The sequence below is a fragment of the Saccopteryx leptura genome, chromosome 2 (assembly GCF_036850995.1).
Source record: "Saccopteryx leptura isolate mSacLep1 chromosome 2, mSacLep1_pri_phased_curated, whole genome shotgun sequence".
Taxonomy (NCBI): Eukaryota; Metazoa; Chordata; class Mammalia; order Chiroptera; family Emballonuridae; genus Saccopteryx; species Saccopteryx leptura.
In genome coordinates this window covers 121,934,232-122,222,589 of record NC_089504.1, presented here as the reverse complement: position 1 = coordinate 122,222,589, position 288,358 = coordinate 121,934,232, and the positions used below count along the sequence as shown (strand labels likewise).

General features: G+C 41.6%; 3 protein-coding genes across 7 annotated transcripts; all 3 read right to left on the bottom strand.

Moving 5' to 3' along the window:
• Positions 1-60,557: 60,557 nt before the first annotated feature.
• DUSP6 (dual specificity phosphatase 6) lies at positions 60,558-65,029 on the bottom strand. The gene is made up of 3 exons (XM_066368657.1): positions 64,137-65,029; positions 63,108-63,545; positions 60,558-62,055 (listed from the first exon to the last, which is right to left on the bottom strand). The coding sequence occupies exons 1-3, from the start codon at positions 64,534-64,536 to the stop codon at positions 61,748-61,750; spliced, it is 1,146 nt and encodes a 381-aa protein (XP_066224754.1). The 5' UTR covers positions 64,537-65,029; the 3' UTR covers positions 60,558-61,747.
• An 84,718-nt stretch (positions 65,030-149,747) lies between these two features.
• On the bottom strand, positions 149,748-270,730 carry POC1B (POC1 centriolar protein B). Of its 5 annotated transcripts, none has more exons than XM_066368659.1 (12): positions 270,407-270,727; positions 269,720-269,804; positions 240,559-240,730; positions 235,623-235,802; positions 209,570-209,677; positions 209,340-209,455; positions 207,815-207,948; positions 204,778-204,846; positions 203,540-203,692; positions 194,202-194,282; positions 153,833-154,051; positions 149,748-150,288 (listed from the first exon to the last, which is right to left on the bottom strand). In XM_066368659.1, exons 1-12 carry the CDS (start codon positions 270,419-270,421, stop codon positions 150,184-150,186), a joined length of 1,437 nt encoding a protein of 478 aa, XP_066224756.1. In that variant the 5' UTR covers positions 270,422-270,727; the 3' UTR covers positions 149,748-150,183. The 5 variants fall into 5 exon arrangements, with proteins under 5 accessions (XP_066224756.1, XP_066224761.1, XP_066224760.1 ...); XM_066368664.1 differs by lacking the exon at positions 270,407-270,727 and adding an exon at positions 270,007-270,385; XM_066368663.1 differs by lacking the exon at positions 235,623-235,802 and having other exon boundaries at positions 270,407-270,730.
• GALNT4 (polypeptide N-acetylgalactosaminyltransferase 4) lies at positions 264,294-269,385 on the bottom strand. Its single transcript, XM_066368658.1, has one exon. It carries the CDS (start codon positions 269,120-269,122, stop codon positions 267,374-267,376), a length of 1,749 nt encoding a protein of 582 aa, XP_066224755.1. The 5' UTR covers positions 269,123-269,385; the 3' UTR covers positions 264,294-267,373.
• Positions 270,731-288,358: the final 17,628 nt, after the last annotated feature.

Genomic DNA, 288,358 nt, shown 5'->3' with positions numbered 1-288,358 from the left:
CCTCCTATTATACAGGCTCACAGTATTATTTTATCCATGTGGGTTCCATGCCTATATTTATATATCCCAATGTCAAGGTGACCTTTTTAACAAAACTACAATGTTGATTTATGCTCAATTTAGTTTCTACTCTAATCCCAAGTCCCTTTCTGACAGAAAAGTTGTTCCATAACAAATACTATAAAATGTTAGCCATCAGAATAGAATGCAGTATTCTATATAAGAAAAATTAATTTGAAATTTATTTTTGTTAATGTAGAATGTACTTCATTATTACACACATGCAAGTTTCAGTCTGAGATTGGATTAAGATGACACAGACCACTTAGACTTATGTAAAAAGCCCATGAGGATACAATAGGCCTGCTGGTACTAACACATTCCTGAATGATAGATATTGTGAGGCTTAGACTGTAAAAGATCTACATGAAATTTTAATCTCTTCCTACTATTATCATGCATCTTAAAATTTAAGATATATACTAACTAATGTTAATATTGATCTAAGAAAAAGTATGTAAAAAGAAAGATGCTATAAAATATGTTCTATATTTCACGATATATACCACTATAACCAATGCCAAATGGAATTGGTTTCTCAACAGTATCACAAGCTGGCTATATCCATACCACTCTTATAAGTCACTAACACAGATAATCAAAACATGGTCACAATTGCTTTGATGGCAAGAAAAGTTTCTTTTCCCAATACCTTCTGGGTTCTATAGGTTATTCGTTATTCTAAACTGTAAAATGAGAGTCGTTTTATTCAGATCTTCCCAATTTCCATTGGCTGATATACTTTATTCTTGGAGCCGAAGATGTGACCCTTCTGTAAATTAATCGCTTTTGAGCTTCATTCTGCTCTCTTCACTTTGGTTTCCCTTTTGCTAATTTTCCATGCCTATTTCAAATCTCTCATTATATTGCTGGTATCTGGGTAAATAATTTCATATTCTTTTTTGCAAAAAGGCAGCTGTGCCAGCTGGAGTCCTCTGAGAAGCAGACACCATGCTGTGATTAGACATGCAAGAGACTTGGGGGAAATACTAGTGAAGGATAAAGAGGAGGGAGCAGAAGTAGCCAAAGCCAGATGCAGGTGTGACCCTTTGGAGAAAAAGGGAGAAAGAGGAGCAATGAACAGGAAGAACCTCACTCTTCAGGGCAGTTCTCTGGAAGTCTCAGCCAGATGAATGGGGTTGCTGAGCCAAAACCGGTCATTAGAAAGGTCCCAGATGGCGCTGCCATGACATCATAGACTGAGCCAGCCACCAAAAGTTTGACCACCGTGGTGGATTCTCAGAGAGAAGGGCTGAGGTTCTCCATCAGCTATGCTCTGCATAGAAGTTTCTTTCATCGGAGATGTCAGTGGCAAACTTCCACAGTCATCACAGCAGCATACAAATAAATAAATAAACAAGAAAGTACTCAACGATAAGTTTTCATCATTTCAAAGCTGTGACAGTAATTCTGCCCAAATAAATATTCATTACTGGCTCTGGCTGGCTAGGTCAGTGGTAGAGCATCAGCCCAGTATGTAGAAGTCCCGGTTCGATTCCCAGCCAAGACACACAGGAGAAGCGCCCATCTGCTTCTCCACTCCTCCCCCTCTCCTTTCTCTGTATCTCTCTCTTCCCTTCCCGCAGCCAAGGCTCCATTGGAGCAAAGTTGGCCTGGGCACTGAGGATGGCTCTATGGTCTCTGCCTCAGGCACTATGATGGCTCCGGATGCAGCAGAGCAACGCCCCAGATGGGCAGAGCATCGCTCCCTGGTGGGCATGCCAGGTGGATCCCAGTTGAGTTCATGTGGGAGTCTCTCTGCCTCCCTGCTTCTCACTTCAGAAAAATAAAATAAAATAAAAAATATGTATATATATTCATTAGAAGCTAACATTCTTATCCTTTCAAGTTATAATGGATTAGAATCATAAATGCATAGTGGCTAAAGCATGTCTGAAGCACCCCCTTAGTCTAGACAAAAATCCATAGGTTGTGAAACTGGGCCTTCCTGACACCTAGGATATTGAATTTGCCGCAACACGTAATTGTTCTCAGCTATTTCTACTGTGGTTATTCTTCATTGTGCCACACAATAAGATATAAAGGAAGGGAATCTCATGTTTTGCTTTCCCTTCTGTTTCCATGGACACAGGTTTAAAATTTTACATGTAAGTCCAAATCTGTCACTCTCATTAAGTCTGTTCTTGGAGCTACTTTGCTAACAGCTTCGACTAATGCTGTAAAATAATTAGGAACCAAAAGAGAAAACATACAAAACAAAAGGAAATGAATCCCTTCTTAAAGATGATGTAGTGAGGCGGGGAGGTGGGGCAGGGGCTGGCTCTGGAGAGGGATGAGTAGAATTCAATGAAGTACTAAACGGATTTGGTGCTCCAGGGCACTCAATGGACTCTCCACAGGCAGTGTGGATACAGTTTGCTTTGAAACTATGAATAGAATTAATATTCCTTTTAAACATAACACTTCCTAACAGTTAGCACTATATCCACCTCCTGTTGTCTCTTACACAAATATCAGCTGAACAGTTTCAAGAATCATACCATCAAAACGTTTACCCTCCCCCCAAAATTCATAATTATCTTCATGATTATCTAATTGAATGTGGTCTATCTTGCAGGCCCTGGGTCTCTGCAGCCATGTCATCTTGTCCTTATCACATAAGATTTATTGAGGCCATATTATGTGTGAAGGACCCCGGTGGAGAGCAATTCATATCAAGGACCTGGGGGAACTCTGTTTCCAGGTAATATTATATTCAAAAATATGAATTTTAAAAAGCAAAATTAAGAAGGAATTATTAAATTGTAGAGAATTCTTCACTTTCCGGTGGATTTATTTCACTGATAACAATGAAATTAAATGATTATTTTTGAGTAATACCCTAGTTCCGGAAGTGTCTGATGTGGAATGAGGACCATGTTCACAGTGTGGGCACCTGCATTCATAACTGCCATCTGATTAGATCAGGCCCACCTAGGATTAACCTCTTTTTTTTGAGTAACTCAAAGCCAACTAATGTGAAACCTTCACTCCATTTCATTTGCAATATTCTTTCACTCTTGCTGTATAACACAACCTCATCACAAGTGTGAAATCCATCCTACTCACAGTCCCACAGAGAGCATGTGGGAAGCACACAGAGTGTGTACATCGAGAGGGAGAAATCTGAGGCCATCTTAGAATTCTGTCTACCAAGAGGAAAACTAAATCCTCACTTGATAGTGGTAAATTTTTATTGTAATAATAAAATCATAACTGGACTTAATTATTAGTTTAAACACTATGACTGATGAGCATCATTACACATTTATAGCTAGATTTAGAAATGCCCATACCAGGGGTCCCCAAACTTTTTACACAGGGGACCAGTTCACTGTCCCTCAGACCATTGGAGGGACGGACTATAAAAAAAACTATGAACAAATCCCTATGCACACTGCACATATCTTATTTTAAAGTAAAAAAACAAAACAGGAACAAATACAATATTTAAAATAAAGAACAAGTAAATTTAAATCAACAAACTGACCGGTATTTCAATGGGAACTATGGGCCTGCTTTTGGCTAATGAGATGGTCAATGTCCGGTTCCATATTTGTCACTGCCAGGCGTAACAAGTGATATGACACACTTCCGGAGCCAACGCGTGCGTCCAGCATCACCAGAAGTAGTACTGTACGTGAGCAATGCCGCCACATACAGTACTCCAGGAGCACAGGATGCGATGCACCCTGTGCTCCTCTCACTGACCATCAATGAAAGAGGTGCCCCTTCCAGAAGTGCGGCGGGGCCGGATAAATGGCCTCAGGGGGCTGTATGCGGCCCGTGGGCTGTAGTTTGGGGACCCCTGGCCCATACATATAGACTTTGATTAAAGGTAGCCATGGTAACTGGAAATTTCATTACAGGCTTAGTACCAGCATTTTTTTCCTCTGAGTGTCATCCCAATCTGTAGAGGATATGCTCATGTGTGTGTGCAGTGTTGTGGGTGAGGATTAGAGGACACACTATGCCTGTTTGAGTAGAAAAGTTATTTAAAATTCATTGGAAATATACCACCAAGTGCCTGACAGAGGGCAAATGCTGTTCAGATGATATTTTTAATTCCAGAATCACATCAACATTTCTTCTTCAGAGCATATAATCTCACTCTCCATATGCATATGACTGTATATCATCTATATATCACATACATATGTTTTATATAATATATGTACATATTATATATACAGATCTCCTAGGCAAGTTTGAACACTATTTAATAATGGTCTTTATTTTAAGTTGGACATATAACACCCTTTAATTCATAGTCTCCATATCCATTCTAACAAATTATTCCCACTCTAACAAATTATCCTCTGATGTAAAATTTGCTGCTCTAGCAATTATATTCTCTATTAAAGTACCAACAAAGACTATACTTTCAGGGATCATTTCTATAGTTTGTAAAGTACCAACAACCTTTCAAATGCCATATTTGAAAGTTTATCAAGAATAATTTTCATGACCTATTGTGTGAAAGGCAGTGCTCTCAGATCTGGAAAAGAGACAGTTATCTATTTTCTGAAAAGGAGAGAGTAGAAGCAAGTAAGAAAATAAATAGACTGGAGGTTTGCTGATGTTGATACATTATGTGAAGAAAATGAAACAAACTGATGAATGGGATTAAACTAGTTTGGGGCAGCAGAGATGAGGAGAGGTTAATTTAGACTGTTATGAGATAAATTCTCATCGAGGAGTTTTAGCTGCACCCTGAAAGGCAAAATAAGGCCAGCCAAGAGAGAAGCTGAAGACAGAGCTTCCAAGAAAAGGGATCAACAGTGCAAAACATTATGGTAGAACCACAGCTTGGTGTGTTTAAGGAAAGCAAAGAAAGTCAGGAGTGCTGGAGTCCAACAAGGGAGGGGAGAGGAAGAACGGTGATCAGATCAGGGAGGTTATGTAGATTTTATAAGCCATGCAAAAATTGAGGTTTTGTTTCTAGTTACAATTGACAGCTACTGTAGGATTTATTTAAATTGCACTGTTTAAAGAAAAAAAATCATCTGGGCCCTGGCCGGGTAGCTCATGCATAGAGCATTGTCCCTAGGCGCCAAGGTCGCGGGTTCTATCCCTGGTTAGGGCATGTTCAGGGCACATACAAGAAGAAATAAATGAGTGCGCAACTAAGTGAAACAAGTTAATGTTTTTCTCTCTTTCTCCCTTCACTGCTTTCTCTCTCTCTCTCTCAAATTAATGAGAAAAAATTTTAAAAACCACTCCGGCAGCTGTATTGTGAATGGTATTTGAAAACATCTCATCTATATTCATTGATTATTTTTTTCAGTTTTTTGAGGAACCACCATACTTTCTTCCATAATGGTTGTACTACTTTACATTCCCACCAACAGTGAATGAGAGTTCCTTTTTCTCCACAGCCTCTCCAACATTTGCTATTACCTGTCTTGTTAATAATAGCTAATCTAACAGGTGTGAGGTGGTGGTATATTCATTGATTATAACTGAAAATAAAAATGTATTACTAGTCCTAGGAAAGCAATCAATTATTTTCATTATTTAGTATTTATTTCTGTGTTTAACACATTTCTCAATTAATAGGATGTCTTTCTATTAGGCATAAATCTTGCCCATGGTTTTTTTTTTTTTCTTTTTTACAGAGACAGAGAGAGGGGGGGGGATAGATAGGGACAGACACATAGGAACGGAGAGAGATGAGAAGTATCAATCATCAGTTTTTCATTGCGACACCTTAGTTGTTCATTGATTGCTTTCTCATGTGTGCCTTGACATGGGCCCTCAGCAGACCCAGCACCCCCCTGCTGGAGCCAGCGACCTTGGGTCCAAGCTGGTGAGCTTTTTGCTCAAACCAGATGAGCCCACACTCAAGCTGGCGACCTCAGGGTCTCGAACCTGGGTTCTCCGCATCCCAGTCCGACACTCTATCCACTGCGCCACTGCCTGGTCAGGCGCCCGTGGTTATTTTTGATAAAAACCATAAAAGGGAACTGTCAGAGAAATGTTATCAATATTTTTACTACAGTGACTGTTATTATTGAAAATCCAAAGGAAATGTGAAGCCCAAACTTGTTCCTTCATCTGTTTTTCTATATTATATGGTACAATTTGTTATTTCAGAGTTGCTAAGGAGTACAAAAATAATTATGTTATTGGCTTCTTTGAAGTAGAAACACCAACATTAGTATACTTATTGTGCATGGACATAAAGGAATAAAATTTTATGATATAGAAAAGTCAAATTTGACAGGATTCTTTTCTTTTCAATAACCTATTTTCAACACTCATCTCATACCTTGTTTTTTTTCAGCCATATTTGGCATGCCTGAGCATGTCCTGTCCATCTCTCCAACAGACTGTCATCATTTTGCTCACTTTAGGTAGCTAGGATTTAAAATATCTAAGCCATTCACTTCTCAGTGCTATAAACAAAAAGCAAAAATGCAGGTTCATTTTGAAATATTCTTTCCTTCAAGCACTATAGAGAGTGGAGCACAAGAAATCTAAAACTCAGAAGTCAGAAGCCTGGCAGAACCAATGCTAATCCTCTTTAGAGAAAACATTATCCTAGGCCTCAAATAACGTCTATAAACCATTGGGCACAGTGTCCTAAAAACACAAAAGAAAAAAGTAACATGAATTTATTAATAACAGCAGAAAAATAGACAGTAGAAACCAAACAACAGTTACTTCAAGGTATTAGACCTATCATACAATAAATGCAACATGTTTAATTTACGATGTTGAAGGAGATAAAAGCCAAGATTGAGGATGTTGGCAGAGAACTGGAAACTACTAACAAAGAACCATATAGAAGCTCCATACACTTCGTTGGAAAATAAAATTACATTTAATGCAACGGGCCCTGGCCAGTTGGCTCAGTGGTAGAGCATCGGCCCAGTGAGTGGATGTACTGAGTTTGATTCCCAGTCAGAGCACACAGGAGAAGTGACCATCTGCTTCTCTACCCCTCCCCCTCTTGCTTCTCTCTCTCTCTCTCTCTCTCTCTCTCTCTCTCTCTCTCTTCCCGTCCTGCAGTTTTGGCTCAAATGGAGCAAGTTGGCCCTGGGCACTGAGGATGGTACCGTGGCCTCCACCTCAGACACTAAGAGCTTAGTTGCTGAGTAATGGAGCAATACCCCAGATCAGGGGTCCCCAAACTTTTTACACAGGGGGCCAGTTCACTGTCCCTCAGACCATTGGAGGGACGGACTATAAAAAAAAACTGTGAACAAATCCCTATGCACACTGCACATATCTTATTTTAAAGTAAAAAAACAAAACGGGAACAAATACAATATTTAAAATAAAGAACAAGTAAATTTAAATCAACAAACTGACCGGTATTTCAATGGAAACTATGCTCCTCTCACTGACTACCAATGAAAGAGGTGCCCCTTCTGGAAGTGCAGCGAGGGCTGAATAAATGGCCTCAGGGGGCCGCATGCGGCCTGTAGTTTGGGGACCCCTGGCCCAGATGGGCAGAGCATCAACCCCTAGTGGGCTTGTCAGGTGGATCCCGGTTCAGTAGAATACAGGAGTCTGTCTTTCTGCCTCCCCTCCTCTCACTGAATTTTAAAAAAAGAAAGAAAGAAAAAGAAAAGAATGCAATGGATAAGTTTAACATCAGTTTAGATGAGCCAAAAAGAAATAATAAAATGACTGCTAAATCAAAAGAAAAATTCAGAATAAACTGAGATGTAAAGAATGGAAAAAGACATAGCTGATGCAGTGAGAAACTCTAACACATAACAGAATTCATATTTTTTTTAAAAAAGATAGAGACAGTTGGGACATAGCAATGTTTGAAGAATAAAGGCTAAAAACACCAAAGTAAGATTTCAAGAATTCTCACTTACCAGTGAGACATAAAAGCTTTCCCTTTGAGACAAGGCACAAGATAGTGGTATCTCCTAACACCACTTTTCTTCAACATTGAATTAAATAACCTATCCAATAATATCAGGCAATAAAAATTGATAGAAGCTTTAGGAATATAAAGGAAAAAAGCATAGCTGTCACTATTCTCAGACAATATAATTATGTAAACAGAAAATTTAAAAAAATTCTATAGTTAATCATTAAAATTACTATATAATGTGAGAATAGTTGCTGAACGCAAAGTCAAAATGCAAAAATTCATTTCATTTTCACACACCAACAACAGTTAAAATAAAAAGAAAATTAAAGGTTTAATTTTATTAACCCTGAAAATAGTGACTCACTCAAAACAAATTTTAATAAATATACATATCAGTGGTAATTTGCACTTTTAAAGTCATCAATAAACATTCTTAACAAGCAAATAGAAAATACTAATAAAACAGAAAACAAAAGCATTTAATAAAAGGGCAGGCATGTGTTTTTGTTGTTTTTTTTTAAAGACTTTAGTCATTTTATCTTATTTATTTATTTCTTAAAGATTTTTTATTTATTCATTTTAGAGAGGAGAGGGAGAGAGAGAGAGAGAGAGAGAGAGAGAGAAGGGAGAGGAACAGGAAGCATCAACTCCCATATGTGCCTTGACCAGGCAAGCCCAAGGTCTCGAACCGGCAACCTAACCATTCCAAGTCAACACTTTACCCACTGCACCACCACAGGTCAAGCATTTAGTCATTTTAGAGAGGAGAGAGAGAGAGAAGCAGGAAGCATCAACTCCCATATGTGCCTTGACAAGGAAAGCCCATGCTTTATCCACTGCGCCATCACAGGTCAGGCAGGGCAGGCAGGTTTTGTTCCACCATCTTCCTACCTGTCATCTACTGGGGGAGGGGGGCGCCAGAACAGCTGTACTGGCTGAAGACCTGTGCTCATTCAGACTACCCACAGGGGCTTGGAGAAATGGTCAAAGTGGGCCCTCTAGGCAGTGAATTTATAGTCGACTTACAGAGATAAGACTACTGCAGATGCAATTAGTTGCAAAATAGTGCAGGTCCCATTTACTCATTAGGGTATTTGCTCATGTAACAAAAAAAGATCTACTTCCCACCTACCATGAATCAAGCATATTTTTTTAGAGACAGTAAAAAATATATAGATGACCAAGACAGAATCCTTGCTAAATATTAGATCAGAAAAGTCCAAAGAAGAGGGACAGGCAACAAAGTTTGAAGGACACAGGGAATGCTTTATGAAGGACAAATAAGGCTAAGCTTTAAATGGTGGCAAGAATTTGGATATAGTCAGAATAAAAGAGGGGTGTAGGGAGCGAATATGGTGTAGTCGTGCATTCAAAGTCCATTTAAAAGCCTGAGGAATCTAGAGTTAAGCAGTACAGCAATGGGAGTGAACTGTGGCCTTTTTACACATGCAAAATGTCAAATACCCATAATTACCTTTACTCTCCATTTCTTGAGTTGACAAGTATTCATGGCACATCTATTTTAGGTAGATGAGCATAGTGGTTAGAAGCATAAATTCCAGAGCCAGACTGCCCAGGTCTGAACCTGCCTCCTCCACTTAGTAACTGGAAGTGACCTACACACTTCCCTCATACGGAAAATGGGATAATAATAGTATTGCTTCATAGATATTTTTAAAAAGCTAAATGAATTCATCTACATTATGATTAGACCAATGCTTGGCACAAAAAAAACACTAAAATTTCACAATAATAATAATTATTACTGTATTTTTTTGTGTTCAATATTACCTTTCACACTGGAGTAGATGTATTTTTTTTAAGTCTGTGCTCTGAAAGACCTTATATGATTTATTTGGGGTTCAGATGGTGGAGAAGTTTGACACTAATGTAAACAGTGAAGAATATCATTCTTGATATAATTTTTAAATGTTCAAATACATTGCAAAGGGAGAAAAAAAAGAAAGAAAAAGGAAACTACAATACAGAACAAGAAATATAATCCCAAATATCTTTCCTTGAATATGCAGATGGAATACCTAAAATTCTAGAAAATACCAGGTACTATCTCTGGGTATTGTAATTAGGAGTAATTTTAGAACATATTATTGGTTTGTAAACTTGAAAGAGAGGCAGTGGGTATAGTAGAGTTCACAGGCTTTGGGAAGGAGTTTTGTTCATTTTGCTTGTTCGTTCTTAACTTTCTCAGCTTCTGTTTCTTCATCTACAACATGGGGGTGTGCCTGGCACCTAGTAGGTGTTTTACTCACTGTGGTTTTTTCAGCAGTGTAAACTAATTCATAGCACTCATTGACAGTTACACAATGTCACCAGAACTCATGTCCAATTGGCTACTCAGTGTAACCAGTGTTGCAATGTGATCATGTTGGTCTCAGACATTTGTAAATATTCAATGTTCAAGGCAGCAGAAGAGTATGTTTGTTCATTCATCTGGCAAGAATTCATGCTGAATACCTGAACTTGCATTGTGAGGTACTGGGTAGCAGACTTTGTAGACATCTAACTTATCACATAGTATGAAATTAATACTTGTTTTCAATAACATTTATTTATTCATTAAATGACTATTCACAAATTGTGTTCACCATTCTAAGCAATAAAGTATGAAATTATTTTAGCCCCAATTTATTTATTTCTAGCTTCTTATAAAAACTGCATTTGGTTCTCCTTGTGGTTTTAAAAGAAGACCTAAAATTATATTTACCTTTGCCTATAAATAGCACAAGAATAAGCACAAGTCAAATAAATTCCCGCTGATCAAATCCTACCAGCTCTTATATGACATTTCAATCCTTTCATGCTGTTTTTGAGCTATTTGAGTTGAGGTATTTTGGGTTTGCTTATTTTAAAAGCCAGGATCAAATGCTGTCTCATATTTTCTCACAGTTTCGGGCAACATTAGAAGTTAAAAGAATTTTTAAAAAAGTAGCTTTAATTTAGTCCAAAAGATTCTTATTTAATAAATAGCCTTAATGCCAGATAACCAGTACTCAAATGAAATAAAAAGATAGTCTTTTTTCTTCACAGCGGTTTTTCAGACAATATCTATTTCTGAAACCTATACAGAAATAGAAAGGTTCAAGAAATGCTCCTCTTAGGAAAAGCTTGCCATCCATCTATAAAAGTATTGTTCACAAAGTGTGAGAACCTGAAGTGTAAAACAATCTAAATATGTAGTGATAGAAGACTAGTTAAATGAACTATTGTATTTTTACAAAATGTAATATAGTATATAGCCATTGAAACATTATAGGTGTACTTAATGATACAGAAAGTTCTATGAGATAAATTGTTACATAAAAATCAAATTAGAAAATAATATTTATAGGATAGTTCAACCTCACCATCTTTACCCAGCTATTTTTGTCTTTGAGAAAATTTTGACCCTGTGGATATTTATAATACTAACATTGTGAACAGATTAGGCCAGTATTGATAAAATTTTCATCAAAAAATTAGTTCCCAGAGTAATACCACTAAACCAAGTTATTTCCTTGATCAGAATAGTACCTTAAACATTTCAATCTTGTTTTTCAATTTTATTCTTTATGTAACTGAGATTATTTCATTGACATTAGTTATTTTTCATTTAAATTATAAAATTATAATTCATTAATCTAGAGGATTTTGTCATATCAACTTTTATTGATTCTATTCTATCCTTATACATTTTCTCCTGTGGTCTCTTTCTACCAAGTGCAATATTCCTGAGTGAGATTTTGCAGTTCTAAACATTGTCAAGGTGTCATTCTTCTATTGGGGTTCAGATGGTGGAGAAGATTGACACTAATGTAAATGGTGAAGAATATCATTCTTGATATAAGAATGATAATCATTCTTGATATTTAGTCAATAATAAATTTTACTGTGTGAAAGTTAAAACATTGTTTTGTTCTATGGAGATTATTTGTGTCAGTAACATTTAATGCAACTGTTATATTTATTTCTCAATTAATCTATATGAAAACTGTAAGCAATTTTTTTTTATTTTTTTTAAAGACTTTATTTATTCATTTTAGACAGGAGAGAGAGAGAGAGAGAGAGAGAGAGAGAGAAAGGAGGAGCAGGAAGCATCAACTCCCATATGTGCCTTGACCAGGCAAGCCCAGGGTTTTGAACCGGTGACCTCAGCATTCCAGGTTGACACTTTATCCACTGCGCTACCACAGGTCAGGCTGTAAGCAATTTAATAGAAAGAAAAAAAGGGGAAGAAGTCAAAGAAAGAGAGAGGATGGCTGAATGTAGAAAGAAAGAAAATAAGAAAAACAGAGACAAAAATACAAAGATAAAGCAACATATAAATAATCAAAACAGTGGGATCAAAATTGTGAAACAGAATATTACAAAAATATAATTTAATAATACTGTCTCTGTAAGCTTAATCAGACGAATACTTTCCCTTGACAAGAGGAATTTCTGAAAGACTCCTGAAGAATATTTCTGTACTTCCTTTCTTTTTTTAATTAAATTTTTAATTGTGTTAACATGGATTCAAGTGTCCCACTCAATATAACACCCTCATCCTTCAACAACGTGCCCCCATTACATCCCGTTTGCCCCCCTCCACCCTCCCCCTGACTCTGTCCCCCTCTCCCTCTTCCCTCGGGGATTTGCTGTCCTGTTATCTGCATCTATATGTTATGTATATTTACTAATCCTTTCATCTTCTCTGGTCCCATCCCCCTTCCCTCTGACAGCTGTACCTCTGTTCCCTGTGACCCTGTCTCTGCCTCTATTTCATTCCTCAGTTCACCATGTTTACTAGATTCCACATATAAGTGAGATTATATTATATTTGTCTTTCTCTACTTGGCTTATTTCACTTAGCATAATAATCTACAGGTCCATCCATGCCATTGAAAAGGTAAGATTTTCTTCTTTTTCACTACTGTATAGTATTCCATCTTGTATAGGTACCACAGCTTTTTTATCCATCTGTCCACAGATGGACACTTGGATTGTTTCCAGATTTTGGCTATTATAAACAATGCTGCAATAAACTTTGGGGTGCATATCTTCTTTTGAATTAGTGTTTTGTGATTCTTAGAATATATTCCTAAAAGTGGAATAGCTGGGTCAAAAGGCAGTTCCATTTTTAATTTTTTGAGGAAACACCATACTGTTTTCCACAGTGGCTGCATTAGTCTGCGTTCCCACCAGCAGTGCAGGAGGGTTCCCTTTTCTCCACATCCTCGCCAGCACTTGTTGTGTGTTGATTTGTTGATGAGTGCCATTCTAACAGGTGTAAGATGGTATCTCATTGTGGTTTTAATTTGCATTTCTTTAATGATTAGTGACATTGAACATTTTTTCATATGCTTATTGGCTATCTGTATGCCCTCTTTGGAGAAGTGTCTATTCATTTCTTTTGCCCATTTTTGGATTGGATTGTTTGTCTTCCTGGTATTAAGTTTTACAAGTTCTTTATAAATTTTGGTTATTAACCCCTTATCAGACGCATTGTCAAATATATTCTCCCATTGTGTAGTTTGTCTTTTTATTCTGTTCTTATTGTCTTTAGCTGTGCAGAAGCTTTTTAGTTTGATATAGTCCCATTTGTTTATTCTGTCTTTTATTTCACTTGCCTGTGGAGACAAATTGGCAAATATATTGCTGCGAGAAATGTCAGAAAGCTTACTGCCTATGTTTTCTTCTAAGATGCTTATGGTTTCACAGCTTACATTTAATGCTTCTTAAGATATGTTTGTAATGCAATGAACCTTCCTCTCAGGATTGCTTTCGCTGTGTCACATAAATTTTTGGGTATTATATGTTCATTTTCATTTGTTTCAAGAAAATTTTTTTATTTCTTCCTTGATCTCATTGTTAACTCCTTTATTATTTAATAGCATGCTATTTAGCCTCCAAGTGTTTTCAGTTTTTCTATTGTAGTTGATTTCTAGTTTTATGCCATTGTGATCAGAGAAAATACTTGATATGATTTAATCTTCCTAAATTTATTGAGACTTGTTTTGTGTCCTAACATATGGTCTTTCCTAGAAATGTACCATGAACACTTGAAAAAAATGTATATTATGCTGCTTTGGAGTGAAAGATTCTGAAGATATCAATTAAATCCTGTTGATCTATTGTGTTATTTAAGGTTGTTGTTTCTTTGTTAATTTTCTGTCTGGAAGATCTATCCAATGATGTTAGTGGGGTATTAAAATCTTCTATTACAATATTGCTGTTGATCTCACCCTTTATGTCCATCAATATCTACTTTAGATATTTAGGTGCTCTTATATTAGGCACATAAATATTTACAACGGTTACATCCTCCTGTTGGATTGCTCCCTTTATCATTATGTAATGACCTTCTTTGTCCCTTTGTTTTAAAAGCTATTTTGTCAGAAAAAGATTATTGCTACCCCAGCTATTTTTCATTTCCATTTGCCTGAAATACTTTTTTCCATCCCTTCACGTCCAGTCTATGTGTATTTTTTGTTCTGAAGTACGTCTCTTTTGTTTAAAGCGTATAATCCATTTACATTTTAGGTTATTATTGATATGTACTTATTTATTGTCATTTTATTCTTTAAACCTACAATCCTCTTTCTCTTTATTTCTTTTTTCCTTTACTCTTTTTTTTTTTTTTTTTGTATTTTTCTGAAGCTGGAAACCGGGAGTGGGGGGAGACAGTCAGACAGACTCCCGCATGCGCCCGACCGGGATCCACCCGGCACGCCCACCAGGGGCAACGCTCTGCCCACCAGAGGGTGACGCTCTGCCCACCAGGGGGCGATGCTCTGCCCCTCGGGGCGTCGCTCTGCCGCGACCAGAGCCACTCTAGTGCCTGGGGCAGAGGCCAAGGAGCCATCCCCAGCGCCCAGGCCATCTTTGCTCCAATGGAGCCTCCGCTGTGGGAGGGGAAGAGAGAGACAGAGAGGAAGGAGGGGGGGTGGAGAAGCAAATGAGTGCTTCTCCTATGTGCCCTGGCCGGGAATTGAACCCGGGTCCCCCACATGCCAGGCCGACGCTCTACCGCTGAGCCAACCGGCCAGGGCCTTTTTTCCTTTACTCTTTTTACAGCAGGCCCCTTAACATTTCCTGTAGTGCTGGTTTGGTTGTAATGAATTCCTTGAGTCTTTTTTTGTCTAGGAAACTTTTTATTTCTCCTTCAGGTTTAAATGATAGCTTTGCTGGATAAAGTACTTTTGGTTATAGGTTCTTGTTTTGCATCACTTTGAATATTTCTTGCCAATTCCTTCTGGCTTGAAGTGTTTCTGTTGAGAAGTCAGATGTAATCCTGATGGGGGCTCCTCTGTAGGTAATTAACTGCTTTTCTCTTACAGCTTTTAGTATTCTTTGTCTCAACTTTGGCATTTTAATTATGGTGTGTCTTGGTGTAGGCCTCCTTGGATTTATCTTTAATGAGGCTCTCCATGTTTCTTGAATTTGTGTGACTTTTTCCTTCATCAATTTAGGGAAATTTTCAGCCATCATTTCTTCAAACAAGTTCTCTATCCCTTGTAAGAGGAAAAGCAGAATGAGATAAATAAAAACAAGGGCAGTGTCCCTCAATTGATTCTTTTACTTCTCTGGACCACTTGGAGAACCAAGAGTTCTTGGTTTCTGCTGTTCTTTGTCCCCAGTGCCCATGCATTCACCTTTACTGCTCCAAACAGTAACTTAGACCAATAGGTTTCAAACCTCTTACTTACCCCCTTTTTTTAGACATAAACTCTTAAAATCTTATGTAAAAGCCTAATTTTTTCAATTAGGAAAAGCTGCTATTCTGGAGTTGTAATGGCCAATGGATGGAGCAGGTTGGGGGAATGGTGAATCCCACACACTCAGGTTGCCTGATCCTCTCCGCTCCAAACACACCACAGGGACCTTAAGAGGAGTCTCACAGAACCTGGTTTGAACTCCACTGGCTTAGACTTTTGTACTGTGTACAAGAATCTCTGAAGATAAATTTTACAAGTAGGCTTACAAGGATAAAGATACCACTACTTTAACAGAGCCTTGAAAGTTGAACCAGCTTAATTAATACCTTTCAGGGTTTGTTTTATTGTTTATTGTTTTTGTTTTTTAGCTAAAAACTTAAATTTTAAGCAAGTCTTAAAAATTCACCAAGATGTTTAATTTACATTATTAAAAATAATGATGATGAGATGACACAGCAAATAACAGTGTTGCACCTTCTTCTTTCCTGACAAGGTTCTAAGTGCTCACATACATTAACATATTTAATCTTCATAATTCTGAAAGGGCTATACTATCATTATCCCTTACTTAGAGATGAAACTGAGACACAGAGCGGTCAACTAACTTGTCTAAGTTCATATATTCTGCAAATGAAGTGGAAATAGATCAAAATCATAATGTGATGTAGTTTTCATTTGCAGGAGTTAAAATTTATGCTTGAATCCAATGATGGAAAAGTTTCTTCAGTGATTAACAAATCTTTTTAATAGGTCATCCCAAGTAATTTCCAAAGGATGATGGAAATTAATTTTTAGGCTTAAGTCATACAAGGTCATGAAAATTTGGCCTGAGTGACTCAAGCTCTTTGTAGGAGTCTTTGAATCATGGTAAATTCATTTTAGATGTGAGTAATTTATGGCAATAATACTTGCCTGCAAAGTATTCTTATGAAATCCACTAATAGAATAAAATCTACTCCAAAATATATTTTTCCAAACTTGTGCTAAGTGTCACAGGGGGAATTAAAGTAAAAGATACTGCCATCATCAGGAGCATAACATAAATCAAAAGGGAATAATATGAGAAAATATTGTTTCTAGATTACACAATATTAAGATTATTAATATGGGTGGAAATTATTAATGGAAGGTGAAATTTTACCTAGACTTTCAAGAACCTCTATAAATTCATTAAAATATGTAATATTTAATAAATAATAAAATATTTAACCTTGATTTAGAAAAACTATCATAATTTTATTAATTTATTCAAAAATTAAGTTATTTATTGACTATCTTACTTCAGTAATACAGAAATAAGTAGGACAGCAAGGTTTTGCTCTCTTGAGGTTTTTATATCCTATTGAAGAGTCAGATGATAAACAAATGAATAAATAAGAAAAGTACTGGATACTGACAAGGTGTATGCAGAGAGAGTATGATATGACAGCCAGAATCTAAAGGCTAGTTTAGTGTGAGTAGCCAGAAAGGGTATCTCTAAGGAAGTGATTCTTTCTATTTTTTTAATCAATTATTTTTTTTAATTTTTTTTAGAGAGAGAGAGAGAGAGACAGGAGGCAGTGGGGGGGGGGGGATGAAAAGCATCAACTCCTAGTTGCTTCACTGTAGTTGTTTATTGGTTGCTTGTCATATGTGCCCTGACTAGGGGGCTCAAACCGAGCCAGCTTGCTCAACTTAGCAACCTGGGGCTCAAGCCAGCAACATTAAAGTTTAAGGCAGCAACCTTTGGGCTCAAGCCAGCGACCTTAGGATCATGTTTATGACCCTGTGCTCAAGCCGGTGACAGTGCATTCAAGCTAAGGATCCTGCACTCTAGACAGGAACCTTGGGTTTTGAGCTGGGACCCTCAGCATCCCAGGTTGATGCTCTATCTACTACGCTACCACTGGTCAGGCAAGAAGTGATCCTTTTTAAACAGCAAAAAAAGGGTCAGGGTTCTGAAGATGAGTGAGAACACGCAGCAAGAATTGGACAGTGAAAAGGCACTAAAGTGTGGTCAAATTGGGCTTAATCATATAATGGAAAGACAGTTAATATGGCTGGAACATCACAGTCAATGGAGGAAAGAGCTAAGAAATGAGGCTGCAGTTGTTAGCCTCCTAGAACAATAATGAATTATATTTACTTTTCAGTAGAAAAAATTATAAATAATACTTCCCTGGGATAAATATTATGGTAGAGATAAATATGGACAGCCTGCTATCAGAGCATAGAGGCACTTAACCAAAACGAGGAAGAGTGGTATTGATTATAAACCCTAAAAGATAAGAGCAGTGAGCCAGACAAAGCAAGACTAAAAGGCAGGTTCTGGAATAACACATAGTTTATGGCAACTAGAGCCTACAGTAGAGGAGTATGGTAAGAGAAGAGCCTGGATACATAGGCAAGAACAAAATGACAGTCACCAAGAACTCCAATACCCTAAATTTAACAAACAAACAAACATAATGAATATGATGAATATTACACATAATACATATGTCGATGCATAAGAAAGTGGCCCTCACAAGCAAACAATCCAACTAAAAAATGGGGAGAGGACCTGAAAAGACAATTCTCCCAAAAGGACATACAGAGATATGAAAAGATGCTCATCTTCGCTGGCTGTTAGAGAAATGCAAATAAAAACTACAATGAGATACCACCTCACACTTGTTAGATTGGCTGTTATTAACAAGACAGGTGATTACAAGTGTTAAAGAGGCTGTGGAGAAAAAAGAACCTTCATTCACTGCTGGTGGGAATATAAACTGTACAGCCATTATGGAAGACAGCATGGTGGTTCCTCAAATTAAGAATAGAACTATCTTATGACCCAGCAATCCCTCTACTGGGTATCTACCCCCAAAACGCAAAAACACTGGTATATAAAGACACATGCGGCCCCATGTTCATTGCAGCATTGTTCACAGTGGCCAAGACATAGAAACAACCAAAGTGTCACTCCATAGAGGATTGGATAAAGAAGATGTGGTACATATATACAGTGGAATACTACTCAGCCATAAGAAATGATGACAGAGTGACATTTATGACAATATGGATGGACCTTGATAACATTATACTGAGTGAAATAAGTAAATCAGGAAAAGCTAAGAACTATATGATTTCACATATAGGTGGGATATAAAACTGAGACTCATGAAGATAGATAAGTGAAGTGGTTACCGGGGGAGGGGTTTTGGGAAGGGGGGGCAGGGAGTAAAGAGGGACAAATATTCAGTGAGGGAAAAAGATATGACTTTGGGTGATGGGCACACAACACAATCAACAGTTCAAAGGCTAAAGAGATGTTTACCTGAAACCTATGTACTCTTATTGGTCAATGTCACCCCATTAAATTTAATTTTCTAAATAAAACTAAAAAAAGAAAAAGCAAGCTTCCCTCAAGAGCCTAGTGTTTGAAACAATAAGGACTTCCAATGTATTTCTAGTCTCCCAGAAAAATATAAAAAGGAAGTTATTAATGCTCAGGCACTAGAGTTGGTCCTTATTTGAAATTATTTTACTTAATGTTGACAAATTGTCAATGAATCCCCTCAGAAGTGTTTTGTTCATCGAATATTCCAGTGCCCTTTCTTGCAGCATCCTTCCCTAAGGAAAAGACATACATCATTGCTCTGCTGACCTCAGAAATGACCCTGTGATTTGCTGTAACCAATAACATGCTAGACAGAAAGGATGTGCGTTACCGGCATAAAGAAGCTTCCAGATCCGGCAGGCAGCTCTCCGTGTTCTTATCCCTCTGTCCGGCTGCCGAAGTGTTCTAGACAAATGCTGCTCCATCAGAAGATGGGAAGCAGCCGCAGAGCAGTGTAGGAAGGACATGGTGTGGAAGATAACTCGGCCCATAAGTCACTGAGCGTGGGGGCGGGCGCTCGGGACTGCAGCACAAACCAGCCCATCCTGACTAACACCTTCCCAAGCACGGATTTCCAAGGATGCTGAGCACACACCACGTACATGTTACCCTTTTGTCAGGTAAATACCTGCGGCTTACCCCACTCAGCAAACTTCCACCACAGATTTCACACCAGAACCACGGACACGAGGCATATTGGAGTTTTATATTTTCACTCTCTCCCTGCTCGTGACCAAACAATTCAGTACTAATGACTAACTACTCTAACAAAAAAAAAAGAAAAGAAAGAAAAGAAAAGAAAAAAAAAGTGTGACATGGGACGTAGGCAGCATGTCTGTGCTCTGTTTCCACAGCCCACAGCTATAAATAATAACTGAGGAGAGCACACATTGCCTTACATGGAAGGCATGAAGAAAAGCACTTTCTCTGATAGTTTCGCGACACGTTCAGATTTCACATCTCAGGGTAAAAATAAGCCTAGCAAATGAATTAAATCTGGAAGCTGAGCTGAACTGAGCTGGCGTTATGAAACAGGCTGGAGGAGGAAACAGACACAAGGTGCTGTCTTCTCTCTGCCGGGAGCAGTATGGAAGAGTGGGAAAGGGATTTTCCTGAGAAATAAAAATAATCATCACGAATTTGAGGTTTAAAACATCTTCCTCATTAAATCGGTAACTAGAAGGAACTCTGAAAACTGTGCGGGCTTCAGCAAAGCATAAAATGTGTCTCCACGGGGAGGATTTTTTTTCTGTACACTTTCAACATTAAAAAAGAAAAAGAAAATCCAAAGGAAATAGATGTTAAAAGAATGTTAAAAATACATAAATCGTCAATTCAGGAACTAATACATTTTGACTGCTTAGGTTTTTTGTGTCAGTAAGCCCCCCACCCTCATTTCTACTTTGCAATGTTCAGTGCTATTTTTAATGGCTCTGGTACTTGAACAAAAAAAGCATTAGGAGATGCTATATCTTCCAAAAAACAAACAGAACAAGGTTATCAATCATCAACCTTCCTTTCTAAATCAAATATATGCTATTTATTTTATTTTATTTTTTCATTAACGTTTACACTTAATATTTTGTATTTCTTTCAGGTGTACAGCATCGTGGTTAGACAATCATATTTTCAAAATGATCCCCCCAATATTCCAAGTACCATACATAGGTATTACAATATTACAGACTCTTCCCTGTGCTGTACTTTGCATCCATATTACTATTTTGTAACTACTAATTTATACTTCTCAATCCTTTCACCTTTTCCAAGCTCCCCCAACCCCCTCCCCTCTGGCAACCATCAGTCTGTTTTCTGTATCCATGAGTCTGTTTCTGTTTTGTTTGTTTATTTATTTTATTCTCTAGATTCCACGTATAGTGAAATCATATGGTAATTGTCTTTCTCTGTCTGACTTATTTCACTCAGCATGATACCCTCTAGGTCCATCCATGCTAGAGTGAATTTTGTCCATTAGCCCTTCTTTGTTCCAAGTGGCCTACTATCAATGATGACTGTGTTGATAGAAAAGTAGTTAACCTTAATGACAGGAAAATATCAATAGATAGTATCAGCACATTAAAACTTGATGTCTAAACCTGTGGGCCTGAAATGTTCCCTAAACTGTACCACTGGTCCCATCAGCAAGTTAAGGTAATGTAACTTAATCACTTCCCTGGACAGTTGGAGAACTGCCTGATTATGCTAGCAGTCCTGTGGCCATGGCGATCTGGCCGGGTCTCAGTCCCCCACGCACAGGCCCTGAGCGCAGGTAAGGGCTTTCCAAAAGATCCAAATACACGGCTTGGGGACAAAGCTGAGGTAACTTATAGTCACGAGCATGAGAAAGCAGAGGGCTCTTCTGCTCCTTGTAGAAACAGGCCTGGAACAACATATTCCTGGATATCTGCATGACTTTTGCGGTCAGCCCCTCCAAGTAGCTATGTCATCAGCCCTCCCCTGCCGTCAACAACGGTTGTGCAGATCTTCAACTGCTGTAACAATACAAGGGCTTCCTGATTAATCTGTGAACAGTTCTGTTCTGCCGTTTTAAGACTGGCTAGCATGTTGGAACGAAGCCCAGTTTTAATATCATAAACTGAAGTATCAGTGGTAAGAAACTTTACATTTTGTATGTATTAAATTACTAGCAGAGATGTCCAGCAGGTCAGACCCCCAGGTCCAGAAGGGCCTGTCTCTTTACAGCTCTGAAACGGCTCAACAACAAGACCTGAATTGAGGCAAAATAAAGCAGACTAGGGTTTCCATCTCATTGGTTCTTCTTGTTTGTATTTGCACTTACACTTTTCTTCAAAGTTGTATCAAATAAGTCTCCACTAAAATAAGTGAAAATTTGCTTGCTGACAAAAATGGAGTTTAGAAAGAAAACAGAGCCATAACCATTGTTCCTTCCAGCATCTTTTTTATAGCCAGCTTTAGTGTGATATTATATTACATTTTCTTAAAGAAAACAATACAGCTATCTTTTATTCCACAAATCAATCAGGTGTAACATGTAGTTTATATATGTTAACAAAGTAAAGTTTTCCTTTGTAGAGATACTCAGTGAATTCCTGAGAAACCCATGAAGAGGGAGAAAGCATGACTTTGTTCTTAAGTCGCTGGACAAAGCTCCCAGCTCAAGTTTTTAAAATGCACTCTCACCCCGCAAAACTTTCCACACTTGTTAAATCTTATAACCTCCAGTAACCTTTAAGACTTACAGGTGACTGATCGCTTGCGCTTTCCCAAAAGAGCCCCCTGCTTCTACTTCCCTGTAATAACATTTTAATATTGAACTTAATTTTCTTGCTCACAAATTACAAGCCTATAACCATTACCTTAAGAGTGGCACCAGGAAACGAGAGCGCATTATTACTGCGCCATCGTCCCTTAGTATTTCCAATTTACTCCTCCCGGGCCAGGCCTTTGCAAGTGGCCTCATTTATTCCTAAATTCCAGGAACAGGGGAGCTAAGAAAAGCTTTGTTGTGTGGAGGAGAGCTCCAGACCTGGCATTTGTGGAGAAGGGGAAATTGAACGGGGACATCCATTAACAGGTCCGTCCAGGATCGTTAGAAACCCCCACCTTTTCCAATGACTGATGGGGCCTCTCGTCCTTTCTTGGGCCTAGGCCCCTCAGACTGCAGGCTGTTTGCATTCAGTCAACACTTCAATTTTATAGGCCTGTGGAGCCAAAGATTATAAGACTTTTGAACTCCAGGCTGCCTTCTGTCTGGCTACACCCTCTGTTTCTGGAGCCCGAATCTTTTTTAACAACTCTACAAAAACAAGCCATTAGGGCAAGGTCTGTTAATTCTCTCCTTTCGAACCTAGAGGTAATTACGTTATTTCTGAATCAACCATCTAGGAGCAGAATGACCACTCCAAGCAAAGCTTGGAGCTGTTTAGGAATGGACCAAACTGCATCAAAGGGAATGATCAGGCTGACTTGAGTCCCTTAAAAGTCTCATACGGTGGTTTCACAGGAAGTTATGTACAATGCTAAACTAGATTGTTTTTAAAAGGAAAAGAAGAAATATATAAATTAAAATGAATGGAAAAACCAAGTCAGGGAGATATTTTAAAAGGCTCAAAATATATGAGCGCCTCCACTGGCCTGTCTTCCTCTTGGTAACTGCACGTGCAGTGTTTCTATATATAACAGCAGGGACCTCCTCTTTTTTCTTCATTCACACTATCAATGAACTTCTATTAATAGCTTTGAGATTTTTGTCTAGGTGATTTCTATTAAATTAAAAACATGATGGTCTTTTTAGTTACCCACAATAAAATAATTATATAGGAAAATTCATGGCATTTCTTTCAAAATCTGACTTTTAAAATTGCACTTGGTCCTGGCTGGTTGACTCAGTGGATAGAGCATCCGCCTGGTATGCGGACGTCCAGATTCAATCCCCAGTCAGGGCACTCGTAAGAACCAACCATCTGCTTCTCTGCCCCTTCCTCTCCCCCTTCTCTCTCTCTTTCCCTCTCACAGACAGTGGTTCCATTGGTCTGAGCATTGGCCCCAGGCGCTGAGGATACCTCAGTTGATTCGATCATTAGCCCCAGACAGGGGTTGCCAGGTGGTTGGGGTGCATGCAGGAGACTGTCTATCTCCCATCCTCTCACTTTAAAAAAGTGCATTTTAATCTCTAAATTATGTATAATAATAGACTATAAACAAAGGGTTCTCAGAGAGAGAAATTCTTTTTATTCCTGTGAACAAATATTTTGCTACAAAATGTGTCAGTGGTCATTTCTTCACTAACCTGGCATCTTTTCAAACAAATCTGCAGTTTTTCTATAAAGTGTGGTGGAATGCACGTGTCACCCATACACTTCTTGGAACATTATCATCATCAATTGTAGTAGGACTACTACTATCACCCAGAGGACAGGGAGTTCACAATTTACAAATTATATTTCAAACCTCAGTTTTTTAAGTATTTGGAACACAAAATGCATTTTTCCATAGAAACATTGTCACTATTTCCTCCAAATGGGCCTACCTAACAGCTCTTCACTCACATGCTTCCATATGTGTCCCTCTGATTTGACTCATAAACAGCTCCTGCATCCTGAAGTGCCTTGCCTGTCCTCTCCCAGATATCTGAAGCCAACTCATGTCCTTGACTACCAGCTCAAAGGCTACTCTACAAAGGCTCTCAACAAATGGACCTGATTTTGGATCCCTAGAACTAAAGTGCTTGTCATGAGCCTTCTCCGGTAGACATGGTGGCTACTTCCTCTAACGTCTGTCTACCCCTTCCAACCTGTGATTATGAGATTAAGACCATGCCATTTCCTGGAGCATGGTCTGAACCAATGAGAGCAACCTTATCTCTTGACCTAGACATTGGTCCTAGTAATCCAGACCTAAATCAATAAGGTATTTGGCATATCCCTGGCCACGTGGACTAATTCAAGGAATATCCACTCAATACAACTCTAGGACTTTTGACCAATGGAACATTCTCCTCTTGGATTTGAAAGTAAATGGGCCCTGGCCAGTTGGCTCAGTGGTAGAGCACTGACCTGGTGTGTGTATGTCCTGGGTTCAATTCCCAGTCAGGGCACAGGAAGAGGCAACCATCTGTTTCTCCTTTCCTCCCCTTCCCCCTTCTCTCCCTCTTTCTCTCCCCCCCCTCTCTCTCTTTCTCTCCCACAGCCATAGCTCTACTGATTGGAGCATGTTGGACCCAGGGTGCTGAGGATGGCTCCATGGAGCCACCTCAGGCACTAAAAATAACTCTTGTGAACATGGGCCATACATGTGCAGAGCACCAGCTCCAGACAGGGTTGCAGGGTGAATCCTGGTTGGGGCACATGTGAGAGTCTGTCTCTCTATCTCCCCTCCTCTCACTTGGAAAAAGAAGGAGGAAGAGGAGGAGGGAGAGGAGAAGAAGAAGAAGAAGAAGAAGAAGAAGAAGAAGAAGAAGAAGAAGAAGAAGAAGAAGAAGAAGAAGAAGAAGAAAAAAAAGAAGGAAGAAAGAAGAAGAAAAGGAAGAGGAGAAGGAGGAGGAGTTAATGGCTCCCATTGCTGTGGGAGGATATTTTGTTCCCCTGAAGGAAGCCAACATGAAGATGACACCCAAGGAAGGGCAGAACTGAGGGAGTGAGGGAGCTAGAATCCTGAGAGAGCAAGCTCCCTAAGCCTCACCAACCTCTGCGCTCCCCAATTACATAAGCCAATCATTCCCTTTTATCATTCAAGCTACACTGTGCTGGGTTTTGTTACCTCTAATGAAGGCAACCTTCTTTATAATAATTGTATGTACCAGTTTCATGTTTCCTATAGTACCTATTAACTTTCCAAGACCAATACTGTATCTAACATATCTTTGTATCTGGTCAAGGTACCTAGCATAGAATTGAGGCAATAAACTCAGTATTTCTCAAGTAAATGCCAGTTAAAATATACATATTTTATGGAGGGAAATTGTATCTTTAAATATGCTTGACCTTGAGGAACTAATGTCACAAAGAACACATGTGAGAAAATACTATTATATATCTCCAATATGATGAGCTTGAAGAATAGAGAAGAAGAGGAAAATGAAGTTTTCTCAATTCCTGAAGTCAAAACCAGCCCAGGAAACTTGTGTTGGCACCCTCACAGCTCCAATAGGTGCCCCACGAACTCGTCACCTTTCTGCTGAGCTGCACTCACTAAATTCTGATCTTCCAATCAGTTTTATTTCCTTTGCCTCTACCTGCAGTAAAAATCCCCTTTCCCTGCAAGCATTTGGGATGTCCAGAGGAAAGCAATCTTACTAAATTGTGTGACTGTATGTGTGAAAAAGCCAATCCTTCAAATCTCCAATTCCTACAGACACTACACCTTTTAAATATTTCTGTTAGCACTGTGCCTGCCTCAGATTACTTCTAGGTGGCACAGCACGGATGCCAGTATCACAAATGGAAGTGTAGGGCCAACATTCTTTAACAGAGTGTTCATATTTAAGTGAGATCATTCTATGGAAGACCTTGTCCTTTGCTATAGAAATAACAGGCATTTCAGTTGTCAGGATCAACACCACTGTTAATTCTAATAATAGTAATTTTTAATAACTTCTGGTCTTTACTAGAGGTGGCAAAATGGGTGAAGATGGTCAAAAGGTACAATCTTCCAGTTATGAGATAAATAAGTCCTGGGGATGTAATGTACAGCATGGTGACTATAGCAACAATATTGTGTTATAATTTGAAAGTTGCTAAAAGAATAAATCTTAAAAGTTCTTATGATTAGAGAACAAAAATTATAACTATGTTAACTAAACTTATTCTAGTAATCATTTGGCAATACTGTATGTACATATATCAAATCAAACCAACACAATTGTGACAGAGACTTGCCTTGCGGTGGTGAACACACAATACAGTGTACAGTGGTGTGTTGTAGAATTGGGCACCTGAAGCCTGTATAATTTTGTTAACCCATGTCATCCCAATAAATTCAATAAGAAAAGAAAACTAACATAACTATCTATGTCAATTATATCTCAATTAAAAATAACAATAGTAATTTTATGCTATTCTTATCTGGTAAGCTTTGTTTTTCATAATTACCTCAATCATAATTAGTAATTTTTTCCTAAGATTTTTCTGTCCCAGTCTTCTAAGGTTGCTCTATTTCTATATCAGTTCGTTTCTGTTGCAAACCAAACCACTCCAAAACTGAATGGCTTAAGCTTTTTGCAACCCAGAAGCCTCCTGGCCCATCACTTCCAGCACTTTCCCTGCAATCTTTCTGACCCTGTGGGTCCCTGTCCCACAGCCCAGCTCTCCTGTGCTCAGGCAGCTGCCTCAATCCCAAGCCACGTGCAGTGTGCTCTGGCCACCCCGCTTGGTGCTATTCTTGATCTTACCCATGAGAGACTGCTCAGTCCCAAGAGACATGGGAGAAATAGTGAGAAACGAGGAAAACCTGAGCAAAATTGAGCACCTCCTGGTTTGATCTTCATCCACAATCAACAGTATAATATCAGAGAGTATTTCTTTGTAGAGTTTTATGCATCAACAACATGTTAAAAGTAAAATAGAACCCTTTTCTCAAGACATTGATGTGATTAGCCCCAATATTGTAAAACATCTACTATCCCAGGAATTCAAAGGTAATGAATAGATTTTCCTGTTTTCACTTGAAGAAAACTATATCCCAAGGGGAAGAAGTGAAAAGATTTACCAGGTTGCATCTTTATTTTTAATTCTTTCACTCATGAGCACCATTAATCTAGTTTACAAACTTGACCTTTATAAATGGAAAAATCTGTTGAGAGACAGAGAGACAGGAGGGGGAGGGTGGAGAAGCAGATGGCCGCTTCTCCTGTGTGCCCTGTCCAGGAATTGAACTGCGGTCAACCACACGCTGGGCTGACTGACGCTCTACCTCTGAGCCAACCGGCCAGGGCTGCGGGTGTTTTTTGACTTTTTAAAGGTATTTTTATCTTTCAATCCTCTTTGCTGTGAGAGGAGGTAAAACAGCCTGCTTAGAGCTGCTCTATAAACCCACAGTATGCATGTACCACTCTTCATTTCTTTTTCATCAATTAAATTTCTTAACCAATGAAGACTTGTTTTCTTATCATAAGACCGTCAGAAACTTTATGTTAGGCAACCATATCAATAACACCATTTTCTGGAACAAGATTTTTTAAATTATCTGAGATTGTTAGCTGGTCATTCAGACTGTAAGTGCAGAAATAGAATTTTTTTAAAGAACACTATAGTATATAAGACTTTCCATCTGGGTAGTAAATATGCTACCTTATACAAAAAAATAAAAGAGAATATTAAGTGGCTTATAGAACCGATGATTTATTATTTCTCCCAGGTCTTCAGTTCTGGTTCAATGTGATATGAACCGAAAAGTCTAAGATGGCCTCATTCACCTGTCTGAGGTCTCAGCCAGAACAGCTGAGATGCTTGACCTCTCTCCATTTGGCTTCTCCTTCTCTAGGAAGTTAGGCTTTTTCCAAAGATGTTCTCTTGGTTCTCAGCAGTAAGAGAGCAAGCCCTAATATGTAAGAACCTTTCAAATTTCTGCTGTGTAGTATTTGCATTTAATGTCCCATGGAGCAAAATAAATAAGTCACACGGTTAAATTCAGTTACAAAGGGTAGAGAAATAAACTCCCCCGTTTGACGAGAAGAGTGGCAAAGTCACATTATAAAGGGCCATTGGTGTAAGGATGAAGGAATTGTCACACCATCTTTGCAAGCCATTGACTTCGTTCTCACTCTGACGATAGTGACAGCTGAGGTGAACCGTCCCAGCTGAGCCCGGCACAAATCGCTGAGTCTAACAATTGTGGGAAAATAAAGGCTTGCCATTTAGGCCACTAAAGTGTGGGGACATCAGTTGTATTGCAAAAGCTAACTAAAACAACTTCTGAATATATACGGTAGCTAAAAGTTCCCAGATGGTTTCAGTTTCCTTTTTAAAGTCATCTTATTGTTTTATGCTGAACTAGTATTTTAAATTGATTCAGAGACATCATGTGACTTTCCCCCACAATTTCTATTAAGCAAGATGGATAACTCAGAGGTTTTCAACTATGAAAGTCCAGTGTAAAGTAGGTTCTTGAAAACTTGGGCATGTCCCCTCCTGCCCTTCTACACCAACTCACCAGTGAAGAGAAAGATTACAATGAAACAGTCACAAAAAACAAACACACCTTTGATTAAGAAACACTGTAGCAGAAAACCCCATGTGCCTTTATCCTTAATATAACAGAGTAAGACCAAGCTGTAAGCAATGCGCTTCCTTACAAAAGCTCTTGGAATTCGTAGAGCAGATTCCAAGACAAAGAAAACACAGGAAAATAAGAGAGGCTGACAGCTCTGCTCCATGTTTGAAATATGAGAGGGAACAACACTACCCCTTTCCCCACCTCCAGCCACTCGAACTGCATTTCCAAGCTAGTCTTCCATCGAAATGCCGCAGAATTCAGGACAGAATTCTTGCTGACACAGAATTCAGGACTCTTGGATTTCAGTTTTGTCACTGATCAGCTACTTGACCTCAAATAAATCATTTGACCCATCTGGGTCTGTGCTTTCATGACTGTCAATTGAAAGTGTCAGACTAGGTGACCTATGTAAATGTTGCTCTTCCAGAAATCAAATAACTGACCCAACCTCATCCCTCCTATTGGAAAGCCAGTCACTAGCATGATAGTCAAAAGTATGAACTTTGTTATCAAAGAGTTGTTTGCGGGACCAGCTCAGTCACTGACTAGCTATAGAATCTTGGACAGGTGTCTTAAATTTCCTCATTTGTTAAATGAGAAAAATAATTGTATTAGAATCTGCTAATTATGAGATAATGCATAGCAAATGCTCAGCATATGTCTGGCACATTAGGAAAGGCTCAGGAAATACATCTTCATGTTGTTGACAAGAACCTAAACCATGTCTGTTAATCCTGTCCATACTGTCATAAAATACATAGGTCAGGTCACATGATCCAACAGGAATCCTAAAGTTGCCCCATCACAGTCGCCTGAACCTCAGCTCTGTTTGCATGTCCTGGGGACAAAGCAGAAGTAGAACATCCAAAAGTTAACAGAACATTCTAGATCTATGGCTCTCACTGCCGTAACTGTCTTACTTCCCTTTTTAAAAGCTTCTAATTTTAAGTCTGAGAAAGAAAAGGAGCTTCAGGATCTGAGTTTAAAGGAGAAGGGGAAAGGCGAACATTGCTTCTCTGACTCACTCCCAGAGTGAAGACTGTCTTCCAAGTTACCTGCTTGAAATGGGCACTCAGGTCAGCCAGTAACTCTGGTCTCTCCATTTCCCCCTCGTGTACAAGGTATCCAAAGAACAAATGATGCCTAAAATGTCAAAATATTTTTATTCTTCAACTAAAAACAACCTTATCCATTCACAAAATAAAAAGTAATAGTTATACAGCAGGAGGAATCTGCTATTCAGTCTTTAAAGATCTCTATTGTAATTGCTAAGTATAGTAATGAAAAGATAACAAGGCAGAAAAGGGGGAATCTCAACACCTTTCACCTTTGTCTAAGCCAGTAAATCCAAGAAAGAATTCATATGAAGGCAGGGCCAGGGCCAGGGCAGGAGGAGGAGTGAATGCCACATACCAAATGAATATGTAATTAAAAATTATTTTTAAAAATAAATAAATGGGTAGATAAAATATGTCCTGTCCTCCTGCTTTGACAACTGTATCTTCTTAATAACAAGGAAGACCAGGTTCATGCTCAGTATTCTCAGACCCCTTAGAGTTCCACACTAACATCTGGTGACATGGAGAGAGTCCTCCCTTGACCCCTGCCCCCCCCCCCCCCCCCACCATTCTCCATCCAGCACCAGGAGCAGCTTCAAAGGCACAGTTGAGGATAACCCAGTTCCTACCAGCAAACAGTTCAAACCCTGTCTGTAAGCAGGTCCTGGGCAAGCCCACAGGCCTAGAAATGCACAGGAGTCTGTGGACAGGATAGACCCAGGTGTAAACACAGGCCCTGGAATCAGGTCTAGTGTTCGTGCAGCCTAGGCGCCCAGAACTGGTCTCGGAAGAGAACTGGGCTTCAGACGGCTGTGTCCCCTTGGCCTCTCAGACTCCTTCCTTCTCCAGAGTGTCTCAGGGAAATCAGAACAGGACCCCGGTGAGCTTAGAACCCAGGACAGGGACGCCTCTTTCTTTGGTGAGAAGGGTAGCCAGAGCCCCTCCTGAGAGTCCTCTCAGAACTGAGCCCCAGGGCGTGTGCCCTCGGGGAAGGGGGCGCCTCCCTGCACCCCTCCCAGGGACATGGCCTCTAGAGCAGCTCCTCACACTTCAGCTTCTTTGAGGTGGCACCTCCGCTCTCACAACCTTCTCCGTAAGTCACAACAAATGTCAGGCAACCAGCTTCTTTCTCAGGTCTCCTTCCTGACATTATTCTTTAGTCTGAAACTGCAGTCCAAGTTTCTCATTTCCTCCAAATTCAGAAAGCTGCTTTTTTTTCTTCTTCTTCTTGACATTTTATCCTGCCCTGGGATAATTTTATTCATTCACCTTACCTCTAAAAGGAAAATGGTAGGAGGGGAAATATATATATATGAAAATGATCATCTTATAAGTCATTGCTTTTCTTTCACTTCCCATAAGCGATTAATGCTCAGTTCCTTTTTTAAATTAATAATTACTCATATCCAACTTTGTGCCTTTATCCCTGGGCCCTGACTGTTGTCTTTTTTTTTATTAGAATTGCCTTTCTTTGAGGTAATCCCTACCAATAACCCTAAAACTAAAATCAATTCAACCAAAACCAGCCCAGACACGGTTCGGGCACCCTTCCCGGGCCGCGGCTTCCCGCAGCGCCCCCCCCCCCCCCCCCATGGAAGGCTAGCTGCCGCCTCCCCCAGCAGCTGCTCTGCCGCCAGTCCTCCCCCCTCCCCCCTCCGTTCCCCGCTCCCACCTGTTTTCTCTCTCCCATCACGTGGAGCTCTCTTTCCTTTGTCTTTCTCATACTGCTCTGTGCTTTCTCATATAACTCTCTCCATTCTAAGCAAGTACCATCTTCTCAACTAGGATTTGTTAAAAGCCCTCCGGTGGGCCCTGTGGATTGTCACCAGACCAAGGCATAGGGAAGACATTCAGGCAACCGGCCTGTTCTCTTTCAACCAGCGCTGTAAGCTCTCCTGCACTAAGAAAGAGTGGGTGACAAACAGGGCCGCTTCGTGGGTTTGCATCCCATGCTTCATTTGGTTTAATGTTCTGTCATCTTCCTAGAATTCTTTTTTTTTTTTTTTTGTCTTATAGTTTTTTGTTGTTGTTTTTACCTTTCTGTGCATTTAAATACTTAAACACTTTCAAATACAACCTTATACAATCTTGGATGATGCAGAAGATGATGGGTCTGTTGGAGAGGATGGGACTCGTGTTTATCTTTCAACCTTTTTCTATGGGAAGTCCAACCGTACAACTGGGCCTGCGGGTGAGCCAAAGAGAGCCCCACACTACGCCTGCCTACTGTTCATTGCCACTCCACTCACAGAAAACATTCGCAGCGCCCCCTAACGACAGAATTCCTGTGGGTCTGCCATGTTGGGGAATTCAGCAAGGCTGAAAGCAAACAGAAGTTAAGGACATCTATGGCTGTATAAGCAGATGTGCTGACCATACCTAAGGGCCACACCCTCCACTCTACCCAGAACTTGCTCCAAATGTAAAAAGAAGGGAGTGGTATTCCAAGCAACCCAAACAACCAAGAAATCCTATCCTATCTTTTGCTGCTCTTGGTACTACCCTGTATCAGCCAACCACTTATCCTGAAAATTTTGACATAGGAAAGAGAGTAAGATAGTAGTTCCTTTTTCTTCAGTCCTTCATTGCTCATCAGTAAGCAAAAGATAGAGTGTTGGTAAATGTTGCATATTAAGACATATAAACAGTTGAGTTAGTTCCATGTAGCATTTCTACTGTTCTGTTAGGAACAAAAAAACATATGCACATGTGAACAGACGAACATGAAATGTACAATTTTTGTGATTCCACAGAAAGGCAAAATGCATTTTTCCATTTAAACCTTGCATTGCACAATATAGAAATGAATGGTGAAATCAATGTTATACATTTAAATGTCAATGTCTCTTTACTTAGAATTGTGTTAAATGGCAAATTTAAGAATCTGCAAAAAGAAGGGAAAAGCTTATTATTTTAATACCTTTAACTGTATCTTTTTTCTTCTATTTAAATAAGAAGCCTCATTTTTCTTTTTGCTTGTTTGTTTGTTTTTTGGTTTGGGGGTTGTTGTTTTTTACACTGGGTCATGCAAGTTATGTAGCCACCTCTGGTGAACAATGAAAAGAGATTGAGTGGAACAGGAGCTAGGCTGGAAGAGGTCAGAGCTGGGCCACAACCCAGCAGGATGCAAACATTTGTCTAAATGTTTTCTTTAGCACCAGAATCCCATATTGAAACATGTCCAGTAGTAAGTCCTTTCTCATTCAGAGTTAAAACCAAATATTTCACTATTCTTTTATCACACCAAAACCTCCCTGCCTACCGCTCTGAGCCATCTCCCACCACTCACCAGTGTTCTCAGCTCCAGCAAAACTATCCTAGTTATGTTCTCCCACCTAACAAACATCCCTCCACCCCAGGGCCTTTGCACATACCATCACTTTCCCTAGAACACTTTGCCCCGAAAATATCTGGAGCCCATTTTCTCACCTCTATAGATATCTCATCAAATGTCACTGTACCAGAGGCACCTTCCCTGACCATCTCATATAACAATACTTCACTCACCCTGCTTTATTTTCTTCCCATCACAGCACTTCTCACCACTGAGACCTCTCATATGTGTTTTTATTTATTTATTTAAAATCTTGGTCTCCACTGGAATATAAACTTCATGAGGATAGACATTTTGTCAATTCTATTCACTGCTACATATTCAAACTTATACAATATAAAAATGTTAAATGGATGATGTGAATGCACTTCATAAAGTCTGAAGTCATTTAGATTGAGATAAGAAAAGCTTATTTAATACAGAGGCATAAAGCTGGATGAGCTTTTATATTACAAAATAATCTCTAACGTGATCCACAGAGTGTGCCTGATATCCAAAGTCAGGGAAACCACCCAAGGAGAGCGCCAAGGAGCCTGGGGCTGAAAGAGGAGAAACAGACTCTGCCTTTAATGAGCTGTGCAGTCAGTCATAAGAAATAACTGGAACCCACTAAAGCTTCGACTCTCTTAGCTATAAAATGAACATGATTTAACAATTCCTGCCCTCCTTATCTCACAGGTTTTTGCATGTAGTAAATGAGATAATAAATGTAAACAAGCTGAACTGTTAAAAAGAAAAAAAGGAAAAAGAAAAATGTTAGGGAATTGTATTCGCCCTGCCAATTAAGGAAACCGTGGGAGGAGAGGGGGTTGGGGGAGGGGAAAACAGAGCTATTTGGCCATCTAGCTGAGACTGGTATTTAGAGAACCGGGATGAAAAGACACAATGCAAAGCTGCAGATGCTGGGTCCTTGTTGATCTTTCACAGGGCGACCCCCATACATCTCTTATTTGACATGAATGTCACTGAGCCCAGTTAGAACTAGCCTTTCATATTACATTCAAATTCCTGGACTTCCGAGAACAGCCATATAAGGGAAGAACAGACAGCACAGATAAGAAGAAAGGAATGGAGAGGCAAAAGGTTACATTTTTACATTCCCCTCACAAAGGACAAGATGTTTCAACAAATCCTATAATTTTGGAAAAGACTAGAGAATATTTATTTATTCAAATTGTCGGGCTCTTCTCTTGCCCAGCATTTCTGCTTGGGTTGTTTCTTTTTGTTGTTGTTGTTGTTGTTATGTTTAATGTATATTTACTTCTAGGCCTTATTTTTGTTTTGTTAACTTGTTTTGTTTTTACTTGTTTCAATTTACCTGTATTGTTTAATTTCTTATTTTTTTGTTGTTGTTGCACCCGTTATGCAAGCTGATCTACAGCACAGCACCAAAATCACTTCCTGTCTCCCAGCCTAGTCTGCTCCGACGCAGTGCAGCACTCTTAGGGGCAGGGCGCTCGCCTTCAAGAGAACATATTTTTAAAACTCATTTTCATACTCACACTGCTCCTGCAGAGATGGCGAGGCATAGAAAATCAACTAGTGCATGATTTTTCATCAGGACGCTAGAGCATTTTTTTAAGCACCCTTAGATTCTTTAAATAAACCTTCTTGGCAATTTCAGGGCTCCAGATAACTTAAGAAAAACATGTTTAAAATAAAAGTGCTTTGACATGTACCGAAGAAGGGAGGTGGAAGCGGCTGTCGAACGTGGGCAGCCTAACAGCCCTGAGGAGGAGGGAAACCCTGCGCTCTATTTTTGAGCCAACCTGTGTAATTTTGGAGAAGAGTCACCACCCCTCCCAATAAAGCTTGTGGGGGCTGCTGGAGGGTACGTTTGCAGAGCTGGAAATGGCATTGTCACCCACACCGAGAAAACCGAGCAATGAGATTCTGCCTTTTTGCAGACCTCCCCCACTCCAAAAAAAAATATCGTGCATTTTCTGAGTAAAGGAAAGCAGCCTCTAAGAGAAAACACAGAAGCCTCCGAGTCTTCAAAATTGGTTGTGAATACACTTTTTGGTGTTGGTAGCAAGCAAGAGAAGTGTGTGATGTCTAGTTTGTACAACATGGAGAAAAATTAGTAGTGGCTCGTAAATAAATGAGGTTGTTTAAATAATCCCAATGAAAAACATGGAGCAAATACGATAGCGTTTGAACAGTAGGGTCTCCAATACTCCAATACCTGGTCCTCAGAGTGATGGTGAGGATGGAGATTCGTCTTACAGGGAGGAATGCAAAATGATTCAGCAGAGAGATGATGACTCCCACCTCCTGACTTTCTAGTTGATTGTGTAATCTTAGTTAACATCTCTGAGGCTTAGTTTTCCTCACCTGTAAAATGGGCCTGATGACACTGTACCTTGCAGAGCTGCTGTTAGGATTAAATAACAACATGGAATAAAGGACACTTAAGACCACAGTGAAGGGTGCATCCTAAGCATCCACCAGACCTTGAATCTGTGGAAAGTACACTTAGTATGAACAGCCAGAAGGGGTTTTCCCAGGAGTACCACTCATATTCCTCTCAGCAATCAAATAAATGGCCTAGCTGCCTCCTCCAGCTCTGGTTGACCAATGCCTGGTCCTGACTTAAGATCTATTTAAGATGTCAGTACCCTTCCCTCCCACTCCCCAACCCCTGTCCCAACACCCACTCCTCACACACATACGCACACTCCCCAGGCCACAGCCGAGAGCACACACTGTGCCACAGCCCTGGGTGATCCTGACAAGGGTTCCCCTAGGGCAGTTGTTTGACTGAATGGAACCTCTTATTAAAAATTAATTTCTGTCAAACCCGATTACATATGAACACAGACTCATTGTGACCGCTACTGTGATTTCTGGAAATAAACATAGGCCCTACTGTTGCCAAAAGCAAGGGGCAATTTAGGACAATTCTGAGTCTTGATCTATGAACAGGGAGACAGCCAGCAGATTCCCTCAGGCTCACAAAGGCAGCTGTGCCCTAGAGACTTCCATCTGCCCAACCCCCCCCCCCTTTCTGCTCCTCCCCCCCTCCCCGTTCCCTGGGGCAATGTGTAAAGAGGGAAGAGCCAGTTCCTTAATGCAGATGATCCCTGCACCTAATCCAGATTTTACCAGGAATGTACTTGCTCTTTGCAAATTTAGGTTTCCCCCTCTGTGAATATAGAATAATTCTGATTAACAGCTCTACTGTACCACTATCATACAGCCCTTGCGGGAGGATTAAATGAGTCAATATTCAATGGGTGAGTGTAAGGCCAGTAACCACGGCCACCATCACAGCCGTCTGGTCCATGCAGGTTCGCATTAGATTCGGACAGACGGTAATGAAACAACAGAGCCGAGAACTGGTGGGCCATTAGCTTTAATCCTAGCTTGCACACAGCGGACAAGTAATACACACAGTAGGAAAATACTTCCCTATCCATTCAGGGCTCCCAAAGCCACTGACTTATCCAAGTTTCCTAGAATCAAAGGTTTCTACCTCACCAGCCTTATTCACCTCTGTTCCCCATCTCCTTCTCTCTGCACAAACTGGCTTCTCCTTCAGCACTCCGCCATCTTGGCTGCCTTTCCTTGCAATACTAATTTTAGGAACCGAGCAAGCTCCTGGCCTACCCCATTTTATTGTGTAGAAATCAAAACTTTTAAACTAATATACAAATAAGGAAGTCTCTGATACAAAGTCACTTATCTAAGGCATAAATGGGATTCCCCATAAGAGTGCACCACCCCACGTCATGCAACAGCCAAGGGTGTGGGGAAAAGCTTAGTGTTGACCCTGCCTGCTTACAGCCATGTCCCCCACACCCAACGCAAACTATAAGTGAGCAAACATATACATCATATTTGCAAACTTATTTGACCTACAGTGGGTGTTGGGCAAATAAAATATACTATGCTCACTTTGTTAAAGATGGCGCTGCCCACGTGGACGCCCGTCACCCAGGTTATAATATTAGTTGCCCTTCTTGCTCGTGATGGGCATAATTATATTAATGTGTGTTGGGGGACAGGCTGTAAGCATGCAGGATCCTTATAGCATAAGGCTTAGTTTTAAGACTAAGCCTTTCCCACCCTTTTTGATATAGAATGCTGCACTCTCATGAGGACTCCCATTATGCCTCAGATAAGTGGTTCTGTATCAGAGACTTCCTTGTTTGTATATTGGATTAAAAGGTTTTGAATATACTCTACACTATAAAGTGGGGCAGACCGGGAGCTTGCTCTCTCTCTTGGTTCCTGAGATTAGCATTAGAGAGGAGAGAAGAGAAAGGCCACGTGGAGGATGCCAGGAGGAGCAGCCAAGATGGTGCTGAGGGAAAAGCCAGTTTGTGCAGAGTTTGTGCAAGGAAGAAGGAAGGAGATGGGGAACAGAGGTGAATAAGTCTGGTGAGCTAGAAACCTTTGATTCTAGGAAACTAAGATAAGTCAGTAGCTTTGTGAGCACTGAATGAGTGGGTTTTGGAAGCTCAGTGTGTGTTTTTACTTGCCCACCGGGTGCAAGCTAGGATTAAAGATGATGGCCCACCAGTTCTTGGCTCCATTGTTTCATTACCATCTGTCCGAATCTAATGTGAACCTGCATGGGCCAGGCAGCTGTGATGGTGGCCGTGGCTACTGGCTTTACAGTGGGCAAAAGGAGTTTTACGGTTGTTCACATGAAAAATAATACAATAACTAATGAAACTCACAACTATAAGCCTACTTTTGCCCAACCCTGTAGGTAAAGCACCTAGACCAGGTATGGCCAACATACAGCCTGCGGGCAGGATCCAACCTGTGTAATGAGTTTATGCAGCCCACAATTAAATTTCTAATATTCTCTGTGTAAAGCCAGTAGACACGGCCACCATCACAGCCGCTTGGCCCATGCAGGTTCGCATTGGATTCAGTCAGTCAGTAAAGAAACAATGGAGCCAAAAACTGGTGGGCCATTACCTTTAATCCTAGCTTGCACCCAGCAGGCAAGTAAAAACACACACTGGGCTCCAAAACCCACTCATTCAGTGCTCACAAAGCTACTGACTTATCTGAATTTCCAAAAATCAAAGGTGTGTACCTCACCAGCCTCATTCACCTCCATTCCCCATCTCCTTCTCTCTGCACAAACTGCACTAACTGGCTTCTCTTTCAGCATTCCGCCATCTTGACTGCTTCTCCTGGCCTCCTCCACATGGCCTTTCTCTGTTCTCCTACAGCATGGGCTTCTCCTAGAACGTAATCACTCTTCTACTGGAACAACATGATTTCTCTTCCTTTTAAAAACCTTTTGGGCCTGACCAGGCAGTGGCGCACAGTGGATAGAGCGTCGGACTGGGATGCAGAAGACCCAGGTTCAAGACCCCGAGGTCTCCAACTTAAGCGTGGGCTCATCTGGTTTGAGCAAAAGCTCACCAGCTTGAGCCCAAGGTCACTGGCTCAAGCAAGGAGTTACTCGGTCTGCTGAAGGCCCGCAGTCAAGGCACATGTGAGAAAGCAATCAATGAACAACTAAGGTGTTGCAACCCGCAATGAAAAACTAATGATTGATGCTTCTCATCTCTCCGTTCCTGTCTGTCCCTGTCTATTCCTCTCTCTGACTCTCTCTCTCTCTGTCTGTAAAGAAAAAAAGAAAAAAAATAAAACCTTTTGGCATGAAAGCCCTCCTCCAACACATATTAATATAATCATTCCCATTCCAAGCAAGAAGGGCAACTAATATCATCACCTGGGTGACGGGCTTCCACGTGGGCAACGCCATCTTTAACTAAGTGAGCGTAATATATTTTATCTGCCTAATACTCCGCTACTTTAAAATCTCAGCTACTCAGAAGCGGACGCGTCTTTAATTATTGGAAATAGAGATATTTTTAAAAATAGTGATACGCGTAAAATTTCTTTTAAAAAAAGAAATTCACGTGTGACTAATCTAGGGTTAACTTCCAATAATTGGTCGAATGGATTCACGATACTTCATTTTTTTTAAAAAAAATTCCATTAAGGTTTACAACTTTTGTACTCGTCTGTACTCGATATGAACTCTTTGACGTCTAGCTGTAATGTGAAACCTACATTCTTTTAGGCAGTGTTTGCCAGTGCGCACCCAAGGTCAAACAATTCGTTATTTTTGTGGTCAAGTGTGCTGACTCAAGTGGCATTGTAGCGTAGACAGTAGCTGCAGTTGATAATTGAAAATGTGTCCAGGCTATTTGTAAAATGAAATAATTGTTTTATTTGTGATATAACCCCTTCAAGCTCATTCTATTAATTAAATATTGTTTCGATTGATTGCAATACAGTTTGGATATTTATATGGTATATAATTATATTTTTATTAAAAAATTTTTCACTCACATTTATTTATAAACAAATTAAATATAAATTTTGTTTACTTACATCGTTTTTGTATTTAACATTTTTTAATTTTAATTATTTCATCCATCTTGTGAAAAAAGTTTTCTTTCTAATCTGGCCCAGGGGCAAAAACTGTTGGCCACGCCTGCCCTAGACTATAGAGAGCAGGCCCTGAACCTACCCATCCCATCTCCCACTGCCACCTGCCCTGTGCATTCCTATGCTGAAATACTGTCTTCTGCCACATGTCTTCTACACTTAGGGCACAAAATCAGGGATTCTTATTGTCTTGATAGCAATGGGTTGAAGAGAACAGAGATTTGATGTTAACATACTCTACACCACATTTATACATCCCACATATCTCTAATAAAATTTGATTTTTCTCCTCTGCATTAACTGTTTCTTCTACTTCCATCTCATGAGATCAAGGATAAGTGAGAGTTAGAGGTAGAAAATTCACTGTGTCCTCCTCTTCTCCCTACTTTATACATCTTCAGTATTTTTGTCATCAACAACTTCAACCCAGCAATGTATGATCTTCTAATGTGGAGAGAACCTAACTTCTAAAATGGGTGCTCCCCTGCCAACAGAGAAGGAATAAAAAGAGCAACAACACCCAGTGAAATGAGGGTGGCAAGTCTGAAAGAGGGCAAGCATGCAATAAGAGTCAGATAAAATGTGAGGTCACTGACCCAGTCATTCCACTTCCAGGAATTTATCCAAAGGAAATAATTAAGAAAGCATAAACTAATGATTTTTATTATAGTGTTGCTGATCATAGTGACAAATTGTAAACTAGCTAATGTTCTTCAATAGGAAGTTGATCATATAAATTATTTTCTATTCACACAATTGAATATATTTGCAATAATTTTTTAAACATAAAATAAAGTCGTTTAGTGAAATGGAAAGTTCTCTATAAATTTTTAAAGTTGATAAAAGCTGGTTGCAGAAATATATGTGAAAATAATTGTTTATGTAAAAATATAACACTCTCTTATGTATATTTATATAAACATTTTTAAAAACCCAAAGTATGCCTGACCAGGCAGTAGTGCAGTGGATAGAGCATTGGACTGGGATGCGGAAGACCCAGGTTCGAGACCCCGAGGTCGCCAGCTTGAGCGTGGGCTCATCTGGTTTGAGCAAAAATCCACCAGCTTGGACCCAGGGTTGCTGGCTCAAGCAAGGGGTTACTCGGTCTGCTGAAGGCCTATGGTCAAGGCACATATGAGAAAGCAATCAATGAACAACTAAGGTGTCGCAATGCGCAAAGAAAAACTAATGATTGATGCTTCTCATCTCTCCATTCCTGTCTGTCTGTCCCTGTCTATCCCTCACTCTGACTCTCTCTCTGTCTCTGTAAAAAAATAAAATAAAATAAATAAAAATAATTAAAAAAAAAAACAAAGTATGCTTTGTCAAGTTTTTGAGTCATCATCTTTAATGGGAAGGCCATAAGAGTACTTTTAAAAGATATTTTATAAATTTCAGCATGGTATGAATTTAGTACTTTGAGCCTATATACATTTACAATCACCCCCCAAAAAAGCCATTTTTAAATATTTTTAAGGGTGCTCCAGGATTTAACTTTGTCTTATCTTGAAAATTCAAAAAAAAAAATTGAGAGTATGACCTAATAATAGTTTCAAAATTCACAAAGCAAAAATTGACAGAATTAATGGAAGACATAAACAATTTAATAATCAAGTAACAGATCAGAACATTTCTCTCTAGCAATTAATTGACTAACTATACCAAATATCTGTAAAAATATAGAAGATTTAAAGACTATCAACTACCTTGAACCAGTTATTTATGAACACTTTACCCAAAAACTACAGAATACATATTCTCTTAAAAATGTATCACAACTTATTAAAGAAGTTGAAATTATACAAAGTATGTTCCCTGACCACAGTGGAGGTAAATTAGAAATCAATTTTAAAATATCTAGTAAAATCCTAAACGTGGAAATCAAGTAACACTTCCAAATTATCCATAGTTCCAAGAAGAATTTACATAGGAAATAGAAAATATTTTTGAGCTAAAATAATAATGATAATACAACTTGTCAAACTTTGCAGGATGCAACTAAAGCAGTACATAAAAGAAAATGTATAGCTTTGAATGTTTATATAGAAGAAAGATTTAAGATCAATTATCTAAATGTCCTACACTGGAAACTGGAAACAAGAAGAACAAAGTAAATCCAAAGTAGAAGGAAGAAAATAATTCAAATGCCAGTAGAAATCAAGGAAATGGTAAAGAAACAACAGAGAAAATTAACACAATAAAAAGGTTGGATAAAGATCTTTAAGACCACATTTTTCCAAAAGGTTTTATAATTCTAAGTGCTTTTAGGATATCAGATTCCCAAAGGTTTTCCTCCTATCTCTGTTTCAGTAATGCATGGTTCTATTTAGCAAACATTCTTTAATTTGCATGTTTCCCCTAGGCAAAACCTTATGTAACACTAATACTGCTTGTACCCCTAGAACAGGGGTTGGAAACCTTTTTGGCTGAGAGAGCCATAAACGCCACATATTTTAAAATGTAATTCCGTGAGAGCCATACAATGACCCATGTACATTACACATTATCCAATAAAAATTTGGTGTTGTCCCGGAGGACAGCTGTGATTGGCTCCAGCCACCTGCAACCATGAACATGAGCGGTAGGAAATGAATGGATTGTTATACATGAGAATGTTTTATATTTTTTAAATTTTTTATTAATTTTATTGGGGTGACATCAATAAATCAGGGTACATATGTTTAAAGAAAACATGTCCAGGTTATCTTGTTGATCAATTATGTTGCATACCCATCACCCAAAGTCAGATTGTCCTCCATTACCTTCTATCTAGTTTTCTTTGTGCCCCTCCCCCTCCCCTTCCTCTCTCTCTCCTTCTTCTCCACCCTCCTCCCCCCATAACCACCACACTCTTGTCCATGTCTCATTTTTATATCCCACCTACATATGGGATAATGCAGTTCTTGGTTTTTTCTGATTTACTTATTTCACTCCGTATAATGTTATCAAGATCCCATCATTTTATTGTAAATGATCCAATGTCATCATTTCTTATGGCTGAGTAGTATTCCATAGTGTATATGTGCCATATCTTCTTTATCCAATCATCTATTTAAGGGCTTTTTGGTTGTTTCCATGTCTTGGCCACTGTGAATAATGCTGCAATGAACATGAAGCTGCATGTGTTTACATATCAATGTTTCTGAGTTTTGGGGGTATATACCCAGTAGAGGGATTGCTAGGTCATAAGGTAGTTCTATTTTCAGTTTTTTGAGGAACCACCATACTTTCTTCCATAATGGTTGTACTACTTTACATTCCCCCCAACAGTGAATGAGGGTTACTTTTTCTCCACAGCCTCTCCAACATTTGCTATTACCTGTCTTGTTAATAATAGCTAATCTAACAGGTGTGAGGTGGTATCTCATTGCAGTTTTGATTTGCATTTCTCTAATAACTAATGAAGATGAGCATCTTTTCATATATCTGTTGGCCATTTGTATTTCTTCCTGGGAGAAGTGTCTGTTCATGTTTAACGTTATTATTTTTTTTATTAAAGATTTGTCTGCAAGCCAGATGCAGCCATCAAAAGAGCCATATCTGGCTCGTAAGCCATAAGTTCCCAACCCCTGCCCTAGAACATAAGCAAGTGTATATTTACCTATGTAACAAAATTCAGTGACCTAGACCCTTACAAACATTCACATTATAAATAATTATAATGTGTCTTAACATTATATGACACTGTGCTTTACATAGGCAAATTATTAATATGGATAATAATTCTATCTGTTCATGCCTTCTCTATTATTTATGGAGCATTTAGCATGTACCAAGCAATATTCTAGGTGATGGGCTAACAAGAGGACTTATAAGCTAGTTATTATTCCTCCTATTTTACAATTGAAACTGTGTTACAGAAAAGTTAAGTAGGTAGCCCAGGATCAGAGAATATAGGTTGAACAAAGATTTCTCTGCCCAACTCAAAGCCTAGTTTTTGTCTCAGTAGAGCCCGAGCTCTATGTCAATCAAGCATCCCTGATTCGACTTCCCCGTGTAGTGGGTCACTCCTGCTTAACAGCAAGGCTGGCAGTCTCTTCGAGACTACACTTGAGGCAGCTATGTAGAGGTCTACTTATTGGTACAGAGACCAATTGCCACTCGAGGAAAGACACAACGGACATACAAGTTTGTTGCAAGAATCACACAGTTTATTACTCACAAATCCTTATGGCTTGTCTGGGTACAGTTTAAGGGGCCCTGTCGGCATGCTCCTCTTGGCTTTCCTTGGTCAGAGCAGTAGACTGACTGCAGCTGGGGGGCCCCTCAGCTTTAGTACCTTTTTTCTGGCATATGCTTTCTGACAGGTGAGAATCTATGGGATTATTACATCAAACCACTTTTTGGGGGGAGTTCCTAGCAAGGAGCTCCTTTTTATGTTAATCTACAGAATTGTCACATCAAGCTACTTTTTGGGAGTTCCCAGTGGGGAGCTTCTTCTTTATGTTAATCTATAGAATTGTCACATCAAGCCACTTTTTATCTATAAATAACTTCACACACACACACTAACTGGGCCCTGTACAAAAGGCATAGTCTGCTATCATATCCATACACACCAGATTAGTTCCCACCCAGAGGGCATATTCTTATTCACTTGTCTTAACGGCTTTTAATATTATATCCTAACTTATTTCTATATATCTTCTATATTTTTCTATATTTCTATATATTTAATTACTATCACATTATATTATTGTAAGAGTTTTAAATAATTGTACTACATGAAAAGTCACTAAGACACAAAGATGAAGGGACACAGTTGAGCCTACAATTGTAAACCAACCATTTATAATAGAACATGAAATATTTAAATGGATATAAACACAAATGGCCATGGGACCATGTTAAAATCAACTCCTAAATTTGCTTGAGAAATTCAGAAAGCTTCCCAGAGGATGTGGCATTTGAGCTGAGACTTGAAAAAACAGGATAAGTTTGCCAAGAAGACCAGCAAATACATTATCATATTTAAGTTGCAAGATGACCCAAAGACGGTTACTGGTATGGCTCTTTCATAGACGAGTTGACTGAGGTCAAGACTGCAAAAAGGACTTCCTCAGAATCAGACAGTTACTATGCTACATGTCAGGTTCTGAACCAAGCATATCACAGCCATTGGTCTCACAACAATCCTGAGGTTTAGACCACCCAACCACCAACATGATTGCCACTGGGCCTTGCCTAGGTCTTGGCAACATCGTGTTCATTAGTAGTGAAGCGGGGATATACTCCCAAGCAATAGGTCCTGTAAAAGTTTTCTGGATTATGAGTACAAAGTCCTGGGTGCTAAAGACAAGAGTGACTTTAGGGAAAAAGGAAAAATTAATTTATTTAGTCTCATGTCAAGAACCTCATTCTTCCCACTAAAATAAATCCCAGGTGTACCTAAAATATAATTTTTAAAATCCTAGAAAAAAAAGCTGACCTTCACTTCTTAAACCTTGTTTCTTCTCATCTCCCTGCAGGTTGATTTACTTACCTGTCTTACCAAAGCCGAAGGATTGGCCTAACTCTAGTTTCCCTTTGAAGGCATGACTTGAGCTTCTTGTCTTTTTGTGACCTTCTGATGACCTGGGAGTCCCATCCACTTTTGTTAGGGCAGCTCCACGCCTCAGTCTACACAACAGTGGGATTTGGTTTTCCTGTTGCTTGAAAGGCTCTTCAGAACCTGACTCATTTAGCAAGCCCACCCACTTCCTTTCCTGTTCCTCTGGCCTATATGGGCAATGGCTTAGCTCTCCACCTCAGCAGGCAGGCTCTCTGGGGTTGATGATGATTGATGGACATATCATTCTCCTTAAGTTTTGTTTGGTTGTTTTGTTTTGTTTTGATTTTCCTTCTCATGTGGGGTAAAAAGAAAAATTGTGTTTTCTTTTCACTACCTTATGACTATGGGTGTCAGTCAATAATTCTTTGACTTCTCTTCCTATATTAGCCTTTGCTTTTTAGTATAATTATAGCTACTTTAGACCAATTGGACTATAAATTGGCCTATCCTTAGCAGGAAGAAATCATCCCGAAAAAAAAAATCAGAATAATACAAGAAACATACAACTAAATTAACATCACTAAGGATCTGAAAAGAAAAGGTTTTTTAAAAAGAGGGGAAAAGGAATTGAAGAATGTTTGACTCAACTGGCTCAAGGGGCTAGATTTCCAATCTGCCCACAGACTGGTAAAGAAAAGGCCTTTGGTAAGAAAAAATGATCACCAGCAGCAAAACCCTGCAGTTCTGAAATACAACCACATAAAATACAAAATGTATCAATATTTAGCATAAAGGAAGTACACTGCACAGAAAATGTGGTTGCAAAAAGAATTCTACAATTTTAATGAATTAAAAAGAATGCATTTAACAAGTTTTATAACTATCTTTCAAAAGCCTCTCACATCGCTCAGTGGTCTGTCTTCAAAGTAAACACATCTCCCACACAGTAGCACTCCATTACTATAGAATTAGGTTTCTGCTCTGAAATGATGAAATCTTTTGTCTGGGGCAGCTTACAAAATGCCCTTCCCAAATGATAGAGCAAAGGCATTCAGCCTCATTTCTTCCATTCCTCAAGGAACGTGCCATGCTGGGCTGCGTGTTAGTACCCATCAGCCAGGAAATATTTAGTAAACAGAATTTGTACTCCATTTATTCTGAGTTTACTTTAAGAAGCCACTTATCTCTCTTGGAAGGATTTCCCTTGCCAATCACCTTGTGGAAAAAGCCTGAGAGAGGCACTCCCTGAGGACGTGCAGAATCCTAAATCAGCAGATTGTGTGGTAGAAATAAACAACTAAACTATCTACATCTTAAGATCTTCCCTTTTCCTTCCAAAGACAATCGTTCTTTTTAGAGCGACTGAAACACGTACGCAGGTACACACATGGACAAGCATATTTGCACATACGCAGCGCAGTGACTACCCTGGTACGTTCTCAGAAATGTGACCATCATTTCATCTCCAGTGACAGCTTATGTTAAAACATCAAAAGTAAATAATAACCTTAGAAGTTAAAAGACTTTTTAAAATCATGTTGTTTAACAGTTCATTTAGCAAAAAATGGCGCCACAGCCTAGGTATAAATCCATTCCAAAGATTTTATATTTCCCAAGAATTTCGAGACAAGATTAGAGTATCTCTTTATTTCATCTCTCACAGCTGAAAGATCAAAGGCTTAAAGGCTAGATCAGCCTGGGTTCAAATTATAGTTCTACCATTTACCACCTTGGTGATCGTAAGTAAATTAATCTCCCTAAGCCTCCATTTTCCCATCTGCAAAATGGAAATGATAAGAGTTGAAAGGATCTAGGGGTACCACTCACTATGAACAGTGGTTCTGTTTTGTTTTTCTGAACTCCCCCATCTGCCTAAGAGCTGAGCCTCACAGAAGAAAACAACTGTCATAAATGTCCTCTCAGGGAATTTCATAACCAGGGATCTATGACCCCTATACCTGGAGTACTATAATCAGAAATCACCTAAATAGACATTGTCATAAAACTGCCTTATTTCCTAAGGTTCCCTGATCTTTCCTAAAAGTCATTGTTTTGCCATAAATGCCCTTCTCCTCCTCCCCTTCTCCTATTAATATGGTATATAAGCCCTAAATTCTAACCACCTCCCTGAGTCATATTTTTCTGTGCACTCCTGCAAACATGTGAATAAAACTTTGGTTTTTCTCTTGCTAATCTCTCTTCTGTCAGTTTAATCTGCAAATTTCCAGTCACTGAATCTGAAAAGTTAGTGGCAAAGTCTTTCTTCCCCCAAAAGAGCAAATATGTGTTAGGTACTTACAATTAAAAAGACACTGTTCTAAGAACACTACGTGTATTAATTAATTTGTTTCCCATCACATCCCTATATTATTTCCATTTTTAAAATAAGGAAACTGAGGTACAGGCAGGTTAGCCAACTTGCTTCAAGTCAGACAGCTAGTACATGGTGATGTCAGGATTTGAACCTAGCAATCTATTTCAAGTTCTTGCATTTAAGAGAGTAATTTTTCCCTCTAGCCTGGCACAAGAGAAGGGCTCAAATAATGTAGACTGCATTTTTACTGCTAGAAAAATGTGTCAATGTGCTGTTGATGAAACTAGAGTGTTTCCCATCTCTCATCAAGGGTTAAGGTAGAACAAGGAATCTAATCTGTGCTTGAGAGTCAGCGCGGACAGTGTTAGGGTTCCTGAAAACTGACAAGGCCAGAAGAGCCAGAGAAGAAAAATTTGTCAGAATTATCTAGCACCAGCCAGTGGACTTCAACAATCCAGGGACTAAAAAGGTATGGACTTTGCTTTATTTTGTTTGCCTGATCACAAAGCAGGAATATTGTTCAACTCTGATGTTAACTGGATGAGATATCCACAAACTCTCAGCGTTGCCATGCTCATCAGCAATCTTGAGCGAGGCATTCAGCTCTCTGGATTCCCTCATCCTCATCCTCTTCCTGCGAAGGGAGTGGCTGGTAGAATGAGCAATGTCCGCATCACCAGAGGGGGGTAAAACAGACGTTAAGAACCTGGGCTTTAGGCCCTGGCCGGTTGGCTCAGCGGTAGAGTGTCGGCCTAGCGTGCGGAGGACCCAGGTTCGATTCCCAGCCAGGGCACACAGGAGAAGCGCCCATTTGCTTCTCCACCCCTCCGGCGCGCCTTGCTCTCTGTCTCTCTCTTCCCCTCCCACAGCCAAGGCTCCATTGGAGCAAAGATGGCCCGGGCGCTGGGGATGGCTCTGTGGCCTCTGCCTCAGGCGCTAGAGTGGCTCTGGTCGCAACATGGCGACGCCCAGGATGGGCAGAGCATCGCCCCCTGGTGGGCAGAGCGTTGCCCCATGGTGGGCGTGCTGGGTGGATCCCGGTCGGGCGCATGCGGGAGTCTGTCTGATTGTCTCTCCCTGTTTCCAGCTTCAGAAAAATGCAAAAAAAAAAAAAAAAAAGAACCTGGGCTTTAGAGTCACACAGACCTGTGAACAAATACCAATTTTACCAGAATTTACCTGGAAAACCTTCAGCAAACCTAATTTAAACTCAATGGATTTCTGTTTTCTCACTGGAAAAATGGAGATTTTTTTTTTTTTTACAGGGACAGAGAGAGTCAGAGACAGGAACAGAGAGAGATGAGAAGCATCAATCATCAGTTTTTCATTGTGACACCTTTAATTGTTCATTGATTGTTTTCTCATATGCGCCTTGACCATGGGTCTTCAGTAGACCAAGTAACCCCTTGCTCAAGCCAGTGACCTTGGGTCCAAGCTGGTGAGTTTTGCTCAAACCAGATGAGCCCACACTCTCATCAAGCTGATGACCTTGGGGTCTCGAACCTGGGTCCTCGGCATCCCAGTCCAACGCTCTATCCACTGCGCCACCACCTGGTCAGGCGGAAAGATGGAAATTTAATATCCTTATGAAACCTAACTCCCAGGATAGTTGGGTCAGCTCCAAGGTAATAGCTCAATGTGTATGCTTTGGTAAATTTATAAATTGGTTTTGTGACTTATCAACTACTTACAGAAAGTCTTCCATCATTCTTTCCCTTCCCAAATAGAAAAAAGATCCCTCTGCTCCTCTGAGGTCCTGAGTACTTCTTCCAGATCTCTGTTATGGAAATAGGCCACATTACTTCCTATGTACCAGCCCAAGTGCTAAGCACTTACATGCATTTTCTCCTGTAATCCTGGTAACAACACCATGAGGTGAGTAATATTGTTATCTCCATTTCTTTCACAGATAAAAAGAGGAAAAAGTTAACGGGGCAAAGTAACTGGTCGAAGGTTACAAAGGTAGCTAGTGATGAAGATAATGTTCAAACCCGCCAGAGTCTAAATCCAAAGGCTATGTTCTCAATTTTATGCCATTTGTCTCTCTATACCTTACAATGATTTCTGTCCATTATCAGTTTCATTTCAAGAGGAAAAGATCAAGATTTGTATGTTAGTTATATTTCTATGACCCCAAACATTCTTTGAACACAACAGGTTGTCTATTATTGAGTGAACGAATGAATAAATAATTGTTACCATAATTCCACTTCTCAGAGCCTTATCAATTATAATTTATTTGCACTAAGTCCTTTATATCAAGTGTCTCATTCTATGCTCACATCAACTCCATCAACTAAGTGTTATTATCCTCATTGTGCAGATGAGGAAACCAGGCACAGAGAGATGAGTGACTTGCCTAAGGTTGGCTAATAAGTTACAGATCTAGATTGTGATCTGGGAAGACAGACCCTCTGACTGTGGGTGTAACCATCATGCCACAGCTGAGAACCAGATCTGGATTTGGACGGCCTCATCAAACCACAGACACATTCTATGGCTCACTCAGCCAGCATGTCTCTTTTTAAAACATTTTAACTCTTAATGACTTTTGCCAAGGAGTTAGAAGAGTTTTTAAAATGTAAAACTTGGTATAGAAATCAGTGACCATTCCAAAATTCCTTATAAGAAGGGTTTGAAAAAAGCAATTTCATTGGAATTGGGGGGAGGGGGGCACAGGGATCTTTTTTTTTTTTTTTTTGTAATTATCATAAAGCTATATTTTCATAAGACGCTCAGTAATTTTTAACCAAATTCTATTATTATTTGCAGATTATTAATGGATACTATAGGGGCATTTTAATAAGGTAATTGCTCTTTCATTTGAGTATTTATTAAAAATTGTGGGTTTCATGAATTTGTAGGTGAACCAGTCTTGCTTACCACTTTGCAAATGTGATTCAAACATCAATAAAGTGAAGTCTCAAATTTATCAATAACATCAAGATTTTCTGGCAGTTGACACACCAACCTGACAAGAATAACATTGAGAAGATGCCTCAGCATGGGCAGGGAACATGTACGCTCAGGGGAGATGGCAATACATAATGCCCACAGGAAAAGAGAACCCACCTCGTTCTTGGGAGACCATGGCCTCGGAGTGCAGACGTGATCCAGGAAAAGGATGATGGCATCATTGTAGACCATTCCCTGAAGAAGGCGGTCCAAAGTATTGTGGCAGTCACAAAAGCAAGCATCATCAGGAAGGATGTTAAAAAACAAAATAGAAAGTACAATCTCGTGAGTGCTCGCGCACACGCACACACACAAATACACACAGAGACACCAGAATTCATCCGCTTCAGAAATACTGGGTGGAGTTCCAGCCATTAAACCTCAAAAATGTCATAATAAAACTGGAACAGATCCAAAGAAGGTCACTTAAAATTATTAGGGTCAGTGAAGAAACGAGAAAATTTAGAACATTTCAGACAAAATATGAGGGTTGGTGGGCCAGAATGTGTAAAATCCCATAGGGTACGATAGAGTGAACACAGATTGTGAAACCAAATCCTAGTAAAGAAGCCCTGGTGGAGTTAAAGCATCTTTAGGACAATATATGGTTTTAAATGTTAGTTCATATGGCAGATAATAAACTAGACAAAAATCATAACTCTAAGAGGGTCTATAGTAGTGAGTTCTAATAGCAAGCTTATAATAACTCATGGTGCAGTTACAGCTAAACTATACGCTCAGCCTTTTGATGTACCGTGTTATGGAAGACTACGTGTAGCATGCTCCCTTCACACTGTCCAAGACCCTGAGAAAGGAGATGCTAGAGTAAATGAACGTCTGATTTAGGGCATATGACATATCTGGTCATTTCAAAATTGGCCAATCAAAAGAATCACCTGGGGACCTTTTCTTTAAAAAAAGACAGATTCTGTCCTGACCAAGTAACTCAATTTGTTAGAGTGCTGGCCTGAAATTCCAAGGTTGTGGGTTTGATCTGTGGTCAGAGTATATACCAGAATCAACCAATGAATGAATAAATAAGTGGAACAACAAATTGATCTTTCCCTCTATCTTTCTAAAATCAGAAGGGAAAAAAAAACAACCCAGGCCTCATGTCCAATGATTCTGATTCAGTACAGCTGGGACTTAGCTACACTAATGGACAATCTTTTCCATAGAAATATGCAGAGTATAATCTGATTGGCTGGACTTGAATCATGTCTTATCCCTGAACCAATCACTGAGATGGAAAAATGAGGCACTCTTCTTGGCCTGGCCTGGGTAAGGAACCCTCTCCCAGGGTGAGGGTGAGGGTTCCCCCAAGAAAGAAATTGGTTGACTAATGCCAGGTCTTCTTCCCAAGTAACAGAACTTTATTAGGGGATGCATGTGTCCAACTAAAAGTCTACATCCCCAGCCTCTCTAGCTACGGCTATATGCTTAATTCTAAAAGTTGAGCACACAGAGTACACATCTGATGTAGGATTTCCAAGAAGCTTTTTTAAAGGAACTGACTCTTCTGGGAAGTACACTCTTTTTCCTTCCCTTCTTTCTCCTTCCTACTGCCTGGAATGTAAATATGATGACTGGCGATGGAACCATCATTTTATGACCATGGGAATAAAATCTAGAATAAGCCTGAGTTTCACATGATCCCGCAAAGTTGTCGGGTTTGGCCAGGATTCTCATCCCCTCTCTTTTACAGAATAGAATGAGCCCTCAATAGTTTTAATGATTTTTAGTTTTTGTTCTCTATACTATGCTTCTAAACCTAATCCTTTCTGGTACAGTAGGATTCTATAACCAGATGTAACTGGGTAGGGGGGCTAACCAGACAGTTATTCCTATGTTCTGCAAATCCTCTTTAAATTTCATCCCCCGTATCTCTGAGCATCCCTATTTTTGCTCTCTGTTCTACAACTTGAAAAGTACAGCTGTCATGCCTCACAAAGAATTTGTCTTTTACTATTTCCAAAACTACGCATAATTTATCACTTAAACCTGTGACATCCTTTTCATGTATTTGTAAAAAGTCAATCTCTCTTCAACACTTGGTTCAAGATTTAGTATACCCAAAACCACTTCTAGACCAGCTCCACTTAAATCTAGAAAATCAAAAGTAGTTATCCTTTTAACTCAGTCCTTCAGACTCTGTTTCGACATTTGTTAAACAGATTCAATCAGTGGCTTTTAGACATTTTTAGCCACAAGCCCCTTGATTTAAAGGAAAAAAAAATAAGAAGCAAGACTGACTTGTGGTGGCACAGTGGATAAAGCATCAACCTGGAATGCGGAGTATGCTGGTTCAAAACCCTGGGCTTGTCTGGTCAGGGCACGTATAAGAAGCAATTACAAATTGATGCTTCTTCCTGCTCCACTAAAAACAAAACAAAACAACAACAAAAAAAACTGGAGCTTTTATGGCCTCCAAGTAAGGTTATGTAAGTTGGGTGCTGCCATTTTTGTCACTGTTTTTTTTTTGATTGACACCTTTTAAAATTCTGCTGTATACAACCAGCCCCCAAAATACACCTAGTAGGTACATTCTCTGAGGAGGACCAGAGGAATAAAGTATTAAAAAGTATTGTACTGACATCTTCAATGCATATAATCAATAAAGGACTAGTATTTAGATTATCAATACACTCCTTATATTAATACAAATAATAGAAGTAACCCATTTGAAAACTTGGCAAGAGACTTTGAAAAATAAAATATTCTATGGTCAGTCGGCATAAGACAAGAACTCAGCTTCATTAGGAAACAAAATTGTGAAAATTAAAATCATAATAAACCATTTCATATCCACCGGATAAGCAAAAACTAAGAAGTTTGACAATATTAAATGTTGCCAAAAATAGGGAAATATATGAAGCCTCAAATACAGTTGGTGAAAACAATTTGTTGGCCCTGGCTGGTTGGCTCAGTAATAGAGCATCGGGCTGGGATGTAGTAGTCTTGGGTTAGATTTCCGGTCAGGGTACACAGGAGAAGCAACCATATGCTTACCCACCCATCCCCCTTCTGTCTCTCTCTCTTTCTCTCTCTCTTTCCATCCCACAGCCATGGCTTGAATGGTTTGAGCAGGTTGGACCTGGGCACTGAGGATGGCTCCATGGCCTCAGCTCAGACACTAAAATAGCTCAGTTGCTGAGCAACGAAGCAGTGGCCCCAGATGGGCAGAGTATTGCCGGTAAGGGGCTTGCTGGGTAGATCCCAGTTGGGGTACGTGCAGGAGTCAGTCTCTCTGACTCCTGCTTCTCACTTAATAAAAAAGAAAACAATTTGTCATTATATGAAGGGAGGGATCTACACAGCCTGTACCTGTTCCGCTCCTTCATCTACCCCAGAGAAATGTGTGCACATGTGTATCAGCCTACATTCACAAAGTGTTCTTAGCAATATTACTTATAATAGTTAGAACTGAAAAAAATTGTCTATCAATGTAAAATGGTTTAGTACAATGGGAATACTATGGAATATAATAAAATTCTATTTTGCATAAAAATAATAAACTATCACTACACTCAATAACTTGGCTGAATCTATCTCCAATGATATTTTCTCTGCCAAAATAAAGACATTAATATTCTCTGGCAAAATAATTTTAGGCCCTGATCGGTTGGCTCAGCGGTAGAGCGTCGGCCTGGTGTGCGGGGGACCTGGGTTCGATTCCCGGCCAGGGCACATAGGAGAAGCGCCCATTTGCTTCTCCACCCCCACCCCCTCCTTCCTCTCTGTCTCTCTCTTCCCCTCCCGCAGCCAAGGCTCCATTGGAGTAAAGATGGCCCGGGCACTGGGGATGGCTCCTTGGCCTCTGCCCCAGGTGCTAGAGTGGCTCTGGTCGCAACAGAGCGACGCCCCGGAGGGGCAGAGCATTGCCCCCTGGTGGGCAGAGCATCACCCCTGGTGGGCGTGCCGGGTAGATCCCGGTCGGGTGCATGCGGGAGTCTGTCTGACTGTCTCTCCCCGTTTCCAGCTTCAGAAAAATACAAAAAAATAATAATAATAATAATTTTATATTTTATTTTATTGTTCTATCTTAATGATTGTTTTTTTTTATTGAGAGAAAGAGAGAGGGACAGATAGAGACAGAAAGACAGGAAGGGAGAGAGATGAGAAGTATCAATTTATCATTGTGGCATTTTAGTTGTTCATTGATTGCTTTCTCATATGTACCTTGACTGGTGGGGGGGGGGAGGCAGAGTGCTCCAGCTGAGCCAGTGACCCCTTGCTCAAGCCAGCTATCTTGAGCTCAAGCCAGCAACCTTAGGCTTCAAGTTAGCGACCTTGGGGCTCAAGCCAGCAACCATGGGATCATGTCTCTGATCCCATGCTCAAGCTGGCGACCCCGTGCTCAAGCTGGTGAGCCTGTGCTAAAGCCAGCAACCTCAGGGTTTCAAACCTGGATCCTCAGTGTCCCAGATCGACTCTCTAGCCACTGTGCCACCACCTGGTCAGGCCTTTATTATTGTTTTGATGGCATGCTCCAGGTGAGTATTAGAGACAGAAGAAAAAAAGAGTTAGATTAAAGGAATAATTACAGCAGTTGCTGACAACTTTGTTTTCAAGATAGGAGTGTGAAATTAATATGGGGGCTCGCTGTTATTTCTTGGGTCCTCCATTCAGATAGCTTTCATGTTAAGATGTGTCAGGCTGCATTTTCCAGAAATGGCTGCAACAATATTTTCCCTCCCATGTGCTATTTCAGAATCTTGCCCCTCCTTCATGTCCTCTCCTTGAACCACAGACCTCTGTGTATAGCCAAAGTGACTCTGAGCCTAGGACTGGAAAGTTAATAGTCTCCACCTGGCTCTCACACTTTGGGGTTTCACCCAGAGAACTCAGACACCATACTGAGAAGAAATTTAGGCCACCTGGAGGACCCTGAGACCTGATGAGCTCCCAGCTGCTGGCCAGCACCAACTTGCCAACCATGAGAGTCAGCCATCTTGGGAATGGAGCTACTCCACACAATACGGCACTGAGCAGATAGCAGCCTCTTCTGCTTAGATCTGCCTAAATGCAGACAGACTTATGAACAAAATAAATATTTGTTGTAGTTTGAAGCCGCTAAGTTTTGGGGTGGTTTGTCATGCAACAATAATAACCAAAACGTAAGATAAAGAGACATCCCTATAACAATTGTCCTGGGAGCTGTAAGTTTCCAAAGATCCCCTTTTGTACTTTCCCCTCTGTATGGTCAGTAGTCACAGCCTCCATCGCGGCCACCAGGCAGGTGCAGGATCACATTTGATTTGAATAGATCGTAATGAAACAACGGAGCCAAGAAATGGTGGGCCATTTTCTTTATTTCTAGCCTTGTACCGGGCAAGCAAGTAAATACACACAGTGGGAAAACACTTCTTTTTCCATTCAGGGCTCCCAAAGCCACTGACTCATTCGAGTATTCCTAGAATCAAAAGCCCTCACCAGTTCAGCAGAGCTTACAAAGCCCTTCACCTCTGTTCCCTTTCAGCTCCCCACCATCTTGCTCCCTGCCTCCTCTGCAGCCACGTGGCCTCTCTCAAAATGGCCTCCTAGCTCCTCCTTTGTAAACTTTTCTGGGTGACAATCCCTCCTCCAGCATACATTAGCATAACCAAGCCCCTTTCCAAGCAGAAAGGTAATTAACATTATCACCTGGGTGACAGCCATTCACGTGGGCAGTGCCATTTTTAACAATAAAAGTGAGTAAAACCACTTTTACAAACTTATTTGTCCAACACCCTCTTTTTTAATTTTTCTCCTGTTAGTATCTGCAGTAGGAATTAACTAGATTCAGTGAGGAAAAAATGCTTAATGTAGTTAACAGTCAGATTTTCTCCAAAAGCAGACAAGCTTAGAGGAAGAAACGTTTTCACACTTGCTTAGTGCTCTTTAGGATGTCATTACCAAATAATGTATGATATTTCTTCTCTTTTTCTTCTGAGGGTTCATTTTTGGAGGCATGGTAGTCCAAAAACATCTTATCACTGAAAGTCAATGGATATGTACATATTCTCCAAAGGTATTTTCCATGACAAAACAAGTAAGTCTGTCAGCCAAATTGCATGCATGTGGGCTGTTAATCCTTTCTTATATGAAAAAGAAAATCAAATATAAGGTCTAAAATGTTATTTTAACAGTTGCAGCATATAGAGACATAGAAGGACTTGACCAATAGTTCCTCAGAGGTCCCACTTTGATCTGGAGCACAAACAGAAAGATGAAGAGATTACACTTAGAAACATGGCATTGCCTTCAGTCTTTGAGGGCTTGTTAAGTCTTTGGTTGCCTTTTGTTTTAACCTTGTTTTATCAAACCAGCGCAATACAAATGACGGCCTGGATAAATATTTGTGAGTTGTCTGAACTTTGTTTCATGCCCTTAAATACTCTTAGGAAATCAATTTTTGGACTAAAGAAGTTTGACGGGGCCAGTTGTGATTAAGAACATGACAATAGGAAGGGTATTTGAAATTTTAGTCTGCAGAATCTTTTGGAAAATAATTATGACTATGTGAGCAACTACATATAAATGTATACCCAAAGTAATCTTTCTGAAGCATTGTAAGGTCTGAACACTGATATTCTTTTTAAGATGACTTTTCAAGAATATTTATTTTCAGCAAGCTATCACATAGTCCACCCTTACTGCTCTCTTTCTCTCTCCCCCCCCTTTTCCCCAGGAGGGATCAGATTGAGGAAGTGAATTTCTCTGGGGCCTTTTCACTAGTGTAATCCTGACAGGGGAGTGTGGGCAAGGATTCAGTCCGGCTGGACAGCTACTAGCCACTCTAGAGATCCTTAGGAAAATCAGTTTTGTAATTTTTTTTTTTTTTTTTTTTTTGTATTTTTCTGAAGATGGAAACGGGGAGAGACAGTCAGACAGACTCCCGCATGCGCCCAGCTGGGCACGCCCACCAGGGGGCGACGCTCTACCCACCAGGGGGCGATGCTCTGCCCCTCTGGGCGTCACTCTGTTGCGACCAGAGCCACTCTAGCGCCTGGGGCAGAGGCCAAGGAGCCATCCCCAGCGCCCGGGCCATCTTTGCTCCAATGGAGCCTCGCTGCGGGAGGGGAAGAGAGAGACAGAGAAGAAGGAGGGTGGGGGTGGAGAAGCAAATGGGCACTTCTCCTGTGTGCCCTGGCAGGGAATCGAACCCGGGACTTCTGCACACCAGGCCGACGCTCTACCACTGAGCCAACCGGCCAGGGCCCAGTTTTGTAATTTATGTGTTCATGAGCCCAAGAAAGGGCAACTTCTCTGAGGAGAGGGAGAATGGAAGCTTCCAGACAGCTATGACATCTCTCTGGCAATGTATCAGCTAGGGCCCTCTGGCTCTCTCATGATTTGGCTGTCGAATTGGGGTTTGATTTGGCAGATCACTTAACCTCTGCTTCCTCCACTTCCTTAGCTGTAAAATGGGGTCACCACTTCCTAGTCAACATCACGGGACTTTATAAAGACGAGTAAATACTGATGGCAAGTAGTTTGTAACAAGAAGAGCGAAAGCTTCCGAGCTCAGTTCAACCACTTCCCATTAGGTGACTTTGGGTGTTGTCAGCTTCTCTCTGCCTCAGTTTCCTCAGTGAAAAATAAGGATAATAACAGGATCTATCTCCCAGAGTTCTTTGAGGCTTAAATCATGTAATAGTGTACATAAAGGACAGCCTCTGATAGTCTTAATAAACGTTAATAGTTTCACCTACTCTGCACCTTATTTTATCTGTGTTGCCCATCGTGACCAGAAGGATGGAATTATTAGAGAATCCTAGAATAAAAGGTAAAGACTCTCTCACTTTACAGACAAGAAAAAAAGAAATTCAGTGAGGTTGGGTGACTTGCCCCAGGCTATCCGATTCATTAGTGAGAGAGCTAGAGTTAGAGTTCAAGTCTCCTAATTGTTGGGTTGGGCCAGTCTCCGTTTTCACTCCTTTGAAGCCTGTGCTGGTATTTCTATGTCAGGTAATTCTTCCCCAATGTGATTTTAAACCTAAAACCAGTTTATACCATCAACTACTGCATTCCCTGTCTCCCATAGCCCCCACAAAACCTGCAGATAACCTTTTCTCCGGAAAGGCCCCCCAACCGCCTGGCAGAAAGCCAGGAAAGGTAATGCTTTCTCTGAGACCTGAGGAAGCCACTAATGGGGACAGCAGGTGAGGAGGGAGGCTGGGGAACTGCAGCTGCCGGCAAAGGTTGCCCTAGTAACCGCGTGGGCTCCATTCAGGAAGTGAGCCCAACTCCAAGATGCAAAATGATCGCCTTTGCGCGGCTCTTACAAGCACAAAGGAGCCAAAGGAACAGAGGGATGGCTGAGAAGGGGGGCGCAAGGCGAGGTGGTCGCCTATGCTGTCAGCTACAACCTCCTACCTTCCATAAAAGAAAAAGAGAGAGAGAGAGAGAGAACAGCTCTTTGAATCCTCTGGCTTGTGTGAACCGTAAAACCCACCCATTATACTTGAGTCCTTTTGTGGCAATAGAGGGAAGCAGGTCCCCCTCTGTTCACCAGGCTTAGGAAACTAACATGCCAGGAGAGTGGGGAGAAATCCCAAACATTGCAACTTTATGGGGGCCCTAAACTCTTCTTGATCCCTCTTTTATTTAGACTGATGACAAAGACTATTTCCTACCAATTTATTGGAAACTTTTTTATTTTTTATCACAGCTTGAGCTGTTTAAATGCAGGGAGCTCCCTCTCCTCAAATCGCTGTCAGACACTTGCTGAATGGGCCTAGCTCAATTATGTTCCCTCCGCAGGTTCAGCTCACACTGTGACCCTGCATGGCTTCCTGCTATTCATATGTGTTACTTCCCCTTTGTGGTAATGGCTTGTGGCACTTGGCCAGAAAACATTATTAATTTCAGAAGTGGACTGACAAACAACAAACCCACAGTGAACCAGAGGAAGTGCTGGGGAGGCCAGCTGTCGGCTGGAGCGGAGCAGTAGGAACTCAATGTATGCAAGTTTGGGGAGGAAAGGAGATGATAATCCGCAGAGAGGAAACACACTAAAATTATCCACAGCCCATGTTAAAGAAAAAAGAAAAAGAAAAAAGAAAAAGAAACCAGAACAAAGAAAGGAGGGGTAAAGCACACTCAAGTAGCTGCAGCTGGACAGGAAATTGCTAACGCTGCTTGCAAATCCCCACTTTGAACAGCCAGTTTAGGGGATGCCAGGAGCGGAAACCGTTCGGAACTGGATTAACACGAGCCAAATTGTACTGCAACCCACTTCTCCTTTCTGAGCTCTAGCTGACTTGGGGGAAGCCAAATGGGAAACTGACTTGGTAGTTTTCTGCAGTTTGCCTTTACTACATGCTTAATTGCTAAAAGTCACACTCAACTGTTTGATATGACTGCCATAAATCAGGGCCACATGCATCCTATCATGTAGATTACCAAACGATCCAACTGGCATCTCATATACGCCATGTGGACAAAAAGCTCGTCTTTCTCCCAGATAAAGGGACTAAGCTTATTTGGAAAGAGTATTTAAATTAGTCATGTTCTAGCTCTTGAGATTTCACACACTTAGCCTTTTCTTTTATTTTGTGTACTGTTGTTACACTTGGGACAAGGAGAGTGAATATCTCAAGGAAAATGACAGGATAGGTCGCCTTTACACCTTGAAAGAAACTGAAATAACCTCTATAAGGTCAATAGTGGTTTCTGACCTCCAGTTAAGCACAAAGCACTTCAGAACAGGAGGGACAAAGCTTCATCTAAAATGCCAATGTGACACTTTAAAGCTGTATCAGGCTCCAGTTGAGAAACCTTGGATATACTGTCCCGTGTACATGAGAAAGGGGACACCACTCCTGATGCGTTTGTTATTCCAAACATTAGGATCATTTGCAAGTAGAACTACCAGGCAGTAACTGACTAAAAAAAAAATTCTCTCTACTTGCTCCTTGTCATGTGTATTCGTGAGTAGATGATCCGGACAGGGAAGGAAGGAGAGGTTAACACCGTGACTGTCCTCTTGTTATTCTGGTACACCCTCTTTGTCCATTAATAACCTTACCTTTCACCTCGGCAGCCAGGTGTACTCTATGGCTTTATCTTTTTCAAGAGCACTACGATTTCCTTAAATAAACTAAAATTATACTCATAAAAGTATTGTCCATACACGATCCAGTCCCTTCTATGATATCATCCTTATTTGAAGCAAAAGACAAATTTCATAAACTGCACCTGAATATTCTTGGAATAGCTTAAAAGATGAGAACTTTGCCCTGCTATTCTTACATGTGCTTTTACAAGTATCAGTCCCACCTGAAAAATACATAAAATGTGTCACTTCACACTCAGGTACAATAAGAATTTTAAACACACATACACACACATTCAATAGCCAAAATAGTTATTTATTAATAATTTAAGGTTTTACATTCTTATAATAAATTTTCTCAAAAGTTTACACCATGAACATAATGAAGCAACTTAACTTTCCTTTCTTCACAATCATATGCACTTCACCTATCAAACGGGTACCCATGCTCACACACACACTTCCAGTTTTATACAAATTTTTTTAAAGGAAAGAAACCAACCCAAAGTATTGCATTAGAGGTGACACTCCCTGAAGAATTTTGTACAGAGGTAATATACTGTTTAGCATAGTTGAAATTTTAAAAAGTGAGCCCATGATTTTGGTGCCTTTCCACGGTATCCCCTTTAAGACAACACAAGCCAAAATATTTATATATACAAAGGTAAGGCAGAGTCAAACTACATTAAGAGAGAGGGGGGATTCACAAGGAAGATATATGAAAGAAACTGAAGACTGCACCATAACAAGGTCTCAGTGATAATAATGTCCATGAAAAAAGTCATTCAAAATTGGTAATGTTGAGCATGCTGCAAATATATCCTTTGGATTAGAAAAGAGCAAAAGTTTCTTCTTCTTTTTTTTTTTAAGGATGTGCTTTACTGCTCTTTCTTCCTTTGGATGATTTCTTTTAAACCCATCAAAAAAACCAAACAAACCACAATTCAAACACTGCCAAGTGATTTAAAGATCAAATATTTACAATTATCAAATGGAGTATCAGATTCATTTTATCTATTATTGTGTTGTTGTTTTTTCTACTTTTTGCAAACTGATACTACAGAAACCTGTCTTTGGCTCGTCTATATGCAAAATTGAATCAGTCTTCACTGAAGACAATAGTTCCAGATGCAAAAGGAAAACAGTCATACAGGCCCTAAAGAGTACATGCTCCTATCCTACCATTTGGTCCTACCCGATTTATCTGGAAGTCCTCAAATTCCAGTCCCTGCGTGGGTAGGCTGTATTCATAGATGAGGAGCAAACCTACTGCCTGTATCTATACAGCATGTCCTGTTTTTCCAACGAGAATGGAGCAAATCTCTCCCTTTATAATAACCAGTTCCACATGTGGTAACCTTGTCTAATACAGACAGCTGGTGTCATTTGGACACCTGGGGCCACAAAGAAAGCAGCCCAGTTGATGCTGCCAGAGAAACTGCTAAAGGAGAGGACACGTTCCAGACAGGAGGAGTGTGGACCGTTTCACGTGGACTGCAGGGAGTCCACCTGGTAGACATTCTGGTTGGAGGGAGTGGTAAAGTATAGTTGTTGTGCTGGGACTCGGTTGTCACAGGGGCTGCTGAGTCCCAGCGTCCTCTCGAAATCCAGCAGCTGGCCCATGAAGTTGAAGTTGGGGGAGATGTTGGATTTCTTCATCTTGACAATGTCGTAAGCATCATTCATTGACAGATTGAGCTTCTGCATAAGGTAAGCCACTGTCACAGTGACTGAGCGGCTGATCCCAGCCAAGCAATGCACCAAGACGCCACAGTTTTTGCCTCGGGCTTCATCTGCAAACACAGAATGAAAGGCAAGATTTCAGTAGCCTGAAAAAAACCACTGTTTGTGAATGATCAGTCAAAGATAATTTTTTAAAAAATATTTCTTAAAAAATTGTGTGTGGTAGTTGAACCCTGCAGGCTGAACAGAAAATGTACCATTGCGATAAAACATGTACACTGGGCACAATTACATATTTTAGATATTTTCTGAAAAGGGAGCTTTTGTATTAAGTTTCTGCCAACAAAAAACTCCTTAATGTGTTCATTCTTTGCCTCAGCATGTGAATACCAGAAACCCTGCAATATGGTAGTGAATGCCTTTTATACAGACAAGCAGACTGCAAGGGTCTATTAAATTATTCTCCAACTGTTGTGCAGCTAACAATGGAGGTATTCAGGCATTTTAAAAAGAGAGAGGGAAGTCACAGGGGACAGCCTATTAGGAGGAACAGGATGTCAACATGGCCTGAAAATGAGTTCCTTTGTAATAGGAAATGCATTACAATGCTTGGAGATTCGCTTCTCCAGGCTTCCAGCCCACAGTCCTTCCTGCTAGGCTCAGGTTACCCTCACTGTCTCACTGTTAACCGGTTATCACAGTAACATTCAACTGAATTACGACATCTAGCATTCACAGGGTTTTCCAACAACCTGATGTCCTAAAATAACTCTCAGATCTTTTAAAACTACAAAGCAATGCTAGCATTCCTGCCTACCATAAGTACCACTTCTATCTAGCCTTCCTTCATTCCAAAGATTGTGGGAAAATTCTGTTTATCTGACTACGAACGCCTCCAACCCCCCCCCCCCCCCTCAGATGATTGAGTTCAAGGAGTCAAGAGACAGCATTTCAAATACACCTGTGGTCAGCAGCCTTACCATAGGTGCATTTCCTTTTCTTAGGAAAAAGATAAATCAGGATTAGAAAAGCTCTCAGAATATTAGAGACCTGTCATCTGACCAATTAGCAAGCAGCAAGAAAGATTAAAAGTTTAAACTCTTTGAAAGGCTAAAAATTTTTGCATTTAAAAGCGTGAACGAGTTTTGCCAATTAATCTCACCTATGAAAGAAATGGCCTCAGGGAAAAACTGGGACAGGTTCTGGCTCCAGTGATCCGAGATGGGGATCTGCTTGTATTTAAACTCTCCTGCGTTCTCGAACAGATTTGGCAGATTGGGGGTGACGTTCAAGATGTACTTGATGCCGAACTCCTCCAACACGTCCAGGTTGGTGGAGTCCTTGGCACAGCCCAAGTAAAGGAAGGGCAAGATCTCCACAGGGAAAGAAGGCTGGCTGTTAGACAGCGGGCTGCCATCCGAGTCCGTTGCACTATTGGGGTCCCGGTCAAGGTCAGACTCAATGTCCGAGGAGGAGTCGGAGCTGATGCGTAGGCCCCCGAGCCCCAGCACTGGCAACGACGGCGAGCTGCTGCTACACGAGCCGTCTAGATTGGTCTCGCAGTGCAGGGCGAACTCGGCTTGGAACTTACTGAAGCCACCTGCCAGAACGAGAAAAGCAATCGTGTAACCCGAGATCCCGTAGTAGTTTTCACAGCTTTGAAAGCCGCAGCCGGGCGCAGGAAACACGACAGCACCTTACGAACCCCCTACACACAGGGCCAGATGTAGAAAAGATACTTAAACGTGCACCCTTGGAAGTGGAAAGAACGGGCCCACCTCCCCTTGAATTCTTCCTTGTTTTGAATCCGGAAATGTACAAAATGGCAACTTTCATGCATATTTTGAGGGGCTAGGAGATGTCAGTCTGCACCCCAACGACCTCCTCCGCCCTGCAAATCTTAATTCAAAATTGAACGACAAAAATAAAGGGAAGGTGGAGACTATCCTCAGTAAAAAAGATTAGAATCGGCGGGTGCCTGCGGCCGGGAAGCGGGTGGATTTTACGCCAGCCCGGCTCGCCCATGCGGGACGCGCGAGGTTCGCAGCCGGGAGTCGGCCGATCGCCCCTGAAACCGCAGCGCCGCTCAGAAGCGCAGCAGGGGCGCACTCCCAGTCCGCGTGCCCCGCCTGCAGCCCGCAGTCCCTCACACTCCGCCCTGCCCCGAGAGCCGGGTTCCCTCGCCACATACCTTCCAGGTAGAACGCCCGGCAGCCCTCGTCCTTGAGCTTCTTTAGCAGCAGTCCAAGTACGGACTCACCACCAGTATTCTCGTTCCAGTCGCTGCTACTCTCATCGTAGAGCACCACTGTGTCGGTGCCGCAGCGCCGGGTGAAGCGGTCCCGGTCCTCGCTGCGCGTAAAAAGAGCGCGTACGGGCAGGTTGCCCTTCTGCAGGCGCCGCAACATGATGCCTGGAATGGCCACGTTTATGGCTGATTCGATGTGCGACGACTCGTACAGCTCCTGCGGCCGGCAGTCCATCAGCAGCAGCCGCTCGTTGCCCAGCTCCAGCTGCTCGTTGAGCCACGCCACAGTCTTGCTGATCGCCATTTCCGACGCGAAGGGCACGGGTCTGAGCGTATCTATCATGGGGGTCGAGCTGCGAGAGAGTGGGGTGCCTAGCAGTCGCCCCTCGGGGCAGGCATAGGCCGAGCGCGCCGCGCCGCGCCAAGCCGCCGCTCCCGGAGCGGGGTTGAATTCCACCTCACTCTTCCCAAACCGGGGTAGAGATTGTGGAAGGCGAGACAGAAGTGCAGCCGGCAGTTCCCTCTACACCCGGCTGCAGCCGCTCGCTCTCGGTGTCAATGAATCGCTCTCAATGAAGCTGCCCAGACAGTTTTGTTCCTCTCGAGTGAATGAAATTCAATTAATTCGGATTCCGTGCTACTGAGAGGAAAGGGGAGAAAGAAAAAGTCCAGCAATTCCTAATCCCTCTCTCCACGGCTGCAGCTCAAATCTACCCTAGCGTCTTTCTCCTCGGATTATTCAAGCCTCTATTTGCTCACTCTCCCTCGGACTAAGCCCTCGCACACCCCCTGCGCAAGGCAGCTCCTCAATGGATACAAACAGCGAGCGCCTCAATGGATACATTCTCCTGGCCAGCCAATGAGCGCGCTGCGGAAGGGGCTGTTGCCGTGGAGACGGGCCGGCTGGAACAGGTTGTGTTGATGAATTGTTAATGAGTTTGTCATTCACAAAAACGGAAAGGAATTTCCGCTCCGGATAAGCCCCAGTGCAAACAAGCTGCAACAGAAGGCTGGGCGGGAGGAAGGAGAAAGAAGAGGAAGCGGCGGCGGCGGAGGAGCAGGGCACATAAACCAGGGCACTTCAGTTGTCTCATGTTTCCTTCTGTTGAGAGTTCACACTTCGCGTCGGAACTTTTGCACACAAATGGTGCAATTAGCAGGCACAAAAGCCCTTGTCCGTAACGCCTGTGCTCGCAAGCCAGCTTTAGAAAAACTTATACTGACTTTTTTCCTTTTTATTCTCTTTAAAACTGTTTTGGACCGAGGTTCGCCTTAACCCTCTCCCCCGCCCCCCGCCCTGTTCTCCTTTAGGCGGAGCGGCATTTGTTTGCCAGTTTAAAAAGCCGAACTCTTTTTCTCTGATGTTCTTTTAGCCGAGGCTGTGTTGGGGCTGCTGGACTGCTTGGGCTTTAGTGACCAATGAGGTGTTAAATGTTAATCCAACATCTTTTGAAACCAGGATTTTATTGAAACATTTAAAACAAGCAAACAAACAAATGCTGTTGTTCAGATAATAGGAATAAAGCTTTTTTTCAAAAGTAGCGTTTTAATTATTAAAAAAGGAAACAGTGAAGACTGCAGAAACAAAACTTGTTGGGCAGTCCGATGGTTTTAGACCCCTCCAGCGGCGTGAGGCGTTAAGAGCCATTGTTCCGGGAATCCAAGATCCCCTCTCCCCTGCCGCCCTTCACCCACAGCGCGCTGTGGGGGTGGAGGTCGCGCTCGTTAATCATTTCTAAGCAGCAAGGTCGGCTTCTGAAAAAGGAGCAGGTCTGATGAGGCTACCTGGGTGAGGTGCGCTAGGATTGCGGAGCTTGCGGGCTCTCTCCACCATGGAAGAGGCATGAGGAAGGGATCCTGCAAGGCCTGCAGGTTGCAGGGCTCAGTTGGGCTCGACGTCCGGTTACTGTAGACAGGGAAGCACGTCTGGGGGAACCTACCCCCCCCCCCATGCCTAACCACCCTTTCCCTGCCACAGCGGCAATCCTTCCCCTGCCTCACGTGGCACTCGCGGAGCACCGGTCGCGCCTGCGCGTTGCACACCTTGGCAGCACCCCACCCCCACCCCCACCCCCTAGCTAAGTGGGCGCGGGACGTTAGGCTACTGCTGACAGATGCGGGGTTGAGGGCGGGGCTGTAGGCTCCGTAGCGGCTCAGGGAGGGTTAGGCATGCACTCCCCTCAGGCCGAGCCCCCCAGGATCCCAAGGAGGGCTGGGAGCCCCGGGGAACGTCTCTGCAGCTCTGCAGAGCCCGCAGGTGAAAGCGGCAGGTGTTGGCCCTGCCGGCGACAGCGAGCAGCGCTGGGCCAAGGCGCAGGGGCACCGGGGCGCCGGATAGAGGCCGGATGGAGGCGTGGCCCGGCCGGGGCCTCGGCGACCGGGAGGCGCGGTCGGGCGCGCCGAGCTCTTTGTTATATGAAAGTGCCGGGGCCGACCTCTCCGGAGCGGAAAACCACCTGTGTGCAGCCGGCGCGGCGCTTGGCCGGGGGAGGCTGAGGCCGGAAGGCGCGGGCCCTAATCCGGCCTCCCCTCCCTAACCCCCGGCGGAAAGAGGCCGCTCATTGTCCGGCCGTCGCCAGGGAGGCGGAAACGGGGGCAGCGGCTCGGCTGGGAGCGGCTGTTCCGAGCGCCCCTCCCGGCGCTGTGCGCGCATCGCAGATGGAACGGAGGGCACCTGAGGTCGCGGGGTCTCCCTGAGCCAGACTCCCCGCACCCACGGGCCTGCCTCTGACGCCCCGCTCCAATTTGCAGTTTTAGTCATCCGCCTCTTGCCTGGTTTGGCGAATGTAGGCTAAAAAAAGCCGGCTGCGAGGCCCAGGTTGCCAATTTTGGAGCTGCAGGCAGGCCGCCCCTGGAGGAGCGTGTTCAACGAAGGTGGGGGTTGTCGTGCTCCTTTCCCCGCTCCTTTTTTGGGCATGCCTTGGAACAAAATTCCCATATTTTACTGGATAGCATCCAGTTCCAGCTGGATGGTAAAGAGAGGAGGCCTGCGCTACAGTTGACGCCTCCGATCCGCCCCAACCTGTAACAGACTTTCCCAGCCTAGGATGTTTAGGTCACTGGGACCTGGAGGCGAGGCGAGGAGATGCAGGGCGTCCTGCTGCAGAACGGGGGGTGGGGGTGGACAGATTGTCAGCGGGACTTCACAGAAGAGGCAGGGAGGGACATGGGTTTCTATTTAGCTATTTTAAAAGGACCTTTACCTGACCCTGGGCATAAATTTGGGAGGATAATCGCGACACTTCGCAAACGTGAAGATGGAAACATTTACTTGGGCCCATGCTTCTGAATCGTATCGCAACGAAGTGTCAGGCCTTCTCAAGCACATTTTATAAAGTGTCATACTGACCGCTCGGTCCTAAGCCAGGCGACGTAAAGAACCTTCGGAGTGGGGCGGCTCGGGTTTAAATTGTGCCCCAAACGCTCCCTAAAAATTCGACCGTGTGGTTAAATTTTCTAACTTCTAAGCCACAGCTCTCCACGTTGGCATATTGAAGATAATAAAAATATCTGCGGTGATTGAGTGAGTAAAGTGAAATGCATTAATATAGTGTACTATTAGCTACTATTTTTATCGCTCTGAATTTCAAATCCGCACTGTGGCCTTTCCATCCCAAAGACTCCCTTTGTGGGCTGCCGAACAGCAAGCCTAGAATTGGCCAGTGTATAGAATACCCCTCTGAGGAACTGCTCTAAGAGGTTTAATCCATTGACAGGCAAAGCAGGTGCTGTTACAGACCAGGATCAAAATCCTTGAACTCCAGTAAACAGAAAGTACCTTTCTAACTTCTCCCTGATGGGTCCTCTTTTAAGCACCCTGTTTGTTCTCCAATTACTCCAAGCTGGTCTAACAGAAATAGCATTTGGGCATTTACTAGATGGTAGGCTTGGTACTGATATCTGTATTTACGTACATAGTTTTGGTCAGTTTTCAGAAAACCCGTATAAATTATCTCCATTCACAGAGATTTAAGGAATTTGCCTGAGGTCACACATTAGAAAATGTTGGGTACAGGATCTGAGGCCAGACCTTTAATGATTAATCACAAACACACACAGGGTGTTGTAGAGATTGTAGCACATTGTGCTTGTTCCCTGCTGTAATTTGAAGAATTAAAATCTGCATTTTTAATTTAGACCACCAGAGTCATGTATTCTGTTGCACCCTCTTCACAAATGCTAGGGCCCAAAGTGAGGCTTCCTTTCCTGCCCCTCTCACATCTGGTAGTTTTCTTTGTATGCACCTGTTCTCTAGTTAACCACTTGATAAATGTTGCTTATCTTTCTTCCTTAGAGCTCTTGCTTAGATCTTCCCAACTCCCATTCCTTACCTAGTTGTCAATGTGCACATGGGTCTGGGTTCAGATCGTAGCTCCGTCACTCTCTTGTCTGACAGAGGACAACTACTAGCCTTTCTGTGCCTCCACTCTTACATTCACTCTCTCATTTATTCTAGATTCCAGGAAAGCAACAGTGAATAAAATAGACAAGAATACCTGCCTTCCCAGAGCTTACATCCTAGTGAGAACAGACAATAAATAAAATAATTATACAGTATATTAGAGAGAGAAAGTGCTATGGAGAAAAGGGAATCAAGGAAAGGAATTAAGTCATATGCAAAATTGGGATTAGTTATAATCCTCAAAGGACTATGAGGATTAAAGACAACCTAGGTGACGTACGAAAGGTGTTGGGCACAATATGGAGACTCAAAAGATGATGTTTTTTAAAATGCGCTGGTTTACTCTTGTACTAAGCTGACTCATTCCTGGTGATCCTGCTTGAATCTCCTCATCATGGCCCTGTCCTGCAGGCTCCTAATAAAAACTCTCAGAAGAGTTTTAGCAACTGGAAGAATCACAGGCTTCTTTACATCCAGAGGGCTCATTTCCCTGCTTAGGGTTTCATTCATGTGTCTAAGTGCATGGAAACAGTATCAGAGATCCTAATTTCTCTCTCTTTCTCTGTGTGTTTGTGTGTGCGCGCATGCGCGTGTGCATGCATGCACCAAGAAACCAGACTTGAATTCTTTCTGATGGTCCCCCCAAGAAGCTGTTTTTAAAAGTAAGTCTTTTGATATGAATGTTTGCTTGACTATTGGAGGAGCAATCCAACTTTGCAGGAATTTTCCTGCATTGAGGGCATGGGAATTAAGAAACCCAAAAGGATTAGCATGACCTTTAATTTTCTTGGAGTAATCTCTATGAATACAATGACATTTATTAACACATCGTGTGAAAATAGTTAAACAGATTTTCAGCTGCTAGGGAGAGCATGTTTTGAAAAGTCTGACTTAAGATGTTGTCTTGTGGCATATTCAAGATTCACCTTTAGAGTTCCCAGGAAGGTCCTCAAAGTGACAGTGGCTTTCAGCACAACTAAATCTCAAACAGAATTTAACTGCACTTGAGAAATACCTTTGAAATAGTCTGACTTTGAAAAAAAAGGCATATGGGGTTCACAAAACTCAGGTTGAAGTCTTCTGACAGGTGCCTCAAAAGGTCAGAGTTAAGTCTGAACAGCAGGAGCCCAAGAGGCCCAAAGGACTGACAATAGGATAGACTGTGCAAAGGAGTTTCAAATACGTGCCCCAAATTAAAGCCAAGACTGCAGATCCTGGTTTGCACTCAAACCCCTGCTCATGTGGCATCTCTGTTCAGCTTGCCCCAGGATGATTGGCTGCAGGATTAGTGATTTTCCCAAACAATTCAGGGGTTGGGGGGGGGGGGGAGGCTAGGTTAGATGGCTGCTCACAGATAGCTTGTCATCAGCAGTGCCAGAATCATCACACATCCGCAGTTACATCTAGGGAGTAGTTGGAGCTTTCCCATAAGGAACATGGCACTTGAACATCTTGTCAAATGACACAACCGATGGAAAAATGTGAACTAGTGTGAAATTCAGACCTTGGCCCCGGTCAGACTAAGCTTTGTAAAATTATAGTCTTCATCAGCTTGCTTATGTTTCTGTTTTCCATCACCTAATGGAATGAACATTAATTTACATTCAGGATCCCGCAGAGACTTTATCTAGAATATTCTTTTGAAGACTTTAGCAAGAAAATTCATTTAAAGATAACAATGTTGATTTCTTTCAAAAGTTTGAATCCCTTTCCTTTTAGAGGGAAACATTGATTCTTCCCTCTTATTCTTTATTTTCACAAAGTAGGAAACATAAAAGTGCATGTAAATGTATATGGAAGAATTTGGGGGAGGTGCGGGGGAGGGGGTGATAACTATAACACCTTGCTTCCCTTTGTACTATTTCCAAAGTCCCAGGGCTGATCCTTAGTGGGAAATCAGTTTCACATGTCCTTCCAGGGAGGCAAAGGACTGTATGTATTCATCTTCCCACAGCCTTCCTGGTCATGTCGTGGAGCTTCCCATGTACCGCAGCCTGGGCATTAGCCATGGTGCATCTACACACAGAGTATTTGCCTTGTGCCTCCTGTGTGACCCATGGTTCCTCTGGTGGCTTTTCTCATCTTGTGCTCTTTTATTTACTCAGATGTGAGGATTGCAAATAGCAGTTGTATAAGAGAACTAATTATTTTTCTAAGTAGGTACTATTTCCTGCCAGCCCATTTTTGCTTCAGCAATCAATGGAAATGAGTCTGTGGGTCCACAATACAAGGAATGCTTTAGCTCAGTTTGTCAAACTTAACTCACAGATCTTCAAGAATGTATTGGTGGAACCCCAGGGGCCTCCAAACTCCAGTCAAGCAATACTACTTTAGGCCATTTGATAGATAGGCTAATTATCAAAGTTCCATTTGAATGTATCCTGAAAACAGCAACATAATGGCTACAATCTAATCTACACCAAGCTTTGCACATGTTAACTATAACTACCATAACTCTGCAAAGCAGGTATACCATTACTATGGTTTTATTGTGGAGAAGGCTGAGCTCAAATGTCAGGTAATTAGACTGGAATCCAAACTCACATTTCAGACCCTTTGAAGCCTCGCTATTATATTCTGCTCTTGACTCAAAAAAGTGCTCTAAAGTGTGACTTCATGCAGCCTGTTAAGAATTTGACCTGTTACAAAATGGCGGCTTCGACATAATTTGTTAACTTTTATATTGCTGGTCAAGACAGCTCTGGAGTTAAACTAACCTGGATTCTCATGCTGTCTAGTCGTGTGACTGCAGGAAGTCGCATAATCTCCCTATGCCTCAGTTTGCTCACTTGTAAAACGGGGATAACATAACACAGGAGTATTGTAATAAATGACTTACATTCATAAAGGGGTAGGAACAGTCCTGAAACAATAATAATGGACAGTTGCCTGTTTTTATTGTTAACAGATACACACACGCAGCTCTAAATAAACATTTACTGACCTTGCTGGAAAGGGGTTATGTAATGGAAAACACTACAGTGTCAGTTTTGTTCTCAGGAATAGAAAAACAATTCTGAAAATTTTTTGAAAAATAGTTGTAGTAGGTTGCTTTACCACCCCTTTTAGCTGCTGATGGAAGCAGCAGACATCACAATTTCCCAGTGTGCCAAGGGATCGGGATAAACTGGGGACATTGGGAATGCTGATTGCGTAGGAGGGATTTCCCAGCAGTCCCTTTCCCCTGCCCATCACTGCTGGCTCACGTCGAGTGCGTATTCTGCAGAAAGGGAAGTGGAAGTCTACTGGCCCTGGCAGTACTCCGTTCTCATTCAGTGGTCTGGCTATGCTGTTGCTGATGAGAGCACCCATTCAGAGCCTCCTGCATCTCAGAAGTCTTATCCTCTGGAAAGTTCCTTCCTTCATTCCTTTTGACTTCTTGAGTAGCAGGAGCTTTACAGATTAGGGAGAGGGAGGGAGGGAGGGAGGGAGGGAGGGCCGGAGCTGGGTTTGAGCGCCATGCTCCTGTGACTGGAAGGAATGTTCATTCCTCGGTGAAGTGTGCTGTGCTGAAGGCCGAGTTGTAGCCTTCAGTAAGCAGGCCACCTGCTAACACAGTTTCTGTAGTAATTTTGCACATATGTGAGTCCAAAGTCATTTTATTAAATGTCTGATAAGTATACATCTTTTGTAATTTTCCCATCAGGTTTTTCTGGATCTACCAGAAATTTTAGATTCTTGACCCAAACCCTAAAAGTCTAAACCCTTGCCTGGTCATGCTCCCCTTCCTGGCTTCCTGTCCCTCCCCCTCACCCTTACCTAACCAGTTTCCCAGGTAAAAGGTTTTTACAGTGTAAGATCTCTGCCCTTTTGTTAAATTGTCTGTATGGTAATTGTCTTTTAAGTAACTGAATAGCACTGTCCTAGTACTCTAATGCTTTAGGGATGGATAATTAGCTGTGACAGTCTTTAATATGGAAGGATACTTTAGTGACCTGCAAGGCTGTTTCTAATATAGCATAAAGGATGTAAAAACTATTTCTAGTGCTGAAATTGGTGGCGTTTCTGATCTGTGGTTGTTAGAGGAGGCGTGACAGGACCTTGCGTGACCAAGATATCAGAAGGCAGCCAGTCTGCCTGCGCCTGTAACCACGTAGCCTCTGAGAACCGGGGCCTCTGTCCCTTCACTTCACCTGGGACCCTGTCCCCAGTGCGATTACAGAACCCTCTGGTTCCGGTTTGGGAAGATTACTGCCTTTCCTTCAGCCTGGCCCTTTCATGAAAGGTGCTATTGATCAAAGTATTGAGGGAAGAGAGGTCAGTTTATGTGACTGTACTGAGTTACTAAAACATGTTTCCATCTAGTTTGCTTTGGTATGGGGCTTGTTTGTTTATTTATTTATTTATTTGTTTATTTATTTATTTATTATTTAACTGAGAGGAAGGGAGATAGAAAGACAGTCTCTCACATGCACCCCGACAGGGATCCACCTGGCAACGCCTGTCTGGGGCCCGATGCTCGAATCAACTGAGCTATCCTCAGTGCCCGGGGCCAACGCTCAGACCAACCCAACTATCCTTTGTGCCCATGGCCTATGCTCTCTAACCAACTGAGCCACTGGCTGCAAGAGAAGAGAGAGAGAAGGGGAAGACGGAGGGGAAGAGAAGCAGATGGTTGCTTCTCATGTGTGCTCTGACCAGGGATCAAACCCCTGACATCCATGTGCTGATCAGACAGTCTATCCACTGAGCCAGCCAGCCAGGGCCAGGGTTTAGTTTTTATAAGGAAAGTGAGATGGAATGCAGTGGAAAGCGTCACCTAAATCTGGGGCCTCTAACCGCAAGAGGCTTCTGATTTTCAGCAAAAGAATCTGACAGTTACCCAACAGCCAACTTGGCTCAGAAGCAGAGCTTTTGAGAAACATAGATGCCCAAGTCTCATTTCTAGAGACTCGGATTTAAATGATGTGGGGGAAGGGCCCCGGACACTGGCAAGAACAGCTCCGCAGGTGATTCTACCATGCAGTCTCAGCTGAGAACTATTTGGTCTAGAAGGGCTTACAACTATCACCTGCCATCAGTCTCACTAGGGATCTCAACATGACATGTTTAGAAACTCCTGGGAATAGAGCTGCTAGGCCACACCCTGGCCTCCTGCTCAGGGACCCTGATTACGAAGGTCCAGAGAAGGGCCCAGGCGGCTGTCTGTCGTCCTGCAGCCTGCTGTGACTTGTGCAGGTGGACTACACTCTGACAAGCTTCTGATGTTCCGGACAGCCGGGTTTCTCGCTGATCAGCTGTGGTCAGAAAGTATAGATGTTTCTCCTGAAGGAAACCTGGAAGGATGAATCAAATAGTACACTTTATCTACAATATCCTAGCTTCATAACAGAAACACACAGCATTGGATCGACGCCGCTGCTTGTCCCTGTGAGCTCCGCTCTGGACACTGGGATTTCTCTTCAGGAGGATGAAACTGTACCCAGGTCCTCCTGGGCATCTGTCTAAAAGTTTCTCTCGTTTGAGCACCAATGTGTGTCTAGAACTAAATTGACCGTTGTGACATACAGTAGTGAGGAAGATTCAGACCCTTCTGTCACACAAAGTAAGTCTCATTGGGGAGGCTAAACACGGGCCCAGGTAGCTAGAATGTAACAAAACCCACGTAGAACAGTAATTACAATAGAAAGGAACTGCAGTGGGAGCAAGACGAGGAAATGATGCATCGACCTGGGATGCTGGGAAGTGCCCCAGAGTTAGATCCTCAAGGGTAAGTAGATTTCTTCCTCTCCTCCATCCCAGAGATTGGACAAGAAAAGCAATTTAGGCTAGAGAGACAGGCAGCATGAGCAAAGATTTGGACACTTTAGCTCTGGCCAGTTAGCTCAGTTAGTTAAGGGCATTCTCGTGAAATGACCAGGTTGCAGTTTTGATTCCTGGTAAGGGTACCCATGGGAAACAACCAAGGAGTGCACGACTGAGTGGAACAACAAAGGAATACTTCCCTTCCTCCTCCCCTCTCTCTCCCTTCCTCTCACTGTCTATATATTAAAAAAATAAAATTAAATTAAACCCTGGCTGGATTGCTCAGTTGGTAAGAGCATTGTCCCGGAAAGCGAAGATTGCCGGTTTGATTCCCTGTTCAGGGCACATACAGGAGCAGCTCCATGTTCTTCTCTCTCTCTTTCCCTGACTCTCTCTAAAAACAAAAACAAAACAAAAGAAAAACGGTTTGGACACATGGCCACGCATGAGAGTGGGGGTACAGTTCAGCAGTGTGGAGGGTGCAGAGTGGCAAAGACCAGAGGAATCCTGGCTTAAAGGTGAAACGGGCTTTGGATGTCATGCTTGAGGAGTTTGAACATTTTCTTCAGGCAGTGAGAAGTCATCGAAGATATTTATACAGGTGTGTGACATGACTTCAGAATATGACTCTGGTAACAAAAGGATGAGTAGACTGGAAGGGAAAGAGAAGCTGGAGGCAGAGGATCCAATTAGGGAGCAATTGCAATTGTCTAGGAAAATGATACTGTACCACCAGAATTGTCCTGTTCCTGAGGTAATCACCCTCTTATTTCTGGGGCTAGGAAAGTCTCTTAGTCCTTCTGGCTCAGAATCCCTCCCTATTAATAGAAGATGACAAAATACTTATCTTACCTCTCAGAGGGGGGCACTGACAGCTCCTTGTAATTGGAGCCAGGAAAGGGGGAAATACTAGTCTAATGCCAGTGGTGCAATCCATCTCTGGGGAGAGAAACTGCCCTTTGCCTCTAACTTTTTATTATAAAAAAAATTCAGACCTACAGAAAAGTTGGAATAAAATTACTGGAAATACTCTTTGGAGGGAAGTTTCTGCCAAAGGACCCAGTACTCGCTACCCCAGAAGTAGCATTTCTAATGTAAAGATCTGTCCTTTAGGGTGGAAATGCCATGGCAACACATTTGATAACAAACAATGATTCATAAAGTGTGCTTTTGTAAAGAAAGGCTTGTCTCCCATTGTTTTCTATGACAAACAACAGTGTAAAGGGTGATGTTACTCCTATTACCCTTACTGATGAAACAGAGTGGGGGCATCATGTAATAGTAGAAGTTAAATACTTTCCTTTAAGTCAGCGGTTTTCAACCTGTGGGTCACGACCCCGGCGGGGGTCGAACGACCAAAACACAGGGGTCGCCTAAAGCCATCTATTATACAATACATTTTTAAATAAAATATGTATTTCTGATGGCTTTAAATATGTATTTTCCGATGGCTTTAGGCGACCCCTGTGTTTTGGTCGTTCGACCCCCGCGGGGGTCGCGACCCACAGGTTGAGAACCGCTGCTTTAAGTGAAAAGTTGGGCAAAATGCTTTCAGCTTGTGCTTGCATGTTGGGTCTCAGAGTCTGTCCTTGTAGCAAGGGACACCTGATTGTGTCTTTTTCCATCTGCTGCCTGGGCCTTTCTGAGAAATAGATCTCCATCCATTTCATTGCCCAGGACCACATCAGAATCCTCTTCTCTTTATGAAAAAATATCACTGGTGTCTATCACAAAATACACTATAGACTGAAAATGATTTAAATTTATGCTCCATGTGGATTCATCAGCTTGAGCGCAGGCGAACCAGCTTGAGCAAGCGCAGTGTCGCCGGCTTGAGTGTGGGATCATAGGCATGACCCCATGGTCACAGGCTTGAGCAAGGGGTCACTCACTCTGCTGGAGCCCCTTGGTCAAGGCACATATGAGAAGCAATCAATGAACAACTAAAGTCCCACAACTACAAATTGTTGCTTCTCATCCCTTTCCCTTCCTTTTTGTCTCTGTCTCTCTCGAGCACTTAAGAAAAAAGAAAACCTATTTTCAGTATATCTGCTGATTTAGTGCAAAATAATCTTAAAGACAAAAAGATAAATCAGGCCCTGGCCAGTTAGCTCAGTTGGTTAAGAGCATTGTCCCAAAACAACAAGGTTGCAAGTTCATCCCCTGTCAGGGAAGCAACCAAAAAATGCATGACTGAGTAGAACAACAAATGCTTCCCTTCCCCATCCCCTTTCTGTTCCTTCCTCTCTCTGTTTCTCAATCAATAAAAATTAAGCCCTGGGTGGATAGCTTGGTTGGTTGGAGCATTGTCCCGAAGTGTAGAGGTTGCTGGTTCGATTCCCCGGTCAGGACACATGCAGGAGCAGTTTGATGTTTTTGTCTCTCTGTACCTGCCTCTCTCTCAAACAAGAAAGAGAGAGAGAAAAAAGAAAAAAAAAAGAGAAGAGAAGAAGCGAAGAGAGAAAGACAAATCAGTCCTGGCCAGATTGCTCAGTTGGTAGAGCATTGTTCCAATATGCAAAGGCTGTGAGTTCAAGTCCTGTTCGGGACACATGCAAGAACAGATTGATGTTTCTGTTTGTTTCTTTGAAAAAAGAGATAAATCACATGGGACACTCCCCTCAAGAAACTAACAGGTAGTCAGTGATCTAAGAGATAATGTGACAAAAGTCGCATTCAGTGTGCTATTATAACAGTGTCAAAGTTCAAGATCCGAAAGGACGGTCACATTAGGTAACTGACACAGAGGCTGTCCATCCCAGAGTGGGACAATCTGGACACACAAGGAGAAACTCTACAGTGTTTCATTTCATACATGAAACATATAGAGTGATATGTAATAAGGAGACATGTCAGGAACACATAAAAAGAAATTATATGTTCCTTTCTGAGGTACATTTATGTAATGATTAGTTCTATCAAATGGAAATAGTCTCTGGGGCAGTAATTTAGTCTGATTCACTTGTTCTCTCTCCCTCTTTTTTTCTTTTTTTTTAGCGCGCGCGCACGAGAGGGGGGGGGGCAGGAGGAGAGAGAGATGAGAAGCATTAACTTCATGGTTGTGGCACCTTAGTTGTTCATTGATTGCTTTTTCATATGTGCCTTGACCTGGGGGCTATAACAGAGCAAGGGACCCCTTGCTCAAGCCAGCGACCTTGGGCTCAAGCCAATGACCCTGGGCTTCAAGCCAGTGACCTTTGGGCTCAAGCCAGTGACCATGGGATCATGTCTATGATCTCACACTCAAGCCAGCAACTCTGTGCTCAAGCTGGTGAGCCCATACTCAAGCCAGATGAACCTGCACTCAAGATGGCGACCTTGGGGTTTCAAAGCTGGGTCTTCTGTGTCCCAGGCCAATGCTCTATCCACTGTGCCACCACCTGTTCAGGCTCATTTGTTCTCCCTTAACATGCATTTCTTGGGAAACTCACTGGTGAAAACTGTCACAACGCAACTGGGAAATTACAGAAGAATAAGCCTTTTTAATCCTTAAACAAATTAGTTTTTATCTTAAGGGCAGTTTAAATGTCACAGCATCACAGCTGGCATTTGCAGGGACTCATCCATTCCTGGTTAGATCCTTCACTAGGGAGAGCTCAAGGAACACACCTGGGCTCATGGCTGTGCTGACAACAAAGTATCAGTTCTAAAGGGAAGCAATACAAATGTATCCATTTATTAATAAAGTAATGTGGCCATCTGATAGTTCTAATTTCTGATTCAGTATTTAAAAGTGACTTCTTTAAAAATGTGTAAGTCACAGACTGGAAGAAAGCATTTTGCAAAAAACATCTGATAAAGGACTTTTACCCAACATATACAAAGACCTCTTAAAACTCACCCATAAAAAATGAACAACCTGGCCCTAGCCGAATGGCTCAATGGATAAAACATCATCCAGATGTGCTGAGAGTGTGGGTTTGATTCTTGGTCATGGCACGGGAGAGAAGCAATCCAATGAGGGCCCAACTAAATGGAACACCTAAGTGGAATGAGTTGATGCTTCCCTCCATTCCTCCCCCCTCTCTCCTCCTCTCCCTCTCTCTCTCAAATGAAAACTTTTTAAAAAATGAAAATGTGATTTAAAAATGGGCCAGAGACCCTAACAGACATCTCACCAAAGAAGATACAGGGATGGCAAGCAAGCATATAAAAAGCAGTTCCACATTCTGTGTCATCAGAAGAGTGCAAAGTAAAACAATGAGATGTCACTGCACGCCCATTTAACTGGCCAAAATCTGAAACACTGAGAACAAATGCAAAATGGTACAGCCACATTGGGGAAAAAACAGTCTGACAAAACTTCTTATAAAACTAAACATACTCTTTATTATGCAATCCAGCAATCATGCTCCTTGGTATTTACCCAAAGAAGTTAAAACCTGCACATGAATGTTTTTGGCAGCTTTATTCATAACTATCAAAACTTGGAAGCAACCCTGATATCCTTCAGTACATGGATGGATAAATAAACTGTGGTACATCCAGACAATGGAATATTATTCAGCACCAAAAAGAAATAAGCAATCAAGCATGAAAAACATGTAAGAAGTTTAAATGCATATTGCGAAGTGAAAGCAGCCAATCAGAAAAGGCTACATACTGTAGGATTCCAACTATGTGACATCTAGAAAAAGCAGAACTCTGGAGACAGGACAAAAATCAGGGATTACCAGGGGTTGAAAGAAGGAAGAGATGGATTGGTAGAGTGCAGGGGATTTTTAGAGATGTTAAACTATTCTGTATAATATCAATCATAATAGTGCATACATGTTATTATACATATGTTAAAACCCATAGAATGTGTATCACCAAGAGTAAGCCTTGATGTAAATATGGACTTTGGGAGGTAATAATGTGTCAGTGTAGTTAATCAATAGTGTACCGCTCTGGTTCAGGAAGTTGGTAATGGGGAAGGCTGTGCATGTGTGAATACAGGGTGAATATGGACATTTCTGTAGTCCTTGTTTAATTTTTCTGTACATCTAAAACTGCTTTTAAAAATAGAGTCTATTAAAAACAAAAATGTGTATGCTGCTGCCCCATGACTTGGAAGTACAGATGAAAACCCTTTTTCAAATGTCTACATATATCATTCAGTTTTTTGCTTCTCTTAAAAAATAATGCATGCCTGACATGTGGTGGCACAGTAGATAAAGCATTGACCTGGAATGTTGAGGTCGCCTTTCAAGACCCCAGGCTTGCCAGGTCGAGACATACAGGAGAAACAACTACTATGAGTTGATGCTTCCCACTCCTCCCCCTTTCTCTCTTTTTCTCTCTCTTATCTCTCTAAAATCAATTAATAAAATATTTTTTATTTTTCTGAAGTGAAAAGCGGGGAGGCAGAGAGACAGACTCCTGCATGTGCCCAACTGGGATCCACCTGGCATGCCCACTAGGGGGCGATGCTCTGCCCATCTGAGGCATTGCTCCATTTGCAACTAGAGCCATTCTAGCACCTGAGGCAGAGGCCATGGAGCCATCTTCATTGTCCAGGCCAACTTTGCTCCAATGGAGCCTTGGCTGCCAGAGGGGAAGAGAGAGACAGAGAGAAAGAAGAAGGGGAAGGGTGGAGAAGCAGATGGTCCCTTTTCCTGTGTGCCCTGGCCGGGAATCAAACCCAGAACTTCCAGCTGCTGGGCTGACGCTCTGCCACTGAGCCAACCAGCCAGGGCCTCAATTAATAAAAGCTTAAAAATAAAAGCATTATTGAATTGTTTGTGTAGGTGATACTTGTGCATGAGATAACACTGAAGAAGAACAAAGTGATACAGAGTAACTCTCCTAGCCACTCAGAAGCAACCCCTATTAGTTTTTGTGTATCCTCCCACCAAAGAGAGAGTCAATGAATGTATAAGCATATACATATAAGATTATTGATGTTATTAGTACACAATTGTAGCAGACTAAACTGCTGAGTACAATTTGATTTTTTTACTGAACACATTTTGGAGATTGGCTCGTCAGAAAACATAGAGCTTCCTCATTCTTTTTAATGGCTACATAGTATTCCATTGCAGGGGCACAGCATCATTTATGTATCCAGTCTTCCTGTTGATAGACATTGAGGTTGTTTATAATCATTTTTTTGCTACTGCAAGAAATGACTATAGTGAATATGCCTTTTACATGTTCATTCACTTTGTATGTGAGTGTATTTGTAGCATAAATTCTTAAATATGGACTTGCTTAGTCAGAGTATATGAATGTATAGTCTTAACAGATATCACCCAAATGCCCACTTCAGAGACTGTGCTAGTGTGCATTCACACGACGGTGCGGACCAGCTTCCGGCAGCACTACCATCTCCGCGTGCACCATTTCAACTGTTATCCCAGACTCGGTACAGTAATGAAAGGAAATTATGATAAAATATGACTTAAAGATTTTTATAACATCATTTCACAGTACTGTCCATTTAGCCTACTCAACTTACAACCAAATTGTGTTACGATCAGTCTGTTGGAAGCAATCGTGGTCGTAAGTCGAGCACTAGCTGTAAGTATCTTTTATTTGTAAATAAAATGAAAGTCATATTTTATTTTTACACCTTACTTTTTCTTTAAATTTGTTTTTATTTATTGATGAATTGAGAGAGAGAGTAAGGGAGAGAGACCAACAGAGAGAGAGAGAGAAACATCGATTTGTTGTTCCACTCACTCATGCATTCATTGGCTGACTCCTGTATATGCCCTGACAAGGAATGGAACTCACAGTCCTGGTGCGTCAGGATGATGCTCCAACCAACAGAGTTACCCTGCCAGGGCTGTATCTTACTTTTCAACATTAGTATTAAGTTAACTGTAGCCGCTAAAGTTGAATACCACTAATCAATCATTAGTTTCCAATTTTAAAAAACGGAGAGGCACTTGATAATTTTAAAGCACATTTTGATACGTAACTCATTGATGTCTGACTTTCCTTTCTCAAGTCATCCTAAATCTCACATGGAAATGAAAATTGCTGTTACTCCTTAGGCGAGCTTAAGATCAAGAAGCCCTGGTTTTTGTTTGTTTTAATTCAAGAAGATTTGTTTGTCTTAAGCTTTGTCTAGGTCTTTATTATTTGTGCAAACTTTCTGATAAATTTTAACTTATTAAAATAACAGCCTTCATAATACTCTTCTGGCATTCTCAGTCCCTGCCTTCCACATGAGCAGCGAGCAGAATGGTGCCACTAAGTGTCTAAAAGCCTTAATCCTTACCCCCCCCCCCCGCCTCCACAAGAAGATTATGGAGCATAGAGAAGTGAAAAAACCCCTTTACTTCTCTTTCTCAGTCTGGGAAAGACTTGTGACTGCAGTATCTTGTTTACAATTCCAATATCACCTTGCTTTTAGCAGCTGATAGTGTGTATAGTTGCTGATGAAAAGATACATAGTTTACACAAAACAGAATATCCTGAATCAAAAGGATTTTGAACATTACTTCCCAAAGAGCTTTATCACAAGTATCAGGAATTCGCTGAATGTGAAATGGGAGGTAAGGGCACACAGAAGGTAAAGGATAGCATCAAAGAGAATAAGATGGAGATCAGAAAGGAGTTTTGTGAATACTAGGCCCCTTGTCTGAAAAGCTACCATCTGTTGGCCTGGTTCACCACACCCAACTGGGCAGAAGCAACCAACAGAGAAGAGAACTGCTAGTATCCAGGGCAGTTGTGGTGAGATAAAACTCAGGGGAGGCACGTGAGATTTAAGAAACATATTCTCAACCCAGAGACAATTCACTGAAGCAACTCTAGTCAGCCTTAATAGGCATTATTGATCTCCATTCATTTTTCTTTTTAAGAAGAAAACAGACTGTAAGCAGGAAGCCAGATGGAAGATACAACATGTGTTTTTGTTTTATTTCACTTTATTTATTTATTTATTTATTTATTTATTTATTTATTTATTTATTTTTGGAACATCGAGCTGCTTCTATTTGTGCTCTGGCTGGAGAATCTAACTGGAAACCTCTGTGCTCCAAGAAGACACTCCAGGCCCTGGCCCGTGGCTCAGTAGTAGTGTGTTGGCCCGGCATCTGGAAATCCCAGGTTCTATTCCCAGTCAGGACACACAGGAGAAGCACCCATCTGCTTCCTCTCCTTCCTCTCTGTCTCTCTCTTCCCCTTTCGCAGCCAAAGCCCCATTGAAGCAAAGTTGGCCCGGACACTGAGGATGGGTCCATGTCCTTCGCCTCAGGTGCTAGAATGTCTCCTGTTGCAATGGAGCAACGCCACGGATGGGCAGAGCATCACCCCCTGGTGGACATGCCAGGTGGATCCCGGTGGGGCGCATGTGGGAGTCTGTCTACCTCCCCGCTTCTCACTTGGGGGTGGGGGGGAAGACACTCCAACCAACCAAGCTATCTGACCAGGGATTATTTTTTTTTTATTGATTGATTTTTAGAGAGACAGAGAAAGGAACGTAGAGAGAGAGGGGATGGAGACAAAAAGCTTTCATCTGTTGTTCCACTCAATCATGTATTCACTGGGTACTTCCCGCGTGTGCCCTGACTGGGGGATTGAACCTTCAACCTTGTCATTTACAGATCACGCTGTTAACCAACTAGAGCTAACCAGCCAGGGCCTGTGCTTTTATTTTTAATCATTGTCTTAGCCAAATTCCCTACTTAATAAAACTTGAGGCAACAATTACTTGCTAAGTCTGGCTATGTTGGAAGGTCCAAATCCTAGGACTGCAGAAGTGAGGGATAGAGAGATAAGGCGGGAAAGGAATGCGGATGCCAGGGAGCATATTAAGGAACTAGCCATGACTTCACATGGAAATCCAAGGCAATTGCTCTCATCTTGCACGTCACCTTGAAGCAATCCATCACGTGGCGGTGGAGGGTGGGTGGCAGGGGTGGAAAAGGGAAGAAGGACTTACCTTCTTGGCCTCTGATCCTTTCATTCAAGTTTAACTCTCCAGTGCTTCTGGGTTGTTACTCAGCCACTTTAGGGAGCCATCAGGAAAGCCCATTCCGCTTCTGACCTAGCTGCCTGGAAGAGACGGAAGGAAAGCCGCCATCCCTAAGGTGCATGAGTCTCAGGTCATACCTGGGCCTTGGAGACTCGGAGGCCGTTGCTGCCACGGTAGAGATGTGGTGTCACTAGAGCCGGCCCCCTGGGACACTGTCCATTCAGTAAGAGGCCGGAAGCTTGGGTGGGACTAAGAAATCTTGGGAGGTGCAAAAACTAATACACTCATGTTTTTAAATTATGAGTAATAATTAAAAAAAAATTTTAATCCACTAGTTAGTGCTTTTGTGAAGGTTAATATGAATGACTTTCAGATAAATGAGTCATCAAATCATAATGGGTATGGGGGTGGAAATTCCATTATTAACAAGATTGATGACTGCCAAAATATTTTTTATGATTATTTAGGTTGATTTTTGGACTAAGTTTATCCATTCTTAATCTGATAACTTTTTGTTAAACTTGATTTTTAAAGGAGTGTTCATTAATAAAAAATGCTCTTAACCACAATGCTTTGTTTCCAAGTAGTATATAATTTATGTTAAGAAACATATCTCAACTTCTAAATTCGTATTTTACCAAAATTCCTATTTCATGGAGGGGGGGAAACAAAGTTCTTTCTGCATATTTGTGTGTTCCTAACAGGGTCCTGTGGTGTGTGTGGGTCGAGGGGAGAGAGGGCAAATGGTGGCGGTGGGAGTAGAAAAAAATCAATGAACATGTGTATTGATGAAATGAGTTTCATACAACTAAAAAAATAGCAACAATTACTCATTCTAGCATATACATCCAGATGAGTGAAGTAACAGGAGGGTCTAAATCAGGGGTAGTCAACCTTTTTATACCTACTGCCCACTTTTGTATCTCTGTTAGTAGTAAAATTTTCTAACCGCCCACCAGTTCCACATTAATGATGATTTATAAAGTAGGCAAGTAACTTTACTTTATAAAATTCATAAAGCAGAGTTACAGCAAGTTAAAGCATATAATAATAATTACTTACCAAGTACTTTATGTTGGATTTTCACTGTTTGGCAGAATAAATCTTTATAAGACAACTTACTATATAGTTAAATCTATCTTTTTATTTATACTTTGGTTGCTCCGCTACCACCCACCATGAAAGCTGGAACGCCCACTAGTGGGTGGTAGGGGCCAGGCTGACTACCACTGGTCTAAATGAAGCTGTCTGAAAAAAGGTATCATTTTTCAAAATGTGTTCTCTTGGATTTTTAGGATTCTAGAAACATACACATCAGTTATCTGAGTGAAACCGCCAGCCCTCTGTCACCTACACACACACAGCAAGAAGCTAACTATGGGAACTAACACCTGAGCACCTGTCCCTTAGGAGTTTAACAAATAATGTTCCTTCCACCTTCTGAATTCTTCTCGCTGGACTAGTAATCATATCATCAGAGACAGATGAACAGGAGAACATAGTCAAAGTTTGTCATACACGTGCACACACAGGGGTGCCATGAGCCATCTGAAGAAGTGTCGGGCGGTTTCCATGCCAGCCGGGAGCTGAGGAGAAAGGGAGAGGCTTGTGGTCTGGGACTTCAAAGACAGGCAGCCACTTCACAGGAAGATGAGAAAGCAAATGTTTGGTAAATTAATGTTTGTTGGGCCATCTTTAACAGTGGGACACAGAGCGCCATCTTGAACAAATGGGCCTCGCTAGGTTCCTCCCTGCCTCTCACACAGTAGCTCATGTTACCCTGTAGTTCCCTGCGATGGTGTCCCCCTTCCCGGAGCAGGGCCTTTATTCCCATTCCTTTAGGCAGGTAAAGGGGGAGGCTCTTTCTGAGTCGTTTGTTCCTTAATAACCGAAGGAAAATCAATTTGGGGCTGGAAAATCTTTGGCCCCTTTATCCCAGAGACCTTCATATTTTTATATCCTCCCCATGCTCCTGCCACCAAAAGCCCCACCATGAAAAGTTTCTGCTTTCCCGCTTCACGTGTACTTTTACTGCACGTTGGCTCTCTCTGTGAGCTTCCCTCTCGGCGCTGGCCAACCCCTTCGGAGGTCACTGTGTCAGAGGAAGAGTATTCATGTACTTACGTCATATCCTGCAGGCGAAGAAAGCGTGAGAAATTCTGTCACCACTAATTAATAGTAGAGTTTATTGCCTTCAGTTTAAAAGGTTTCATGTCAAAACCTCAAGGAGAGGATCAAGAGACCTGTCCGGGTCTGGACTGAGCTTTGTACTTTCCATGGAGTCTAGATGCCTGAGAAGAATCTGAGCGGATGTGGGTTACATGTTAGTACCTGACAGCGGGCGCAGCTCGGTGCCTCACCGCCACTACCCTGGCAGGAATGTACACTTCCAGAGGGTGGTGGAAGGAACAAGAGACAGCTCCGTGCCCACGGGCTCAGCCATCTGCTCTTCCAACCACATGTCTCTCCCCCCATTTCCTGCCAGTGATTCATCTATTCTTTTTCTCATTCAAAGATAAATGTGTACTTCTTTTAAGGAGGGGAACATCATTAAGGAGTGTGGAATCTGGATCTCTTAGGATGAGATAAAGCAGATTAAATAGTTGGGAATTTCACAAAGCAAACAGTGCAGGTGTGGAATCTGGGCCCCCCTACCTCCCCCTGGTGCACTGTTTCCTAACAGGTTAGCCTCAGCCGTCAGGGACAGGTCAACTAAAGCAACTGCATGTGGACTAGGGGCGCACAAGTTGCTAAAGAGCAGAAGAGGCGAATCTGCCTCTGTCAGGAAGAGGATGCTGGATTTCCTTACCCACCATCATAGATGGCTCCTGTGTCTAATTTTACTCCAATGAATGGGATCTTTGTGACTTTTCTTTTCTTTTTTAAATTTTCTGAAGCTGAAATGGGGAGGTAGTCAGACTCCCGCATGAGCCCGACCGGGATCTACCCGGCATGCCCACCAGGGTACAATGCTCTTCCCATCTGGGGCATTGCTCTGTCGCCGGCATGCCCACCAGGGGGCAATGCTCTGCCCATCTGGGGCGTCGCTCTGTTGCCACCAGAGCCATTCTAACGCCTGAGGCAGAGGTCACGGAGCCATCCTCAGCGCCCAGGCAATCTTTGCTCCAATGGAGCCTCGGCTGTGGGAGGAGAAGAGAGAGACAGAGAGGAAGGAGAGGGGGAGGGGTGGAGAAGCAGATGGGCGCTTCTCCTGCGTGCCCTGGCCGGGAATCGAACCCTGGACTCCTGCACGCCAGGCTGACGCTCTACCACTGAGCCAACCGGCCAGGGCCTCTTTTTTTTTTTAATGTTTATTTTATTGATTTTTAGAGAGAGGAAAGGAGAGAAAGAGAGAGACAGGAACATCGATCTGTTCCTGTATGTGCCGTGACCGGGGATCGAACCGGCAACCTCTGAGCTTCAGGACGATGCTCTAACCAACCGAGCTATCTGGCCAGGGCTGTGACATTTTCTAACAAGCAGACCAAGAAGCTACCCCAAATCTGCTTTAAAAGAGACCCTAGCCTATTAATAGCCAAAGAAGTTTATTAAGGCTGTATTTCTGACAGCAAAGGGTAGAAGTTGGCAACATGCTGTGTACAAAGGGACGAGCATGCCCAACTGGAGGTGCTCAGTAGACATTTATTGAAGTGCACCAGATTGGCGGCAGATGGGCCTCAGTTCCAATCCTGGCTCTGCTTCCAGCTTGGGGGATATTAGACAAGCTACTAACCCTCTGGGACTCTCAGGTGCCCCATATGTGGACGGGGAGATGCAGACACCAGCTCACAGAGTGGGGTGAGGACTGAGCTGGGTAATGTCTGTAAAGTACTTCATGCGGTCCCTGGAACAGGGAAATATGCAAATATCAGGCAAAAATGAATACTCATCATTTCATTTCAGTTTCTGCCACATCCTGCCTCCTAAGGGTAACAAGGTTCTAGCAAGAACTCAAAAGGAAACTGGGGACCTGGCCTATTTGGGTATGGGCTCACCCAGTGGGAGAGAAAGGGCAGATAACACAAGGGACCCGGCCACAGAACTCATACTCTCCTGGCTAATGCCAGACACAGGGGAGAAGGAGGGAGGCAGAGGGACAAGCAAAACCTGATGAGACCTTCTCCCCCCACCCCCAACAGCCACTGTGACCTCTGTGGCAAGTGAAGGGCTCAAGAAGTGAGTGATCCTGTTGCTGAGTGGAATATACAGATCTCAGATCAGACTGAGTTCTTCAAGACTCTAGCATTATGCCTCCACTTTCTCACCTGTAAAATGGGTGTTGTAATAGCACTTACATCTCGAGTTGTTGTGAAGATGAAATAAGACAATCTATATGAAAAACTGAGCCCAGGAATTCAGGACAGTCAGGAAGCAGTATATAAATGTTAACAACGGTTATTATTTATATCCCTTGAAAATATATACCATTAACAATTACTTTGTTAACCTGTTAATTGATCAATAGATATTCATGTAATAAACACTTGTTCACTCCATCAGGGAACTGAATTGTTAGTCACTTCATTCATTAATTTATCTTCAGATATTGATTGAGATCATGTGCTGTGCTGGCACCAGGCTGGGCTCAGGAGATGGCAAGGTTCATTTGGCAAGAAGCTTGAACGTTAGTTGGGGAGAGAGAGATGTGTGAAGGAAAATAGGACAAGACCAGGTGTGGTAAGTGTCAGGAGCCAGGAAGGGCTTCCCAGAGAGAATGCTTTTTGAATGGGATCCTGAAGAATGAGCAGCCAGAGGAGTTTGGGTTTGGGAATCACAACTTGCAAAAAAGAATAAAGTTGGGGGAACAGGACGAGCAACCATGAGGACTTTGGTGTGCTTCATGTCCAGCCACACAGACTGATAACCTTTTAGTGAACATCTCTGATGACAACCATTGGGCTGACCTGCCCTGTTACCGAACAAAAACTCCCATTTGCAACCTGTTTTAACTGCCAGGCAGAACTACCCACAAGCACTGGACTTCCAGAAGATGTCCAGTAAAATCCATCAGAGGGCATTGGTGTTGTGGGCCCCGCCCGCCTGCCACACTGATTGGCGAGCCACGGTGAGTATCCTTTTCCTTAACATTGCTCAGGAGATTAGGACACCAGTCATATGCTACCGGCCACAACTTTCAAAAAACAAACCTGGGAATAAAGTCACAAGAGAAAATGGGGGCCATTTGGAAATTTGAGAACTCACACATTCTCTATGTTTTTTTGTTTGTTTTGTTTTGTTTTGTTTTTCAGGAAGGATTTCAAATTTTCAACCTGTTTTAATGCTAGCCATCTGCTTTATTAATAAAAGCAGCAGCGTTTCTACTGTTCTGGGGTGAGGCAGCGCTTTCCCAAACATTGCAGAAAGAACTTTTGGATTTGAGTATTACATTTTGTCTTTTTTTTTTTTTAACTTGAAAAAATAATTGCCAACTGGAGAGCATTTTAGAGAGAGTATGCGCACAGAAATGTTCAGTGAGTCTTGCCTGGTGTTGTAGGTCTATTCTGGTGCGTGGGGTTTCCAGAACAATTACATAAGTGTTAGCAGAGCCAGGAACTTTTGACATTTGTGGCAGCTTAATGGAGTTCTTTTCATCATTGAAAATATCTTAATTGTTGTTTCCTTGAATTTAAATTGCATAAAACTGGTGAAGCAGGATAAATTAATTTGGAGGCATTTTTATTAAGTGTGCTTTGTTGGCAAAGAAACTAAAAAAAAAATTTATTTGAAATGAAATACAGGTGATCATGCTGTAACAAATATGATAATCTAAGTAAGCATCCTTCAAAAACTGCCTGGGAGAATACATAGTAAGCAAGATGTTTTTGTTTTTGTTTTTCCTTCTACTGCTTGTCAATATTTTCTTCACAATCTGAGTGTCTGTGGTATACTGTTTACTTAGACTATCTTAAATGTGACTTTGAAAATTCTGGGATTCCAGAAGTGACTAGGATATCCAATACCTTGCTTTTGTTTTTCAGAATTTTGCCCAAGAAATAATATATTTAGTACCACTTACATGTTTGTTAAAATGTTAGTTATCCTAATTTTTTTAAAAATATTTTACTTATTCATGTTAGAGAGTGAAGTGAGAGAGAGAGAGAGAAGGGGGGTGGGAAGGAGCAGGAAGCGTCAACTTATAGTAGTTGCTTCCCATATGTGCCTGGACCAGGCAAGCCCGGGATTGTGAATCTGCAAAACCTCAGCATTTCAGGGGAGGCTTTATTCACTGCACCACCACCGGTCAGGCAGTTATCTTTATTTTTTAAAGATACTCAGCTCCCAAGGTATCTTCCAATAAGAGAAACTAGGAAAAGACCCAATGAAAGCCATTGTTAACTCATCTTTTCCATCTCAAAAGTGAGCCCCTCCAAATCCAGGGGTTAGGGGCTTTCTAGGCAGGGAGGAGACCTTGGTTCTCCTAGATGTTTGTTCAGCATCTTGTACAACTTTTCTAATGGCTGCAGATAAGAAGTTGTAGATAAGGGGGTTGTGTATTTCTTGGTTCAAAAGACTGGTGCAAAGGACAAGCAGGCAGAGTGGGCACTGACTCATAGAGGTCATTGTCCTAGTGTGGCTCAAGTGCTCCTTCTGAGGGGAAAGAACAGCTCACCCAGTCCAGCTCTGCACACCCAGTCACTGTCAGATTCTTTCTGCATGACTCCCAGTACCTGCCCACCTTTCCTAAGCTGACAGCACAGAGCACCCTGGGCACCCCACAGGAGAGGAGTGGTGAGGCCATGTGAACTACGTGGGCTGTGGGCATGGAGGAGAATATACATGAGCTCACAATGGTAGTAAGTTAGTAAGTGCGCTTGTGACACACAATCATCATCAGTGTTTGCTTGTTGATGCTGGAGTACTACGTGCTGTCCAAGACTATTTCCAAGAACCTACTGAACATGTATCCCTGGGGCGTAGGAAACAAACTGAGAAGAGGAATTTAGGAACCCTGCCAAGTTTCCTAAATAATAGAGATGATTTTATTTTTATCAAGTGAGAGGCAGGGAGGCAGAGAGACAGACACCCAAATGCGCCCTGACAGGTATCCATCCGGCAAGCCCTCTAGCAGGCGATGTTCTGCCCATCTGGGGCTGCTGCTCTGTTGCTCGGCAACCAAGCTATTCTAGTGCCAAGGCTAGCCCATGGAGTCATCCTCAGTGCCCAGGGCCAACTTGCTCATTCAAGTAATGGCTGCAGAACGGAAAGAGAGAGAGAGAGAGAGAGAGAGAGAGAGAAAGAGGGAAAATGGGGAGGGGGGGGAGGGGAGGAGAAGCAGATGGTTGTTTCTCCTGTGTGCCCTGACTGAAAATCAAACCTGGGACTTCTACATGCTGGGTGGACATGCGACTGCTGAGCCAGCTAGCCAGAGCCAGAGATGATTCTTTTAGGAGGAAGTAATGTATCCCAGGGCTGGTGGGGTGAAGGAAGAAGGCAACCTTAGTACGTAAGAAAATGCTGCTGAAACCAAGGCCAGGTTGGCACATACCCTCTAGATCAGGGGTAGTCAACCTTTTTATACCTACCGCCCACTTTTGTACCTCTGTTAGTAGTAAAATTTTCTAACTGCCCACCGGTTCCACAGTAATGGTGATTTATAAAGTAGGGAAGTAATTTTACTTTAAAAAATTTATAAAGCAGGCCCTGGACGGTTGGCTCAGCGATAGAGCATCGGTCTGGCGTGAGGGGGACCCGGGTTCGATTTCCGGCCAGGGCACATAGGAGAAGCGCCCATTTGCTTCTCCACCCCCTCCCCTCCTTCCTCTCTATCTCTCTCTTCCCCTCCCGCAGCCAAGGCTCCATTGGAGCAAAGATGGCCCGGGCGCTGGGGATGGCTCCTTGACCTCTGCCCCAGGCGCTAGAGTGGCTCTGGTCGCAACAGAGCGACGCCCCGGGGGGGCAGAGCATCACCCCCTGGTGGGCAGAGCGTCGCCCCTGGTGGGCATGCTGGGTGGATCCCGGTCCGGCGCATGCGGGAGTCTGTCTGACTGTCTCTCCCCATTTCCAGCTTCAGAAAAATACAAAAAAAAAAAAAAAAAAAAATTATAAAGCAGAGTTACAGAAAGTTAAAGCATATAATAATAATTACTTACCAAGTACTTTATGTCGAATTTTTGCTAAGTTTGGCAGAATAAATCTTTATAAAACAACTTACTATAGTTAAATATATTTTTATTTATACTTTGGTGGCTCTGGTACAGCCTACCATGAAAGCTGGAACGCCCACTAGTGGGTGGTAGGGACCAGGTTGACCACCACTGCTCTAGATCAACAGAAAAAAGGCAAGGGGAGCCACCTTGCTTTGTTTCACTGAAAGGTCCTTATCTTACTCTTCATATTCCTGGCTTTCTGCATCCAGTAATCACCAAATCCAATGAGTTCTGTTTCTTCTGTTTCTCGATGCATTTTTCCTTCTCCGTCTCTTTAGCCACCTAGGTCAGTTTCTTACCATCTCTCACCTAGATTACTACAATAGCCTCCTACCTGTTCTCTGTGCTTTCAGTCTTGCCCCTGCAAACCCATATCTCAGCAAGGGGATCTTTCATGCGTTTTTGTGGCTGGACAATGGGAATTTATTGGGAAGATGTTCTGTCAGCTCTCAGGGTGGACAGAAAGACTTGGAAATTGATAGAAACTGGTGGGGACAGGGATATGATAGATCTAGGAGCTATTCAACAGTATTGTCGGTGCCCTGCCCCAGAACAAATGGTCTTCTATCATTTCTGGGGAATTGTTTCTATCCTGTTTTTAAGATTCTAATTATAAGAAGTGAACATTGTTCCAGCTTGGGTTAGATAGCTGTTTGTTGGTGAGTAGAAGGATGAAGACACTTAAATTTAAAAGTCTCATTAGACTTCCAGTGGGGAAAGGGTAATCCTTCAAAAGGAAATCAAAGTAAAGTGGATAATGAGTGGTCAAAAGTCAGTATGTGTTCATAATGTGTTGATTATAAAAAGGGCAGCAGAGGCTATATCTCGCCCCATTTTTCTCAGTTTGTTAACATCTATTTTCCCCAGATGACATTGAAATCTTTGATGGAAGAACCATGTTTCATTCATCTTTGTATACCTGGCCTCTCAAAGACACCCAAACACACATGCAATAAATATTTATTGTATGAAACAACAAATCAACATCCATTGAAATGAAAGCTTTGTGTTGTCTAGCCTATAAGCTTTCAGAAGTACTTTGTGGATCCTGGCCCCATCCTTCAGCAGTCCTCCCTAACCTGAAACTACTCAACACTGAACTTGGTAGTACTCAGTCTACTTCCCTCGGGTGCTTGTGAAGAGAAAGAGAGAGAGAGAGAATCAAGAGGCTGTATCCCAGCACAGTATTCTTTCTGCTTCCATTTATCCATATCTTCTAGCACCATCTTGGTCTATGGAAACTCCTAACATGCATTAGTTCCCGGGATGCTTATTGTTCTTGATGAGCCAATATCTAACTACCTTACTGGACATAATGCAATGGAAAGAATGTGCTTTGAAATCAGGCATAGTTCCAATTTAATCTCAATTACTAGCTTTGTGACCTTAGATACTTTTTTAAGAAAATATTTTATTTTTAACTTTATTCAGTTTTTTTAGAGAGACAGAGAGAGAGAGAGAGAAGGGAGAGGAGTAGAAAGCATCAACTCTCATATGTGCCTTGACCAGGCAAGCCCAGGGTTTTGAACTGGCGACCTCAGCATTCCCAGGTTGACACTTTATCCACTGTGCCATCACAGGTCAGGCACTTTTTTAAAAAAAAATGAGAGGTGGGAGGCAGACAAACAGATTCCTGCATGCATCCCAACCAGAATCAACCTGGCAAGACCCCTACTGGGTGATGCTCTGCCCATCTGGGGCCACTGCTCCACTGTTTGGCAACTGAGCTATTTTAGTGCCTGAGGTGAGGCCTTGGTGCCGTCCTCAGCACCCAGGGCCAACTTGCTCAAATGAGTTATGGTGTGGAAGGGGAGGAAGAGAGAGAGAGAGAGAGAGTGAAAGAAAAAGGGAGGAGAAATAGATGATTGCTTCTCCTGTGTGCCCTGACTGGAAATTGAACCCAGGACTTCCACCCGCCAGGTTGAAGCTCTACCACTGAGCCAACCAGCCAGGGCCCTTAGATACTTTTGTTAAACCTCTCTGGATCTCAGGTTACAAATATGTTCACTGAAGATACTATAAGTATAAATAAAAAATATATATAGGGGATCCTTGGGTTATAACACAGTTCCATTCCTATGGCAGTGACGAAACCTGAATTTTGGTGTAAGTCGAAACACATCCTAGCCTAAGTCACTTACCTATCCTAACTGGCACATGCTTCTGATGCTGGTCTTCCAGCCAGAAAACTGGCAATCTTTCCATCTCAATCATTGTGCCTCTTCACTGTTTAGTAATCACAGTTGATTTCATAGGGGCTGATCCCTTTACATGCTCCAGGATACAGTCTTTATCTTTGATGCTTGTTGGTACAGTAGAGCGGCTAAGGCCTGGCACATGGCCGATGTTCATCGCTGATCCTCCTTTTCTGATTGATCTCTTTACAATGTCTAATTTCACTTCCATCGTGATGGGTTTCCTCTTCTTCGAAGCACTACCATCTGAAGGCTCTTACTTTCGTTTAGGAGGCATGATAAGGGCCAAAAATTCACCAAACAAAGCAACACAAATGGAACATTTGAGCTTTTAACAGTCCAAAATGGTGTAGGTAAATGTACTAGGGAACTCCAATTCATTCACTCATATCCCTGTTACCACGTTATACTTTCGCTGTGCACAACCAAATTCCTCTAGTTCACTCATGTAATCTGTAAGTATGATGCTAACAGTGTAAGCTGAAACACTCACATCTCAATTGTTTTAAGTTTTTATGGGAGTGAATGTCGTAAACTCGAAACATTGTAGGTCGAGACTGGTATAACCTGGGGAACCCCTCTCCAATATGCAATGACATTTGTCACAATGCTTGTCATATGACAGGTGGCTAGTGAACATCAATTCCATTCTGCTTGTGTGGCTTATACATGGAGGCATGAGGGGAATTTGCAGTACTAGAGTAGGTAATTTGAATTGAAAGGAAAAAAGAGAAAGAAGTAGAATAAACCAATTTGCTCCAACATGAATCAAAGTCACTTATTAACTTTTTTTTACTGAACTATATAAAACATACCAAAAGTTTTTTTTTAAATGTAACATATATATAGTTATTTCTTTTTAAAGAGAGACAGACAAACAGGGACAGACAGAAAGGAAAGGAGAGAGATGAGAAACATCAACTCACAGTTGCGGCACCTTAGTTGTTCATCGATTGCTGTCTCATCTGTGCCTTGACGGAGGGGCTCCAGTTGAGCCAGTGACCCTTTGCTCAAGCCAGTGACCTTGGGCTCAAGCCAGCGACCATGAGGTCAATGCTATGATCCCACACTCAAGCTGGTGAGCATGCACTCGAGCCAGATGAGCCTGTGCTCAAACTGGCTACCTCAGGGTTTTGAACCTGGATCATCAATGTCCCAGGCTAACTCTCTATCCACTGCACCACCACCTTGTCAGGCACATATATATATTTCTAAAACAGCAACAGAATTAGATATTCTGCTGGATATGTATACCTACACAGACACGGCATTGAAATGGAAGGGAATTTCTTCTGTGGTGTGTGTAGCTTGTCCCACTCCAGGATGCACTGAGAAAAACTCTTGGGTGCGTTACGGATTGTTAGTTTATATCACCTGAGAGGTGATTTACAGGGAAACCCTGAAGCAGATTAGATTAAGGATTGGAGTGTCAGCAAGCACTCAAATGAGCAAGTTGCCTAGGCAGTTCCTGTGGGAGATTCTGCCTAATAACATTTCTCCACTTCTCTGGCATTCTTTTTATTTTAACTGATGTTTCTTCCATTAGTAAAAGAGTATTTAAAATGAATTACATGTTATAATTACACAATAAAACATTTTTAGAGAGGTCAGTCCTAGACAAAGGAATTAAAGAAACGGTATCTTTGTTTTCTCTTCACATTAAATGATAGCACTACCTTGGCTGCTTGGCTCAGTGGATAAAGCGTCAGCTTGGAGTGCAGATGTTCCAGGTTCAGTCTCTGGTCAGAGCACACGTGAGAAGCAACCATCTGCTTCTCTTTCCCTCCCGCAGCCATTGGATTGGCTGGTCCCACGTTGGCCCCAGATGGAGGTTGCTGGGTGGATCCTGGTCAAGTCCCATGCGGGAGTCTTTCTATCTCCCCCTCCTCTCATTTAAAAATAAATAAATAAAGTAAAAACTATATCACAAGTGGAAATTCCAAGGTACTGCAGTTGATATATTATTCAAGTTTCACTCAAATTAAATAAAAATGTGTTGACCTGAAGAGAAATGCAACCATCGTAGCAGCTCAAAAGGAGGGCATATTGCTCACTCCTCCTGTCTCCAGTGCCAAGCCTCTTGCCCCTTTCCCCCTCCTCCCCGGCTCTAAGCTGCTCTGGCATCTCCGACTGTTCCTGAGGAGGGACTTATGCTGCTCTGCTGTGGGAATGCCCAGTGTGCTCACTCCGGTGTGAGGGGAAGGAAGCCGTGAGGTAAAACTGGAAGTCAATGAGCTCAAAATAGTACATGCCACCTCTGCCTACAGGACTGCCCCACGGCTTCCCCTGCCAAAGGGACACCGTGGTGCCTGATGAGCCTGAAGAAAGAGAGCCTTGATTTTTCCATAGAAAACTACTTTTCCTTTACAGAAAAAGTGACTATCAATTGTGGTGCCTTCCCCTCTCCTGGCCAGGGTGAGGTTGGCCACATAACTGAAACTAGGTCTGTCAGATGCTCTTGACCTGGAATTTTGACGTCAAGAGAAATGACACAAAAATGGAAAATTCTTCTAAATCAGTTCCTCTGGTATCAATGGCCTAACAAGACTGAGTTATTCCTCACACCTGAACTCCTAAAGCTTCTCTTACTCTTTTATAAAGCAGACTCTCAGCTTTTCCTTCTGTTCTGTGAGCACCTCTGTACACTCCCAATAAATTTATGTATTTACTTGAGATAGTCAGACTCAGCTTCTGTTATTTCCTTCACAGAATTTAGCTTCTCGGGTGCAATAGGCTCAACTATGCAAAGCTAGAGGTCAAAATTTGGGAGGCGGGGAGAGTCACTTGGGGTCAAACATTTACAAAGGCACCAAACTCTATTTTTCGTAAGCCGTTCAAATCCCAGCTTTATGTTAGCTTTATGGCATCCGGCACAAGCCTGGGAAGGCAAAGGAGCCCCTGAGTCAATATTCCTGGGGTTAATTTGGTTAAAACACCGGATTCTCTAGTTCTCCCCTTGCAACTTAAGTAAACCCCACAGATTCTAGAAAAATGTCAGCAGTGCTGATCTAGATGGGTTCATTTAAATGGGTCTTGTAAGAGGCAGTGCCCAAGCCGCATTATCCAATTATATAACAGATGATGACGGAAGAGCGGCCACAGCAGTTAGGTCAATCGGCATTTCAAAAATCAGTGCGTGGGAACACGTTCAAACCACAACCCTCCATTAGGAGCCTGCGTTTCCCAGAAAACCCTCATCTCTTCCTTCTGGCAGCAATTTTAAAGTCAGCAGGAACCTCTCTTTCAGCACTGCAGCAACTGAGAAAGATTCAGACTGGATTTAACTTTCCTAGAAGCAGCCTCTCCTGCTCTTGGCATTTTTTTTTTTTTTTTTTTTTTTTTTTTTTTTGTAGCCCTAAGATGGCACACTCTGTCGAAGTTATTTTCAGCTTCGGTTTGAAAAGCAAAAGAAATCAGCAATAACCTACCTGCCTTCTCCTCATGGAGTTGAGGGAGCCAGAAGGAGTCGGGGAATGGGGTAGACAGTTCCTTAAACATTGACCATTTACCTGCACCTCTGGACATTTCTGCTTCTTCTAGTGTTTGTTTTTGCTGTGGGTGCCAGTCCAGCATCCTAATGGAGAAGAACCTCTGTTTCTTCCTTTATTCAATAATCATTTGTTGCATGAGTACCTGTCCAATGCAAGGCAGTCTCCCCTGTACCAGGCAAACTAGGTAAACTAGGCAGGCAGGCTCCCCTGGTAAACTAGGCAGGCAGGCTCAAAGCTGGCCTTGGAGGAGCTGCTATTTTAATGGAGGGAAACAGAAACAAACACATGATTTCAGATATGCTTGGCCACAGGTAGACCCTCCAGGAGAAGGGGATTCTGATGTCTTGACTTTCCAGGTGGGAATGGTTGTTTGTGTGAAGTAGCAGTTAGTTAGACAAACACTTCAAACCAGGAATATCAAAACAGGAAATGTTTGACTTAAAATAAATCCAAATTAGGAAAATCTGTCAGAGAAGCTCCACTCTCACCAACTTGTTTCCGTGTTTGTTTGCATTTGGCAGCTCTGACGAGTGCATCACTGGGGCCAGCGGTGGCGTTTTGCAGAGCCCTTCCTCGCTTGGTCTGGGAGAGGGACCAAGCAGGTGGCACTGGGATTCACAGGTGAGAAAGCTGAGGCTCACCAGACCTGGCTGGTGTTCTCAGCCAGCTCCGGTGTGACCAGCTGCAGGCTCTCCCCTGTCCTGATCACCATGGTCTTCACTTCTTCCTTCCAACTATCCCATCACATCATCTTCTATCACAAAGTGCTCCCCTGCTGTGGGTTTGATTGAAATTAGCTGTAATAATTTGTTTGGGTTCCTACACACACACACACACACACACACACACACACACACACACACACACACTCCTAGAAAGTACATAACCCTGTAATTTTCTATCATTGTTTTTCCAGTGAGAGAGAGACAGACAGATAGGGACAGACAGACAGGAAGGGAGAGAAATGAGAAGCATCAACTTTTCATTGCAGCTTCTTAGTTTTCTTAGTTGTTCATTGATTGCTTTCTCATACGTGCCTTGACCCAGGGGCTACAGTAGAGCAAGTGACCCGTTGCTCAAGCTAGCGACCTTAGGCTCAAGCCAGCAACCCTGGGGACATGTCTAAGATCCCATGCTCAAGCCAGTGACCTTGTGAGCAAGCTGAAGAACCCCCACTCAAGCCATGCTCAAGCAGGTGACCTCAGGGTTTCGAACCTGGGTCCTCTGCTTCCCAGTCCGATGCTCTATCCACTGCGCGACTGCCTGATCAGGCCAAAATTATTCTTTTTAAACCTCTTTTCTTTCCTGGCTCAGAGACCATTCAGGAAATGAACCAAATGTCCAGTGGGACATTTGCTTTCAGGGCAAGTCATAGGGAGCAGTCCTAAGAGAACACAGCACACCTAGTTATGGTTTTGTATCAAAGACACAAAAAGCAGGCCCTTTCCAGTGGCTCAGTGGATAGAGCATCAACCCAGCATATGGATGTCCTTCCTGGGTACTTTCCTGGTCAGGGCACACAGGAGAAGCAACCATCTGCTTCTCCCCCCTTCCTTTTCCCCCTTCTCTTCCTCTTTGCCTCTCACGGCCAGTGACTTAGATTAGTTTGAGCATGGCCCTGGGCACTGAAAATGGCTCCATCATTGGATTGCAGAAGCCTCAGGCACTAAAAATAGCTTTGTACTCAAGCGCTGACTGTAGATAGGGTTTCCAGGTGGATCCAAGTAGTCTATCTCACTATCTCCTCTCACCTAAAAAACCCTCCAAAAACCAAACAATAAAAAAACCTATGAAAAGCAGGAATACCGATGCCATATTAATAACAGCAGCCTCTGAATTTATAACAATAAACACTGAGTTATCCATGACCCGTTTGCCTAATTTATCTATCCAGAAAAAAAACTGATCAACTCATGCTGATCTGTGGTGGCACAGTGAATAAAGTGTCAACCTGGAATACTGAGGTCGCTGGTTCAAAACCCTGGGCTTGCCTAGTCAAGGCTCATATGGGAGATGGTACTCTCTGCTCTTCCTCCCTTTTGCTTTCTCTCTCTCTTTTCTTCTCTCTAAAATGAATAAATAATGTCTTTAAAAAAATTGATCAATCCAGTGAGGGGAAGATGGAAATCACATACAGCCTCTACTAATGAAAGTTAACCTTTTTTGTAACTCTTCATACAAGCCAGGCCTTACTATGCTCAGTGTTTCATGTAATTATCTAATTTAAACTTAATCCCACCTTTTAGATAGGTGCTATTTATTTTTGACGGTTGTTAGAATTTATTATTTAGTTGAATAATTTAAGAACAACAAAATTTATAAGGCATTAGTTATAAACTGTTGTGATTCTCGCTTCTTGCTCTTTGATTTACATAAATTATGATTTATACAAATGCATACTATTTGCTTTTTTAATTTTTCAATTACCATTGATATTCAATATTATGTTACTTTCAGGTGTGCAGCATAATGATTATACATTGATACAACTTACCAGCTGGGCCCCCCAACAAGTCTAGTACCTATCTGACACTATATGCAGTTATTACTCTATTATTGACTGTATTTCCTAAACTGTGCTTTACATTTCTGTGACTATTTTGTAACTGCCAATCGGAACTTCCTAATCCCTTCACTTTTTGCAACCATACTTCCAAGCCCCATTCCATCTGGCAACCATCAGTTTGATCTCTCTATTTATGAGTTTGTTTCTGTGTTGTTTATTGTTTTCTAGATCCCACATATAAACGAAATCATGTGGTATGTATTTTCTCTGTCTGACTATTTCACTTAGCATCATGCTCCCTAGGTCCATTCATGTTATTGAAAATGGTTAAGATTTTTTATTCTTTTAATAGCTGAGTAATATTTCCTACTATGTATGCATCACTTCTTTATCCAGTCATCTATCAATGGGCACTCAGGTGGCATCCATATCGTGGCTATTATAATGCTAAACGCCATGCTCAAGCATCCTTAATGAACATAAAGATGTGTATATCTTTTCAAATTAGTGTTGATTTCTTTGGATAAATAACCAAAACTTGGCTTGCTGGGTCATATTGTTAGTTTTTTGAGGAAACTTCCTACTGTTTTCCATAGTAGCTGCACCAATCTGCATTCCCACCACCAGTGCACAAGGGTTCCCTTTCCTCCACACTCTCACCAACACTCGTTGTTCGTTGATTTATTGATGACAGCCGTTCTGACAGATGTGAAGTGATATCTCACTGTAGTTTTAATTTGCATTTATCTGATGATGCGTGACATTGAGCATCTGTGCATATGACTATTGACCATCTATATGTCCCCTTGGGAGAAATGACTGTTCAGATCCTCTGCTCGTTTTTTTAATCCTATTGTTTGTCTTTTTTGGTGTTAAGTTGTATGACTTCCTTAGATATTTTTAAAACTAACCTCTTATCAGATGTATCATTGTATACAATCTACCATTCAGTAAGTTTTTGTTTCATTTTGTTGATGGTTTCCTTTGCTGTGCAACAACATTTTAGTTTGATGTAGCCCTATTTGTTTTATTTTTTTCTTTTGTTTCCCTGCCTGAGGAGACATAACCCTCAGTGTCAGAGAGTTCACTGCCTATGCTTTCTTCTAAGAGTTTTATAGTTTGGGGTTTTACATTTAAGTCTATAATCCATTATGAGTTCATTCTTGTATACAGAGTAAGAAAGTGGTCTAATTTTATTTATTTCTTTTTGTTCTGCCCAGTTTTCCCAGCACTATTTATTGAAGTGATTGTGTTTATTGCACTGTGTATTCTGCCTTTTTTTTTTGTCATAGAATAATCGACCAAATAGGCATGGGTTTATTTCTGGGCTCTATATTCTGTTCCATTGATCTATGTCTGTTTTTATGCCAGGTAATGTGAAACCTCCAACTTTGTTCTTCTTTCTCAAGATTGCTTTGGCTATTCGGGTTATTTGTAGTTCCATATAAAATTTAGAACTATTTTTTTTAGTTCTGTGAAAAATGCCATTGTTATTTTGATAGGAATTGCACTGAATCTATAGATTGCTTTGGATAATATGAACATTTTAATTATATCAGTCCTTCCTGTCCATGGACACGTTATATGCCCCAATTTATTTGTATCTTCAATTTCTTTCTTCAACATCTTATAATTTTTTTGAGTGTAGGTCTTTTACTGTCTTGGTTAAGTTTATTGTTTGGTATTTTAATTTTTGATGCAATTGTAAATTAAATTGTTTTTTAATTTTTCTTTCTGACAGGTCATTATTAATTAGTTTATAAAAATGCAACCAATATCTGAATATTAATTTTGTGTCCTGCTACTTTCCTAAATTCACTTATCAGTTATAATAGTTTTTGAGTGAACATTAGGGTTCTCCAGATATAGTGTCATGTCATCTGGAAATAGTGACAGTTTCATTTCTGTCTTTCCAATTTGTATGCTTTTTATTTCTTCTTCTTGTCTGATTGTCATGACTAGGACTTCCATTGTAATATCAAGTAAGAGTGGTGAAAGTGGACAACCCTGTTTTGTTCCTGATATTAAGGCAAATGCTTTTAGTTTTTCCTCATTGGGTATGATTTTAGTTCTGGATTTGTCATATAGGGCCCTTATTGTGTTGAGGTATGTTCCTTCTATTCCCACTCTGCTGAGAAGTTTTTTTATCATAAACAAATGCTAGATTTTGTCAAATATTTTAGCTGTACCTATTGATACGATTTTATAATTTTTACCTTTCATTTTGTTTATGTGGTATATCATGTTAATTGGTTTGCAGGTGTTGAACCAAACTTGCATCTTAGTAATAAATTCCAGTTGATCATGGTGTATAATTTTTTTTTAAGTGAGAAGAGGGGAGATAGTGAGACAGACTCCCATGTGGGCCCCAACTGAGATTCACCTGTCTACCCTCATCTGGGGCTGATGCTTGAATCAACCTAGCTATTTTTAGCACTGGAGGCGGATGTACTTGGACCGACCAAGCTATCCTCAGTGCCTGGGGTCTTTTTGGCTTTACCTTGTTTGGGATACTCTGTACTCCCTGGACTTACCTGTTTTTTTTCACCAGGTTAGGGTAATTTTCAGTCATTATTTCTTCAAGTAGATTTCAATCCATGCTTTTCCTCTTCTCCTTATGTACCCCTATGCTGTGACTATTGTTATGCTTGGTGTTGTCCCAGAGGTCCTTTATCCTCATTTTTTTAAAGAATTCTTTTTTTTTTTTTTTTGCTTTTTCAATTGTGTGTTTTCTGCTACTTGTCTTCCAAATAGCTGATTTAATCCTCTGCCTCCTCTAATCTGTTGTTGATTCCATCTAATGTAATCTTTATTTCTGACTGGTTCTTTTTTATAGTGTCTATACTTTTTTCATATTTACTATTTCTTTGTTAAAGTTCTCATTGAATTGATCTAATCTTTCCCTAAATCCATCAAGCATCCTTATAATCAGTGTTTTGAATTCTGTATCTGGTATATTGCTTGCTTCTATTTCATCTTTTTTTCTGGAGTTTTGTCCTGTTCTATCATTTCGGACATGTATCTTTGAATTTTTATTTTGGCTGCCTCCCTATATTTGTTTTTGTGGACTAGGCAGATACCTCATAGTCTTGTAGAGTGGCCTTATGAAGTAATTATCCTTTGGGAACCAGTGGTGAAGTCTTCCCAGTCACCTGATCCAGGGTGTCTTTTGTGTGGGTTGTATGTACTTTCTTCTTATTGTTGAAGCTTGTTTGCTGTTGGCACATCAGTAGGTGGGACTGATGCTGTCTAACTAGGTGTGAACACTGGCCTTGAATATAGCAGATGAACATGGAGCAAGATTCACTTTTGTAGGGCTCTAGTGTTTGTTAAGTCCACACTTTGGGTGTATTTTTGGAGTTAATTGGGTGATGCTCTGTTGTAGTCTGAAGCCAACTACTGGCTATGTTTGTTCTGGGGCCTCTTGGGAGGGGCTTAAGTGCTGGTCAACTTCAGCCATGGTCAGTGCTTAGTTTAGACCCAATGGGTAGGAGCTACAATATGATCTGCAGTTAGTGGCTACCTGCACCGGGCTTGGAGGTGCCGGGGAGAGGCTAAGCTGTGAACCAAAGCCAACTGCTACTAGTGCCAAGCTTAGCCACTTAGCAAGAGGTACAGGGCCCATTGAGGCTAACAGCTGCTTGTTTTGGGTTCATGGACATTTGAGAAAGTTTAGGAAAGTTCAAAGTGCAGGCTGAGGCCAGCCACCTGTGAGGAATAGCCACTGATGTGTCACAGCTACAGTGATGACTTAGAGTAGCAAACCTGTCATTTGGTTCCTATTCCTCATACCACTTGTCATGGCAATAAAAACTACTCAGAGACCAGATGAAATGCTCCAAAGGGCTGAGGGGAGGCAACAGTCCCTGTCATAAGATCTAAAGACTGAAGCCCGTCCCTAGCTTTACTCAGATTATTTATTAGCTAGTACAAATAACTCAAGGAAGAAGAAATTTTCAGGGGGTGAAGTAAGTGCAAGGAACATTCTGACTCCTAATCTCTGTTCTGAGAGCCTAAACATTTTCTTTGTTGCTAAATCTTATCCTGCTGTTTTGTTGTTTCCAGTATGGGGCCAAAGAGGCACCTGGACTCTCATCTGCTCAGGGCTTTCGCCCTAGGGTGCCTCTCTGTCTCTAATTTTTGTCCTAACTCTGCAAATCTTCACAGCATATTCCTACACTGATGGAGATGCAGGACTGTGCCTGGGAAGGGCAGGTTCTCAGGAAACTACCATGGTGGAGTGAGCAGTGTTAGCCAAGTTGATGAGGACTCAGAATTGTCATCTGCCTGCACCTGCAGACTGGGAGAGGGGAGAGCACAACAAAAGAACACTGGCACCTGCCAGTCCTTCTGTCCTTGGCAGAGCTGCCTCTCCAGCCCTCGTTATAAAGCCATACAATTCACAGTCCCACCTGGCCTGTGGAGCCAACGCTTGCAGCCATCCCACAAGTGGGCTCCTCCTGCAAGGGCGAGGCAGAAGCCCTGAAACAGGCGGAGACCCGCAGCTGAACAAAGGTGCTCACCACTGCCCTCAGGGCTGAGCATAATGCCACCTGCAGGGGTGGGGCCAAGGCCAAGGCCACCAAATCTTGTACACCCAAGCACGTGATCACAGCCACTCCCATGAAGGAGAGATGGAAACCACAGCAACAGCCCCAGTGGGCAGGCACCGGCAATGCCCATACCAAAAACGCACTAGGCTGCAACAGCAGAGGGGGTGGCATGCCTGCAGACAGACCATACCTAGGGAACAGAGGCCATACCCAGTGGACTCCAGTAGCCAAGACCTTCTTTTACACAGAGAAGATGAGAAGGCAGAGAAATGCAACACAAATGAATCAAAAGAAATCCCCAGAAAAGCACCTGAATGAATCAGATATAACCAAATTACCAGATGCAGAGTTTAAAATAACTATTGTTAGGATGCTCAAAGATATTAGAACAACAATAGATAGTCATTACGAACACCTAAATAAAGAGATAGCAAATATAAAAAAGGACATTGAAATAATAAAAAAGAATAAGTCAGAAATGACAAATACAATATCAGAATTGAAGAACTCGATAGAAGAAATGAAAAGCAGGATGGATGAAGCTGAGAATTGAATCAGTGAGTTAGAGGACACGATAAATAAAGGCACGGAAGCAGAGCAGAAAAAAGAAAAAAGACTCAAAAAGCCTGAGGAAACTCTAAGAGAGCTCTGTGACAACATGAAGAGAAATAACATCCACATCATAGGGGTTCCTAAAGAAGAAGAGAAAGAACAAGGGATAGAGACTTTGTTCAAGCATATCATAGCTGAAAACTTCCCTCAATGAAGGCAGGAAAACATCTCACATGTTCAGGAAGCACAGAGAACTCCATTAAAGAGAAACCAAAAAAACCCTACACCAAGACATATCATAATTAAAATACCAAAGCTAAGTGATAAAGAGAAAATATTAAAAGCTGCTAGAGAAAAAAAGACTATCACATACAAAGGAGCCCCCATAAGGATGACTTCTGACTTCTCAACAGAAACACTTGAGGCCAGAAGGGAATGGCAAGAAATATTCAAAGTAATGCAGAACAAGAGCCTACAACCAAGACTACTTTATCCAGCAAGGCTATCGTTTAAAATTGAAGGAGAAATAAAAAGCTTTCCAGACAAAAAAAAACCTCAAGGAATCCACTACAACCAAACCAAGACTGCAAGAAATGCTAAGGGGCCTGTTGTAAACAGATCAAAGGAGAAAAAGAATATAGCAAAAGAGAAATACAGTTTTAAAGAATAAAATGGCAATAAACAACTGCATATCAATAATAACCTTAAATGTAAATGGATTAAATGATCAGATTAAAAGATATAGGGTAGCTGCATGGATAAGAAAACAGGACCCATACATATGCTGTCTATAAGACACACACCTTAAAACAAAAGATGCACATAGACTGAAGATAAAAGGATGGAAAAAATATTTCACGCAAATGGAAATGAAAAAAAAGCTGGGGTAGCAATACTTATATCCGACAAAATGGACTTTAAAACAAAGATTATAGTAAGAGATAAAGAAGGTCACTGCATAGTGATAAAGGAAGCAATCCAACAGGAAGATATAACCATTATAAATATCTACGCACCTAATATAGGAGCACCTAAATATATAAAGCAGACTTTGATGGATTTAAAGGGTGAGATCAACAGCAATACTATAATAGTAGGGATTTCAATACCCCACTAACATTACTAGATAGATCCTCAAGAAAGAAAATTAACAAAGAAACAGCAGACTTAAAGGACATACTAGATCAACTCAATTTAATAGATATCTTCAGAACCTTTCACCCTAAAGCAGCAGAATATACATTCTTTTCAAGTGCTCATGGTACATTTTCTAGAATAGACCACATGTTAGGGCACAAAAGTGGTCTCAACAAATTTAAGAAGATTGAAATCATATCGAGCACTTTCTCTGATCACAATGGCATGAAACTAGAAATCAACCACAACAGAAAAACTTAAAAATACTCAAACACTTGGAAACTAAATAGCACGTTATTAAATAACAAATGGGTAAACAATGAGATCAAAGAAGAAATTTAAAAATTCCTAGAAATGAACAATAATGAGCATACATCAACTCAAAATTTATGGGACACAGCAAAAGCAGTCTTGAGAGGGAAGTTTATAGCATTACAGGCACACCTCAAGAAGCTACAAAAAGCTCAAATAAACAACTTGACCCTACATCTAAAAGAACTAGAAAAAGAACAGCAAGTAAAGCCCAGAGCTAGTAGAAGGAAGGAAATAATAAAGATCAGAGCAGAAATAAATGACATAGAGGCTAAAGAAACAATACAGAGGATCAATGAAACCAGGATCTGGTTCTTTGAAAAGGTAAATAAGATCAATGAACCTTTAACCAGATTCACCAAGAAAAAAAGAGAGAGGACTCAAATAAATAAAATTAAAAACGAGAGTGGAGAAATAACAACTGACACAACAGAAATACAAAATATTGTAAGAAAATACTATGAAGAACTGTACGCCAAAAACTAGACAACCTAGATGAAATGGACAAATTCCTTGAAACATATAATCTTCCAAAAATTAATCTGGAAGAATCAGAAAACCTAAACAGACCAATTACAACAAATGAGATTGAAACAGTTATCAAAAAACTCCCAAAAAAGAAGAGTCCTGGGCCTGATGGCTTCACAAGTGAATTCTACCAAATATTCAAAGAAGAACTTCTCAAACTATTTCAAAAAATTCAAGAGGAAGGAAGACTTCCAAGCTCCTTTTATGAGGCGAGCATAATTCTGATTCCAAAACCAGGCAAAGACAACACAAAAAAAGAAAATTATAGGCCAATATCCCTGATGAATTTAGATGCAAAAATCCTCAACAAAATATTAGCAAACTGGGTCCAGCAATATATGAAAGAAATCATACACCATGATCAAGTGGGATTTATTCTGGGGAGGCAAGGCTGGTTCAATATTTGCAAATCAATGAATGTGATTCATCACATAAAAAAAGGAAGGAGAAAAACCACATGATAATTTCAATAGATGCAGAAAAAGCATTTGATAAAATCCAGCACCCATTCATGATCAAAACTCTCAGCCAAGTGGGAATACAGGGAACATACCTCAACATGATAAAGGCCATCTATGACAAACCCACAGCCAATATCATACTCAATGGGCAAAAATTAAAAGCAATCCCCTTAAGATCAGGAACAAGGCAGGGGTGCCCCCTTTCACCACTCTTATTCAACATAGTTCTGGAAGTCCTAGCCACAGCAATCAGGAAAGAAAAAGAAATAAAAGGCATCCACATTGGAAAAGAAGTAAAACTATCATTATTTGCAGATGATATGATATTGTATATAGAAAACCCTAAAGTTGCAGTAAAAAAAACTACTGGACCTGATAAATGAATTCAGCAAGGTGGCAGGATATAAAATCAATAGTCAGAAATCAGAGGCATTTTTATACACTAACAATGAACTGTAAGAAAGAGAAATTAAGGAAGCAATCCCCTTTACCATTGCAACCAAAAAAATAAAGTACCTAGGAATAAATTTAACCAGGGAGATTAAAGACTTGTACTCAGAAAATTATAAAACATTGATAAAAGAAATCAGGGAAGATACAAACAAGTGGAAGCATATTCCTTGCTCATGGTTAGGAAGAATGAACATCATTAAAGTGTCTATATTACCCAAAGCAATTTATAAATTCAATGCAATACTGATTAAAATACCAATGACTTACTTCAAAGATATAGAACACATATTCCAAAAATTTATATGAAACCAAAGGAGAACACGAATATCCTCAGCAATCTTGAAAAGGAAGAATGAAGTGGGAGGTATCACACTTCCGGATATTAAGTTATATTATAAGGCCATTGTTCTCAAAACAGCATGGTACTGGCATAAGAACAGGCATATAGATCAATGGACTAGAACTGATAACCCAGAAATAAACCCACACCTTTATGGACAAAGGAGGTAAGAGCATACATTGGAGTAAAGACAGCCTCTTCAACAAATGGTGTTGGGAAAATTGGACAGCTACCTGCAAAAAATTAAACTAGACCACCAACTTACACCATTCACAAAAATCAACTCAAAATAGATAAAATACTTTTTTTTTGTATTTTTTCTGAAGCTGGAAACGGGGAGGCAGTCAGACAGACTCCCGCATGCGCCCGACCGGGATCCACCCAGCATGCCCACCAGGGGTGATGCTCTGCCCCTCTGGGGCGTCGCTCTGCCGCAATCAGAGCCATTCTAGTACCTGAGGCAGAGGGCACAGAGCCATCCTCAGTGCCCGGGCAAACTTTGCTCCAGTGGAGCCTTGGCTATGGGAGGGGAAGAGAGACAGAGAGGAAGGAGAGGGGTGGAGAAGCAGATGGGCGCTTCTCCTATGTGCCCTGGCCGGGAATCGAACCCGGGACTCCTGCATGCCAGGCCGACTCTCTACCACTGAGCCAACCGGCCAGGACCGGATAAAAGACTTAAATGTAAGCCGTGAAACCATAAGCATCTTAGAAGAAAATATAGGCAGTAAGCTCTCTGACATTTCTCGCAGCAATATATTTGCCAATTTGTCTCCACAGGCAAGTGAAATAAAAGACAGGATAAACAAATGGGACTATATCAAACTAAAAAGCTTCTGCACAGCTAAAGACAATAAGAACAGAATAATAAGACAAACTACATAATGGGAGAATATATTGGACAATGTGTCTGATAAGGGGTTAATAACCAAAATTTATAAAGAACTTGTAAAACTTAATACCAGGAAGACAAACAATCCAATCCAAAAATGGGCAAAAGAAATGAATAGACACTTCTCCAAAGAGGATATACAGATGGCCAATAGGCATATAAAAAATGCTCAACATCACTAATCATTAGAGAAATGCAAATTAAAACCTCAATGAGATATCACCTCACACCAGTCAGAATGGCTCTCATCAAGAAAACAACACAGAATAAGTGCTGGCGAGGATGTGGAGAAAAGGGAACCCTCCTGCATTGCTGGTAGGAATGCAGACTGGTGCAGCCACTGTGGAAAACAGTATGGAGATTCCTCAAGAAGTTAAAAATCGAACTGCCTTTTGACCCAGCTATACCACTTTTAGGAATATACCCCAAGAACACCATAGCACTGTTTGAAAAGAAGAAATGCACCCCCATGTTTATGGCAGCATTGTTCACAATAGCGAAGATCTGGAAACAGCCCAAGTGTCCGTCAGAGGACGAGTAGATTAAAAAGCTTTGGTACATATATACTATGGAATACTACTCAGCCATAAGAAATGATGACATCGGATCATTTACAACAACATGGATGAACCTTGATAACATTATACTGAGCGAAATAAGTAAATCAGAAAAAACTAAGAACTATATAATTCCATACATAGGTGGGACATAAAAATGAGACTCAGAGACATGGACAAGAGTGTGGGGGTTAGGGGATGGGGGGGGAGGAGCAGGAGCGGGTTAGGGGAAGGGAGGGGCACAAAGAAAACCAGCTAGAAGGTGACGGAAGACAATTGGACTTTGGGTGATGGGGAAAAAAAAGCCATACAATTCAGTGTCTCCCATATGTCTTTGCCACTTATAGAGCTACCATGCTCTTTCTGAAGCTTAGGATGAGTACACTGCTCACAAAAATTAGGGGATCAGGGAACTTGCAGATATTCTAGTACTTTCAGCCTTTTGTATAGTGCATTTTCACCAATGAAATAAAAGTTGCTTTTACATCTCATTTGCATAATCAAACAACTTTCTTTGAGTTGTTTGCTTTTCTGATGTTCTTTTTTAATAAAAAAAAAGAAATCAAATGCTTCTTTTTTTTCTTTTCTTTTACAGAGACAGAGAGAGAGATAGACAGGAACAGACAGACAGGAATGGTGAGATGAGAAGCATCAATCATTAATTTTTCGTTGCGCGTTGCAACACCTTAGTTGTTCATTGATTGCTTTCTCATATGTGCCTTGACCGCAGGCCTTCAGCAGACCGAGTACCCCCTTGCTCGAGCCAGCAACCTTGGGTCCAAGCTGGTGAGCTTTCGCTCAAACCAGATGATCCTGCGCTCAAGCTGGCGACCTCCGGGTCTCAAACTGCGTCTTCTGCATCCCAGTCCGATGCTTTACCCACTGCACCACCACCTGGTCAAGCTACTTCTTTTTTTATTGCTTCATATTCATTTTGAAATATCCCCTAATTTTTTGAGCAGTATATTTGTGAGCAAGTGAGGCTGTGCGTGGGACCTTTAACAGGATGCATCTAAAGCAGCCCTCCACCTAACCTGGATGTAATACCCAGTGATTTTCACAGCCAGGTGTTACAGGGACTCTTTTTCGTGGCACTAGAACCCTGGGCCACACAGCCTGCTGTGGGGCTGAGACCCCTCACTCCTCAAGGGGACCTCTGTAACCAAAATATTTCTCCTGATTTTCAATCATTACACGAGTGTGGGACTAGCTTGTTTTACATATCCACCCCTCCTACCAGTCTTGAAATGACTTCTTCTTTATATCCTTAGTTATAGTTTTGTTCAGCGAGTGTTCAGATGGTTCTCAAGGGTGGTTGTTCTATAATTTAGCTGTAATTTTGATGTAGCTGTAGAAGGAGGTAAGCACCATATTACCTACTCCATCATCTTGACCAGAAGTAGGTAGGTGCTATATTATAACCATTTTACAGATGAGGAAATTGAGGTCCCAACAGGTTAACTGTTTTGCCCAACAATACATAGCTACCTAGGGGTAGAGCCAGGGCTACCTGTCTGCAGAACCCTCTTTTCTGACCATTGTTCTAATTTGGAGCACAAATTATTAGAGTTGGATCTTAGTCCAACGCCTATTTTATGCAAGAGGGAGCAGAGGCCCTAGTGCAGTGGTCCCCAACCTGTTTTGGACCACGGACCAGTTTAATGTCAGAAAATATTTTCACTGACTTGCCTTTAGGGTGGGACAGATAAATGTATCATGTGACTGAGACAAGCATCAAGAGTGAGTCTTAGACAGATGTAACAGAGGGAATCTGGTCATTTTTAAAAATTAAAACATCCTTCAGACTTAAATATAAATAAAATGGAAATAATGTAAGTTATTTATTCTTTCTCTGCGGACTGGTACCAAATGGCCCACGGACTGGTACCAGTCCGCGGCCCAGGGGTTGGGGACCACTGCCCTAGTGGATTAAGGATCTGCTTAAAGTCACACAATATATTCTCGCTGACAGAGTGAGACTTGCTTCTACATTGCCTCTTCCAATTGGAGAAAAGCTAGAATGAGTCATTGGGTATTCCCCTTCCATTTACAGGGAACTATCTTTTGAGAATTTGAGTTGAGAACATCCATGCCATGTAAAGTAGAATCTTGACAAATTTATGCAAGAACCCAATTACAAGGCTATTAAATTATAAGAAACATTTCTAAACAATTGTAAACTAGCCATATTCCTGTAGGAGTCTCCAATTCCACCTGGATGTGTTCCAATGAGAGCAAACCTGGAGAATAATTACCTGTTTCATAATAGTATATTTATTTCAAGCTTCCAGGGGAGCCATCTTTGAAAAACTCATAAGCAGAAAGTTAACTTGTAATAAACTGATGGTGAGGCTGCGGGTTTTATTACTTTTATTGTTTTCACTGTTTTTCTTTTTGTTTTTGCCTTTTAAGAGCTCAGTAAACCACTCTGAATGTTAATAATCCATTAGCTCTAAAGGAAACATTTTTAGTTCCCAAAAAATTCATTTTACCTTTCAAATTTGAACCTGTAAACACAAAAGCTTTTTGTCTTATAAAAAGGCTTAGCGGCCCTGGCCGGTTGGCTCAGTGGTAGAGCGTCGGCCTGGTGTGTAGGAGTCCTGGGTTCAATTCCTGGCCAGGGCTCACAGGAGAAGCACCCAACTGCTTCTCCACCCCTCCCCCTCTCCTTCCTCTCTGTCTCTCTCTTCCCCTCCTGCAGCCAAGGCTCCATTGGAGCAAAGTTGGCCCAGGCGTTGAGGCAACAGAGCGACACCCCAGATGGGCAGAGCATCGCCCCCTGGTGGGCATGCCAGGTGGATCCCAGTTGGGTGCATGCAGAAGTCTGTCTGACTGCCTCCCCGTTTCCAACTTCAGAAACATTAAAAAAAAAAAAAGGCTTAGCAATAGTTGGTTCCACAAGATTAGCCCCATTGATCTGCAGTACCTGTGCTTCTAGAAAATGTAAGACATTATCAATTTTTTACCATTGTCCAGGAAGCTTTGCTTGGACTAATGTTATTTATCCAGCTGGGTATGCTGACGAGAACAGAAAAGATCAAAGCAATTGTGGATTGCATAACATCTAAGATCTGCCCTGACAATCAATCAAGTCTGAAGCACACGAACCTGTTTACAAAATGCCTTCACATACATCCTCTCGGGATTCTGATGAAGTGGAAGACGGTGCTGTCTGTGCTGGTCATAATCCACTTCGAGGATTCCTATGACCTTTTTTAACGTTATTCAGTAGTTCTATTTTGTTTTCCACGTAGTGAACACACAGAAAGCACAAAATGAAAACCTTAACGTGCAGTTTGCAGCAATAGGACCCTTAGGGTTGGTAAAAACAAGTAAAAAGGGTTCTGGGAGGTGGCCTGAGGGACTGTGCCTGCCCCCCTCACCCTTACACAGGCCTGCGGTGGTCTCTCTACAGGCAAGAAGGCTGGGCAACTGCACACCCATTGGGTCCCCTCCTCCTGCACTCACCCTAACAGCCGCAGGCAGGGGGAGCACAGGGAAGGGCACTGGGGGAAACAGCTCTTGCAGTCTCAGTGTTTGACCCTGGGCGGTCCGTGCAAGCCTGAGGGCTGGGGGTGAGAGGGACAGAACAGGAAGAGGAAAAATACAAGGTTACTTGGCAAGGGAGAAAATATTGAAAGAGGAAGAAAAAAATAAAGAAAAAAGCCCAAACTACAGGCTACATTTACCTGAAAAGCAAGAAATGAAAGGGAGCAATTTAAACCAGAACAATGCAGAAGTGGCTGGCAGGGAAGCCCCCCACTCTCCCACTCTTGCCGCCACCAATCCCAGCAGGCCTGAAGAGGGGGCGAGAGTGTTCCATCCGCATCTCCAGGCCTGGCCAAGGACGGCTCCCGCAGCGACTCTGGCCCCCTGCGGCCCCCGCAGGCGCTGGCACAGGAAAGTGGGAGGGAAAGGATTGCAGAGAACCTGTCAGCGCGCCTCTTCTCAGAATTTCCGAGTTTGAGAGCTTCTCAGAGAACGTTAAAGGCTGACAGCTAAATTTAATCAGGGTTAAATCAGTGAAATGAAGATGATGTTCTTATGCAACACAAATGAAAAGTGACTTCTGCCAGCGCTTTCCCTACAAGGTAATGGTACAGACTCCTAGGAGCAGCCCCGCAGTTTGGAAAATGTTATGAATTCAGGGGAGGCAGGAAATGTGAAAGTCTGGTTCATTGCTGATACTGCCTTCTGGGGACTGGCGGGCGGTAGGTTCCACCGGCAGGGTTCCGCCGCCGCCGCGTTCTGTAACGATGGTGCTGACTCGCTCGCTCTCGGTTCAGAACAATTCCTCATACATGGCACCTTAACTACGTTCTATATTTAAGACAGCCATTTTTTTCTTCCTTAGGAACTTCAAATGTTTTCTGCTAAAGGAGCTTGCATAAACCTTACAACCAGGGACTTGGACTGAATGAAACATTCGTTTGTTTCCAAAGAGTCTGTCAATCTGATTTTGTGCCAGTTTAATCATTTTAGAAAATGTGCAGGTTCAGTTCTGTGGTTCAGACTGACTTCCCACGTGATTTATGTTCTTCAAAGATAAATGGCACATACCCTTGATATGATGTGATGATCAGGGCAGTTTACCTCTGTAGTTGTACTCCCAGAAGCCCCTAAGACCTGTAAAAACATGAGAAAACATCAGATTAGGCCCACATTGAAAAAACATTCTATAAACTACCTGACCAGTATTTCTCAAATTGTCACAGTCATCGAAAACAAGGAAAGTGAAGAAACTGTCAGTCTAGAGGAGCCTAAGGAAGCGTAACAGCTGAAGTTATATGGCATCTGGGATGGGATCCGGGAACAGAAAAGGACATGAGGTCAAAACTAAGAAAATCTGTCCTGGCCGGTTGGCTCATTGGTATAACGTCAGCCCAGTGTGTGGAAGTCCTGGGTTCAATTCCCGGCCAGGGCACACAGGGGAAGCATTTCTCCACCCTTCCCCCTCTCCTTTCTCTCTCTCTTTTCCCCACCCGCAGCCAAGGCTCCATTGGAGCCATATTGGCACAGATGCTGACGATGACTCCAGGGCCTCTGCCTCAGGTGCTGGAATGGCTCTGGTTGCAACAGAGCAACACCCTAGATGGGCAGAGCATTGCCCCCTAGTGGGCTTGCCAGGTTGATTCTGGTCAGGTACATGCAGAAGTCTCTCTCTCTGCCTCCCTGCTTCTTACTTCAGAAAAAAAAACCCAAAAAACAAAAAAACCTAAGAAAATCTGAGTCAAGTATAGGCTTAGATGAATAATAACATGTCATTTTGTTTTCTTAGTTGTAACTTATGTGCCGTGCTGATGTAAGATATTACCAATAGAGAATATATGGGAACACTCTGTAGTATTTTCACTACTTTTTTTTTAATCTCAAAGTATTCTAAAATTAGGTGTTTATTTAAAAATAAATGTTAAAAGTTAACTTGGTTCACCTGACCTGTGGTGACACAGTGGATAAAGTATTGACCTGGAATGCTAAGGTCACTGGCCCAAAACCCCAGGCTTGTCCAGTCAAGGCACATGTGAGAAGCAACTACTACAAATTGATACTTCCTGTTCCTACCCCCACATTCTCTCTCTCTCCTCTCTTTAGAATAAATACATAAAATCTTTTTCTTATTATTTTTATATAGAAAGAGAAACAGAGAGGAGATAGAGAAAGGGACAGACAGAAAGAGAGAGAAATGAGAAGCATCAACTCTTCATTGTGCACTTTAATTGTTCATTGTTTGCTTTCTCATATGTCCCTTGACCAAGGAACTCCAGCTGAGCCAGTAACTGCTTGTTCAAGCCAGCGACCTTGGACTTCAAGCCAGCGACCTTTGTGTTCAAGCCAGTGACCATGGAGTCATAGCTATGATCCCACGCTCAAGCCAGCGACCTCATGCTCAAGCTAGTGAGCCTGTCGGGGTTTCGAATCTAAGTCCTCAGCATCCCAGGCTGATGCTCTATCCACTGCACCACTGCCTGGTCAGGCCATAAAAAATCTTAAAAAAAAAATTTAGTTTGGTTCATGGTTCTGCAAAAGGTGATAATTTGCGTTTACATAAGGTTTCCATTTATGGCAGGTTTAAACTCCTGTTCCCAGTGTTCCATTTTGTTTTACCAAGAGGAAAACTGAAACATAAAGATAGGCTTGAACTCAGTGAAGGATGGTGTGGGAAGGGAGAATTCCTCTTCTGGAGTTCATCCACTTGGTTCTCAAGCATTGGCCTGTGGTACTTGCTCAACTACCTCCTGCCAGGATGGGGAGAAATAAAGGAGTTTCAAGTATGACCTTTTATAGAATCTGTGCAGTTAAGTAGGGTGTTTTAGAGAGGGGAAAGCAAGTCCTGCACATGGTTTTGTCAAGGTGGAATGTCCAAAAAAAGATGCGATTGGTTAGGGACAGTGAATAGCTACACTGGTCCTCAAGTCCTTTCTATCATTGGGCCAAACCCTACTCAAATGACACAGGGTCAGTACTGGTGCAGTGATCTTAAATCCTGATTCCTAAGGTCATGACTTCCCCAGTCCATCGAGGATGATGTGACATCTCATCTCAGGTACATGTGGTACAGTCAGGGTGGGAGTGAGTCTTGGAGTCCATAACAGCAGAAGACTCTGGTCAGCCTCAAAGAGATGACCTGTACCTGTTTCTGGTCTTTGATTACCTGAGACATTTCTGCCAGCTCTTTAACCGAGCTCTGCAACTGCTGTAAGGAGAACATGACTGACTTTGAACTCATAAAGTCTTGAGTTGAAGTCTTCACTTCCAAGTTTGCTACTTCCTGGCTATGTGGCTCAGGTCAGGCTACTGCTTAATCTTGCTGATTTTCAGGGTTTTTCATCAGGAACAAAAAGGCTGATCTTATTCCTGCCTTGAAGTGCCAAGAGAATTAACTACATGGAGGGTATGAGATCCCTTGACCCAATGTCTGGTATGTAGTAGGTGCTGAATAAATTCTCTTTCCCTTCCCCTTTTTCTTCTTTTCTCACAGAACCAGGACAGTGGGGCAGGCACAGTCTGGACAGCTTGGCCTCTTCCACAAATGGCTCTCTCTGTTCTCACAAGATTAGCATTTCTGATAGGATTAGGAATTCTGCTAATTCATAGAGCATTAATCCTGAAGTGTGCCAATAACCTCTTCTGATTTGTTCAGAATCAGAAGCACTTAATGCTCTGTATTATTTATAAACATATTATTTGTTTATTATATATTATTTTTTATTCCGTAGAAAGATCCAATGTCATCTCACCAGAAACTGTCTGTGCAGCTCTCTTGCTGGACAATACAGGTTAATGGAAACCCAGGAGCTGTGCAAAGTGGACACTGAAGAGGCTTGTTTAAAATAGACAGGAACTGTCTGCTATCAGGATGCCTTGCAAAAGATGCTGTTCTGTCTTCAGTAGAATTATGGGAACAAATCCTTAAGATGCAAGGCACATAAGGAGGCTAAGAGTGGTGGGGGAAAGGAAGCAAAAAGTAAAATAAAACAAAAGGCAAGTGCACAGGCATGGTGAGCAAGAAGAGAACTCTTAATGCAGAGACAATCTGGAGGTGAAAAGGCTGAAGAAAGTTCCAATCAAAAACCAGATGAGGGACTTGGACACACAGGTCTTTATATTTCTGAATAGTGGCACCTTCACGGTGAATGTGTTTCTGCCACCCAAGTGTATCAGTGTGTGTGTTACAGCATGCCTTCTCCAGCAGTGTGGCCTGCTAGACAGTACACTTTGCATCTAATTGATACAAGAAAGTTTCCATTTCTCTGTAAACCAAACCAGCATTTAAGTCAGACAACCAAACTTTTAATATTGTTACTATTATTCACAGTCTGCATTATAACATGACAGTGACAGCTGTCAAGCAAGTCATCATTTAGACCAAATATGATTCAGAGAAATTCCATAGAGATGTTTATATATTTGACCAAAATGAGTTTTCTAAACCATTGAGTGGGGTGGGGTGGGGTGGGGTGGGGGGGAGACAAAGACAGATTTTAATGGTTTTACTGCTATAATTTTTCTGTATTACTTTTAGAAACTTTTTTTAAGTGAGAAGAGGGGAGATAGAGAGACAGACTGCTGCATGTGCCCCGACTGGAGATCCACCTGGCAACCCTGTCTGGGGCTGACGCTTGAATCCAGTGAGTTCTCCTCCAGGGCCCAGGGCCAATGCTTGAACCAGTCAAGCCACTGGCTGCAGGAGGGGAAGAGCTAGAGAAGGGGGAAGCAGGGGAAGCGAAGAACATGGTTCCTCCTCATGTGTGCCCTGACTGGGGATTGAACCTAGGACGTCCACATGCCAGACCGATGCTCTATCCCCTGAGCAAACTGGCCAGGGCCTTAAACACTTTTAATCAAATATTTATGTTTATGGTGAAAAATTTTGGCAGTGAGGACCAGATAAATAAATATTGCCCATTATATCATTAGCCAAAGAAATGCTCTTTGCTATTTTCTTTTAAAATTATATTTCCATTTTTCAATATTAAAGTTTAATAAAAAATATGAAAAAGAAAAAGGCATCCATAACTATTCCACCTTAACTACTATCAGAATTTTATATTTTTCAGGTATTTTTTCCATCTCTGAATAATATTCCTTTTTTAACATGGTAGCAATCCAACTGTATATACAATTTAGTATCATGACATCTTTACCTGACATTGACACAAGTTTTTTTCAGGGTTACAAGGTTTGTCTCTAAAAATCTTTATTTCTGAAGGTACCCTGATAGCACAAAATAGTTATACTGCTGCTTATGTTGAATTATTCCCCTAGAGTTGGGATTTAGTTGTTTCCAGGTTTTTGTTATAAGAAATAACATGGTATCAAAGTAGTACTACCATACAAGTGTCTTAAAGATCTTGAAAATGGTATAATTTTGGTACCTTGAATTGTTTCTATTTATGTAACAGACATTTATTGAGTGCCTGATATGTGCAGGGTGCTGGGATACCACAGTGAGTAAGATACAGGTCCTGTGCTCAGGAGATTGCATTGGAGACAGGCCATGGATGCTGATACAACACATTTTAACTCACCTTGACAAGTACAGTAGTAGAAGTGAATGTCAGGCTCTGTGAGCTAATGTCTAAAAGTCATTTGCACTATACTGGCACATAGTAGGTGCTTAATAACAAAATGACAAGGATGATGATGACTGCAGCCGTCACATTTCTGATAGAATCATTTAACAGCTGGTTTTCACGATTCATCTTTGTAGAAAAATAAACAAAATCAAGGAAACGAAACAAACAAAAAACACTCCTTGGATTACAGAAATCAGTGATAACCCATACATGCCCAGACTGTGCTAGCCAAGAGCCAAGATGATCAAGTTCCTTCTAACTAGTAAAATAAAGTTCCTCATGGAACAAAAACTCCTTCCATAGAAATATTCTAATGGCCTGATGTCATCCTAACTTAAATTCTATCAGATGGGATGACTTGGCTCTTCTGAATGGTGTGGGTCAGAGATCAAATACGAGGCAGGTCAATTTTGTAGCAATTCTATTTCTTTAAAAAGAAAAACTATGTATAATATAATATAATTAATATAATATAATAGAAAACTTTGGAGGGTCAAGGCAGATATGGGAACTGTAAAATTTTCCATAGGTAGGGTTATTTGCTTGTCATTTGATTCTCCTCATTGCCTTTCATAGTCAGGTCTGCAGATCTGAATGATAGTTAATGTTTAAAAAGGTCCAGCATGTTCTGGTTAACAACCTGGCTCATTTCCTCTCCCTAACGGCGCTGCGGTGATTGCATAACTCGAGTAAAGCCTTGTGTTACACGAGAACACCTAAGGAACGATGCTCAAGTCCTAATGAATGTGAGATCAAAGTTGCTTTAATCTGAGGAGAAGGAATTTGCAACCTTCAGAAAACACTTGAATTGGCTTGGACCTCTATGGGGACAGTTTTACTGGGATCCATGGATATAATCCACGGCCACCACTGAAATAAACATAGGATTTCAGAGCGGAAATGAAAGGAACACTGCACTAACCTGAAAGCACCGTGGGGTTTAAACAGCTGACTGCAGCTTCTCTGGTGAGAATCTGACCATGGCGCTGCCAGCATTGGCTCACCCTCTCAACTGCAGTAGAAGGAATTATATGGTCTGCCCATCAAGTCCAGTCCCCCAACTATCCTTCTTTTCTTATTAATTTCACTCTTGTTAATCCCCTGTGCAATATTTCATGAGACCAGTGCAATGCGGCTGTTGACATTTCCCATAAATAATATGCCCAAGTCCTCCTCCTCCCAATCCAATTAGCTCCACTTCCTTCAAACTTGACTCAACATTTCTCCAGGAAGCTTTCCCTGATTACCTTGTCATCCTTCCTTATGGTCGCAAAAATGCAATAGTTTTTGTAGACAGATTTGCTCTCTGACTGTTGCTGGGTGTTTACTTGTGCTGGCATTGGGCTTGGTCCCGGGGCTACGTGATGAGTAAATCCCAGTCACTGCCCTCATGGAGGTCACAGTCCACACACACACACAAACAGACTCATAAATGTGATGATAAGGGCAATGGTTGAGATAGGCATGCGGAAACTCAAAGACATTCATCCTCTAGGGAGTCCAGAAGGAAAGGCTGATGCCAGAGTTAAGTCTTCTGGGATGAGGACTAGCTGCGCAGGTAGAGGAAGGTGGGAGAGGCACAGGCGGTGTGCGTAGGAGGTGGTGGAGGCCGGGAACAGATAGGATGGGCATGTGGGCCGTGTTCCACGTGCTGATGAGAAGTTCTCCGAATTTGAGTTCTTTTTCTACAATTGAATTATAAGCTTTTCCAAGGAATCATATCTTCTACTTATTCTGCCTTCTTCCCTGTCAGTCTGTTATAGTCCCTAGTGTTTTCTAAAGAGTATGTTCCACCATCCTGGGAAACACTGCTGACCCGCCGTCTACCTCCTGAGCAGTCTGTCTGGCAGGGCTACCAAGACTGTGTGTGGCCAGGGGAAGATGCACCATGCTCTCAGCGGCGGCTGTGACTGAGGAAGACATGTGTGGCTTTGACTGAAGGCAGGAACACGTGCCTGCATGGACAAGCCGTCCAACCAGGGGTGGGATTCAGCCAGTTCACACCAGTTTGGCAGAACTGATAGCTAATTTTTTGTTCAGTTCGGCAAACCAGTTGCTAAAATGGCACTTGTAATCAGTGTTCTCTCTAAGGTGGGCGCCTGGGCAGCCACCCCATGTGGAAATCACAAATTTACATGTAACATTAATCTGTGCAACAGCGTATTCTAAGTGCTCATAGTAATGTTCACAGGTGAAAAAAAAATGCAAGTGAGGACGCCTATCAAGAATCAACATGGAAACATCTTAAACAATAGATTTTTTGTTTTTTTTGTCAGGTATTATTTAATATTTTTTCATTAATATTTTAAAACTATTTCTTATTATCTAGTTTTGTGTACGTCTTTTATTTTTCTTATTTAAGTATTAAATGCATAAAATAATAAACTACCTTTCGGTATATTACATTTTTATACTTAAAATGGACACTAAGGCAGAGAACCAATTGTTAAATTATTTGAAGCCCACCACTGCATCGAACTCACTTAATCAGAAACTCCACGGTCCCCATCAGATGCCGTCTCTCTGATATTTCCTATTCTCAGCCTTTGTGATGATGACTTGCATTTTACATTCAAAAAGTTCTGCTCCAATATTTCTATGAAGATTTCATTGGAGCCCGACCTGTGGTGGTGCAGTGGATAAAGCATCGACCTGGAATGCTGAGGTCGCTGATTCAAAACACTGGGCTTGCCTGCTCAAAGTACGCAGGGGAGTTGATGCTTCCTGCTCCTCTTCTCTCTCTCTCTCTCTCTCCTCTCTAAAATGAATAAATAAATAAAAATAAATAAAAATTTAAAAATGATTTCATTGGAGGTCCTGGCCTGTTGGCTCAGTGGTAGAACATCAGCTCAGCATGTGGATGTCCCAGGTTCTATTCCCAGTCAAGGCACACAGGAGAAGCGACCATCTGCTTCTACGTCCTTTGTCTCCCCCCTCCCCCTTCTCTCTCTCTCTCTCTCTCTTCCCCTCCTGCAGCCATGGCTTGATTGGTTTGAGCACATTGGCCCCAGATGCTGAGAACGGCTCTGTGGAGCCTCGGCCATAAGCACTAAATGGCCCCAGGAGGCCTGGTGGATGCCAGTAGGAGCACATGTGGAGTCTGTCTCTCTATCTCCCCTCCTCTCACTTGGGAAAAAAAAAATTTATTGGATAACTAAAAGTGTGGCTGAGTAAGTATGGAATGGAAGTTCTAATTATCCTATAGAAACAGAAAATAATCATTAAAAAAATTAAACCCGGCCCTGGCCGGTTGGCTCAGCGGTAGAGCATCGGCCTGGCGTGCGAGGGACCCTGGTTCGATTCCCGGCCAGGGCACATAGGAGAAGCACCCATCTGCTTCTCCACCCCCCCTTCCTCTCTGTCTCTCTCTTCCCCTCCTGCAGCCAAGGCTCCATTGGAGCAAAGATGGCCCGGGCGCTGGGGATGGCTCCTTGGCCTCTGCCCCAGGCGCTGGAGTGGCTCTGGTGGCGGCAGAGCGATGCCCCGGAGGGGCAGAGCATCGCCCCCTGGTGGGCAGAGCGTTGCCCCTGGTGGGCGTGCCGGGTGGATCCTGGTCAGGCGCATGCGGGAGTCTGTCTGACTATCTCTCCCTGTTTCCAGCTTCAGAAAAATACAACATAAATAAATAAATAAATAAATAAAATAAAAAAATTAAACCCTTTTTTATTGAACTGTTGCTACCTCAAAAGTTGTCAGTGCCAAACCCTTGATTCATTTGACTATATTCAAAGGTAGAAATACTTAGTGGGTCGGCCCTGGCCCAGTAGCTCAGCTGGTTAGAGTACTGTCCGGATACTACAAGATTGTGGGTTTGATCCCCAGTCAAGGCACATACAACAGTCAACCAATGAATGCACAAATAATTGGAACTAATTGATGTCTCTCTCTTTCCCTCTCAAACAAACAAACAAACAAATAAATAAAATACTTAGTGGGCAAACAGGCCAGAGTCTTAAAAACCTCTGAGAGTTTTGCTGTCCCTCAGACCGCTGGAGCGAGGGATGTGTGCGCTGTTTCTGGCCTCACTTTGGGCCCCTAGGTAAACAGACCTCCACATTCCAAGGCTGCCAAATCGCCATCTTTCATGGATGATTAGAGCCCAACCCCTTCTCCCACTGCCTGGGGTCAGGGGTGGAGGGAGGGGAGGTAAAACATCAACAGCACGGTAAACTCATTCCAAAAAGAAAAAGATAGGGAAAAAAAAAAAAGACTAAGCGAGTTTTACAGGCTCTGCTGCTTCAAAGCTGTCATTTCAAGGTTATGGCTTTAGAATAACAAGAGGCAGCTGCCCTCCCGAGCCATCCTCAGTGAAAACAGCAGAACTAGCTAGCCTCTGGAAAGGACGGAAAATCCAGGTGCGTGGAGCCAGCAGGGGGAATTGTGATTACTGAACCCAGAGCTTTGGAACCAGCAAATAATTCATGGAAATTTTTGTTTCTGATGGCTCAGCAGCAGGGCCTATTTCATGTGAAAAGGAAACTAATGGGCTGTTTTAAATTCCCTAACTAGAGTTTCCTAGCCCTGGTGATATCCCCATAGTCAAACACTCCATGAATGAGATGGTTAAATAAAAGCCATGTCCAAACCCAAGGCCTGTGTCACTGAGAGAGAGCAGAAAGGTAAGCGATATTTCCTAATCTGGTCAAACTTCACAGTTCCCAGATCAAGTACCGGTAATCCAGTTCAAACACATCAGAAGAATTTGTACATGAACACTCGGAAAAACAATAATACTTCCAAGTTGACTTTTGCTCCGAGCCTCGGTGTCTTTATTAGTATAGTAGAGATAGTTATATCTAATAAAAAGGACAGTCATAAAGATTTCACAAGATTTTCAAGTCCCTGCAGAGTAGGCACCTAAAGCTGATTCGCTTCCTCCTTTTCTCCCCCAATTGTAACTCCTGTTATTCGTACCATCCTGGAAGTTCATCATATAACCAACTCAGGGTGCTTCTTAATTCATGTGCTTTCTCCTGGAAGGGTCTGAAAACCTGCTGAGGACAGGAACTTTGTCCTCTGAGTTTCCTGCAGAGGATAACACACAGTATGTGGACAGTAGGTGCTCAGTGGACACAATTGCTTCACTGGTCTTTTCCTCCCTTTCAATCACATATAAAGGATGGTGGGGACACACAAGATGCTTTTCACCACTTCTCTGGCCTTTCCCCACCTTTAAAAGATAACAGGCCAATAGGAATGAAATTAGGAGGAGAAAAGTATTTATTATTCAATGCTACTCTAACTAGAGGATGATGCCTGCCTGTTTTCCCCAACCAGGACACCATTCATTACTGGAGAAATGACCTTCTAGCTTTTTAAGTACAGTCTCAGAAAACTGTAAGGTCAAAGCAATGAGGGCATTTTACAGATAAGTTCATAGTTTTACTGAATCCAGCTCTCTAACATGTTGCAAAACACTAGCACCCTTGCAGCTGCCTTATTGATATCATCAACCACCAGGCAGGGAATGTTTGGGGAAGCTGGAATCTAACCATAGATGACATCTATAGACAGCTACAGAATGTCTTTCAAGATTGCCAAGTCTTTCATTTCAGAGATGAGTATGCTGAAACCAGAGAAGTTATGATTTGCTCATGGTCACAAGGCTAGTTAGAGGCAGAACCAGATGAAAAAACCCAGAAGCAATGGTTTCTACTCCACTTCATTTATTCAAAAAGTATTTATTAAATGTCTAGTATGTGCTTACTATGTTGGAGATACAAAGATGAGCACGACATGGTCCTAGTACTCATGGATTGTATAGTCTAAGAGAGGATGAGAGACAAGAGAAATCTTCATCTCTAGGACAATGCAGAGTAATGGATGGAAAAGGGACTAGCAGCACCAGGCAAGGAGGGCAAGGCACACACTTTGGGCTCAGAGTTTAATTGGATTGTTTGTCTTTTTTGGTGTTGAGTTTTATAAGTTCCTCGTAAATTTTGGATATTAATCCCTTATTAGATATATCAGCAAATATGTTCTCCCATTCAATGGGTTGTCCTTTCATTTTGTTAATGATTTCCTTTGCTGTGCAAATATGTTTTAGTTCAAGCCCTGGCCAGTGCTTAGTTGATAGAGCATTGGCCCAGCTATGGACATCCAGGGTTCGATTCCCAGTCAGGGCATACAAGAGAAACGACCATCTGCTTCTCTTCCCCTCCCTCTCTCCATTCTCTCTCTCTTCCCCTCTCACAGCCAATGGCTTGATTGGTTCAAGCCTCAGCCCCAGGTGCTGAGATTAACTTGGTTGGTCTGAGCAAGTCAGCCTTAGGCACTAAAAATAGTTTAGCTAATTCAAGCATCAGCCCCAGACAGGGTTGCCAGATGGATCCCAGTTGGTTGGGGTGCATGTAGGAGTCTGTTTCACTATCTTCCCTCCTCTCACTTAAAGAAAATAAACTTTTCAGTTTGATGTACTCTCATTTGTTTATTATTTTCTTTTGTGGGCTCAAAATTTAAAGAGGCACCAAAAATTCAGCAATCAAGATCAAGAATGACTGATTTTGCCTTTTGGATTAGGCTCCAATGTGGCTCAGCAGGCACTTTTGTCAATCCTGTATTTATTGCACCTGTTAACATTTTGTTCATCCAGAATTTTTTTTGTGTGTGTTTGCATTATTTTGATTGTTTAAAATAGTCTTAATCTTTTTTGCTGACTTTTTTCTTTTCTTTTCTTTTTGGTGCTTCCCCTCTAAAATGTTGCACCTTGGCAAGGGCCTCACTGTAGTCTTCAGGGGAATCTAACAGAGCCCTGTGGGAATGGGAGGAAAAGGAGGATGTTTATGTGAATTCCAGTAGAGGCGTAAGGTTTTCAGATTCTGCCTCTAACAGGCTTACGGGTTCTAAAGAGCCCCATGCGGAGGACAGGACCTTTTCAGCTACAGAAGCTCTGCCTCAGTCTGTCTTCTTGCTAGCATGTTGTGTAAGGGACTGTTGTACTCCCACTCCGGCAGAATGGGATTCCCATGTCTAATTACTATTTGAAAACATTCTTACAGCAATGAGAAAAAGGTTAGGTTTAAATACACAAGGCCCGTCGCAGACATCATGGGGCCTAGTGTAGGGACTGAGGGACTGTGAATCAATGGAGCAGGCAAGGCGTCAGGACCTGAAGAGGGAGGGGACAGCATGCCAGCACACCAGGTGCTGGTCGGCCCCCCAAAGGTGCAATGGGTTTCAGAGCTCTGCTGTTTGATTTCCTTTGAAAGCCCCTCTAAAGCTCTATTAGCAAAGTCATTCCATGGACATATCTGCTCATTTCACTGGGCTAGGCAGCTTGCATCCCCTTCTTTGTTCACCAGAGAGTGCGCCTAAAAGAATATTTTTAACTTGACTTATCATGACAGAAAGCCTTCTTTCCTTAGACAAATGCTCAATAGATGGTGAGGGGGACGGGCAGAGCCAGAGAAGAAAACATCTTAGGAAAAAACCCTAAATCTGAATTGGGTATAGTGCAGCCGGGTCTTTCTGGGGAGGCCCGCCTTGCCCAACAGCAGGGGGCAACTCCTTACTGCAGTCTAGGGCAGCGGCACCCCCTGGAGCCAGCAAATGCACAACCAGTCAACCACACAGGAGAGGGACAGTTTATGACAGCCGTTTAAATATCAGAGAGGAAATAATAGCTTGTCTCCACGTTTGACTAATTCACACATCCTAATTCAAACTATTAGGCTCTCTTAGTTTTAACAATCTGGCTTCTCAAATTTTGAAAAGTTTCTCCAGTGAAAGCGTTCATTATTTTTTTTTTAAGAGGAGCAATTTTCATGCTCTTGAATCTCTGCAATTATTAGGGAAGAAGGAGGGATGTGTGTGCATAGTGACAAGTGATTAAGGTGACGGGAATATGGAAAGACGCTGAAAATAAAGCTAAGGAAGAATTCTTTTTTTTTTTTTTAAGTGAAAGGCATAGAGTCAGGGAGGCAGACTCCCACATGTGCCTGGACCAGGACCTACTCCGTAAGCCCCCTACAGGATGATGCTCTGCCCATCTGGAGCTGCTGCTCTATTGCTTGGCAACTGAGCTATTTCAGCACTTGAGATGAGGCCATGGAGCCATCCTCAGTGACTGGGGCCAAATTGCTTGAACCATTGGAGCCATGGCTGCGTGAGGGGAGGAGAGAGAAAGAAAGAAAGAAAGAAAGAAAGAAAGAAAGAAAGAAAGAAAGAAAGAAAGAAGAAATTAAGAAAGAAAGAAAGAAAGAAAGAAAAGAAAAGAAAAGAAAAGAAAAGAAAAGAAAAGAAAAGAAAAGAAAAGAAAAGAAAAGAAAAGAAAGAGAGAGAAAAGGGGAAGGGAGAAGGATGGAGAAGCAGATGGGAATCGAACCCGGGACATCCACATGCTGTTCCGTTGCTCTACTCTGAGCCAACTGGCCAGGGCCAGGAATATTTCAAGATTGGAGCCAACTTTATTATATTGGTTGGTTTGGGGGAGAAGATACAAATTGGACTCTCATACACGTCCAGTAAAATGTAATTTGATATTTCTGAAAGACCTTGTGTGTGGTGGTGGGAGGGTATGGATTCAAAGTTTAAATTATATGAATATCAAAAATGTTAAGAGCTAACGGCTGCAGTCATGGCAGGGTGGGTAGGAGTGGGGATGGGGATCATGGAAATGATCTGTGATACCTGTTTTTTCACAAATAAAGGAGCCCTCCCATCAGCTGGAGTGGGGAGTCAGAAAGAGTGGGAGATGAGTCAACTAAGAAAATGTGATACGAGTATTGGGAAGTATTGAGGAGCTGAACAGGTGTTACTTAAGGACAGGAGATAAGGAAAGAAAGAAAACTTAAATATGCATGAATTTCACTTGGCAGCACCACTTCTGAGAATTTTTCTTCAGGAAATGATTAAGGGATTTTGCCAGGATGTTCTCTGGCAAGACTGTTTGTAAGAGCAGGAAGTTAAACACAACCTAAGAACCCTGCATAAGCAAATTGGTAACATTGAATCAATTTATTAGTCAGAACAGTAGTTCGAATGTATACGTTGATCCTAAAGCTACTGACCATAGATTTAGAAGAAAAAGAAAGTCTCCATGTTTGTAGAAAAATATATTTATTTTTATCTATCTATATTCATTTATGTGTTCAAAGTTGGTAATCCTTGGGGGAAGGGAATGTGGGGGTAGGGCGGGGGGAAGGGAATAAAGAGAGACAAATATACAGTCATGGAAAATGATTTGACTTTGGGAGATGGGCACACACACAATCAACAGTTCAAACGCTACAGAAATGTTTACCTGAAACCTCTGTACTCTTATTGATCAACTAGAAAACCCGGCGGTCATACGAAATGACCGCTGTTCTAGATATTATAAATTGTAATTAAAATGATTTGTGCAAAGGTGTCTGCTAATTCAAACTGAATTACCCAGGGCAGGCGGCGAGGACGCCCCTTTGCTTACTGTCCCACGGGGTTTCCCCCTTCTACTTGCTTAATTGCTTAAAGTAGAGTGCAATGAAGGAAACCACTGGCAGTACATTTCTTAAGAGCCACCGCTAGCTCAATAAATAAAGGTGATTTAAATAATAAAATGTTAATTCACATGTCAAATATCTCTTTGTACACAACATTTCTTGTGTAGATCTTTCCATCATTTTTAAGCTCGCCTTGCAGAGGACCATCAATTATTTTTAATTTTTCGTCCATTCTTTCACGAACTCTTGAACAGGCAACATAAAGTTGACCGTGTCCAAATGCAGGCTCAGGTAAAAAAATGTCAACACGCTTAAGCGTTTGGCCCTGAGACTTATTGATGGTCATAGCAAAGGCAAGTTTTACAGGAAATTGTCTATGTCTCAATTGAAACGGCAACCTTGTTTGAGATGGAGCCAAATCAATTCTTGGAATGACATGTATTTCACCTTTAGAGGAGCCAAAGACTTAGCTATTATGACATTATTTTTCAATTGGAGAACCTCTAGTCTTGTACCATTGCAAAGACCCCTTCTGGTGTTAAGATTTCTTAACAACATAATAATTGCTCCAATCTTTAACCTCAATTTGTGAGGTGGCATGCCAGAAGGCGGGACTATTTGAATGCTGTGACAACTTCACCCCATTGGCTAATACAGTTACGCAAGCAACCAATAAGCTATTGGCGACAAACAGACACTTAAGCCGCATATAATAAAGATGTCACCCCTTTAAATGTAATTTTCTAAAAAAAAAAACCCCAAAACAACAAAAAAAAAACCTTGGTAATTTTTGCCAAATTGGATTATTGATTGCCAATTCTTTTTGTTGACTGTATTTTCTGATGTTTCTATAATAAGCAGAATGAGAAATTTGTAATGACAAAACAATGTAAGAGCCTGCTTAGGGTTTCTGTACTGTTTTTTAAAAACCTTTAGGTTTTTACTGTGATTTTCCTTTTTTTTGTTTGTTTGTTTGTTTTTTGTTTTTTTTTGTTTTTTCATTTTTCTGAAGCTGGAAACAGGGAGAGACAGTCAGACAGACTCCCGCATGCGCCCGACCGGGATCCACCCGGCACGCCCACCATGGGGCGATGCTCTGCCCACCAGGGGGCGATGCTCTGCCCATCCTGGGCGTCGCCATGTTGCAACCAGAGCCACTCTAGCGCCTGAGGCAGAGGCCACAGAGCCATCCCCAGCGCCCGGGCCATCTTTGCTCCAATGGAGCCTTGGCTGCGGGAGGGGAAGAGAGAGACAGAGAGGAAAGCGCGGCGGAGGGGTGGAGAAGCAAATGGGCGCTTCTCCTATGTGCCCTGGCCGGGAATCGAACCCGGGTCCTCCACACGCTAGGCCGACGCTCTACCGCTGAGCCAACTGGCCAGGGCTTGTTTGTTTTTTAGTGAGAGGCAGGGAGAGAGAGGCAGAGAGACAGAAACATCGAGTTGTTCCTGTATGTGTCCTGCCTGGGGATCAATCTGGCAACCCCTGTGCTTCCAGACAACGCTCCAACCAACCAAGCTATCGGGTTAAGGCTATTTATTTATTTATAGATTTTATTTACTGATTTTAGAGGGGAGGGAGAGAGAGAGAGAGAGAGGGAGGGAGGGAGAAGGAAGGGGAGCAGGATGCATCAACTTGTAGTAGTTGCTTTTCATATGTGCCTTGACTGGACAAGCTTAGGGTTTAGAAGCAGCGACCTCAACATTCCGGTAATGCTCCACCCATTGTGCCAGCGCAGGTCAAGCTTATTGTGGTTTTCAAGGTGTCCTACAGTTGCTCTCTGTGCTTCCTCAGTCTCCTCTGAATGCACTTCAATTTAAAGCAAACCCTGGTAAGACCAGTGTGGCTGGCTATATCCCTACCTACAATCTCCATCAATCACGCCATTACTGCTAAGACTACCCCAACTAAAAATATTTAAGTGATCATTTACTTTAAAAATACTTTACTATAGGTAGTTTGTGTGTGTGAGCATTAACTCAAATCAACACACAAGGGGTGATTAATTGGCATACAGTTGATTACTTAACATACTGAGTACCCTTATCTGAATCAACACTTCAAGGTAGTTAATTAGCATAAGAATGTTAGAAACCATGTTTATGGTGAAAGTGTGAGTTAGCAGTGGTGAGACAGGAGCCATTGACCTTGCATGGCAAGCCAGGTGGCCCACGCCCACTCAGGTCTGGGGGCTGTTAACTCTGGGTCCCTCCACTTCATAGAGGATGTTCTTGCCGTGTCCAACTCAAGTGTCACCTATAAAATCCTGCTGTGAGTATGTCAACAAGTCCACTTCAGGCTATCCCTGTCCTGTAAGATGCCAGTTGACAATAGAGGGGCAGAGAGGAAGCTGTGCAGAGCCACGAGCCTCCTGTGTGCCTGCCTGTTAAACTGGGTGCATGTGTTTGGTCATTTTATACTCACACTTGCTTGGATTGTGATACAGCAACTGGTTTGGATCAAATAACACCCATTGGTCTGTTAGAAGAAACTACCAACATTTAGTAAGAAGAACCTCATAATCATATGCTGGCCAGATTGGTTTAGGCCATTTGTCACAAAAAAGAAAAAAAAAATCACATTCTTTGATAGGTATAATGGACATTGTCTCAGTAGTATATTATTAGGTGGATATAAAAGCATAGATAGAAAATGTTACTACTTTTATTGATCTGATTGATATAATTTAAATTTAAAAACTGTGCTACCTATAACATAGCTTTAAAACAGCCCTCAGGCATCCCTCTTTTAACCAGATAGTTGCTCCCAACCCCCGCTATACAGGGGAGTCTGGCATCTCCCCCTCCCTCCACAACCCCTGGCTTAGGGATTCTGAATATACTTTCAAAGACTCTCTGCCTTATTTCCACCATGTACCACAATTAAAACAGCTTTTCCAGAATGCAAATTTCCAGCTGCAAGTTGGCATTTCTCCAATCCATTAGCAACTGATGCACTATTAATGTTTGGATTACATTGGATAACTTTGGAGGTTAAAATTGACTTCATGTGCATGAATGAATGAGTAAGCAATAGAGGCATGACCTAGAATAATCTCCTGGTTTGATATTGTATAAACACATTTTATAATCTGTGTAACGGCAATTGATACTTCTTGAATGTGTCAACCATAACACACACTTTTCTGGTAGAAAGGAGAAAAAGAAACACCATGTTTTCCTTCTCAGTCATAATCAAAGTAATCATTAAACTGAGCAAATCTAGTTGCTCTGAACAATAAACTCTTCTGAGCTTTTCCTTTTGTCCTATGTGCTTTTTTCATCTTTTTGTGCAGGCGTGAAGCAAAGGCAACTCTCACTCCTGGAATGGTGGCATTTAACCTCAAGTTTACACTTTTTAATACAACTTCCTGCCTGAGATCAAAATGAACATCGCAATCAGGGGCAGACTGACAGTATGTGACCTTTGATATGACACCCTGAGAGAAGAACAGCACCATTGCCATTATATTCCTGGCAAATACATATCCTAAGGGAACATCATACAAACCCAAAATGAAAAAGATTCTACAAAATATCTGGTGTGAAATCTGCAAAAATATTGAGGTCTTAAAAGACAAGGGAAAACCTGATCAGGCGATGATGCAGTGGACAGAGTATCAACCTGTGATGTTGAGGACCTAAGTTCAAAATCCCGAGGTTACTGGCTTGAACGTGGGCTCATCCAGCTTGAGAGTAGGGTTGCTGGCTTGAGCATGGGGTCATAGACATGACCCCATGGTCACTGGCTTGAAGCCCAAGATCGCTGGCTTGAGCAAGGGGTCACTGGCTTGGCTAGAGCCCCCAAATCAAGGCACATATGAGAAAGCAATCAATGAGCAACTAAAGTCCCACAACTATCAGTTGATGCTTCTCATCTCTCTCTCTCCCTTTCTGTCTGTCTTTCTCTTTTCCTGGAAAAAAAAAGAAAAGACAAAGAAAGATTGAAGAGTCAATCTAGATTGAAAAAGACTAAAGATCCATCAAATGTCAATGAGATACTTTATCCTGGATTGGATCCATAAACAGAAGAGAAAAAAATTTTGTTTTGTACAATAGGTGAAATTGCATGGTGATACTATATAAATGTCTATGTCCTGCTTTTGGTGCCTGAACTATGGTTTCTGCAGGAGAATGTCCTACTCTTTCAATAAACACACATTGATATTTTTAGTGGGACTGGGGCCATGTCTGCAACTTTCAACAGTTTCAGGAAAAGAGATGAAAGAAATGGAAAGATAGTTATATCTATATATAGAGATATAGCAAAAGTGGCAAAATGTGAACAATTGGGGAACCTGGGTAAAAGGTACACGGCGGTTCTTTGGATTATTCTTCCAACTTTCTGTAAATTTGAAATTATTTCAAAATAAAAATAAAAAATAAAAAAGAAGAGAGAGAAAAATATTACAGAGTACCTTAAAGCAAGAGTCATTAGGTTATTTACTATTACTCTTAAAATAGGAATGTTCAGCCTGACCAGGTGGTGGCGCTGTAGATAGGGCATTGACCTGGGATACTGAGGTCCCAGATTTGAAACCTGAAGTCGCAGGCTTGAGCGTGGTGGACCCACCACCTTGAGTGCAGGGTTGCTGCCTTGAGCGTGGGATCACCAGCATGATCCCATGGTTGCTGGCTTACACCCAAAGTTTGTTGGCTTGAAGCCCAAGGTCCCTGGTTTGAGCCCAAGGTCACTGGCTTGAGTAAAAGGTCACTGGCTTGAGTGAGGGGTCATTGGCTCTACTTGAGTCCCCTGGTCAGGGCAAGTATGAGAAGCAATCAATGAACAATTAAAGTGCCACAACTACAAGCTATGTCTCTCATCTCTCTCCCTTCCTCTCTCTCTATCTAAAAAAAAAAAAAAAAAAAAAAAAAAAAAAAAAAAAAAAAAAGAGAGAGAGAGAGAGATGTTCACTATCACCAAAAAGTAAATTACAGATATCTGAATCTATTTTATATACGATATATAGTCTCTGTCTTACATATGTACATGTATATGATTTGCCTGGGATCCTGCAGACCTGCTGAGAATAGGGGGCAGGTCTCCTCAGAGCCCCAGGGGTGATTATGGTACATGCTCAGGGTCCTCTAACAGGTCCTTTCAGTTCCAGGAGATCTTGGGAAGAAATTCTGCTTCCTGTCCTTGTTTCTTTCATATTCCAAGCCCAGCAGCCACTGTCTTCCCTCTTTTGTGACTTTACATAATGATAATGACTCAGCATAGCTGTGTTCCTCCAAACCCGAATGTGATCTCAGAAAACAAATGGAAAACAAAAACAAAAACCCCATCTGGTTCTTGGGTTGAATAAGTTCATTACAATGCATCGTGCAGGAACTCTGTTCTGGACATGCATAATATACATTAGTATATAAATGGCTGGCAAATGGCTATATTTTGTGTAATTTAGTATTTTGTAAACATTTTTGGCCACGGGATGCCTTCCCTCCACTTAACACTTACCGCATAAAACCCAGTGGCACTGTTTCTACGGGTGTGCTTCCTCGCTGAGGCTGTGAACCGTTAGGACATGGAAGGGAGGCACCTCAAGGTCGGGGGCCCGCAGACACCTTGCTACCTTACAGCTCTGCCTTCTTGTGGGGTTGGCTTTGTCCACAGGGTGACTTACCTGTGACATTTTAAGATGCTGTGAGCAGCAGCAGGGCCTACTGCTTCTCCCTTCCCGGGCAGGCAGAAAACAGGTTGTTCCCATCCTGCCAAGACTGCCCTGAACCAGTCACCAGTTCTAGGAACCTGGAGCTGTCCAGTTGGGTTGGACTGGCTGGCTGGGGTCCATTCATACATGGTGGCGACACAGTGGGGAGGAAGTGGAATGGATGTTTTCTGTGTATGTGAGGCACAGGCAAGACCTGAGGGACAGATAAAACCACTGTATTAAATTGGTTTTTTTTTCTTTTTTTTCTTTCTTTTTTTTTTTTTATTCCCAAGCTTTCCCATGCCTGGATTTTTCTTTCCCTTAAGCCGCACCCGGATTTCCTGGTCTCTAGGAGCAGACCTGCATTCAAGACACTTCTGAAAAAAAAAAAAAATACCAAACACAGATTGTTGCCGGTTCTTCCACTGGATGTTGAATTCCAAAGGTTATTTATTTTCTTTAAGCCTTACTCTAAATCTTTGGCCTCATAATTTTGAAGTAAAATCCTTCCAAAGATAGGTCTTCACCAAGTGCTAAGACCTAGACAATGTGTCATTGTTACACTTGCAGTAGTTTCCCAAGAGAACTGGCAAATCAAGCGTCTGTAGGCAACTCTGCGTGTTCAGCCAGGCTGCCGCTAAGAAGACTGCCATGCTGGCTTAGCACCGCAGCTTTGGTTCCAGACGATGAACGGAAATCAATACAGGTTGGACTTTCCCTCTTTTCCTGTGAAATAGTTCATGTTATAAGCACGGTGCTTTCCTACGAGGACAGCTGGCTTTAAAGGAGGCCCATCACCCACTTTTTACCCAAAGTTGATGGGAGGCAGATTCTGGGGCTCAGGCCTGCTCCCCAGGGGACGCCTCAGGAAGTGTTTGGCCCCTGTCCCAGAGCAGGGGTCCAATTAGGTGTCATGTCTCAACTTCCTTCTTTTCTTTCTTCCCCTAAACACTGCCCCAGAGGAAAGAAATTAATGTCACAAGACTCTCCTGTTGTCCTGTGGAATTCAGCAGCCATTAGGTTCCTGCCTAATTCATTTGGTAAATTACTATGTGATAAGGTCTCTCTCTCTCTCTCTCTCTCTGCCACACACACACATTTTCTTTTCTTTTTTATTTTTTTAGAGACAGAGAGAGAGAGTCAGAGAGAGGGATAGACAGGGACAGACAGACAGAAACAGAGAGATGAGAAGCATCAATCATTAGTTTTTTGTTGCGACACCTTAGTTGTTCATTGATTGCTTTCTCATATGTGCCTTGACCATGGGCCTTCAGCAGACCGAGTAACCCTTTGCTTGAGCCAGCAACCTTGGGTCCAAGCTGGTGAGGTTTCACTCAAACCAGATGAGCCGGCGCTCAGGCTGGCAACCTCGGAGTCTCGAACCTGGGTCCTTGGCATCCCAGTCTGATGTTCTATTCAGTGTGCCACCACCTGGTCAGGCCACACACACATTTTCAATGTGAGTCTAATGCCTCAACTCAAAACAGTGACAAGAGCTGAGAATCTCAGGCCTTCTCCTCATACCAAGTGCTACTTTCTCTCTCTCTCTCTCTTTTTTTTTTTTTTTTTTTGTATTTTTCCAAAGTTAGAAGCAGGGAGGCAGTCAGACAGACTCCCATATGTGCCTAACGGGGATCCACCTGGCATGCCCACCAGGGGGCGATGCTCTGCCCATCTGGGGCATTGCTCCACTGTGGCCAGAGCCATATTAGTGCCTGAGGCAGAGGCCATGGAGCCATTCTCAGCGCCCGGGGCCAACTTTGCTCCAATGGAGCCTTGGCTGCGGGAGGGGAAGAGAGAGACAGAGAGGAAGGAGAGGGTGAAGGATGGAGAAGCAGATAGGCGCTTCTCCTGTGTGCCCTGGCTGAGGATTGAACCCAGGACTTCCACACACGGGGTCAATGCTCTACTGCTGGGCCAACCGACCAGGGCCCCAAGTGCTACTCTTTTAAATCAACCCAAGAGGAAAGATGAGTTTGATCTTTTAAGGCTACTTTGGAGCACAGATGACCCTTTACAGCCTACTATTGCCTGTCAGATACTGCCTTATGGAGAAGTCAGAGCCTGGCCCTCAGACAGTTTCCTGAGGCTAAAATTCCTCTCAGCCACCACAGCCTGCAAGTCTGCTCGGCTCCCAGAACAACTTCTGCATTTGCCCCTTCAGCAGGCACAAGGCACAGGCTCCTAGAGGCTTAGGATAGGGGGTGATTGTGAATGTTCTATCCTCTATTCTAAGCTACACATTCCTGTCAAGTGGTAATCTAGCCTTCCCTAACACATCTGTAGGAACAAGCTACCCTCTGTTCCTAAAAGAGGACCCTTATTACTTTCAGATAGTATTAATTGTTTGGACGTTTTCATTTTGTCTGGTTAAAGTCTCCCTTTCTATAGTTTCTATGTTTTTCTACCTTCTACATGAATATAAAAGCTGTCCAGAGCGTCTGTGTGGCAGACTTTTGAATACCCAGAGTCAGCTCTTCCCCACAGAGGAATGTTATGGTTGAACAGGTAGTCCTGCCATGTCCCCTGTTCCCAGCTGAAGGAAGCAACACCCTTCCTTATGCCTGAGTGGCCCTGTGACTCCCCCATCCTGGTCAATCTGTAGGGCTAATCTATGGCCTGTAAGTGGGCCTCGCACAAATGTTTGCCTTGCTAGGTATGATGCTAATTAAATCCATCGATTAGATTCTTTCAATCAATATTTGGACTAGAAAAACAAGGCGAGGTCAGTTAGGTAGTAACATCTGCAAAGCAGAAACAAAACAAAAATAGCCAAGTCATGTTCAGGATGAAGCACCAGGATCAGAGAGCCCTGCTTTGCTGGGCGTGTGAGACAGCAAGCAGGCCGCCTGGGGTTTTGACAGACTCACTCAATAATTTTGATGATTTCCTGCCCTAGATCTAAGTTCTAGACTCAGGTCCAGCTAGACCAGGATTCCCCTTTTCCAACAAGTTTGTCCCTGAGCTCTTCCTGGGTTGTCATAATACCTGACATTGTAATTGAGATTCTTATCTTCTTTTTTTCTTTTCACATATATTCTTCCAAAAATTCCTGCATTGCTTGAAATAAACCAAATGAATCTAATCGTAGAACCCACAACAATTTAACTAAGGGTTCTCATGTTTTCCAAGTCTCTTTTCTCCAGGCTGAAGAACTCCAAACATGTGAATCATTATTAGGACATGACTTCCAGTCTCTCTAGCTTCTCTGCCTCCCTCTCTCCCACCTCCTCTCTCTAAATCTCTCAGTCCAGGCCTGACCTGTGGTGGCGCAGTGGATAAAGTATCGACCTGGAAATGCTGAGGTCGCTGGTTCGAAACCCTGGGCTTGCCTGGTCAAGGCACATATGGGAGTTGATACTTCCAGCTCCTCCCTCCCTTCTCTCTCTCTGTCTCTCCTCTCTCTCTCTGTCTTTCCCTCTCCTCTCTAAAATGAATAAATAAAAAAAAAATTAAAAATAAAATTAAATTAAATCTCTCAGTCCCCCCTTTCCAGCCCCCATGGCCGGCGTCACAGGTGAAGCAGACTGACTCGCACCCGTGCGAAGCATGTGCTCTGTCTTCAGCGTCAGCAGGACACTTTGTGAAATCAAACATGCGCTTCTTTCCCCTTTCTGAATGATCAGAATAAAGATTTCCCTGCCTGATCAGCCCCATGGAACCCAAGGATTATTAGAACAAGTGTGTGAAAATAAACAAAAGTGCATGATTCTGGATGCTCTTGAAAGGAACCTTTGTTAGATTAAATAATTAAAAGTATCAGCGCTCATTTCAACTTACTTGGTTGTATTAGGAAAAGAAATTAAAAAAAAATTAAACTCCAGATGTGTTCAAGTTGATTATCTGAAAGAACATGTAGCCAGGTTTTTATTTTGGGGGGTGGGGGGTGGGGTGGGAGACAAGTAAGAGAAAACCTAATAGTGTGTAAAACCATAAGATGTTATTTTATGAGGTTTCTAAAACTGGAGGCAATGTCTGTTTTTAGTCAGGGTTTTGTTCCATTCTAGGTTGGCACTTTTTCATAGAACTGTGTTCAAAACTAAAAGTCCTAAAATCTGGAGCCACCAGAAGACTTTCCCTTCCGTCTCCTTAGTCAGGATGGAGGCACATGGCCAAGCTGAGCTACAAAGGAAGCAAAAAAAGTGAGTGTCTGATAAAGGGAAGTGGGATTGTCATGACCAAGCAAAGTGTCTGCTTCGATGTATTTAGAATGTTTAAAAATAGGGGAATGTCCTGGCCAGATAGCTTGGTTGGTTAGAGTATTGTTCCAGTAAGCAAAAATTGTGGGTTCAATCCATGATCAGAGCATATACAGGAGGAATATATAGATGTTTCTCTCTCTCTTCCTTCCTCCCTCTTTAAAATCAATAAATGTAAAAAATTATAAAAATATTGTTACTTAAAAAACACACAGGGTTTTATTTTACTTCAAAAGTTAATTCAGGCCCTGGCCGGTTGGCTCAGCGGTAGAGCGTTGGCCTGGTGTGCGGGGGACCTGGGTTCGATTCCCGGCCAGGGCACATAGGAGAAGCGCCCATTTGCTTCTCCACCCCCCACCCCCTTCTTCCTCTCTGTCTCTCTCTTCTCCTCCCGCAGCCAAGGCTCCATTGGAGCAAAGATGGCCCGGGTGCTGGGGATGGCTCCTTGGCCTCTGCCCCAGGCGCTAGAGTGGCTCTGGTCGCGGCAAAGCGACGCCCCGGAGGGGTAGAGCATCGCCCCCTGGTGGGCAGAGCGTCGCCCCTGGTGGGCGTGCCGGGTGGATCCCGGTCGGGCGCATGCGGGAGTCTGTCTGACTGTCTCTCCCCGTTTCCAGCTTCAGGAAAAAAAAAAAAAAATTAAAAAAAAAAAAAGTTAATTCATTATTATTATTTTTTTTAATTCAGTGAGAGGAGGGGAGACAGAGAGACAGACCCCCACATGCACCACGACTGGGATCCATGGGGAAATACCACTAGGGGGCGATGCTCTGCCCATCTGGGGCATTGCTCCATTGCTTAGCAACAGAGCTCTTCTTAGCACCTAAGGCGGAGGCCATGGAACCATCCTCAGCACAAGGGGGGCCAACTCACTCCATTCAAATCATGGCTGCAAGGGGGGGGGAAGAGAGAGAGAGAGAGAAAGAGAGAGAGAGAAGTGAGAGGGGGAGGGGTGGAGAAGCAGATGAACACTTCTCCTGTGTGCCCTGACCAGAAATTGAATCTGGGACATCCACATACCAGGCTGATGCTCTACCACTGAGCCAACCAGCCAGAGCCTAATTCATTATTTTTTAAAAAAGTTTGGAACATAGAAAAAAATTCCTTCATGCCACTACCCAAAGTCTTTTCTCAATGCACTGTTTTAATCATATTGTTGTAATGTGATTTTTAAAATTTACATATAATTAAGGCTCTGGGTTTTAAAATAGATTTAGCAGTAAAAAAGAGGGCTGTCTCATGAGTGAAGAGACTTTACCTGTGTCCTGGGTCCTGGTGCTCACCTATCACTATATTTCCATTGCCTCAAAAAAAGAAGCATGTTTTCCTTAGTTCTACCATTCCCAAGACTATGCAATTAGGAGAGCTGTGTCACATTGTTCAGACAATGATCAATATAGCACGTCACAGCCACCAAGACAAGCAGACAGGTGAGCGGGAAGTTGTTGTCATGTGAAGCTGACGTCCAATTTACAGCAATGTCACATACAATATGTAGTGTGTAATGTATGGCAGTAATATAGTATATATTGGTTCTTCCAACTTTTTTTTTTTTTTTTTGTATTTTTCTGAAGTTGGAAACGGGGAGGCAGTCAGACAGACTCCCACATGCGTCCGACTGGGATCCACCCGGCATGCCCACCAGGGGGCGATGCTCTGCCCATCTGGGGCATTGCTCTGTTGCAACCAAGGCCATTCTAGCACCTGAGGCAGAGGCCATGGAGTCATCCTCAGCACCCGGGCCAACTTTGCTCCAATGGAGCCTTGGCTGCAGGAGGGGAAGAGAGAGACAGAGAGGAAGGAGAGGGTGAGGGGTGGAGAAGCAGATGGGCGCTTCTCCTGTGTGCCCTGGCCAGGAATTGAACCCGGGACTCCTGCACGCCAGGCCGACGCTCTACCACTGAGCCAACCAGCCAGGGCTTCTTCCAACTTTTCAACAGAAATTTTAAAAATCTGCATTTTTGTGAGAAATTTTTTTAAGTGAGAGAGAGAGAGAGACAGACAGGAAGGGAGAGAAATGAAAAGTATCAACTCATAGTTGTAGCACCTTAGTTGTTCATTGATTACTTCTCAAAGATGCCTTAATGGGGAAGGGGGAGGGGCTCCAGCCAAGGCCAGTGACTCCTTGCTCAAGTCAGCAACCATGGGGTCACATCACCCCATCACCCTAGCAACGTGGGGTCACATCTGTGATCCCACGCTCAAGGCAGTGACCTTGGGGTTTTCAACCTGGGTCCTCAGCATCCCATGTCGTTGCTCTATCCACTGGCCACCACCTGGTCAGACATGAAATTGATTTTTAATTATGGATACCTAATATAGAAAACAAAATACTATGGAGGCCAAACAAAACACGTGGGCTGAGAGCCAGTTTGCCTCTCCAGCTAAGCCAGTAGCCCACCTGATCAACCCCGGGTGACGCATGTACAGAGAAGAGTTAAAAAGAGCTGCTTATAAGACAGTGGGGCTGCACAGCAATTGGATTATTATGGCCAACAACATCAAATGCTCCTATTAACAGCGAATAAATATAGCCTATGATTTTTCATCCCTGGTTTTGTGCATCGACAGTATAATTACTTTCCGTCGATGATTCCAGAACGCCTCCGGGTCTGAGCTGAGCTTTGATGTGCCCTCGTATGGGAAACAACGAAGTCCAGACCTTCCCGGGCCACAACTCCTTTTATATGTATTTTTCATGATCGCATCAGGTTCAAAATCAAGTCTTGCATCTTTGCCTTCATCACTCAGTGTAAGGAAAAAATGAGAAGGATGAGAGTCTTAGACAGATGTTCCCTGGAGTAAGAACTGCCACTCAGGGCAATGTATTCTTTCCTGGCCCCGGCCGCTGAGTCCTTCGTCCTGTCCTTCCTTCTCAGAGAAAAGAATGATCGCATCACCTGTCACTGTCACCCGGGCCTTTACTCTTGGCAATTCTGATGCTCGCTCTTTGAAAGCAGCGGTGTGGAAAGAGGATTTAGCAACTTTGAACTTTTTACGTGATTTTTGCCTTTCACACAAGTTGTTATTAAAAGTTCTGAAAAAGCAACAGCCCCTACAAGAACATCAGGTTTCTAAATGATTCATCTCCTCACAGACCTTGATATTCAATCCAGGTGTAGGAACAGCAGGGCCCTCGGGTTCCGTCCTGCGGGCTTGGACGGGCTTCAGTGAAACTCGATAGCGGGGCCCCGGCTTCCCCTGACTTTCTCTTTGTTCTACTAACTTTTTATCTCCCCAAAGCAAAGGGATTTCCTTTGAGGATTAAGCAGGGGAAACAATCTAAGGGGGCAGTAGTGTTTCATTAGAACTATGAGACTCACACGTACCCTGAAGTCAGCTCAAGGAGCTCAGCGCCGCCTGGACCCCGGGCCTGTCCCGCCGGAGCTGCAGGCGCACCTGCCTCTCTCCTGGCCCCGGGCACCCGGGCAAACAGCAGTGCTTTCCTGAGCATCGCAGAGCGGGGATCCCAAAGCGACCCCAGGCTGATCCTTAAGTGATCACAAAGTGACCCATGCGGACTTCTTTTCTTTTTCTTTGTACGTTTCAAGATTTTTTTTTTACAAGTGTTATTTTGTCAACACTAAATCATTTTGAAATAAATTTTTCAAAATCAGTAGGAGCCATTCTTATCCTGCCATGTCATGGTTTCTAGTCACTGAAAGGAACAGGGGCGAAGAATAATATTGATGATAAATTTTCTTAATGACAGATCTGAGCAAAGAATAAGATGAAAGTGGAGAGTTTCCTGTTTCCAGAAGACCTATGTGCTATGTACAAATTTGTCCTAGTCAGACTTTCTTATTCCACACTGGGAGTCTATTGTTGGGGAAAGGGATTGTGTCAAAGCAGCTACACCAGTAGTCACCTGACATGTACATCGTCTGTCCACACAGGGAATGTATTCCTTAGGTGGTATATTCAAGAGCCACTAAAAAAATCTTGTCACAAACTGACCAGGCAGTGGTGCAGTGGGTAGAGCGTAGGCCTAAGATGCTGAGAACCCAGGTTTGAAACCCCAAGGTTGCCAGCTTGAGCATGGGCTCATCCAGCTTGAGCGCTGGGTTGCCAGCAGAAGTGTGGGATCATCAGAATGATCCCACAATTGCTGGCTTGAGCCCCAAGGTCACTGGTTTGAGCAAGGTGCGCCATCTCTCTCCCTTCCTATCTCTCTTTCTCATTAAAAAAGAAAAGAAAAGAAATAAAGAAGAAAAAAAGTATTGACATAAATAAGAACACAAATCACATTTCTATTAGGTTTGTTTATTGTTCTTATGGCTGAGATTTACTTTTAAAAATGTTCATGGTAACCTGAATGACTGAATTCTAAGTTAATCATGTTTTTATTAATTTCTTTAATTAATTTTTAATTAATTACTTCTGAAGTAAAAGAAGCTTTTTTCTTTTGGTTATGTTGCTTTCGCTTACTGTGACCACACTTTACATTTTTAGGAAGATGCTTGGTTCATACTTTCATTGTTTTGGCTGAATCCTATTTAATTTGACATACTGCATTTCTTTCTTTTTTTTCTTTCTTTTTTTTGTGACAGAGACAGAGAGAGGGACAGATAGGGACTGAGAAACAGGAATGGAGAGATATGAGAAGCATCAATTCTTCGCTGTGGCACCTTAGTTGTTCATTGATTGCGTTCTCATATGTGCCTTGACTGGGGGGCTCCAGCAGATCAGTGACTCCTTGCTCAAGCTAGCATCCTTGGGCTCAAGCCAGCGACCTTGGACTTCAAGCCAGTGACCTTTGTGCTCAAACTGGTGACAATGGGGTCATGTCTATGATCGCATGTTCAAGTCAGCAACCCTGTGCTCCAGCTGGTAAGCCCATAATCAAGCTGGATGAGCCCATGCACAAGCCGGCAACCTTGGGGTGTTGAACCTGGGTTCTCTGCATCCCAATCCGATGCTCTATCCACTGCGCCACCACCTGGTCAGGCTTTTTTTTAGATTTTATTTATTAATTTTTCAGAGAGAGAGAGAGAAAGAGAGAGAAAGGAAGAGAGAGAAGGGGGGAAGGAGCAGGAAGCATCAACTCCCATATGTGTCTTGACCAGGCAAGCCCAGGGTTTCCAACCGGAGACCTCAGTGTTCCAGGTCAATGCTTTATTTAGTGCGCCACCACAGGTCAGGTCTATTTGTGTTTAAATCACGCCTGACCAGGCAGTGGCGCAGTGGATAGAGCGTCGACTGGGATGCCGAGGACCCAGGTTTGAGACTCTGAGGTTGTCAGCTTGAGCGCGGGCTCATCTGGTTTGAGCAAAAGCTCACCAGCTTGGACCCAAGGTCGCTGGCTCGTACATTTTGGGCGATTTGTCTCTGGCGCCCATATATTATTTAGTGGATTTTAAGTTTTGTTTTCCATATTTTCTATGTGATTGAGCATTTCATTTTGTTATTTATAATTTTATGATTTATTCTCTGGATATATAGACTTATGACATATTGTGTGGTCCAGAACATGGTAAATTTTTGTTTAAAATACACTTGGGCAAAAAAAGCATGTTTGCTCATATTACCATGTAGTTCTTTATACATATCTTAAATCTGTCTTGTTAATTTTGTGTAATTTTATATCACGTGGATTTAAGTAAATTCTACTTCTAAATTCTTGATGTTCCCAATTATGTGTTGCATTTCTGTCAAGTTTTTCTATTCATGTATTTTTTGCTTTATAAATTTAGAAGTTTTAGATGATCAAGTTATTTTTCCTACTCCTTTTGTTGTGAAATCTACTTTAATAAGGGTAAAATCTCAAGTTAAGAGTCTTTATTTTTAATAAGAACAAGTCTGTGATTTGACCCAAAAGAAAAAGCAACTAATGTACTCTGGGAAGAAAAAGGGAGCTGTGTTCACCCTCCCCACCGCCATTAGCTCTTGCCTGCCGGCAAGCCATTGACCTGTTCTACCAGTAAGCCCAGGTGGCCGTGTGTCACCTGGCTGAGTCACAGCTGGGGCTTATGGAGGACAACCTGGCAATTACCCTGTGCTCCTAGGTTCAATGTACATTCATAAATCCTCTGGTGCATGAAGTTAAAACCTCGTGACTTGCTAAGGCAAAACATTGTATAAGCCGTCAGGGGAAATGAAGCACAGAGGGTATTATTGATGATGTAATTCCACTTGAATACTATAGATAGGCCTATTTTTATACTTAAATTTGCTTTTGAATTGAGCATGACTATTTGTCAGTATTTCCAAATATTGAATATTAAAAAAAATTTTTTTTTTCTCTCAGCTACCCAGGAACAGATGGTTTATCTCCCGATCCTTTTAGATGCATAAAATTCATCTTGGGATTAATAAAGTTTGAAGTTTGTTCTAAATGCGAATGAAAAGTTAAGTAAAGAAAAAAAAAGTTAAATATCTGGACTGCCCCATAAGCAAATACCTGCTCTTCAAGCAGTCAAAGGGCAAGGACAGTGTGAGTTCTAGGTTGGTTTGTATATCAGGCCTTTCTCCCACTTCCTCTTTGTCTCAATTTTTTTTTCCTTCTGAAGTTGGAAATGGGGAGGCAGACAGACTCCTGCATGCACCCAACCGGGATCCACCTGGCATGCCCACCAGGGGGCGATGCTCTGCCCATCTGGGGCGTGGCTGGCTCTGTTGCAACCAGAGCCATTCTAGCACCGGAGGCAGAGGCCACAGAGCCATCCTCAGTGCCTGGGCCAACCTTGCTCCGATGGAGCCTTGGCTGCAGGAGGGGAAGAGAGAGACAGAGAGGAAGGAGAGGGGGAGGGGTGGAGAAGCAGATGGGCGCTTCTCCTGTGTGCCCTGGCCGGGAATCGAATCTGGGATTCCTACACGCCAGGCCGACGCTCTACCACTGAGCCAACCAGCCAGGGCCTGTCTCATCTTTATTTAGGATAATTATGGCAATTTTATTCTCAGTTCCTATGGAGTTGCTCAGTTCCAGTGTTTTGCCCTGAACTTTGAGGTTTTCTGTGCATAAAAGTCTACTCTCCTAAGTATATTTAGTATTATCAGTGAACTTTAAAAATTAAACATTGTTTGGATTAAATATCACACTTTCATTTGTTACCTCTGTCAACGTAAGAACTTCCAAACTCATAGGGAATTTTTATAAGAGTTTATTCGAGTCAAAACTAATGACATGCCAGGGAGCCTGAGATTTCAAACACTCTGGAAAATAACAGTTTTGGAAGTTTCTTTTATGCATTTAAAACTAAGAAGGGAATGGAAGGAAGATTGCATAAAGGTGGAAGAAAGCAAGACCAGGACTGGATTATGAGTTCAACTCTTGGGGGGGGGGGGAGCACGGGTTAGAAGAAGGGGATCTGAAAGGGGGAATTTCCAAGGCAGGTTAACCTAGGTGCACAGAAACAGGGACAGGGCTTACTTCAGGCAGAGATAAGCTTTATTATGTAGTAAAGAAGTTACACGCCTATTGTATGATTACCCACCAAGACCTGCCCAGGTAAGAATTTCTGACTGGATCACCCTGTGAGGTTCCTTTCCATAGAAGCCCCTTTTTGTCCGCACCACTTAACATCAATCCCTGTGTATCTTCCATAGTTATAGTTGAAAGCATATTATTCAGAAATGCAGTCCAGAAAAACAAATGATTAATAGCTACATTTATTGAGTACCTAACTCTGTTACACTTACGGTGCTAATCATTTCACAAACATAAGTCACATTATTATTTTCACTTTGTACAGTTAAGGAAACTTCAGTTTTGTGAGGACGTTTTCTAAAAGTTACACTAAGCCCTTGTAGATAACCACTGATCTTATACAACAAACAGCATGTCAGGCAATGCCCATTCAGCCCCAAATATCAAGCATCTAAAATTTACATCTAAATTTAGATAGAAAGCATCTAAAATAGAAATGTCATTTCTCTCTTTAAAAAAAAAAATTTATTTTATTGAGTTTAGAGAGAGGAAGGGAGAGCAGGAGACAGACAGGAACATCTGTCCCTGTATGCGCCCTGACCGGGGATCAAACGGGCAACTCTTGAATTTAGGGGTGATGCTCTAACCAACCGAGCTACCCGGCCAGAGCATTTTTTCTAGTACACTCAGTCTTGTTCTCGCTACTTTTGGCTCTAAGTGAAGTGAAGAGCAATGTTTTAAAGTCTGTTGAATAAATGAAAATCCTCCTTTATTCAACAAGTATTTGTTTAGCTCCTCCAATGAATGAGTCACGGTGCCAGGTGGGCAATCTGTCAGGAGAGTTTCTGCTCCTTGCCTCAGGTCACAGTGGAAGAGACAGAAGTGCAACTGTGTTTCAATCTACGTTATAGCGGATATGCAGGGGGTTAGGGAGAGCTCCTCTGAAAACGCAGCTTGTGAGCAGCACCAGACTATTAGGAGGGACACCAGGGGACAGGGTTGTAGGCTGAGAAAATGGCAAGTGCAGACGTCCTCAGACAAGTGCCTATTTGCTTCTTCAGAGGGAAGCAAAGGGCTGCTATGGCCAGAGGTCAGTGAGTGAAGGTCACTCAAGGGGAAAAAGGTGCCAAGTCCAAGACGGGCATCATGTACTGTCATGTCCTGGGCTCTTACTGAGGAAGATGGGAAGACCTGAAGGGATTTGAACGTAAGAAGCACATGGTTTATTTTTATTTTTTATTTTTATTGATTTTTAGAGAGAGAAACATGAATTTGTTATTCTACTTACTTATGCTATCATTGGTTGACTTTTTCTTTTCTTTATCATTGGTTGACTCTTGCATGTGCCCTGACCAGGGATTGAACCTGAACCTTAGCATGTAGGGATGATACTCTAATCAACTGAGCTACCAGCTATGGCCAAGAACCATGTTTTAACTCGAGCTTTTCAAGAACCACTCTTGCCTGCTGTACAAGGGTGACAGGAGGAAGACCAGTGAATGTAACAGTAGTTACCCAAGTGAATGATGGTAGCTTGGCCATTGTGGGTGGTGCAGGCAATGAGACATGATCAGGTGTTTCATATGTTAAATGAGAGGAGGGGAGATAGTGAGACAGACTCCCACATGTGCCCTGACTAGGAGCCATCTGGCAACCCATCTGGGGCCAACGCTCAAATCAGCTCTTTTTAGCACCTGACACTAACACTTGGACCAACCAAGCCACTAGCTGTGGGAAGCGGAGAGAGAAGGGGGAGAGAAGCAGATGGTCACTTCTCATGTGTGCCCTGACTGGGAATCGAACCCAGGACATCCATATGCCAGGCCCAGCTCTATCCACTGAGTCAACTGGCCAGGGCCATTTCATATGTTCTGACAAGATTTGCTGAAAAAATAAAATGCGGAGTGTGAGAGAAAAAAGTCAAGGACGACTTTGACTTGCCATTTATTGAGACAAAGACTAGGGGAGGAACTGGCAGAAGGGGGTAGTTGGGGAGATGTGGGCAGCAGAGTTTAGTTTTTGGACATATTTAGAGAGGCCTATTAGTCTTCCAAGTGAAGATGCAAGTTGAATATACAAGTTAGGAAAGATGAGAGGCTGGAACCTGGCAAACACCAAGGAGAATCTGTAAAAGCTTAAAGGGGGGGGGGGGGGCAGTTGTTAAATTACTTCCTTGAAATTTTAATTTATCTTATCAGTTTCCTTAGCACTTATAAAGTCTGTGATGATTCTAAAACTATGTGGTAACAGCATGTTGTAAGTGAGCAGTGGCTATAGCCTAGTCAATGGCTTCTAAGGTGTGGGCCTCAGGCCTGCAAACGCTGACCTCACGGGGAGCTTCTTAGAGATGCTGATTACTGGGCCCCATTGCCCTAGTGAATCATAAACTCTGGGAATGGGGCCCAGGACACCATTTTTCACAGGTTTTCCAGAAGGATGTTATGTGCATTAAAATTGTAAGTTTAGTATTTCCAAGTTTCAATCATTTAGAAAAAAAGAAACAACATTTTTATAGGTAAAGTGTCTTTATTGTTTGAAGCATAAAAAAGAGTAAACAAAATCAGTATGACATTTCATTTCTTAGTCTTTTTGATGAGCCTGTAAAAATACAATGCCACTTAGTCTGTATAAATGTCTTGAAAACGTCTATAAGTTCACACTTAACATACAAAAGGCACTTAGAACACAATGAGATAATAAAAAATGACCTCACTGATACAATTGAAATTGCTCTGAGAAAAACTTCTAAATATACACTCATATAAATAGGACTTCATTTTTTGTTTTCCAAAACACAGAGAACATTTTCCCCGTATTACCTAGAGATGTCAGAAATGTAGAACGACCTTCCTTGTCCTTGATATAGGGTAACAGAAAACCAAGCTAAAATTAATGTTTTCCTTCAGTTTAATCTCTTATTTTGCTTAAGATAAAAACAAAATTCTTATCTTGTAACCAAAATCTTTTTAGTATGCCTGGCTGATTTTCATTTAGTTTCAAATCACAATTCATTTTTTTTAAAAAAGGAAGATGACGATGTGAATGTTTCTTTAAAGCACCTCATTATTCATGGGCCGGTTTCACCCCAGGGCCTAGGCACCATGTCTGGAGCCTGGGAACATACATGTCTGTACTGCTGCTGCATCATCTGGGCTTTGGAGCAAAATGAGATCACAGTCACATCATCTTTGCAAACTGGCACCACAGGTTAAAATACAAGTCAAATCATTTAGTGCATTCATCTATGAAAGAAAAGACATATGTGCTTAACATATTTTTAATGTCATTTGCTTTCAGGTTGGTCAAAGGATAAACAATACACACACCATACATTAAATAAAAGCCCACTGACCTATGTCAAACATCTACTGCTGATAATTAAAATAAGTGTATTCTTGCTGTGGAAATTCTGTGTTTTGGGAATTTTTATACAATCATCTGTTCACGGTATTGATAAGGATAAATGTTTTCTATTAACCAAAAGAAATACAAGACAGATCATTAGCCCATTGTCTGCACATAGGATGCTATTTTAGAGGTAAATGAATTATTTCACCTCAAGGTTATTCACTAAAAGAATACATTAGTTGCTTTAAGGAACTGTGTGAACATGGTTAAACTGAAATGATTTAACAGTGAAATCCAGAGATTTGGTTACTTTCCTTGTAGGATTTAGACTATAAACTAAAACTGACATTTAAAATAATATGGAGAAAATATAGAGCCACTTGAATGCTTACCACTTTATCACTGCAATCATAAATGGTAATGGTTTGAATTAGTCCTTGACATTGATTTGTGTTTAAATTCATCCTTAATTATGCTTTTTCTACCTTTTATTCTGCTTCTCGCCCTTTTAAGATATGCCATGTTGATTAGTATATGGTTGACTTACATGAAGCCCCTGGCATGACCTTCCCATGTATGTGTACATGTGCCCATTTGATAGAGGACCCCAAAAGTTAGAAATTCGGTTTCAGTAATAGCTTTTTAGTTGTAATGAGTAGGAGATATGTAAGGATTAGGAAATAGTTAATCTACTTGCTATTCTCTCTTAATGCTATTCCCTAGCCTTCCCTTTGAAATGTAGTAAAAAGATTGCCTTTGTTAGAATGTCAGGGGCCCTGGCCGGTTGGCTCAGTGGTAGAAGTCCCGGGTTCAATTCCCAGTCAAGGCACACAGGAGCAGCAACCATCTGCTTCTGCACCCCTCCCCCTCCTCCTTCTCTCTCTCTCTTTGTCTTCTCCCACAGCCATGGCTAGAATGGTTAGAGCAAGTTGGCCCCAGGCACTCAGGATGGCTCCATGGCCTCGCTTTAGGCACTAAAATAACTCAGTTGCCTAGTTACGAAGCAGCAGCCCCAGATGAGCAGAGCATCGCCCAATAGCGGGCTTGCCGGTTGGATCCCAGTTGGGGCAATGCGGGAGTCTGTCTCTCTGCCTCCTCTCCTCTCACTTCATTAAAAAAAAAAAAAAGACTGTCAGGGAAAGCTTGTATTGGGGAAGGACCTGACAATTAGGGGAGTTTAAGTCACAATAGTTGTTTATAAAAGCCTAGCCACAGCATTCATTGTGAAAAGTTAAAGCCTATAAATTAATTAGAAACTTAGTTCACCAATCCTAAATCTTTACTTTGTATCCTAAGAAAACAGAGAGTCTCTTCTCAGATGGTCCCGGAGGCGTCAGGTCCCGGCTGTTCCTGGGAGACACCGGACCCCAGCTGTCTTGAAGACTTACCAAGGACACCAGATAGGAGCAGGCTGACTGGGTCTGTGCTACATCAGAGGAACTTGCAGAGGAGATGTTTCTGCAGCTGACGCCCACCTCCTGCACATGGTTACAGGTCTTACTGCACGGACTTTTTACTTTTTTCTTTTTCTTTTCCTGAACCCTATAAAAACTGCCAGCACCAGGTGAGTGTTAAGGCAGCTCTGTGGCCAGGACTCCCCTGCCTTCTCAGGTCTACCAGTATTTCTGATTAAACGACACACCTTGTACCTACTCGGTCCTCATCTCTCTTTATTTGGCAAAAGGATTGACGAGTAATCCCGAATCCGGCTTTGTTTCCAGTTACACACTCATCGGGCCTCTACTCAGACTCCCCTATTTAACTTTTCTGTTGGATGGCGCTGCAGAGCTTTTGCTGGTTTTGAAGGCAGTCTTTCAGCTTATCCTCTGTCAAAGTCAGTCGCTGCTCCAAGATCGAAACAGTCTGCAGAAAGGAGAACAAAACAAGCAAAGGTTGGTGACCTGGTTCTGAGGACGATGATGATAATCTCTGCAGAGGAGATCCTATTTAGAACTGGAATGCCCACCCTTTTTCCAAGAAGTTGGCTCAGAAATGGGCCCCAGAACTTGATCTGCTTCTGGGCTCAACCATAGAGCAAAGCACTGTTAAGCAGTTTGAAAAAAAGAAAAAACAAAACAAAACTGATGAACTTGAGGCAAAACAGGCCTCTAGACAATCCCAAAGCATCAATGCCAGGAAAGAGGCCACATGCAGCAATCTAAGTGGTGTTACAAGTCACACGGACATGTGGGGCCTGGGCCTGGGAATAGATGTCCCATGCCCAGCGTAGGTGCTACTTTAATGTCATCACTAGTCATTCTATCACAGTCACTCTGTGATCAAGCCTACCTATACCACCCTAGACAGCTGGATACCTACTTTACTTTGAAAATATAATGATTACTACCACCAGTTCTCATGCCCAAAAGATGATAATAGCACTTCCAAAGGTTGTTAGGGAGACGGAATGAAATAGTGCATAGAAAATGCTTCAGCTAGTGCCTGGCACACAATAAACGATCAATCTTTGTTTATCTAACACTTTCAACTAATAAACGAGTATGTGACTATACATATACACACATGACTACTCTTAAACTTTGGGAATCTAAATTTTTGTGATATTAACTTCATCTTCAGTCATTTACATTTTTTTTCTTTAAGTGAGGAGAGGAGAGACAGACTCCTTCCTGCATGAGCCCAGACCAGCATCCACCTGGCAGCCCCTGTCTGAGGCCAATGCTCCAATCAGCCCGAGCTAGAACCAATTGAGCCACTGGCTGTGGGAGGGGAAGAGAGAGGAAGCAGAGATGGAGGGGAAGAGAAGCAGAGGGCCACTTCTCCTGTGTGCCCTGACGGGGGATTGAACATGGGACACCCTTAGACCAAGCTGACACTCTATCCACTGAGTCAACACGCTACGGTTCAATCTTTTACACATTTAAGAAAACCTTTTACTATAAAATAAAACAGACTCAGGAAGCTGCATAAAACACGTCACAATGAGTTCTTATGAAAAAGATAGTCTTTAATTACTCAGCACCCAGATCAAGACCTAGAATTCTGCCAGTTACTCCACAGTGCCTTTCCACATACCTGTCAGAACCAACCCTGTCCGCCCCTGTAACAGTTACTATCCTGACCATTAGAGAAACCACTTTCTTGTATTTCTGTATTATTATATCTTTCACGTGGACATCCCTAGACACTATAAATTTGTCTTACCAATTTTTAAGATTTGACATGTCATTTAAAGTCTATTGTAATTAACAAGTTCCTATCCCTTCCCTCTCTTTTCTTTAAAGTTTGTCTGTTGTCACACTCAGGCCATTTGAATGTAGGGTTTCCACCAGCCTGGATTTTAGGAATGACACACTCAGGGAACAGTGCAGTTGGTCCTTATTTTCTGTCAATTGGAAGCTGGATTCAAAGGCTGATAAGACTTAGGTTAGAGCCCTTGGTAAGATTGTTAAGTGGTGGCCTATTCTTTCATTAGAAGACACATTAATAAGGCTTGGTCATTTCTCTTTACATGATGTTTGTAACTACTCAATGCTAAGATCTATTAAATCTTGAGGGTTATAAATGATGATATTCTAATTCTATTATTAAAAGCATATTAGATAGAATAATTTATAAATAAGAGACATTTCCCTCATCTACTACTTGGTTACCTAGTGGTAGAGCTCATAAGAGAAAAGCAGGATAAATACTTGGTTATTTTCATCAGCAAGTTTCAAGATAAATTAAAAATAATAGAGATGCTGGTAATATATCCTGCCATTTCTTGAGTGCTTACTATGGCCCAAGCTTTTTGCCAGATACCTCACAAACATACAATTCCACATGCTAAATCAATTAAGAATACTATCAACAGTTTTAACACTGGATGACTCCATTTATCTACCATCTAAAACATGATTTCATTTTAATTTATTTCTGATTATAGTTCAGTAAAGATAGTTATAAACACTGCAGCTGAGTTAGAGGTCCAGTCATCTGTAATGAAAGAGAATGAGAACATGCTCACTTCACGCAGTGCTTGCCCACACCGCTGTTCCCATTTTGGAAGTGTGCTGTGCCTGCTTTTAACCACTTTCATATGTAAAAGCCAGCCAGCTCTTAAAAAAAGATAAAAAAAAAATCCAAGACATTCAATGAAGCTTAAAGTGATTCATTTATCCATGAATCAAGTGAAAAGAAGGAGAAACGGGGCATGAAGTGGAAAGAGTGGAGAATAGAAAGATTCGCACGGGAGAGGTCCTAATGAGGACCCAAAATCGCCTGCAAACGGTAGCTGAGGACGTCCTGGCAGTATGGGAGACAAGCCAACCCGAACCGGATTGGGCACGAAGCTGAGTACTTTCACTCTATTCAGTGGCACTGAGCCCCAGCTATAATACAGAGTCATACGGGGTGACTGAAAGACGGATGCTGGAGCCTTAACCCAGACCAAGGTAAATGAATTCTCTGCAGATGAGAACTGCACATCTGTGTGCTTTTGGACTGTCCAGGTGACTGTAATGTTCAGCCAGTGTTGAGAACAGAATTAGATGATATCTAAGCAAGAGCTATTTCAATGTGAAATACTTATTCTGGAAAAGTAATTGACGCCTCTCTAGATCACATCATAGCCTCTCTTTCTGTATAAGTGTGATGAATATCGGTATTCTCAGTCTGTATACCAAAGAGGAACAACAGAAAACTTCTTCAAAGAAAACACTGAATCAGCAAAGCTGGAAGAGAAAACTTCAGCGAATCAATTTCAACACACCGCTTTCCTCACATGACACGTGCATCTTTTGACCAAGAGTTGGAAGACCTTTGGCATATTAACATCCATGTTGTTCCTTCTTTGCAAAGGCAAACTGTCATCAAAGGACTAGGTAAGACTCTAAAATGAGACTGCAAAACTCAGCACATCCGGAAGAAAACAGCATGCATGTAAGAAGCTCTGGAATGAGGTAAGTTGTATATTAGAAAGTAAGAACATCTTCAGAGCGAAGAACTGCAAATATGGCCAACATTTCATTCTAACTAGAAATGGTTAATCCCAATACATTTGTCTTATGGCTCTAAATATGTCCTTGGTAATGTCCTCATCTGAACACATAAAAAATTCATAGGGTAAAACATTACTGCCCAGAACCAAATTCACTTATAGCATGGACTGCTGCCACCACTACTCTCCACAGTCTCTCCTGCTCCCTCTGGCCCCTGGCTGGAAGGTATAGCACTGTGCGCGCGCACACACTGGTGTGTACATGTGTGTGTAGGGGTGAGGGATAGCTCTGACCTCATCTCCACAAGATCTTGCTTAGTGGAGCATGCCATGCTATTCTGATTGCCACCTTGCGCTTGCTTTTCTAAGAAAGAAATCTTTCCCCGGCTCTGCGAGTTCTGCGGCTGGCTGTAACCCAGACTGCTCTGTACATCTGACCCCCAAGTGCAGAGCAAGCCCACTCACCTGTATCAGAACATTGAGCTGCTCCATAATATGCTCTAAAGCATCAGTCACAGCGAGTGGAACACTTCTTTGACTGTCAGAAGGGAGGTCGTTCATGTCTTCTGTTTTCTTTTTCAAGATTGTTGGTGAACATTCCGGTGACATTAAAGAAGGATGCAAGAAACACTGCAACTTCGCCTCACCCTTCTCCGGTAGGGTTCTAACAATAGTTTCCGTTGTCTTCAACATCACACACACAAAAAAGAAAGCGTTATATTTTTCGAACTTTAAATGATACATATAAAAGTTTTCAATATCTTCTTTCTAAAAGCCCAGCTTTCCTTTAATTACTTCTCCTCAACTATAACAAAAGTATGGGAATTATAACAAGGAAATAAAGCTAACAAAAAATAGAGAAAATTCACAATTTTCCTTTTTTTCCCTAATGAACTATACTTTGTATGTAACTGTCTGAGGGAGTAGCTTTTATATCATTAAAAGACTGTTAGATGCATTCTAATTTTTAATCTTAAAATGAATATCATCCATTAAGATGATGATGATGATTTTTTTTGAGAGAGAGAGGGACAGACAGGGACAGAAAGAAAGGGAGAGAGATGAAAAGCATCAACTTGTGGTTATGGCATTTTAGTTGTTCATTGATTGCTTTCTCATATGTACCTTAACCAGGGGGCTCTAGCTGAGCCAGTGACCCCTTGCTGAAGCCAGTAACCCTGGGCTTCAAGACAGTGACCTCTGGGTTCAAGCCAGCGACCATGGAGTCATATCTGTGATCTCATGCTCAAGCCAGTCACCCCACACTCAGGCCGGGTTAAGCCTGTGCTCAAGCTGGTGACCTCAGGGTTTTGAATCTGGGTCCTCAGCATCTCAGGTTGATGCTCTATCCACTATGCCACCACTAGTCAGGTGGCATCAATTCTTTGTTGCGGCACCTTAGTTGCTTATTGATTGCTTTCTCATATGTCTTGACTGGGAGGGCTATAGCAGACTGAGTGACCCCTTGCTCAAGCCAGATGAGCCTGCACTCAAGCTGACGACCTTGGGGTTTTGAATCTGGGTCCTCTGTGTCCCAGTCCAATGCTCTATCCCAGGGGTCCCCAAAGTTTTTACACAGGGAGCCAGTTCACTGTCCCTTAGACTGTTGGAGGGCCGAACTATAAAAAAAACTATGAACAAATCCCTATGCACACTGCACATATCTTATTTTAAAGTAAAAAAACAAAACGGGAACAAATACAATATTTAAAATAAAGAACAGGCCCTGGCTGGTTGGCTCAGTGGTAGAGCATCGGCCTGGCGTGCAGGAGTCCCGGGTTCGGTTCCTGGCCAGAGCACAAAGGAGAAGCACCCATCTGCTTCTCCACCCCTCCCCCTCTCCTTCCTCTCTGTCTCTCTCTTCCCTTCCCGCAGCCAAGGCTCCATTGGAGCAAAGTTGGCCCGGGCGCTGAGGATGGCTCTGCGGCCTCTGCCTCAGGCGCTAGAATGGCTCTCGTTGCAATAGAGCGACACTCCAGATGGGCAGAGCATCGCCCCCTGGTGGGCGTGCCGGGTGGATCCCAGTCGGACGCATGCGGGAGTCTGATTGCCTCCCCGTTTCCAACTTCAGAAAAATACAAAAATAAAATAAAATAAAATAAATAAAATAAAATAAAGAACAAGTAAATTTAAATCAACAAACTGATCAGTATTTCAATGGGAACTATGCTCCTCTCACTGACCACCAATGAAAGAGGTGCCCCTTCCGGAAGTGCGGCGGGGGCCAGATAAATGGCCTCAGGGCCCTGCATGCGGCCTGTGGGCCATAGTTTGGGGACCCCTGCTCTATCCACTGCGCCACCGCCTGGTCAGGCTGATTATTATTTTTTAAAAAGTGGAAAATAACAAGTGTTAGTGAGGCTGCGGAGAAGGTAGAACCCTCATGCATTGCTGGTAGGAATATAAAATGCTACAGCTCCTGTGAAAGTTCCACTCTTTCTCAAAAAGTTACACATAGAATTATCATATGATCTAGCAATTCAACTCCTAAGTACAGTGTGTCCGTAAAGTCACAGTGCACTTTTGATCTGTCACAGGAAAGCAACAAAAGATGATAGAAATGTGAAATCTGCACCAAATAAAAGGAAAACCCTCCCAGTTTCTGTAGAATGATGTGGCAGCATGTGCGCATGCGCAGATGATGACCTAACACCGTGTATACAGTGGAACAGCCCACGGCCATGCCAGTCGAGATGTGGACAGTACAGAGGAAAGTTCAGTGTGTTCTGTGGCTCGCTAAATTCGAATCCGTGACCAAAGTGCAACGTGAATATCAGCGCGTTTATAACAAAGTGCCACCACATAGGAATAGCATTACTCGGTGGGATAAGCAGTTGAAGGAAACCGGCAGTTTGGTGGAGAAACCCCATTCTGGTAGGCCATCAGTCAGTGACGAGTCTGTAGAGGCTATACAGGATAGCTACCTAAGGAGCCCTAAAAAATCTGTGTGTGAGCCCACATCGAACTGCACTGAATAGGTATGAAACTGGGAGGGTTTTCCTTTTATTTGGTGCAGATTTCACATTTCTATCGTCTTTTGTTGCTTTCCTGTGGCCAGTCAAAAGTGCACCATGACTTTATGGACACACTGTATGTATCTAAAATAACTGAAAGCAGGAACTTGAGCAGATACTTGTATAGCAATGTTAACGTAACATTATTCAAAATAGCAGAAAGATGGAAGTAACTCAATATCCTTCAATTGATAAATGTATAACAAATTGTGTAACAATGGATTATTACTTTGCCATAAAAATAAATGGTATTCTGATACATGTTACAACATGGATGAACCCTGAAAACAATATGCTAAATGAAATAAGCCAGACACAAAAGAAAATGCTGTAGAATTCTACATACATGTGGTACCTAGAATAGGTAGAAATATAAACAGAAAATGGAGTAGAGGTTACTATGACCTGGGAGGAGGGGAATGAGGAGTTATATACCTATTGCTTAATGGGTACAAAGTTTCTGTTTGGAACGATTAAAAAGTTCTTAAAATAGATACAGGGATTGGTTACACAACATTGTGAATACTTACTTAATACCAATGAACTGTACCCTTAAAAATGGTTAATATTGTAAGTTTTATATTATATATATTTTAACACAATAAAATAAAATAAAAAACCTAAAAAATGTGGTAGTGAACAATCTAAAAATAAAATTAAGAAAACAATTCAATTTACAATAGCATAAAATACTTAGAAATATAGTTAATAAAAGAAGTGCTAGACTTGTACACTTAAAACTACAAACCATCATTGAAAAAAATTGAAGACCTACATAAAAGGAAAGGCATCTCAAATCCCATGCGCATGAACCACAAGACTTATTGTTAAGATGGCATTACTGCCTGACTAGGTGGTGGCGCAGTGGATGGAGAGTCGGACTGGGATGCGGAGGACCCAGGTTTGAGACTCCGAGGTTGCCAGCTTGACCGCAGGCTCATCCGGTTTGAGCAAAAGCTCACCAGCTTGGACCCAAGGTCACTGGCTCCAGCAAGGGGTTTATTGGTCTGCTGAAGGCCCGTGGTCAAGTCACATATGAGAATGCAATCAATGAACAACTAAGGTGTTGCAATGAGCAAGGAAAAACTGATGATTGATGCTTCTCATCTCTCCGTTCCTGTCTGTCTGTCCCTGTCTATCCCTCTCTCTGCATCTCTCTCTCTGTTTCTGTAAAAAAAAAAAAAAAAAAAAAAAAAAAAAAAAAAAAAAAAAAAAAAAAAAAAAGATGGCATTACTCCCCAAATTAATATAGTACATACAGATTCAATCCAATCCCTAAGAGAATCCCAGCTGCCTTTTAAAAAGAAATTGACAAGTTGATCTTAAAATTCATATGGAAATGCAAAGAACCCAAATAGCCAAAATAGTATTGAAAAACAAAGTAGAGGACTCACACTTGCTAATTTTAAAACTTACTACAAAACTACAGTAGTCAAGACAGTGTGGCACTGGTATAAAGATAGATACTGTATATAGATCAATGGAATGGCATTCAGAGTATAGAAATAAACCTTTCCATTTACGGTCATTTAATTTTTGACAAAGTTGCCAAGACAATTAATGGGAAAAGCATTGTCTTTTCAACAAACAGCGCTGGGAAAATTGGAGATCTTAATTCAAAAGAATAAATTTGGGTTCCTACCTCACATCACATAAAAAATGAACTCAAAATGGGTCACAGATTTACATATAAGAAAAAACTATAAAAGATCTTAAAAGAAAGCACAGAAGTAAATTCTCCTGACCTTGAATTAGAGGCTTCTTGTATATAATATCCAAAGTACATACACATGACAAAATTAGTAAAAAAAATTGGACTTTACCAAACTAAAAACTTTTGTGCTTCTAATGAAATCAACATGAAAATGTTGGAGAAACCCCACAGAACAGGAGAAAATATTTGCAAATCATACATTTGATAAGAGACTTGCATGAAGAACATATAAAGAACTCTTATAACTCAAACATAAAAAGACAAATAGCCCAGCCCGACCAGGCGGTGGAACAGTGGATAGAACACTGGCCTGGGACACAAAGGACCCAGGTTCGAAACCCTGAGGGTGCTGGCTTGAGCACAGGCTCACCAGCTAGATCATGGGATCATAGATATGACCCCACAGTTGCTGGCTTGAAGCCCAAGGTCACTGGCTTGAGTCCTAGGACACTGGCTTGAGCAAGGGGTCACTTGCCCGACTGTAGCACCCCAGTCAAAGCACATATGAGAAAGTAATCAATGAACAATTAAGATACTGCAATGAAGAATTGATGCTTCTCATTCTCTCCCTGTCTGTTCCTATCCGTGTCTCTCTTGCTAAAAAAAAAAAAAAAGAAAAAAAAAAGACAACCCAATTAGGATACATAAATGGTCAATAAGCACATAAAAAGACTCTCATCATCATTAAAAAAATGCAAACCAACATCACAATGAGATACCACTTCATACTCACTGTGATGACAAAAATAAAAAGGATGTAATATTTATATAAGCGTTGGTAAGGATATAAAGAAATTGAAACCCTAATACATTGCTGGTGCAGGATGGTACTTCCTCAAAATGTTAAACATAGAATTACTAGGTGATCTGGCAATTCCACTCCTCAGTATATGCCCAAGAGAAATGAAAACATACATCCATGAAAAACTTATGTACACGAATGTCATGGCAGCATTATTCATAATAGCCAAGAAAATAATGGAAAAAACCTATATGCACCCAAATGCCATGACAATGAAGGGATAAAAAAAATGTGTTATTTCCTTACAGTAGGTATTAGTTACTTACAAAAAAGGAATGAAGAAGTACCGATACATGCTACAATATGGATGAATCTTAAAAACATTAGGTTTTGGAATCTAGGTATTAAGAGAGTCCTTCTAACCAGCCAACCCTGCCTTTACATCGTGTTTGTACAGGGGAAGAGTGAGATGCAGAACTTGGGGCAGTTTCAATGCACTCATTCATAAAAAACAACAACACAAAACAAGTGAGAAGGGAAAAAATATGTTTAAGATTCTGGGCTATTCTTAGGCGACGGCAAATGAGGTTTTGGTACTGCTGCTCCCCTCCCATTTCAAAGTTGCTACTGTTCCTTTTTTGGGTGAATGCTTACTGAGTACCGATATCACACAGAGCATTTACCAGTGTTAAATGTGAACAGGATGTGATGCCTTCTCAGGAGGATTGATTCTCTGTTGTGGTGAGAGAATTAAGACAGATCAAGGCTGAGACCCCGGGCTGTGCCTGGTACACTGAATAAAGCTGAATAAATAAGAAACACAAGCAGAGAAATGACTGAAATACTGTGAAAAAGAAAAATTGCTCTGGTAGTCCACAAAAGGAAGACATCACACCATGTCTCCTTATCTCAATCCTACTGTTGACACCTGATGTACAGTGGGGTAACATGAACTCATTCACTGATTTATTCAACAAAGTCCTCCAATAGTAGGCATTAAAGCCACAGCAGAGAAAAGTCAGATGTGGTTCCTTCCTCCATGAACCTTACGGTTCCCCAGGGACCCACTGCATCCAAAAGCACAGCAGGGCGACCACACTTCAGTTCTCCCTGGATAAGCCCGTGGTCTCCATCTCAAAGACGGGAAATGCTGCTTCACCAGATGCTACAGGTTAAAAAGCTTCATTTCCATCTGAACTTATAAACTAGACTGCTCACAAAAATTAGGGGATCAGGGAACGTGCAGACACTCCGGTACTTTCAGCCTTTTGTACAGTGCATTTTCACCAATGAAATAAAAGTTTGGCATCTCGTTTGTATAATCGAACAACTTTCTTTGATTTATTTGCTTTTCTGATGTTCTTGTTTAATAAAAAATCAAATGCTTCTTTTTTTATTGCTTCATATTCATTTTGAAATATCCTCTACTTTCTGTGAGCAGTACAGTATAAAAAATATGGAATTGACTGATACAAACAACTTTGAAAATCCTGAAAGCTAGACATAAAAACCTACTACTTTCTGTGGTCAAATGACTCTTAATTTACATTAGAGAATGAATTCTTTTAATGCATTAGTAGAAAGTGAAAACTGTGACATAAAGCAAAGTTTTATTAGGAAATTAACCATTCAACAATGTAATCAAGGTCTGCCCATCTAAACTATTACAATTTATATAATTAACAATAAACGGACCATTCAAGATACTGTGGTGCTCCATTACATTATATTTATTTCCTTTCTTTCCCTCTTCTTTTCTCCTGCTAACCTTCCCACCCTCCCACTGTCTGGACTGGCTTGTCAGATCTAATCACTGTTGCCGCTTCACTTTCAGAAGTCTTTGTTCGAGCCATCAGTACAGTTAAACACAAATATAACTCCTTGCTATATTTGTGTTTACATGTCTATATTCCCTATTAGATTATAAGGGATACTCTCTTATCTTATACGGCATGAGCCAAAACGTTGTCATCTTTTTTTCTTATAGCATAGTGCATGAGACACAGACAAGGCTTAACATTTGTCGAAATGAATTTAACTGACTGTCCTACATTAGCTGAGCCATTCACAAAATATAAAAGTTAATAACTTGACAGTATTTGGATAGAAGTATAAACTCAAGGTGAAACCAGTATCATTTTCTATTAAAAATTACTGTCTTAAATGGCTCCACAGAGGCACAATGGGGAAGCAAAGCAAGCATTTATTACTTAACTGCAAATCACTTCTTGTTTTTTATCCCCTAAAAGCATATTTGATGGTTTCTGATAGAATAGCATAAGGATTTTCTGACAAATGTGAATGCAAAATTGGGCATTTCACGTGTAAAGGCAGTGACTGTCTTTAATAATTGGGTTTAAATAAGTCAGTGTTGGCTAATAACTAACATTTCTAGTCTTGGTTTAATTCTGTAAGTGGAAAATAAAACAGACAGAAGTCAGAAAAGTCTATCCAGAAGTGGTCTTGACCCCTCCAGCTAAAGCGAGTTTCCCAGCATTGAAGGTTCTAAAATAGACTTGGGATGGTCACTTGTCAGGGATATTGTGAGAAATACACAAATATTAGATCAGGAAATTCAACTGAATGCCCTTTAAAGTCCTTTCCATTCCTGACATTCTGAGATTTCTAAGGCAAAACACACACACACACACACACACACACACACACACACACACACACAGATTTATATCATTTCTGCCTGAAATAGACTAGGATAACAAAAAAATCTTTTGCCTGGACAAAAATAAAAGCCAAGGCCCTGGCCGGTTGGCTCAGTAGTAGAGCATCAGCCCAGCGTGTGGAAGTCCCAGGTTCAATTCCCTGGTCAGGGCACACAGGAGAAGTGCCCATCTGCTTCTCCACCCTTCCCTCTCCTTTCTCTCACTCTTTCTTCTCTTCCTGCAGCCAAGGCTCCACTGGAGCAAAGTTAGCCTGGGCACTGAGGACAGCTGCATGGCCTCCGCCTCAGGCGCTAGAATAGCTCTGGTTGCAAAGGAAATGCCCTAGATGGACAGAGCATCGCCCCCTGGTGGGCATGCCAGGTGGATCCTGGTAAGGTCCATGCCAGAGTATGTCTCTCTGCCTCCCCACTTCTTACTTTCAGGAAAAAAAAAAAAAGCCAATATTCTTTTTTTTCAGAAAAAAGAATGGATCATTTCTTTTAAATGATAACATTTAAAATAGGGACTAGAAATTTCAACAATCTTTATATGGAATCTAAAATAATGAAAACAGGCCTGACCTGTGGTGGTGCAGTGGATAAAGCGTCGACCTGGAAATGCTGAGGTCGCCGGTTCGAAACCCTGGGCTTGCCTGGTCAAGGCACATATAGGAGTTGATGCTTCCAGCTCCTCCCCCCTGTCTCTCTCTCTCTCTCTCTCTCTCTCTCTCTCTTTCTCTCTCTCTCTCTCTCCTCTCTAAAATGAATAAATAAAATAAAAATAAATGTCACTAAAATAATGAAAACATACAATTCATTCACATAAAGTTATTTTATGTAGCACCTACATACCAGGAAAATTCTAGGTGTCAGAGGAATAGATGTGTATTAGTTTCCTGCTGCTGCTACTCAAACAACACAAATTTACTAGCTTCAAGTTCTGAAGGTCTGAAGTTCAAAACAGGTTTTACAGTGCTACAATGCAGGTGCTGGCAGACCGTGTTCTCTCTGGAGGCTCAAGGAAGGAACTTGCTCTTTGCCTTTTCCAGCATTTAGAGGCTGTCACATTCCTTGACTCGTGGACGTATCACTCCAATCTCTGCTTCCATTGTCAGGTCTCCTCTAATTTCTATGCCTCCCTAGTTCCCTTATAAGGATCCTTGTGATTGTACCGGGTCCACCTGAATAATCCAAAATCATCTCCCCAGCTCAAGATCTTTAACTTTGTCCCATCTGCACAGTCCCCTCTGCCATATAAGGAAACATATTCAGAGATTCTGGGGGATGAGCACATGAGCATCTTTATGGGGTCATTATTCTGCCTACTACAAGGAATGAATAAACAAAAGAAATCCTGTTGACATAAGGTCATATTCCAGTGGATAAAGTAGAAAAATACATATATAAATATGTGATGTAATGTCAGATAGTGACAAAGGTTATAAAGAAAAATAAAACTGGGTAAGGTGTTACATTAAGACATAGCCGCCTGACCAGGTGGTGGCACAGTGGATAGAGCGTCGGACTGGGATGCAGAGGACCCAGGTTCGAGACCCCGAGGTTGCCGCTTGAGCGCGAGCTCATCTGGTTTGAGCAAGAGCCCACCAGCTTGAACCCAAGGTTGCTGGCTCCAGCAAGGGGTTACTCGGTCTGCTGTAGCCCCACGGTCAAGGCACATATGAGAAAGCAATCAATGAACAACTAAGGTGTTGCAATGCGCAATGAAAAACTAATGATTGATGCCTCTCATCTCTCTGCATTCCTGCCTGTCTGTTCCTGTCTATCCCTCTCTCTAACTCACTCTCTGTCTCTGTAAAAAAAAAAAAAAAGAAAAAGAAAAAGAAAAAAAAAAGACATAGCTCCATTGATGATGCACTTTTTAATGGGAAAATAGAAAATAGATTTTGAGCATGTTAAATTTGAAAGGGGCAACATCATGAACGCATTTGGAAATATATAATTCGAGACTCCTTAGGCAAGTTATTAGAATATGTACACTGGTTTTCATAAAAGATACAAACGAATAGCCAGATGAAGAGGTGCATGGGGCAAGGTCTGGAAGGGTCCCATTTATAGGAGTTTGTGATCCACTGGGGTGCTCGGCACATAAACATTTACAGCCATGGCACTATGATCACTCATGGAGGAGTCAAACAAAAGAAGAGTTGCAAAGACTTTCGAAGGCAGGGAGAGGAGCAGGAAAAGTGACTAGCAGCTTGGAGATAGGAGAGGCAGTTGGATTAAAAGCCAAGTGAGAAAAGATTTTCAAGGAGAAGGGAATGATCACCAGGACCAAGTACTATAGAGACGCTGATTTAGATGAGTCACTGGGACCTTGACAAGAGTGACATGGAGAGGACAAAAACTTAAAAGTTAACTCAGAAAAGTAGAAACTAGAGAAATGAAGTCTGACCATAGGCAACTCTTTGGAGGAATGTGGCTATAAAGGGGAGCAGAACAATAGAGGACCTAGAAAAGAATAAGGTCAAATGAAGCTTTCCTTTTTAATGACAGGAAATATACTACAAATGTGTGCTGATGGAGAAAATAAAAGTAGGAAGAGAACCTGATGTCACAGGATAGTGAGATGGTAAGTAGCAGGTAAATGGGTTGCCTAGGCAGCACTGAGTGCCTGGGGCTTTGTGCAAATAAATTTAAGGTGAGATCAGTCAGCATGGCTGTCGAGTCAAATTCAGTTGTTTGAGGGTAGGCACAGACTAGCAGAGAAGTAGATTTAACCAGGTGGAACGTTTCTTGTGGTGAGTACAGCAGCAGGAGAAAGGGGGAAGAATATGGCCGTCCCGAGGAACTGGAGAATCTAAGCCATACAGAGGTGACAGGCACAGGAGGTGGGCAGTGGAGAGGCTGGAAGCTCAGTGAACTGGAAGCCTTTCTGAGTTGATGAGTGATCAGATCCAAGGACTACAGGAAGTGGTGACCAAAGAGTGGGAGGCTTTACACTGAGTCTACCATCAACTCAAAGGATTCAGACAGTCACCGAGTTCATCTGAGAGTCCTGACAGAGAATGGATATCTGTCTTTCAGAAGTGACTCAGAGTACTGGTCTATCTTTGGTTCTTTCCTTGAGATGAAAAGCTTGTGTTAACTAAGTGGATGGATCAATCAGGGAAACAGAAAAAAGAGCTATGGAGTCATCTGTATGGAGCTGTCACAGGCTCTACAATATAGGATTCATTTTCAGTTTCTGAAAGTCTTAGGAACAAAAGGCTGTTGACCCTGAAGAAGAGAACCACACCTCTTCTGTGTATCGTCACAGTGTGTTATATATCCTTCTAAGAGCACACCACCCATCTGATCAGGTCTGATTGATTTAAAACTTTCCAGGATAAAGTCAGAGAATGTCATGTGAAATTTATGTCTCCCAAACCAAATTTCCTGAAGTGAAAAAGCCTTCTGTTTGTCCCATAGGAGAAATCATGCATCTTTTCCTGAAAGACAGAGCCTTCAGGCTTTAAGAAAAGGTTTTACAGAGAGCTTTGATTTTTCTTCTTCGAACCAGACTGAAAATTTCATTTTTGTCAGACTTGAAAAACACACCCCTATGCAGCTATCAACTAGAATATCTAAATGACTGATTCAGTCCCCTTGGAAAAGACAACCAAGCTCACAAATCTACTGTCTATCTTTGTCTTTAATCTTTATCCTTCTCTCTACAGAAGCTTATTAATTTTGAAGCCACGAATGGGTAGGATACAACAAGGACAAACAAAATCTGAACAAAAATGTATTTCTCTGTTTCACTTCTTATACAATTAGGCAAACATAAACTACCGGTTTAAATTCCTTAATGAAGATCTGTCTCCCACTGTCCTACGCTGAGTCCTGAATAGTGAACTGCATCAGACAAATCTTAATTAATGATAAAGTTCTGACCAGAATTGGGGGTGGGGGTGGGAGAGTAGGTAATCACTGAAACAAAAATAGTGCCCTCTCTTCTGTGTTAATATTAAACTAAAAATGCTACAGGTATATGTTATTCTGCATAGTGTAGACAAACATAACAACAAAACCTTCTGTAAATTGAAAAGAGAAAACAAGTAGTCATTTTTTTGTGAATCCTGTTATTACACCTCAAAGGGCTACAGAGTAAGCGGTGCATTCTTACCTTTCGTATAGAACTCAATGAGAATAATTTATACCGCATGCAGAAATGACTGGGATGGAAACAAACCCCTATTTATAGCTATACTTCATTCTTTGGTCATTAAAGGTGTGTGTGTGTGTGTGTGTGTGTGTGTGAATCTAAATTCTGGAACAGTTAACTCATATAATGATGTATTTTTTTAAATTACATTTTATATTCAAGTAAGTATTCCATCATGAAAATGTGAAAGTTAGACTGGGAAAACCGTATTTGGTTTATTTCACCCATATCACGTCTCAAAAACGCCATCTGTGCACCTCCCAGAAAACTGCTCCTTCTTTGCACGCACAATAGCAATCAAGTGAAATTAATAACATGAATGAGTAAGAAATGCAATGTCACTTCAACACTAACAATTTTCAATAAATCAGCAATCCTTTTTTAATCTAATAAAACTTTAAAAAATTAATTTGAGAAGGTATAAAGAATAATAAGCAACCCTCTCCCAACCTTAAGATATAAAATGTACCCTTTTTTGGTTGATCCCCATTCTTTCTCTTGTAAAGGACACTACCATTTCAATATGGTGCCTATCATTACCATCTATGTCCCTTTACTTTTTGTAGATTTTTATTTATTCATTTTAGAGAGGGGGGAGAGATAGAGATAGAGATAGAGGGAGAGGGAGGGAGAAAGGGGGGAGAAACAGGAAGCATCAACTCCCATATGTGTCTTGACCGGACAAGTTCAGGGTTTTGAACCAGCGACCTCAGCATTCCAGAGTGACGCTTATCCACTGCGCCACCACAGGCCAGGCTGTCCCTTTATTTTTATCACACATGTAGACACCCCCCTAAACAGTAGTATTTCTTTTACATGTTTTAAAACTCCTTATAAAATAGTATATTAGATCCTTTCGGTATTTTCTAAAAATTAACAATTTTAGACTTGTCCATGGTGATGTAGTTAAGTTTATTTCATTTATTTTCCTGCCAAATAGTATTCTGCTGACTATTCGACAATTTATGTATCCCTTCTACCGCTAACTAGTACTGGATACTACTACAGTACGCATTCTTGTAAATGTCTCACAGGTATGAGTTTCTCTGGAGTGGAATAGTTAAGTCATAGTTTTACCAGACATTGTCCAAAATGATAAAATCAACTGTTTCTATGAGCATCAGAAAATCTCCCTTCTTTTACAAAGTTAACAATACTTGATTGTTTAACATTTTAAATTTTAACAAAATTATAAACAGGAAACAGTATCTCATGATTTTAATTTTGTTGTACATTTCCTTGATTACTGGTGGCTTGAGCATATTTTATGTGTCTGTTGATAATTCTTCTGTAAATTATCTGTTTAAATCTTTTGTACACTTTTTAATTGGCCCACTTCTCTTTTTCCTAAGTCATAGTAAGAGTTTGTTATATATAATATGTGGGATACCATTACTTTGTAACACATCTACTCTATGGTTTGTCTTCACTTTTATTTTTATTTACACAATTTTTTGTATTATAATATATGTAGTCAAATTTTTAAAGCTTTTTCTTTATGATTTGTATATTTCATGTTTTGTTTAAGCAATATTTGCCTACTCAGAATGCGTAAATATACTCGTTTTCTTTTAGAACTCCCCCTCCCAAATGAGAAGCGGGATGGGGGAGGCAGACAGACTCCCGCATGCGCCTGACCAGAATCCACATGGCATGCCCACCAGGGGGTGATGCTTGGCCCCTCTGGAGCATTGCTCTGCTGCCATCAGAGCCATTCTAGCGCCTGAGGCGGAGGCCATGGAGCCATCCTCAGCACCCTGGTCAACTTTGCTCCAATGGAGCCTTGGCTGCGGAGGGGGAAGAGAGAGATAGAGAGGAAGGAGAGGGGGAAGGGTGGAGAAACAGATGGGCACTTCTCCTGTGTGCTCTGGTGGGCAATCGAACCCAGGACTTCCACACGCTGGGCCAACTGGCCACGACCATCTTTTAGAACTTTTAAAGTATTGTTTTTATTATTTAAGTTTTTAACCCATCTGGTATTGATTTGTTTGTGGTTAAAGGAACATTTTGTTCCACATGGCTGGTTGTTCAGCAACATTTACTGAACAGTCCATTTAGTGACTAATACATCTTCATGGTCTGCAAAGCTAGCCTTTCATACACCAGCCAGCCATGTTTGCATGGGTTTAGTGCTCTCCATCATGGATGTTTGGCTATTGCTGCAACATTTTCACACTGAGAGTTCAAGTCCCCAAACTTCAAGTTTCTTAAAAATTTTCCTAGCTATTTTTGGCCCTTTGCTTCCATATAAACTTTAAAATGAACTCCTTAGGTTTGATTATTAATATTCTTACTGGGATTTTATTAGAATTACCTTGAATTTGTAGATTGATTTGGGAAGAACATCTTTATGACATTGAGTTTCCCTATCTACAAATATAGAATTCCAAAAACCAGAAAATATTTTATAAACTTCATGTTTCCCTCACATGGTGGTTCCTCCAATATTCTCTGTATCATTCCATTTCAATGTCAGTACATGTGATTCCAAAGCAAACACCCCAGCGCTGTTAGTATCATAACAAATGTGTATATATATATATAGAAAGCCGACCAAATCAACTAGCCAAATTATATCCTCCAATAACTATCCTTGTTATTTTTGTGAAACATATAATCATCACAGAATATAAATATTATATTTAACATTTTTGAAGAATTATTTCCTGGGCTTGCTTATTCTCTATGATAAATAATGCCATTCTTTGGCCTTTCTTACAGACTCTATTTTCTGTTGCTCAAAACTTTTCAAATGCCAAATTCAAATGAAGCAAGCTGTGCATTAAAAGTCATATAAAATTCCTTAAAATTACACATACAAAGTAAATCATGGTTTGCTCACTTGAGAAAGACTTTAGCTTCCTTATTGCAGTTGTTTTAATGCTATGCAGAAGCAATTTTAAGGCAAAAATTCAACCATTTAACAAAGCTACATTCAGAAAACTGGCATGTTTCATGGGACATCTTTTAAAGGGCAAATATTATATTTATTGTTCTAGTCACCATCTAGAATAATGCAAATATTCTAGTAGGGTTAACTATAACAGGGACTGTAACAGTAATGCATATTCACAGATGGGTACTTAGAACCCCCTTCTGTCTATTATTCATTAACTCACTCACAAAACACAGTGACAGCTTTCTTTGTGAACTCACTATGCACATATTAGTTGACTTTAATTTGCATTTGCAAACTAATGAAGTCTTTTCTCATCTTTCCCAAGTAGATGCAATTTGCCACTCATTTAAATTTCTATAAAAATTCAATTTTGCTTCTTAAGGCAATCATCAATTTTTTACTGCATTTCTGCTATTTGTGATATTTATTTATACCACCATATAATTTGGTGGCTCTATGAATGGCACATCAAGTCACACGACTTGTGTTTAATACTATCTCTTCTGTATTAACTGTAATCTTAGATAAATTCCTTGACTTCTAAGTTTAATTTCCTCATGTATAAAATGGAGAAAATAGAATAATTCTGAGTTACATTACAAGGTGGTTGTGAGAATATAGGGAGAGTTTAATCCATAGTTTATATGCAGCTACCTATCATCATCATATCATATTGTGTCCTTCTCTCATCCACTAAAATTTAAACAGCATCTTTCTAGAAGGCAGAAGCCAAAGCTTACCTTCATTCAGGCAGTTGACAACACGCTGAATAACTCTTATGTATAAGACACTCAAAGTAATTAATAAAATTTGTTGAATAAAAGATATTTCTCTATCCATTATATTTCAAGTTTTTTTTAAAATTCCCCCCATCGATGTCTGATTTCTCAAATTAAATAATAAGTTCTTTAAGGGCAGGTGGCAGTACAATAAATAAAGAAATCAGCCATACGAAATATATGTTAACTAGTAAGTGAATATGCATATGCTGACTATACATTTAAAATGAAAATCACTGTTGAACAAATCCAAAACAAAATGTTAACACATTTTTAAGATGTAGTTTGAAAAAGGAAAACAGATTTCTGTTTTCAGGCAATTGTTTGAAAAATGTATATAATATATATACTTTTTAAAAAGTACTTAGTGGACAAAGAAAAATTCTGGTCCTGTCATTTTAATGGGTGAAAAATGGTTTGCTAATTATCATACAACAGGATGCCAAGCATTTAACATGTATGAATCTCATCTAAAATATTTAACCCCTTGATAAATATTATATAATTGGACATAGTTGAACAGTTATGGCATAAAATCTTAAGGACGGATAGCTTATGAGGAGAAAATCAGTAATATACACTTAATTATAAATACTGAAAATAAGATGTTATGATAACAGTATACTGTTTGATAGTGATACTGTATTTTTCTTTTCTGTATTTTTGTGTGCAGAAAAGTGTAGGTTTTTCCCCCTCTTTATTTTGCTGGTGAAAGAAATTCAGAAACCAAAGACAATAAAAATAATGACTAGGTTTATAAAAATTGTTGTTTTTTTAAACCAATTACCATGGGTAAAAATGATCCAGGAGAAATAACATTCAAATACTACCATAAAATTCAAAAATATTTATCAGAGATGCCATGAATCAAAGAGAATGAGAACTAGATTCATAGCTTTATTAAAAAAGTGGTTAAGAATTCTAATGATTCATACACATACACGAGTAAGCAGGAAATTCTTAAAGAAGCCATGACACCATGTCTGCTACATATAACCATTAAATGTAACCAATTTTTCAAAAAGAAGAAAATTATCATATGACCCAGCAATCCCTCTACTGGGTATCTACCCCTAAAACATTGATACGTAAAGACACATGCAGCCCCATGTTCATCACAAAATTATTCACAGTGGCCAAGACATGGAAACAACCAAAGAGTCCCTTGATAGAGGACTGGATAAAGAAGATGTGATCCATATATACAATGGAATACTACCCAGCCATAAGAAATGATGACATCGGATCATTTACAACAACATGGATAGACCTTGAGAACACTATACTGAGTGAAATAAGTAAATCAGAAAAAGCTAAGAACTATATGATGTCACACATAGGTGGGATATAAAACTGAGACTCATGGACATAGATAAAAGTGAAGTGGTTACCAGGGGAAGAGGGATGGGGGAAGGGTATAAAGAGGGACAAATATGACGGAAAATGATTTGACTTTAGGTGATGGATATACAACATAATCAACAGTTCAAATACTATAGAAATCTTTACCTGAAACCTATGTACTCTTATCGATCAATGTCACCCTGTTAAAGTTTCTAAATAAAATAAAAAAAAATAATGTAGCCACTTTTATCTGCTTCATATTTCAGTCACAGTATTTACCAAATACCCAGCATTATTCAAATAAAGTCTTCTAATGATCCCTCCTGATGAATGAAATGAGATTAATACTGATTGTCTGTTTATCATGATCATCACTATATTTAAAATGGAGCTGCAATTTAGGGGTAATCCTGTAGGACCTCATGGCTTGACTGATCAATTAAAGATCCTCAAATCTTTATTTCTGGCCTGACCAGGAGATGGCACAGTGGATAGAGTGTTGGACTGGGATGCAGAGGACCCAGGTTTGAAACACAGAGGTCACTGACTTGAGCAATGGGTTACTCATTTTGTGGTAGCCCCCTGGTCAAGGCACATATGAGAAAGCAATCAATGAACAACTAAGATGCCATAACAAAGAATTGATGCTTCTTATCTCTCTCCCTTCCTGTCTATCTGTCCCTATCTGTCCCTCTCTCTGACTCTCTCTCTCTGTGCCCCTGACACAAACAAACAACCCCTCCCAACTTTATTTCTGGACTGATGCTCCACACCCAACCCCTATCTCTTTCTTATATTGGTAAACAGTGCCATTATCTACTCAGAAGGCTGTGATTTGGAAGATAGTCTACCAGTGGTGGTCAACCTGGTCCCTACTGCCCACTAGTGAGCATTCCAGCTTTCATAGTGGGCGGTAGTGAAGCAACCAAAGTATAAATAAAAAGATAGATTTAACTATAATAAGTTGTTTTATAAAGATTTATTCTGCCAAACTTAGCGAAAATCTGACATAAAGTACTTGGTAAGTAATTATTATTATATGCTTTTAACTTGCTATAACTCTGCTTTATAAATTTTATAAAGTAAAGTTACTTCCCTACCTTATAAATCACCATCACTGTGGAACCGGTGGGTGGTTAGAAAATTTTACTACTAACAGAGATACAAAAGTGGGTGGTAGGTATAAAAAGGTTGACTACCCTGGTCTAGACTCTTCCCTTTCTTCCCATGTACAATTAATAACCAGAACCTTTTAACTTTCTCTTCAATATCTCATGGACTGGTTTCTACATTTCCTATGCTATTACTGCTCTAGATCAGGAACTCCTCACTTCTACCTGGATTACTACTACAGCTGCCTCCTAATTTACCAAGTCTCCAGTCTCACCTCCCTCCAATCCCTCCATTATCACATTTCTAGAGAAACTGTTCTAAACTTCAAATTTGCTCTTGTCACTCTCCTGCTTAAAATTCTTTACCGGTCCTCCTAAAATTCTCAAGGTGAGTCCAAATATCTCTAAGTGGCATTCAAAGTCATTCATGGTCCAGCCTCATCTGTTTCTTCCTGCTTAACCTCTTGCTATCCCTTAATGCCACCCAATGCTGCAGCCAATCAGAAATGTCCATGGCCTCCTCAACTCACTATTCCCTCTCAAGCCTTCTTGCCTATGCCTGTGACAAGCTCTGTCCTTATTCTTCATAGTATCAGGCATATTCTTAAAGAATCAGCTCAAGTATCAACCATTTCTGTGCAGCTGCCTCTGATAAAATTTTCTGTACCCTGCCCTAATTTTCTTGTGTACACTGCACACATGCACACACACACACACACACACACACTCCTTATTTAACCACCCCACTTACGTACTCCCATAGCAACGTACGCACTATCACTATTACTGGGTTTCTTCTTTTATCTATACATTTTGCTTGCTTGGCATATAAAGACACTCAGCAAGTATTGAATAAAAGAAAGAATAATTGATTTTAGGCTGTTTCTTTTGCTTGCCCTTCCCCTTCCATTCCCTGTTCATACTAGCTTGTACCTGGATTACTCTGTCAAAAAAGCTTTTCAGCAGGTAACCAAAAATCTCTGCTAATTTTATCACTTTCCCAACTTTCTCTGGGCTACCATGACCCCACAGTCTCCCTGCTGCCTCATGCTTTGGGCTCTATACCTCTTCTGGGTACCAAGCTCCCCTGTGAGACACAGTCTTTGCATGCACAATTCCCTCTACCTAGGACACTCCAGCACTGTGCAGCCTCTCACTTCGGCTCCTACTGCAACTTTGGACCAACACTTCCCAAACTTCAGTGTGCACATGATTTGCCTGGTGAGCTCAGTAAAAATGCAGAGACTGATTCAGTAGGTCTGGGGTAGCACCTGAGAATCTGTATCTCTAATAAGCTTTCAGGGGATGTCCAGACCTTCATGGACCATATTTGGAATAGCAAGGTTTTAGATCTCAGCTCAAACGTTTTTTCAGGGAAACTTTCTCTAATTCCACCTCACCCACACTCCCAGTTTAGCCCAATGTTCCAAATTCACTCTGACTATGATGTAAATTTCCATGATGGCTTTTGCTTACCATTATAACCTGTACACATCCTTCCCCAGCACCCTGCTTCCACCTAGTGCCTGGCACATTCATCTTTGAGAAATGAATGAACAATGTCTGCTGAACTAGCCCCTGACTTAGGCTGCATCACTTCCTTTCATGAGGACAGCATGGGTTTCATCACCCTGAGCTCAGTCAGATCCTATAGAAATCGAGTTCATCTGTGGTCAGTGCTCTGAGAGATTTTCTACTGCTGCCAAGATTCCCTCATTTGGGGTCTGCAGCAGTCTGGCCAGAGAAAAACTGATTCCATATGTACCAGCCTTTCTATTCTAACAAGCTGGTTGGCCAGCCTCCATGCACAGCCCACCAGCACTCCAGATGCTCTCGTGCCGGGTGGAGAAGAAGCGGAGGGAAAGAAGCAAATCCTAGTTATTGTGGTAGGATCCGAGTCCCACCTGGTGTGCGAAACGGCAGCAGGAGGGATAGAGGTGGGAGGAAAAGACAAAGACTTTTAGTATATTCTGATATTTTTCCATTCAAAATCCACTGCCCAAATCCTCATAAAACACATACTCTTATGTTTAGGAGAAATTATGTAAGTTAAGGCTGGATACAATAGCTCGAACATTTGTAAGAAGTAAGTTGTGATGGGGAATAAAATGGAAGATACCAACTGCAAAACACACGACAGGCAGAAGCAATGGCACCGCTGCCAAGAGAACGGCCTGGACAGAGCGCTGAAGCCAAAGCCGAGAACAAACAGATAAACCCGGTCTGACAGTGTCACTTCCCTTGACTGATAAATACACAGTCATAGCACATAGTAGCAGAAATAAAGAGATCTTGACATTTGATTATATAAATATTAATCGTAAAATATATTGGAGAAAACTGGGCTCTCTAAATAAAAAGTTTTAAATACCCTGAAGGGGATAGGTCATTTATTTTTTATTTGGTTATTTTATTTTATTTTGAAGTTAAAGATACTTTTCCCTCAGTTTTCTTTGGTAAACCTAGCAGTACACTCAATTTAAAAATGGTGACATTTATCTTTACACATAATCTTATTAGCTTCAAATTTTTCATGTCATTTAAAGAAAGAGTGTGTTGACCCTGATACTTTAGTTCCCAAAATGTAAAACATTTAGAGTTTTGTGGCATTTATAATTCATATAACACATTATATTAATGATTTCTTGGAAAAGAATATAACTTTATAAATAGTGTTAATGTCATGAATTTTTTCAGTCATTTTACTATGCACTGAATTGTACCAAAAAAGTACACCGAATCCATCTTCTAGAAGTACAGATCTAGGGGAGGACATTTGGTGGTGGGATTCAAACAATTTAACAACTCTGCCCTAATAACTGTGTTAAGTATAAAAAAAATGATATATCGAAAAGTATTTATTAATTCATGCACTTAATACTCAAATAAGAACAATAAAAGTTACACAAAACTAGATTGTCATGAGTTTTAAAATATTAATGAAAAAATATTAAACAATACCTGACAAAAAAACAATAAAACTGTTATTTGTTATTTCCATATTGCTTTGTGATTGGCATCCTCACTTTCAATTTTTTTCACCTGTGGATGAATGAACACCACTACGGGCACTTAGAATACGCTGTTGCACAGATAAACATTAAAAAAGAGTAAGGAATGTTAATTTTTGATTTCCACATTGGGCGGCTGCCTAGGCACCCACGCCCACCTTAGAGAGAACACTGATTATAAGTCCCGTTATAACAACCAGTTCACCCAGCTCAACAAAAAAGTAAGTATTGGTTCTGCTGAACTGATGTGAACTGGCTGAGTCCCACCGCTGAGTACATTTCTTAAATTCAACTTTTCAACTGATTTTCCAAAGCACACAATTGTCTTCACTTTTATCTTAATAACACACTTCCAGTTCTAGTTAAAATAAGTAATTACTTTAATTATGAATTATCCTGAAACTTCATTAAATTATTATTATCCCCAACATGCACGTTTCTGAATTTAGAATAACATTTGCTCAGCATGGTACTTTGCCTAATGCCAGATGTGATTAAAACAAATTTATTTTACATAACATCAACCGCAGAGAATGAGGACACACATTCATTACTGAACATGAAACTTCAAACAGAAGAACTAAGTAAACTAGAAAAATTCTTTGAAAGTTCCACCTATGGGGACCAGGTGTAATCCTGTAACATAGCTCTATCACATAACTGCTCTCAGAGAAGGGATGAGGACTGGGTGTGAGGAGCCACGAACACGAAGGACCGGGTCCCCTGGAACTCTGAGTGCTCTGATACGAGGAACAATAATGTCAAGAGAAAAAGAAAAGTTGGAGGAGACGGCCTGGATTTTGCAAATAGGTACACAGCCATAAAATTGCCTTAGATCACCATAAAAAAACCACTCTAAACATTACGGATTTGTATATGTTTCTGAACTTTGCCTACAAGATTTCCAGCCCAATAAATTTAGGATACTTACCAAAAGAAACAAACAAATAAAAAAAAACCCCAAAAACAAAAACATAGCTGTTTAAAAATAAAAGCCAATGGAAAATAGAACTCATTTTATCAAAATCACACTGTAACCAAATCTGATGAAAGCTGATGTTATCTATTCCACAGAGGAAATAATGCCTGCACACACCAGAAGTGAGAGCAATAACAACACCGAAACAACAACTAACGGAGGCACACACAATTCCTGCCGCAAAGAATATCATTTCTTAAAAACATCAAACAAAAAATGAAAATTAGTGAGTGAGGTTGGAGGTCTTGGGAGGGCAGAAGAAAAAGAAAAGTAGTAACAAAGCCCCACCAAGCTGGTGGTCGGGCTGTTGTATCACTATGAAATAGATTTAGAGGTATGATAGACCAAATAACTATTCATACCAGGAGGCCACAGCCCCACAGTTAGGCTTGAATAACCTAACACGAGCATTCCAAATGGACCACTTTCTGAATAGTCAGTAAGAGACAAGTGCATCTTAAATAATTCTTTTTGATTAGAATAATACTAAGTGATTTGGGGTGGTGAACACATAAGCAAACAAAAATATACAGTTGATGTGTTGCAGAATCAGACCCTTGAAACTGATATAATTTTAGTAACCAATGTCACCCCAATACATTCAATTTAAAAAAGAAAGGAATTGAAAAAAAATAATTTGTGCTTGTAAAAGTCTGGTACATGCCAAAGATTTGAGTATTTGGCAAGTGGGGATAGGCAATGTATAAAGTCCCAAAGTAACTCTTGTAACCAATTATAAGGATGAATTCTAGTGCCTGTTATGCCATATGCTCCCTAACCAGAAGTGGAAGTCCTCAATACTTTTCTTTTTTAAAAAAAACAGAGCTATTGATTAGCCTTTTTGGTTACTATTCTATACTATCGTGAAGAAATATTCACTTAGGCTAAGCCATGCTGATAACAAGGAAGCTAAAACCAGTTATCACAGTGCCAAGGCATGTAATCTGGGTATCTTTAAAAAAAATGTTTTATTTATTGATTTTAGAGAAAAAGAGGAAGGAAGGAAGAGAGAGAGAAGGAGAGGGGAGGGAGAGAGGGAGGGAGATAGATAGATAGATAGAGAGAGAGAGAGAGAGAAATATTGATTTGTTGTTCCACTTATTTATGCATTCATTGGTTGATTCTTGTGCCCTGGCCAGGTATCAAACCCGCAACCTGGGTGTACTGGTATGACACTAACCAACTGAGCTACTTAGCTGGGGCTGATCTGGCCATCTTAAGACTTTGGGAGCATCTAGGTGCAGTAAGGTACAGGGGTTCATAGTTTGGGCTCTGAACTTAGTCCAGTCTGGGCCCCAGCTTGTCTCTGTCACTTCCTAGCTGGTGTGACTTTGGGCAAGTTACCTTACTTCTTTAAGGCTAATTTGTGAAGAAAGTCTATTTGCATACTTATTAGTAAGGAGGTAAAATGCTTAGTAGTATATAAAAAATATGGCTATCTTATGAGAGCCACAGGCAAGTAATAAGAATGCTCCTAAATTTGATTCAGTGAAACTATCTTATTTTATCAGTGAACCTTTAAAGCAAATGTAAGATAGTAAAGTTGGCAATTCTCCTCAAATTATTTTATAAATCTAATGCAATGCCAATCCACATCCCCATGAGATATTTTTATAAGAGAAAAATAAATTCTAAAGTTCACATGGATAAATAATAGGCAAAAAAACTTTTGAAGGAAAAATTATGTAACTATGTTAAAAAATATTTTGAAGCTACAATAATTAATGAGGTAGGATAATGGATCAAGAATAAGTAGGTCAGAAAGAAGAGAAAGTCTCTGAATATATACAAGAACATAAGAATTTAATATTTTTTGAAGGTAAATCAAGTAAAGAAAAACAACACAAATTGAGGACACTTTGTTAACCATAAATTTGTATCTTATAACAAAAATTAATTCATCTAAAATTTAAGACTTAATTATCAAAAATAAAACCATAGAAAGAGTAGGTATTAACATAAGTAGGTAGCTAGATAGTAATAAGGGAAGGAAGCAGAAAGGATCAGACACTGAGCATAACAACACTGCAAAGCCTGCTCCAGTAGGGAGTTATAGCATTTGCAAGCTCATTCACACACGCCAGGAGGCCACTGTGCCCTCAGGACTTACTCCCCAAGCCAGCTGGGAAGAGTGTCCTGAGGGGACCACTGGTCTAGTTGCAGATGATGAGAAGAGGTGCTTTGGCGCTTCCTCTTTGAGGCGCAGGCAGTAGAAGTCAGGATGGCAGCTAGAGAGGCCGATCAGTCTAGCCTAGAAAAAGGACCTGATTGGTTAGGGGGAGGCACCATAAAGCCTGCAAAAGATTATGAGAATGATTAGTTGGCTTAAAGAAAAGCTAGTCGTTCTCAGCCTGAAAACAAACACAGGCCTAGCAAAGCACTGGGGCTTCCTGTTTCCCTTCTCTCGCTTACAAATGTGTGCTCACCCACGCCTGTCTGCTTGCTAGTCCTCCACGCAGCCATGCAGCTCTAATGGCCACCTGGGGCCCAGATGAGGAAAGGGATGAACTGAATTGAACCCTTGCACAGTATATCTGGACTTTGGTCTTTATACTGGGCTTAACGAAGGCAAGAATGGACTCTTTACTTAGTGGGAGGGACGGAGACAAGACACTGGGAACCCGTGGGCAGCCTTCCATTTCAACTCCATTAAACCTTACCAAGCCACAGTCCTATACATGAGTCCTATAAAATGCTTTGCCTGCAACTCCATAAAAGAACTATTTCCACTGGCAACATAGAGAAGGACTTCCTTTGCGTAGACACCAATGAAGTCATAAAACTAAAATAATTCTATTTTTCAAGAAATGAATACAACTAAATTGATCACCAACCAGGAACAAAATTCAAAAGGAAATGATAAACAAGAAAAATACATTTATAGCATATGGCAAAGGGTGCCAACCTTCTAAATTACAATGACAATTTAAAATTAAAATTTGAAATAAAAAAAATGGGAAAATGAGCAGAGAATATAAATAGGTAATTTTAAAAAATATAAACGAACAGTAACCATGAGAAAAAGCCAAAGCTTACAAGTCATTGTAATAGCAGGTAATGAAAATGTTCATTGATTGTAGTATATACACACACATATATTACTTCATACAGCTTAAATAGATCCAATTATTTTACTTGCCAAAAAAACATAAAGTTCAGAAGTCACTAAAAAATAGAAATTAACTTAATATTTCTTACTTCTTACATTTTAAAAGACTATTTAAAAATTAAATTAGGCCCTGGCTAGTTGGCCTAGTGTGTAGATATCCTGGGTTTGATTCCCAGTCGGGGGGGGGGGGGGGGGGGGGTGGGCAGCGCCGGGTATATGTGGGTCTGTGAAATTGCAGAGTACCTTTCTGCTTGGGAAAGGCCATTGCTTTGCTAATGTTTGTTAGAGGAGAGGTTTTCACGCCAGAAAGTTTTGAAAAGAGCAGAGAAAGAGAAAGAGAGAGGAGGCCGTGTATCGCAGGGAGAGCAGAGAGAACTCAGAGCACTGAAGAAGCAGCCAGTTTGTGCAGAGAAGGGAGATGGTGTGTGGATGGGGAACCAGAGGTGAGGGGCTTTTGTGAGCTCCGCTGAGACTGGTGGGGCCTTTAATTCTAAGAGAAACTGGAGAAGATCCTCCTGGTTGTGGAACCGGAGAATGTGTTAGTGGCTTTGGGAGCACTGTGTGTTTGCTCATTGGCCGGTACGAGACTTGAATAAAGGAATGGCCCATCATTTTTTGGCTCCACTGTTTCTTTACCGTCTGTCCGAATTCAATGAGAATCTGCATGTGCATGGCCATGATGGTGGCAACTGCTGACCATACAGAGCACACTGGCCCCGGGTGCTGAGAGGATGGCTCTATGAAGCCTCTGCCCAGGCACTAAAAAGAGCTTCGTTGTGAGCATGACCCTAGATGGGTAGAGCATTAGCCCCCAATAGGGGTTGCCAGGTAGATCCTGGTTGGGCACATGAGAAAGTCTGCCTCTCTTATTTCCCTTCCTCTCAATTGGAAAAAAGAAGAAGAAATTAAATCAATAACTAAATATATTGTAACCTGTATACATATTCTAGAGTAAATTTGCCTTGTAAAGCCTATGTTTTAAAAAAGTTCCTATCCTTTAATTCAGTAATTCCTCTTACAGACTATGTCTCTTGATTCCGTACCCATGCTTCAAAAGTCTGTTTTGTGATACTGAGACTATGGCTCTGCAAACTGCAGTTTTCTCCTGCCAGCTGGTTTCATCAGGCTTTGTCAACAGAAGGCACAAAGAGGGAGACCAGAGAACAGAGGCACAGAGATGCTTGCTCCAAGTTTGCCTGCTATTGCTGTGGGCTGTTTCCCAGGGACAGCTTTAAGCTCCTTAGATGTATTAGAATCAGCCAGCTAGTGCCCCTCAAGGGTTAGGGTCAAGCTCCATGAGGTCTGCCCTCTGAGCTCCAGGATGGAGGACAGGGCCTCTTCTCTTAGATCAAGGGTAGTCAACCTTTTTATACCTACTGCGCATTTTTGTACCTCTGTTAGTAGTACAATTTTCTAATCGTCCACCAGTTCCGCAGTAATGGTGATTTATAAAGTAGGGAAGTAACTTTACTTTATAAAATTTATAAAGCAGAGTTACAGCAAGTTAAAGCATATAATAGTAATTACTTACCAAGTACTTTATCTCGGATTTTCACTAAGTTTGGCAGAATAAATCTTTATAAAACAACTTACTATAGTTAAATCTATCTTTTTATTTTTACTTTGGTTGCTCCGCTACCGCCCACCATGAAAGCTGCAACGCCCACTAGTGGGCGGTAGGGACCAGGTTGACTACCACGGTCTTAGAGTATAGGTTCTAATAACCACAACCTCAACCCACAGACTAGACTTCAACATTCCACAATGGTTTTCCCCTTATCAACTTTCCCACTGATTCAGGATCAAATGCAAAATCTCACACATTGTATTTAGTTGTTGTTCAACCTGGTATGGCTACACACTATTCCATCTATTCATAGGCAACAGTACTTTTGTTTAACACGATCTTAAAGAACATTTGATTTGTATCCATTTGTTATTATAAATAATTCTAGAATAAACATCCTTGAATAGAAGTCTTTGTACATCTTATTATTTCTTTAGGAGAATTGAGAATCTTCAGGATGATTGTTCAGGATCCAGCAGGAAAACAGAGACTACAACGGTCACATTAACCAAGAGAATTTAATGTAGGGAACCAGTTCAACAGGTTCAGAAGTTTGTAAAGGCTAACGGAGAGCCCAGGAGTGAGAACAGTAAAGGCATGAGGCAACTATCTCTCTAAGTCTGGGGGAACAAAGAGGTTGAATTATTACACACTAGACACTCGGGGCTCCTGCTGAGTTAGATGGCTTGTTCATAGGAGGGAAGAGGAATGTCCATTTGAAAGACATTCTGAAAGAAAGAGGAAATGCCTGGCATTCCTTCTCCATCTCCCCTCCAACTGAAAACAAACAAGTAACTCTTCTGTGCTTTGGTAGAAGAACCCAGACAAAAATAAATTTGTCACCATAAACATCGAAACCTACCAAAATTCTGTAGAGATTTGGAAGGCAATTTAAAAAGTGCGTATGATCAAAGGGTCTAGAGGGAAAGGGGATGAGAGGATGGGATGAGAGCAAAAAAGCAAAACGGAGAGGGGTGACAGGGGGAGAGCGTTGTGGGAGGAGGACAAGGGGGACGTGGTGGAGAACACGGGGGGAGGGGAGGAGGTGTTCGGGGTGACACTAGAATCTATGTACACCCAATAAATTTTTTAAAAAGTGCATATGATATAAAATCTAGGCTTTATAGTGGCCATCATTATCTCAAGCAAAGGAGAGAAAATATACCATAGGGATTAGGAAAAAAATAGGAGGTCAAATTATACCAGAACATTTTTAATTGTAAAAGTTAATTCAAGTCCATTTGAATTTTTAAATGATAAGAGTTGGTGGATTTAAAGCAACAGAGCTTTGTAGGCCCTGGCCAGTAAGCTCAGCAGTAGAGCGTCGGCCCACCGTGTGGAAGTCCTGAGTTCGATTCCCGGCCAGGGCACACAGGAACCATCTGCTTCTCCACCTTTCCCCCTCTCCTTCCTCTCTGTCTCTCTCTTCCCCTCCAGTTGCCAAGGCTCCATTGGAGCAAAGTTGGCCCGGGCGCTGAGGCTGGCTCCATGGCCTCCGCCTCAGGCATTAGAATGGCTCTGGTTGCAGTGGAGCAACGCCCCAGAGGGGCAGAGCATCGTCCCCTGGTGGGCATGCCGGGTGTATCCCGGTCGGGCACATGCAGGAGTCTGTCTGTCTGCCTCCTCATGCTTCTCACTTCAGAAAAAGAAAAAAAAAAACAACAACAGAGCTTTGTATATTCTGGAGCTTGCGTGACAGTACACACGGTGTGGTATCTTCTGCTGATGCCTATCTCAAAAATTAAAAGCAAAGAAATGGAAAACTTTAGAAAGAACTAGACAAGGACCAACACTGGGCCTCAATAGCCAGTTCACTCTGATTATGAGGTTTTTAATCTTTCTAAAGCTTTACTATATTATACATAACCTGACTTCATACAGCACAAAGAATTGATTGAAAAATTCACTTTAGCAGGCTTGCTGACTACTCTCACCAAATCATTAGTTGTGAAGTGGCTAAAGTATGTACAACTTAACTTGACTGCATAAGCAGCACCAAATGGATCCGAGCCAGAGGGGTACAGATGCACAGAAAGGTTGGAAGCTAAGTTCACTATTTTCCATGAAACTGCAGCAGAAAAGAACCACAAACAGCATTTAGCTCCACCGTTGACCATCCTGTCCTGTAGGTCAGCAGGAAGCTCATTATGGGCCGACAGTCCAGGAGACAGCACTTTTCAGAGTGCTACCGGAGTCATTTCCTGTGTGAAAAGCTCACTGCTGTTCTTGCATTCCTCAGGGTGCATTTGTTATCATGTCAGAGGATGTTGCTCTTCCCCAGGAAGAGGAAGGAACCAGTTGTTACTGGATGTGTGGGCTGAGCGCTGCCAGGCATTTTCGGCATGCCTGGGTCTCAGCTGTGGGAACGGGGGCTGGGGCTTAGGTTCCCAGTCCAAGATCCTGCTGCAGCACTGGGGAGTCAGCGCTTAGAAATACAGTATCTCAGGAAGCTGGAAGGCAGAAATCATACCTGGAATTTCAACACTTCCAGTTTCCAGAAGTGTGCTCATTTTTAAAGGCAATCCTAAAAAGTATTTACTCTGCTGAGCTCCCAAATACCATGCCTTAGAAAATCCTTTTGTAAAGTCACTACACACACACACACACACACACCACCACCACCACCACCACCACCCAGAAGAGTTTAAGTGGAAGGTGACCAAAGTTTTGTCACTCCAAAATACGCTTTTTGGGGATACTGCTTTTAAGAAACAAAATAAGAAAGACCCTGTGACCTCCCCCCTTTACTTGCCCAGAGGAATTCAGGTACGAAAAACCTCATTACAGGAAGGAACATCACAATTTAGCATCATAATACAACTAAATGTGAAAGACAGGAAGAAATCAAGCAAGGTCTATTTGTTGAACTTCTCACCATGTCCTACTGTCTCTAGGTGGCCCAGCAAGAATGTGTTTAGCACCGGTTGGCTCTTTCTTGTCTCCCTGTAAATTACCTGCTTTCTCTTTAAAATCCCAGACCCTGCCTCCCTCTCCTTTTTCCAGAATGGCATATAAAACTCAATTGCCCAAAGCATCCTTGGGTCTCACAGTCTGCTGGCACCCCCACATGTACATTTATAGTGAATTTGGGACATTTTCTCCTGTTAATCTGTCTCATTTTAATTAATTATTAGCCCAGCTAGAAGAATTTAGAACCATGATGGCGAACCTTTTTATAAAAACCGCCCACTTTTGCAGTGCTGGTCAATCTGGTCCCTCCCCGCCTACTAGTGGGCGGTCCAGCTTTCATGGTGGGCCAATCGCAGCGCTGTTTGGTTGCTCTGCTACCGCCCACCATGAAAGCTCAAACACCCACTAGTGGCCTGGAAGAACCAGGTTGACCCTGCAAAAAGTGGGCAGTTTTTATAAAAAGGTTCACCATCACGGAATTAGAAGGTGGGAGGAAAATTATTTTTTGCACACCCTACAAGTCCTAAATCACTTTCACCAACAGGTATAAGGACCAGTTTTACTACATAAAATATTATTTAGCTAGGGTTATTTTAAAAAGTTTAGTATTAAGCGTTTAGTAAAAGAAAACATTAATGCAGGCTTTCTTTCCCTGTGACCTTAAAATGTAAAGGAGCCTGACCAGGCGGTGGCACAGTGGATAGAGTGTGGGACTGGGATGCCGAGGACCCAGGTTCAAGATCCCGAGGTTGCCAGCTTGAGCCTGGGCTCATCTGGTTTGAGCAAAAGCTCACCAGCTTGGACCCAAGGTTGCTGGCTCAAGCAAGGGGTAACTCGGTCTGCTGAAGGCCCGCGGTCAAGGCATATATGAGAAACCAATCAATAAACAACTAAAGTGTTGCAATGCTAACGAAAAACTGATAATTGATACTTCTCATCTCTCCGTTCCTGTCTGTCTGTCCCTGTCTATCCCTCTCTCTTACTCTCTCTCTGTCTCTGTAATAAACAAAAAAATAAAGGAAATGAAGCTCAAATTAATAAAAAAAATTTCAGTATGGCTAAGTCAAACACGAAACTTAGTAATCATTTCTATTTTTATTAAAAAGTGTATCTTATTTGGAAGAAATAAGAAAGCCTCTGACCTACACTATTAATCTCTTATGACAGTGGTACTATCTTAGTAAAGTTTGGGCAAATGAGTTTGTAAAGTCTGTATTTCTGAGTTTGCTCACTTTTATTGTTAAAAATGACGCTGGGCAACTGTGTGTGTGTGTGTGTGTGTGTGTGTGCGCGCGCGCGCCGCGCTTGCCCTCAATGCAGGGCAGTTGATTGCAAATTGCGGATTATATTCCTAGTTGGGAAGGGCCATTGTTTTGCTAATGTTTGCTGGAGGGAGGGGTCTTTGTGGGCCCAGGTAGTTTTTAAGAAGGAGAAGAGGAAGAAGGAGCCAAGATGGAAGGGAAGGAAAGTTTTGCACAGTTAGAAGCCATGTTGGCAGATGGGAAACCAGAGGTGACTGAGCTGGTGGGATAGGAAAATCCAGATGAGTTAGTGGCTTTGGGAGCCCTGAATGGAAAAGAAAGGGTTTTCCCTCTGTGTGTGCTTTATTTGCTGGCCCAGTGCGAGGCTAGAATAAAGGAATGACCCACCATCCTCTGGCTCCACTGTTTCTTTACCATCTGCCCGAGTCTAATGGGAACCTGCGCCTGCCTGCCACGACGGCCATCGCGACAACTGCCCATACAGTAAATATTATAGATCTCCAGATCTCTAGCTTTTAAAAACAAAAACAAACAAATAAATCCATGTTCCTTTAACAGACTAAAAAGTTTTACTTGTTTTTTAAAATTTATAATCCTCAAATATTTTTTGCAAAGGTTAGTGTATAGCCAGTGGCTGCCAACATCATGGCCATTCACACGCAGGTTCTCACTGAATTTGGACAGATGGTAAAGAAACAGTGGAGCCAAAAAATGGTGGGCCATTCCTTTACTAAAGTCTTGCACCGACCAACAGCAAACACACAGGGAAAATGCTTCCCTCTCATTCTGAGCTTCCAAAACCCTGACATATTCTCTGGTTACACAACCAGGAGAATCTTCTCTGCTTCTTCCTAAAATCAAAGCCCCCACAAGCCTCAGTAGGGCTCCCAAAGCCCCTCAGCTCTGGTTCCCCATCTGCACACCTTCTCCCTTCTCCCTTCTCTCTGTACCAACTGGCTTCTGCTTCAGCACCCTGCCATCTTGGCTTCTCTCCTTTTTTCTTCTCCTTCTAAAAAACTACCTGGGTCCACAAAGACCCCTCCTCCAGCAAACATTAGCAAAACAGTGGCCCTTCCCAAGCAGGAATGCAATCCACAATTTGCAATCAACTGCCCTGCTCTGAGGGAAAGCACACACGTGGCTGCCTAGTGCCATTTTTTAACAATAAAAGTGAACAAACTCAAAAAATACAAATTTTACAAACTCACTTGCCCAACAGTCAGTTATCACATTCACTACCATCGGTATTTTTAACATAAGGACCCTGATACCCTTCAAAAGCAAGGATACACTAATTTGGAAATTGTCTCTTCCCATCTCTAATATTTTCTCTCTTATCTCTAAAATAATTTGTATCTGAACAATATATAAATGTTATGTTTCTATTTTTAAATGGTAGGAAATGTGAAAATGTACTTTTCATCTTTTACTTAATTATGTATGTCTTATTTTTAAAATGGCTTTGACAATTTTTTCTTCTTCTTTTTCCAAGTTAGAGGAAGGGAGATAGAGGGATAGACTCCCGCATGCTCCCGAATGGGATCCACCTGGCAACCCCTATCTGGGGCTGATGCTCCGCCCATCTGGGGCTATGCTTGCTGTTTTTAGTGCCTGAGGTAGAGCCATCCTAAACGCTTGGGGCCAATAAGCCGGAACCAATGGAGCCATGGCTGCAGGAGAGGAAGAGAGAGAGAGAGAAGTGGGGAGAGGTAGAGAAGCAGATGGGCGCTTCTCCTGTGTGCCCTGACCAGGAATCCAACTTGGGACTTTCACATGCTGGCCGACTCTCTACCACTGAGCCAACTGGCCAGGGCCAACTCTGACAACTTAATTGCCTCGTTTCTTACCATTTCAGAGGGCAATTGGTTCAACACGAAAACTTAACTTCCATGGCTGAAAGCCTTTTTAAAAGAGAGGGTTTACTGAGCCATTAAGGACCGGGTCCTGAGACAGGAGGGCTAACCCACCAGCAGCAGCAGTGCCTGGTGGAAAAGGCCAGCGTGCCGACTGTCCTGGAGGAGGGGGCACTTTTACGCACTACGGTTTGGGAGAGGAAGCCATGCGTCACTTTGAAAGAATTTACATCGGCTACAGATGAGGGGACAGGATCAGGTGAGGCACGGCTCGCTCAGGGACAGGCGCAGAGTCCCTAAGGAAGGAGTGGCTGCTCCCTTTGGCCTGGTTGCTCAACCTGGAAAGTTCATGTCTAAGTAAGAAGCCGAGGCTCCTGGGGTCCAGCGGCGCCTGGCTCTTCTCTTCTAGACAGTTGTGGATGGAGCCGCCGGGAAGTTAACCAGAATCCCGACCCACAATCAGGAACGTGGGCCGCTTTTGCTGGCGGGCTGCCAGCTATTGCCAGGCAAACAAAGCACCTAACTGCTCTGCATCTCATTCTCTGGCTGCCGTCATTTAATTTAGAACATCTGAGTTTTCCTTGTCAGTTTTTAAATTATTTCTCAACTCTGATAAGAATTCCTCTTTTATTCCTAACGAAGCATTTTAGCAGTACACTTAACTTTTTGAGTCAGTGGGTAAAAAAAAGTACTGTATCTAATCACTTGACATATTCACTATTGTTTGAAATGAAGACTAAGAGTCTTTTAATAAAAGGAGGATAAATTATGGAAGCCACCAGCTAGTGGTGAATCCAGAGGCAGATTCTACGAATGCCCATGCTTGTTTCTTTTAAAAGCTTAGAGAAGGAGCCAGCGGCGATACCTCAAGGGCACTGACCCAATGCCTAAAGATACCCACCCACAGGTTTCCTAAAACTTAGTGAGCAGCAACAAAGTTACAAACACCTAACTGCAGAACCCATATGCACTAAACTTACAAATTAAATGCCATTTTATAAACTGTTGCAAATTCAGAAATTTAAAAAAGAACCTCATCTACCTTCAAATATAGAGACTGTTTATATGTGAATCCAGGAATGTTAGCACACAGAGACGTAGAGAGAGCAGAAGGTCTGTGCACAGGATTTGGACAGGAAATGGGAGTCTGGGGACAATTAATTGCACACTGCCATCTTATACTTTCAAAGTTATAAATTCTAGTTTTAAGATACTTGGGTTTACATACACTGTGTTCTTTCAAGTAAGTCTTTCCAAATCTTTGCTTACATAAGCAGTTAGGAACTGGAATAACTGAACTAGTTATGCAATGTTGTTTAGCAACCAGGACAAACGGTTGCCACAACATCCGTGAAGAGATTCTCTCTGTATCTGCAAGTTTACTCTTCTTTGTCCGTATATTTTGTCAATATATTAATAATTTTCAGATGATATGTTCCATATGACAACTTCCATTAAAGTATATAACCTTTTTCTTCCTAAAATAGGATTATATTAAAATCTTTCCAAAAGGGAAACCAATACACTTTGCTGGAAAAATGTGAACTGAAACGGACCCAGGAAAGAGTGCGTGTTAGCCCCACACCTCCCTGGTCACAGAAACAGCGGAGGGTCTGGCACTAACTCAGCCGCTCTCCGTACTGACCCTAGAAAAGACAGAAACCACCACAGTTCTTTTTTCTCTCAGTAACCCTACTGGCAAAAACAATGCAGACCAGGAGTTGATCTCAGCCAGCTCGAGATTACTCAGGGCCACACCTTACTGTCCCTGGGGAAAGGATTTAGGGAATCCCACAGCTGACATTCAATCTGTTTCAGGAAATCCTTTTGGCTCTGCCTTCAAAATACATCCAGAATCCCACGTCAAGCAACCATTACTTCTTGTCTAATTATTTCACTAGCTCTCTATTTGTCTGTTTCCCTTCGACCACCACCCAAGTCTATTCTCAACACAGTAGCCAAAGTGAATCTGTCAGACCACCTGACCAGGCAGTGGTACAGTGGACAGAGCATCAGCCTGGGACCCTGAGGACCCAGCTTTGAAACCCTGAGGTTGCCAGCTTGAGTGCGGGCTCCCCAGTTTGAACAAGGGGTTGCTGGCTTAAGCATGGGATCATAGACATGACCCCAAGGTCACTGGCTTGAGCAAGGGGTCACTGGCCCGTCTGGAGCCCCCACCCCCATCAAGGCACAAATGACAAAGCAATCAATGAACAACTAATGTTCCGCAACTATGAGTTGATGCTTTCGTCTCTCTTCCTTTCTGTCTGTCTGTCCCTTTCTGTGTGTCCCTTTCTCTAAAAAAACAAAACAAAAAACATGTCAGACCATGTCGCTCCTCTGAAGGAAACCCCCGGGACCCCTAGCTCACTCTGCATCCGGCCTTCCAGCATTGCTCCCACCCATCTGTCCTTTCCAGATAGTCACATGACCTCTTCCCTTCATTCCTTCAGTTCTTTTCTCAAATGTCACCACTAATGTGACAGGTGTTGGTCTTTCTATTGAAAACCCCTCTTACTATCTTGTTTTCTGCACCTTTGCAATTTTTGGTCTACTATACTATATAGTCTGTTTTTTTAAATCTATGAATAGCTTGCTCCCGCCCTCCCCCTGGAATGTAGAATGTAGGCTTCTCTAGGCAGGTGTTTTTGTCGTTTACTTTTTCTAAAATCAAGAACAGTAAGTGGCACAGAATAGTTACTCAAGAATTTTTGATTCAGAGTCAAAAATGTGTGAGTGCCGTGTTCCCTGCATTCCACCACATGTGCTGGCTACTGAGTTAGGCGACTTAAAGACCCCAGACTAGACTGATGTGCTTTGATTACCACGGTACAAATTGCCTTTTCAATTATCTCTGGGGCATCTACTTGCTGTCTCCACCTAGAATGTCCCTATCAAAATTCTACCCATCTCTGGTTGGGTCAAGAACTGGACAAAATTTTTCTTCTAGACAAGTCCTCTGGTTTCATCTAGCCCGTTAATGATATTTTCTGAACATTCCCATTAACCTTTCATTTGACAATCATGTGCACTTAGCATCTAGTATATTAAAACTGCCATTTATACTATACTTCCATCTGGCTAGCCTGTAAGTTTTTTTCCTTTCTCTTCTTTTAAACTTTATTTATTGTTTTAAAGAGAGAGAAAGGGACAGAAGGAGACAGAAACACTGGTCTGTTCCTGTAAGAGCCCTGACTGGGGATCGAACCCACAACCTCTATGTCTTGGGATGACTCTCAAACCAACTGAGCTATCCGGCCAGGTCAGGCTGTTGGTTTGAGGTCAGGTAGCCAGAATTCTCTCAGCACCTCATATAATGCCTTCATGTAGTATGGCTATAAGTATTTTGATTGACGAGCAGCAAAACACTGTGGACATTGATATCTTTCTATGAAGTAATTACAAATTCTCAGTTTATTGTAAAGAATTGATTTGACCTGAAATGCTGTCACGGATTCTAAAGACAGGTGTACACATTACATTCGCATTCATTCTTGCCAGAAGGAAGCTGAGAACACGGCACGATTCCCCGAGGGGGCACAGCACCTGACGATCAGAGTAACACTGGCAAGGGCATCAATTTCATTTGTTCATTTTTAGGGACAAGTAACAAAATTATTACTGCAAAATTTAGGAATATGGTTTATCTAAAATTTTTAAAAAGTATTTTAATAATCCCAGAGTATTATGAATGAATCTTGTTTACACTCAGTATTTTTTTAAAAAACACTTCATATTAGGACACAGAAGAGAAATTCCAATCTCGCCGCTTGCCTTTTGGACGGGATGGGGGTGGTACCGGAACATCTTATGTAGCTACAGCATGTCGATGAGAATGTTAAATACGCGCTGGCCAGAGAGCTTGGTTGATTAAAGCATCATCCCCAAGTGCAGAGAATGTTAAATGCCCTTGTACAATTTTGATGACAAAACCCTGGTCTCATTGTAAATGAAAACAGTAAAAGATTCAATGGGATCTTTAACTAAATAATTAGAAAATCAGTATGTAATAAATGACAATACAATCAGAAGATTTAAAACTATATCTATATGTATTATTATTAAACTCTATATGACCATCAATCAGTATATGCCTTCACAAAAACAACTATCTTAAAACAAAGCCCTAAAATGCAGATTGGTAACAGTTTGATCCCAAAATACTGTATCAAATTGCCTGCCTGAAATTAGAGACACAAGTGCAAGCGGCAAAGATACCAACTGTTACACTGTATGCCTAATTTCTTCTGAGGAGTAAGAGGGCATCAAAGCGTGGATAAAATATAAATACACTTAGATCTATAAATCATCTTGCACATAATATTAAGTCAAGCCAAAGCAGAAACAGAAGCAAAATGTTTCTTACACCACAGCAAACCTGTGTTTATCCTAAGAAATTTGACAAAATAAAGGTTTAAAGAGTAATCATTTTATGTCTCATCTTGATGAAATGAATTTCTAAGGAAACTTTCTACCAAACAAACAAATCCCAAAATAAACAGCAACCACAATGACAAAAATCAAAACTCCTTTTAAACACTGCTTTTACTGTATTGAATTCCAATATTTCTCTGGATTTTAAAATTATAATCACAGGCAAAGTTCACACCACAAATATTTAATTCAATTGTGCTTCATGTCAGAGTAGAAAAACATCTCCTTCACAACTGTGTCTGATTTGTTGTGCAGAAGCAAAAGGAAAACAGCCCAGGCATAGAGGAGACTACAGATTGAGAATTACTTACCAGTAGAGTAATGGGAAGGCAAACAGTTAAAAGTGATTTCATTTTAGTTTTCTAACCAATTATATTATCAATGAGCTAAAAATATGATATATATGCACAATGGAGAGACAACTTATTGAACAGGAAAAGATATTTCCAAAGGATATATTCAATAAGGAGTTAATACCCAAAATATATATAGAACTCATACAACTGAACACCAAAAACAAACAAAAATATTCCAATTTAAAGTGGGCTGAAAGAACATGAATAAATATTTCTCCTAAGAGGACATACAGATGGCCATAAACATATGAAAAGATGCTCAACATTACTAATCATCAGAGAAATGCAAATTAAATATAAGATAACACCTCATACCTGTCCGAATGGCTATCATCAATAAACCAACAGATAAGTGCTGGGAGGATGTGGAGGAAAGGGAGCCCTCATGCACTGTGGATGGATTTGTAAATTAATGTAACCACTATAGAAAACAGTATGGAGATTTATAAAAACAGTTACACTGTATGCCTAATTTCTGTATGCCTAAAACAGTAAGAACAGAGCTGCCATATGATCCAGCAATTCCACTTCTGAGTTTTTATCCAGGTGAAACAAAAACACTAATTTGAAAAGATACATGTACCCCTATGTTCACTGTAGCATAACAGCCAAGATATGGAAGCAACCTAGATGTCCTTCAATAGGTAAATGAAGAAAACACACACACACACACACACACACACTCACACACACACACACACACACACACACACACACACACTGCACTACTATTCAGCAATGAAAAAGAATAACATTTTGATATTTGCGGCAACATGGATGGACCTGGAGGGTATCATGCAAAGTAAAGTCAGTCAGACAGAGAAAGACAACTCCTGAGTGTACATGGTGTCACTTAGATACAAAATCTAAAAGAAGCAAAGTAAATGATAAACAAAACAGAAACAGACCCACAAGTATAGAAAATGAGCTGATAGTTGCCAAGGGAGAGGAGGTAAGAGAGATGGGAATACAGAAAAACTTTAAAAAGTAAAAAAGAAAAGGAAAAATTTTAAGAAAAAGAATTTTAAAGGAAAGCACTTGAGATGTTCTTTATAAAAATCTAAATGCTCTATGAGCATCTGTTCCTTCAGAAAATGCCCTAGTAAAATATATAAGATCAGGAGTCCATATACTTTGCCTGGAGGCAAGCAGTGAACCTTTCAGATTACAAAAGAATCTACCTAGATTGGACTTCATATGTCTATCCCAAACCAATTTACAGCAAACAAGTTTTTGTCTCCCTGTGTTGTCTTGTGTGTTTCATTTTTTAAATGTGGGTGGCATCAAGTACACAACTCATAGTAACAGTAGAGTCTTCCTTTTACAGTTTACATATTGGGTTGAACCATGGGAAATCACTGATATTAGACCATTTTGCCTACAAAATGGCACTTTCCTATAATATAACCTAATATTATCCTTATGTGGGTAATAATTATACTCTTCAGTCTTATTATTCTGTTCTGTATCACAACTGCAAACCTGTCATATGTTTATTATACAGAATTGTCCTGTAGACGTTCCACATACACTGTATTCCCAGTTAGGGTCCTGTAACATGAGCTCGTTGACTTTGGCACCTCTGGATTACCATCCAAGGACCAGCACCATGCTATCAATCGCTAGCTGACAGTAATGTCCACCTCTATAGCACGCAGTCCATCATGAATATCTGGACTCCTCGGGTCATGCAGTTTTGCAAAGCTTCAGGGTACTGGCAGGGAGAGTGAGTCGCAAGGTGTGGACCAAAGGTTTCTGATGATGTGCACTCTTCCATGTCAAGAACACCCAATTTCAGTCTACTGATGACCTCATAAGAAGGCAGCACATCTCAAAACCACCTCATTTTGCTCCTCTTACTACAGGGGCCAAACCCCACTCACCAGAATTTGTGAATTTCAGCAGCATGCCCCTCAGTAGTGACATCACAGCAGTGTCACCAAAGACCATGCCATTCCTCTCATCTGTTCTTATGACTAGTTTGTGCTGGCGAACAGAATTGATGACAATAATAATCTGCCTTTCAACGCTTAAAATCTCACATTGAAAGACGGAGACTCTCAGTTAGACTCTGAACAAAATAAGTTAATAATTATTTGTATGGAACTTTTTTACAAACAAAACTGCAAAGATCAGAAATACTTCTGAATGTCTATATAATCTACCAGTAGGGATTATATAATCTGCTTTTAAGGAGAAGACTACGAGTCAGTTTAAGACCATCGAAAGGTAAGTAACAAAGAAGAAGGTGTATTCTGTGACAGCAAGTACAATGTCATCTGGGTGGCACCTTGTGAGGAGATGAAACAGTGAGTATGGATTATAGACTGAGCAGGTCCTCAAAAAGAAAGCTTTTCTGGCCTGACCAGGCGGTAGCGCAGTGGATAGAGTGTTGGCCTGGGATGCCGAGGACCCAGGTTCGAGACCCTGAGGTTGCCAGTTTGAGCGCGGGCTCATCTGGCTTGAGCAAAATAAAAAAATGCTCACCAGCTTAGACCCAAGGTCACTGGCTCAAGCAAGGGGTTCCTCGGTCTGCTGAAGGCCCACGGTCAAGGCACATATGAGAAAGCAATCAATGAACAACTAAAGTGTCGCAACGAAAGACTGATGATTGGTGCTTCTCATCTCTTTCCGTTCCTGTCTGCCTGTCCCTATATATCCCTCTCTCTGAGTCACTCTCTCTCTCTCTGTCCCTGTAAAGAAAAAATTAAAAAAAAAAAAGAAAGCTTTTCTGAAAATTCTGCTGCTCCCCCCTTGTGGCTATATTGACACATTGCAAATATGACTTTTTGTACACAGGTTTTTTTTCCTATGCCCAAATGTTAGGCTATTTAGCCACTTTTTATCTCCCTTCCCATACACTTTTTAAGAAAAATGGATTGTGCAAAACAATTAAATGCCATTTCAATGTCTAAGAAAACTTACTGTGGTAGAATCAAAAGAAAAGACATCCACAACAGGAGGACTAGAGGTCTGCAAGTCGATCACCTCAAGCTTTGGGTTAATCTGCATGTACACATAAGAAAAGTTAATATAGAGTGTGTTTCCTAACATACTCCAAAGTTAAAGTAAGTATACTGGTGTATTCGCTAACATGCATGCAAGAATTTTAAACAAAATATTAGCCTATCAAATTTATCAATATATAAAATCATCATGACCAAGCTGAATTTGTTCCAGAAATATACAGTGAATTTTACATTAGAAAATTACTACAATTTGCCTATAAAGGGATGTTTAAAACAAACTGACCCACTTCAAAAGATACAGAAAATAATCCTAGCCAGTTTATTAAGACAAGAAAAGTAAAGATGTAAGAATTGGAACAGAAGAAATAAAATTGTCATTATATGTAATTATCTGTTAGGAAATACCCAAAGAATCTACTGTTACTCATTAGAACTAATAACTGAATTTACTAAACTGAAAATTAGTTCAAAATCAATTGTATGTCTGGATTTCAACAGTTAAAAGTATAAATTTAAAAAAGATATCATTTACAATACCATAAAAGATTTAAATACATCAGAGTAAACATATGCAGATGAGTAAAACCTAGATGGGAAAATAGAACTCACATAGACACTAAAGAAAGTGATAATGTAAGGAGCTCAGGAGCAGAGAGCCCTATGTATATGGAAAATAAATATAAAAGGAAAATAAGACCTCAAATCAATAGAGGGGAGATGATTTACAGTTGAGTAAACTGGCTCACTATAGGGTTTCCTGACTAATATACCACATATAAAGGTGGGCAGCAGATAAACTAAATGTTATATTAAAATTATAAAGTTAATAATATAAATGTATAAGAATATCTTTGTGGCACAGGGTTGCAAAGGACATCTTTTTTTTCCCCGTTTTTGGATTTTTCTGAAGTTAGAAGCAGGAAGGCAGTCAGACAGACTCCTGCATGCACCTGATCGGGATCTACCCGGCATGCCCACCAGGGGGCGATGCTCTGCCCATCTGGGGCATTGCTCCACTGTAGCCAGAGCCATATTAGTGCCTGAGGCAGAGGCCATGGAGCCATCCTCAGCACCCCATCCAACTTTGCTCCAATGGAGCACTGGTTGTGGGAGGGGAAGAGAGAGAGAGAGAGGAAGGAGAGGGGGAGGGTGGAGAAGCAGATGGGTGCTTCTCCTGTGTGCCTTGATAGGCATCAAACCCGGAACTTCCACATGCTGGGCCGACACTCTACCACTGAGCCAACCGGCCAGGGCCTAGGATATTTTAAACAAAAACTGCAAAAGCAAAATCAGAAGGAAAAAGGGGAAAAAAAATCAATGCATCTGATTATATGAAAAGTAAGAATTTCTGTTTAAAAATGAACACAACAAAGTTAACAATCAGATAATGGAACAGAAGGAGGTAATATGATGTCTAAAACTAAAAAAAGGACAAATATGCAAAATACATAAGAAAAACATATAAATCAATGTGTATAAAACAGAAATCCCAAGAAAAAAAATTATAGAAAATGTAACAGTTAACTAGCATATGAAGAGATTTTCAAAAACATTAGTGATTAGAAAAGATTAAAGCAATTACCGCTTGACATCTATTAAACTGCAAAAACTACAAAGCTCGAGTTATATCAGTATTACTTGTAATGACAAAAACTAAAACAAAAAACCCACAACCAGAAATCCCCAAATGTTTATCAACAGTAGGGTTGACGCATACATTGTGGGAGTTATTACTGTGGTGAACTCACTGGAAGTCCACAAAGCAGTGAAAGTAATAGAGGACAACTATGTGCACCAACACACGAACGCATGAATTCAGAGTAAACATATATGAATCTCTGGATTTTAATGTTAAATGAAAGCACAGGACACCGAAAAATATATTCAGTATGATTACATTTATGTCAAGTTTAAAACCATCAAAAACTAAATAATACCTAATTATAGATTCAACCATATATACAGTAAATAAAGGAAAAAGAAAGAAAGAAAAAGAGTAATTAACTAGAGTGGCTACTGCTTCTGAGGAAGGTTATTTCTGAATTGGAGAGGGCCAAAAAAAAAAAAAAAACACAACAAAACACACATCAAGTATTTTTTTAAACATTATGAATACAAAGAAATGAACAAAGGGGAACAAAGGTAGCAGAACTTGGTGTGGAATGGATGATGCCAACAATAAGTGTACTGGAGAACTAACTACGAGGATGACACGGTAGCACCTAGTGAGAAAGGCTTCCTGTGGAGGACACAGAACTTACCATAGCTCTGTTAAAGGTTTCAAAACCAAACAAAAACAGACACAATGATGAGGTAGAAAGCATTTCTGAACAGAGAGGTGAATGCTGTCACAATTTTTACACAGGGTAGCAACTGAAGAGTTGACAGGGGTCAAACAGTGAAGGCACAGAAAAATTGGAGAATAAAATCTGCTTTAGAAAGGTTAATCAAACAGAGACAAGTCGAGTGGCAAGAATAAAGAAGGGATAATAGTGAGGACACTAACAGTCCTGGACTGCAGTGATAAGGGCTGCACCCGAAGTTAGAGGGGTAGAATGATTTTAAAAGCACTTAACATGTTTGATGGATATCGTTATAGTTTCAGAAATAATAAGAAGCTTTTATAATTATCCAGCCAATTGTGTTAGAGACAGAGGTACACATGTAATCCACACGCTACAGTAAAGAATTAGAACTTTCAGGGGGAGAAAGAGGAGCTATCCCTTTGGTTCGTCAATGCCTGTGTTCCTTCCTGGCTGTTCCACAGAGCAGGATGCAGGGCCTCATCCTATAGCCCTGAAGCCAGTGTTAAGGCACAGACAGACCTGAGGATGACCTCTTTCCCTTCCATCTTAGACTAGCTGCCCAAAGAGACTGCTTGCAAACATTTCATTCTCTTTTATCTACTGCCACCTAGTGTAGATATGAAATTGTTTAACAAGAAAAGGAAAGAAAAAGAAAGAAAGAAAAGAGAAAAGACAAGGAAGGAAGGAAGGAAGGAAGGGAGGGAGGGAGGGAGGGAGGGAGGGAGGGAGGGAGGGAGGGCTAAAGGAGTTAAAGTAAGATTGTTTACCTATGAAAAATACAATCTGGTTTTACCACCTGAAATTGAAGCTGCTCATAAAAATCTCAATCACATGGAAATAAATGGCCAGCATCTCACTGAGAAATCCTTAAGCTTGCACAAATTGGGAGCCTGTTGATGTAACAGTATTTGATTGTATGGTGGCACAAGTTGCTGTTGCATACATACAGCAGGAGATTCTTTTTTTTTTTTTTTTTTTTTTAATTTTTCTGAAGTTGGAAACGGGGAGGCAGTCAGACTCCCGCATGAGCCTGACTGGGATCCACCCGGCATGCCCACCAGGGGGCGATGCTCTGCCCATCTGGGGCATTGCTCTGTTGCAACCAGAGCCATTCTAGCGCCTGAGGCAGAGGCTATAGAGCCATCCCCAGTGCCCGGGCCATCTTTGCTCCAATGGAGCCTTGGCTGTGGGAGGGGAAGAGAGAGACAGAGAGGAAGGAGAGGAGGAGGGGTGGAGAAGCAGATGGGCGCTTCTCCTGTGTGCCCTGGCCGGGAATCGAATCCGGGACTCCTGCACGCCAGAGCCAGGGCCCAGCAGGAGATTCTTACTACATAAAAGTTTACAGTCTTCTCCATAAAGAAAATATGCTGGGGGCGGGGAGGGGTGATATTCACAGTTAAGTTCCTTGCTAGCGAAGCCCCAGGAAAACTAACAGTACCTTCTAGCTTTTGGTTTTTATTGAAGGGAAGAAACCTTTAATAACCAGTTATCTCAAAATGAAGCGGGCTGCCTAAGGAGAGGCTAAATTCTCCATCAGTGGACAGCATATAATTGAAGGGTTCATGCATGAGGGAGAGGTTAGATGGCCTCACAGGGGCCAGCCCTCTCTGAGGTTCTCTGTAGCCATCATACTTGGGAGTCCATGAACACAAACACGGCTACTAACAAATTCTGAAGGGCAAGGGATCTGCCCATTTTGTTCCCTGTTGCATACGTTAAAGCTAGTGCAACATTTAGCACACAGATACTTAATATGGTATAATATGTTGAAATTTAATTTTGATTATACTGAAGCATTACATCAAAATGGTTAAAAGTACAGACTGGAACCAGAGTGCCTGGGTTAAAATTCTAGTGTTCCCACTTACTAGCTTTGTGATTTAACTGCACGTGGCTCAGTTTCTCACAGGATAAAAATGGTACTACTTCGCCCTGGCCAGTTGGCTCAGTGGTAAAGCGTCGGCCTGGCGTGCAGAAGTCCCAGGTTTGATTCCTGGCCAGGGCATACAGGAGAAGCGCCCATCTGCTTCTCCACCCCTCCCCCTCTCCTTCCTCTCTGTCTCTCTCTTCCCCTCCCGCAGCCGAGGCTCCATTGGAGCAAAGATGGCCCGGGCGCTGGGGATGGCTCCTTGGCCTTTGCCCCAGGCACTGGAGTGGCCCTGGTTGCAACAGAGCGATGCCCCGGAGGGGCAGAGCATCGCCCCCTGGTGGGCGTGCCGGGTGGATCGCAGTTGGACGCATGCGGCAGTCTGTCTGACTGTCTCTCCCCATTTCCAGCTTCAGAAAAATACAAAAAAAAAACAAAAAATAAAAATGGTACTACTTCATACAGTTTTTAGGAAGATTAAATAACTTAATTTATGTAAAGTAATTAAAATAATGTTGTATGGGTCCTGGCCAGTTGGCTCAGTAGTAGAGCATAAGCCTGGTGTGTGGATGTCCCAGGTTTGATTCCTGGTCAGGGTACACAGGAGAAGCAACCAGCTACTTCTCCTCTCTTCCTCCTTCTCTCTCTCTCTCTCTCTCTTCCCCTCCTGCAGCCATGGTTCACTGGTTTGAGTGTATTAGCCCTGGGCAATGAGGATGGCTCCATAGAGCCCCCGCCTCAGGCACTAAAAATAGCTTGGTTGCAAGCATTGGCCCCATATGGGGTTGCCAGGTGGATTCCAGTCAGGGTGTATATGGGAGTCTGTCTCTCTATCTACCCTCCTCTCACTTGAAAAAGAGAAAAAAATAATGTTGTATGTGTTAGACATTATTATTACTACTACTATTATCATGTAATCTCTGAAGAATAATTATTGAGACTGAAAATAATATAGCCATACATCATAGCTAGAACTAAAATATAAAACTGGTAAAGAAGTAGTCATTTTTTATCATAAATTATAATGTTTTCAACCTTTACGGAAGATTGAGGTAAAACCCAATTTCAGACTGGAAGACTTAAGTTGATTACTTATAGTTTTCAACATGAATCATGGCCAGATTATTACACAAATATTTGGTTAAGTTAAAAGTTTTCCTTCCTACTAAATTATCATGAAGATTTTTCTATGCTATTTATAGATTAAGATGATCTCTAATAGCTATTAAGAAATTGAAAGCCATTCAAGCAATTAATTTATTAATAAGTTATTTCTAACTAATTAACCAAAATCTCTTCCTTGGATATTCTGCAATCCTCCTAGAATAACTATTTTGATGCCTTATGTCACCAAGATCTTATCACCATCCCTTTGAATGACTGTAGTCTTTCATATCAAAATATGCACAAGAGTAAGGGACTGGCTCAGGATAAAATGTCATCCTTTCACATTAAGTTCCTCCTTAAGACAGAATGTTTGCTTTGCTTTGTTTTGTTTGTGCAATTTGGCTCGTGACAGTCTGAAGAAGATAAAGTCAGCATGGCCTAGTGAAGTGCCATAGCACATTGTGGGCAGGGTTAAGACACCCTGTTTAGAAATTAGGAGTCTTTCTCATAAAAAAACGGAAGAAAGAAAGAAAGAGAGAGAGAGAGAGAGAGAGAGAGAGAGAAGGAAGGAAGGAAAGAGAGAGAGAGAGAAAAGAAAGAAAGAAAGAAAAAGAAAGAAAGAAAGAAAAGAAAGAAAGAAAGAAAGAAAGAAAGAAAGAAAGAAAGAAAGAAAGAAAGAAGGAAAGAAAGAAAGAAAGAAAGGAGTTGTCCTCATGTTTTTGATGAAGACGGAGCACCTAGGTGGGAGCACGACAATGGATCTGCAGTTAGGTCAACAGAAGGGACACAGAAGGGGTCTGCCTCACAGCTGGGGTAAAGACTGGATGCTTCATACCTTCTTTTATGTGCCCTTCTTCTACAAGCAGCCTGCTATTCTAGAAGCAGCCTGCTCTCACTGTATACCCACGTAGGGATTACTAGTTTATACGTTCAGTCAGCTGAAACCCACAGGCTAAGGCTCTGCAGGACCCACCACCTTCAAACCAGTGGCACTTAAGGCTGGCAAATGGGCGGCTTTTGCAGAAGGCCAGTCTTACCCAGAAGACTGAATCATGCCATTCAAATGAGCTGCATAGAAAACACAATAAAATGCAAATCACAGAAATGCTGTTGCTTCAACCTCAGAAATGAAATGCTCATGGTTACTGCAGAAGGAGAAAGTGAGGGAAACTCATTAGATCAGAAACTCCACTTATTCTACATCCTCTTGTTCTTTTAATTATGAGTTCCAACCTCCCAAAACATTTTTTTTTTGCTAATTTTCAAACATTTCCAAGGTAACATATGTAATGTCATGTTGCCTGAAGCTTTGAAAAATAATTCAATCCATAAAATTTAGTATTTCAAAGTAAAATTTACCTAATCTAAATGAACACACAGCACAATATCTAGTCTGATTCATACTATTCTATTCCAGGTGATGTTTGGAGTTTTTAAAAAGCAATTTGATATTTAACAATTATTTATTCATAATAACTATATCATATATGCTCTCTGTCCAAAAAACTTGCTTTATTATAAGAGATTTTTAAGAAAAATAAACAGTTGGTTGTTCATATGCAGAATCCTATCACTTCTCTGGGATTTCATATTACAGGATATGAAGCTATTTTACAAATATGTCTCATTGTGTACTTAATTTAAGCAACCACGAGTGCTTAATGGGTAATTTAAACAAGGTACACACAGGCTGACTTTCTTAAGGCCACAAACATAATTCATTCACATTGCTCAACATGATACAGTGTTACTAAAAAGCACGCCAATTCCAATATGAAAAGTCAGTTTTAATAGGTTGTTAAGTGTCTGTGAAAAGCAGGGCTGGGAGTGCACTCTGCATGGGCTGGGTCATCCTGACCCACCTGCACAAAGCAACCCTGCCAGTGCCCAGCTTTATGGCTGTAGTCAGAGCAGAGCTACCCAGGCAACTTGGTGATACTTTAAAGAAAGTTCAGTACTCTTAAGAGAATTGGGGTTGACAGCAAGTCACAGAGAAAATGGCTTGAACTGCCAGCACTAAGGCAGTGTGGCGCCAGGGAAACTGAATTGGGAGTGAGGAAAGCCGAGCTGTGCCTGCAGCTCTGACGCCCACGCCCACGCCCACGCCCACCACCACCACCACCACCACGCCCACCACCACCACCACCACCGAGAGGTGTCTGAGGCTGACAGGCAGCGACAACACTGGAGGCTCGCTCAGCCACGCCCAGCAGTGCTGGAATAAAACCACGGTGCTAGTAAAAACAGCTGCGGTTAAACGAGGAATGGAATACAATACTGGGCATACAGTGTCAGTTACATGTATAATAAGTGTAAAGACGACCAAAGAAAGTTACTGCTGTTTGAGTTCCAAACAAATTTCATGTATATATTATGTGAATACATGTTAATTACAGCGGATCAAAAAATACATCTATCATTGTAGAAGCTGAAACACAAATGTGATGAACCACCAAAAAAACCCTATATATTCTTTTTTTCAAAGAAATTGGGGGAGGGGGGATAAGACAATAAGTAGCATGAAGTAGTAAAGCATAATGGTAAATCCTTTATTTAGAAGAACTGGAAAAATGGTCCAAGTTGGAAGGAACCAAAATTATAGCAAAGAACTGAAATATTACCAAGGAAAAACTATAAGAGAAATCCCAAAATGTGGCTACATTAAACAAAATACAGAAAATAGCACAAAAAACTTAAAAGTTTTAAAAACTTAAACTTACACACACACACACACACGCATGCGCGCAACCTGAGACTAACAGAAATACCTGAGACCACAGAAAAACTACAACTCAAGAAGTCACACAGAAAGCACTGGGGAGGGCGACACGGGGCCCACGGGAGCGGGAACATCAGCACGGCTGAGTGCTGCATGAGGTGACTGTGCATTGCCACTCAGGAACACAGCTAAGAAATTCAAAATACCTACTCTAAAAGCAAAGAAAGGTTCTGCCAATGATAAAAAAAAATTCAGATGAACAGGAAATAATGATTTAATACTAACTCTTGGAAGAAAAAAAGGCTCAAGGACAATCATGCAAAAGGGAAAGTATCCAGCAAAAATAATTTTATATTTTGAAGAGAGAACATTTAAATCTATAGGACCTAAAGGAACTTGTCAACAAAAACCTAGAGCGAAGCCTGACCAGGTGGTGGCGCAGTGGATAGAGCGTTGGACTGGGATGCGGAAAGACCCAGGTTCGAGACCCTGAGGTTGCCAGTTTGAGCACAGGCTCACCTGGTTTGAGCAAAAAGCCCACCAGCATGGACCCAAGGTCACTGGCTCGAGCAAGGGGTCACTCGGTCTGCTGAAGGCCCATGGTCAAGGCACATATGAGAAAGCAATCAATGAACAACTAAGGTGTCGCAATGAAAAACTGATGATTGATGTTTCTCATCTCTCTCTGTTCCTGTCTGTCCCTGTCTATCCCTCTCTCTTACTCTGTCTCTGTAAAAAACAAACAAAAAACCTAGAGCGAAATAATTACATACCTGTATTTGAAAATATTTACATATGTAAGCTAACAGTAAAATGGGCTCAATAATTAGTTTAATGCCCAAATCTCTTCTTTTTATTGTCCCTAAGATTTTTTTTTTTGCTATAAAACGAATTCAAGATACTTATTTCAATGACTGCTATACAATTTCTTGCCTTTTAGCCCTGTTCTCATGACATCCATCACATGCGGTCCCTTAACACGTCTAGAATATGAAGCTTGTTCTGACTTCACAGTCACCGAAGGCCTTAGATTTGTCCTCATTTCCTATTACAATTAACAAAATTGCTCACTGTTATTTCTAAGCCTTAAAGAACCTAATAGGAGAGGCTTTAGAACTATTACACACTACCATAGTTACAGTTTTACTAGTGAAAACAATTATTTCTTAAAGTACTGCTGTTTTAAGGCAGAACTAGGTTTTACATAATTAAGTATAATTTCAAGCATCTAGTTGACCCGTAGCCCCCAAATATACACTTACAAATGGCAGGACAAATATGTACAAGGTACTCACTTCAATAGTCTCAATTTTTCCCTCATGGCAATGTGGTGTTCTTGGATAGACATCAAAAAGATGTGGTGGAGAATCAAAATGTAATCTCTTAAGATTTCTTTTAATAACATCTTTACAATTCAGACTATCGAAGTTAGTCCTCCATAATAAAACCTGTTAAAAAAATTAATCATGTTGGCAATTACTGGCTTGTATAAATAAGCAACAGACCTGATTTTTTTAAAAAATGAATTTACAGAATTGTCCCTCAAACTAGGAAGATTAAATATATATTTCAACAACATTGAATTGTTGAATATATATATTGTTGAAATTGAATATATATTTCAACAACATTATTACTTCTCAATACTTATTTAAGGGTGGGAGAAAGAAATTTAGCCTTTTGAATTGCCTTCATGTCCAATTTAAAATTCATATTAAGAAAGTAACTTATTAAAAAAAAAAAGTAACTTATTACCTTAAAATCCTCTTCATTTCCAAAACCCAAAACCATGTTGTCCACCTTATTCCATAAATTTCACTATGAATAACTATTGGCCATCTCAAGCAAATAGAAAACCGCTGCATAAACAACTTACACTTACTGTCCTCAAGAACCTGAACATTTGAGCCTGACCAGGCGGTGGCATAGTGGATAGTGTATTGGCCTGGGACATTGAGGACCCAGGTTCAAAATCCTGAGGTTGCCAGTTTGAGTGCAGGCTCACCAGCTTGAGCGCGGGGTTGCTGGCTTGAGCCCAAAGGTCGGTGGCTTGGGCCCAAGGTCACTGGCCGGGTTGGACACCCCCATCCCCGCCCGTCAAGGCACATATGAGAAAGCAATCAATGAACAACTAAGGTGCCACAACTATGAGTTGATGTTTCTCATCTCTCTCTCTCTCTTAAAAATAAATAAATAAAACCTTAACATTTGAAACATAAGGCATACAGACAAAATATTAGGCAAAAATTCAAGTGAAAGAACCTCATCAATATTGGACATATAGTGTCAGTTACACGTATAATTAAGTGTAAAGACGAGCAAAGAAAGTAACTGCTGTTTGAGTTTCAAAACTTATCAGAACTGGCACAACTTCAGCTATGAAATAGCAGAAATCCTGGCATTAAGTTAGAATATAAACTCATGAATTCTCATTTTAACACATTCAGACTAGCTGGCTGTAAACATCTCTGCTGAGGTCGGGTCCCCTTTATGCCCTACCCTCATCAAAGGGGGCACTGCAGAACTCACACACCTGTGCGTCCGCACCTCCTGAGGAAAACAGCTCTCCACCTTTTGAAAATGAAACAGTCAAGACAGGTCCCTAAAAAATAAATGGAGATAAAAGAAAAAGTAGTTGGTGCTGTTTTCTCATCGCCAAGAGTACTGTGACTATTAATTTTTTTCTTCCTGATTTATGTAGACTACTTATGCAATAAATCTGAGAGAACATAGCCAGTTGCTAGTAAGGCAGGCAGAGTAAAGATAACTAGGGAACCAACCCAATTATAGTAAAACACATAAATAATATTAAATGAAAAAGAAATTCTAGTAAAACTTTAAAATACACTTTCTTTTCCCAAAAGCTTATACATCTGTAAGGTAATAGAATTTCTGTTAAGATTTTCTACTCAGCAAATCACTAGCAGAAACTGAATAATGACTCTGAGAGTGATGGGAATGAGGTCACAAGAAAAAAGGCCACTTTCTGACTACAACAGGCCTCACCGAGCTCACCCTTCCTGTGGGCAACAGGGAGCCACTAGGAGTTTTAAAAGCAGGATAGACAGGAGAGCTGTAATGACAAGTGATGTTACAAACACTCTGTAAACTATATGACTGTTTAACCACTATGCTGTACACCTGAAACTAAGACAAAATTACACTGAATGAAACTGATGTCACAGCTGTGAGGATGATGAATTGATAAGAACGCATGTTGGAGGCCAGGCAGGCAGTTACTGGCATAATCGGGTGAGAGGTCAGGAGAACTTGAAATTGAGCAATGACTGTGAAGATAGACAAGAGGACACTTGGCACAGTCACAACATGCACAACCTCTAGGTCCGTTTTTCAATCCAAATAAGAGTAGTTATTTTTGTTTCAAAATATCAGTATATTCTGTTTTGTTAATGTGTCCTTAATCTGTACAGGAAAACTTCTGGGGAAAAAATATATTTTTTAAGTAGACCATCCTACAGATTTAGGTTATTGTAACCTCATAAACATCTCTTCCAGACTGTGAAGAGATGTTTATGTATAAATTTTTCTCCTAAAGTACTGTGTTTATCTTTTTCCCCCCTATTACTCTCTTTCCAGGGATATTTTAATCCTTGTCTACTTTTACTGGCTGTTTATTCATGTAAATCTGCGGATACCTCCATATCTGAGCTAGCTAGTGCCTATTTCTGCTTCATTCCAACACAGCTGCAGAACAAATGACAAAGAGAGCAGGAAGCAGGCAGGGTACACAGAGGCTAAAACACCCCCTCTCCCCTAGACCACAAACCCAGTCTCTTTCTGGATATAGGCTGCTTATACTTGATTAAAAGGAAGTATCTAGTGCTTAAAAAAAATAAAAAAGAATGCATTCTAAAAAAATTAGAGATGTTTGAATATCTACCCAGAATGGAAGACTAGTTTATATACTTTAAAAAGTTTAGCTCTGGCTGGTTAGCTCAGTGGATAGCATTGGCCTGGTGTACAGACGTCCCAGGTTCGATTCCGGGTCAGGGCACACAGGAGAAGCGACCATCTACCTCTCCACTGCTCCCCCTCCCTCTTCTCTCCCTCTTCCCCTCCCGCAGCTAGTGGAACGACTGGTTCAAGCATGGTCCTGAGGGCTGAGGATGGCTTGGTTGGTCCTACCTGCTAAAAATCACTCTACTGATTACAGCATTGGCCCCAGATGGGGGTTGCCAAGTGGATCCCAGTCAGAGTGCATGTGGGTGTCTGTCTCATTATCTCCCCTCCTCGCATTTAAAAAAAAGAAAAACAGTTCTTTATATGCCAGGTGTGTGTGTGTGTGTGTGTGTGTGTGTGTGTGTGTGTGTGTGTGCGCGCGCACGCGTGCACACATATGTGAGTGAGAGACTGAACAGGCTCAATAAATAGTATCTTTGTGCCCCACTCCGAGAAATAAGACAGAGAAAAGGGCAGATAAGAGCCAAAATATCATGTCTTACTGATAAAGGCTTGTAAAGAAAGAATGTGGCTTTATCTGTGGGCAAATGGGCTTTCTAGAACTGAAATCCTAGAATGAGTCATGGGCAAAACCGGACAAGAGTAGGCCTCACCACCACAAGCATCAGAGGAAAAGTGAGGGCAGGCTTATTCCCAAGAGGAGAAGGCACTGGGTTCTACTTGTTGAATTTCTCCTTTTAATCTCACCAGATCAGTGAAAGAAGTAACTGAGGGGGTGTGAGAGGCTAAGAGTGTCAGAGGTTGTGGGACAGCCTCCTCATGAGAAAAAAAGATCAGAAGTAGGGAAAATTTTATCTTTCACCACTTAGCCAGTTAAACCTAAACTACATCCTGATGAAGACAGTAGTGAAGGATTAATTTAATAGTTATTAAAAGCTACACATTGATTTTAACAAGAATTATAATAAATAATATTTCTATGAGTTGGTTCCAGAGGATAAAAACGTAATGTTGGAAGCAAAATTTATTTTTTATTTTTTATTTTTTTTAAGGGAGAAGCAGGGAGGCAGAGACAGACTCCTGCATACGCCCCGAACAAGATCCATCTGGCAACCCTCGCAGGGGTCTCAAACTCCCGGCCCGCCCACCAATTTTGTGCGGCCCGCAGACTAATCAAACTTCGTGGATTAGTCTGCGGGCCAGTCTGTGGGCTGCACAAAATTGGTGGGCGGGCCGCGAGTTTGAGACCCCTGCATGGGATGATACTCTGCCCATGTGGGGCTGTTGCTCCATTGCTCGCCGAGTTATTTTAGTGCCTGAGGCCATGAAGCCATCCTCAGCATGGGGTCCAACTTGCTCCAACCGAGCCATGGCTGCAGGAGAGGAAAGAGAGACAGAGAGATACGGGAAGGGGAAAGGTGGAGAAGCAGATGGGTGCTTCTTCTGTGTGCCCTGGCCAGGAATCAAACCCAGGACATCCACACACCGGGCTAATGCTCTACAACTGAGCCAAACAGCCAGGGCCAAAAATATTTTTTATGATAGAGCAATGTGTGCTACCCTTGGAAAGATAATAAAGGCATATAATAAACTAGATCAAAACAATAAAAATTATATTATTTAAAAAACAAAAATCTTCGTGTTAGTACCATATGTCCTTGAAGTGTATATATGAGCCTTCCTTCTAGGAGATCCAGAATCTTAACTGTACCGTCTGAAGAAGCAGTGATGAGATAGTTACCCGAAGGATGGAATGATACACAATTAACTCCAGAGCTGTGAACTGATTTGTAGAAAATAAAGATTTTAGAGAACATTAATAAAGATGCCCATTGCCCTATTAGCAATGTTAGGCTGAAAACAAGAAACAACTAGAAGCAATGTCTCCACAACCCAAAACATCATATAGTTCACATTAAGTAGTTAGTTTGGCATCACACTGCTGAAGTATCCAGCCAATGAGTTAGAACAGCTTTCAAAATGAGAATGTCATAGAAAGATGATCTTAACCACTTAACTAAAAAGTCTTCAGACGTATTACCAATATAACCAACAGTTGATTACTACCAGCTCACATAGGTATATAACCTAGCCTTAAACTAAATTTAATAGTCAATTAGTGGCTTGCTACTAAGGGGTGAAGAATGTAAAGATATATGTGGAGAACGACACATCTTGCCATTTGAGAATTCATTTCTGGACACCACATGTCCAACAGGAGGCAGTATAACACAGGGATGGAAAATTTGTAAACAGACCTAAGTCAGTTCTATCAATTCTTTTAGTAAGTCATTTACCCTCTTTAAGCCTCAATTTCTTTATCTTTAAAATAAGGGTGATAATAATAACTCCTCTTAGGGCTGTTGTAAGCATTTAACGATGCTGGCTACATGGTGAGCATTAATTACACTTATTAAGAAAGAAAAATGAGGATTTAATATAAATCCACTGTAAATCAAGAAATTGATTCATTTCTCTGTGAACTTCAACACATGGCACTGCAGGATGTTGTTTTCTACCAGTTATAATAAGTATTTGTGTTAGTTTCTATCCTAACTTCTCATATAATGCAAATAATCAGAGTTTTAAACCTTCACAGTAATTTTGGCTTTTTCCTTTCTTTTCTTTTCTTTTCTTTCTTTCTTTCTTTCTTTCTTTCTTTCTTTCTTTCTTTCTTTCTTTCCTTTCTTTCTTTCTTTCTTTCTTTCTTTCTTTCTTTCTTTCTTTCTTTCTTTCTTTCTTTCTTTTTTTTTTTTAATGGTGCTGGCATCATTTTTCAGGTTCCTACACTGCCCTTTCCACTCTGGAATCTACCGCAGCTCTCAGACCACGTTGTTGATGGAGGCTAACTGTTCCTTAGTCAGTTCAAAGGCAACCATGACTCTTATGAAGGGGCTAGACCACACTGAGAAGGATAGTGGGTCAGTTTGAGAATTTCCCACTTGCCTGGCCTGTGGTGGCACAGTGGATAAAGCATCGACCTGGAATGCTGAGGCTGCTGGTTCGAAACCCTCGGCTTGCCTAGTCAAAGTATAGGGGAGTTGATGCCTCCTGCTTCTTCCCTCCTTCTCTTTCTCTCTCTTTCTCCCTTCTCTAAAATGAATAAAAATAAAATAAAATAAAAAAAAGAATTTCCCACTCAACAACTGAATTCTTTTGTTATGGAAATTGTACCTTGATAATGCTGGAGTAATTTGTTCACTCTTATATCCCATATTTTCACAGTATGATCAGAACCCGCTGAAGCTATGCATGTGCCATTAGGGTTAAAATCCACAAAATTTGCAAACCTAGGAGGAAAGAAGGGGATGGTCTCATATTTTGATTTCTTTATTCAAACTGTAATAATTAAATGTCTCTGTAGCAAAATACCCCCTGTAAATGCAACAATTGAATGGACTTACCCTATGAAATCGGAGAAGTTATTGACACACTGCTTACTTGTGGTATCCCAAATTTTAATAGTTTTATCCTCACTACATGAAACAATTAGTCTTCCATCAGGTGAAAATCTGGAAAGTACAAAAGAGAAGATTGCTTCTGTGAAAGGCTCCTGATAATCACAATCACTCCCACCCCACCTGTCAGGCTGTCCACAGTAAACACCAGAGACCACTGCTACCACACCATACCGCAAAGTCGTATTCTGCAACCAACATCTTTTCAACTAAAAATAAGCATGATAAACAACACTGACAGACCATTAAAAGATCAAAATATACTATGTAGATTAACCAAGTTCCTTCTTTCCTTTTATTCTTTTATTTAAATAATTTAATTTTCTGTCATCTGTTCTAGGTCTGTGATTCATCTCTGCACTCCTTCCCAGCCAAGTACCTTGCTTTTTAAAAGTGTTCTTTATTTCTTTCTTCACTATCTGTCATTGTCTGGTGTTATCCATATGACATGAGAGACCCTTTATTGTTCATTCTACCAACCCTGTAGTTAAGCGTTTGGTAAGAAAAGGGCTTGTGTGGGCCCTCGTGGGTTGACTTAATGGTAGAGCTTCAGCCCCGGCGAGTGGAAGCCCCAGGTTCGATTCCTGGTCAAGACACACAGGAGAAGCAACCATCTGCTTCTCCACCCCTCTCCCTTCTCTCTCTTGCTCTCTCTCTTCTCCCACAGCCATGGCTCAAATGGTTGAGCAAGTTGGCCCAAGCACTGAGGATGGCTCCATGGCCTTGCCTCAGGTACTCAAATAGCTTGGTTGCCAAGCAACAGAGCACTGGCCCCAGATGGGCAGAGCATCACCCTGTAGGGGGCTTGCCAGGTGGATCCATGTCAGGAGCATGTGGGAGTCTGTCTCTTGGCCTCCCTGCCTCTCATTTAATAAATCAAAAAAAAGAAAAAAAGAAAAGGACTTGTGTGTTTGAATCAAATGAGACCACCAGCAAAGAACCAACTCCCCAAACCTGTAAGTTCCTGGTTACAGGGAGGCCAGAGAGCACCAATGGGCTGAATGAAGGACACTGATTTATATACACAATGCAAGTTCCTTTATGGACACACCTATCATCATCGCATGCCCATTAAAAATCAAAGGACAAAATTCTCAGAGTTTGTCTACTCTTTCTATGCTCTCTTTTCATTTTAAGATCTTTTCCAAGGTTCTTTTGCCCCTAAGTGCCTTTTTAGGATAGACAGAAGAGCAGGAAAAAAATAAAACACACACACAAGACAAATTTTAGACCACCAGGAAACTATAAATAGCATTTTTGTTATTAATATTTTAGTAATAATAAAAACCAAAAAAGACAAATTTAGGTCATAGACTGATTATGTTTCAGTTTTACTTGTATTTCCTTCTATGCCCAGATTATTATAAAAGTCATCAATTATGGGTGTGGATTATAATTAAAGGCTTTTCTTTTTATTCTTTCTTAACTCTCTGCTCTCCTCCCTCCTTTTCTTAAGGCCGACCTAAAAACAATTCCTGACAGAAACTTTGAAGCTGGCATTTATGGAGATTCACCATATAAAAAAAGGGGGGGGGCACAGAAACACAATTAAGTTCTACATAATTTAACCTTTAAAATTTAATAAAGTGCCCAGGCTAACTCAGCTGGTTGAGTGTTGTCCTGCAACACAAAGGTTGTGGTTTGATTCCCAGTTTGTGGGTTTGATCCTAGGTTGGGGCACATATAGGAACAGATCAATGTTCCTCTCTCCCCCCTATCCTCTAACCCTAAAAATTAAAAAAAAAAATTTCAAGAAAATAACCTTGCAAGAAAATACCTTCCATGCTGGTAGTTCAGCACGATTTTATAATAACATAATACATCATTAATCTTTTCCACCAGAAAAATATGTAACGAAGATTCAAGTATGAAGGATAGTAATATAGCAATGCTCCAAATATATGGAATTTATTGTACACAGACCCTACTCAGCATCCCCATGAAAGTAAACTTTATATAATAATGTAAAGAACTAATGTAAGGAATCAAATTATATCTCTTACTAAGCTATCTTTTTAAAAAATTACTTCCTATATTTCAAATGGTAACACTATTTCTAAGAGATGACTTGATCTTATATTTTAAGAAAGCAATGATGAAAAAAATTAATAAAGTGGAATGATCAGATTAAAAACAAAGTACAAAAATACCCTACAACATTACTGGCAAAATTCTATCACCACCATCACCATCACTATCCTGTTATACCCAGAGCAACGCATTCAATCCTCAATAACCCCACGCAACAGGAGCTACTGCTAACCTCGGTTTACAGATGCGTCACGCCGTGCACATAAGGGAGCAGCAACGGCCAGTCACACAACCAGGAAGACGTGACCCAGACAATCTGGCTCCATAGCTAAACCTGTCTTCACTGCTAAGTCTCTCACAGAAAAGAAAGTTTCTTCTACTGGCTAAAGTATTCAGAGTACAGAAAGTTCAGGGTGGTGTCTGTGTAACCTCAGAAAGTTCTCAAGTGGAGGACCGTGGGGCAGTGCTCTTCCTGTGCTATGTGACTGGGCTCTGATCACAGGCTGACCGCTAGCCCATAGGCTACCACATGCTGTCTGTGTTCTCTGCTAGAGGAGTTCATGGGAACACTTTTCATTCACTCACTCACATAGTCACGAAGCACCTGCCAGGACCAGACTCTGGGCACTGTCCTGCGTAACAGGAACGCAGTGGCCAATGACAGTAAGATGTCTGTCCTCATGAGGCTTTCGATCCGGGAAGGAGGAGGTAGGGAGGGCACATGAATACTATAGTTTTAGACAGTGACAACAAAATACAAAGGTGACAATTCAGCATTAGAAGTCCCACAGAAGAAATACGATTTTAAAAGGAACCTATGAATAAGGAAAAGGAGGTATATTAGCCAGACAGAATTCATGCTAAGCAGGAGGGGCTATAGAATACGAGAAATTTTTCAAGTTTCAAATTCTTTTTGAAACATAAAAAAAAAAAAGCCTTTTGCCCTTTGAGCAGGGAGGGTTATAGCCTGAGAGACACTTTCCTGAGCTGGAAAAAGGACGGGAATGCAGGCATCAGATAAACAGAGAATGCAGGAGCTGGCCAGCAGGAGGTTGGCCCCAGAGAGAGAAGAGTTTCTACCTCCAACTCCACACAGCCAAAGGAGACTCAGGCTTAAGACCCTGCCCCTCCCTAGACATTACATTTTTTTTTTTTTTTTTTTTTTACAGGGACAGAGAGAGAGTCAGAGAGAGGGATAAATAGGGACAGACAGGAATGGAGAGAGATGAGAAGCATCAATCATCAGTTTTTTGTTGAGACACCTTAGTTGTTCATTGATTGCTTTCTCATGTGCCTTGACCGTGGGCCTTCAGCAGACCAAGTAACCTCTTGCTCGAGCCAGCGACCTTGGGTCCAAGCTGGTGAGCTTTTTGCTTAAGCCAGATGAGCCCGCCCGCGCTCAAACTGGCGACCTCAGGCCTCGAACCCGGGTCCTTGGCATCCCAGTCCAATGCTCTATCCACTGCGCCACTGTCTGGTCAGGCATGTTTTATATTTTTAACGTTACTATTTTTTAAATTAAAGATTTGTCTGCAAAACATTGATACGTAAAGACACATGCAGCCCCATGTTCATTGCAGCATTGTTCACAGTGGCCAGGACATGGAAACAACCAAAAAGCCCGTCAATAGATGACTGGATAAAGAAGATGTGGCACATATACACTATGGAATACTACTCAGCCATAAGAAATGATGACATTGGATCATTTATAGCAAAATGGTGGGATCTTGATAACATTATACGAAGTGAAATAAGTAAATCAGAAAAAAACAGGAACTACATTATTCCATACGTAGGTGGGACATAAAAGTGAAACTAAGAGACATTGATAGGAGTGTGGTGGTTATGGGGGGGGGAGGGGGGGCAGGGAGAGGGAAAGGGGGAGGGGGAGGGGCACAAAGAAAACTAGATAGAAGATGACAGAGGACAATCTGACTTTGGGTGATGGGTATGCAACATAATTGAAAGACAAGATAACCTGGACTTGTTATCTTTGAATATATGTATCCTGATTTATTGATGTCGCCCCATTAAAAAAAATAAAATTATTATAAAAAAAAAAAAGATTTGTCTGCAAAAAAAAAAAAAAAAAGATTTGTCTGCGAGCCAGATGCAGCCATCAAAAGAGCCACATCTGGCTCGCAAGCCATAGGTTCCCGACCCCTGTTCTAGTCTGACCTCTGGAGGGCCTATTTTCAAGGGATCATAACCATATTTCATGTTTTCTAAGATGAAAAACTTTTCACATTTTAAAATCTCTGAATTGGATGTGTCTTAAATTTGATGGTGGAGAAACATCATTGTGTCATTAGTTTGGCAGGCAACATTTCCTTTCTTGATAGTACATTGCATTTTACCATCAATGCCATTTGGGATTCGATGAAATATAGTAACTTTGAAGAAAGTGGTGTCTGTGAGATTTTAGTTTGTTATAATTTATATCTGCCCAATAAAATACATATTCTCAACACTACATTTTAATCCCTGCATATGCTCTCTGTTTATATTTTTTGCTTTTAGAGGGGGTGAAAGTGAAGATGGAGGTTTGTATGCCCCCCATTTTTAATTAGATACATCAAAAATAAGTCATCACCAATAAAAACAGGCTTTTCTTTGCCCTGATTTTGCTAAGGAAAGTCCTGTCTTTGTCAGGGCTCAAACAATATTTATGTTATTAGTTTTAAGAATGTTAAGAAGATACAAAATTTCTGCTTACAGAATTAATAGATTTCTAATTCTCTAATTCAGTACCACCAAGTGCCTTTTAAAACTGCCAGAGACTGTGTCACAAAGGTGGATATTACATTAGTCAATAGTGACTAATGGATCAGCAGACGCTGACTGTCTATAAGGCATTTGAGAAGTTAACTGAAGTACTATTCAATCCTAAAATGTACTGGTACTCATTAGAGCAAATGAGGAAATTCTTGAACACTTTCCAGAAAAACTCCTTCAAATGTCCTTAAAAGTAGCCCAAGAGTTATGTAACAGATATTTAACTTGGACTCTATGGAGTTCCCAATACTGTATGTAAAACGGTGTGTCTGTAAGCACAGAAATAGAGTTATGCACTAGAGAGCCAAGTGGGTCCATGAACCCTGAGAAGTTTTAAAGTGCTTTCACAGGAAACCAAAATTTTTATTTGGATATTTCTTATTGTTAGATAAATATTCTATAAAAACAAATTTTTAGCTCTCAGGGCTCTGAGACCAGAGTGCATATTGGGCATGTTCTTTAAGAAACAAATCAATCGCCTGACCTGTGGTGGCGCAGTGGATAAAGCGTCAACCTGGAATGCTGAGGTCGCCGGTTCAAAACCCTGGGATTACCTGGTCAAGGCACATCTGGGAGTTGATGCTTCCTGCTCCTCCCTTCCTCTCTCTCTCTCTCTCTCTCCTCCTTCTCTCCTCTCTAAAATGAATAAATAAAGTCTTTAAAAAAAAAAGAAACAAATCAAGAGGTTCTTTGAAGCCAGCAGTATTCAACAGGCAGGGAAAGCAGTCGAGTCCTGAACTGTAGGGTCAGTTTTGCAACTGCCCAACTCGGTAACCCTGTGAAACTCATACACCCCCCGGGCAACCATTTTCTATTTGGATAATTTGAGAGCTTGGACTGCACCCAAACCTAAAACTTTCATAGACTAATGATAGGGAAAAAAAAAAGTCAGTCTCAGAGTTTGCTTTGATGGGATTGTGTTTCCATACTGAAGGTAAAGTTCAAGAAAATAAGCAAAACATTTATGTGGTTTTTTTTAGTGTTGGTCAGCATTAGAAGAGAAACCATTTGTTGATTGCAGTAACAGGATTCATTCCTGCAACTGTTGAGACAACAAGCAGATGAAAGAGGTATAAAGAGATCTAAATATGCTAATATTTGTTAGATTATTTACCATGTATATGCCCAGACTTCTCTCCTGGGATCTCCACCCTTAAGCACAGCTGCCTACTGGGTGTCTCCTCTTCGATAGCCTGCAGGCACCTCTGACTCTGAACTTGGCCAGATTTGAACTCAACGACTTCTTCAGACAGCTCCTTCTCCAGTGTTCTTTCTCAGTTAAGTGGTTTCTGAAGTCAGAAACCTGCAGTCATGCTTGATTCCTCTTTCGCCTTTACTCCCCCACCTTCCAATCCTTAATTAGCCCTCCTCTGTCTCTTCAAACCACAACAGGCCCTGCCATCTTTTATTCTCCACATGCAACGAAAGTGATCTTCAAATTGTAACTCAGACTTTTCAGATTAAAACCCTTTGGGGGTTTCACATTTCCCTTGGGAATAAGTCTGGCCTTCTTACCGGCGAGTGCACTGCTAGCCCGGTCCTCTGGGATCTGCCCTCCTGTCTGTCTCTTCATATGCATCCCCCACATCATGCTACTCTTTTGGACACCACACCCCTCTTCTCTCAGGTCCTTGCTCCTGTGTTTCCTCACATGCGGTTTGTTCCCTGTGCCCCTACTCTTTAGCTAGCTTCAGCTCTTACTCATCCTTCAAGTCTCTGCTCCCTTCATTTCCTCAAGAAAAGCCTTGGGTGGGGGTGCGGGAAGCTCTCCTGAACCCACCCCACCCGCAGGTGAACTCCCTGGAAGGTGCTCTTAACATTGCTAGTGTTCACACACCACCCTTACCACCCATGCTGTCTGCTTCCCTAACAGAATGTAAGCTCAAAGAAGAAAGAAACCCATCTGTCTTGTTCAGACTTCTGTCCCCAGACAGCGCATATACTGAGCAGGTCCTTAGTAAACATTTAGGGCATAAGAAAGGAAATATTTTAAGGGAATTGGAACTAACTTAATATTATAGCCAATGAGAGCTTATGTTTAAAATCTTTGCAATTTGTCACACAACGTGAAAGTACTTAATGCCACTGAAATCTATACTTAACATGGTAAATATTATATATATTTCACTACTATAAAATTTTTTACTTCATAATATGATATATATTTTACTAAAAGAAAATTTGCAATTTGGATGGTTAAAGATCTCATGTAACACTACCAACAACTGAAAATTAAAGGCAGGTTTTCCCCCTAAAATTAATGCTGTAAAAGTAATAATGGTGGGAAAGTCTCAGTAGCCTCTACTTAGCTTTGACTGAGGACACCATGAAGAAACATAAGTTATCTCACAGTATACATTATTTTTAAAAACACAGGACTTCCGCTGGGTGGCTCAGGGTAGGAGCATCGTTTCGGTGTGCCAAGGTCACAGTTCGATCTCCAGTTAGGGCACGTACGAGAAGCAAGCAATGAATGTACAACTAAATGGAGTTGATGCCTCTCTGTCTCTCTCTCCACCTCCTCCTCTCTGTTTCTCTCTTTCTTTCAAATCAATGGAAAAATAAAAAACACAGACTGCAATAATTCTAACTTTTAGAAGAATTCTTTTGCCACTAAAATAGATATTTTTTACCTACATATATAATTCAAATGAGAAGTGTTTTTTTCATTACTCATTAAAGAAAAATTACTTGTTTAAAAAACTAGGAGCCGGGCACATGCAGGAGTCTACTTCTCTGCCTCCCCACCTCTCACTTAATAATAATAATAATAAATAAACAAAATTAGTAAACATAGTAAGTAAAAACATTCAGAGTTCCATCGCCCAAATGAAATAACAGTTAATATTTTATGTGTAATAGGTACTTAATCTCTTGTTCATGTATAGGCCTTTTATATTATAACCATGAGTTCTGAACTTTGCCCTCCCTCTCCCCAACATAAACATGTTTTCATGTAACTACCTGCATACATTCTCCTTTTAATGGCTACATAATAATCTAAATTTATTCACTGGTTTTCTTCATTTAGAAAAATTGCTTGATTCCAACTTTCACCATTATAAATTATACTGAAAGCAATACAAAAGAGTATTTAGAATAAATTTCCAGTTGTAGAATCATTATAAGAAAGACTCCTGATATATTCTGCACATTGATTTCTAAAAAGACCATACTAATTTACATTTTAAAAGTGTGACTATATTTCCCAATAGATGCTATATCTTAAAAATGTTTCTGTAAATTAAGATGCATGGTTGTAAGCAATGATTGGTCCAGAGGATATAATGATTTATGTCTGTTTACACTAATGGTCACCATCTCTGTGCCCCATGGAGTAAGTCTGGGCTTCAGAAAAAAGCTCGTAAGTGCTAGGCACAGAGATAGATACACAATTTTAATTACTTAAGTTCATGGCATATATTTAAAATTCAAAGACTAAAGGGAGAAACAACCTACATTCATTAAATATACCATCCATGCATTTGGAGGAAGAAGAATACCACTTGGGTTATTTTTAATATTTAGTTGTTTAATTCATCTACAGTTTTTGTAAATGTAGGCTGTGCAATAAAGATCCAATTTTTATTTTTCTAAATAGAAATCTAATTATCTTAACTACATTTAAAATAGTCCATACACTTCCCTACTGATTGGAAATGCCATTTTTAACTATAAAATATATAGAGGCCTGCTTCTGGCCCTTCTATGACCTATTTTCTCAGTCCTGTACCATTACCACCATATTTTAATTTCTATAGTTTTATGCTGTATTCTAAGAGCTGGTTGGACAAGTCCCTTGTAATTTATTTTCTTGTCACTTTTTCCTTGGCTCTTCTTCCACACTTAACTCATTCAGATGAATTTTGAAATTAGCTTATCAGGTCCCACTAAATTCCTCTGGCAGAACTACCATTCTGGACAGTGGGAGTTACAGTTACCAGACTTATATCCCTATCGTAAACAATCATACACCTGGGCAAAATATATAAAACTGCTGTTTTTAGGCACTGCAAAGAAACAGCATGAGGCTGTGAATCCTGAGATGGAAACAAATGAGGTGAGCACCCAATCCAAACTGGACTGCTCCCTGGGGGCCTTTTTCAGACCCTGGCATAAGGACATAGAGCCCAAAGAGACAGCAGCAGTCACTCCCGGCAAGGGAAACAGAAATGAAAATTCAGAACTGCTGAGGGGCTGAAATTTTGAGGGCAGGGAATGAGAGAAACTACGAAGAACAGAACCAGCCCCCAAAAATCTGCCTATGAGTCCCATTGAGTCCTTAGTCAAATTCAAAGTTGCTTATGCACAGGGCAATGTAGCTTGGCAGACAACAGTTACTGGGGACTGTGAGCTGAACAAAGATGACAGAGGTTTCATAGTTCTGAGAGATGTTCATGTTCTGAGCAGACTTTGCTGAACTCCTCAGACATCTGGCTGAGACCATAGAAAAGCCACTAGTACTACAGTCTAAGGCTAAAGCTACTCTAGATCCACCCTATGAAGTCTAAATCTAAGCCCCAACAGAATCTACCTGGACCACCAGTAATTTAACTGCTTACAGAACAAAATTCAACTCTTTTTAGAAGATGACAGAATAATTCATAATCTCACTTAGCTGTGATTGAGCATAAAAAAATGTCACAACATAACAGAAGTAAAAAAAATTTGACCCAGATATAACATAGATGTTAGAATTAGCAAACAAGGACTTTAGTGCAGTTATTATAAATATGTTCATGGATTTAAAAAAATGAACATAATGAGCAAACAAATGGGGACTGTCATCAGAGAAATGGATAGACTTATAGCAGATTGGATACTGCAGGAAAAGAATAGCATTGTTGAACTTGGTATCAGGTGAATAGAAACTATGCAAACTGAAGCATCAAGAGAAAAAAATGTTTTGAGAAAATGAACAAAGCCTCAATAAACTATGGAACAATATCAAATGGTAAAACATAAGTGAGCTTAGCCTGTAGTGGTACAGTGGCTAGAGCTTCAACCTGGAATGCTGAGGTCGCTGGTTTGAAACTCTGGGCTTGCCTGGTCAAGGCACATGCCACAAGCAATCAATGAACAACTAAAGTGAGGCAAGTAGGCCCTAGTCAGTTGGCTCTGTGGTAGAGGGTCAGCCTGGCATGTAGAAGACCCAGGTTCACTTCCCAGTCAGGGCACATAGGAGAAGCACCCATCTGCTTCTCTACCCCTCCCCCTCTCACTTCTCTCTCAGTTCTCTCTCTCTCTCTCTTCCCTTCCTACAGCCATGGCTTGATGGTCCCAGGCACTGAGGATGGCTCCATGGCATCTCCTCAGGTGCTAAGAGGAGCATGGTTGCTGAGCAATGAAGCAATGCCCCAGATGGGCAGAGCATTACCCCTAGTGGGCTTGACAGGTGTATTCCAGTCTAGGTGCATGTGGAAGTCTGTCTCTCTGCTGCCCCTCTTCTCAGTGAATAAAAAAAATAAAAATAAAAATAAATAATGTGAGGCAACTATGGGTTGAGTCTTCTCATTCTCTGCCTCTCTCTTTCTGCTCTCCATATAAAATAAATAACATCTTAAATAACATTAACAAAAACGTAAGTGAATGTGGAATTCCAGAAAGAGATGAGAAAGAAATTAGGGCAGAAAAATACATGAAGAAATGGGAAGATTTTTTCCAAATATGATGAAAATATGAATCCATAGATCCACACTCTTCAGGGAACCACAAGAAAAATACACAAAACCATATCCAGGCTCATCATGATCAAAAAGCTAAAAACAAAAAACTAAGAAAAAACATCTTAGAGGAGCAGGGAAAATGGAACATAACATACAGGGGAATTACAATAAAAGTGATTGCTGCCTTCACATTAAAAAAATGTAAACCAGAAGACAATGAAACAACACCTTTCAAGTGCTAAAAAAATTATCCACTGAACTAAAATTCAACATCTCAGAAAAAAATATTCTTTAAAAAGGATACACAGCCTGACCTGTGGTGGTGAAGTGGATAGAGCGTTGACCTGGAACGCTGAGGTCGCTGGTTCCAAACCTCAGGCTTGTCTGGTCAAGGCACATATGAGAAGCAATCACTACGAGTTGATGCTTGCTGCTCCTCCCTTTCTTTCACTCTCTCTCCTCTATCTAAAATCAATAAATAAAATCTTTTAAAAATGTTTTTAAAAAAAGGAAAAACAGAAAGTTGAGAGAATTTATCAGCAGGAGACCTGCACTATAAAAAATAGGCTGAGAGAAATGATATCGGATGGAAACCTGTATCTACACAAGGAACAGAAAGCACTAAAAAAAACAAAAAACAAACAAACAAAAAAAAAGGTACATATGAGGGTAAATATTATAATAGAGATTTTTGTTCCTTATATTCTTTAAAAGAAAATTGTTGCTTAATGTATTATGAACTTATATGTAAATATAAGAGGTGGGTAATGAAGATATATTTTTAAATGTTCTAATATTAGAACTTTTTAAAGTCCTGACATGATATATAAAATGGCATAAAATTAATTTAAGAGTAGACTGCTCTATGTTAAGGATGTGTATTGCAACTCTAGACATCACCAATAAACAAAAACACATTAAAAGAGTAAAGCTAAAAAGCCTACAGAGGAAATAAAATGGGATACTAAGAAGTCCTTGGTTAATCCAAAAGAAAAGGAGAAAAAAGAAATAAACAAATGGGACAGATAGAAAACAAATAGCAAGACGGTAGACTTAATCATAAGATTAATTACATAAGTTTTAAACACACTAACACACTAGTTAAAAGACCAATTTTTGCCTGACCAGGCGGTGGCGCAGTGGATAGAACGTCGGACTGGGATGCGGAAGGACCCAGGTTCGAGACCCCAGGGTTGCCAGCTTGAGCGCAGGCTCAACTGGCTTGAGCAAAAAGCTCACTAGCATGGACCCAAGGTTACTGGCTCGAGCAGGGGGTTACTAAGTCTGCTGAAGGCCCGCGGTCATGGCACATATGAGAAAGGAATCAATGAACAATTAAGGTGTCACAATGAAAGGCTGATGATTGATGCTTCTCATCTCTCTCCATTCCTGTCTTTCTGTCCCTATCTATCCCTCTATCTGACTTTCTCTCTGTCCCTGTAAAAAAAAAAAAAAGAAAGAAAGAAAGAAAAAAGATTTTCAAACCCAACTACTTGAAAATAAAATTATCCTCTGATAATTATATACATAATGCATTCAAAGGAGAGTGGTTCCCTGGATAGAGCAGCAACCTCAAATACTGTGTGCAAATATGGGAAATGACTTTTAGACACAACCTAAAGATGACTCCAAGATAATCCCAAAGAGAAAAAACTGGAATGTGAGGGTAATTAATAGCTGACATTACTTACATTCATTTTTAATCTGTTTAATTTTCATGATGACTTTATGAAGAAGGTACCTCTTTGTACGCATTTTACAAAGGAGCAGACAAAGGCCCAGAGAGGTTATGTCATGTTCCTAGAATCACATGCTAGTGAGCCCATGCTCTTATTGGACTCCATGCTGTCTCTCTGCTGAAACTAATCAACAATACTGCACTACCTGAAAGAAACTGTCAACACACAGGGGGTGCCCAGCAACCACAGAGGCAAGAGCAGCAGCAGCAGCACGTCTCCCACTGGCCCAGGGGAATGAGAACCTCACTGGTAGAACTGGTCATGCAGACTCCATGTGGTGTATACATGGCAAAGATAGGGCCATCTTACTATCCTAGCCTGAAAAAACTATCCATCAAGATTTTTTGCAACAAACTGTCTTGCTTTAGTTCCAGGGCCCATTGAGGTCTTTCTGTGACTTTCTTGGCAAAAGAAGACAATGCTGACTGAGGCACACAAACCTTCTAGTCCAAATGAAGCTAGTGTTGCCACTGCAAGTAAGTAAACTGCTATCTGGTTTATGTTTCAGACTCTCCTGAATTTATGAAGTGTGATTCAGTTCCCTCCAAGCATTCTTATCTTCAGATAAAGGAGGAAACAGGACTCACAGTTCTTCCGACCTTTGGAAGAGAGTCCTGCTCTAGGATGACTCCATCAAGGCTGCACTTTTTCTTTTCTCTTTTTCTTTTTTTGGTATTTTTCTGAAGCTGGAAACGGGGAGAGACAGTCAGACAGACTCCTGCATGCGCCCGACCGGGATCCACCTGGCACGCCCACCAGGGGCGACGCTCTGCCCCTCTGGGGTGTCGCTTTGCTGCGACCAGAGCTACTCTAGCGCCTGGGGCAGAGGCTAAGGAGTCATCCCCAGCGCCCGAGCCATCTTTGCTCCAATGGAGCCTTGGCTGCGGGAGGGGAAGAGAGAGACAGAGAGGAAGGAGGGGGGGGGTGGAGAAGCAAATGGGCGCTTCTCCTATGTGCCCTGGCCGGGAATCGAACCCGGGTCCCCCGCACGCCAGGCCGACGCTCTACCGTTGAGCCAACCGGCCAGGGCCCACTTTTTCTTTTTTTAAGTGAGAAAAGCAGAGATAGTGAGACAGACTCCCGCCTGCACCCTGACCTGGATCCACCCAGCAACCCCATTATAGGCCCAATGCTTAAGTACCAAGCTATTTTTAGTGCCTGTGGCTCAGAGCCTGGGGCTATGCTTGAACCAATCAAGCCACTGGCTACAGGAGCGGAAGAGGGAGAAAAGGGGGAGTGGGAAGGGTGGAGAAGCAGATGGTTGTTTCTCCTGTGTGCCCCGATCAGGAATCAAACCTGGGACACATGTACACTGAGCCTACACTCTATCCACTGAGCCACCAGCCAGGGCCAAGGCTATGCTTTCACAGGATGTTGCACAAATACTCTGAGAGGCTGAGCCTGAGTGTTCAACAGGGTCACCTCAGTTCTCTTGGTCTCTAACTGCAGTAAGTTGGGCCAAGAAAAAAAATTATAATAAATGTGTGAGAAATCTCTAAGCTTGTTGTAAGCACAAACATAAAAATTACTAAGAAGATGAAATCTTTATTCATTAATTTTAACCTAATTATTTATCTAAGAACATTCTTCCAAAGCCGCTGCAGAATTTCATATGAATCAGTACCTCCAAACAGTAAGAAAGCAAATAATTAAAAACACATACACAAACACCCACCAAAACTCAGAAGAACCACAAGCTAACAGCAAGATAAAACATTCCATTAAGGCGGGAGGGGGAGGGGCATCCCAAAGATTTTTTTTTTTTAAAGGAAAAAAAACAACAAAAAAAAACATTCCATTAAGACCAGGTGTGCTGCATACCTGAATGCCTGAGGCAGCGGCAGAAGGGGGGGTGGGCCTGCAGACAGACTACAACCAGGGAACACAGAAGCCACACCCATTGGATTCCAGTGGCCACACCCTTCTTATACACAGACAAAATGGGAAGGCAGAGAAATGCAATCCAAATGAATCAAGAGAAATCCCCAGAAAAGGACTTGAAGGAGTCAGATATAACCAAATTACCAGATGCAGAGTTTAAAATAATGATTGTTAGGAAACTCAAAGATCTTAGAACAACAATAGATGGACATAACAAACACCTAAATAAAGAGACAGCAAGCATAAAAAAGGACATTGAAATAATAAAAAAAATCAGTCAGAAATGACAAATAGAATATCAGAAATGAAGACCAAAATGGAAGGAATTAAAAGCAGAATGGATGAAGCTGAGGATCGAATCAGTGAGTTAGAGGACAAGATAAACGAAGGCATGGAAGCAGAGCAGCAAAAAGAAAAGAGACTCAGAAAGTCTGAGGAAACTCTAAGAGAGCTCTGTAGCAACATAAAGAGAAATAACCCCCATCATCGGGGTTCCTGAAGAAGAAAAGAAAGAACAAGGGATAGAGACTTTGTTCAATCAAATCATAGCTGAAAACATCCCTAAATTGATGGAAGAAAAAGTCACACAAGTTCAAGAAGCACAGAGAATTCCATTAAAGGAAAATCCAAAGATATCTACACCAAAACACATCATAATTAAAATACCAAAGCTAATAGATAAAGAGAAAATATTAAAAGCTGCTAGAGACAAAAAGGCTATCACTCACAAAGGAGCCCCATAAGGATGACATCCAACTTCTCAACAGAAACACTTGAGGCCAGAAGGGAATGGTAAGAAATATTCAAAGTAATGCAGAACAAGAGCCTACAACAACCAAGACTACTTTATCCAGCAAGGCTATCATTGAAAATTGAAGGAGAAATAAAAAGCTTCCCAGAAAAAAAAAAAAAACCCTCAAGGAATTCATTACAACCAAACCAATGCTGCAAGAAATGTTAAGGGGCCGGTTGTAAACAGATCAAAGGGGGGAAAGAATATAGAAAAAGAGGAATACAGCTTTAAAGAATAAAATGGCAATAAACAACTATATATCAATAATAACCTTAAATGTAAATAGATTAAATGATCCGATCAAAAGACAGGGTAGCTGCGTGGATAAGAAAACAGAACCCATACATATGCGGTCTACAAGAGACACACCTTAAAACAAAAGATGCACATAGACTGCAGGTAAAAGGATGGAAAAAATATTTCATACAAATGGAAACAAAAAAAAGCTGGGGTAGCAATACTTATATCAGACAAAATAGACTTTAAAACAAAGGCTATAGTAAGAGATAAAGAAGGTCACGAAATAATGATAAAGGAAGCAATCCAACAGGAAGATATAACCATTATAAATATCTACGTACCTAATATAGGAGCAGACTTTGATGGATATAAAGGGCAAGATCAACAGCAATACTATAATAGTAGGGGATTTCAATATCTCACTAACATCACTAAATAGATCCTCAAGAAAGAAAATTAACAAAGAAACAGCAGACTTAAAGGACACACTAGATCAACTGGATTTAATAGATATCTTCAGAACCTTTCACCCTAAAGCAGTAGAATATACATTCTTTTCAAGTGCTCATGGTACATTCTCTAGAATAACCACATGATAGGGCACAAAAGTGATCTCAACAAATTTAAGAAGATTGAAATCATATCAAGCATTTTCTCTGATCACAATGGCATGAAACTAGAAACCAACCACAACAGAAAAACTGAAAATTACTCAAACACTTGGAAACTGAATAGCATGTTATTAAATAACAAATGGGTTAACAATGAGATCAAAGAAGAAAAAATAATTCTTAGAAACAAATGATAATGAGCATACAACAACTCAAAATTTATGGGACACAGCAAAAGTAGTACTGAGAGGGAAGTTCATAGCATTACAGGCACACTTTAAGAAGCTAGAAAAAACTCAAACAACTTAACCCTGCATGTAAAAAGAATTAAAAAAGAACAGCAAGTAAAGCCCAGAGGTAATAGAAAGAAGGAAATAATAAAGATCAGAGCAGAAATAAATGACATAGAGGATAGAAACAATACAGAGGATCAATGAAACCAGGAGCTGGTTCTTTGAAAAGGTAAACAAGACCAATAAACCTTTAACCAGACACACCAAGAAAAAAGGAGAGAGGACTCAAATAAATAAAATTAGAAATGAGAGTGGAGAAATAACAACTGACACAACAGAAATACAAAGGATTGTAAGAAAATACTATGAAGAACTGTATGCCAAAAAACTAGACAACCTAGATGAAATGGACAAATTCCTTGAAACATATAATCTCTCAAAAATTAATCTGGAAGAATCAGAAAACCTAAACAGACTGATTACAACAAATGAGATTGAAACAGTTATCAAAAAACTCCCAAAAAACAAAAGTCCTGGGCCTGATGGCTTCACAAGTGAATTCTACCAAATATTTAAAGAAGAACTAACTCTTATCCTTCTCAAGTTTTTCAAAAAATTCAAGAGGAAGGAAGACTTCCAAGCTCCTTTTTATGTGGCGAGCATAATTCTGATTCCAAAACCAGGCAAAGACAACACAAAGAAAGAAAATTATAGGCCAATATTCCTGATGAATTTAGATGCTAAAATCCTCAACAAAATATTAGCAAACCGGATCCAGCAATATATGAAAAAAATCATACACCAGGATCAAGTGGGATTTATTCTTGGGAGGCAAGGCTGGTACAATATTCGCAAATCAATGAATGTGATTCATCACATAAACAAAAGGAAGGAGAAAAACCACATGATAATTTCAATAGATGCAGAAAAAGCATTTGATAAAATCCAGCACCCATTCATGATCAAAACTCTCAGCAAAGTGGGAATACAGGGAACATACCTCAACATGATAAAGGCCATCTATGACAAATCCACAGCCAACATCATACTCAATGGGCAAAAATTAAAAGCAATCCCCTTAAGATCAGGAACAAGGCAGGGGTGCCCCTTTTCACCACTCTTATTCAACATAGTTCTGGAAGTCCTAGCCACAACAATCAGAGAAGAAGAAGAAATAAAAGGCATCCAAATTGGAAAAGAAAAAGTAAAACTATCATTATTTGCAGGTGATATGATATTGTATATAGAAAACTCTAAAGTCTCAGTCAAAAAACTACTGGACCTGATAAATGAATTCAGCAAGGTGGCAGGATATAAAATTAATACTCAGAAATCAGAGGCATTTTTATATACCAACAATGATCTGTCTGAAAGAGAAATTAAGAAAACAATCCTCTTCACTATTGCAACCCAAAAAAATAAAGTACCCAGGAGTAAATTTAACGAAGGAGATTAAAGACTTGTACTCAGAAAATTATAAAACATTGATAAATGAAATCAAAGAAGATACAAACAAGTGGAAGCATATACCTTGCTCATGGTTAGGAAGAACAAACATCTTTAAAATGTCTATATTACCCAAAGCAATTTATAAGTTCAATGCAATACCAATTAAAATACCAATGACATACTTCAAAGATATAGAACACATATTCCAAAAATTTATATGGAACCAAAAGAGAACATGAATAGCCTCAGCAATCTTGAAAAGGAAGAATAAAGTGGGAGGTATCACACTTCCAGATATCAACTTATACTACAAGGCCACTGTACTCAAAACAGCCTGGTACTGGCATAAGAACAGGCATATCGATCAATGGAACAGAACAGAGAACCCAGAAATAAACCCACAACTCTGTGGACAACTGATATTTGACAAAGGAGGTAAGAGCATAAAATGGAGTAAAGATAGTCTCTTTAACAAATGGTGTAGAAAAAATTGGACAGCTACCTGCAAAAAAATGAAACTCGATCACCAACTTACACCATTCACAAAAATAAAGTCAAAATGGATAAAAGACTTAAATGTAAGCCATGAAACCATAAACATCTTAGAAGAAAACATAGGCAGTAAGCTCTCCAACATCTCTCGCAGCAATATATTTGCCAATTTATCTCCACAGGCAAGGGAAATAAAAGACAGGATAAACAAATGGGACTATATCAAACAAAAAAGCACAGCTAAAGACAATAAGAATAGAATAAAAAGACAAACTACACAATGGGAGAACATATTTGACAATACGCCTGATAAGGGGTTAATATCCAAAATTTATAAAGAACTTATAAAACTCAACACCAGGAAGATAAACAATCCAATCAAAAAATGGACAAAAGAAATGAATAGACACTTCTCCAAGGAGGCCAGTAGGCATATGAAAAAATGCTCAACATCACTAATCATTAGAGAAATGCAAATTAAAACCACAATGATATCACTTCACACTTATCAGAATGGCACTCATCAACAAAACAACACAGAATAAGTGCTGGCGAGGATGTGGAGAAAAGGGAACCCTCCTGCACTGCTGGTGGGAATACAGACTGCTGCAGCCACTGTGGAAAACAGTATGGAGATTCCTCAAAAAGTTAAAAATCGAACTGCCTTTTGACCCAGCTATCTTACATTTAGGAATATACCCTAAGAACACCATAGCACTGTTTCAAAAGGAGAAATGCACCCCCATGTTTATGGCAGTATTGTTCACAATAACGAAGATCTGGAAATAGCCCAAGTGTCCGTCAGTGGACAAGTGGATTAAAAAGCAGTGGTACATATATACAATGGAATACTATGGGGCCATGAAAAAGAAGGAGATCTTACCTTTTGAGACAACATGGATGGACCTGGAAACTATTATGCTGAGTGAAATAAGCCAGGCAGAGAAAGAAAAATATCATATGACCTCACTCATTTGAAGAATCCAAGGAACAATGTGAACTGAGGAATGGAATTGAGACAGAGGAGAGATCAAAGGGACCAGAGGAAAAGAGGACAGAGGAAAGGGAGATGATAGGATGGGATAAAACTGAAGGGAAGGGGGGAGGGCGCTATGGGGAGGGAGGACAGGTGATGTTGAGGGGAATACGGGGGAGGGGGATACATTCGGGGCAATTCTAGAATCTATGTAAACACAATAAATTAAAAAAAAACAAAAAACAAAAAAACTCCAGGTGTGCTGAGTATAAAAATGATCAATTTAGCCCTGGCCGGTTGGCTCAGCGGTAGAGCATCGGCCTGGCATGCGGGGGACCCGGGTTTGATTCCCGGCCAGGGCACATAGGAGAAGCGCCCATTTGCTTCTCCACCCCTACCCCCTCCTTCCTCTCTGTCTCTCTCTTCCCCTCCCGCAGCCAAGGCTCCATTGGAGCAAAGATGGCCCGGGCGCTGGGGATGGCTCCTTGGCCTCTGCCCCAGGCGCTAGAGTGGCTCTGGTCGCGGCAGAGCGACGCCCCGGAGGGGCAGAGCATCGCCCCTGGTGGGCAGAGCGTCGCCCCCTGGTGGGCGTGCCAGGTGGATCCCGGTCGGGCGCATGCGGGAGTCTGTCTGACTGTCTCTCCCCGTTTCCAGCTTCAGAAAAATACAAAAAAAAAAAAAAAAAAATTATCAATTTGAACAGAGGTTGACCAGAACAGGAAAAGGAAGTAATGAAGCCATGCAAATGTTCTCCATGCAAGAAGAGGTACTTATAGTATTCCATAATTCTACATAAAGAATCCACAAAACTGACCTGTGGTGGCTCAGTGGATAAGGCGTCAACCTGGAAACACTGAGGTTGCCGGTTCAAAACCCTGGGCTTGCCTGGTCAAGGCACAAATGGGAGTTGATGCTTCCAGCTCCTCCCCCCTTCTCTCTCTCTCTCTCCCTCTCTCTCTAAAAATGAATAAAAAATAAAAAAAAAGAATCCACAAAGGCCCTGGCCAGTTATCTTAGTCGGTTAAGAGCATAGTCCTGAAATGACATGGTTGCGGTTTGATCCTGGTCGCACATGGGAAACAACCAAAGAATGCACGACTGAGTGGAACAACAAATCTCTTCCCCCTCCCCTCTCTCTCCTTTCCTCTCTCTGTCTCTCTAAAAATCAATAACAGTTAAGCCCTGGCCAGATAGGTTGGTTGGTTATAGCTTCAACCCGAGTGCAGAGGTTGCCAGTTCAACTCCCTGGTCAGGGCACGCATAGGAACAGCTCAATGTTCCTGTATCTCTTTCTCCCTCTCTCTCAAAAAAACAAACAACCCCCCCCAAAAAAAAACCACAACAATCCACAAAAATGACACCTGCTTGAAAGGGCCCATGAACACCCCCAACAAGCTACCTGCACATTAGAGGTCACCCTTTCACTGATTCACACAACCACATTTTTGTACAACTCTGAGTCTTCCCCACTCTATAACTAACACTACAACACTTCTCACCCTATATCTGACTCTACCTTGAATACTCTTCCTAATACTTGCCTTACCAGCTCCTTCACTTCAGTGTCCCTAAGAGGCGCCTTCCCTGACTGCCACATGTAAGAGAGCACCCATCACCAGTCTGGTCACCTTACAGCATTTCCCTGCAGAGCACACATCGCTGATATAGATATATTTGTTTACTGTCTGTCTCCCTTTGGTGGAAGGAGCCCCGTGAGCATAGGAATGTTGTCTGTTTTGCATCCTGTGGTATCTATAAAATTTAAAACAGTGCCTGACAGGAGAAAACAGCCAGAATAAAATACCTGTAATTCGAAGTCGAACGGGAAAGAAAGGCCTAAACTGACAGCCCTCATCAACAGAACAAGGAGGCAGCATAAAAGGAATCTACAAGCTCAGCGGGGAGAGCCCACAGCGTTTCTTGGAGGAGGAGATGCAGAGCAGGCTTGTAGGGGGAGGGCGGACTCTGGGCTGTCCAGGCGTGACGGGCAGCATGTGGAAGGGCACGGACTGTCACAGCCTCGTACACTTGGGCAGCTGTCACAGGTGAAGGGTGAGAGGGACAGAAGTCGAGGCTATAACAGGAAGGCAGAGCAGAGGTGCCAGGGCCAGGACTCATGGAGTGCTTTGAAGCTGAGGAGCAGCGTGATCAGATTTGCATTTCAGGAAGGTCTCTCTGGAGGCAGTAGACTGTGGGGAGAAAGGATGAACGAAGGCAAATCTACAGTCAGGGAGAGTGGTTAGGAGGTTACTGAGGAAGTTTCTACAAGGGCCAGTGATGCTAAAAATTTAGGCAGTGGTGTTGGAATGGAGAAAAAGCAGGGGTCTTGAGTGCACAGGACTGGATGTGAGGATAACTCACACTTTTACAAAACTCTGCTCCACTATCACTTCCTAAGCAAAGTGCCTTAAAAAAAAAAGCAAAAGGGAATTTTCTAAGGCACAGGTCTCTCCCCCAGCCCCAGCCCCATGCCCGTTCATGCTGCTAATTGCAGGTTTAGCTGTACTGAGAAACTCCACCATGTAATTAGACAGCAGTCCATTCTGTCCTTATCTCACCTTCTGCTCTCCTTGGAATCGGCGCCACCATCAGGTCAGTTGTCTGCCCCCAGCGTCCCTCCACCGCTAGGGCTTACATTGGCCTGAAAGGAGCAATCCCCGAGGGAAGTCCCGCGGTTCTAACGAGACTCCCACAGGAGAGGCTCTGTGCCAGACGGCAAGCCTGAGCAAATGCCCGCTGCTGGAACAGGACACAGGGCCACGCTGGCACACACGACGCAGGGAGGGCCGGGCGAGGGCTGGTTCCGCAGGGAAAATGCGGCACTACGACCATAAAATGGGGAATGGATGCTAAGCAGACAGATGTGCACTGCAGTCCCACCATCACTTTCTCCTATGAACTGACAGCGGAGAACAACATCTGCATTGGTCCCTCCCATCCCGAGTTGCTACCCAACTGATGGTGCCCCTCTGGAGGGATGGCACTCGGATGGCATCACTCAGTCCCAACACGGCCACCTTGTGTTTCTCCTCCATACAACAGTCTACGTGGAGAAGCCTCACTTTCCGGAGGCAGAGAGCCATCAACTAACCTGCTCAATAGTGATGAGGTGATGCAGGTGGGCATGTGAATCTTGGCATGGACCATCCCATGCCAACACTCTAACTGCAAAGTCATGCTGGTGAACAGACCAATTAGTTAAGAGCTCAGAAATGATCATGTTTCTTCTCGATCCCAAGCCCCCCAGTACCTTCGTATTACCAGTCAGAAGACTAAAACCTTTTCATGTCATCCACAGACCCTAAGCCTTCCCCGCCGCCTCCCCACTTTGTCCTACTTTACTTCCTGTGTCCAGCCACGGCTGAATAAAATGTTCCCAGAGCACACTTTGAACTCTCAGGCTCCACTGCTTCCTCGTGCCGATTCCCTCCAGGGACCGGTTTACCACTCCCTTGCCAACCGGGGACATGCTGCTGCTTCCCGTCCCCTGCCCCTTCCTCAGTTCTGGGCACAGACTGTATCCCTGGCTTTCCCTCTCACAAGTCTAGTTCAATGCTCTACCCTCAGACCCCCTTATCACCTTGTGTATCATTTTCTCACAGGACACCCCATTCTCTACTACTTGGTATCTTTTTTATCTTTTGGATGGTGAAAGCTCCCTGAGGCTAATTCTGTGTCTTCCAGCTCTATGCCTATCATAGGTCTGTGGTACTGAGAGGGGACTTACTAACGGAATATTCTGAAGACCAAAATTTCACTTTATTGGTGAGCTTTCAACCTTTCATAAACTCATCTATTTTATATTGTTACCTTTCTTTTACATTTATATTATACACAAATGATTCAATACAAGAGAGCAAGTAATAAAGTAACTCGTAAAATTGACTCCAGAAAAAATTTTCTCTTATCTGAACGATTTGATAAGATTCCTTCTTGTTTGAAAATAAATACATGTCAGTCACCATCATTCCATGAATACCACAGCTGCGGGAAACAGATTAAACAGATGCCCAATTTGTGCTAACCAGGGGCACATGGGTCTAGGTAGAACTGTCTTCTCATTCTCTCCTGTGACTGATACATACACAGGGATGACAATTATTATAAACCACCTTAAATTCTTGGAAGGATATAGCTGGATAAATAATAGCTATTGATTCATTATTAGTCAGATTGTACATGAAACATTCTGTCTTGGTTATTTAAACCAACAGTCAATGTTTTTGCTTATGTTGAGCTCTCTGATGAAAATAATAAAAATCATATTCAGAACGGACACCGAGTGGGAGTCAAATAACTCTTCTCAGTACCTGACATAGTTGCCTCTGTTCTCTGGGCCTGATCTACAAGATGACAGATCTCTGCTTCCTCTTCTTACTATAGCATCATTGATACATAAATAATAATGCATTTATTATTATAAAACAAATCAGTGATCCAACTCAAGTAACAAAGTATATATATGTATTTTTTCATTTTTATTTTTTTAGTTTATTGATTTTGGTGAGAGAAAGAGAGAGAGAGAGAGACAGAATATCAACCCATTCCTGCATATGCCCTGACTGGGAATTGAACTGGCAACATCTGAGCTTCAGGATGACAGTTCAAATGAGCTATCGGGCCAGGGTACAAATATATTTTAAAAGTTAAATAAAAATATGCTCAATGATGAGGAGGAATGATGGCTAAGACTTACCTGGTGATTACTATGGACATGCTCTCCATATATTTGCTCATTTAATTAAATACCATGACAACCTATGTGGCAGGTAACTATTATCATCATCATAATTCTATAGGTAATAAAACTGAAACATGGAGAAGTTAGGTAACTTTCCCAAGATCATATAGACAGTAGGTGGAACTGGGAATTTTACCTATATATATAGGTCCATGTTCCTAACCACACAGCTACACAGCACATATAGAAAAAATACTGAGATAGCCAGAGCCAAAGTAGCAAAAATCTTTTTTAATTTTTTATTTTTCTTAAGTGAAAAGCAGAGAGGCAGGCAGACAGACAGACTCCTGCATGCACCCTAACCGGGGTCTACCTGGCAAGCCCCTACCAGGCATCTGGGCTGTTGCTCTGTTGCTTGGAAACCGAGCTATTTTAGTGTCTGAGACGAGGCCATGGAGCCATCCTCAGCACCCAGGGCCAACTTGCTCTAACCTAGTCATGGCTGTGGGAGGGGAAGAGAGAGAGAGAGAGGGGTGGAGAGGCATGGAGAAGGGTGGAGAAGCAGATGGTCACTTCTCTTGTGTGCCTTGACTTGGAATTGAACCCGGGATGTCCATACACTGGGCTGATGCTCTACCACTGAGCCAACCAGGCAGGGCCTAGCTGAATCTTTAGAAGAAAAAAATTGCTGATTAAAAGTATGGCCTTCTGTTTATCTTTTCTATTTTTCTTAGACTCATTACCATAGATTATGATCAACATCTCCTAAGCAATAATGTCTGAGAACACAACTAGAGGTCACCTGGCCTATTGCTTCATACAGTGGGTACATATCCACGTGGGTGCAGGGTTCAGGCTCAGTTGTTCCCCAGTGGCCCTGTCTGTCCTAGCCCCCTTTGTGAGTACGGTCCTCTCTCTCCACCATTAGAATCTATGGTTGGTATGACCCCTTTTCCCTGGCCAGGTTAGCTAGTCTCAGTCAGGTGTCTGGCTAAACTGAGACAACCATAGTATTTCCCTGCCAAGCAAAGAGATGGGCATATGGCCTAGTGACCTCAGTACCAGCGTGTTTGAGAATGGAGCCAGCAAGTAGAGAGGCCTGGAAAGAGACCTAAGAGCTAAATGTTAGAGACCTAAGGTTCTAGTCTCTTCCCTCTCCCTCCAAAGTAATCAAACGCATCAGCCAAGTAACCACCTTCAGAGGAGAAAAAGTAGTTCTTTGTGCTTCTGTCACTTTCAATTGGACAATTTTAACTTTAACTCTGAATCTTAGCCTCCTCATCTGCACAGTGGGGAAAGTAAAACAATAGCCCTTCCTTCCCAGGGCAGTTCCAACAGGGAAAAGAGGTACACACTTCAAGTCTGTTAGTAAGCAGCGTGTCTTGGGAGCAGAAAGGGCTCCATGACTGTTACTGACCGTTAGTAACACCTACAACAGCATTCTCCCAACAGAATATTGCAAAGAGCATGCAGTCATTCTTAGTTCCTTTCTTTCTCCGTGTGACAGCAAGTACTGTTGGTTGTAACTTCAAACTACTATATCTAGAATCCAGCCACCTCTCAAAATCTCCAGCGTCACCACTTGGGATGGTCTAAGCCATCACGGAAACTACTGTAAGAGCCTCCCAACAACAGCTCCCTGCTTCAGCCCTGACTCCAAGTGAGCCCATTACAAAGTAAGTCAGAAAATGGACATGGTCCAATGGCATCTCATTTTGCTCAGGATGTACATCAGATCCAGTCGCTCCTGCTCCCTCCCGGAACTCAGAAACTCTGCCCCACACCAGCCTCCTCACTTGTCCTCAACCAGCCACCGGCTCTAGCCTCAGGGCTTCCACACCTGCTTCCTCTGTCCAAGACACTCCTTTCCCAAGCGTCTTCCGGCCTCACCCCTTCTTCCCTCTTCCGTTAGGTCTCTGCTCAGAAACCACCCTCTTTGTGAGGACGGCTCAACTCCCTGTTTAAAATGTGTAGCTCCCCTCTAGTCTAGCTCCCTTAGTTTCCCTAAAAGTTACCACCATCTGACCTACCATATCTATTTTCCTATTTGGTTACTGCCTGTCTCCTCTCTCTACAATGTAAGCTTCATGACAGCAGGAGTTTTTGACTGTTTACCATTGTTCTCATCACTGTTGTGTTCCCAGGCACACAGTAAATGTTTGCTGAATGAATGGAAGGGAGACGGGAGGAAGGGAGACGGGAGGAAGGGAGGAAGGGAGGAGGGGAGAAAGTAGGGGGAGGAGGAAAGAAGGGGGGGAGAAAAGAAGGGGGAAAGGAAGAGTGGAAAGAAAGGGCAAGGAAGGGGAAAGGAAGGGAGGTAGAGAGGAAGAAAGGGAGAAAGACAAACTCCTTTTCTGGGAGTTGGAGGGCAAACAGACTACGGCAGGGGAAAAATGTGGAAATATTATTATGAAGCTTTCTGCACTTACTTGGCACAGCGTACCCAGTGTGTATGTCGGTACAAGGAGTATAAGAAGCGCTGGCGATACATGTTCCATACTTTGATGGATTTGTCTTCAGAAGCTGTAGCTAGAAACTGGCCGTCAGCTGAAAAGTCCACACTGCGAACTGGAGCTGTGTGAGCTTTAAATTCAGAGGATTTTCCTCTCCTGGAATAAATGGTTTAATATTTATAACATTTGATTTAGTTATAGTCAATAGTTAATTAGTATACAGACTCTGAAACATATAGAACAGCTTAACTCTTGGTAACTAGCAAGTGTAAAAAGGTTGTATTGAATTAGACACTTCATCAGTACTGTTTCAAGCTGGTCTTGTCAATTAAAGTCACAACTGATACTTAATAAGAAAGACCCTAGAGGTTCCAACCCTGACAGGCATTTGCTCTTTATGTTTTAATTGGAAGCTAGGGAAATAACATTTTGAACAAATCTCTACCATACATTTGAAGTTCCTGTTGTTCCTCTAAAAATAGTAATATAAAATTTAAAGAACCTGCAACCTAGAAAAGCTAAGATTTATTAAATGAAGAGCTCCAAGGCAATGTTTTCAAACTGGGGTCACATGCAAGTTGTGTGGATGGGCCCGAGTCATTTGGCTCTACACAGAATGTCCCTCAGTGATCTGACTTTCCTGTTTCCACCCCCCACTACAGAAAACTGAGAACCCCATCCAGCCCACCTCAGGGTTTATGGAAGGCCTTGCTTCCACTCCCAAGCAAAACAAAGGATAAATGGTAACAACATAGTACTTCAGTGCTGAACACCTTGTAATTGCAGAGGGATTTCTTTTTTCTTGGCTAGGGTGGGAAAAAAGAGAATAGGAAAAAGAGACGGAGAAAATAATATGTGACATTTAAGGAGAAGCAGCAGGGGAAAGAATGTTAGAATAATTAGGAGCAGCCTAGTCGATAGCACTGGAATTAAAGGTGATATTTGGGAAATGTTCCTTTGTGTCAGTGCTTCGAAGTTCCCAAGGCACTTTCACTGTATATACATCCAGACGTAATAGCTTTTCCATTGAAAGTCATATCTAGCCAGGTGATCCCGAATGAGGAAAATCTCCATAACTGTTTGAAAAAGATCAGGTAGCAGAATTTAGAGAAGCTGGGAAGTTACGCTGAACACCTGCCTTTCCTCCCACACCCAGTAGGTCAACACACCTATTGAGCAACAGTGTTACCGTGGTCACTGCCTAAGTATCTTTTGAACCCTGCCTCTTCTTTCTATCCCAACTATGCTTGCTGTAAGGTAGATATATTCTCAATATCCTTCACCTAGATTATTGCAAAAGCCTCTTAGCTGGTGTCCCTGCTCTAATCTTTTATCCCTCCTCCAGTCACCTACATACTGTGTTAATGCCTTGCTAAAAGCATAACTCCATGTGTGTAGATCCCAGTGTAAACATGTCACTGGCTGCCTTCCAAAAAAAGGTACACCACCCACGCTCTCTGGCAGGGCATCCTGCCACCACACTGGACTTTGCCCTCTGAGAACAGTCACAGCGCTTCCGACCCTCTCCTGGCTCTGTGCTGACTGCTGCTCAGCCTGAACCGCCTGCCGGCCCCAGATCCCGCTGACCAGCAGACAGGCTGAATTGCTCCCATCTGTTCCATCGATTTTGATGCACTACTCCTCTTCTCTAAATAGTCCTGTTTCTCTCCTATTAAGCAGTAAGTATTTGAGGACAGGAATGAGGACTTATGTATCTCTCTAAGACCAGAATCTGGCACAGGGTCAGGCATATAAAAACAGCTCAATGCATTTTGTTGAATCCCACTGGGAAGAAGCAATACTTAAAGGTCCTTAGTTCCATCCTGGCTTACCCCTCCAGTGGCCTACAGAAGGCAAAGGCGACTCATAAATCTCATCCCCTGATGTACGTACGATATTACACCAGGAATAACAAAAATCAATATTTATAAGAAAACAGGAGAGAGCATTCAGGGACTAGTCCGATAAGGTTTCTAGGGAAAGTTCTATGAGTAGAGGTCAGAGCACAGTTTGGTCTGAACTCCGGCATAAGGCCAAGAGAAAACAAATAAAGCCTGGGCATCTGCCATGACCAGGAAGCCAAGAGACAGTCGGCACCACTGACGTCTGCCCTGCACTGGCCAGCAAGCCCTCCGCTCGCCTTCCTTCTGAAGGCCCTCCTCTGCTGCAGGCGGCCTCGCCACTGGATCCGGCCTCCACAGGAAGCATGGGGAAGAAACAAGATAGGAGCGCCTTGTTTTGTTGTGCCAGTCCTTAACTGGTTTCCAGCTCCTCGCCTGGCCTTCGTGTGGGCGCTCTGCCTCCCACATATTTACCTGTTCTTTCTGCCCGAATTCTCCTGACTGCCCACCATGACAAACTCCAGGCCAAACCTGCTTCCCCTGTGTTGTGTTAGCCTTCCAGTCACCTGTGGCGGTGTGTCTGAGAACACGGAGCCCCCAGTTCCTCAACCCTGTATACACACGCCACTTCTCCTCACAGGAGACAGACTCTGCTGATTTTTCCTCCCTTTGAATCTGGGCTGGTGTTGCGACTGACTGACCAACAGAATGGGGTAGAGGCGACACTCTGCAAACCTGGCCCTTGAAAGGTGTCACAGCTTCCACTTGTACTATCCTAGAACCTGGCTGCCATGCTATATATCCCTGTCCTGCCGGAGGGCAAAGGGCAGAGGACGGCCAAGGTGCCCCAGACAATAGCCAGCACCAAGGCCCTTGGCAGAGGAGTGAGGCATCGGACCCGCCACCCCTGACATCAGCTGAATGAGGAGCCATAAGGAATAGCCAACACCAAATGGGGCAGAAGAATTATCCAGAGGACAACCCACAAAACTATGAGAAATGATAGGTCAATAGGTATTGTATTAAGCTAAGTTTTGAAGATGGTTACACAGCAATAGAGAACTCGATACGTGCATTTCCTTCCCATTGCCATGACCCACTATTGCCCGGGTCCCACTCTATGATTAAAAAAGAAGAGACATCAACACAAGCTTCACTGTTGTCCTTAGGTCACCCAGTACCGATTAATGATTCAATGTGTTGTCAGCTCACGTACCTCTGTAGAGTTTGTTCATCAAGGTTTCCTTGAATTAGTAATGAGTGACTGAGGCTGTACTGTGCTGGTCCTCAATTCCCAAAATGCAGGCTTTTACAAAATGCTTTCCCTTTTAAACCCCAAACCAGTCTCTCTCCCATACAGTTCCCCTCGATATTGCTATTCACAGTGTCACTATAACGTGTCACTTCTCTTCAATAGTTTTTGCTGCCCTCAGGATAATAGACTGCTCAGCATGGAATTCCCCTTGGGTGGTGGCAAGAACAGGAACTTTCTTTCATGGGTGTGCCTAGTTCAGTCACATACCACCAATCAAATCCTGCCATGACAGGGTCATACAAAATGTTCACCTTCTTATTCTCTGAAGTATTCACAGGGGTAAAAGATATGATGTGTAGGGTTTGTTCTAAAATTACTAAAGGGAAAAAACAAAAAGAAAACCAAAACCTCCAGGGAGAAGGAATAGCTGAAAGGAGAGAACACTGTTAACTGTTGAAGGTGATTGTGGGTGTGGGGCGCAGGAGACTTTGTGCTATTCATTCTCTTTCCAAGTATGTTTGAGAAAATTGCATAATTAAGAGTTTATAGCTAAAGAAACTGAAATCAAGATTTCAAAGAAATATCTGCACTGCCACGTTCACTGCAGCATTATTCACAATAGGCAAGACATGGAAACAATCTAAACGTCAAGGGGCACTGCAATAAATCTAACTGAAAGTAACCTCACAGGGAGATCTCTCTGATTGTCAATTCCTAACTGGGAAGGTTATGGTGGGTAGTCAGACCCAGGCATGGAACTTCTTTAGTAAAAAAATTATCTTTGCCTTAAGCAAGTTCTGGCCATAAATTTTGTGCCTCTAGGTTAACACCCCTTTGAAATGACTCTTTTTCAGGCCCCTATAATCACCCTCAAGAGAGCACATAGTCTTGTTAACTATCCTGTAATCCAGTCCCTACCTTGCTTTCTCCTTCCTCCATGTAACCTTACGTTCCCCCCTCGATCCCTACTTCATAAAAGAAACGGTCATTCCGCAGAGCCTCTGAGAGCTTGCTTCCTGGCCACTGCCAGTGTGTCTCAAACTCTTATAAAAATTCTCTATAGGTTTTGGACATTTCTTACACCAACAATATATACAATGGAATATTCTTCAGTCATAAAAAAAAGAAGGAAATCCTGCCATTTGCAACAACATGAATGGACCTTAATTGCTTAAAAATAAAATTTTAAAAACTTTTAAAAAATCATGGCTCAGTAACTGCTTAAAATAGATGGGCTATCAGCTAGGATTTGAAAAGTCTCTTAGAGGAGGATTTGTTATAATGGGACAGGACCTTACAACAAATGCAATGATTTACACTTCTGTCAGAAATTTTCTTTAACAAGAACATCTGGAGCCTAATAATGAATGATATGCATCAAAGAAGAGTTCTGGCACAGGGGTTTTTAATGGTGACCAGAGGTCCTTATAGATCTATGAATGGGCTTTAGGAGGTTAATAAACATACAGCTTTTGGTTATACATGCCAATGTGTATCTCTCTGGGGAGACAACCTGAGGTTTCCATCAGATTTACTAAGGGATTGATAACTGTTCACCCCCCTCCAATAACATAATGCATATTAAGCATATATCCATGGTAAGAAATAGTTTTCAAATAGGGGACATAATTATGAGGTAGAGATGAGAAAAAACTGCTTTGAAATGACAAACTTAACACCTCGTGTGTGACTCAGACCCAGGACAGTGCAGGGGACTGGGGAGTGGGGCCTTCCTGAGAAGTCCACCAGGAGCAGCCAGGCTCTGGTTTCTTTCACATTTCTAAATCCAGGGCATATCAGGTGCTGTTTCTCTTACTTATCCGGAATCCAGAGTCTAACAGTTCTGTCTCGTGAAGCAGATGCCAATAAGTTTCCAAGTGGAGAAAACTGCACGCTGGTTATGACGTCCTTGTGACCCATGTATCTGAAAGCTCTTGTTTGTGGCCTGAAACTCCATAGCATGAGAAATGTATCCCAGGAAGCAGTAGCTATCAAGAAATAGAAGAAAAAAATTGTTAAAATGTAACATATAGTTATGTCTCGTTACAATGGGCAATCTATCTAATAACAAGATGCCCAGGTAATAAGGTTGTAAGGCTGACCAGGTAATAGCAGAACTATTTTTAAAAGAAAGCGAAAGCTACCTCGTGAATATGCAACCTTAGCTGTGTCCTATGTAACTGGCCACTGTGTTGGGCTAGAGCTCAATGACCATCTACTGGAACAGCACAGCATAACAGAGCACACAGGAGTTGGGAGTCAGTTCTCTCTCTAACTCTCGGAGTGACTGGGGAAAGTTACTCAACGTCTCTGTTCTGAGGCCTGAATGGTGTTCCTGACAGGGCTGGAGGAGATGGTTTTTTAAAAATTGTTTTAGTGGAAATAATTTCACATTTATAAAAAGTTACAAAAATATTGTAAAGAACATTAAAAGATACGTTACCAGATCCACCTGTTGTTAATATTCTGCCTCATTTGGTTTATAATTTGCCCTTACACTCACTTGCACATGCATGCTCTCTCTCTGTATACACGAATATGCACACACATAGGTTTCTTCGCGAACCATTTAGGAGTAAGGAAATAGATCTTCATGGCCCTTTGATTCCTAAGTATTGGTATTTCAGAATATTCTCTTACATTGCACAGTCATCAACTCTGGGAAATTTATCACTGATAATAGTTTAATCTACCAGCTCTATTCCAATTCTGTCATAGATCCACTAAGGTCTTCTGTAGCTAGACAAGGTGATCTTATGTCTCTTTATGCTGTTATGTGTGCCAGACATTGGCTGAAGGCTTTAGGAAGAAGAAAATAAATGTAATCAATGGTGGAACTAAATGCCTTGGACAAAGAGTGAACAAATAAACAAGAGAAAGCGTAGTCTAAGGGTCCTGCCTCAAACTAAAGTTTTACATACCCATATAGCCCCAAAATAACCCAATAGTAGGAACAAGGTCAATGAGAATCACTAACTGTAGACTATAGGATGCTTAGGAAAAAAAATGCAACTTAATAAAATTTAAATGTAATAAATATTACTGTTACAGTCACTGAAAACCTAAATTCTTTAGCCACAGATAAAATTCATTTGGGCTTACTTAGCCTATGCATTGTTTCCAGGTCAAACAGTTAAAGTGAGTTTATAAGTTTCAAACTATAATGTTATATACTACTATTCCCCTTTTAAAAAGTACAAAGAGTTGATGTTCTACCACAGCTCATCAAATTATTAAATATCTATATCAGGATCTGAATTATCTGAGGTAAATGTAGACAAAATAGGGAAAACAATGAATTATCATATGCTTTATATGTAGGGCCCTATTTGAGTTCCAGTGTATTATGCTACAAGTAAGAGCTACAGAAAGGCCTGACCTGTGGCATCGCAGTGGACAGAGCATCGACCTGGAATGCTGAGGCTGCCAGTTTGAAATCCTGGGCTTGCCTGGTAAAGGCACATATGAGAAGCAACTACTACAAGTTGATGCTTCCCGCTCCTCCCCCTCTTTAAAATCAATAATTAAAATCTTAAAAAAACAAAAACAAAAAACAAAAAAGGTCTACAGAAGGAAAATAGGATACAACCCTTTACCTCAAAGAATCACACAGTATTGTAGAGGAGAAAGTCCATTAGTATTGTACTATCATACACATTTAGAGGACTCTTATATATTATTCATTCTCAATGTTATATGGGGTAGGTAGTGGTTCTTCCCAAGGAAAGGACACTTGAGCAGACATCTGGGTGAAGTAAGTCATTGCCCTGGCTAAGGAATAGAGAAAGAGCACGCTGAGAAGAAACCCTGAATGCAGGGGCCTAACACAATAACACATTTGAAGACCAAGGACCAGGAAGGAGGCCAGGGTATCCGCAGCGAAAGGGAGATAAAGAGAACACTGAGATGGAAGCGGAGAAGCAAGCCCATGCCAGCCAAGGAGCCCCAGGAACAGGTGTGCATTTATTCTGAGTGCAGTGGGAAACCACTGAAGGATTTTGAACAGGGGGGTCTCATGAACTGATATAAGAAAATTGCCTCTCTGACAATGAGAAAAAGATGGTCTTTTTAAAAAATGATGTCAGGTCAACTGGATAGTCTTAAAAAAAAAGGTAACTTGAATCCTACATTTTATGCTATACATACATACACACAAAAAATATCCATATGGATTGTAGATCTAAATGTGATAGGTAAAACAATATACTTTCAGAACAAGAACATAGAATTATCTTCATGGCTATTGAGATAGGCAAAGATTACTTAAATGGGTCATAAAAATTACTAAATTACTAAAGGAAAAGAATAATAAATTGTACTACACTAAATTAAGAGATTTTGCTGATTGAAGGATACCATTAGAACTGAAAAGGCAGGCCCCAGAGTGGACGAAAATATTTATAATACATACATCCAACATAAAACAAAGAATCTATAAAGAGTCTTATAAATCAATTAGAAAAGGCAGGAAAATAGGCAAAGGGCTTAAAATGGCATTTCATTATGGAGGATATCCAAATGGTCAGTAAACATGAAAAGATACTCAATTCCATTAGTCACTAGATAAACAAAAATGAAAACCACAATGAGATACCACTACACATTCATCAGAATGGTGATAATGAAAAAGATAAAAACAATAGCCAATCTTGGAGAGGATGTGAACAATAGGAACTCTCATATAATGCTGGTGGTATAACCACTTAGAAAAACTGCTTTTGAAATACCTACTAAAGCTGAATATACACTTACCATTTGATTAAGCAATTTCACTGCTTGGTAAGTGCCTAAGATAAATTCTTATATATGTTTAGCAACAGATATACAATAATGTTTGTGGTGGTACTATTAAAAATTGAACTAGAAACCCAAATATCCATCAAAGTAAAATGAATATATAAATTGTGGAATATTGATACTATGTACCCACTGTGTATCATTTCGTAGTATCATATAAATTTCATTTATATGAAGTTCAAGAAGTAGCATACTAATCTCTGGAGTCATAAGTCAGCATAGAGATGATGTGAGTGGTGGGGGGGAGGATAAGAGGGCTTCTGCAGGACCAGTACTATCGTGTCTCTTGCTCTGGGTGCTGGTTAAATGAGCATGTCACATTGTGAAGATTCATCAAATTGTCCAATTTTGGTACATATCTTATATCTCAATAAAACATTTAGGAAATACCAGTGTCTCCCCAATAAAGTTCAATTAAAAAGACATTTAGGCCTGACCGGTGGTGGCACAGTGGATAGAGCATTGACCCAGGACACTGAAGTCTCAGATTCAAACCCTGAGGTCACCAGCTTGAGTGTGGGTTCATTCGGTTTGAGTGCAGGCTCATCAGCTTGAGTACGGTGCTGCCAGCTTGACTGTGTGTTCATTGACATGACCCCATGGTTGCTAGCTTGAGCCCAAAGGTCGCTGGCTTGAAGTCTAAGATTGCTGGTTTGAGCAAGGGGTCATTGGCTTGGCCTAAGCCCCCCAGTCAAGGCAAGTGTGAAAAGCAACCAATGAACAACTGACTAAAGTGATGCAACTATGAGTTGATGCTTCTTATCTCTCTCTATTCCAGTCTCTGTCTCTCACTAAAATAGATAGATGATAGATAGATAGATAGATAGATAGATAGATAGATAGATAGATAGATATTTAGGAAAAATATCACTGGCTATTGTGTGGAGAATACACAGGGGGACAGAACTGAAGAAGGAGATCAATTAGGAGGCTGTTGCAATAATCTAGCCAGGGAATGTGGTGGTCTGGACCAGCCTAGAGATGGTGGAAAGGGAAGATGCATGGTAAAGGTGGAGCCTATGAGGCTTACTGATGAATTAGAGATGAGGAAGAGAAAAAGAGCAGTAGCAAATAAGTCAGGCTTTTAGTCTGGGGCACCCAGGTGAATTTCACTGCTACTGAATGAGATTGGAAAGACCAGAAGAGGAAGAGGTTGAGGGTAAGGCAGAAAGGGGTGGGAAAGAGCTCTTTTTAGAACATAAAGTTTAAGATATCTGTAGGGAAAACAGCTGTGTTAGGCTGGCTTGCTTGTACTTTGCATGATTAGCATGTGAGTACACGACAGAGACCCATGTGTGTAGACTATATAAGGCTACAGGTACTTTCCTTTGGCGCAGATTGCTTGCCCACCACTGTGAGGGGTGGTTTGCCTGTTTGTTGCCTGCTGTTGTTAGAATCTAATAAATGGGAATGGCCCCTGCTTTCCAGCTCCAAAGTTCCTCTACTGTTAGCCCAAATCCAATGTGAACCTCCCTGACTTTGACCACTGGCATTACATCTGGTATAGCGGGCAGAATTCAGATCAGATTCGTATGGGCCCCCAATACCCTTGAAGAGTGAGATAGAGGAGAGGCTGTTGTCCTTGAGCATATGGTTCCCTGTGGCTACCCTGTTGGGAGCCATGGGCTGATTGTTTTTACAGCCCTGTGAGCAGAAACTGAAAGCCTTATGCGAGAGGCTGCCTGAGTTCTAGAGCTCCAGTGTGAGCTTAAGGCTGAGCACCAACAGTGGTAGGAGCTGCAACAGTTGATGGAGAAGAAATTGCGGGTTTGAGAGATCCAGTTTGCACTAGAAGTCGAATGCTGGGAGTGGCAGTTGCTAGAGAAACAGCTGGAGGTTCAAGAGCTCCAGTTTCAGCTTCAGGCCGAGTTGGTAGCCACAAGAGCTGAAGTGGTCACTGAAGAAGGAGTGGTGTCAGTAGAGTGATTCTGACTCAGTAGCAGTAGGTGTTTCCAACTCCTTCTTCTCTGAGGAGGAAGTTTGGGCTGAAACAGCTGTTGGCAGACTTAGAGCACAGCTGGTGGCCACCCAGAAAGTGAAAACCCAGCAGCAAAAAGTGTCTCAGAGTCAGGCACAACACCCTCCCCAGGGAGCAGAGCACTCTGTGGTCCGGCCCTACACCTAGAGATAATGGAGTTAAGGGTGAAATTCAGGCAGAAACCCACAGAGTTCCTGGCAGCTTGGTTGTGTGGATGTGGAATATATGGGTAGATGGCATCATGCTCTCTGGAACAGAGATGGAGAAATTGGCCACCATTACACTCACTCCTCCCTGAGGCAGCATCTTCAGAACTGCCATGACAACCTAGGAAATCATACCCTATTAGAATGGGTGATGGCTGCCATCTGTATGATCTGGCAGAATGCAGACTTACCAGGGGCACTGAGTCAGTGGCAATGGTATACTTAGTTGCAGGAGGTCCTCTGGGAACTGAGTATGAGGAATGCTGCTTTCAACCTGTGGTCCTATGGGCTAGATGAGCAAGTATTTACAGCACAGAGGAGAGACCTTATTCTCATGAGCACCCCATTCACCTTTTTGGGGTCACTGATATCTATCTCGGGCTACTATGTGGGGAAGCTCACCATGCTGTCACACACACAGATGGTAGCAGATTTGGGAGAGGTAGAAGCAGGGTGGCACTGTAAGGGTGTGTGGGCTACTACCTGTGCTGCCGCCCCTCAATGAACAAGAGAAACAGGCTTGTAAAGGTTACTCAAACATAGATGTGGATAAACTGATGTGGCCAAGGCAGCTAGGGAGAAACTAGTGGAGAATCTAATAAAGTTCTTTTGGAGCTCTGGTGGTAGCTTAAATCAGAACAGATGTTCCAGCCACTAAAACAAATGGCCCCAGCAGCTACCAGTAAAATGGTTGGTGCTTGGATTGCACGGTTGAAAGATTATATGATGTGACCTCTGAAGGGTTTGAATGGGGCTTGTGGCAATGGACAGAGCACTTAAGGAAAGGCACTGAGGTCCATTATCAAAGAGCTGTATGTCTACTTGCCTGTAATGAACTTTCACCTTTAGTGATTTGTACAGATAGCTGCACTATTGTGGACTGATCATTGAGCAATATAATGAACTTTTGAAGCAGGGACTGAAATAATAGGGAGGCACCAGCTCCCTTGCTAGATGGACATGCCACTTGTGTACAGTAATGAGAGACTGTGATGTGGGGCACAGCACCTGTGGAGGCCCTCCTGCACCTGGCAGCTGCTCTCATCCAGCTGCAGGTATGCACCAAGGACACTTTACTCAAGCCAGGCTTTGGGTGGCAGGGCAACGTGCTCCTGCCCACCCAACAGCCCTCCATGAAGGCCAACGGCTTCAACTGATGTGGCCCTGGACTGTACAGGCCACCTCAACTATGATGGGTGGCTTTGTTGGCACTGTGGGGTAGGGCACTAGAGCTGGGCTTCCAGGTACTCACTGGGCAACCAGCACCTGGCCACCTAAGGTAGAAGTATTATCCCTTTAGTGCTCCAAGAGACATTGTGAAGGGCACCTTGGTAATCATTGTCATTTTCAGTATAGCTGTGTTGTTGCTGTAGTCTCTATTTATGTAATGTATCTCACTCCTCGCACAGGGACCATCATGGAAGATATCTGTTGCATACATTGTGAGGCGAGCAACCCTAAAGGGGTGGAGTGTTGGGAAAACAGCTGTGTTAGGCTTGCTCGCTTGCACTTTGCATGATTAGTGTGTGAGCACGTGGCTCTGTGTAGCTTAAATAAGGTTATGGGTACTTTCCCTGGAGGCAGATCACTTGCCCGCCACTGGGAGGGGCCGTTTTCCTGTTTGCTTGCCTGCCGCAGCAAGAAGAGGTTTTCTCTATCTGTTTGCTTGTCTGCCATTGCGAGAATCTAATAAACCTAATAAATGGGGATGGCCCAACACTTTCCAGCTCTGCAGTTCTTCTACCATCTTCCTGAATCCAATGTGAGCCTGCCTGGCCTCGGCCACCAGCAGTAAGATGCGCATTCGACGTACAAGTTGAAATGCCAAGTAGGATATTAGCTGTACTCACCTGGAGCTCAAAAAGAGGTTTTAATTGTACAGTGTGGTGGTTTAAAAGCAAAGTATAGAATTCAATTTCCTGATTCAAAGCCAGGTTTACCAGCTGTGTGCCTCTGGGTGAGTTACCCAACCTCTCTAGGACTGGGACAGTTCATCTGCCAAATAAGGTATTCAAAGTAGTAAGTGAAATAATACTAGTAGTAATGTCTGGAGCATAGAAAACACTCCAATGTAGCCATTGTTAGCAGCAGCAGCTGCACACTGGGAACAGAATGGGTCACAGGAAGTGAGCATAGATAAAGAGGGCGAAGGCACTCACCCTTGAGGGAGGAGCAAAGGAAGCAGCATGAATGAAGAAGGCGGGGGCGAGGAGACTGTGGTGCCCAGAACTTCAGAACGTCTTCCAAGAGGGTGATGAGCTGTGTCAGAGGCTTCTAAGAGACTTAGTAAGATCAGACCTGAACAGGACCCGCCACACACTAAGTGGAGTCTTGTGTAGAATGTAAATGTGGGGCCCTTCGCCATGCTTTGTCAGAAGAGGAAAAGGGCACCTAGCCTGGAGTTGATGCTCAAAAAATAACTTTAGAGTTGATGGCTACATACCCACATTAAAGCAATAAAGAAAGTGATAGAGAGCAAGATAAACAAATGGTCTGAAGGACTGAGACAGCTTAGCCTTAGGAGAAGGTGGCATTTCAGAGACCTACTAATTATAAACACCAGAGCAGAGATGTCCCAATTACTGCTGCATGGCCTAGGATACACTCTATATTTTTCTGAAAATTTCAGAAAATAGAAAGAAAAAAAAAAAAAGACCAATAATCTAGGAAATCCCCATGAATGCATTTTTATTAAAACTGAAAACCAACACTGAATTTTCCTTCTTACTTCCTTAAGCTCCTCCCTCCGAACCCTAGTACTGTAATAAAAGATGTTTGACTATCGCTGTCAACACTGTACAGTGTCAACTTGGAATTTGCTTTCAGATTTAACAATTAGCCAAACCCTATATAAATATTACCACATAATTTAAAATGCCAAAGCCATACCATTTGGCACCCGATTGGTCTGTTTTGAGATAAAATGTCAAAGGGGGGAAATTAAGAGGAAAGGTTAACTGGTAAATCTACCCATTTAAAAAAATATTTATTTTTCTGTAACAATAATTCATTGTTCCAAGCAATCCGTGTTAAGACAAATGAAAGAACAAAGTCCGTGTTCACCTAGGCCAGTGCTTTGTCTCTGGAGGTAACAGGAGGAACATGCTAACCAAGAACATGTTTGCACTCCATAAAGTCCAAAAGGCCAACAGTTACTATGTTGCCCTAAGTAGCAGTAACTTTCTGTAGTCAACCCAACTCTCACTTTTTAATTTAACCAGTCAGCTGCATTTTCTGTAAAGAAATGATACTGCCTCCAGTTCTTGCATTTGTTGTTAAATCATCTTTTCAATTCTTTCCTTCTTTTTTCCTTCCTCCTTCCCTCCCTCCTTCCTCTCTCTCTCTCTCACTCTCTCTCTCTCTCTCTCTCTCTCTCTCCTGACTTTCTCCCTCTCTCCCTTTCTTTTTGTAAAGGGGAGAGATGAGAAGCATCAACTCAAAGTTGCTTCACTTTAGTTGTTCATTGATTGCTTCTAATACAAGCCTGGAGGTGGGGTGTTCTCAAGCCAAGCCAGTGACCCCTTGCTCAAGCCAGCGACCTTGGGCTTTAAACCAGAGACCTTGGGGTCATGTCGGTAATCCCATGCTCAAGCCTGCAACCCCACACCCTAGCTGGTGACCTCAGAGTTTTGAACCAGAGACCTCAGCATATGGGGTCAATGCTCTATCTGCTGTGCTACTTCTGGTCAGACTCTTTTCAGTTGTGAATACACGTACATGATACAGAATTCCAATATTACTAAAGAGTTTTTATTAAAACTTCCTTCCAGCCCTTGGCCCCTGATTCCTTTCCTAGAGGCAACCAGTGTTAACCAGTTTTTTGAGTATCTCCTTTATGTTTAAAGAGATGTGTGCTACTCACATTTATTTCTTATATAAATGGTGGCATGCTATTCCCGCCATCCAGCGTTCTGCCTCTCCAGCCTCCCCTTACCCAGCCCTCTTAGTACAGGTTATAGGATATATCAGAGATCATGCTTTATTAGCACGTGGAACTGCATTTTTCTCCTCCCTCCATTTTTATAAGCTTTTATTTTGACAATTTCAAGCTTATACTATAATGACAATGCAGCATAAAAAAATTGTTATTAAACAATGCACCCAATAAATTTAATAAAAAAGGAACACCTTTATATTCCCTATTTTAGATTTTGCTTTTGATATTTTGTCCATTTATTATTTCATTCTCTCTATATATGCAAATTTTTATTTTGTTTCTTTACTGACAAGATTATTGATTCTATTAATATTTTTATTGAATGTATTGGTGTGACATTGCTTAATAAAATTATGTAGGTTCCAGAGGTATAATTCTATAATACATCACTGTATATTATATTACATGTTCACCACCCAAAGTCTCTTTCTTTTTTTAAATCTTTTTTTTTTAATTTTTTATTTATTCATTTTTAGAGAGGACAGAAAGAGGGAGAGAGAGAGAGAGAGAGACAGAGAAGGGGGAAGGAGCAGGAAGCATCAACTCCCATATGTGCCTTGACCAGGCAAGCCCAGGGTTTCGAACCGGCGACCTCAGCATTTCCAGGTCGATGCTTTATCCACTGTGCCACCACAGGTCAGGCACCCAAAGTCGCTTTCAATCACCATTTTCCTCCCCTTTAGCCTCTCCTACCTCCCTTCACCCGCCCTTCCCATCTGGTAATCACCATAGTGATTGTCTATAAGGGTTGTTTTGTTTGTTTTTTCGTTTTTGCTTAATCTATGCATATTTTTTCTTAGCCAATTGAAACAACCTTAGAAACTTTTGTTTTTTAAAGCAAGAGAGACAGGAAGGGAGAGAGATGAGAAGCATCAACTTGTAGTTGCATCACTTTAGTTGTTCATTGATTGCTTCTCATAAGTGCCTTGACCAAGGGGCTGTAGCCACGCCAGCAAACTTGGGCTTCAAGCCAGTGACCTTTGGTCTCAAGCCAGAGACCCCACACTCAAGCTGGTAAACCTGTGCTCAAGCCGGATGAGCCTATGCTCAAGCTGGCGACCTTGGAGCCTTGAACCTGGGTTCTCAGCATCCCAGGTTAAGGCTCTATCTGCTGTGCCACCACCAGTCAGGCTAAAAACATGTCTTTTTAATGCCAAATACTTCAATATCTTCAATATGTATTTGAACATAAGTACAAGGACATTCACTGACATAAACCACAGTACAATTAACAAATCAGGAAATTAAGTACTATGTATTTAATAGTCTTACTATTCACAGTCCACATATGGACTTTGCCAATTATATAGCTATTTTCCCCAGTCTGTGATGTAATCCAGGTTACGCATTGTATTAACTGTCATGTATGTTTAGTCTCCTGTGAACTAGAAAGACCTCCTAGGTCATTCTCTGTCTTCATTGACCTTGCTATTCTTAGATTGCAGGCCTGTTATTTTTTTAGTATGTTTAACAATCCCCTCCTCCCATGTTACCTTGTGTGCTAGATTCAGGATATGTTTTTTGATAAGAAATCCACAAACTTTATGTTGTGCACTTATCAGTGTATCATATTAGGATGCACGTGGTCTGTCTGTCCCAATATTGGTGAGATTCACTTTAATCACTTGGTTCAGGTGGGTTTTGCCTTGCAAAGTTAGTATCTTTTCCTCTTTGTAATTAATAAGTAGGTAATGAGGGAGATACTTTAACACTATATAAATACCCCCTTCCTCAACAAATATAACACACTAATTTTAGCATCCTTTAATGATTACCAACCCATCATTATTTCTATAATTTACTAATAAGCAATTATATTAATTGGTAATATATTTAATAAACTGATTTAATTTTTTTAATCATTTTAGAAAGGAGAAAGAGAGAGAGAGAGAGAGAGAGAGAGAGAGGAGAGAGAGACAGGGGGGAGGAGCTAGAAGCATCAACTCCGATATGTGCCTTGACCAGGCAAGCCCAGGGTTTGAACCAGCAACCTCAGCATTTCCAGGTCGACGCTTTATCCACTGAGCCACCACAGGTCAGTAAACTGATTTAATTTCTTAATTTGTTATTATAAGGTAAGAATTTCCCCTTTCCTCCCTTTACCTGTTTATTCATTTACTTATTTATATCGTGTGGACTGAGAGATTATTTTACTCAATCGCAATCCATAGTCATCATTACTTATTTTGAATCTTATATAGTCCATATTTGGCTAGTAAGAGCCCTTACTGAGATGTGCCCCTCATTCCTTGAGTACTTCCTCATTTCTAGAATATAAAATGTTCCATGATGTACTTTCCCTGCCCCGGCCCTGGAATTGCCTCTTTTCTCCAAGATGCTCTGACTTCTATTATTGAAGAATGGCATTTAGAAACTAAGATCTGGGGGCTATGCCTGCTCATAGCTACTGGTGTATCAGAGAACAGAGCTAAGAAATAAGATATAAATAGAAATTTCAGTGGGCAGAACTAAGAAATTAGATATAAATAGAAAGCTGTACTATCTCTATATGTATAGATACAAAGATGAAGATATTCAGAACCTGAGTGCATACCGATGACTCCAATTCTAGTCTTACACTACAGAACACAGCCTCGCCACGCCTCTTTTCATACTTGTTAAGTCTTCCCTCACAGTGAAAACTTGGCTCCCATTATGCTCAATATATTTTTTTCAAACCTAGAATACACAGATAGTAGGGTGATAATCACTAACCCACACCTCTGTAAATAGCAATCTTACTCATCAGAGTTCAGAACTCAGTTTTGCTTCTACCTGGTCTTGTCAGACTTGGTTTTATTCTTTGTTACAGTGGATCTACTTCAGTTTTGAACTTAGGTTTAGGCATACCTTTCCTATTAGGTGTGGTTCTGATTTCTAAGGCCTGGCCTCTCTGGTGTCTCGACCACATGCCTGAGGTGCTCAGGATTTCTCACTTTGTCTCAGCTAGAGATACAGGGACATCAGCTCTGCAGAGTCACTGCGATCACCATTCCACTTCCAGCCCAGCATTAAGCCATCTCGACTAGATTTCATAGATTCTCAACTTGCACATGTGTTGCTGGGCCCTCAGCCAAAACTATAATGACCCCCACAGACTCCTGTGGCTGCTTACTGTTAGGGATGGAATTAAGCAAGACTTGTGGAGACAAAATACCTCAGCAAGGCAACTTTAATAACTTCTGCAGAAGGGCCTGCTGCCGCCAGTGAAAGCCAGCCAGCAAGCGCACGGGCAGAGGGCAAATTCTGTTTTTATCCCTAACGCAGGCCCTAGGCTGCTGGGTCTTGCTCCATTGGCTGAAGTGTTGACCGTACAATCTCATTTTCCCCCATCTGGCTAGTTTAAATGGTCGCGCCAAGGGGGTAAGGGAGAGATGGGGATATCATTAACTAGATAAGGGGGTTTGGGGAATGGTCAGAAAAAAAGATGACTGGATGAAGGGGGCTGGGCGAATGGTAAACAAGTTAGTTGTTTCTTCTTCCACCCCCTGGTTGGAGGAATACAGATGAAGGGGGGTGAGAATTGGTTGAAAGAAAAGAACATGAAGTAAACATTTCCTTCATTACCCTACTCAGCAAGAACTTCCCAAGAATCCTGCCACACAAATTTCAGCCCCACTACAGCCAGAACTACGACCTCTGCTGCCTCAGGGCAGCCAGGACGTCACTCTTAGGCTTTACCTCTCTGCTGCACACTGCACAGCAGGCAGCTCCTTACAAAGAAAGCCCAGGAGACCCGGGGAGGGGGGAGGTAAGGGGACTCGCCTTGTGTTTCCCTTATTGAAAGGACCACAGTTTTTGCACTCAGTATCTGCAAACAATTGTCTAGTGTGTTTTGTCTTGTTTTATAGTTGTTTTTATCCTCAGGGCAAGACTGCTTATCAATCACTCTGTCATAACTGGAAGCAGGTCTGCCACCTCCTTTTTAATAGCTGCATAGTATTCTATTGTATACCTTAATTTATTTAACCAGTCTACCCTATTTAGATTGTTTACAGTGATTTTACAAATGATACTGTCATGTTCATGTGTCATTTCTGACAAGTGCAAATATATCATTGTGATAAATTCCTAAAAGAATGATTGATGGGTCAGAGCACACATTTTGGAATTTAAAAATAGGTCTGTGTTCGCTATATAATATCTTTCACAGCTTTATAAATTTGGATTATATGCCTCTCAAGGTTTTTAATTTCATATTCAAGAGAGTCCTAAGAATTCAATCACCTTCATATAGAAATTCTTGAACTTTTCAATTATTTCAGAAGTCTTTTTATGTATTTTCTCTTTCACCATATCCTATTTTAAGAGCCACCTACCAGAATTAATCTCAGCTTTTTAGTTTGAAGGTACCATGATTCTGTCTTTGGGTCATAAAAGAAACCCTGAGCTGCTTTCTTCAGAGAAAACTAAACAAGAATATCTAAGTAAATCTACAACAAAAAATTATTTATAAATTTTTCTAAGAAAAATCTAATGTAGATGGATTCCAACATTTGGTGCCGAAACCCGGGACAGGGTACTAACTGCCTGGACAATCCCTCTTTGCCGTCCAAACTTACAACCAGGGAAGCAATGGGCAGTGGCAGCTCGTCCCGGGCTTATTCCTTGATTCTGTTTGGACGTGTAATTGTAGGTCGATTGGCCGGCAGTCTAACCCTGTCCTGAACCCCTGCTGGACCAGAAGTTTCTTACAGAACCGCATGCAGACCTTCGCCAATCAGACAACTGGAAAACTCTACCTAACCCTACACATCAACCCTGAAACCTGCCCTCGTGAAACAGAAAAATCTGAAACCCTATATCAGCAAACCTCCTAAATTCTATCTTTCAACCTCTACAGGTCCCCTAACCCTAAAGCTCTCCTGTATCCTTGAAGAACTAGGAGAATAAATAACATTCACCTCTTAATGCTTTTCAGTCTTTTTACCCTTCACATAGTATAGGGGACAAGACCGCTGGGCCTTCTTGGCTGAAGAAGAGCCTACAAATAAACATGAAACATTTCTTTTAGCTTAAGCTAACTGCTCTCTCCAGGGCTGCCAGGAAAAAATATCTCTAACTTTACCATGGAAGAACTTTCACACACACACCCCTATACGACCCTCCTTATCTCTGCATTGCTAATCTCCAAATACCTGCCTCTTTCTTTATTAAGTTCCTACAGGCCGGGATGAGAGAAATCTCTAGGATTACCTACAATCAAATGCTCCTACACTCCTATTCCCCAGTACCCAAGGAGAACTTCATGAGGGAAATATCAAATAGGTAGGGATGACAGCAGGAAGAAGCCGCCCCTCAGCCCGAGAAGTTCCCTCCTGAATGTTCTCCAAACCCTCTTCCTCTTTACCACATATATTCAATCCTTCTAAAAAAACTTACACCAACAGGTTTCCTGTATCTTAAAATCTCCACATGTCCTCTCATTTGAGAGGAACCAGATCAGCACGTCTCATGAGGCTCATCCAGGAGACCATGAATCACCATGTCACTCTGTCCACTTGGCACTCACAGCAAGCAACTGACAATTATTACCCCGCAAATTTTTTTTACTTCCTCACTCAGGTTTTCAGAGACATCGCCTGGTTCAGACCTCACAGCATGGAAATTGACGACCTTCTGAACTGGATGGGGGACTTGGCTTGGCAAGGTTCCCTTCTCAAGTTCTCTCCAGAAAAAGCAATAATTTTGCAATTTTCTCTCCTCTTTCTCCTCATCAGCCCTCACCATATATTATAAAATTAATAACTGCCTTTCTTTTATATGTAACCACAGAGTCGAGAAATGATAGATATGTAAATTCCGAACTGCCCTCTTGATGTTCCGCTTATCTGTCAGACCTCACCCTTACTGGACTATGCCCCTGAGACAAAGGAATTCCAAAAAGCTGAGAAGCCGCCCCAAGGAGGGGCTCCGGACACACCAGGACTTTTGATTCAACACCCACATGCTCCAAGCCCCCAAGGAGGAGCATTCCGGACATACCAGGACTTTTGCCTCAGTATCCCCTCAGGCTCTCCCAAACACTATATAACTCACCCCTAGTCTGTAACCAGTGCTCTTCTCCCCCGGGAGAAGTGCCCGGCAGGGTTCCTTTCTTCTTTTCAATAAAGCCTGTTACTCTGGTCTTTCGGACTCCCATGGATTCCAACACTACCAAACACTATATAATTCGCCCTAGTCTGTAACCGGTGCTCTTCTCCCCCAGAGAAATGCCGGCAGGGTTCCTTTCTTCCTTTCAATAAAGCCTGTTACTCTGGTCAAAAAAAAAAAAAAAAATTCAAATGTAATTCCCAGGCAAACACATCTATAAGCCTAGATAAAAGTAAAATGATTGCATAATATAAAGACAATTTCTAATCTATTAACTTTAATACCTTAATACTTACAGAATTAATTTGTACTATCTTAGAACTGTATATCTTTATTATATGCGGCTTAAGTGTCTGTCTGTCGCCGATAGCTTATTGATTGCGTGCGTAACTGTACTAGCCAATGGGGTGAAGTTGCCACGGCATTCAAATAGTCCCTCCTTCTGGCATGCCACCTCACAAATTGAGGTTAAAGATTGGAGCAATTATTATGCTGTTAAGAAATCTTAACACCAGAAGGGGTCTTTGCAATGGTACAAGACTAGAGGTTCTCCAATTGAAAAATAATGTCATAATAGCTAAGTCTTTGACTGGCTCCTCTAAAGGTGAAATACATGTCATTCCAAGAATTGATTTGGCTCCATCTCAAACAGGGTTGCCGTTTCAATTGAGACAGACTATTTCCTGTAAAACTTGCCTTTGCTATGACCATCAATATATTAGTCTCAGGGCCAAATGCTTAAGCGTGTTGGCATTTTTTTACCTGAGCCTGCATTTGGACACGGTCAACTTTATGTTGCCTGTTCAAGAGTTCGTGAAAGAACGGACATAAAATTAAAAATAATTGATGGTCCTCTGCAAGGCGAGCTTAAAAATGATGGAAAGATCTACACAAGAAATGTTGTGTACAAAGAGATCTTTGACATGTGAATTAACATTTTATTATTTAAATCACCTTTATTTATTGAGCTAGTGGTGGCTCTTAAGAAATGTACCGCCAGTGGTTTCCTTCATTGCACTCTACTTTAAGCAATTAAGCAAGTAGAAGGGGGAAACCCCGTGGGACAGTAAGCAAAGGGGTGTCCTCGCCGCCTGCCCTGGGTAATTCAGTTTGAATTAACAGACACCTTTGCACAAATCATTTTAATTACAATTTATAATATCTAGAACAGCGGTCATTTCGTATGTGATGCCATGAACTTAAAAATTTCTCTGTCATGAATAAGGGAATAAATACTTAAGCATGTTTTCCTACTGGCTGACACTAATTAGCTTGCTAGCTTAAGCATGGCCTAAAAGAAGCTGAGGGTGCTTTTTTTTTTTTTTTTTTTTTTTTTTGCATATTTCTGAAGCTGGAAACAGGGAGAGACAGACAGACTCCCGCATGCGCCCGACCGGGATCCACCCGGCACGCCCACCATGGGGCGAAGCTCTGCCCACCAGGGGGTGATGCTCTGCCCATCCTGGGCGTCACCATGTTGCAACCAGAGCCACTCTAGCGCCTGGGGCAGAGGCCACAGAGCCATCCCCAGCGCCCGGGCCATCTTTGCTCCAATGGAGCCTTGGCTGCGGGAGGGGAAGAGAGAGACAGAGAGGAAGGCGCGGCAGAGGGGTGAAGAAGCAAATGGGCGCTTCTCCTGTGTGCCCTGGCCGGGAATCGAACCTGGGTCCTCCGCACGCTAGGCCGACGCTCTACCGCTCAGCCAACCGGCCAGGGCGAGGGTGCTTTTAAGAATAATCTTTAGTGGTCCTGGCTGGTTGACTCAGTGGATAGAGTGTCAGCCCAGCATAGAGACATCCTGGGTTCAATTCCTGGTCAGGGCACACAGAGAAGTGACCATCTTCTCTTCCCCTCTTTCTTCGTCTCCCACAGCCAGTGGCTACAGACATCCTGGGTTCAATTCCTGGTCAGGGCACACAGAGAAGTGACCATCTTCTCTTCCCCTCTTTCTTCCCTCCCACAGCCAGTGGCCCGATTGGTTTGAGCATCAGCCGGGGTGCTGAGAATAGCTCAGTTGGTCTGAGTGTCAGCCTCAGGTACTAAAAATAGCTCATTTGCAAGCACTGGCCCCAAAAAGGGGTTGCCAGGTAGATCTCAGTCGGTGTGCATGTGGGAGTCTATCTCTCCACCTGTCACTTAAAAAAACAAAATCTTTAGCAATGACAATCTGGAGAAATTTAATTTAACTTATTCAAATTCCACATCTCCATGATAACTGATGACTAATAATCATAACAACACAAATGTTTACTGAGTTGTTATTATGAGCCAAGTACCTTTAAAGACTTCATAAGCACTTTTTGATTTAGTCCTCACAACAGGGCAGGTAGATATCATTATTCATCTTTTACAGATGAGGAAGTTTTAGTGAGTTTGAACAACGTGTCCAAGGTCACACAGAGAGAAAGTAGTAGAGCTCTATTTCTAAACCCAGTCCTATGAGACTCCAAAGTCTGGGCATTTATCAACAACCTAGTGCTTCTCCAAGCACTGGGGATTTATGGATGCTCTCCATTAGAATTACTGAGGACCTTAAAATGCATGTTTCTAGTAGGTTACCTTCTTTGGGGTGAGACCCAGCAATCTGAATTTTTCTCCACTGTTTCAGTTAAAAACTGATATATATTGAAATTTGAGAAGTACTGCATTCTGCTACTATCTCTCAGTGAGTACACTTGATTACTTTAGTTAAACTCTAACAATGGGAGAAGCTTCAACAAAGCTACTACACAGGTTGCCATCAAGAATCATAATAGAAAAAGAAGTTCTGGCAAACTTTTATTATAGTTTCATTGTGAAGATATAACTTAAAAATTCCAAATTTAATTCTGCTTCTATTTAGTTAGAAAAAGGAGAAATTAACTTGTCCTTTACAATCATTTATTCTACAAACAACCCACACACGTTAAACAGGGACTGAGTTAACAACAGGGTAATCTTGAAGGAAAAAAGGGGAAAAATTGAGAACTCCAATGTTAAAATTTTATAATATTAAATGGAAACTTCTGAAGTACAGCTCCGATTCTGCAAATTATGTAAAAATACTTCTAAAGTCTTCTAATGTTTGTATAAACTTGAGTGTGGCGCTCTGGGAAAGAGTCTGGTCTAATGAAAAAGGGTCCGACCCCAAACCAGGTTTGCGGGGCTCTGCTGCTCATTTGCTATAGAGCTTCAGGAAAGTAACTCAACTTTCAATTTCTGTATCCATAAAAAGGGATGACATCTCTTTACAGGTTATTGTTTTCTCCCATCCTCTCCCATCTGATCACCTCTCAACCTATCCTGTGAAACCCAAGAGTCCACCACCTTCCAAAAGGCTATCAAGGATATTTTCACCATGTAAAATACAATATAGGGGGCCTGACCTGTGGTGGGCAGTGGATAAAGCGTCGACCTGGAAATGCTGAGGTCGCCGGTTCGAAACCCTGGGCTTGCCTGGTCAAGGCACATATGGGAGTTGATGCTTCCAGCTCCTCCCCCCCTTCTCTCTCTCTGTCTCTCTTTCCTCTCTCTCTCTCTTCTGTCTCTCCCTCTCCTCCCTAAAGTGAATAAAAAAATAAAATAAAAATAAAATACAATATAGGGAATATAGTCAATAATATTGTCATACTATGGGTGGTACTAGATTTATGAATGATCATTTTGTAAAGCATAAAAATGTCTATGTACACCTGGAACTAACATAATATATGTCAACTCTAGCTGAAAAAAAAAAGTTAAAAAGAAATCCATCATGCTTCATGTTTTCTCCAATCATAGCTAGACTAAGTTTAAGCTGTAAGCCCCTCTGGTCATCAACGATTGTGTGCTCTCACTCCCACAATGCTCTAGGTAACACCTTAGTTAAACCTGACACCAATGCCTTCTCTCCTTCCCAAAAGTTTCCACTGAGCCAGAGGAATACCCATTAGATGATAACCGTTATATCCTCCTCTTCTTCTGAAAGTCTTCCCTGTCCTTAACAACTTAAACCTTGACCCTGTTTGGGGACATCAAGTTTGCTGAAACCCTTTCAAGCAACAATCATTTTCTCTCTGATACTTCACCTACTTCAGGACAGCCTTCCTTTCCGTTCCAACTCTTGTTATTATTAATTAGTTCATTCAAAAGCCATGTCACCCCTATAACATGTAAGACATGGTGGGTGGGGAAAGGGAAGTGAAAAGTAACAAAATAGGCAAAATCTCTAAATGAGGAGCTTATATTTAAGGGGAGAAGATAGAAACAAGAAAGACAGGAAAGATTAGTTAGGAAGTCATAATGAGAATTTTGTATGGGAGCAGAATATTTACTTCAAATGGAGTGACCAGTAGCATTTTTAAGTGGAGACATGAAAGATAGGAAGGAACCAGCCAAGCAAAGAGTGAGGTGACAAACATTTCTGCCCAAGGGAACAATGAGGCCTCTCCAAATACTTTTCTTGCATGCTTCCTTCACAACCCATTCTGTGATCACGCCCTGGATCTTGTCACCAGCAGAACCTGAACACATCCCTTGCCACTAACTGAAACTCGCCATCCTCTGACAACTAGCTTTCCTCAGAGCTCACTTATTCAGTAGCTTCCACCTCTTCCAGAAGTCTAATCCACTGGCCTAAGTTCTCTCCAGTAAGGCTCTTTCACCATCTTCATTTAACTATCCAATGTATAATTCCCTTCTTAGACACATATCCAATCCCTTCTCTCCCTCCTTCCTTCAGGCTAGCCCGTCAAAATCCCAACCACTCGGCCTTTTCTAAGACTATCTGTGCCAGTGAGACTTGCTAGACACAGACCCAGACAGACTAGGAACACCATAAATTCATGATCACTGCCTGACCTGTGGTGGCGCGGTGGATAAAGCATTGACTTGGAACGCTGAGGTTGCCGTTTCAAAACCCTGGGCTTGCCCAGTCAAGGCACATACAACAAGCAATCAATGAATAACTAAAGTGAAGCAACTATGACTTGATACTTCTTGTTCTCTCCTCTCCTCTCTCTGTAAAATCAATCAATAAAATTAAAAAAAATATATGGAAATTTAAAAAAAAAATTCATGATCACTAATTTCACATGATCTTCTACACTGCTTAGTTCTGTAGTAGTGCCCTCCCCCCACCTCTCCTAATGACTATTGGATATCTTTTCCTCTCTTCCACATTTAAAAAAAAATTTTTTTTTATTCATTTTAGAGAGGAGAGAGAGAGAGAGAGAGAAGGTGGGGAGGAGCTGGAAGCATCAACTCCCATATGTGCCTTGACCAGGCAAGCCCAGGGTTTCGAACCGGCGACCTCAGCATTTCCAGGTTGACGCTTTATCCACTGCACCACCACAGGTCTCTCTTGCACATTTTCACCCTACTCTAGACCTTGGCTTTCATGATACCCTACTATAATGTTTTTCCCTATTTCTGATTATTCCTTCTTAGCTTCTTTTGTTATTTCTTCTTCTGATCTAAAGTTTAGAGATCAGCCCGGGCTGGTTTGCTCAGTGGATAAAATGTCAGCCTGGTGCATGGACATCCCAGGTTCAATTCTGGGTCAGGGCATAAAGGAGAAGCAACCATCTGTTTTTCTCCCCCTCCCTCTCCCCCTTCTTTCCTTCTTCCCCTCCCACAGCCAATGGCTCAAGTGTCGGCCTAGTTGCTGAGGATAGCTCTATTGATTTGAGCACTGGCCCCAGACAGGGGTACCCAGGTGGATCCTGGTTGGGGTGCATGCGAGAGTCTGTCTATCTCCTCTCCTCCCACTAAATAAATAAATAAATAAATAAATAAATAAATAAATAAATAAAAAGTTTGGAGATCTTTAGGACTCAGACATGGGCCATTTGCTCTCATTATTCTGTGTTCTTCCCAAGTAAGCCTATGTATATTCCCATGACTTGAACCTCTGTATTCTAATAACTCCCAAATTTCTTTCCAACACCTCCTTACTTTGAAGATCACTATCCTAGTTTGAATCACCATCATCTCCTGCTAATATTGCCATATAAAAGCTCTTGAATTCTCTAATAGTTCAGTCTCTGTATGGTAGCCACGACGATCTTTTTGAGCTATAAATCAGACCATGTTAATCCCTTACTTAGAACCCTTCAACAACTTCCCACATTTCAGAACAAAATCCTAAAAATATAGCCTCTTAAGTTTCCTGTGGTGCCATAAAAATTACCAAAAACTTGGGAGGCTTACACCAACAGAAATTTATTCTTGCACAGTTCTAGAGACTAGAAGTCTAAACTCAAGGTGTTGGCAGGACCACACTCCCTCGGAAGGCTTGAAAGATTTCATTCCTGCTTCTCCCAGCTTCCGGTGCCTTCAAGAGCTCCTTGGCTTGTGGCTCAATCACTCCAGTTCTTTGCCTCTGGCTTCATACAACTTTCTTTCATCCCCTTTGCATGTCTTACAAGAACACTTGTCATTGGATTTAGGGCCCACCCAGATAGTTCTAGATGACTTCTTCTCAAGACCCTTCACTTTATACATCTGCAAAGACCTTTATTTACAAATAATGTCACATTTACAAGTTCTGGGGATTAGCACATGGGCACACCTTTTAGAGGGCCACCGTTTAACCCACTACCGCCTCCTAGCCTCCAAAGCCTCACCCACGCTGCCTCTACCTCCCCTGCAACTTCATCTCCCAAAGCTCTGACTGGGTTTACAGGCTCTACCCATTCTGGCCGCCTTTTATTTCCTTGATTGAGGACAAGCTCTTTCTCATCCTTTTTTACATATGCTGTTCTCTCTTAGTCTAACTCCTCCTTCAGGTCCTGAATTAAATCTAACTTCATAGAGACGTGTTCTTTGACCCCATTAACTTATGTTGACATAGTTATTATCCTTCAAAGTGCCTTGTTCCTTTTCTTCACAGTATTCACTTATTTTCCTGTTTCAGGTTGTACCTGCATATGATTTGTGTGTTCACTTGTCAATGACTGTCTCAATCGCTGGACTGAGAATTCTTCATACCATTTCTGGCACACCTGTTTTGATAACTTCTGTCTGTATACCCATACATAGGACAGCACCTGGCACACAATAGCAGTAACTAAATAAAGAAATACTGAATCATAAATCAAGAGAATCCCCCATTTCCTTTGGAACAGGATTAGGTAAGTGCAAATAAGGAAGTTAGAACAGTGACCAGATAGCAGAGAACAGTGCGGAGGACAGTGCCGGTCTGCAATAAACATCTCTCCCAGGCCAGCCTGACAGTGCCCATGCTGGGCACCAAAGTGAAAGTCGCATCTGATGATAAGCAAGTTGGAAGGACTTCTCTGCTCTCTTCAGTTCTGCCATGAACAAACTATACACCGCAGTGGCTCCTTCACCTTTTATAATTGTATCTACTTCCTTTTCAAAAGCATTAGCTGAGGTTTTTCTGAATTTTAGAACATACTCCTATACAAACTGATCTCCATCCATAGTCTAGGCTAAGCTGGAAGATTCACATTTTAGCTGACTTTCTTATTCTACTCAATTACAAAATGACTCAAGTATTAAAATAAATACCGCTGGCCTGGTTTTAAGGTTTCGTACGCACAGAACCTAGAAAATAGCTCTTTTCAAGGACACATGAAATTAATTCTCCAACCTCTTTTTCACCCGGAAGTTTTTTTAATTGAGATATAATTCACATACTATAAATTTCCCCTTTTAAAGTGGACAATTCAGTGTTTAGCTCAGAGTTGTACCACCACTGTCACTAATTACAGCACATTCACATCACCACCACTTCCCTGCCCCCGAAGGCCCATTCTCATTAGCAATTGTTTGCTATCCTCCCTCCCCCAGTCTCTGGGAACCCCTAATGTACTGTCTCTGTGCATTTTCCAGTTTGTTTTTTCATTTTCATGAAACAGAGACAGAAGATGATTTGCACAGGGTTACGGTCATCTAGTAAGAGGGCAAGATTACAACACATGCATTTATAGCAACTTTTAAAACAGTATAAAGAACAAGAGATCAGTGAAAATATGTTCATCTCGACCACACATATCTTAAATGTGGCCATAAGATACCTGGTATATAAAGCAGAGTCCTCAGACTAGTGACTCTCAGGCGGTGTGTCAGGCTGGGAGGACACGGGAGTGGAGAGTGTCAGGCTGTTATCATCAAAGAGGAACAAAGAAGCTACTGGTAGACAGGAATTGAACTTAGGGAGAGGGTGATTCAGAGAAGGCTGAGGAAGTGTGAGGCTAGAGGGTTTATAGAATAGACCTTTTTTTTTCAGCTCAGGGTTGTGAAATTAGTGCTAATGTGCCCAGGTGACCACTTGCTTTCTTTTATAGTGCCTTTGATGGGCCCCAAAGATCCCCAATTATTCCCAGTTTAAGTAGTAAATGCATAAATAGTGCTAATACTATATCTGAATTCATGCTGGTTAATGATACCTTGAGAAATACTGTGATACAGAAAACCTGACTTTTTTATTTTCCTACTGTCTGCATTGTAATTAAGTCAAAGAATTATACGCTTAACTTACCTCTGTGCCATCAATAAATGTGTACACAGGAACAGTGATCTCATAGACTAAAATAATCAGAATCCACTTGCAAAAATAATTAGGCACACATTTTATTTTATATTTTAATCAATATTGCAAATACCATTAAAAAAGGGAAAAAGGATGGAAACCGCTCAGCACACAGAAAAAAAATTCATCGTTCACAAGAGAATACTCTGAGCCTCAACATTCTTTGTGCTCATTTAAAAATATTATTAAAACAGCAATTAAAAAGACAAGTCAAAACTAGGTATTTTATCAATTCAAATGGAGATCCTAAATCAATTAGAACAACTTAAAAACAACCTTTGCCTTCAACCTAGAAAAGTTTGATTTGCCAACATAATACAAATTTTCTTTTACAAACAAGTTGAATTATAGAGATCCTGCAGGTGACTAACTCATCATTAAAAAAAATGACTTCTAAAGTGTCTATTTAGATAGTCAAACTATTCATAGACTCGAACACTAAAAGACATAGTGACTGACCACATAAAGTTGAAACTTCTTGTCTACCAATTATTTTACTAAAATTGTTATTAAGCATGCAGATTAACTTTAACGGTCACGTATTAATTGTTCACAACAAAAGAGTGCTTTGGTACCAATAAATTACAAGTACGGGGCATCAAAATATATTTTGTTTGCAGTTTTATAATGTGTTCTTGGAACTAAATTGGAAATGCCTATGTACTAAAACGTCAAAGCCTCATTCTTCTGTTACCTACAGTATTGTGAGGAATGAACAGCCTAACTGCTCCAAATTATTGATATAAATAAAGCACTAGCCTAAAATTTCTTCCAAAAAGATGAATGAGTTACACCCTGAAATTTATACTAATAGTAAATAGAGAATTAAGTACTACATTACTAATTCATGCTTCCCTTCACTCTTGACACAAGCAGCAAAATACCAGAATAAAAATAATCCCAAAAAGTACCTCCAGAAAATATCAATTTTAGGTCTCCCATTTGATAGGGGCCTAAGAAGAAAAACAAAAATAAATTAAAAAAAGAAAAGGTAATTTAATAATTAAAAAAAAAAAGGTAGACTGAACAAGGGGAGAGGGTGGGTTTAAGAGATTATCCGTTGTCAGTCAGTCCTTCTGTGAAATTCAGAGCGTTATTATAAATCCTTGAGTTACACCCAAGGCCATGCACATTGCACACGGAATCTGTACAATTCTTTGATAGACTTTAAGGTTGCTAGATAACTTAACAGAAAGTTAATAACACATTTTCATTTTAAGAAGCAAAAAAGAAAATATTCAAGATCCCAAGGAATTTTACTTTTTAAAATGGCTACGCTAAAAATTTTTCTTAAATTCACATTTTGCAAAGTTGCTACTCTTTAGGTCATTAAGTAGAAACCAAAAAGAACTTTCCATATGAGTATGGTGGATGAGTTCTTTATGGAGCATGCATTTTCCATAAATCTAGACTAAAGTGAACTGAGATTTCATTCTAAATTTAGCCTGTGATTTCTGGATATATATTGGAATAAAACCAGTAAAAGTACTTTTATTTAAATATATTCACTTCTCAAATTATTTAGCTTAGGAAATATTTATATCCTTAGCCCAAAAGATTACTAACAGTTTGAAAGGTAAAAGATAAAAACAAAAATTGGTTCAACAACTGTCAAAATGAAATAAATGCATACAACCACAACAACTTTCCACTCATCCCAAAATAAACCACTTCCAGTGAGCTCAGCTCACCTGAGTTTTAAAACTATTTTTCTTTTCCAGCTTCATAACTGGACTGAACGTTGCTCAACAACATTACCTATGTTAAAAGAGATAAAAAGTGTTGTGAAGATGGCACAATGACTGAATCTGGGACAGACATAATGTATAATCATAACATGTCAGAGCTGGAAGGGATCTTCAAGATCTAATCCAGTACCCTACTTTACAAATGAGGAAACTGAGACCCAAACTGAGTCATTCCGTCAAATGACCAAAGTTACATTCCTGGGCTGGGCCATTCATTCACTCATTCAGTCAGTCCTTCTCCCATTTACTGAAAGCTGCCTAATCACCAAGCTCGGTGGTATGTGCTGAAAACAAGCTGGAGGGCAGCATTTCAACCATTGTCAAACCAGGCTTTCTTCCTTGTCTTCTTAAGATAAATCCTGAAATACCCTAATCATTGAGAATTCACATTAGAGCCTGGCAGCCTTTGCAAAACCAGGCCCACTTTCAGTTTCACACATTTCAGTAAACACAGTGGGGTTTAACTGCAGAGAGGCCTCAGTTGTATTTAAGTGATTAAGCATTAACAAAGGGAAGGAAGCACAGTATTCTGATGAGTCCTTCTCGAGTACATTCATAACTTAAGGAAATGCAATCAGAAAATGACCTAACATACAAACAAGTTCACAGACAGGACAGGTAATGAAATCAGAGCGATTTGAGGTATAAGTATAGATCAGTTAAGTCCAATAGCTCAAGTTTACAAAGTGTAGAATGTAAAGACCTCCCCATTTCATTCAGATGTGGGTATATTTTTCTGAGATGCCTATATGTTAAAAAGACCTCCAAACTCAATTCAAACAAATGCCCACTTCTAATGATACATATATCTAAACCAGGCCTTTCTCCTTAAAATCAACTTTCTTTGATTTCCACTTGATTAAAAGTAATTAGAATAAAAAATAAAACTTAAAATTTAATGTGCTGGCTAAAGAAATTCAAATTCTATGTACAATCAAAACCTCTATAGCTCAAACTGCACATTTATGAGTTTTGTTTAAAAAGAAAAGGGATGTGCAGTGAAGTTACCCATCAACATAAATCATCTCTTATTTTACTTGGACTTTTACATTCTTTAATATTAAGTCTGGCACTTAAATGTTTTGTGTATCTCAATTCACAGTCAACTTCTTTAAAGAGAAGAAACCATATTGACAGAGCTCTGGAAAAAGACAATTGTTAAGGAAGGCACTTTTGAATACTAAACAGCAGCTCTCCATGCATAGGTTTCTGTGTTCTTATACAAAACGAACTACTGATTAGACAGAGCTCTCTAAGATGACCACTGGGCAATTTCTGACAAAATAAATCTTTACTGAGGCTCTTTGACTTTCCAGAATATATCGTCAGCTCAGGACCAAAGTGCTGTTGTGCTCTTTTAGTTCTCAAACTTCCAGATTTGATTTTTATCAAGAGCATCACACGTTCTCATCTGAACATCAGGCCGGCCCTGAGGTGTCCGATAAGCAGTAAGACACAGTCCTGAGTATGGATGAAAAATGGTTCCATCGTCTTTAAAGTGCCAAATGATGTTTTCTGGCACAGGGAACCCATCTTTTGGACAGTGTAGCATTCCTACATGTTTTTTTTGCTCAGGAACTTCTGCACACAATTCTGTCACAGAATTAAACCTGATTTCTTTGTTTGAAGTATATTCAAAGAACTGATTGCCTCCTTGACCATGGCATCCAAACAGTGAAAGGTTAGCACCTGTGGGGTTGCTGTCAGGAGAGTTATAATCCAGACATTCAGAAGAGATCCCCATACTGCGAATAGCTCCATGCCAGCCTGGCCTATCCTCTGGAACATGTAAATTCGAAAACACATTTTTCAAATACCAATCAAAGCTCTTGCACCTCAGCTGTTCTCGTAGTAATTTTCTTTCAGAGATATCACCATAAGCTTCTTTCCTTGCTGGAGGGTTTCGATTGTAGAAATGCTCTTTGTACTCATCCATCCACACTTCCGCTGCTCGAGCAGTGTTCTGTAGGAAGTTAGGCCGGGCGTAGGGAGCCCGCTTAGGGAATACATGGCCCACGTGGGAACACGGGTGGATCTCTAATTTACCTCCACACTGCCACACCCTAAAAGACAGTTCCAGGTTTTCACCTCCCCACACTTCCATTCCAGTGTCATAAGTTCCAAGGTACTCAAAATATTTCTTGCTGACAGCAAACAGTCCTCCAGCCATGGTGGGCGATCTGATCGGGTCAATTCTCGATTTCCGTCTGTCCCTTTCATGTTTGGGGACAGAATGCCACTGGAACGTTAACCGCCAGTCAAACCCGCCAATCATAGGTTCCCCAGTCTGCATATAAAATTCAAAAGTATTCCAATCAATGGTGTCTATAACAGGACAAACAATTGCAGTCTCATCCTCACTAATCCTTTCCAAAAGTGGTTCCAACCAACCAGAATTACACTCACAGTGACAATCCAGAAAAGTGAGAACATCCCCAGTAGCAAAAGTGGCCCCAATCAGCCGGGCCCTAACCAGCCCCTCCCGCTTATTAGTTCTAATCAAGCGGACCCGCTCGAGATTGCTGATGTAAGTTTCAAGTTGTGTTTTCAAGTAAACTCTGTCACTCAAGTCATCGACTAAGATGATCTCCTTCAGAAGGACAGCGGGCGAAGTTTCTAAAACACTGTGGATGGTGCGGAGCAAGGTCGACCAGGCTTCATTATAGAAGGCAATGACGACAGAGGTGGTGGGAAGTCTCCTATAGTTAAACGTCTCCGCTTTACACTCATACATTCTTTTATCCTCTATGTGGCGGTGCAAGGAAATCCTGTCACTGAGGTAAATGTTAATGGCATATCTCTCAATGAGTTCTTCCTGCTGCTTCAGTTCAGCCTCGTTAAGCTGGAGCTTGCTAGCTCTCCCCCACTCCCCCAGGGCATGGGGATGGGCAGGAGGCTTCTCATACAGCGGTCGGGACAAGTCCTCTGCCGACTGCTCGAGGTGCGGGAACTGCCTTGGCCCCCGCCTCCTGGCAAGGCCAGTTCCTGGGGCGGCGTGGAAAGTGGAGACCGAGAGTTCCACCAGGACATAGGCCACAGTTAGGAGCGCCAGCAGCAGGCAGCTTTTGCCTGCCCAGGTCCACCTCACGGTCATCCGGATCCTCATGGCCGGGGCGCGGACGCCGCCACCAGAGTCACCGCGCAGGGAAGGGTGGCGGGATCCGACTCTTGAGTTGTCGACCCAGACACGGGCGAACGTCCGAGCAGGTCCCCCCTTTCATGCAGGCCCTCGGCTCCTTTCCAGCTTCCCAGGGGTCACCTGAGACCTCTCAGTCATCGGCGTCCGGCACAGCCTCAGCTCCTCTCTCCCCACTTCCTCCCGAGCGTCTCACAACTTTTCACAAACTCTGCAGCCAGCACCCCACCCTCCCCGGGCCGACGACAAAGCCCTTTCCTTCTCCCTGGCGCCTCCTGGTGGTGCGTTCGCGCAAGTCTCCGGCCAGGCCCAGGTCTATTCGCGACCGTGCGGGGCCGGGATGGGATGGGATGGGATGGGCCGCGATGAGCCCGGACGGTGATGACCCCTGCGGCCCAGGCTCCGACCGCGCCCCGCCACGCCGGGCTCCTCGAGCCCCCGGCCGCCCTCGACCCCCACGCAGACCCTAGGTGATCTTCCCGGGGGCCAAGGGGACAGAAGGCAAGGTTTCCCACTAGCTGCGCATTTGCCCCATCACAAAAAGAATAAGAAAAGAATAAAACTTACCAAGCTGTTTGCCGTTCGGGCTAAAGTCCACGGAGGTGATCGCAGCTTTGTGGCCCTTAAAATAACGCTCCAGAACAGGGTCCTCCTGGGAAGGAAAGTTGTCAAGTTTTGAAAGCAGCTGCAGACCTCGACATCGGGGGTTCGGGGCTGCAGGCGGGGCTGCCGCCGGGCGCGGCCACGTGGGCGGCGGGTCTGCTAGCGGGTGCCCCGCACCAGCGCACGCGGCAGCCCACTTCCCCGCACAGCCGGCGAAGTCCTCGGCTTGGGCTTCCCAGAATGGAGCGCACCTGGGACACCACCCGGAGGCTCTTTTGAAATGCAGGTTCCCAGGCACCGCCCGCCCGCACGCAGTCACCGGTGCGAGGCGGGGCCCCGGCTCGGACACTTTTAAAACCTCCCAGGTGATTCTGACGCAGGAGCTCCACGGAAACCCTGAGAGAATTCCAGGGCCACGAGACTGCAGGGGCTCGGTCCCGAGCTCCGAGACGCGGGAGGGGAGCACCCCCGGCCCGCCCTGACACCTCAGAAGCGCAGAGCGAGACGTGGGCGCCCCGGGCGAGGAGCTGGAGGTTCAGGAGCGGCTGCGGACACCTGCCTCCTCCTCCCGCCAGGTGCGGACGCGGCCCCGACCTGGCCCCACATCCCTCGGGGCTGCCTCCGGGGAGTCGCTCCCCAGCCCGTCCTTACCGGGGCGGAGGCCATGGGGGCAGAGCTGGGCGCCGGGTTCTTGCCGGTAGGGGAAACCGGGGGAAGGAAGGGGATGGGGTGAGATGAGGGACCGTGCAGCGCCCGGAACCGTCTGCCCCGAGCGACGGCGCCTACCGGTCACTACAACAACGGCGGCCCAAACCCCACGCTCCAGACGTGGCCAGCCGAGCCCCGAGGCCCCGAGAGCGCGGGAGACAGCCGGGGTCCTCCAGCTGGAAGGCGACACGCCCCGCGGTCGTGTGCGACCACACACCAAAGCCAATGTTTATTAACACTCGCGTTTCTCCCAGTTTGACATCCAGGAGAGGAGTCACCGGGATTAGAATGAGACGGGTGGGAGGGAGAGGGTAATGAATCAGTGATCGATGCAATCAGAGTTCTATTACTCATTAAAGAGACAGCACCTGCAAATTTCAAGAGGTTCCCGGATAGCTTATTACCACCGGCGAGGTAGATTTGATTTGAAGTGGGGCAGCTTGCATGTTATTAATATATGCGAAGGAACTCCACCTCTGGAGAACAGATTTGAATTTATTTAATTACTATTTTTTGCACAATGCCTTGGGTGATATATAGATTATGGATAAATGTAATGAATGAATGTTGTGCATCCACAATGTTTTTCTTTCTGTTCTAATCGGCTCATTTGTATATGTTTTAAAACAGCCAGCTTATACAACAGCGTATCTAAAGTCTTTAGGAAGACTTAGAAATAAACATTATTTTTGTTTTGCCTAAATTATAAGGCCACTAGTAACTACAGCCATTTATACCGAGGGCTTTCGTACTCATAATATCACTTGAGCTTCGGCAACACTGTGAAGGTGATAGAATTAGAAAACGTCACCAACGTTTACAAATTATAAACTTGGTTCCTAGATTTTTATATATAATTGTCAAAGATCACACAGAAATAGCTCTTCCACTTCCAAGTCCATATCCTGTTGTATCCTGCCTGGTAACATGAAGGACTCAGCTGAAAATTACGCATAGAATAAGTATTCTGGCACCATACAATGGCATAATAGATCACAGCAGATAAAATACATGCATGTTCTATGCAAATGAAAGGTATACTACACACCTTAATTACAGCTTCTCTGACTGTTGTTTAGTGATAGAATTTAGTTTTAATGAGTACTGTACTTAGCAATTAGGCAGATAGGAAATACTGTTATATTGCAGTATTAGTTTAATTTGAGTATGTGTTTGTTGAATATCTGCTCTATGGCTCTGAGAGATACAAAGGAGATTGAGATGTTTCCCTGTGCTAAAATATGAGTTCTGAGTCTCATATTTTAGCACACATAATGATGACTTAGGGAACCCCATTCCCAGAGGATTGGGATTCAACATATGGGTGGGATCCCAGGCCCTACAGATGTAATAAAAACCTACTCCATTAAAAAAAAAAAAAAGACTATTTCTTGAAATTAGATAAGAGCACGACCATCATTGCTTCACTTTAGTCACTTATTGATTGGTTGTTTGTTGTTGGTGCCTTGACTCGGCAAGCCCAGTGCTTCCAACTGGGGACCTCAGCATTCCAGGTCTATGCTCTATCCACTGTGCCACCACAGATCAGCGTAACATGTCCTTTAAGTGATTGCTGTGGGAGTCTCAGCTGTGTACAGTGACAAACACTGCTCTAGTCCAGGAGGTGATGCATCAAGAGTGTTGATACCAGCAACTTGCAGCAAACTAGCAGGACTTGAATACTTGCTATTTATTCCCAGTCTAGGTATGACTTTTTTTTTAAGCCTTACATACTTAAAAATAGTTCTGGGTTCTAGTGGGAATATACAATGGTATAACGCTGTGGAAAATAGCTTGGCAGTTCCTAAAAAATTAACTCCTAGGTAAATACCCAAAAGCATTGAAAGCAGGGACTTGAAACATGCTTTACACCAGTATTTATAGCAGCATTATTCACAATAGCCAAAAATGGAAACAGCTCACATGTTTAACAGATAAATTGATAAATAAGTGTGATATATAATGCAATGGACTGTTATTCAGTCATAAAAAGAAATGAAGTTCTGACTCATGCTACAACCTAGATGAACCTTGAAAACATTATGCTAAGTGAATAAGCCAGACACAAAGAACCATATATTGTGTGACTCTGTTTACACGAGGTACCTTGAATAGGTAGATTCATAGAGATGAATGGAATGAAAGTTATGAGGGGCTGGGGATAAGGGAGAATGGGGAGTTACTGTTCAATGGGTGTGGAGTTTCTGTTTGAGATGATGAAGTTCTGGAAATGGATAATGGTGATGATCGCAAAACACTGTGAGTGTACTTAATGCCAATGAACTGTACACTTAAAAATAGTTAAGCCTGACCAGGCGGTGGTGCAGTGGATAGAGCGTTGGACTGAGATGCCGAAGACCAAGGTTCAAGACCTCGAGGCTGCCAGCTTGAGTGCGAGCTCATCTGGCTTGAGCAAAATAAAAAATAAAAATGCTTACCAGCTTAAACGCAAGGTCGCTGGCTCGAGCAAGGGGTTACTTGGTCTGCTGAAGGCCCGTGGTCAAGGCACGTATGAGAAAGCAATCAATGAACAACTAAGGTGTTGCAATGAAAAATTGATGATTGATGCTTCTCATCTCTCTCCATTCCTGTCTATCTGTCCCTATCTATCCCTCTCTCTGACTCTCTCTCTCTCTCTGTCCCTGTAAAGAAAAGAAAAAAAAAAGTTAAAATGGGCCTGACCAGGTGGTGGCGCAGTGGATAGAGCGTCGGACTGGGATGCGGAAGGACCCAGGTTCGAGACCCCAAGGTCACCAGCTTGAGCGCGGGTTCATCTGGTTTGAGCAAAAGCTCACCAGCTTGGACCCAAGGTTGCTGGCTCAAGCAAGGGGTTACTTGGTCTGCTGAAGGCCCATGGTCAAGGCACATATGAGAAAGCAATCAATGAACAACTAAGGCAGGGGTCCTCAAACTTTTTACACAGGGGGCCAGTTCACTGTCCCTCAGACTGCTGGAGGGCCGGACTATAAAAAAAACTATGAACAAATCCCTATGCATAAATGGTGGGATCTTGATAACATTATAAGGAGTGAAATAAGTAAATCAGAAAAAAACAAGAAATACATGATTCCATACATTGGTGGAACATAAAAATGAGACTAAGAGACATGGACAAGTGTGTGGTGGTTACCAGGGGTGGGGGGAGGGAGGACAGGGGGAGAGTTAGGGGGAGGGGGAGGGGCACAGAGAACTAGATAGAGGGTGGCGAAGGACAATCTGACTTTGGGCGAGGGGTATGCAACATAATTTAATGACAAGGTAACCTAGACATGTTTTCTTTGAATATATGTACCCTGATTTATTAATGTCATCCCATTACCATTAATAAAAATTTATTTAAAAAAAAAATCCCTATGCACACTGCACATATCTTATTTTAAAGTAAAAAAACAAACAAACAAAAAAAACACAAAAAACGGGAACAAATACAGTATTTAAAATAAAGAACAAGTAAATTTAAATCAACAAACTGACCAGTATTTCAATGGGAACTATGGGCCTGCTTTTGGCTAATGAGATGGTCAATGTCCAGTTCCATATTTGTCACTGCTAGCTGTAACAAGTGATATGACGTGCTTCAGGAGCCATGATGCATGCGTCCTGCGTCACCAGAAGTAGTACTGTAAGTGAGCGACGCCGCACTTTGCAGTGCCACCACATACAGTACTCCAGGAGCGCAGGGTGCGGATACATCCTGTGCTCCTCTTACTGACCACCAATGAAAGAGGTGGCCCTTCTGGAAGTGCAGTGGGGGCCGGATAAATGGCCTCAGGGGGCCGCATGTGGCCCGTGGGCCGTAGTTTGGAGACCCCTGAACTAAGGTGTTGCAACGCGCAAGGAAAAACTGATGATTGATGCTTCTCATCAATCTCCGTTCCTGTCTGTCTGTCCCTGTCTATCCCTCTTTCTGACTCTCTCTCTGTCTCTGTAAAAAAATAAAAAATAAAAATTAAAAAAATAGTTAAAATGGTAAATTTTATGTTATGTATATTGGACTACAATAAAAAAATATTTTGGAAATTCTGAGGAATAGCCAGGACCTCAGGATTTTTACAGCCAAGATGTCTAATATTGGGTACAGTAGATTAACAAAAAGAAACAGTAGAAGATGTAGAAACTAACTCAAAAGAAACAAAATATAAAACACAGATTTTTCTCTGCCTCTTAGTAAAAGAATTAAAAATTTTCCCAATTATCAAAAAATACATATTTTTAATTGAACAGAAAAATAATCTCTTATTGTCCCATCTCCTAAAAGTTGACTTTTTAAAAATTTATCATCTATTTATTATATGCTCACTACAGGCTACGACACTTTGAAGTGCTTTACAAATTCTGACATTTAATCCTCATCATAAGAATCTTATTAGAGAGAGCTATTACTGCCATTTTCATTTTACAGATGAGGAATTGATATTCAGTTACTTGCCTCAGTACACAACTAGGAAGTGACAGAGCTCTAGATTTTAGTGGGTGCCTCCAGACCCCACTCTTAATCACTAAGTCTGTGATGCCTTTAGCACGATTGCAAACATATTATAAATATGTAAAATTCTGTATTCTAGCCTAACACTAAGTTTTACAAAGAGAAAGAAAAGGTAACATCTGCTTTATTTCCATTCCACTCTCTTCATCTATTATTCCAAACTGCCTTTCCTATAGTTCTTTACTGTATTTGATTGTATTCTTTTTGGCTATTCCTCACCTCTGCAAACAGCAAAAGCTCAGGTGGCCATTTGGAAATATGGGCCAAGTTGGGGCTGTTTTTCCTAACCACAAGTCTGCTTGAGTTCCTGTAATTCTACTTGCTACAGTAATTATTTGGGACCTCCGCAGACAACACTTATTAACCTGGATGGGAGTCACAATATTCGAAAATCTACAAAATATCATTGAAAACTAAGTCCTAGGTAGGGCAAACTGATCCTTTCATTGGCCTCCTTTACACATCCCTCTCAGATCAGAACTGAATTTATCTACTTGAGCTCTATGAGAGGTTGTTTTTATTTTAGCTCAAGTCATTTCCAGGTTAATTCCCTTCAAAAGCTGAAAACTCAGGCAGAGCACAAAAGTGCCACCTACTGTCCAAACTCCTGCATGGCACTTGGACAAGTGAAAAGATTTTGTAGCCTGTTTTCCAGGCAGTGTTAACTCTCTTTCGAACAGAGCAGCTCCAAAATATAGGCGAGTACATAGAAAGGAAAGTCCCAGGTATGTTTAAATCATTAACTTTTTTTTTGAAGACTGTCAGTGATTTATTTCAATCAACATTCATTCTCCAAACCCTACCAACTCTATCCTCACAAATGATTTTGTCTTCCCATCCTCTGTCCCTGGGACTCTGTACTCTCTGCAAGCCTTTTTCCACCACCTAGAGTGTGTCAGTAAACCCTATCTTACTTTTGACTTCAAGACTTACCTCTGTCTGTCTGTAATGCCTACTGTCAACAAATACACCAGAGTAGCTTTCTAAAAGTACTGATCATTTGGCTACCCCAGAGATTTGATTTAGAAAGTTTGGTGTTCATACCAGAAATCTGTGTGGTCTCTGCTTGACTGGTGGTGGCACAGTGGATAGAGCCTTGACCTGTGACGCTGAGGTCCCAGGTTTGAAACTTCGAGGTCGCTGGCTTGAGTGCCGGCTCACCAGCTTGAGAGTGGGGTTGCTGGCTTGAGTGTGGGATCATAGACACGAACCCATGGTCACTTGGTTGAGCCCAAAGGTGGCTGGCTTGAAACACATGGTCACTGGCTTGAGCAAGGGGTCACTGTTGTGGCTGGAATCACCCATCCTGCCCACAGGTCAAGACACTTATGAGAAGCAGTCAATGAACAAGAAAAGTGATGCAACTACAAGTTGATGCTTCTCATCTCCCTTCCTGTTTGTCTGTCCCTGTCTCTCTTTCTCTCTAAAGGAAAAAAAGAAAAAGAAAGAAAGAAATCTGTGAGTTCTTGTAAAGCCAGTGACCGCAGCTACCATCACAGCTGCCTGGCCCATACAGGTTCGCATTGGATTCAGACAGTCGGTAAAGAAACAACGGAGCCAAAAACTGATGGGCCATCATCTTTAATCCTAGCTTGCACCCGGCGGGCAACTAAAAACACACACTGGGCTCCAAAACCCACTCACATTCAGTGCTCACAAAGCTACTGACTTATCCGAGTTTCCTAGAATCAAAGGTTTCTAGCAAACCAGACTTATTCACCTCTGTTCCCCATCTCCTTCCTTCTCCCTGCACAAACTCTGCACAAACTGGCTTCTCACTCAACACTCCACCATCTTGGCTGCTTCTCCTGGCCTCCTCCACGTGGCTTCTCTCAGCTCTCCTCTCTCCTCTAATATTAATCTCAGGAACCAAGAGAGCAAGCTCCTGTTCTGCCCTCATTTTATAGTGCAGAAATCAAAACCTTTAATTCAATATACAAAATAAGGCAGTCTCTGATACAAAGTCACTTATCTGAAGCATAATTGGATTGTACCACCCACATCAAAAGGAGTGGGAAAGGCTTAGTCCTAAAACCAAGCCCCAGGCTACAAGGATCCTGCTTGCCCACAGCCCGCCCCCAACACACATTAATATCACCTGGACGACGAGCTTCCATGTGGGCAGCGCCATCTTTAACAAAGTGAGCATAATATATTTTATCTGACCAACAGTTCTCAAACAGGCTTTCCAGGTAATTATAATGTGCATCAATATTTGAAAGCCACTGGGGAAATCATACCACAAGCCTTCTTTAAAATGCTTGTCACTTTATGGTCTGAGCCTTAAAACAAATTCCTGTTTCATATTCAACACATGTCTCCCCCAGGCCAATTAAGCCATTGCAGGCGACTGCACACATTCACTATTCCTATAACTGCAAATGCTTGTACAACTCCCAGCTCCAACTTCTACACAAAGAAACCTATCTCAGGACTTTGGGAGACAACATAATTTTGAGAAATTGCCTTTCTTGGAACCTATCCCAAGCCCCTTATAAAAATATAACTTATTTCTTCCTTGGTCCTTCATAGTATGCTCCTTAGAGGTCTCCTTAGCACTTACGTTGCTACATTATATCTATATTATGTTTATGTCTCTAACAATTTTCACTGTAGTGAAAGGTCCATAAAGACAAGGACTGTTATACTCATCTTGGTATTCTGCAGTTACCACAATCCCTAACACATAGCACAGGCTCCGTAAATGTTTTCTGAATCGATTGCAGACCTACTGTCTGGTTGGTCAGCTCTGTATTCACTTAAAAGGCCTACAAAAGAAATAGGAAACATTCTCATTGTTTTCAAACAGTTTAACATCTAACTGAGGAGACAAAACTTCCCTGTGAAACAATTAGTGAAACCAATCAACACAAAAATGAAGTTATATGAAGCATTAAGTCATAATGACTATAAGAATATTACAAAATATCTGTATTGTACCCATATGATTGTATTTTTATAGTGTCAAATATTCTTAAGATGTGAGCAGTCCTTGGAGATGATGTTCTTGTATCAGAGAAGTTATAGGAGAAGATGGGCAATATTATAGAGAAAGATGAGCATTTGCTTTTAAATATGCATTTTGAAAAAATGGTCAAATTAGACTAGATCAGTGTTTTTCAAATTTGAGTGGGAGTTAGACTCACCTGTTAAAAAGCAGATAGCTGAGGCCTGACCTGTGGTGGCACAGTGGATAAAGTGTCGACCTGGAACACTGAGGTCACTGGTTCGAAACCTTGGGCTTGCCTGGTCAAGGCACATATGGGAGTTGATGCTTTCTGCTCCTCCCCCTTCTCTCTTTCACTCTTCCTTTTTCCCTCTCTCTCTCTCCTCTCTGAAAAATTAATAAGTCCTTAAAAAAAAGTTATATAAAAAACAAAAAGCAGATAGCTGAGTTCATCCCAGAGTTTCTGTTTCAGTAAGTCTGGGCCCCAAGAATTTGCATTTGTAAAAATTTCCTAGGTGTGGTGCTTATGCTCTCAATGAGTCATTTTGTGGCAATCATCAGATTAAGGAGAAAGCCAGAGGGAGAGAGAGGGACAGGAAAAAGAATGGTGGTTACCAGGGACTGCAGAGTGGGGAAATGGGGAGAGGTTGGTCAAAGGGTACAAACTTTCAGTTATAAGTTCTGGGGATCTAATGTACAGCATGCTGACTATAGTTAACAAGACTGTACTGTATACTTGAAAGTTGCTACGAGAGTAAAGTATTAATGTTCTCAGCACTACCACCACCACCACCACCACAACAACAAAACAGTAATTATGTAAGAAAAAGATGCATTAACCTTATTGTGATGAACATTTTGCAATATATTTATGTATTGATCATCACAATGTATACTTTATGCTTACCCACTGTTATATGTCAATTATATCTCAATAAAGCAGAACAACAAAAAAGAGATGGATGATAACAAGTGTTGGTGAGAATGAAGAGAAACTGAAACACTCCTAAGTGAATAGTGATGTTGTAAAATGATGCAGCTACTTTATACGTAGCAGTGGATTCTCCTCAAAAAGTTAAACATACAGTTCCCATATTATCCAGAAATCCCACCTAGTTATCATGTACCCATGATGATTGAACATATATGTCCACATAAAAACTTAAACACAAATGTTCATAGCAGCAGTACTCACGATAGCCATAAGAAGAAACAATCCTGTAAAGCCAGTAGCTGCGGCCACCATCACAGCTGCCTGGCCCGTGCAGGTTCACATTTGATTTGGATAGACAGTAATGAAACAACAGAGCCAAGAACCGGTGGGCCATTAGCTTTAATCCTAGCTTGCACTCAGCAGGCAAGAAATACACACAGTGGGAAAACACTTCCCTTTCCATTCAGGGCTCCCAAAGCCACTGACTTATCCGAGTTTCCTAGAATCAAAGGTTTCTACCTCACCAGCCTTATTCACCTCTGTTCCCCATCTCCTTCTCTCTGCACAAATTGGCTTTTTTTTTTCAGCACTCCGCCATCTTAGCTGCTTCTCTTCTCCTCCACATGCCCTTTCTCTGCTCTCCTCTAGCATGGGCTCCTCTGGCCCATTTTATAGTGTAGAAATCAAAACCTTTAATCCAATATACAAACAAGGAAGTCTCTGATACAAACTATGCAACAGTCAAGGGTGTGGGAAAAAGCTTAGTCTGAAAACTAAGCCTTAGGCCAGTGATGGTCAACCTTTTTATAAAAACTGCCCGCATTTGCTGTGCTGGTCAACCTGGTCCCTCCCGCCAACTAGTGGGTGGCCCAGCTTTCATGATGGGCCAATTGTGTGCCGTTTGGTTGCTCCACTACCACCTATAGCCTTAAGCTATAACAACCCTGCCTGCTTACAGCCTGTCCCCTACACTCAATGCCAACTATAAGCGAGCAAACATATATATCATATTTACAAACTTATTTGACCAACAAACCCAAATGTCCATTAGCTGATTAATGGGTCAACAAAATATGGTACATTCATTCATACAATGGAATGTTACCTGCAGTAAAAAGGATTGAAGTACTAATTTGTGCTACAACATGGATGAAACTTGAAAATATTATGCAAAGTAAAAGAAGCCAGACATTTGTATTTCATTCATACAAAATGTTCAAATAGACCAATCCATAGATACAGAAAGTGAATTAATGGTTGCCAGGGACTGGGTGGGGGGAGGAATAAGGAGTGACTACTAATGAGAAAGGGGTGTCTTTTTGAGCTGATGAAAATGTTCTGGTTTTAAATAATGGTGATAGTTTTACAACTTGAAGAATATACTAAAAACTACTGCTTTTTATACTTAAAAAGATTTTTTTTTCTTTAAACGAACACAAATAACCACTTACCTCTCATTGGAATGTAAACTCTGTATCAGTCATGCTCATGGGATCAGAATGAGAACACTACAAACAAGACATAATTGATTAGTAAAGGACTTAGCTATGTTTATGCTAGTGAAAAGTTAAGTACCAGTGCATTTTCAAGTCAGAATGAGTAAGTAATTGTGAAAAAAAGACCGCATTAAGTGGCCTAGAAATTTCCATTCATTTCTATAAAATAAATGAGTCATTCATTTTAGAATTTAGCAACATAGAGGTAATATAGGCATTAGTGCCATCTGCTGCCTGGCTGACAGTAAGCGTTTACTAGGAGTTGGAGTCTTATCCCTCTCTCTCCTGACCCTGCTAAGGTTTGAGTAAACACTCTTATCAGAGGAGGGAGAAGGAATGTAGGTCAGAGGACAGTGTCGTGTTGTAGCTTCTCCCTGGACTCATTCTGAGTCTTATAGAGAGAGGGGATCCAGGAGCAGAAGAAGCTGATTTACGATTGAGTCCGGTGAGACACTTGGCACAGATGCACCGCTTGGGTACCCTGAAGGCTGAGTGGAAACCAGAGTGACAGAGGAGGAGGCTCCCACCCAGGTCTGCAGAGACCACCGCCTGGACCTGGCACAGTCAAGACCAGGGGTCCCCAAACTACGGCCCGCGGGCCACATGCAGCCCCCTGAGGCCATTTATCAGGCCCCCGCCGCACTTCCGGAAGGGGCACCTCTTTCATTGGTGGTCAGTGAGAGGAGCATAGTTCCCATTGAAATACTGGTCAGTTTGTTGATTTAAATTTACTTGTTCTTTATTTTAAATATTGTATTCGTTCCCATTTTGTTTTTTTACTTTAAAATAAGATATGTGCAGTGTGCATAGGGATTTGTTCATAGATTTTTATAGTCCGGCCCTCCAACGGTCTGAGGGACAGTGAACTGGCCCCCTGTGTAAAAAGTTTGGGGACCCCTGGTCAAGACCGTGGAGACATTACCTTGCTGGATTGTTGTGAATGATTCAATTCAATCAGATAATTTAAATCAGTGGTTCTTAACTAGAGACAATTATCCCCCCCCCCCCCCCGGGAGATTTGGCAATGTCTACAGACATGGTCATCACAACTGGGAGTGTTGGTGATCCTGGCATCTGGTGAGTAGAGGTCAGAGATAGTGCTAAACACCCTGCAATGCACAGGCCAGCCCCTCACAACTCTCCAGCCCCAAATGGCAGCAGTGCCCAGGTTAACACCCTATATTTAAATAAGAGCACTTAGCACAGTGCTTGGCACTTGTTAGATTCTCAACAAATGTTTACTCACTCTTTGCACTGATCATCTTCTGGTGTTCATAGCACTTCAAATAATTGGCAATTCCTGGAACTCCCCATAATATACCAGAGATTTTTCATTCTAAGACATACTTTTAAAAAACCACTGTTTTGCCTGACCAGGTAGTGGCACAGTGGATAGAGCATCGGACTGGAAGGCGGAGGAACCAGGTTCAAGACCCCGAGGTCACCATCTTGAGCGCAGGCTCATCTGGGTTTGAGCAAAAAAGCTCACCAGCTTGGACCAAGGTCGCTGGCTCAAGCAAGGGGTTACTCGGTCTGCTGAAGGCCCGCGGTCAAGGCACATATGAGAAAGCAATCAATGAACAATTAAGGTGTCGCAGCAAAAAACTGATGATTGATGCTTCTCATCATTCTCTCCGTTCCAGTCTGTCCCTATCTATCCCTCTCTCTGACTCTCTCTCTTTGAAAAAACAAAACAAAAACAAAACCCACCACTGTTTTATTATTATTATTATTTGAATCAGCATGAAGTATGATAATTTATATATATTCCCCTCAGTAGCTGTTATCAAATTATGGTGATGTCCATAAATGGCATCCTAAACTTCTGAAAAAGGATACTGTACAAATTCTAAGGCTGGAGGCTTCTATTGTAGTTCCTATATTAGATTAGGAGTTCTTTAAGTAGTGCCTGGGGACATAAAAAAGTAACCTATTCATAGGATAGCTGATTTTTATCACCAATTACATAGTCATTAATTGACTTTCCTCCTGCTGCTGCTGACAAATACTGCTGTCACACATTCTGCACTTTCTAATCTTTTTCTGTGATGAATATGTAGAGTGATGGAGAAACCAAAAAAATATCAGTGTTTGTAGAGGTCCTGAAGAGTAAGTTTTCATTCCTTCCCTTTAGAGATGGGAGACCAGGGCCCAGGGAGAGTCACTGGCTCGCCCACCTCCATCCAGCTGGACCGTGACAGACTCGAGCCTGCAGGTTGATGCTCCCGATCCCAGTCCAGGGCTGCCCCTCCACCGCAAAATGTGTACTTGATTCAAAGTAAGCTCAGCAAAGGGTTACTATTTTTTATTCCTTTTTCGTGTGACTCCACGGCATTCTGTATGAAACCTAATTTTTGTCCTCAGGGCATACTGATGTATTCCTTCCACAAACATCACTGGGCCCACTACCAGGAGCCAGGCAGTGAGGCAGTGTATTAGGTATTAGACATACAAAGATAAGTAAAAAAATGTGTACCAGGGTAGAAAACTCACCTTCCAGGCCCTGGCAGGTAACAACAACGAGTGAGGCAGTCTGAAGAAAATGAAAACATTAATTTGAAAGGATATATGCCCTGTCCACCTCCACCCCCACCCCCATTCATTGTAGCATTATTTATAACAGCCAAGATCTGGAAGCTACCCAGGTATCAGTTGATAAATGAATGGATAAAGAAGAAATCTCTCTCACACACATACACACACTAGAATATAATTACTGGGCCACAAAAAGAATGAAATCTTACCATTTGTGACAACATGGATGGACCTATGCTAAGTGAAATAAAGTCAGAGAAAGACAAATACCATATGGTTCTACTTATATGTGGAAATCTAAAAACGAAACAAATAAAACAGAAACGGACTCATGGAGAATAAACTGAGGGTTGCCAGACAGGAGGGAGAGCTGGACGACTGGGAGCAAAGGGGAAGGGGAATACGAGGTACAAACTTCCAGATGTAAACAAGCAGTGCCTGGAGATACAGTGTGCAGCACGGGGAATATAGTCAGTAATATTGTAATAACCGTCCGGTGACAGATGGTTACTAAACTTATCTTGGTGATCACATAGTAAAGCATATAAATGTCAAATCACTATGTTGTGCATGTGAAACTAATACAATATTGCATGTCAACTATACTTTAATTTTAAAAATGAGAGTGGCAGGCTAGATTGTAAGATTGTCAGATACAAAGAAAGAGGTCCCCCAGCTGAACTGCCTGAATCGCATGGGACACACTTACACTTGCCAAATCACTGAAATTGTTATGATCAGCTGGAAATTCAGATTTTTAGTTAATATCTCCCTAATTTTAAAAGTTCTAAACTGATTTGGAAAATGTTAAAGCCTGGGTAGGCCATAAAACAAAAATCCTGTCTGTGGATTCTGATGATGTCTAAAGAAACCCTAAAATAAGACCTCTCTTTCCCACCCAAATGAAGAACCGGTTGAGCTTTATAGGTTTCTGTAATGCCGGCAGCCAGGGCCAGGTAAGTCCACATTGGATTCGGGAAGACGGTAGAAAAACTGCGGAGCCAAAAAGCATTGGGCCATTCTGTTTAATAAAGCTACATAATAGCAGTCAAGCACACAGGTGGGGTGGGGGGAGGGACCACTTCTCAGGCAAACAGCAAGAAAGGCCCACAGTGGCGAGTAGGCAATCTGCCAGCCACAACCCCCCATCTCTCATCTCTCTTGAGCGCAAGCACCCGTAGCCTTATATAGGCTATGCACACGTGCCTCTGCCACGTGCTCACACACTAATAAAGCAAAGGGCGCGAGCAAGTGTAACATGGCTGCCCCACAGTTTTAGACAGAAGGCGAAATGCCAGCGCCCATGCCAATGATATAATGATATAACTAAAGTGTACAACCAAACAGGCGTGCTAGCGGGGTTCTGTATGGAACTAACCCTCCTCTCCCCCAGTCCAGCCATTCACTCAAGCAAGGCAGAGATTACCCTCCAGCCAAGAGAGCAAACCAGAATATTCCATCTTTGTAGACAGAGCATGTGAAGAGAGGGGTGGGTGGCAGAGGCTGAGCTGAGTGTGCCCTGCCTTTTCTTCCCAACTTCATGCCACCCCCACCAGATGAGGAAACGAAAGGGGAGAGGCCAGCATGCTCCTCCAGGGCTGTCCCTCCCCATGGAAACCCGAGCTTCAGGATAAGCTGCCTGAACACCCAACCAGTTGGATTTGGTCCATGAGTCTCCAGTTTTGTTCACCTGACTCAGTCCTTGACTTTCAAAGTTTATATAGTGGGAGAATTGATATAATTGCTATACTTTAATTTAAAATTTTAATGTACTGCCAGTACTTTAATGAACATCTATACAGGGTCCATCTCCACAGCAGTGAATTCTGCCTGGGGTAAGGTGGGCATAGGGGTGAGGGTGTTACAGAGGGACACTGCCAGTGGTGGGATTCAGCCAGTTCGCACTGGTCCAGCAGAACTGATACCTAATTTTTTGTTGAGTTCGGCGAACTGGTTGTTAAGATGGCACTTGTAATCAGGGTTCTCTCTAAGGTGGGCACATGGGCTGCCGCCCAGTGTGGAAATCACAAATTTATATTTCTTACTCTTTTTTAATGTTCATTTGCACAACAGTGTATTCTAAACACCCGTAGCAATGTTCATTCCGTCCATAGGTGAAAAAAATTTGATGGAACTATGCTTGTAATCTTTATTTATTCATTTCATTAAACTCATTATGCCTTTGATGAAATACTACATTTTAATTCCCTTGCCTTTGACCCTTCAGTTGCCTGTTTCTATTATATCAAACACAATGACTATTAGTCTAATTGGCCTACCTCTAAAGGATGGGGTCCTACTCATACAGTGAAGAAAGGGTTAAGGATAAATCACACAGCCAATGACGCTCGAATAAACACAAAGAAAATTGCAAGCGAGGACGCCAATTATGAAGCAATATGAAAATATCTTAACAGTTTTATTGTTTTTTGTCAGGTAGTATTTAATATTTTTCATTAATATTTTAAAACTTTCTTATAATTTAGTTTTGTGTACTTTTATTGTTCTTATTTAAGTATTAAAGGCATGAAATAATAAACTATATCATTTTTTAATACTTAAAACGATCATTAGGGTAGAGAACCGGTTGTTAGATTATTTGAATCCCACCACTGGACACTTCCTGCCGTTTCTGCCTCAGTTTCTGCTGAGGCCTCCAGACAATAGGCCGTAAGTACTCCACATTCTAATGGGCAGGGCTGGAACACCTGTGCAGGACTTGCAAGGAGGGGACAAAAACCAGATGTCTCTCAGCAAATATTCATCTCAAGATTGAGTTTGAAATAAGGCATGTTTTGGAGGGTGTGTCAGTGCGTTTGTGTCTCAGTCCTCCTTTGATGCCCACGGGAAAACATTAGGGACATTCTCTCCCTCCCCTCCAGCCTGATGAGAGATTAGACTCTTTTAGATAGGTATCTCTGGGTGTTCACTGATCGGGGTGACTGTGATGTGACACAAGCCTGTGAAATGAAGAGGATGTGGTTGGCCGGACACTTTGAGGGCAGAGAAAGCAGAAACCAGACTACCCGGGAGCAGACTGTTCCCACTGAAGACAGGGCGAGGACGCATGACTGTCCTTCCAGGGCCAGATGGGAGCTGCAGGGGACAGAGCAGGCCTGCAGCCTGAGCAAACCCGAGGAGATGTCATAAACCCAGCAGGGGAAGCAATGAAAGTGACATACACTCAGTCCACGTCCCATCCTCAACGCTGATGACGTCCGCTGGTTAAAATAAACTGGAAGTCCGTGGGCGGGGAACTTGTCGATGCAGTCTCACAGGTCAGCGAGCTGAGGCCCAGGGCGGAGTGGAAAGGAGTGGAGAGTAGCTCCTGAGCACAGGAGAGACAGGCATTTGGAGGAACAAATAGAAAATAACAGAAAACATCCTGTGGGTCCCTAGACAGCATTGAAGCTTTCAAGTTAGGACCACTGCTGGCCTCTAGAGAGAGCTCAAGGATTCCTCTCCTTCCACTCACTCACTTAAGTTGAGGAGCATCTCACAGAAGCTGAGGACGACAGAGACCCCAAGGAAAGAGCCCTCCGCTAGGGGGTGGAAGTAGGAGGGGTTAAGGGATTGTTCCTGGAATGAGAAACGTCCCCTTTGTACTTAGATATACTACATTTGGATTGATTTGTAATACCAGCTGTAATGCCGGTGGCCGAGGCCAGGCAGGTTCACGTTGGATTCAGGCAGACGGTAGAGAAACTGCGGAGCCAGAAAGTGTCGGACCATACCTGTTTATTGGAGGCTCTCAAAGACAGGTGAGTAAATAAACAACAAAAGGGAAAGAGCTAATAAATAAAAGAAAATCTGCTATTCGCAGTAAGGGCAAGGGGGCAAAGAAAACCATACCTCATGGTGACAGGAGAGCGATCTGGGAGAAGCGCCACCCAGGGGAAGCACCCATAGCCTTGTATAGGCCATGCACATGTGCTCACTCACTAATCAAGCAAAGTGCTTGCAGCTGGTAAACCCACGAGCAAGCTTAACACAGCTGCCCCCATACCAGCATTTAATATAGTCATGGCCAACACTAAGTATTCACTGTTTGTCAAGTGTAGCACAGCTCTCTGTGGTAAATACCATTGTAAATCCCAGTGTATAGATCAGGACTGATAGGGCTTTGATTCGAACCTGCATCACTCTGCTCTTTTTTCCTCCTGTCTTTAGTCAACTGGGTAAAAGGTTGCCCTTGCTTAGAAAGCCCAACAAAGCCAGGGCAGGGAAAGGAGACCTGAAAAGAGAGTGAACATTCTACGTCAGGAAGTCTCTTCAGTTAACAATTCTAAGCACGCATTTAATGATGAGTACGGCCCACCTGCCAGGCTCTGAGCCAGGTGCCAGGGACCCCAGGTGAACGAGGTGAGTAATACTACAATCCAGCACCATGGAGATTTCAGAGCCTGATTGAGTGGGTTTCACTCCCCAGTCTACTACATGCTACCTGTGTGATCCACGGTCAATCCCTTAAGTCATTTACCTCTGTATTTCCTCATCCCTAAAAGAGAGCTAATAAATAAATACAAAAGCACTTAGAGCCATGACAGGCATGCTGATAATGCTACAAAGGTATGAGCTATAATTCTCATAATGTATCATCAGCCTGTGAAGCTTGTACAGTAGATGAAGAGATACAGAGAGAGGCATGATAGGTTTTTGGCCAAGAGCAAAGGAGCCAAAAAAGACCATGCGGCCTGCTATTTTGGTAAAGCCCAAGGTTATGAGGGCAAAAAGACCTCTGGAGGCTCTTTTTGATCTATCTCAGTGTTTGCATTTAGGATCCAAACTCTGAGAGGTGACAGACAGGTTCTCATCTGGCATTTAAATCAATACTGGCTATCTAACTCTGTATTCAAGAGAGATTCTCAAGACTGCATGTAGAATTACTGGGAAAGAAGGCCATGTGAGACAGATGGTGTCTGTCATTGACAGAGGATTGAGGAACCACACATGGTCCTAGAACAGTGTTCTTCTGCCAGGAAAGCTCACTTTGGGCAGGACTCAGAGGTCCTGTCATGGTTACAGATTGAGATAACCATTAGCACCGAAGTCCTGTATCCCAGGAAATGCTGCAGCCTTGAGCACAACCCAATTAGCTTCATGTGGGGCAGTTGGGTTAGGCCTGCTCACTGGTTTACTGGCTGCAAGCACTTTGCCTGATTAATGTGTGAGGGTGTAGCAGCGCCCCCTGTGCGGGGCCTATGTGAGGCTCTGGTTGTTTGTGCTCAGGGAGAGGGCATTGTGGATGGTGGATTGCCTGCCCGCGACTGTGAGGGGCCATTTTGCAGTTTGTTTGCTGAAGAAAAGGTTCTCCCCTGCCTGTTGCTCATCTGCCGTTGTGAGACTATTAAACGGAATGGCCCAATGCTTTCCAGCTCCTCAGTTTCTCTACTGTCTGCCCGAATCCAGTGTGAACCTGCCTGGCCTCGGCCACCAGCATTATACTTTGCAAGATTTTTCTACCTAACAGCAGCTTTTTAAAGAAACAAACAAAAAC

What these genes read in the sequence shown, in the direction of transcription:
- DUSP6 (XM_066368657.1), bottom strand. Translation starts at nt 64,536, where the DNA reads ATGATAGATACGCTCAGACCCGTGCCCTTCGCGTCGGAAATGGCGATC. An exon ending in CCGGGCGTTCTACCTGGAAG is followed by an intron (nt 63,546 to 64,136) that starts GTATGTGGCGAG and finishes TCGTTCTGGCAG; the next exon opens with GTGGCTTCAGTAAGTTCCAA. An exon ending in TGAGGCCATTTCTTTCATAG is followed by an intron (nt 62,056 to 63,107) that starts GTGAGATTAATT and finishes CTGTGTTTGCAG; the next exon opens with ATGAAGCCCGAGGCAAAAAC.
- GALNT4 (XM_066368658.1), bottom strand. Translation starts at nt 269,122, where the DNA reads ATGAGGATCCGGATGACCGTGAGGTGGACCTGGGCAGGCAAAAGCTGC.
- POC1B (XM_066368659.1), bottom strand. An exon ending in TTTCTTTTGATTCTACCACA is followed by an intron (nt 154,052 to 194,201) that starts GTAAGTTTTCTT and finishes GTGATGTTGAAG; the next exon opens with ACAACGGAAACTATTGTTAG. An exon ending in AGCTCAATGTTCTGATACAG is followed by an intron (nt 150,289 to 153,832) that starts GTGAGTGGGCTT and finishes TCCTTTCTGCAG; the next exon opens with ACTGTTTCGATCTTGGAGCA.